At 40.2% G+C, this 288,358-nt stretch overlaps 3 protein-coding genes and 1 long non-coding RNA gene across 7 annotated transcripts; 2 read left to right on the top strand and 2 right to left on the bottom strand.

The window, feature by feature from the left end:
- Positions 1–125,567: 125,567 nt before the first annotated feature.
- Positions 125,568–150,588, top strand: LOC120731060. The gene is made up of 3 exons (XR_005695269.1): positions 125,568–125,673; positions 137,214–137,219; positions 150,576–150,588. It is a non-coding gene; the product is annotated as an uncharacterized LOC120731060 (long non-coding RNA).
- marcksa (myristoylated alanine-rich protein kinase C substrate a) lies at positions 137,915–141,282 on the top strand. The gene is made up of 2 exons (XM_040027813.1): positions 137,915–138,370; positions 139,390–141,282. The coding sequence occupies exons 1-2, from the start codon at positions 138,275–138,277 to the stop codon at positions 140,107–140,109; spliced, it is 816 nt and encodes a 271-aa protein (XP_039883747.1). The 5' UTR covers positions 137,915–138,274; the 3' UTR covers positions 140,110–141,282.
- Positions 150,589–152,011: 1,423 nt separating the features above from the next.
- On the bottom strand, positions 152,012–162,602 carry LOC120731051 (histone deacetylase 2). The gene is made up of 14 exons (XM_040027799.1): positions 162,380–162,602; positions 160,793–160,905; positions 160,583–160,700; positions 160,336–160,410; positions 159,097–159,235; positions 158,828–158,969; positions 158,548–158,640; positions 156,736–156,844; positions 156,485–156,625; positions 155,098–155,206; positions 154,117–154,247; positions 152,991–153,146; positions 152,826–152,883; positions 152,012–152,379 (listed from the first exon to the last, which is right to left on the bottom strand). Exons 1-14 carry the CDS (start codon positions 162,432–162,434, stop codon positions 152,349–152,351), a joined length of 1,470 nt encoding a protein of 489 aa, XP_039883733.1. The 5' UTR covers positions 162,435–162,602; the 3' UTR covers positions 152,012–152,348.
- A 2,206-nt stretch (positions 162,603–164,808) lies between these two features.
- Positions 164,809–269,861, bottom strand: LOC120731029 (heparan sulfate glucosamine 3-O-sulfotransferase 5). 4 transcript variants are annotated; one of them, XM_040027768.1, is made up of 5 exons: positions 269,457–269,861; positions 264,539–264,605; positions 219,007–219,082; positions 167,487–167,628; positions 164,809–166,387 (listed from the first exon to the last, which is right to left on the bottom strand). In XM_040027768.1, exons 4-5 carry the CDS (start codon positions 167,591–167,593, stop codon positions 165,457–165,459), a joined length of 1,038 nt encoding a protein of 345 aa, XP_039883702.1. In that variant the 5' UTR covers positions 167,594–167,628; positions 219,007–219,082; positions 264,539–264,605; positions 269,457–269,861; the 3' UTR covers positions 164,809–165,456. The 4 variants fall into 4 exon arrangements, with proteins under 4 accessions (XP_039883702.1, XP_039883694.1, XP_039883711.1 ...); XM_040027760.1 differs by lacking the exon at positions 264,539–264,605; XM_040027777.1 differs by lacking the exon at positions 269,457–269,861 and having other exon boundaries at positions 264,539–269,439.
- Positions 269,862–288,358: the final 18,497 nt, after the last annotated feature.

The following is a 288,358-nucleotide window of genomic DNA, read 5'->3' as shown; positions in this document are numbered from 1 at the left end:
AGGCTATTCTGTTATTTTGAAGCACAAGAATATTAACCTACAGTGGTGTGAAAAAGTGTTTGCCCCCTTCCTGACTTCCTATTTTTTTTAGTATGTTTGTCACACTTAAAAGTTTCAGATTATCAAACAAATTAAAATATTAGACAAAGATAACACAAGTAAACACAAAATGCAGTTTTTAAATGAACGTGTTTATTAAACATCTTCAAGGTAAAAATAAAGAAATAAGTAAAAAATCCAAACCTACATGGTGCTTTGTGAAAACACGATTGCCCCTTAAACCTAATAACTGGTTGGACCACCCTTAGCAGCAACAACTGCAATCGAATGTTTTCAACAACTGGCAATGCGTCTTTCACAGCTCCATGGAAGCATTCTGGTCTACTCATCTTTGCAGAATTGTAGTAATTTAGCCTGACGGTTTGCCAGAATCTCTTCGAGGCAGTCCGAAAGTCTTTTGCTGACGTCGACTAAGAAAATTGTCAGGCGGTGGAAGGAATACTTCGAGGACCTCCTTAATCCCACTGACACCTTTTCCGAGGAGGAAGCAGAGTCTGGGGATGAGGGGAAAGACCCGCCAATTTCCGGGGGCGAGGTCACTGAGGCAGTTAAACAACTCCTTGGTGGCAGAGCCCCTGGTGTTGATGAGGTCCGCCCCGAGTTCCTGAAGGCTCTGGACGTTGTAGGGCTGTCCTGGTTGACACGCCTCTGCAATGTTGCGTGGAGATCAGGGGCAGTACCCGTGGACTGGCAGACCGGGGTGGTGGTCCCCATCTTTAAGAAGGGAGACCGGAGGGTGTGTTCCAACTACAGGGGGATCACACTCCTCAGCCTCCCTGGGAAAGTCTATGCCAGGGTTCTGGAAAGGAGAGTTCGTCCGCTAGTCGAACCTCGGATACAGGAGGAAGAATGCGGTTTTCGTCCTGGTCGCGGAACACTGGACCAGCTCTTTATCCTCTCGAGGATACTTGAGGGTGCATGGGAGTTTGCCCAACCAGTCTACATGTGTTTTGTGGACTTGGAGAAGGCATTCGACCGTGTCCCTCGGGGTGTCCTGTGGGAGGTGTTGCGGGAGTATGGGGTGTCTGGCCCATTGCTACGGGCCATTCGATCCCTATACAACCGTTGCAAGAGCTTAGTTCGCATTGCCGGCAATAAGTCGGACTCGTTCCCGGTGGGTGGCCAGGGCTGCCCTTTGTCACCGGTTCTGTTCATAATTTTTATGGACAGGATTTCTAGGCGCAGCCAAGTGGCGGAGGGCTTTCACTTTGGTGGCCTCAGAATCTCATCTCTGATTTTTGCGGATGATGTGGTTCTGTTGGCTTCATTGGGTGAGGGCCTCCAGCTCGCACTGGAACGGTTCGCAGCCGAGTGTGAAGCAGCGGTAATGAGGATCAGCACCTCCAAATCTGAGGCCATGGTTCTCAGCATATCAAAAGGGTGGAGTGCCCACTCCGGGTCGGGGATGAGTTCCTGCCCCAAGTGGAGGAGTTCAAGTATCTCGGGGTCTTTTTCGCGAGTGATGGGAGAAAGGAGCCGGAGATCGACAGATGGATTGGGGCTGCAGCTGCAGTAATGCGAACGCTGCACTGGTCCGTCATGATGAAGAGGGAGCTGAGTGTAAAAGCGAAGCTCTCAATTTACCGGTCGATCTACGTCCCTACCCTCACCTATGGCCACGAGTTGTGGGTAGTGACCGAAAGAACGAGATCGCGGATACAAGCGGCAGAAATGAGCTTCCTCCGAAGGGTGGCTGGCCTCTCCCTTAGAGATAGGGTGAGAAGTTCGGCCATCCGGGAGGGGCTCAGAGTAGAGCCGCTGCTGCTCCACATCGAAAGGAGCCAGCTGAGGTGGTTCGGGCATCTGACAAGGATGCCTCCTGGGCGCCTCCTGGGTGAGGTGTTCCGGGCATGTCCCACCGGGAGGAGGCCCCGGGGCAGACCCAGGACACGCTGGAGAGATTATATCTCTCGGCTGGCCTGGGAACGCCTTGGTGTTCCCCCGGATAAGCTGGAGGAGGTGGCTGGGGAGAGGGAGGTCTGGGCCTCTCTGCTTAGGCTGCTGCCCCCGCGACCCGGCCTCGGATAAAGCGGATGAAGATGGATGGATGGATGGATGGATAGTAATTTAGCCACAGTGGAGGGTTTTTGAACATGAACCATCTTTTTAAGGTCATGCCACAGCATCTAAATTGGATTCAGGTCAGGACTTTGACTGGACGACTCCAAAGTCTTCATTTTGTTCTTCTTAAGCAAATCAGAAGTGGACTGGCTCATTGTCTTGCTGCAGAACCCAAGTCGGCTTCAGCTTGAGGTCATGAACAGATGGCCAGACATTCTCCTTCAGGATATCTTGGTAGACAGCAGAATTCATGGTTCCATTTACCACAGCAAGTCTTCCAGGTGCTGAGGCAGCAAAGCAACCCCGGACCATCACACTGCCAACACCATATTTTAATGTTGGTATGATGTTTTCTGAAATGCTTCCAAAAAGTTAGAGTTTTATCTCTTCAGTTCACAGAGAATTTTGCCAAAAATCTTGGAGATCATCAAGATGTTTTCTAGGAAACTGAGATGAGCCTTTATGTTCCATTTGCTCAGCAGTAGTTTTCGTCTAGAAACTTGCTCATGCAAGATATTTTTGTCCAATTTCTTTCTTATGGTGGACTTATGAAAATGACCTTAGTGAGACAAGTGAGACCTGCCGTTCTTTCAATGTTTTTCTGGGTTTTGTTTTTGTAACCTCTTGAATGAGTTGCCGCTGCGCCCTTGGGGTAATTTTGGTCGGCCAGCCACTCCTGGGAAGGTTCACCACTGTTCTGTGTTTTTGCCATTTGTGGATAATGGCTCTCACTGTGGTTCGTTGGAGTCCCACAGCTTTAGAAATTGCTTTATAACTAGGGATGGGTATCGTTTAGGTTTTATCTGATACCGGTGCCAAATCGGTACGTTTGAAACGGTGCCGGTGCTCAAACGGTGCTCAAACCGGTGCTTAAAGAATGGAGAACACAAAATTGGTCCAAAAACCTCTCATGTTCAGCTGGTTTTTTGTAAAAAGATAACAATGTTAGCCTTTTCTGCAGCTATGGGGCATATATGGCATCACTCTTGGCTGGAAGCAGTGCTTAAACAATGGAAAAAACACAAACTTTGTCCAAAAACCTCTCATATTTAGCTGTTTCCCTCTTTTTCTTTGGTCATTTTAGCCTTTTTGGCCAGGGTGAAGGGAGTATCTGCCATCAAACAAGAAGACAGCCGCATGTAGCTATGATGATGTTTGCTAGTTCACCTTACATGCATTAATGTAATAACGTGGTTAGCCTACTCAACGTAAATTACACACGAACAACATTAAGCTACTCACGCAGAGAAGAACGGCTGCTGCTGCCATCATCATCCATCATCATTTCTGCTACACTGGCAGGGCTAAGGGCCAGGACTCTCCTCTTCGGGTTTTTGGGGATGTTGCTAAATCCGGGTCCGATAACAGGCACCACACCCACAGTAGATGTGCTCGGTGTGAGGTCTCGCAGCAAGCTATCAAATACGACGCATTTCTCGGCTTTTAAAAAAACCCGCTATGCGTCGCCAGGTGTTTCATCGGATTTGAGGTGTTACCTCCTTTGACAGTATCACAGTATCAGCTTAAAGCACTTGTTGCAGGCTGCTGAGTTTGCATATTTTGCTGTGAAGTACAGCCAGACTTTTGACCGCTTCGCCTTGGGCATTTTTAATCTGTAGCTCTGCTCTAAAAGAACGTACGTACCTGGAACCGCCTACTATCCTCGGAAACGTAAAATGATTGGCTAGAAGTGTATCACAGCTCAGAAAAAAAAAGCACCGAAATGTGCGCTGCTTTTCGGTCTGGTTACTACCGTTTATGTCAGAACCGGTGCCATCATGGCACCGGACACCGGTACCAATCCCTATTTATAACCTTTCAGACTGAGAGATCTGAAACTGCATTTTGTCTTTACTTGTGTTATCTTTGTCTAACATTTAAACTCGTTTCATGATCTAAAACATTTAAGTGTGACAAGCAGACAAAAAATAAAGAAAATCAGGAAGAGGGCAACACGTATTCACACCACTGTATCTTTTGAGGTACTGGACATCATGTTCAAACGTTGGGGTGAAAAAATGAGGTTCCTCTTTTGACCACTTTATGCTGGTTCCTCTACCTGAGTTTGTTAAGGATGCCAAATCAGGCATGTTGACAATGGGACTATTGCTGGTAGTTGTCTGGCAGAACTTACTTCTGCTAATTTGAGTTGTGAAATCAACCTCTCAGACAATTGTAGGGACTTTTCAAGCATTTAATAGAATTCTCTGACAAATAACATGACTTGCTTCATCTTACATACTGTCAAAGAAGTTTGTGCTACAAACTTTGATTTAATCCAAAGTTTGTAGCACCCCAACCTGGTTATGCTGGAGGTTTCTTCCTGTTAAAAGGGAGTTTTTCTTTCCCACTGTGACCAAAGTGCTCATAGGGGGTCATATAATTGTTGGGTTTTTCTCTGTATGTATTATTGTAGAGTCTACCTTACAATATAAAGTGCCTTGAGGCGACTGTTGTTGTGAATCGAATTTAAATTTGTGTCTACACGTTTATGGATGCAGGTTGCCATTCAAAGTTGTGAGCTATAGTTGATCATTTAGAACTCCTCTCCTCCAAATATGATAGCAGTCTATGGATGAAACGCAGAAGATCATCATCACACTGCACTTAAGATTAGATTCGAGACTTTTGGTCCAGCGGTTCTTGTAGTGAGTGGTCTTGTAATAACAATATTTTAGAACTGTACTCTGGTAAACTGCACCCCCACATAACTCGTGCAAGGAAGGAGGTTATTACCCTGAGAGGAGGGCAGAGGAAACAGACAGTGATGACTAGCCCAGATCTAATGCCATCTGCTCACTGTCCACATTTGAATGGTACTTTCTCATTAAAAGAACGGCAAAGACAGGACAAGCTTTTCAACCAAATGAGGCTTAAGTGTCCTGGTGCTCCACAGAAAGGAAGTGTAGGAGGCAACAACTGTAATCAGAGTGTCTGTGGAATATATAATGATGCAGCTGGGTCTGTGCTTTGTGATCTGCACTGTTGTGTATCAGGGGCAATACAGAAATATACCTTACTTTACAAATCAATGGAATTATACCTAGAAACAAATAGGTTATAGAATGTTGGTTATGTCCCTGCCAAAGTGTAAATCAGTAAAACAGCTACTTGATGCCGTAAGTCAAGGAGTTCATTGCTCTTTTGATTGTTCATTGACAAAATTAAGTAGAAAGTAACTGTGAGAGTATGTATGCACTGAAGTGACTGCCAAGGAGAAACTAAAATCCGTGGTAATTGCTTTATGTCCTGGGTTAGGGCAATGACTTACATTGTCTGAAATGCAGTGAATAGCTGCGCTGGTATTTATACTTGGGACATGGATCTAATTTCATGCTTTTCATTAATATAGCTCACGACAATAGAAAACTTTAAAAGTCTGAAAATATAAAAGCGCTGATCCTCTGATAAAGACAAAAACCTTCAAATTCACAAAAGATGAAAAATATAGGTGTTACAGGATTATCAAACAACATCCACAGCTAGGGCCAGGGTTGCTCTGGACACTTAGTCAATGACATTTCTTGCGTTGGATGAAATTGTTAAGATGCTGATGTCGTAATTGATGAAGCTCCTGCACATAGCTACAAAATTTTACAGCCAGTTTCCATACTGAATGCCCTGACATGAAAAGTATCTGTTGTGTCAGATCTACACTCAGAGATACACACTGTGTTGCTGTTGTCTTTCAGGATTCCCAGCATGAAACCTGCCTATCCACTCTGCATACCCTCTTCATTGCTGTGTCCTTGACAGACAACTGCTTCTTAGTACAGTAAGAAGCAGTTGGTGCAGCACACACAGGGCAGTTCCGTGTAGGATTGCGAGTCAGGTCCTCACATGAATAATGGGAACGCTGTGCAGCAGCCCAGCTGCTCCAGTTAGGCCCCGGTGTAGCCAAAACCAAACAGCAGGCCCCTCACTCTCTGTCCTCCTAACACAATCTCATCATCCCAGCCACACAGGAACGTGGCCAATCACAACTAACCACAGCCCGTGGTGATATCTCAGTCTGCTGCCCATCTGCTTCCTGGCCTGTCTGACCTTGGAGGTTACCCAGACAACGGATGGAAGGTCAAAAAGCCTTGAGTGCAAGACTTCTGAGTGAATGATGGACTTCTGCAGAGCCTTATCTGAACTGCACTCAGATAAAGGCAAAATAAATGCAAAACGTGCATGGAGCAAACTAAATACGTATAAGCTGGAAAACAAGGCCATATCACCGATAACAACAACAATATACAGAATTGATATAGAAGAAAGGAAGCACTTCACCTCATCTAACATCTATTTCTATCTACCATTCAGACTTGAGTGAACACATGAAGCAACTCAGTGTTAAATATCTTGCCCAAGGATACTTTGGCATGCAGACTCGAGCCCCGGCTCGGACAGTCTCGGTCGTTGTGTCCTTGGGCAAGACACTTCACCCGTTGCCTACTGGTGTGGTCAGAGGGCCCAGTGGCGCCAGTGTCCGGCAGCCTCGCCTCTGTCAGTGTGCCCCAGGGCAGCTGTGGCTACAATGTAACTTGCCATCACCAGTGTGTGAGTGGGTGGCTGATTGAATGTAGTGTAAAGTGCTTTGGGGTCCATATGGACCAAGTAAAGCGCTATACAAATACAGGCCATTTACCATTTACAACCAACCTTCTGATTAGTGGATGACCTGCTGTACCTCCTGAGTCACAGACTCACCGATGAAATGCAATGCAGGCACAGGAAGAAAAAATGAATACTCCAAACTGTTGAAAGCATTTGTTAATTGTGGAAAGTTTTAAACTATTTTTAACTCAGGAATTTACATTAAGTATCATAAATATCATCATCCTATCTGAAAGAGCAGAGTTTGGCATTGAGTCGTTTTTCTTCCACGAAACAGCTGCAGCTTGAAATAAGATTGATCTAGGAGTTTGTGGAAATCAAAACAGTTAATTAAAAAAAGTCTATCAAGCTCCATAGAACGAAAGGGAAGAGTTGGGTTGCCTCACTTTTTATGGGAACCTTTTTTCACAAAACAGTTCATCGGTTCAACTTTGACAGAAGTTAAAATCGAACTCACTGAACTAGGAAACTTTTCTTCTTCTCCTACAGGTCAAAGAGTTCTTCATTTTCATCGCTTATACTGTGGTCCAGCTGGTTTAAACTGCTGTTCAGTACAGTATTATTACACACAGAAAACTATGTTTGTAAATGAGTATAAGGATGATAGGACACCTGTGGGGTTGGATGGTCGTGAAACTACTGTGAGAAGCTGTTGGCAGCAACTGTGTATGCACTGGGGGGCTAGGAGAGTCTACCACTCTGTAGCTTTACTGACAGGAAGTGGGCCCCCTTTCTGTCCTCACATTCCTCCAACAGATGTTTGACAGGGAAAATATTTTCACAGCTGGAGAGGGAAGGGAGGGAAAATATGTTTTATAATATATCACGCTGGAGGTGGCAGAAACTGAGGGAAAATGATTTTGGGTTTTTTTGACAGTATGTCTGTAGTGGCTAGATATGGATGTTCAGTTGCTGTCTACCCTTCCACAAACTTCCCCAAATTCCATGGTTTTGTGTCCTTGTGTTGGTGATAACAACTCCAATAAATCAGTCAGCCAAAAGAATGTGAGCTTTTAATCATTAATACATCTCAACAACAGCTGTTATCCATCAGCAACACACTAGAAAGAGAAGTGAGCGATAATGATGATGTTGTGGATGATAATAGCTGTACCCGTGAACCTACCAAAGTGTATTACAATAAGCTGCTTGGTTATGCATTAAAAACACAAAAAACAAAACAAAAGAGAAAAAGACTAAATATGTAGTAAGTATAGTACAATTTGAAGCCAAAGACTGACCACAAATGCAAACAGCAGAACCTAAAAAACAACCCCCAAAAACAGAACAAAAATCAGAACTGCTAACAGTGCCCAAAGTGTTAAAGACAAGAAGCAGGACACTTTCACTTCTCAGTTTTTCAGGGGGTCAATCTGGCAAAGTGAGAAGTGGCACAACTCAAATTCACTTCATGAGCTGCCACATTTCAAGACAGACAAACAGTTGTTTAATATTGTGCAGTCACCAGAGGCTGCTTCATGATTCTTCTCTCCTTGCAAAGAACAAACCAGGGTTTGTTTCATAAAACTCTTGAAATATTTCAATAAATGTTTGATGATTGCTTCCCGTGTGATGGCAGTCTCCCTTTGCTCTGTGATGCCCTTGACTTCAGCTTACACTGTCCCTACCTCAGCCTGGACTCTCTTCTTGATTGTTTTTGTGTTGCCACAGTAGTGAGGTCATTGTTTGAAGATTGTCTTAGTGGAAGGAAAACATGGGATGGGAGAGGATCAATATCCCTCCTGTTAGTACAGCTGGTCTAGCCCAGCCAGGGCTTGCAGGTCCCTGTCAGTCACAGGCCACCTGAAAGAGAACTTCAGGTGAGATCAAAATGAGCCAAAAAATCAATATACTGTTATTGATGAATTGCCAAGATTCATTACACATGTTGGAAGAATATAAAGGCAGAAACTCAAAGACTGTAAGAAGTAATTGAATATGCTGACAAAGGTTTTGCTTTTTTCCAAAGTCAAGAATGAACAGTAAGTATGGATGAAACCTCTAAAACTGCATAAATTTTCATCTTGTTAGAAAGACTAATAAGGTTATTTTCAAAACACTTACTGCACCCCTTAAGCTTTATTAGATTTAACCTCATTAAAGCAGTGATAAAATGATGTTTTTGAAAAATAAAAGTAAATGAAATGTGAAATCTCATCAGCTCATCAAACCTCTCTGTCCAGTCTTTGGTTACAGTATTACTGCTTGTCTATGGACAACAAAACTATTCATCTGTGTCATTACAATGACTTTGAACAGACTACTTGTCAGGTAACAAGGGAACTTTGCCCACTTTAGATGTGAGTCAAAAGGTGTGAATGAGCTTCCTGCTGCATCCGGCGGAAATACGTGCCCACGTTGTTTGGCTTAGGTCCCGGCTACCACGGCTGCTCTTCTGGCTTGGCTCCCACTCAGTCTGTCCACACTGACTAGAGGAGCAGCACAGTGTTCTGACCCTGTGAACACAAGCCTGCCACCCCTCAGGTCAGAAAACAAAGGTCAGAACTATGGCCAATAACATCTATATCTATATAATATCTATATATCTATGTTGCAGTTTCATTCTAACACATTTTAATGCTGCTACATACATTAGTACTGTAATAGTAGCATTGTGCCTTTCAAATACTAGCATTTCCTCATTTATTATGGTAGAAGGCATTCTGCAAAGGCCACACTAAGCAATACTGTGTATTTTTCTTCTTGCCAGGATTTGGCTTAAAACAAACTCCAGTGACCCCACAGTCAAGCCTGAGCTTGTTTAACATCTTGCTCAAGGTTGTTGATTTCATGTGGGCGACAGCTACTGTGTTGTTAGAAAGAGAAGTTTATAATGTACTTCCAGTTCCACTAAGGAGATTACAACATAAACAAAACCATCCAGGAAGCTCAAAACGACACCAGCGTGCATGTTTACACATGCAGGTTATTGCATGTCTAACATTTCATGAAAACCATTTGTGTGACTTTCCCACACTTTTCATTTGAGACATCAGTGTACCTGTTGAACGAGATCCAAGCTGTTTACAAACCTTTGTCCCGAGTACAGCTTTATGGTATAAAGAGAGCATTAATAACTTAATTTTGTGCTTCCTGTCTATTGGCCCTGACTTGCAGACCAACATGCGCTATGATAGCTTTAGAGTACAATAATTAGTGGTATAATAATGTTTACTTATGCATTTGCTTAAGGAGAATCTTCACCTGACCCAAGGCCAAACTGTCACAGTGCCAAGGAAAAGAAATTTTATTAGAGCATTCCTCTAGAGATAGGAAGAATCTGCGGTATATTTGAAGAAGAGCAGATAAGATGAAATTCAGGTGAGCTCACTGTCAAAACACAAATACATAAAAGTTGCTGCCATGATGGCCTGACTCGAGTGGGAGGAAGTTTCTTGCCAGCTTTTGTCAGATGTTTTTTTTTTTTGTAACTGTTCTATGGGCCAAGTCTGAACCAGAGTGCCCCTATGAAAACGTAGGGATTAAGACAGTTGGAGATAAAGCCAAAGAGCACACATTGCCTCTCTTCCAATGAAAGCGCCCACCCATCCACACAATGATAGTATACAATAGGATGATGTGTTCTTTTTGGCCCACGCCGGATATGTCATCCTGCACTACTGTGCAGAACTTCCATGCATTGTGTGCTGGGCTCTGCCATTGTGGCTGAGCAATACTAATACCTTGCAGATATTTCACAGTTCATGACTACTTTCTTTTAGACAAGGAAGCCCAGAGTTCCCTGGCTTCCAGGGTCAGGAAGCAGGGAGGCCCTGAGACTGACTAGCCTACAGAAGCTCAGCTACAGCTGTGGGGGAAGAGGAAGGTAATGACCTGTGTTCCTTGGTCACCATTTGTGTCTCTACCATGTTTGGAGAAGTCTTTAAGGAGATTGTAAACACTCATTTCCTTTCTGTCTGAGAAATAAAAAGACATCTGTGAAATCTTTGTTGTAGAGTTTCTTGACAAAAAGAACGTCTCCCCGCTAAACCTTAATGTTACTTTAATTGTATAACAGCATCATCTTTTATTATAGTTCATTAATCTTGAAAGTTTCAGATATTCAGCATTATTTAAATTAACATTCGCCAGGAAGAGAACAAAATATTTACTTTGGTCATTTATCTGCATTCCTTGAGGAGTGTGCCTGCTTGAATTGCAGCACTTTTCTGTACAATGAGATTCATAGGAATTGGTGTATCTTCCCTAGCGTGGCTCTAAATACATGTAATGTCTGAAGAAGGCAAGGCACATGTTTGATGTTGCTCTATGAAACAAATGTACACTAACTTTCTCCAAATGTCTAATGCTTGGTGAGAGTCATAGACTGACACATGTGCATATCAGTATTATGTCACTGATATGGCCTGGCACAGCCCGCCTTCCACCTCCTTTGTTTCTTGCTCTCTCTCAATCTGTCTTTTGACAGGTAAGGGGCGGGCGGTTTATCCTTCAAGCTCGGGTCCTCTACCAGAGGCCTGGGAGCTTGAGGGTTCTGCGCAGTATCTTAGCTGTTCCCAGGACTGCGCTCTTCTGGACAGAGATCTCCGATGTTATTCCCGGGATCTGCTGGAGCCACTCGCCTAGCTTGGGAGTCACCGCACCTAGTGCTCCGATTACCACGGGGACCACCGTTACCTTCACCCTCCACATCCTCTCGAGCTCTTCTTTGAGCCCTTGGTATTTCTCCAGCTTCTCGTGTTCCTTCTTCCTGATATTGCTGTCATTCGGAACCGCTACATCGATCACTACGGCCGTCTTCTTCTGTTTGTCTACCACCACTATGTCCGGTTGGTTAGCCACCACCATTTTGTCCGTCTGTATCTGGAAGTCCCACAGGATCTTAGCTCGGTCATTCTCCACCACCCTTGGGGGCATCTCCCATTTTGACCTCGGGACTTCCAGGTTATACTCGGCACAGATGTTCCTGTACACTATGCCGGCCACTTGGTTATGGTGTTCCATGTATGCCTTGCCTGCTAGCATCTTGCACCCTGCTGTTATGTGCTGGATTGTCTCTGGGGCATCTTTACACAGCCTGCACCTCGGGTCTTGCCTGGTGTGATAGACCCCAGCCTCTATGGAGCTTGTTCTTGTGCTGCCATGATTAGTGCCTCTGTGCTGTCTTTCAGTCCATCTTTGTCCAGCCACTGGTAGGATTTCTGGATATCAGCCACCTCCTCTATCTGCCAGTGGTACATACCGTGCAGGGCCCTGTCCTTCCATGATGGTTCCTCGTCTCCCTCCTCTTTCTTGGGTTTCTGCTGCCTGAGGTATTCACTGAGCACTCGGTCAGTTGGGGCCATCTTCCCAATGACTCCGGCTCCCATAAGAAATACAGCTGTATTTCTTATGCATATGGATACAGACGCCCCAGGCAAGAATCGAACTTGCGATCCTGTGTTCCAAAGGCGTGTATTCTAACCACTACGCTATCCAGCTGCTCTCTCTATATATATATATATATATATATACATATACAAGTACCTGCAGAGTCAGCTGAATGGTAAGAACAAGATCCGGGCAATCAACAAGTACGCTCTGCCCGTGATCAGGTACCCTGCTGGGGTAATAGGCTGGCCAAAGGAGGAGATAGAAGCCACTGACATAAAGACAAGAAAGCTCCTTACCATGCATGGAGGGTTTCACCCCAAGTCCAGCACCCTGAGGCTGTACGCTAAGCGGAAGGAAGGGGGCCGGGGACTGGTGAGTGTCAGCACCACAGTCCAGGATGAGACAATGAACATCCAAGAATACATTGGGAAGATGGCCCCAACTGACCGAGTGCTCAGTGAATACCTCAGGCAGCAGAAACCCAAGAAAGAGGAGGGAGACGAGGAACCATCATGGAAGGACAGGGCCCTGCACGGTATGTACCACTGGCAGATAGAGGAGGTGGCTGATATCCAGAAATCCTACCAGTGGCTGGACAAAGCTGGACTGAAAGACAGCACAGAGGCACTAATCATGGCAGCACAAGAACAAGCTCTGAGTACAAGATCCATAGAGGCTGGGGTCTATCACACCAGGCAAGACCCCAGGTGCAGGCTGTGTAAAGATGCCCCAGAGACAATCCAGCACATAACAGCAGGGTGCAAGATGCTAGCAGGCAAGGCATACATGGAACACCATAACCAAGTGGCCGGCATAGTGTACAGGAACATCTGTGCCGAGTATAACCTGGAAGTCCCGAGGTCAAAATGGGAGATGCCCCCAAGGGTGGTGGAGAATGACCGAGCTAAGATCCTGTGGGACTTCCAGATACAGACGGACAAAATGGTGGTGGCTAACCAACCGGACATAGTGGTGGTAGACAAACAGAAGAAGACGGCTGTAGTGATCGATGTAGCAGTTCCGAATGACAGCAATATCAGGAAGAAGGAACACGAGAAGCTGGAGAAATACCAAGGGCTCAGAGAAGAGCTCGAGAGGATGTGGAGGGTGAAGGTAACGGTGGTCCCCGTGGTAATCGGAGCACTAGGTGCGGTGACTCCCAAGCTAGGCGAGTGGCTCCAGCAGATCCAGCAGAATAACATCGGAGATCTCTGTCCAGAAGAGTGCAGTCCTGGGAACAGCTAAGGTACTGCGCAGGACCCTCAAGCTCCCAGGCCTCTGGTAGAGGACCCGAGCTTGAAGGATAAACCGCCCGCAGGAGCGTGCTGGGTGTTTTTATATATATATATATATATAAATTTCTCTTCTTTTCTTCTGTATTGGTTGATTTAATAAACTTATTTGAGGTATCTTTTTATTTTAATGCTAAATATCCAAGACTTGGATTTGGGTTTGATTACTAAGGAAAAGTGTATTTTGCAAATGTCATGGACCAGCAACCATTGTCATTTACACACAATGAAAGCAGCAACCAGGAACCTTGGACATGCAGATGCGATATTTGTCATGACCATTTGTGCTGTCTGCAGCAAGGAACTGAAAAGGGTTGACAGAGGAACTGCCTGTGTGAGAGCAGTCAAAAGGAACGTTGCCCTTTGGCCTTTGAAAGCACATTTTTCTCTGCTGTCATGGAGATTTCTTTGCTAATGAGCTGAATCGGTGAACTATCAAGAACTGCCAAATGCAGAGAAGAGAGCTGTTTCTTTGCTTAAGTAAATCCTGGCCAACCTTACACCTTGAATATTTGGGAATGCCTCATGTAACTGTTAGTGGGACTTAGATCCACTAACTTTTGTGAAAAATTAAATTGAAATGCTTCTTTGTCAGGGTTTTTGTCAATTAGATGGTTTCTTCTGTAAGTATTCACACATTTTCACATTACTTAGATGTAATGAACAATGACAATTATTATACATATATATATGTAATATATGTATAATAATTTCCATCTATCAAAGTGTCTTCTTCAGCCTAATATACCAAAGAAATTGAGACTATTTGGGCAGCATTCAGCGCACAAACCAGTGTTTCCACAACAAATTGAACTACAGTAGTTTCTATCGCTGCTCTTTACTTCTGTATATCAGCAAATGTGTGTAGAAGATTGACCGTTGTGACTTTCTATACTCTTCATCATGGAGATATTTTCAGATGAAAAACAAACAGTGCTGAAGAGAAACCTAGAGTTGTTCTTATTTTCTTCAATCAGTGATGAATAGTAAGATGTTCTGGCTTTCTTATAAAGCAACAAACTATTTCTCCAGGCTAAATGATGATCTTCTAAATTTGTGACACGCCATTTCCTCTCCAGCTTATGAGTCATCTGCTTTAGGCTACGTGTTTGAGAATTATACCATGGAGTAAAGTACTTCTGATTTGAGGCCTTAGTTTTCACCAGAGCTACAGTATCCAGAGTTGTACGTAGTGAGGAGGTAAAATTATTAACAAGTTGAAGTGTTGAGTAGCGTTCAGGTAGCTGCTCTGCTCTGTGTTGGTACAGGGCATTGAAGATGATAACAGTGGGTGGATCATATTCTCAAACTTAGTTACAGCACTTTCAGAAAGACATCTACTGTGATGAAGTCCACTCCCCACTACTGTGTAATCAATTATTGTAAATGTAAATGGGAATCAGGAAATTATTAGACAGGAGAGGGTTTTCAGGAAACACTGTTAAATGTTCAGTTTCTAGGCTGTCATTTTTAGCATCTACATGAATGTTAAAATCACCCACAATAATTATTTTATCTGAGCTGAGCACTACATCAGATAAAAAGTCTGAGAAATCAGACAGAAACTCTGTGTAAGGCCCAGGTGGACGATAGATGGTAGCAAGTAAGACTGGTTTCTGAGTTTCACAGCTGGAGTGGACGAGGCTAAGCATCAGGCTTTCAAATGAATTAAAAGTCTGTCTTCGTCTTTCATTGATTAATAGGCTGGTGTGAAAAATTGCTGCCACACAGCCACAAAGCTGTGCTTTGAGGTTTCTGGTAGTTAGAATGACTCGGGGGTGTTGATTCATTTAAACTAACTGTCATGGTCCTGGGTCGGTGACCCAGCGCTTTTAGTTTGTTATCATTTTCTAGTTTATTATGATGATGATGATTATTATTGTTTGAGTTCTATGTGTTATGTTTGGTCTGCCTCTGAGTCTGTGTCCCTGTCTGTCTATGGTGTCACCCCGTCTGTTTGTGAATCTGTCTGTTTAGTTCTGTGTCTTGTTTGGTTCCCCGTGTCTGAGTTTCCTGTTTTATTGTGAAGGTCTCTGTCTGATGTGAGTGTGTTCTATTTACGTTTCCCCTGTCCCGTCAGCTCTGATTCCTCCCAGCCGTGTTGCCCTCCTGTCTCTCATCCCCTGATTACTGGTGTGTGTATTTAAGCCCTGTGTGGTCTCCTGCCTGTTGCCGGTTCGTCTGTGTTACTTCGTGTCAGTCTGCGTTACCCTGTGTTCCACGGTGTCCTGTTCCTCGTCTGCGTCTCTCTGCTTCTCATCCCTTTGTCGTATGCTTCCAGGTCTGTTATTTTAGTTCTCCCAGTTTAGGTGTCTTCAGTTATTTGTCATGCCCCACTGCTTGTCTGCCACTACACCTTTGTAAATAAACCTCATTAGCATCTCATCCACTGCTTGCATCTTGGGTCCTTCTTCCAATTCCACACGGCTCACCTCGGTAGCCGTGACACTAACATAATCATCCTGCTGCAACCAGGTTTCTGTAAGGGAGAGTAAATTGATTTGTTGATCAATTATTAAGTCATGTACTAACAGAGACTTATAGGAGAGAGACCTAATATTTAATAATCCACATTTCACTGTTTTACTCTTTGGTTCAGATGTGGATACTGTAATGTTCTTTCTTTGTGATTTTTGTTATGTTTAAGTTGTTTGTTGCTGGTTTTTAGTTTGTTTTTTTGTCTGTTTGAGAGCTGACACAGTCTCTATGGAGATTTGGGGGGGGGAGCCGGAGTTGGGACCAGGAAGCAACTCTGCTTCCTGGTCCCAACTCTGGATAGTCATATTTTGGGGGGTTTAATAAATTTGTCCATATTTCTAGAAATGAGAGCTGCTCCATCCAAAGTGAGATGGATGCCGTCTCTCCTAACAAGACCAGGTTTCCTCCAGAAAGTTTTCCAATTATCTATGAAGCCCACATCGTTTCTGGGACACCACTCAGACAGCCAGCAATTTAAGGAGAACATGCAGCTAAACATGTCACTCCTGGTCTGATTGGGGAAGGGACCAGAGAAAACTACAGAGTCTGACATTTATTATAGCATTCCTCCCGTTTATTCATTTAAATCAGTGGAAATTGAACTAATTTTGAAAGGCCTGTTTTGGCCAACCTCCAAACTTCAACCCCTAACACTATCCAAATGTATAATTTATTAAAAAAAAATGTAAATAACCAAGATGGACAAAAAGTGTTTTGTAAAGATTACGAACATGTCACTGCCATGGCTCATTTTAACTATGAGGATTAACTTTGCTGCTTTTGGGGCCCGCCTTGAGTGGCCATTAATGACAGGTTGAAAAGACTGTCATCCTAGAGAATGTTGAGTTGAGCCAATAGCAGATAACTTTATTTTATTTAATATTTTTGCACTCACCTGAACACACAAAGTAATGCTAATATTGTGGTGGACCACTAGAGGGCTCCACTCACACCCAATGTATAGGAATTGTGTTCCTGTGTTTTGTGGCGCGATATGCGCAGTTGATGTTGGAGACGAATAAAGAAGGAGTGAGAACTGAGAGCTCTGTGTCGTTGATGCTTACCTCCACATTGGTGACCCCTGACTCGAGCATGCAGCAGGCCGCAGATAACGCAGACTCCGCTATGGATGCATCAGCGGCCGCCAGACCTCCGCCTCCTGTTGCAGCTACGTTCGCTGTGGCGCTGAAACTGCCGGACTTTTGGCTCCATGACCCCCCGTCATGGTTTGTACATGTGGAGGCTCAGTTCGCCCTTCGCGGCATTTCGGCTGACGACACGAAGTATCACCATGTGGTGGCCTCGCTCGACCCACTGGCCACCCGTCGCGCGATGGCGCTCCTCCGGGACCCACCCACCCAAGGGAAATACGCCGCCCTCAAAGAGCTGCTTCTTCGGCGCTATGCCCTCTCCGACGCTGAACGAGCCGAAAAGCTCCTCAACCTGTCGGGCTTGGGTGGCGGTACCGCGCTCGAGCTCATGGAGAACATGCTGCCTGCCGCCTTGCGCTTTCACAGCCCAGGGAAACGGACCCACCAGCGCGCCGTAGCAGCCGCGACCGCTGGCAATACAGAAAGGCTGCTCTTCATAGAGGACTCGCGCTCCGGGAGACGTTTTCTCGTGGACTCCGGCTCCCAGAAGAGCCTCCTTCCCCCTACTGCTGCCGACGGACTAGCAGCAAACTGTGGGCCGCAGCTCATTGCAGCTAATGGCTCTCCCATCAAAACGTTTGGGGAAAGGTTGGTGACTGTTTGTTTTCATGGCCGGGATTTCCAGTGGAACTTTGTTGTTGCCGCTAGCTCTGTACCTATTTTAGGTGCTGATTTCCTGTGTGCTCATGGACTGCTTGTCGATGTTGCTAACATACGTTTAATCGATGCTCTCTCGTTTTCTTCGCTACCCTGTTTTACTTGGGCCGCCGAGCCCCTGATTCGGGCTAATGTAGTGACCTCCGGGGATGCTTTTCAGCGTTTGCTTTTAGAGTTTCCATCGCTGTCTGTCCCTAATTTCTCTAGCACGGTAACGAAGCATGGGGTTGAGCATTATATTCCCACGGTTGGGCCCCCGGTGTTCGCGCGCGCGCGTGCCGCCTCGACCCCGCGAAACTGTCCGTAGCTCGGGAAGAGTTTGCAGCCATGGAGCGCCTTGGCATTGTACAGCGTTTGAACAGTGCATGGGCCTCTCCGCTTCACATGGTGCCCAAATCGGACGGTCGGTGGCGGCCATGTGGAGATTTCCGCCGTTTAAATAATGCCACGGAGAATGACCGTTACCCCATCCCCCACATTCAGGATTTTTCTGCCAATCTCGCCGGAACGTCGATTTTTTCTAAAATTGACTTGGTGCGGGGGTATCACCAGGTTCCCGTGCGCGCCGAAGACGTTCCTAAAACCGCTGTCATTACCCCCTTCGGCTTGTTCGAGTTTTTGCGCATGCCGTTTGGCCTGAAAGGTGCTGCCCAGACCTTTCAGCGGCTGATGGACTCCGTTTTGCGTGGGCTGCCGTTCGTTTTTGTTTATCTGGACGATATATTGGTGGCCAGCTGCTCAGCGAGCCAGCACGAGTCCCATCTGCGCCAGGTTTTCCAGCGTTTGGCAGCACACGGCCTGATCATCAACCCTTCCAAGTGCCAGTTTGGGTTGCCTGTTCTGGATTTCCTCGGACACTGCATTTCCGCTGAAGGTGTGGTTCCATTGCCCGACAGAGTCCAGGCCGTTTCGGCTTTTCCGCGTCCCACGTCGGTTAAAGCGTTGCAGGAGTTCTTGGGGATGATAAATTTTTACAACCGCTTTCTCCCCAGAGCTGCCCACCTGCTACAGCCACTCTATGCTGCCTTAAAAGGTAAAACAGCCAAAGATCCGGTTGACTGGCTGCCGGAACGCGTCCGTGCGTTTTCCGCAGCCAAGTCTGCGCTGGCTGACGCCGCCCTGCTGGCCCACCCGCTTCCGTCGGCGGAGATCGCGTTGACCACCGACGCCTCTGACGTGGCAGTGGGTGGGGTGTTGGAACAGCGGGTTTCAGGTCTCTGGCAACCGCTCGCCTTTTTCAGTCGTATGCTCCGGGATGCTGAACGCAAGTACAGTGTTTTTGACAGGGAGTTGCTGGCCCTGCACCTCGCGACACGACATTTTTGTTTTTTCCTCGAGGGTCGCAACTTTACTGCATACGTTGACCACAAACCTTTGACGTTTGCGATGTCCAAGGTCTCTGACCCATGGAGCGCACGCCAATAACGCCAGTTGGCGGCCATTTCAGAGTTTACCACAGACATTCAGCATGTGGCTGGTAAGTCCAATCACGTCGCTGACTGTCTCTCACATGTGTTGGTTTCTCCGGTGTATGTCGGCGCCGACTACGCTGCCATGGCCGCCGAGCAACGTGCTGACCCGGACGTCCTTGCCCTTCAGTCAACAAAAACGGGCCTCGTGCTGGAGGACACCCCGGTGTGGGACGGCGGTCCGCACCTTCTTTGCGATGTTTCCACCGGCCGCCCCCGCCCGGTGGTTCCCCTTTCGTGGCGTCGTCGTGTTTTTGACTCGGTGCATGCCCTCTCTCATCCCGGCGTCCGGGCCTCGGTCAAGCTGGTCAGCGCCGGGCCTTCGCAAGACGGTGACAAGAATGGGCGGCGGCTTGTATCCCATGCCAACGCTCGAAAATCCACCGGCACACACAGGCACCCCTCGAACCTTTCCGTGTCCCTGGTAGGCGTTTCGATCACGTTCATGTGGACCTGGTTGGTCCCTTGCCGCAGTCACAGGGTTTCACGCACCTTTTGACTGTGGTGGACCGCACAACCAGGTGGCCGGAGGCGGTACCCCTGGCGTCCACGACAGCAGCGACGGTGGCCAGGGCATTTTTGTCAACGTGGGTTTCACGTTTCGCCCCCCCTGCTGACATTACCTCGGACAGGGGCCCCCAGGTTGTTTCCGAGCTGTGGTCTGCTATGGCTGACGGCCTGGGAGTCAAGGTCCACCGCACCACAGCATACCACCCGCAAGCTAATGGGATGTGCGAACGGTTTCACCGGTCACTTAAGGCCGCGCTCCGGGCTTCCTTAACAAGTGGCGACTGGGTCGACCGTCTTCCGTGGGTTTTGCTGGGATTGCGTAGCGCGGTTAAAGAAGACCTCGAGTTTTCCCCGGCTGAACTGGTCCTCGGCCAGCCTCTCCGGGTCCCCGGGGAATTCTTACCTGAGAGCCCTCCCCCATGTTTTTTGATACCTCTTTGTTGCCTTTTCGCCCCCCAAGAGACTCATTTCCTGTTCCTGGTCCTGTGCACCACTGCCTGCCTGACACTTTTGTTCCGAGTTCGTTGGACTCTGCTCATTTCGTTTTCGTCAGGTACGATGCCCATAGGACTCCGCTGCCTCCACCATATGACGGGCCATACAGGGTTCTTAAACCAGGCAACAAACATTTCATTTTGGACTTTGGCGGTCGGCAGGAAGTTGTCTCTGTTGACAGACTTAAGCCTGCACATGTTATGCAAGAGGATCAGGTGGTCCCGGCCCAGGCCCCTCGCTGCGGCCGCCCACTTGCCACCGGGCTGATGGATTCTGTTTTTTCCCCCAGGAGCGACGCAAAATCAATGAAGTCCGAGTCGTCTGCAGCTTTTTCTGACCGCCAGTGCCAGCCTCGCTCCCGGGCTGGGTTGCCCTCTGTCAGTTCCCCACCCCCCCAGTTCAGCCGTTCCGGCCGTTTGCTTAAGCCCCGGGTCCTGGACTAGTTCTGCTGGGTGTTCGGGGGGGGGGGGCATATGTGGTGGACCACTAGAGGGCTCCACTCACACCCAGTGTATAGGAAGTGTGTTCCTGTGTTTTGTGGCGCAATATGTGCAGTTGATGTTGGAGACGAATAAAGAAGGAGTGAGAACTGAGAGCTCTGTGTCGTTGATGCTTACCTCCACAATATCTCAGTTTTTTCCTTCTGGTCAGTTTTGTGAAGTACAGCATGTGTGACAGTTACAAAAGTCTTTGTGCACTCAGAGTAGAAAACCATTCCAGTCCATTTATGTTCATCTTCACCTTATACTGTACCTTTTGTAATCCTAGACTTTGGAACTCAAACACACGGTTTTCAATAGATCTTTTTTTTCATATTTTTGTCACTTGATATACAAAAGATTTAGTGTTTGTGTGGCTGATGTGTGTCCGTCATCTAGCAGATTGAATTGCAATACTTGAACTGAAGTCAGACATTGCCCATGGCACTTACTGTGACATACAATCCATGAACACCGCCTTCGTAAATGTAATGCATACATCTTTAAAAAGAACTTTGGTGATGTTAGCTATGCCCTGTGGTTCCAACCCATGGTGAGTTGAATGGAAACCAGGGGTTAACTTCATTTAGGATAAAGAGTGGAAGCAGGGTCTTTGTTCTGGAGGAAAAAACACATGAGTGGGAGCAATCTCTCATTTAACCACCAAAAGGTCCATTGAAAGATGAAGAATGCGAGAACCTACACTGGAATGATAATGTTCTGTTTCCATAAAGCTTTTAAGCTATTTTCTAAAGCGTATTCTATAAGCAGGAACACAGGACGAACAAACAGGAGGAAGAAAGGGATTCAGCTTAACAAGTTCCTTTCTGCCATAAAAGGGAAATGTGGTTTTGTGTCCAGGAGCTTTGAGACGATAAAAAGAGGCTCCTCACAAAGGCATAACTTCACAGCTGTTTCAGCAATGTACAGAAGTGTGAATGCAACTTTTTCATGTTCAAGACAGGTCCTCCAGATCAAAGGTTCTTTTCATGAGCCTTGTGAGCAATAAAAGTAGCCACTTGCAGTAGACTGGAACTCAGGGGAGGTACGTCCAGGTGGCTTCTGTTGGCATACAATGTAAGGGAGTAACTAGGTGTTCTGGACTTGTGCTACAAAGAGTGGAAACGTTCAAATGTGAAAACTGAAATTCATAAATTAATTGCAGTTGCTTAAAAGTTTCAGAAGTTCTGCCCGAGTGAAAGCAAGCTCCAAGCAGAGCTTGCAGAATTTGATGTTCCCTTCTCAATTAGGAATATTTTCTCACGTGGTTTCAAGTGTTTGAAACAAAATAAAAGAAGGGACAGCACCAGGAAGGTGGCACACTGTTGTCAGACAGCAGCACTGCGCTAGACTCCAACTCTGCTCCAGACTTACATTACTGCCACAAGGGACCTTGTTTATGACATGCTAAAGCCTAACAGGCGTGATTTCAACCGCTGAGATTTTCAAAGAAACAAAAAAAAAAGCAGGACTCCAGTGTTGATTCATCAGTGCTATTTGGCACACGTATCCATCTAAACTACATCTGTTCAGTCTGAAAGAACACACCCCCACACAAACACATGCATTTATTCGTCGCATCTGATGGAAACAGTTCTGGATAACATGTGAAGTCATGTGGAGGTCTAAAAGGAGGCTTAATGAATCCATAAGTATAACAGTATGGAGTGAGATGAATGGGAGACGACGCTGTTTGATGTGCCACTGTAATAGGTGGCCTTTGCCCACACAGAGGTTGGTGGAATGCTGGAGGTGTTTCTGTGGCAGCTGCTGCTGCTGCTGTTAGAGAAGCACGCTCACATATAGGCTTTATGTTATAGTTTGACTATAGTCAGACATCTTCCTTTTCATGTTGCAACTCATTTAACTTTTTTCTGTTTATTATTTTTCTTTTACATCTATTGTCAGTAACGTTTAAAAGCTCTCTGTGTCCCCTAAACAGATATGCTTATCCGCTCAATCATCAGAGATACATAAAACCCCCCAATAAAAACAGTGATGTTTGTAATTTTGCTTATTAATTGAATTATATACAGAACCACACAATTACTTTCAAGTACTTTAGATGCTAAGATTCTTATCCATAGAGCCAGACTGGGCCAGATGGGTTTCATTAATTTTGTAGTGTATTATCTATCTCTTTTTTCCACTCTCACGTCATGAAATTGACTTACTTTTAATAAAATGTTGCAGATCACTTAAAACCTATTTCAGTGTGTGATCTGATATGTGTGATGAAAAAGCATGACAGTATATGTCTCACTGCTCTGGTCAATACTAGCTTGCAAGCACAAGCTACGTGTTAAAACAAGCATCAGCATGCTGATAGTGCTTGACTTAGCATTAGCAGGTGTTAGCAATGATTTTGTTTTTGCAGTTATCTTTGGATTATGTCCATTTTGACTAATCTCTGGAGATACCTTAGCAGGTTTTAAAGTGGTGGAACTTGAGAACTTTGTATTAGGCAAGCAGATTAAATTCACATTCACTTCAGTTTTAGCATTCATATCTCTATTTTTGTTTCTGATTATCTGAATTCTCCGCTTACATTTATTTTTTTTATAATCCTTTAGAATTTTACATTGGCTCTTTTTGCTAAATGCTTCTTTCTAAATCACATGCAATAAAAATAGTTAGAGTTTGCTATTTTTGCTGTTGGATGCTAATAAAGCAATTACAGCCTGTTTTTGTAACTGTATGCTCTGAATCACAAATATAGAGTTATGACATTTCTTTGCTATATTTTGAAGTTGGCACATTTTCTTTTTCTTTCCTGCCTGTTAAGAAAAAAGACTACATCTGGAAAGACAACATCTGGAAAAGGCATCAGCCATTTCCTTTGCTTTGTCATGTAGTTGCTGTGACCATGGCAACAGGGGTCTGTGCAAAGGCAGCGTTCAACAGGAGTTCAGCTCTGCATAAGCTGAGAGGCACTGAAATAACAGTTGGATCTAGACTAAAGGAAGTCGTGTTCAGACTGAAGTCATCAATAGATCTTTTTCTAAAAAGGAAACTGCGCTTCATCTATTGCCCATTGTTTAAAGAATGCACTAGAAGCCTAAATGAAGTGATTGATTATCCTTCTGTAGTGTGCCTTCTTACGCTGCCATCAAAGCAAATGAAAATCCAGTCAGATCTTCCTCTGACAGCCATCTTAAATCCACTCAGAGATCTCTGGGGTCAGTTTTTTTTGCAAACTCAATATGCTCACAGCTCCTTCAGCCCACACCGTTGCCATGGTGACCATGGACCACCTCTGGCTTCTAGTGCATCTGTCAGCTAGTACCCCACTCCTCCCCTCCACCAACACACAAACATGCTACTGTCTTGCTCCTTCATAACATGAACCGAAATGCGAGATGTTTAATAAGAATACAAATTGACACGCCAATAAAATTATCATATCTTGCATTTTGAGTTTTACTCCACCATTCTGACGCCATTCCCTGCACATGTAGCAGAGTGGAGGCAAGAATGCTGAGACGGCAACGCAAAACTGCCCTTTGGTTTTTGTGGGGTTTTTTTTTTACAGTTTTTATCTGAAGAGGGCACCCTTGATCCTTTTCTCAGGCAGCCCTGTTTTCTTACTACACACACACACACACACACACACACACACACACACACACACACACACACACACACACACACACACACAAACAAAAGAACCCCAAAAGCAAGATAACAAAATTCTAAAAAATTTTATGACAATCCATGCAAACTTGCTGTGTCACTGTGTCAAACTATGAGAGTAGGAGAACCACCTATTCAGCAGTATCTATCTATCTATCTATCTATCTATCTATCTATCTATCTATCTATCTATCTATCTATCTATCTATCTATCTATCTATCTATCTATCTATATGTGTGTGTGTTCATATGCATGCATATTTAGCAGCAAGAAGAAGAATGAAAGACTGACGGAGGAGCAGCTGAGTGAAGCAGCTCTGTTTAGCTCTGTCTTTTTATTTTCTCTTTCAGAAGCAAGTGAAACAGTATTGTGTATTTAGCTGTACTGAATGTGCCTTCTCTTCTCGCCCTTTTCTCTTTCATCGGAGATCTTTCTCTTTTGTCACCCTAAACCCTCCCCGCCTCTCTTAAGTCCCCCTTCACCCTCAAACCCCACCCGTTCTAAACCCTTCTGAAGTCCCCACACTTTATCCAAGAAGCAAGTGTGAGGTTGGATTGGCGGAGTGGGGTATGTTGGGGGAGGGGTGTAGTACTCTTGTAATCTGCAATTGTTAAAGTCTGGAGCCTTGCTACGCCGTCACCATCCCAAATTGATTTAACCGTCAATGGCTGCATCTATTTAAGTGCTGTGGCTGCTCTGGCCACAACTGCCCAGATTCAGCTGAATGTGCAATGTGGACCCTTTTGCTGTCTTTCCCACCATTGGCTATCAAAGGCTATTGTGACCTGAGAAAGAGGAAGGGTCGCCCGTTCACCCCCTGTAGTTGAACCACGAGCTGGGACTGACGGGAAAGTGAAAGGGTGGTGAGGAAGAGGCTCTTTGTACTGATGCGGCATTTATCTGTACAGAAGTGTTTCTGTGTGTGGCCCTGATGTCAGTGGAGTCATTTAAAGTAGAGAACTCAAAATATTTGGAATTGAAGTACACCCCATCTGCTGAATGCTGAAGCTACTGAAACAAGGTGCCAGGTGAACTACAGTATAACAGTAGTGACACAGCATTTTATCCAGTGACACAGCACAAATCAAACATTAGCACTATCTTTCTGTCCTTCCTAACCTGTTTGCACTTAATGGTGTCTTTTTTGTAAGTGGCAAAACAAATTTTTGTTTCTCCCTTTAGTAGGAATGGCATGCTTTGCAAAAACCTGTAGGTTGAGGTAGTTAAAATAGATCTCTTTTTAGGTACTGCCTGGGCTTGTCGCATTGCATGCACTTGGGGAATGCACACGCATTGCGTTTCCATATAATTTTTTGTATCACTTTTGCAAGAACCAAATAGATACATATGTTTCCAATGAATAAAAGTTACATATGTGCACAGTTTCTACTAGATTTAAACCTCGTAACAGCCTCTTAACCTCTTGCTTTTTATTCTTTTCTTTACCTTTACACAGAATTTGCAACTATACTTTACATCACAAGAACATAAAACTAAAAGCACGCAAAAATCTAGATTTAAAAGTTAATATCTTGTAGTTCTCAAAATTGTCCATGTTCAGCATGTACTTAAAGTGAATCCCAACCCTACCACTTACTGATTCACTAGTGACCTGTTGGATGTTAATAAAAGTATAATGTTAACCTTCAGCCAAAATATCCTGAAAATCCTTGTTTTTTTGCTGGTTTTTCTTTTAGTGGTCTGGGAACAGACAGTCTTTGGGGATGGGATTCTGGCAGGATGACAGGGGAACATAGCTTCACTTTCCAACTTCAAACTCATGAGCCTGCCTGACAGTGTCTTCACCTCCACAACACTGTTCACATGCTCTTCCTTCTACATTATCCCTACTCTATTTCTCTTCTAATCTAAATCATGGTAGAATAGCTTGAATCTACCCCCTGCGCTATTGGTCATGATTCCCTTCCACCTGGTTTTCTACATATGCCGGATGCCCTTTTTCACACAACCTTTACAATTTTTCAGTGTGTGGGATTGACACTGGCTTGCGGCCCCCTATGGCTGGTTTGTTTTTAAAAAAAAATAAAACATTCAAGGCAAACTCAAGGCCTTATACACTGGTGAATTTTCAGCAACATGCAACTTAAATGCCAGGCAGAGTTCACATGACTCACCTCGTCATCTGGACACATGCTGGCTCCAGCTCTTGCCCATGTACTTTGGCTTATTACTAGCTAACAAATGTGCAGAGAAAGGTTAATGCCCTACTTTGTTCATGTTTGACAGGTGACGTAAGTGCAGGAATGAAATATGATAATGAACAGCTTCCACAGAAGCATCAGTTAAGATCAGCAGTATGACTACAGTAGACTGCGGACAGGGGTCAATTGACTCATGTTTGTCATGTTTTTAGTTCACCGACGCTTGGTCCAGAAATAACACAGATGTGTGTTTCTACCTGTAAGGAGCTGTTGAAAGAAAAATGCTGTCATGCTTTTGTCTTTTGAGATATATTAAAATGTTGAAGTTTTCTGTGTCTTTTTACCTAGCATTATAAACTGCTTTCAGTGTTGGTTTTTAAGGTTTCAATGCCAATACAATGAAAGAAAATGAAAATTTCAGGTTCATAACTCATACCATAAGAGAATCACACTAATGTGTGTGGTTAATTGTACTAACAGCCCATCCATGATGTCTTTTCTCCAGCTTTGATCAATTAAATTGTAATATTTTCTCTGTTACTTAAAAATAAATAGCACTTCCACCTCTCATCCAAATGTCACTTCTGGCTCCAAAAAACCCAAACTTAGAAACAGTCTAATGCTAAAGTTGAAGCACACTTAAATTTTAGCATCGGGCTTTTTCCATAAATGTCCTTTTGGCTACGTTCATTGTTTTTATTCAGTCTGTGGTGGAAGATGCCACATAAAATCTCCAGGGAATCAGCTTTAATGGCAGTGGGGAAGTTAAACAAAGATAGATTTGGAAAGCAAACTAGTTAGCCTTAAGCTTTAGCATTTTCTCATGTAAAACCAAAAAACATTCTCCTGAAAATATCATAGTCCAGGCTGAATATCAAGCTGTGGAGAGTGTTTTTCTGTTCCTGCCCCTGGATCCAGGTTCCTCCCTCCTGGGTGGATTTCAGACTTCCCACTCTTTGTCCATCTTACCTAGAGGTCATCGTCTCCAATTATGATCCAGCATTTAAAGACCAGCCCGAGCCTTCATGCTCCACCAGATTGTCAGCTACCTTTCGGTGGTAAGTTGGCTTTCATGTTACTGCCTTGTAATTTTGATTCTTTTCCTATTTGACTTTGTAATCTCTGTGCCTTCAGTTATCCACGCCTTGGGCTCAGTATCAGCAACTTACATGTTTATTCACCGGGTTCCTTGATGGTTCCCTGGTTCCCTCCTATTAGTCACCATTCTTCTGACTCTGGACAGAATTGGACTGTTCAGCTCCACGTTCACCGCTCTACTAGGCACTCACCTGGCTGGAATCTTTGCTCTTTGTTTCCCAAGTAAGACATTCAACCTTTCCTGTTCTTCAAAAAACATCGTCCATATTCACCAATACAGAACAAGTGGATTAATCCAGTTCTCCTGCCTTTCAGTGAATCCCTCCCATGTGCCAATAACTCCTCGTGATTACCTGTTAACCAACCCTCAGCCAACAAGTACCACTTGCCCTGTTGAACCATAGGTGGTATTCCATTCACATCGATTGTAGGTTCATAAAAACAGAAACCACACAGATGACTCAAAATTATAAGACGTAAGTGAAATAACTTTCTTTTTCTCTGAAACAGCATTTTTAGGTAATACGAAGCAAATAAACAAAAAGAAAAACCTATAATGCACTGAGTATTATTTATTATTATACTGCTAAAATAATTAAAACTTCTGAAAAGTATTACCGTTTTCCATCTGCATATTCTGCACTGTTTTTTTTTTGCTGTTGCTGTGGTGTTAATACATCCACAAGCAGGGCTTCTTGGCATGGCAAATGTTTTGACACTTGAGTGTTGTACAAATCATCCAACAGTGGAATCCAAGTCATCCAATTCATTATCCAATTGGATCACTTGTGTAGTGATTCAGGTTTCTATAGCCTTCCAACGAAAGTGGCTCAGGTCCAACTTAGAATGGCACTGGCCCAAAAATTGTTCAAATTAGCCACTCCGGTGCCATTTAGCACAGTTCAGAGAGGTAACTACATTTTGTAGAGAAGATGCCGCACAGGGACGGAGACAGTTCATTATCCCACTCACTAGCTTGAATCCAGGATGTCTGGAGAAGCTGTTTTTCACTGTGATAAGTTTCAGGTTCACGAGTGCTGCTGTTAATCTATCTGCTAATTGTCCAGGAAGCACTATTGGAAAAATAACATCTCTGAAATCTTAAATGGATCAGAAGGAAAGGAAGCCTTCGGTGACAGCCATTATGCATATGATATCTTTGGCTTGGTTCATGCACCAGCATACAGATGAGGGTGCCTTTCACATTCCTCTCCACTACAAAGAGACTATCACTCCCTTGTCACCCAGGAAAGGCCCACTGCACTCACTGCCTTTATTTTAGTTTTGCTCCTGATGTTTCCATGGTAACCTAAATACTATTCAGCACTTGCAAGCAAAAGAGTCCTTGTAGGTGCCTTTTCTTTAAAGCAAAGAATGCCGCTTGCTCGAGCAAGGGCTGATCAGAATTCGATGATTTTGTGTGCGTAATTCTGCCAGCTAATTTAAAGGTTGGATACAAGGGGAATCCTTTAAGTTTAATGGTGGAGTCATGACTTGTTGACGGTTTTATTCAGTGACCTTTTTTCTGTCTCTCTAAAATAGCTCTCAGTTTGATATGATGGGGGAGGGGAGTGATCAAGTAATAAAACTGATGTAACATTGAGCGTATTTCTATGGTGAGCTTGTCGCTGAGTAACCAGTTGCCTTGGTAACCCTCTCCTTCCCCATTCTCCACCACAACTATTCCCTAGCCACATTCTCTGCTTCAGCACTGCGTGATCTCCAGTATGGGAGGAGAATATTAAAGTATTCTTATCAAGGCTTCAGATAATGAGAAGGGCTGTGTACTACGCACTCCCAGAGGTCTAATGTCATCTGCCATATGGTCCTGAGAGACTCTCAGGGGAGTCTCTAATGGCTCCACAGAAACAAATGAGACCCGAGGACTGGATGTGAACACGATTGGTTGTCCCTGACTGGCCGTTTGAGGTCGGGTGAGGGGAGGAAGACAGAACAAAAGACATACTATGGAAGAGAGACAGAGATTAATATTAACTGATGTTTAAATGCAAAGTGGTGTGTGAACACATACTGAGTGAAAAAATGTGAATGAAAAAGCACTCATCGTGATGAGACCCCATCAGTCTTGACCTATTGCAACATAACCAAGGAAGGATTCAGGGTCACCTGGTCCAGCCTTAACATTATACTTTGTCAAAAAGTAAAGTTTTAAGCCTAATATTAAACATAGACAGGGTATCTGTCTCTCGAATTCAAACTGGAAGCTGGTTCCACAGAAAAGGGTCCTGAAAACTGAAGGCTCTGCCACCCAGAAGTAATAAATCCATAAACTAGTTTTTCTAATTTGAGAGATTTTGAAAATAAAAAAAATGGAAACAAGCAGTCTGATATATTTGTTTAATATACACAGTTTAGGACTGTAGTGAATCCCGCTGCCAGCCGTACTCACATCAACAACAACACCTGGTATGACATCCCGATCAAATGCCCGATTCACCTCAACTGGCTCCTTATGAAGTCCCTCTCGATTAACTGAACTTCACCCTATCTCTAAGGGTGAACCCAGCCACATTTTAGGGAACGCTAATTTCAACCATTTGTATTCGTGGCCTCATTCTTGTTGCTATTACCCAGAACTCATGACCATAGAAGGGGGTAGAGACATAGATCAACTGGTAAACTGACAGTTTTGGTTTAACGTTCAGCTCTCTCTTCATCACACCAGACCGGTACATCACTGCTAGACGCTGAACCAATCCATTTCGCCTCACTTGTGAACAAGACCCTGACATACTTAAAGTCTTCCATTTGGACCAGGATTTTGCACTACATGCTTTACCTGCTGAGAACCATGGCCTCAGACTCTTGGTTCACAACCGCTCCAGTGTAAGCCTAACCAAGCCAACAAAATCATGTCATCTGCAAAAAACAGAGATAAGATTCTGATGCCGCAAAGGTAAAAGCCTCCCACCACTTGGCGACCACGTGCTTCTAAATTTTGATTTTTTTTATATTTTAAAAGCAACAGGTGAAATGGCTAGCATCAATTCAATTCAATTTTATATAGCACCAAATCACAACAAAAGTCTTCTCAAGACGCTTCATAGATACAGAGAAAAACCCAACAATCATATGACCTCCTATGAGCAAACACTTTGGCGACAGTGGGAAGGAAAAACTCCCTTTTAACAGGAAGAAACCTCCGGCAGAACCAGGCTCAGGGAGGGGTGGCCATCTGCTGCGACCGGTTGGGGTGAGAGAAGGAAGACAGGATAAAAGACATGCTGTGGAAGAGAGACAGAGGTTAATAACAGATATGATTCAATGCAGAGAGGTCTATTAACACATAGTGAGTGAGAAAGGTGACTGGAAAGGAAAAACTCAGTGCATCATGGGAATCCCCCAGCAGCCTACGTCTATTGCAGGATAACTAAGGGAGGATTCAGGGTCACCTGGTCCAGCCCTAACTATATGCTTTAGCAAATAGGAAAGTTTTAAGCCTAATCTTAAAAGTAGAGAGAGTGTCTGCATCAATTAACTAAAAATATTCTGCTGGAAAAATCTTGCGTGCTGGCATTTATACGGATGTTACTTCGACACATGATACATCGCACTTAAAGAGCAGTGGCCTTTTTCAATAGCTCAAGGAATGCGACAAAGAGCCTAAGTCTTTAACAACACCTCCAAAGTACCACGACCTTTCTGACTGAGCAACCGATGTGCCAGGATGAGTGTAAATCACATCTTGGTTCCAAACACCACTGAATGTCCTGAGGAGTTCCATGTAGGTGCACTGATGCACCAAAAACCATTTTGGTGACACAAGTGGGCATTACAGTTTTAGAGTGTTTATTGCTAATGCTTCTAGGTGTAAATGTACAGTAACATATGCTGCTGCTACTAGTACTGGAACAAGCCTCCCTTGTCTCTCAGTTAGTCTTCATTTGTTGTATTCGTGATTTCACACATAATTTGAAACATTCAACAGAGACTATACTCCATATCCACATGATTATGTCACATAATTTCAGCAAATTTGTCAAGTGCACATTCATTATGTCAGTCACTGACTCACACATTGAAATTTGTGAATGAAATCTATTGGACTCATTTTCTGTTATTTTACTATAAGGGGATGGTAAGCTGTGATCTTAAAGAGCTAGACATGGTGAACAATGACGAAGCATTCAAGTCGTGAAAACATTATACCCCCAGCAGCTTGGACCGCAGATATTTATGATGGGCAGGATCAATCATTCATGGTCTCAATCAATGCCACTATCACATTTCTGATTAAAGAACTGTTTTAGTTTGTGTCTTTTTTGTCCAGTATTTAGTTTTATTTCCTGTCTTGACATCATGGATTTGTTTTAGTGGTCTCTTTTACACTGGTGTTTCCCGTCTCCTTTGACTACCAATCTATTCAATGCCTCAGTCTGTTTGTTTCTCATTTCATTGTACTGTATTACTGCCTGGCTTTACTTCTGTATTTCTTCTGCTTCTGTTTGTATTCTCATGGTCTTTGTTTTCAGCTGCCATTTAAACTGCTGCTCCAGCTGACTGAAGGTTTGTCTGTTGTTTATTAATTTTTTCTACATAGTCTGCACTTGACAGTCACACCGTGTTGTCACTCTATCCTGCTCTTTTCTTTGGTAAGGTATTGCTGCTGATGCCTCTAGCTTTCCATTTCATCGAAGTATGTATTCCACATATGCACTTCGAAGTGTGCGGAAATTCCAGAACAGAGCCAATAATAAATTACTGCAGATGGAAATATCAGTTTTTTCTTTTTTTTAAATCACCACAATAGTAGGGATGTTTTTTTCCATCCTGATGTTGCCTGAACATTTACTGAAGCTTTTGACAGATATTTGCAAGAGTTTAACTACTGCTCTGCTGTCACATGATTGACTGATAGGATCTTGTTCTCTACGACAAATGGTTCAAATGGAGATTAAGGTAAATTATGCTGGCAGCATTACATGTAGTATTAAATTGTTACCCTGGAGCAAAGATAAACATGTTACACAGACTAATCAGTCAGCTGTATTTGTTTCTTTAAGCCTCACTGGAAAACTCCTGCTGTCAAATCCCACACGGTTGCTAATGGGGAGGCAGTAGATTCACACATCAATATTTGATGCTGATAAATAATGAGCAGAGTGAAATGAGTATACACTCGGTATCTCTAATTACTGAGGATAATTTATCCTATGCTTTGAGATTTTTTGTGCGTTTAAAATGCAGTTTTGTCTTTCTTTAATTCTAACTGCCAAGAATGGAGGATGTGAACTGGCAAGATGTGCTATAAACCTTGGTTTATTCTGGTGTTCAGATAACATGCGTGTTTCTGCGCTTAGGATGGAATGTTTATATCACCAAATGTGAAGTATGCAAGAAGCTAGAGTAACTTTAATCAGAATATGTTATTTAACAAAAGCCTTTTTATTGGTTTACAATATGCCTTACTCTGTTTACACTAGTCATAGCTGTGCAGACACTAACAGGACATTATATGTTACTTTTCTAATTACACCCATTTTTATTGCCATTAGACTGCAGCCCTCAGACGCCTCTGTAATATCTTCCTATAAGTGATATAGGCATTAAAACATCATTTCTACTCAGATGCTATATCTGACAGAAGATTAGTTTCCATCCCATCAGTGGGTCTATGCTCAGACCAAACACGAATTACAAGCAGAAACCAGTGCTCCACTAAGTAGGATTTTTAAAAAATGCTCACAAATTGCACATGAACTCCTCTGAGGAGTAATTTGGGGTGGGGTGTTCACAGAACCATCCATTAGTAAAGGCTGTTACAATTTGTCAGTTTTCTCTCCATTTTCTCCCTCCTGATGATCAGGTAGAAACATTGTGAGCCCCTCTGAGCCCTGTTTTGATGATATTACCAGCTGCTCCTCAGGAACCAGTAATGAGAAGCTCTGATTAATTTATTATTCTCTGGAGCAACTTCCAACTCAAGTCCCACCAAAGCACCAAATAATCACCTTCAGTCTACAAGCATCAGAATAAAATCATGCAAATAACAACTACACTCACAAAACCACTCAGAATAAAACCGATTATAAAAGACAAATACAAATTTCCACTGTGTGACATGTACACGAGGATTTAAAACAACTTGGTGCAGACTGAAATTTTGACAAATTTATACAAATAAGACCTTCTTGCTGTGAGGCAACAGTGCAAACCACTGTCCCACCGTTCTGGCCTGAATTACATTTCACCACCTGGCTGGGGCCTTTGTCTGTGGAGTTTGTATGTTCTCCCAGTGTCTGCGTGAGTTCTCTCTGGGTATTTGGCTTCCTCCCACAGTCCAACTGTAGTTAGGTTAGGTTCATTCGTAACTCTAAATTGCCCATGGGTGTGAATGTGAATTCGAATGATTGTCTGTGTTAGCGCTGCCACAGACTGGCGACCTGTCTAGGGTGGGGGGAAAAAATGGACTGTCTTCCAGATCTAAGTTGACCAGACATGTCTAGACATAATGTTTATAACACTTGGTTTTAAAATTATAAAAATGATAAAATATGTGTGAAAGATTTGTGAAAAACTAAGTACACTGCATGATTATTTACCTAATTATAAGACCTAATAAATATTCAGTTTTATTATGTTCCGCTACGTAAATTCTTATTGACTAAAAGAGGGGATGTTCATGAACTGGGGACACATGTCAGTATTCTGCCAAGTAGGTTTAGCACAAATCCAAATAACAAAATGAGACTGCTTTAAACAACTGTTTATCCATCTGAAAAATTACACAAATAAATTTGGAAAGAGAGGAGCTGCAAAAGGGGATCATCATTACTCAGATTCGGTCTCCTGATTTGGTTTTACAAGACAAGCACTTTGATAAATGTTTCATTCTGCTATTGTATTTATACAGGGCAAAAAAGAAAATCAATGCAGCTTGAGCATGCACTAGTGTAGAGTTTAAGCAGTGTATTCTCCACCCTGGAGAATCAGTTAGAGACACTTTAAAAGTCCACCTGTCCTGTAGTTCAACCAAGAGTTCAGCTGTGGTCCATGATTAACAGCGGCTGCACATCATGTCCTTGAAGCACTGTTCACATGGCAGTAAACGACACCCAGGTTCACAACACAGACTAGGTTTGTTGCGATTACTGAGGAATGGAGGAAAACTACATAAATCTGCATCTCAGAAAATCTGTTTCCAGGAGAATGGGAAGTGAGAAAACTAAAACTTGCCACTTTGTCACCATGTGACATTTATTGAAGTTAATGTTAATAGTTGTGATCTTTATTGTCTTTTAAGTTTGATTTACTTATAGTTTTATGATTGAATAATTTGCTGTACATCTTGTTTAAAGAATACAGAATACACACCTCCATGCTCCTGTAACCTAATGTATTTGAGACTTGCCTCCCAACAGTATTTGTAGAAAATAAATACTGTTGGAACAAAAGTTAAAAAAATAATCCTTAAGACCAGAAATACTTGCTTTGAAAGAGCCATAAGTTCATAATTTATTTGACATTAAATTTATGAAATTCTGTTATGCTTGTCTACATAGGTTTCCCGTTTAAAAATACAACAACATCCAGCTTAAAAACACTTAGCTGGTCATTTTCATTCCTGAACCGGTGAAACAAAACTGGCAGAACTGTATTAGCAGTTCCGTGATATAAGAAAATTGGAATACCAAGATCGTTGATTTTAGATTATCTTTAGTTACATTTCACTGGCTACTTGGTCAGGTTTAGGATTTCAGTGATTTAATATTTCTAGAGTGTTTTAGCTGTTTAGCTACATTTTGTACCAGACTGTTGGATTTATTGAAAGACTGACTGAAATCATGTTTTTTTATATTGACTTCTATTCCCAATACGAACACATTAATTTAACACTAATTCAACACAAACAACAACAGCAACAAAAATCAGATGAAGGTGTTTTTATTGTTTTTCTTGGTAGTGCTTCCCATGCTGACACTGTTGTTAGACAGCCAAGAGGAATGACAAATAGTTGAAATGGAAATACAGGTTTTGACCAGCAGGGGGTTTGCGTGCACATGAAGTCTAGACAAATGAAACCTTTTCTGAACCAACTGGATGGAAAGCTTCAAGGCTTCATCTGGTCATCACTGTTGAAGGACTTCCAGAATTGTAGAAAACTAACTTAATGGAGGGTGAAATAATGCCAATGAAAAAATAATAAAAAAAAAAATCAAATAAATGGAATTTTGCTACAAGGAAACCCACAGGAAACCAACAAGCACACGTACATAACAACAGAACTGAGGGGAGACACAGGCTGCTTCCACACAATGTAATCACAAAGAAATGAAACACCAGGATACACAGCTGAAACTAATCAAAACACTGAGACAGGGAAAGTTTGAGAATGGTATAATTGCAATCAAAACAGGAGACTATGCTAGAATACAAAACCCAAAATGAGCAGCAAACTATACAGAAACATATTACAGATCAAACATAAGTGTCAGAACTTGAAATGCTTGGTTGGAAAGCCATTACTGTGACAAGCACTACTTATGTAACTACAGGGTTACATAAAAGTGAACAGTCCAATACAAGAATATGATTTGAGTAACATGGAAGCTTCCTGTGCATTGTATATCTGAATCCCTCTAAATATCTGTCAAAATGCTGATGCTCAACAGCATTGATACACCTGGTAAAAAGCAATTCATTGCCTTACAACATAATGGTCATAGTTAAAGAATGTACCAGTGGTTCATTTGACAGATTTGAGACCTGATGACCATGAACTACAAATGCAGAAACATCTTGACATCTTGACATATCTGCAAGAAATATATGCATATATACAATGCATATATGCAATATATACAAGAAATATATGACATATATGCAAGAAAGTTCAGATGTCTTACAACATAATGGTCATAGGTAATGAATGTACCAGTGGTTGATTTGACAGACTTGAGAACTTGAAACCTGATGACATATATATATATATATATATATATATATATATATATATATATATACACACACACACACACACACACACATATATATATATATATATATATATATATATATATATATATATATATATATATATATATATATATATATATATATATATATAGTGGTACTGGTACATTCACTACCTATGACCATTATGTTGTAAGACATCTGAACTTTCTTGCACACTGCATCAAACAACCTTACATCCTATGGTTTTATTATAAGTTTTTTAATAAATATGTCTGATTCTTTTTCCTGTAAAGATATAATTTAGATTTAGTTTTTTTAATGATGTTTCTCTTCATTCAACAATGTTCTTAAGCCGTGGGCCTAGGACTGGACAAATTTAAGAAGTTTAACTTTTTATCATTATACAACCACAGGTTTGTAAAATTTAAAATCCTTAAAACAATGTATAAACATTGAAGGCACGCATGACAATCATGCACCTTTAAAGCTATGATCTTTCAAAATGTAAAATAGTAAGATAAATTGCAATATGTTTCTCTGATATAGCTTTGGAAGACTGACTAACTCACCCCTTGGCTTTTTGTATTATTAGCTCCCCAAGGAAGCCGCCTGTAACTCAGCCTGCAAATGAAACAGACAGGATGTGTATTGATAGTAACTGTGAATGCCTCGGTGGACATCTACACATGAATCCAAGCCAGATCTAAATATAACCCACTTCTTTCCCTATACAGATGGCTGGCAGTGAACACCATCTCACAGGCTTTCAGAAGCTCATGCCTTGGAAGATGGTAGAGACTTTGAGGGTGTGGATGAATACAGAATGTATTTTCTTTTCTATCAATATTTAATGAAGACAATATAGCACACCAAGTATTTTCTTTCCTATTTGCCATATTCTGCAGAAATAGCTAAAAAGTGTGCTGTTATGGTCCTGGATCTTGGATCTAGAGTTTTGAGGTTTGGACATATATGTGATTGTTTATTTAATATTTGTCATTTGGATTTTAATTGGTTTATTTGTTACATTTTCATCATAATGTATAGTCTTTTATATTTTTGAGTCTTTAGTTATTAGTTCAGTCCTTGTTCATATTAAGAGTTTTTTTGATCTGTGAGTGTTTTCTGTTTCTACCTCCTGTGTTGTTTCCTCTGTTGAGCTTATTCTTCTGTGTGTTTTCCTGTTTAGTTTAGTTTTTTGTGACAGCTGTACTACAATACAGTGGTCTGCTTCTTAATTGCTCCTGACCATTTGTATGATTATTTTAAAAGGGACTTGTACCTTTACTGTTGTTGCAAAACTCTGCAATGACAAGCATCAACTCAGTTTTTTAGCTGAAGTTTAAACTGGACTGTCCCAATCTGGAATTGTCCTAGGTGAGAGAGAGGTAGGTAATCTTGTATCCCGTTGGTTTGTTATGTGTAGATTGGAGTATTTCCTAGGACCTATTCCCTTTGCCTTTGGGCTGGGAAATGGGTCCTTACTGTCATTTGTGCTTAAGCACTGAATGACAGTTCAAAATACCCAGGTGTCTTTGAGTTGCTGGATGTGGTGCTGGAGAATGCCCTACCTGAGAATTCAGCACTGACCTAGGCAATGAAAGTGATACCTGGAGTAATGTGATTAGGAAGAATGACCTGCCTGATCTGAAAACGAGTGGGGTTCTATTTTTGGATGGTTGGTTCATAATGACCATAAAGGCGTTCATAAGTGCACATGGCACCAGGACACCTTAGATCACTACTCGGTGATGATAGATTTTGTATTTGTATCATTAGATGTGTGGCAGTACACTCTGGACATGCAGGTGAAGGAAGGAGCTGAGCTCCCAACTCATCCATTGGTTGGATCAGGTGGTGCTTAACAGGACTAGCATACCCAAATATATAGTAAAGCTATCCTGTGGAGGATCTAGCAGAGGCCCTGTTTAGTAGACCTCTTTAAATCCCTCCCAGAGCAGAACACCTCCATTATTGAGGTGGCTGCACAGGTTTGGGCTTGGTTAGCTTGTGGGACTCAGGAAGCAACTTGGTTGATATAATTTAGCACCATAACAGTTAATTTACCCAAAAGAATTGTTTCCGTGGTGCAACCTGCTCCAGTCAGTCTCAGTTTAGTAAATATTAAGATTAACCTCTGCCAAGTTGGTGAAGCTTTCTCAGTACTGTCATTTGTGAAACCACACATGTTAAACACATCCTGAATCTATGATACTATTGTAAAACCACAAATATTGAAATTAATACCATTTAAAATGTCTTAGCTAAAAAGCTGAGGGTAGCTCTCTCACACAACATCAGTACCAATTTTACAACAGTAGCAGGCAAAAAGTCAGAAACTTAAAAGCAGCAGAGAGCAAGTGCACTGGAGCTGCTGATTAAATATTTATTGTATAATATACAAGACTTAAAAATACATTTTTAAAGAGACTCTGGGACTGTGGTTGTTTTTAGTAGCCACTGAATACTTTACCTAATTTCTTCCTCTAGTAAGGAGGTAGGTGACCCTCCTTTCACTACAACTATGATGGGAGTCCTCACATGCTCATTCCCATTCTGCTTTAATTTTTTTTTCAGCTCAAAGCATTTTATCTGGTGACATTTATTTATTTATTTATTTAGGACAGTGCATCTTAATGAACATAAATGTAAAAAAAAAATTACATGAATGTAAACATACCAGATTATAGCCAAGGGCTAATTTCCATCTGTTGTCCTTAAGCATAAAAAATAGACATAATTCATAAAAATTCATCATTCATTCATAATAAAAACTCCATCACCAAACTTACACATACACACCATTCTGTAATTGTCAAGTGTTTTTCTTAAAAGTTAGCAATAAGAAACAGTTTTTAACAGCTCTATATAGCATTATTATTACATTGACCTTCAGATCAATCTATTGTCCTTGAAGGAGAGGTCAGAGGTGAAATGTGACATATTTTAAATCATGTCTGTGGTACATTCTTTATCTTGACACTACCCCACTTAAGAGTAATGGTTATAAAAGTTACAATGCCTTTTTGTCAATTTTCAACCAATGAATCACTTAGTTGACCTTGAAGACCTTGGTGGATGTAAGCCAAATTTCATTGGATTGCTAACATTATCCCACCCTACAGAGGCTTAGTTTTATAAGAATTCATTCAAAACTTTTCAAGTTATCATGTGTGAATCAGACACATGCACACAAGCACTACCAAAAATATAACCTCCTTGGGGGATGTAATAATGTTTACACAGAGGGTACGAACCCCAATCTCCCGGGTAAAGCCCAGTCTCCACTGGGGCCCCTATATGGGCTTTCAATCCATAGAAACCCCTTGTGGTGCTCATAATAATTTTGCACTTTTTGTCGCCTAAGAAAGATTTCTGTGAGCACCCTAGAGGGGATTCGCTCACTGAAAACCATGTAGGGCTCATGTAGTATAACCAATAGGCCTCTCAAAGCAGTTTTGTCCTTTTTGCACCCTGGTGGGTTAGATTATGCAGACACTACAGTAGTTTTAATTCAATTCAGTTTTATTTTGACAGTGCCAAATGACAACAATAGTCACCTTAAGGTGCTTTATATTGTAAGGTGATGATGCTTTTACCACATAAGGACTGCATTTGTTTTGTGTGGGCAATTGACACTGGGCATTCTTCTCTCTACCTAGCAGGAAACCCATAAAAGGCACAAAACACCCACTTGAGCCCAGGTGAAATAAGCATGGGTTTGCCCTTCCTACAGTTCACCAACATCTGCCAGGTGTAGGCCCACACGGCATGTTTGCTAGGCAATTTTAGTATCTGTGCCTGTGCACGTCTACAGTTTAAAGACAAAGGTCTACAGAGCATAACAAACTAAAGACTTAATACCCCCGCCTCCAAAAAATCAAAAACAAAATACATAAAACGCAAAACGAAAGTAAAGAAAAAACCCATCACAAACAATTGAAAATGCATTATGGTAAATGGTCCGATTCTTATATAGTGCTTTTCTACTCTCCCGGAGTACTCAAAGCGCTTTATACAACATGCCTCATTCACCCATTCACACCCACTCATGCAAGCACTTCTAAACCCAAATGCAAACTAACCAACATTCACACACATTCACACTCCAATGAATGCATCGGAGGGCAACTTCGGTTAGTATCTTGCCCAAGGATATTTGGCATGCAGACTGGGGAAGCCAATGATTGAACCACCAACCTTCCAATCAGTAGCTGATCTGCTCTACCTTTTTGTGGGAAGTTTTATTGTTGATGTTTAATGTTTTATATTGCCTTCCACTTCTAATCATTTGCTTTATTTAATAATATAATAGCACACCATCATTTTGCCATAACAGTAGCCATCTACTGAGCCATCTACTGTTAATCTTCCAAACTGGTTCTGTAATGTCCAAGCAGACAGCAAGACAAATATGGTGCATTCAAAGAGCAGCAGACAGTAAACAGTAGCTCAAGAAAGAGGACAGACAGTCACATTATCTTCATGAATGCATGAAGCAATGCTCAGTGAAGGAGCTCGACTGGATGTGCAGACGTACTTTACCACTGGTTTTTCTGTAGGTTATCTGTGAAAAAAAGAAAAAGAAGATTCTTTTCGTTAAAAGTGTTGGGTATGAAATCATAGTATGCACAGGTGAGAGAATCATAACCTGATTATCTGAAAAGAAAAAAGAAACCAAATAGCTTTGAAGTCATGACTTGACAAAGGGAAAGTCAATAATTCACTGGCCTGTAGCTACCCCCCTGTTTTATCTTCCTGTTTTATCTATAATTTTGCCAGGTTTAACATGGATTCACACAAATACTGAAATGACCCTTAAATATTTTGTGAGTGAGTAATGTGGGCAAAAAGCCTATGATAATTATGCAAATTACCCAACTGATCTGTCAAAATTTACAGCTGCCCTTTTTGCTGGACACCATCAGCCCTAACAAAAATCATTAAAGCTTTTGTGTAGACAACACTGCCAATCAAGAAGATGCTGTTTTTTCAAAACAATAATCCAAAGCTGACCTCAGAACTAAACCCTACTGAAATTGAAGAAGAGGGTTTTTGGATCTGGAAACAAAAAGGAGAGTGCAAAAGGAGCTGAAAAGGGAAAGGACAGCCACAGGAGAAAGCATGGAGGAGCATCCATCCATCCATCCATCCTCTTATCCAGGGCTGGGTCGTGGGGGCAGCAGCCTAGGAGAGGGGCCCAGACATCCCACTCCCCAGCCACCTCAACTACTCTGACCCCCTCCCTATCACCCTATCACCCTATCGCTGATTCTCATTCCCACCATTTCACACTCGCCTTTGAACCATTCCAGTGCGAGCTGGAGGGCATCACCCGATGAAGCCAACAGAACCACGTCATCTGCGAAAAGCAGAGATGAGATTCTGAGACCCCAGTGCCCCACTAACACCAGCAGCATTCACTTTACACTATCACCCGCTCCACTCCACATCAGAGGAATCGACTATACCTCAGCCTTCAGGAGTTACCACCCCAGCTGCTTTCCATAATGACAGACAAGGTGAGAAATGTGTTAAGGGAGATGAAAGTAAGGAAGGCAAAGGGCCTGGATGATATCAGCTCCAGACTTCTCAGGGACAGCACAGACCAAACTTGGGTCATTTTTCATTGTAACCTAAATCCTGAAATGAGAATGCAATCATGTTTCTGTTCCATCAATTTCTTTATCACCTAGATAACAATGGGAGCACTGAAGAGTCATTGAGCCATTTTCCTCGATTTTCCTTGTGCTTTCAATCCAATACGGCCATTGCTGTAAAGTATCATTGATTGTCATACTAACTGACTGCAGTACATTAGACTTCATGGCTGTGTGTCTATAGTAGTATTTTGCAGCACAGTGGCCCCACAAAGTACCGTGCTATCCATTCATTTTCACTCTCTACACATTGGGCTTCAGACACCATGTTCACAGTTTATCATCTCCAACGTTCTATAAATACTCAGTCATTATTGATTGAGGGGAGCGACCCAATACACCAATACAGGTGGGTTATTACCAACTTCATTGAATGGTGAACACTGAGAGAACCATTTTCAATTAAAGCAAGAAACAATAAATGATGACTGACCTCCCTCGCAAGGTGACACCAGTAAACATTCAAGGTGAGGAGACTGAGATCGTTACATTGTCATATACCAGAGCACTTTAAATTAAAATGAAAAACCTTTTTTGGTTTTTATACATTTCATGTTATACATGATTGCATTGCACTCTAAAAGTTCCTTATCTTTCCAAAGCACTATGCCTTGAAAAGGGACTTTTCAGCGGGTAAACAGTTTTTCCTCAAGAGTAAATGAAACAGAGGAATGGAGTCGACAAAAGGTTCTAGTGTCTCCAAAGAAAAGCCCCCTCAGTGCAGCTTTTGTTTCATGATGTTCTGTACAGGAAGTTTTGACAGAGAAAATGTAGGCGTTCTAGAATGGAAATTAGAGGGTATATTATTATTAACGAGCTGATTTAGTTGAGAGTCACAGATTTGCTAGAATGTAATATATGAAGGAACAGTGCCAGACATTTGTGGCTGACATTTAATTTCCTGTTCACAAGCACTTAATACTGAGTTCAGTACTCTGGGACATGATCAATAGAATTAAATATTCACTGTTCTATAAGTGGAAATTACTGGCTAAGCAGTGCTTAAAATGTGATATTGCAGTTCATTCCTGTGTTGATAACAATAATGCTGTGCTGTGCACGAAGGAAATTGAACATAAACACTGTGCTAAGAAGCACAGCCTGTTTTCACTAAAATAATGTTAATGCCTGCCATATACCATTCAAACTCTTCCATGCATGGTTTGCTCTCCCTCAGTGTGTCTTTCTTGTGTGTAGAATGAGACATCAGTCAGATTTATTGGTGGTTGAGCCTGGCTTAATGGTGCACTTGACAGCTTTCTTTGGCTCAGTGAACAGACTAGCTCCTGGAGAAAACCCCTTTAGTTCTTTCAGAGTGACTTACTGTATAACCCTGTCAAACTGGATGGACCTGCGGCCCACACTTGCCTTTGCTGATAATTACAAATAGAGGTTGCATTGTTCACTACAGAAAAAGAAAATGTGAAAAAAATAAAAAAATATGTGTAACCATATAAAGTTCTAAAAGAAATTATGTCTAGGAAGACATAATCCAAGCTCCTCTCAGGGTCATGGGGGTTGGGGGGACCCTCTTGTTGTGAGGCAACAGTACTAACCAAACTTTCCCCAAATACAAGCCAGGAAAAATCTGTCCCTTCTGACTATTGTTGTATGTAATATGTCAGAAAATCAGACCTTTAAATTTGATGCACTTTAAGTATTGTGTGCGTTTTGTAGCATCATCCGAATTTTTTGTGGAAAATGTAGATTTGATACATTTTGAAGCGTTGAGTTAGTTTATCTGGCCAAGAAGCTTCTGTTTTCAGCTAACAGTAGCAAATAAGCTTAGCAAACCACAACCATAAACTGTGCAAATGCAACTAAGAAATGCAGATGCAGTCTCTTGCTAATTATTAAGTGCAACCCCAATTCCAAAAAACTTGGGATGTGGTATAAAATGTAAATAAAAACAGAATGCAACATTTTGCAAATTGCATAAACCACATAAAGCCATAATTTCATCAATTCAATAGAACACAGAAAACATACTGTATCAACAAACTGAAAAGTGTTTTTATTTCATGAAAAATATTAGATTAGTTTGAAATTGACGCCAGCAACATGTCACAAAAGAGTTGGGTTAACACAACAAGAAGCTGGGAAATGTTTAAATGTTAAGTTTTAAGACAATGTTAGAGGAGCACGGCTGACATGGTTTGAACATGTGCAGATGAGGGATGATGGATATACTGGACAAAGGATGCTGATGATGGAAGAGAAAAGAAAGCTCTCAAAGACGATTAACTGAAGTAGTGAAGGAGGATATCCAGAGGATTGGTGTGACAGAGGAGGATAGTAGGGATGGGGTAAGACAGAGGCAGATGATCTGCTGTGTTGACCCCTAAAGTGAGCAGACAAAAGGACAAGAAGATGGTTAATTGGCAACAGGTAGATTAGAATTGGTATATATTAAGAGCATCCAGAGTTTCTCTGGAGTAAAAATAAACTAAACCTCTGTTTTCTCATTCAAATGTAAACACAGATTTTTGAGTTCACAAGCTGTGTTTTCAGTAATCAGGAGGAAAAGACAGGGAAACACTGGGAACACCAGGAAATATGATTAAAAAAGATGACTAAAGAGCAAAACAAACTCAACAAATACAGAGCAAGAACCTGGGATGATGACAGGACTTGGCCCACAATGTGTTTTGGCTGGTTGTGGGCTCACGCTCATTGTGACAACTGAATGAACTCATTTTTTAAGTCCTTACCATTATTTCAGTCTCCACCACCTGCCACAAGGCCAAATCTTTGCTTCTCTAAGCAAAAGAAAGATGTGTGCCCCCCAACTGAGAGGACAACAGTTGCAGGACACTGCCTACTTGAAATGGAGCCATTTATTACACCAGTAGCATTAATGAAGGAGACATAGTCAGTAGAGCAGAAAAAGGAAAAGAAAGAAACATCTCTTATTTAATTAAGAGAAAAAGCACAGATTGACAGTGATTGGCAACTAATTGGATTCATTTTAGACTTTTACTGGATAGTTTTTGGAAAGCAGTTGGAAACAGTTTGTGTCTTCACAAGGGTGCATGGGCTTCTTAACTAATTTTCCAGAATAAAATAAGCTGGAGACTTACAATAAGTAACCCAAAAAACATTTATAATTCTCAAGTGTTTCTAAAACTAATTTCAAAAGAAACCTTTAACTGAAATTAGATCCACTGAGGTTTTGTGTAACATTAATGCAAGACCTGTGGGCCATGTGCCTGGGGTCAAAAGCCAGCAGGGAAGGGGGATGTTTGGTACAGTATTTGTTTGCACATGGACTCCAGAAGGAACTCCTTGGTTAAGCAACAGATGCCCAGTGTCAAAAGTCACCACGCACCCCTAAGCCCCCTCTCTTCTGCTCAGACAGACGGGAGATAGGGAGGGACAGACGGCTTATGGTCCCCTTTGAGTGCACTCCTTTCTTCTTAAGCCTCTGATGCCTCAGGATTTGTCTTCCTTTGGAAGCCTGCTCAATGTATTATCATTGAAGTGGCTAAGGGTGTACTTCAAGGTCTTTGTTTGATGCAGAGGATGAATGTAAAATTGACATTAGTATTAGTATAGTTTTCTTTGTCACTGTTTCTTTTCACTCCATATGAGCTGGAGTAAGTGTTTGGGGAGGGAGAGACCTGGGCTTCTCTGCTAATTTTTATTTTTATTTTTTTTAGAAAATGTAGATGTTCCTAAAATCTTTTAGATCAATTGTGTTGTGATGAACAAATTAAGCACTGCGATAAATCATCATCAAATTGTTGAAGGCCATTCTTTTTTCCCAATCACCACCAAAATTTGTGTTATTTGCTTCAGCTATAATTCAGGATAAACACTCTTCCTGTCGCCACAATGACATTCTGTTAAAGCATTTGGTTACACTGTGTGCAATCTGCAGATTGATTGAGCAGCTTCCGTTTTTGGAAGTTGAGAAGATGACTTATTTTAACAGGCAGAGGAAGCGCCGAGGGAAGTGGGAGGTGGTCGTGGTGGGATATAACATTTTAGACAATTCATACAGAAAGTAAAAAAAAAAAGTGAAATTGTCCTTTGTAGCTGGCGCTCTGAAACATTGCATTGACACTGGGAGTCTATTTACCATTTGTCAGTCATAAGTCCTTAGCAAATCAGACTAGTTTCCCTGTGTTTCCACTCTACTGCCAAGCTTTCTGGCATGAAATTGGCTGTACATCAAAAAAAATGTTTAAATTATAAACTAAAATCCTATAACAAGTATTTCCCAAGATAAAACTTTAGTCTGTTGCAGGTGTATTATATAGTGTCACTAATCAGAAGGACTATGGTTCAATCATTGGCTGCTCCACTCTGCATGCCAAATATCCTTGGGCAAGATTCCAGTACCAAGTCGCTCATAGAAAGCACTTACAAAGAAAAATGTGCTTGTATGTATGGGTGCAAAGGCAAGTTGTATAAAGTACTTTGAGTACTCAGGTAGTGTAATATAAGAACCAGTCCATTTACCACAATTGATCTCTAGCTTTCTGAACCCAAATTAATCCATGACTATAAAGTGATATATTAAGTTAATTATATGTCTTCCTTGACACACCCACTGGAGTGGGAGCTGTAGTTGTGAATACTCTAGGTGTTTATAATATAAACAAATAGGGTTTATAGGTGTCTGTACATTTACAACACTATTAAGTGCATTTGAGTATTAATGGGTTGGAGTGGTCCAACTTGTAAAATGGTAGGGGAAGAGACACTTTATGCCCATGTCTCATATTCTTTTTTACTCTGTGAGGTATTTGAAGTCCTATAAATATGATTTTAATGCCTTTAGGTGAGTGATTTTTAACTAAAGGGCAACCTCTGGAGCTTATAAATCAAGCCAGGACAGAAATTCGTAAATGCAAACTGCAGTTCCTCAGGCACTTGAAGCTTATTCCAATCCCCACGGATTCTGTGGCCAGCTTGGCCAGCAAAGAAGCATATTTACAGCCTGATATAAAATGCTGATAGTTTCCACCCTTGTAACTACTCAGTGGTTTAAATGTGTTTAAATTTGTTGTGCCTGAAAATGAACAAATAAATGAAATAACTCATTGTATATTTAAATTAGGTGTCTAGCTGAATTGATTGAATGGTGTCAGCTATGGCACCTAAAGCCAACTGGTGTCTGCTAGACCTCAGCCACAGCTTTGAGTCAAACTCAAAGCAGGCACATCCACTGTGGCTTAATTTTTTTTCAGTGGTCCCATCATACTGTATGCTAACACAGCAGTTAAAACGTACTTTATATGAGCATGGTCAGTGGCTCTCCTGCTTGTCATTTTGACTCTAGACTGACAGACATCTGTAACAATCTGTCAGACCACTTGAAAGGATCTTAGTGGTAGTTCAAGACAAAGTAGGTGTGCCTAGGACCACATATTACTTTGTCTACAGATCCGTGGTTCAGTAATTTTGCTGGACATGTCATACAGTGGGGCAAAAAAGTATTTAGTCAGCCACCGATTGTGCAAGTTCTCCCACTTAAAATGATGACAGAGGTCAGTAATTTGCACCAGAGGTACACTTCAACTGTGAGAGACAGAATGTGAAAAAAAAATCCATGAATCCACATGGTAGGATTTGTAAAGAATTTATTCGTAAATTAGGGTGGAAAATAAGTATTTGGTCACCTCAAACAAGGAAAATCTCTGGCTCTCACAGACCTGTAACGTCTTCTTTAAGAAGCTTTACTGTCCCCCACTCGTTACCTGTATGAATGGCACCTGTTTGAACTCATCATCTGTATAAAAGACACCTGTCCACAGCCTCAAACAGTCAGACTCCAAACTCCGCCATGGCCAAGACCAAAGAGCTTTCGAAGGACACCAGGAAAAGTATTGTAGACCTGCACCAGACTGGGAAGAGTGAATCTACAATAGGCAAGCAGCTTGGTGTGAAAAAATCAACTGTGGGAGCAATCATCAGAAAATGGAAGACATACAAGACCACTGATAATCTCCCTCGACCTGGGGCTCCACGCAAGATCTCATCCCGTGGGGTCAAAATGATCATGAGAACGGTGAGCAAAGATCCCAGAACCACACGGGGGGACCTGGTGAATGACCTGCAGAGAGCTGGGACCAAAGTAACAAAGGTCACCATCAGTAACACACTACAACGGCAGGGAATCAAATCCCGCAGTGCCAGACGTGTTCCGCTGCTGAAGCCAGTGCATGTCCAGGCCCGTCTGAAGTTTGCCAGAGAGCACATGGATGATACAGCAGAGGATTGGGAGAATGTCATGTGGTCAGATGAAACCAAAGTAGAACTTTTTGGTATAAACTCAACTCGTCGTGTTTGGAGGAAGAAGAATACTGAGTTGCATCCCAAGAATACCATACCTACTGTGAAGCATGGGGGTGGAAACATCATGCTATGGGGCTGTTTTTCTGCCAAGGGGACAGGACGACTGATCCGTGTTAAGGACAGAATGAATGGGGCCATGTATCGTGAGATTTTGAGCCAAAACCTCCTTCCATCAGTGAGAACTTTGAAGATGAAACGAGGCTGGGTCTTCCAACGTGACAATGATCCAAAACACAACCGCCCGGGCAACAAAGGAGTGGCTCCGTAAGAAGCATTTGAAAGTCCTGGAGTGGCCTAGCCAGTCTCCAGACCTCAACCCCATAGAAAATCTGTGGCGGGAATTGAAAGTCCGTGTTGCTCGGCGACAGCCCCAAAACATCACTGCTCTCGAGAAGATCTGCATGGAGGAATGGGCCAAAATACCAGCTACTGTGTGTGCAAACCTGGTAAAGACCTATAGTAAACGTTTGACCTCTGTTATTGCCAACAAAGGTTATGTTACAAAGTATTGAGTTGTATTTTTGTTATTGACCAAATACTTATTTTCCACCCTGATTTACGAATAAATTCTTTACAAATCCTACCATGTGGATTCATGGATTTTTTTTTCACATTCTGTCTCTCACAGTTGAAGTGTACCTCTGGTGCAAATTACTGACCTCTGTCATCATTTTAGGTGGGGGAACTTGCACAATCGGTGGCTGACTAAATACTTTTTTGCCCCACTGTATGTTTCTATATTTCCTAGAGCATAAATCAGGCTTGTTACTCAGACATGTTGCTTCAGTAAATGAGAAATGTTTTGCACTGTCCCTTTGGCATTAAGGAAACATGGGCTCCAGAACAAAACTTATTATGTTTTTATTTTCAGTCAAATGTATTTTCAGCGGCTAAGTTTGAAGGAAAGTGATGGTACATCAAAAGTACAATCCTGTTCCTGCAAATAGTTGGAAATGTGAAAAAGAAAAATATATAATGCAAAAATATAAAATGCAGACTAACTAATAATAGTATAAATAAGACATCCAATGTTAAAAAATAAGTTACATTTTGTAAAAATATGTTATTATGTGATGTCATCAAGGCAGTTATTCATTGATGACAAATGTTCATTTTATAGGAGAGGTTTACATTGTTACATGGCTGTGAAGACTTTAAATAGAACAGTCTTAACGGTAGGTAGGTAGGGACACAGTTAGTGTTGGTACCAGAGGGAGTTCCAAGCCACTGTTCAGTTACTCAACTAAGTGCAGACATAATAGTGAACTTTATATTGTTATTCTGAATTTAAGAAAGTACAGTAATCAGAAACTGCATAGTCATTCCTGTCATGATCTGGCTGAGAAGCTGGAAATTTCCGCCAGGTTCCTGAGTTTCTCTGGTCTCCACCCCTGGGCAGGGGGCTCCAGCAGCTCCACACACCTGGAGCTGATTCAAGGCAATCAGAATGAGAGATTGAAGCTTTATGTGGACTCTCCTTCATCACCAGTTTTTCAGCTACTCCAAGTTGGTAATTGGCTCCCATGCTCCATGTTCCTGTTACTAAGTGCCTTACTTATCTTGTTTCCCTGTGCCTCAGCTCTCCTGGACTCTCCACGACACTTGCCTTTGGCTTCAGCTTATTGTCTTGGATAATTATCTCACTCTGAAAATCTCTATGAACCTCACCTGGCTGCCCTCCAGCCATCGAACGCTATCGTATCCTACGGAACTCAGGTCAGCCAGCTCGCACCATCACCTCACTCGGATACTCACCGCCTCTCCCTTAAGGCCTGATCCTTCATGCGCTTCTCTCTACTCCACCATTGTAACGCCATTCTCCTCTCTCCTCAGTACGACCTCTAGATGTACCTGTCACCTTCCAGTCGTTTCTCCAAGCCCCATTCCCCTCTCTAGGCCCACGACCTCGGCACCACACCACTCACGCCACATCATAGTTTCATTCCATGTCTCTCTGTGCCCAGTACTGTTAAATCTAACCTGTGCTAGTTTAATAAACATTGTTAAACATTCTGCCATCTCTGCCTTGGGTTTCTGCGTTTGAGTCCAGTTCTGGACCAGCCTTCGGTCATTGTGACAATTCCAGGTCACGAGTTAAAATAAACAACCCAGAACGTTCTCATTTGCGCTTAATGGCTTTATTTCTAAATTTATAATGCTGTCATAAACCGGACCCCCCCCCCCTCCCAAAAAAACCCAAACAAACAAAAAAAAAAACATTATACCATTTAAAAAAATCTGCAAGTGACACAGGACTGATTTTAAAGTCTGTTGTATCAGGTTGGCTTCAATAGCCTTAAATTTTCACAGTCTTTGCATCAATACTTAACATGCATAAATCAGTGTTGGTGAGATTCAGACAGGAAAAGGTTGCATTGCGGGAACAACAAGAGAATGCTTTGGGTTATCTCGCTGTGGGGTCAGTAAAACATCCCCCTGGCCCCACAGGAACCACTGGCCCTGGGAATTAAGCGAGAAGCACAAAGAAAAGGGCTGGGATCAAACCAACTGTGAGCTGCCTTTCTTCAGGCTCCATGTTCATTTATGGGTAGTGTGAAAAATATAGGGCAGGGTTGAGCATTTTCTCTTATTTTCACAAACACATCTGAAATGGTAATAAAACTGGGGAATATTGTCTTCATATGAAAAAAATATTCAGATATTCTTCTTAATATATTCAGTGATAGGTGAGGTGGGAATTTTTCTCCTTTTTTACCTCGGTGGAGGTATGCAGCCTTCAACTTTTTTTATTATGTATCTGCCAGTCAACAGATGATCTTTGGACAAACAGGTTTGAGTTTGTTTCCAGATTAACTCAGATAATGCTTTTATAGCTTACTGGGGTTTCTGTGCCAACAATACTTCTGCTTGGGAGATTCAGATTTCATATAATCTTGGCAGATTATAGAAAAACAAGCATTAGTTACATCTGTGGTTGTGTGCTGTATATTCTCGGCGCGATGTTTTTGGTGCAGTATCACTTCTATTTCAGTATACTAAAATTGCTTTGAGTTTGCCTTGACAGAGACACATTTAGATGATAGAGATTTACAGAATTTTCAGACGTGTGTCATCATACAATATTTGAGTGAGCAAACAAAGCTTAGGCGGAAGAGTGAAGAAAGGTAAGGCAAGAATCAGTGGGTGGAGGAAGTGTAGTGTTGAAGATGAAAAGAAAACAGACTAGAGGATGTTTTGTTGTCAAGTTCAGAGCCTGCTATGGATTGTAGGTGGCTGCTGCTTGAGGCTGTGCACAAAGCAGTGTGCTCATTAGCACTGGGCTGACAAAAGCCATGCTTTTAATTAATCTGTTCATTTTTGTCACTTAATTAAATACCGAAAGAGTACGCAATACAGGGTTCCCCTTGTCTTTGATGTGTGGTGACTGGCGGCTCCACTGTGCACCCTACCCATCTGGCTTGAACTGACAATGGCAGTCCAACATCAAATCTCATTAGTGGTGACTAATATTCTTTTCATCTTCCACAAAAGGCTTCCATTGTGCCGGTGCTAAAGTGCATTCCTCAGCTCCCCTTCTTCTCTTCTTGTCTTCTCTGTGTCTCAGAGGGAGGGATAGAGGGGGGTGAAGACAGTGTAAGAAGTAGAGATTACTAGCAGGGTTGACTAAGTTCATCTTCAACTGTTCATGAAAAAAGAGTTTACATCAGTCGGGCTGTATGATTATTTTCTACTCGGATTTTGTGTTTTTAGTCTAATTTTGGATTAATCGTGTTAATACAATATGTCAAAATTAAAATAACTGTAAATTCAGACATGTGAGGTTGTGCTGAATAGAATGATGCCAAACAAGGTAAGGTGAACAGTTTTAAAGGTGAAATGTAGAGATAAAATCAAAAGTAGTCAAAAATGGCCAGTTATACCCTGGACCCCAGAGGGTTAAACATTTTTTTAAAGTAACACAATCGTTACTTTTCCTAGTAATCGGTTACTTTTCCTAGTAATCGGTTACTTTTATAATATTGTAACTCACTTTTTTGAAGAAGTAACTAGTAACTATAACGAATTATTTTGTCAAAGTAACTTGCACAACACTGGCAGTTATAGGGTCTGCACCATCTCATCCATATTGAACCACTGACTACACCTGATATAAACAGAACTTGAGAAAATGTATTTTGAATTTGCTGCAACCAGGACAGAAACAGCTGCATTATGCTGCTAACTTTGGCTCTTTGCAAGCACCTACTCAGACAGCATGCTAACGCTAAGCTAGCCAAGAACCCAGAATGACGTTAAAGCTGAGTGAATGCTGACCCCAGTGTAGTAGCCAGACCCTGAATTTCAAGAGGCACCAAAAAGGCAAAGCAGAGTCAATGAGAAGCCAACAAGAATCGATAAGGAATTGAATCGATAAGTGATATCAGTAATGGAGTCAGAATCAGTTATTCTTGTAATCGGAAGGTTGCCGGTTCGAGCCCCGGCTCCGACAGTCTTGGTCGTTGTGTCCTTGGGCAAGACACTTCACCCATTGCCTACTGGTGGTGGTCAGAGGGCCCGGTGGCGCCAGTGTCCGGCGCCCTCGCCTCTGTCAGTGCGCCCCAGGGTGGCTGTGGCTACAATGTAGCTTGCCGTCACCAGTGTGTGTGAATAGGTGGGTGACTGAATGTCACCCAGCTTTGGGGTCCATAGGGACTAAGTAAAGCGCTATACAAATACAGGCCATTTATCAATTCCTATCCCTATTAAATACTACTTGACAGATTGGAAATATCTTACATATAGTGGTTTGTGCCATTATTTTGCAATCATAAAAGGTGTAATGAATGCATTTTACCTGGAAAGAAATACAAAAGCACAACATACTGACTATTTGATACATCTGTCAAATGTGATAATGGACGACTGTTTTGTTTTTCTGTAATATTAATTATAACTTGATTATCTTTTGGTCTGACAAAAAAGTAAGACAAAAAATGAGAAAAGAAAAAAAATGATTATGGTAATGTAAGTTGGGTTCTGGGATGCTTTTTTACATCATAAAATGCAAGTTTGTCAGCCAAGAACACCGGCGCATGTCCTCGCCCTTTATTTCTGACTTTACTTTCAAGCTAGCTTTAGGCACTGAAAACTGCTTAGAAAGGTTTAGTTAAAAGAAATTGTGGTTTGGGTTAAAATTCACACCTTTCAAAACCTTTTATTTTAGAAAATAAATAAAGGGTTACTGCTGCTGTTTTAGACAATGAGGGATTATACTTCACATTAAAAAATAACATTTAAGGACTACCTACTGAACCACACTGTGAAGCCTATTACTGGACTTGTGAGAATACAAATAGTTAATACAAAAATTTACTTCAAATAATCCATGACATTTCCCACAACATTCCTCTTCACACATTTACAAGACAAAATGCATTTTTTTCCATAATACATCTCGAATCATTTCATTTCACTACATGTACATATATTAAGTAAGAGATAAAACCAGAGTGTGAATTGTGAGACTAACCAGCAGCCCGTAAACACATTCCCAGGCTGAGGTAAATCTATTTCTTTTCCTCTCCCATAATCAGAACTGGCAGCTGAAATGTGCTGACCTGTAAAATCCCAGCTGTGGGCCTTGTGGTACCCAACACAAACTGGATATTTCTCATTGAAACTAAACACCCCGGGTTACATGCCATGTTTTGCTGCAGGAAACCAAAGAATGTTTGACCGCTGGGCCTGGCGTCTGATGGCAGTCTGCGTCTGTTTGATGTACTCCCCTTCCAAGGCTGTGGCCAAAGTAAATAAAAGCAAAGCCCTCTTTCGACCTCCATCAGAAACATCACTCAGAGACAGCTGTTACCATTTAGCAGAAAAAACCACTGACATTCCTCCTCTCAAAATGTATGTAGGACATGTGAGATAGCAATCACACACATTCTCTGACTGTGGCTACACTTGCAATTTCTTCCTCTTCCAAGTGTAAACAGACTGGTCCGCTGCACTGACCAGGTTGAAGTTATGACCTCAGAATATTGTTTTGTTGTTTTAAACTTTTCTACGCTGTGATTATGTTGTCTGATTTGTTTTGGTTTCAACGAGGAGTCTGTGTACTTTCAAGAATAGCTGCTTACATTTTTAGCACAGAGATAATGTTTGCTTATCACTATTTACTGTACAGTAACTACTGTACAGTAAACATACTGTAGCACAATTAGGTATGGTTATTTTATGACAAAAAGAAACAGTGGATTCCAGGATGTTGTGATTTCTGCAACAAATAATGGTTCAAGAACAAATATAAAGCAAAAAATAAACATTGTGTTTTTCCGATTGTGTTACCACACTTAGTGATAAACTGCGGCACATACGCAGAGCCAGATGTATCCCTGGTTGGGGCCTACACATAATTCTGTTTTATATATATCAGCTGATGTGTATCACAGGACAGATGTTAGTCCCAGTCATTTAAATTCAGATTCAAAGGAAATTAAATTTTAAGATGGGCACGATATGTCAGAAATGTTGACTGAATTCTGGGAACAGCAAAGTCAGCATTATTCAACCTCAGAAGACTAACAGGGTTAGTACAAAATTTCATGGTAATAACTATGATAATTCTACATAGTAAAATAAAATCTCTCTAGCTGCTGTAATTTAAATTTACCAGCATTGCTCTGTTGTCTGTGCTCTGCCTTGTGAAGACATGGAATAAGATGGCAACAAGGAGCGTATAGCAAAACCTCCAGCGTAAAACAGAGCAGGCATTAATGACTTACATGAAACTAATTAATTCAGACACAACATCAAATGAAAAACTGGGATAGTAGTGGGTTGTAAAGCAGCTTACACTGTGCAGTAACACTATACAGGCTTTAACAGCTTTAACAGAATGCCCTACTGCAGCACGAGGAGCCAATTTGTTGTGCTGAATAGTATGACCACATACTGCTATTGCAGCTGCAGTAGTGTAACATAGAAAGCTTTCAAAGGACTCTTTAGGCCTGTGAACAACTAAGTACACACTGAAATTCAGTAGCTTTGAGAATCACCTGTAGCAGCAGCAAAATTGGAAGTAATGGTTTTCTTCTAGCTCTCTTTCACGACATTGTCGAAGAGCTTTGGACCACTGTTACTAGCGCTACTTAGTTTCTAACATTACTACATATTGTCCTGTAAAATTTTTATTTTTCACATAACTGTATAAGCAAAAGAAAAGTAATAGACAAAGTTGGAGGTCCTTTTTATTTTCATATTAAAAAGCTGAATAGTGGCATTTCACAGAGCCTGTACTTCCTTATTTGGCCCCCTTGGTCATTCAAATTTCAAACCAATCTCAGCCAAGCATATTGATCTTTCAGCATCCATTGTATGTACAATCACCGAACATTGGGATAAAGAGCATCTGAAAAAAATCTCTTCATTCATGGGCAGAATTGTTGGCAATTAGACAGAACATGTCAAATAGATTTCTCTAATTGAAATAAACAACTGAAAAACTGAAGATGAAGTAATTAAAATACATACAAAAAGCAACAGCATTTTGCATAAAGTTACAAGTTTCTGAAATTTTGGTTGTGATTTGATTTTTCAATCACACCACATATGTGTATAAAAGAACGGAGATCTTGATGTGAAACACAGCCCACCAGCGTGCATACATTTCCTAAGAATCACTGTGGCTGTGGGCTCTCTGGTTTTTTGGATTGCTGAAAGAAATATGAAAATTGTTTCTTTTCCAGTGTTCCCTAAGGCTCCAGCTCCACAGTACAATAATCTTTGTGGGATGGGAGTTTATTTGCAGTCTTAGGGTGCTTACACTACCTGATGAGGCTTGGATTACTTGGATTTTCCAAATTCCAAATGATCAACTCTTTCTAGGAAACAGTTTTTCATGTGTGGCAGCTAGATTTCTTCTCTGCAAGTATATCCATCATTTCCAAATACAAATAATCCATTTGGAAAATAGATCATGTTAGTAACCAAATACTGACATTTGGCTGTCAAAAAGTTTATAAGATCAGCGAATGAATGGTTCCTCAGCACTGGGACACAGCTCTGAATTCTGTCAAAGTGGAGATAGTGGAGAACAGCTGAGCAAACACACTTTCATGCTGGACCTGAAACCACAAACTCATTGTTCGAAGAATAAAAGACTTGTGTGATTTAATGTAGGCTGGATTTCTGCCAGAAACCAAGCAACAGAAAACTCATCAAAAGCAACAATACGTGACCCTCTGAGGGCGATTCAACTGGTCTGATTGCTATTTTTTTGGACTGCAGTGTGTACAACTTCAGGCTCTCTGTATCTACATCAATATGCAGGTCGGTCAGTGTGACGGGTTGTGCACACAGTTGACTGGAGAGGCTGGAGGGGAGCGACGCGTCAGCAGTAGATGGCCTGAAATTGCCGACTGGCCTGTCTGTGACCCTCAGTACATTCCCTCCTATGGTCTGCTGGTCAGGGCACTGGTGTTTTGCTGGGCAGGCACATACAGACTAACATGCCTGCACAATACTGCTCAAATTCATTATTTCAGGTCAAGAGGGACAGAGTGACCACTGCCATCTGGAGAGCTGCACCAAATTCCTTCACAGCATGACAAGCCAAACACTTTTGGCCACTGATTTCAACACACTGATCATGATAGCCAGTAGGGGCACAGAACCGAGGAAATCAGCAGAAATATTTCTATAGACAGAGTTTGACAGATTAGAATTGTTGGCATAAATCGATGAAATGCATTAGAAAGCCCCCAAAAGAGCATTAAATACCTATGTGTTGCACATGAGCGCATTAAGGGAACTGTTGTGGTTGGGTGCTAAATCGAACTGACATCATCCATTGCCAAACAGTAGCTCCCCTGACTTGCCACTAGAGTAAATAAACAAAGCTCTTTTTTAGCAGTTCACAGCTATATCAGTGGTAAACAGGGGTAGTGTTGACAAGAGTTGTAAATGTGATCTTTTGTTAACCAAGTAGTTTTAGTACCTAAACTAAACCAAAGAGCAGAATAATACTGACCAAACCTCAATACATTTCTGTATAGAGGTTGAGAAAAGTTGAAGGACACTCAAATTTTTACTCGAAGGGCCAGATTTGCTAATGTGGTGTTGCAGCGGGCACAGAATCTCAGTGCATCAGGGTGTAGATCGCAGTAACAAGACTGCATGCACGAGGTGGAAAGATTTTTGTGACTGACCCTGATGCTTACAGTATGTATTTCTGGGAGTTCCTTTCTTATGAAACAAAATATAGGGAGGAATGTATTTATATCAAGGGTAAACTGATTTAATAATGATACACATTTTACGATTTACTTGTTGCTATTTTAATATTTACTGTCTGGGGCGACTCTAGCTCAGGATATGGTGCAGGTTATTTACTAATGAGCTTGTGGCTTGTGGTTCAATCCCTGGGTGCTTCAGTCTATATGCCAAAGTGTGAATCTTAGAAAGCATTGGGCATAGAAAAAAAGTGCCTGTATAAATGGATGAACGAGACAAGTTGTATAAAGACCTTTGAGTGCTCCAGTAGAGTAGAAAGGTCCTATACAAGAACCATTTTTTTTTTTTGCTAAAAAAACCCCAAAAAACATGCAGTGTTTAGCAGCTACATTGCTTTTAAATACCCCAGCATGGTGGTTAGAACTATTGTCTCACAGCAAGAAGGTCCTGAGTTCAACTCCACAACCTGGCTAGCACCTTTCTATGAGTAGTTTGCATGTTCTGTCTGAGTTCTTTGGTTTCCTCCTACAGTCCAAAGACATGCAGTTAGTGGGGTTGGTTAACTGGTGATATTAAAATGAACTGACTGGTGTCAGTTTTTGTAAATGAGCCATTAAACTAACCAAACCCTATGGGTGCTATTTGGGGATTGAGGTCACACATTATTTTGCCCCATTTAGCAAATCTGGCCCTAAATGTTACCCAAGCTCTTAATGAATTTCTAACTGGTAAAAAAACAACCTATCTAAATCTCTTCTAAGTTAGATGTTTACTCCCATGTCGCTACTAGTATTAGCTTCGTTTAATAACGTCACTGAGGACATTGTCTACATGTTGCATGAACATGGTCGTGGGTCTTCAGGCCTCTGTACTCTTGTTTAAATCTTAAACCTTGATTTAAATCTAAATTCACCGAGAAGACCAAGGAGCTCATCGTGGACTACAGGAGGAATGCTGACCCACATCCACCCATCTACATTAAGGGGACGGCTGTGGAGCGTGTGAGCAGCTTCAAGTTCCTGGGAGTCCACATCTCCGAGGATCTCATCTGGACGACCAACTGCTCCAAGCTGGTCAAGAAGGCTCACCAGCGCCTCTTCTTCTTGAGGACTCTGAGGAAGAACCACCTGTCCTCAGACATCCTGGTGAACTTCTATTGTTGCACCATTGAGAGCATCCTGACCAACTGTATAACAGTCTGGTACGGGAACTGCTCTGCCTCGGACCGGAAGGCGTTGCAGAGGGTCGTGAAAACTGCCCAGCGCATCGCCGGAGCACCACTTCCTGCCATAAAGGACATCTACAGGAAGCGGTGCCTGAAAAGGGCTGGGAAAATCATCAAAGACCCCAGTCACCCATCACATGGACTCTTCACCCTCCTGCCCTCTGGGAGGCGCTACAGGAGCCTCCGGACTAAGACCACCAGGTACCGGAACAGCTTCTTCCCCACAGCTGTCAGACTCCTGAACTCTGCCTCCTGACATCTGACCCACGTTAACACATGGTCTGGACAAACACACACCCACAACCACCTACACACACACACACACACAATGGACAACTGTACCCTCAAACACACAATAATAACATGGACTGAACCACCACTCACAACCACTAGCACTTTATATAGCCTCTTAACTGCACTACTGTATAGTTCTGTGTAAATAATCATACGATAATTTTTAATTCTATAACTGTTTACAACTTGCATAGTTCCCATTTCTGTATAGCTGTATATCTCATATTTCTGTAAAGTTCTTTATTTCATATTCTGTATAGTTTTTTTTTCATATTTATATCCTGTTCATAGCCTGTACATAGCTTGTACTCACTACAGCCTGTACATACTTGTAGTTAAAGCATATTCATAACATACTTCATCCCGTGTACATATTTCATACCGTAATAGACCCATTTCTGTAATATACTTACATATCTATATTATTGCTAATATATATTGTAATATATCTATATCATGGCTAAAACACTTTTGGATGGATGCAAACTGCATTTCGTTGCCCTGTACCTGTGCATGTGCAATGACAATAACGTTGAATTCTATTCTATTCTAATTCCTGCAGTAGCTGGATGATTTTATGGCATATTAGAGACATCCCAGGCAGGGCAACAATGACATATGTGTCTCAAGTAGGTACCCTGGGATGTACACACAGGCGGCTAAATGATGCATCTAACAGGATTGCTGAGATCAAACCACATTTCAAGAAACTGGCATTCTGAGGCTGGATCAGCAGTTTGCTGTTTGTGTCACCAGCTTGCATTGCTTGCAGCTTGTTTCACAGTAGCATTTGGAATGTGATATTTCCTAATGCCGAGTTAAATACTGGGCTAAAATAACAATGCTTTCTGTCTACAGAATGTATTTGGCTCTGGGTCCATTAACATAACTCAGAAAAAACAGAACAGTTGCTCGCTGGAAGTGATGGCAGACAAAAGCAAACCATATCCTTATCAACAACACTGCTCCATCATCACTTCCAAACATATGCCTACAAGGAAGTTTGGCTCAAATGTCCTTAGCTCGAGCTGATAAATCCTTATCAGGCTGGTGATTCACTCATTTTTCTCCTACTGAGGTCAAAAAAGACAATTAAATTCAGTAATTCAACCTTGACTTTAAAACTGTCTCAAAATTGTATGAATGTAGTAATGACTGGGTGAAACGCAAATTTCTCATCCAACACTACCAGCAGGTCAAAAGTTTAATTTGTTCATTATTTTGATTAATGGCCAAATAATTTGGAAACTAAGAGGATTTCTATCATCCCCCAATGGCCTAAATTGATCATACTTTTCACAGGCACAGACACCAGCAGCGGTCTATAGTAAAGGAACTATGCTGCACTAAAACACCCACACACAACACTTGAAAGCCCCAGGGCTTTTAAGTAGACGCTCTGCCATAGCTGGCAAATAGCTCTTCCTTTTTTCTTTTTTCTTTTTTTTAGAAAATCATTATGCAGTATTTATGATTTCAACTTCACATCTCATTTACCAAAAGATTCAAGAACTTAAACTCTCAGGCTTTCTGAGTTTGTACTTTTACTCTCTGACTCTTTCTCTGTACTCCTCACCACACAGGCAGTAATATTCTGATGATTAAAGCTCAGCATACATTCAGTTGTATGAACAGTATTAGATTATCATATTTGCCTGTTAATTCTAGTAGGTTTTGCTTCTAACAAAGGTTAATTTAATATAGTCCTTCTCATCTCTGGGGGTCACATGCCAGTGTACTCCCAATGCAATGCAGTTGCCAGCCCAGATAAATCTGAAGGGGTGCATCAGGAAGGGGATTCAGCATAAAACAAAACATCAGTTATGACATTTCCACACCTCATCAGTCAGGGCTTGGGTTAACAACTGTTTCTGGTACTGTTGGCCAACAGAGCAAGCTATACTACTGTTGGCTGAAGACTGTACTTACTCATCAGCAGTTTTTAATCTCTGGCTCTCGCTCTCACAGTTTGCCTATTGTTCTGTCTCACTCTGCTCTCTTCTTTTCCCCTCACCCCCAGCTGGTTGTGGTAAATGTCCACCCCTCCATGAGCCTGATTCTTTAGGTGGTTTCTTAAAAGGGAGTTTTTCCTTCCTTTTTTCGCCAAGTGCTTGAACATAGGGAGTCGTGTGATTGCTGGGGTTTCTTTCTCTGTTCAGTGTTGTAGGGAACTTAACACTAAAAAGTGCCTTGTTGTGGATTGCTGTTACATAAAAATGAACTGAAGTGAATTGACTGCAGGGGACAAGATGGAAGGAAAGCAAGGCCAGGAGCACTGGACAGCAGACAACATTGTAAGGAGGTGTAACAGTGAAACTACAAGAAGTAGAGATAGTGAAGATGGACTAATTTAAATACTTGGGGTCAACCATCCAAAGTGACAGAGAGTGGATAAGAGCAGTAAAGAAGAGAGTGCAGACAGAGTGGAGTGGGTGAAGACAAGGGTGATTAGTGGCAGCATAAGTAAGACTTACAAGATGGTAGTGAGACCTGCTTTGATGTATGGTTTGAAGATGTTGGCAATAATAAAAAGACAGGAGGATGAGCTGGCGGTGGGAGAATTTAAAATGTTAAGATTTTCATTAGGAGCGGGAATGAGTATATCAGAAGGACAGCTGAGGTTGAGTGGTTTGGAGACAAAGTTAGACTGAACATGTGACATGTGCAGAGGAGGGATAGTGTTTTTACTGGACAAAGGATGTTGAAGATGGAGTTGCCAGGCAGGAGAAGAAGAGGAAGGCTACACGGAAGATGTACAGATGTAGTAAAGGAGGATATGCACAGGGGTGGTGTGACAGAAGAGGATGCATAGGGTGAGATGGAAGCAGATGATCCACTGTGGCAACTTCGAAAGGCAGCAGTAAAAAGAAGAAAAAGAAAGAAAAAGAAGCAATGATGCTATTATATGAATGTTGCTGATGATTGGAAATGTGGGCTGGCAATAAGAAAAGAAAAGAAAAAGCCACAACCACTGTCCACTGCGTGCCAGTGTGATCAATGCACGAGCTGCATCCACACCAAAATAAAGTCCTCGGTCTCAGATTTCCTGATATCAGCATTAGATAATAGCAGTGATATTACATATTAGTGTATGGATTAGTAGTGTGCTTCCTCTTGTACTGTTGTCATCCCTACCTGACCTCTGTGGTAAAGGTAAAAAAAAAAAAAAAAAAAAGAGACAATGTAATATATTTAGCTGAGCTTTTCTATCCATTTGAAAGTATCCTACTGGGTTTCTCACAAGACGCTGAAGGTGTTATTCTCCTCCACTGTGTAATTTCATTGCTACTTGTGTGAGCAATGAAAAGCTTAAAGGCATATGGTGGGAGGAGGCTACAGAGTAATGAATTAACTTCGAACCACCAAGAGGGATCTTTTGTGCACTTGTCTCCAAGGACATCGGACTTATATTTGGTGAACAAATAGCCATCTCGCAAAATAATGGGAAATAAATGAAGCTCCCAGGGATAAGAGAACAAGATTTCTCTGTTGAGGACAAAGAAATACAAAGGGCTGCAAAATGAATGGCAGCTTTGTGTTCTGTTCAGAACTCAATGAACCCTTAGGCTTTCAAGAGTAGAGCCCGCTTTAAAAAATGTGGCAGCAAATGTTAAAATAATTACCAAGAGCATTCAGTGTACAGAGTGCTTTTAAGAACAGGAACACTAATCAATATGAAAATCTTTCCCATGAAATCAACACTAACACAACCAACAACCAACCGAGCTCTATCATAAAGGAGAGTTTAAAAAAACGTGTTCTGTTTTCTCATTCCTTGTCAAAATCATCAAGCTTCACTGCCCACAGTGAAACTTGATCATCAAGAGCTCAATCAGAGATCACGGTTTGTTATGTTAGTAGTGACTACAGTACTGTGAAAAAGTAATTGCTTCCTGAACCTAATAACTGCTTGTGCCACCCTGAGGAGCAAGAACTCCAATCAAGTGTTTGTGATAAGTGGCAATGAGCCTTTCACATCACCGTGGAAGAATTTAGTCCCGATCTTCTTTGCAGATTGCTTTACATGGAAGGTTTTCCAGTATGACCAGATCAGACCATCACAATTTTGGTATGAAGTTATTTTTTTTTAACTATATATTTATTGGTTTTTTTGTTTTTTCATTTAAACATGAAGTAACACAAGCAGGATCAACATAAATTAATTAAAACAAAACAACAACAAAAAACCCAAAACAAAAAAAAACCAGACAAAAAAAGAAGAAAAAAACTTGTGTCATGTCGAGTTATATATACACAAAAAAAATCTTATTAATACAAATGTTATAAAGAAATAACACTGGAGTCTACAGTCATTTCTCTGTGAAAACATTTCCATTTCTTCCAATATTGTTCATATTTTTCTGAAGATGGTCTCAAAGAGAAGGTTAGTCATTTTGTGTATTATTTCCATCCAGTCCGAAACAGTTGGTGGTTCCTCATTCAGCCATTTGCGTGTTATTGCTTTCTTGCTGGCAGCCAGTAGTATCTGTAGCAGGTATCTATCCTGTTGAAGTTATTTTAATGAAATTGCTGTTTTAGTTTTATACCAAATAGAACATTTTTGTCTCATTAATCCACAGAATATTTTCCCAAATGTCTTGGGAATCATCAGCCTGTTTAATGGGTAAATGTGAGTCTTTGTGTTCTTTTTGGATGAATGCCATTTTTGCCAAGTCTTTTTTTAATTGTTGAATGAGCTCTGACGTTAAAGTATTACGTCAAGTCCAGCTTTATAGATTTTAATTTGACATTTTTATGTGACTGGTGTCCTGTCTTTGTTTGGGTGCTCTTCTTGTTGAACTATCATTAGCAATATGTGAAGAATATACAGCTATGTGGAAAAACGTTTTGACACGATTCTATTCAGTCCTATAAATCTAAATACACCCCATGATTCAGTAGCTTGTATTTGTGACCAGTGTTCCACATTGCTGTGGAAGAAGAGGACACTTCTTTCTAATACGCTTCAGTTCACTGAGGTTTGGTGGTGTGCTTAGTATCATCATCCTTGTGCATGACTCATCTTTGACCAAGCTTTAGCTGTTAAAACTGTAAAACAAACCAAAATCATCACCCCTCCATCACCATCCTTGGTTTGAGGTGGTTGTGCTGATATGGTCACACTTGCTAAAGACAGGCTCTTATAAGCAGTAAGGATGTACTTAGCTTTTCACATGACTGTGACCACTGTGACCAGTGAATAGAATCTTTTTCAAATGGCTGAAAAAAAAAAAATATATATATATAGAGAGAGATAGATAGAGAGATTTAAAATTACATATGGTACTTTATATTGTAAGGTAGACCCTACAATAATAAAATTATTACTGATAATGATTCGATTTTCTAACATTAAGTAAAATAGTGTCAGCTTTCTCAAAAAAATATATAAGTTATGGCGTACTCAATGTTTTCAGCCACTGCAGGTGTTTTCTGAGAAAAAGCTCTTATAAGTGTCACTATGCACAACTTACTCAGTTGCAAGTCTGCTGTGTGCAGTGAACAGAAGTGTATCACACATCCACCCAGAAGGGCAGTAGACAGAGAGCCACAGGGTTTCTCAGGAGAGGCAATTGTGAGTATGGACATTCATGAACATGCTAGAAACACAGTTTCCAATAAATAATGTTCATGTTTCCCTTTAATGTCTCGATGTACACAGTCAGCAAAGACTTTTTTAGGAACATGATACAGAGGCCTAAGGGCTGGCTGTGGCTTAGGATGTAGCCATGATTAGCTTCTAATCATAAGGTCAGTGGTTTGATCTCTGCAATCCCAGCAATTTGCTGACAAATCCAGTAGTACCAGAGTAAAGTGTGAGATGTCATTACAACAGTGCATATGGAGAAATTCGTAATGGTCCATACTCACTAAAGACATGTTAAAGGGGACCTGTTATATATTTGTTCTTATTTTCTGTCATATACAGTATATGATGTACTTAATAAATATTGCCAAAGTTTCACAAAAAAAATTAGGACAGTGTGTATGTGAGCAATACCTGTGATTAAAAAGCTCATGCTTCAGACTGCTCTAACCACCATGTTCCAGGCAGCTTTTACTACTATTGGCTCTGTATAATTTCAAATGTTGTCATTTCAGGCACACAGGTTTGACTTTGTTCACAGAAGGCCCACCCACACGGTGTCCAAATCTTACATTTGAGAAATTAGCAGCCATTCAGAAGAAAGTCGGTTTAAGGGGCGCATGAGTGAGGAGCTAAAACATCTTGTTTCAGACAGAAAATAAGCCAACACTCCACCAAGGCACAAAAATAGAATAAATAAGGATTAGTATGAATCAATAAAGAAATTCTCAATTAGTCCATGAAATAAATATGGTGTTGGTATAATATGTCAATGTTAAAACGGCTTCTTGAACTGTGCACTGCAACAACTTTTGGAAATGGTTTTCTTATGGAAGGTTTGAGACCAGTTTGGATTTATATTTGAGAGTGGAAAACAAATCTGAATACAAAGAGAGATGGAGAGTGGAAGATGCTGGTGGCCCTGATAGCTGTAGCTTGTAGCACAGACTGTTAGTCTACTGTAAACTGTAACGGTTACATGAAAGTCAAGTTGACTAACTAAGGGCACTGGGTGAAGCCCTGAGGAGATGGCTAAACCAAGAATTATGAGTGAGATTACACCCTATTACCAGCACCCAAACTTTTCCCCTCAAACTCAGACAAAAAATCTGACATGTGACATTAAACAAAGAGCCGATCTAACATTAGACAGACACTCAATGTGCCAAACAGAAGAAGAACTTTAGTTTCTTAGACTGAGCTACATGGGATTAGAAGCTGGAATCTTTAAGGAGCATCAGCACATTGTAAAAAGTTGAATTGTGCATGTTCAAAGTTAAATATTTTATAAATAGCTCTGGGTAAAGATATCCACGCAGATATCTACCTCCTGATTTTTCAGGTATCCATTTGTTTCCATTCACCCATTTACAATGAGAATGATGATGACCAGAACGTTGATGAGAAAAGATACATTTCCTTTAAATGAATCCAATGTCTTTATACAAAACAAACAAACAAAAAAAACCCAAACTGCAATCACATAAACTAACAAAAAATAAGTGTTATATTCTGTCACCTGTAAAATGACAGAAGTGAATTTATACAAATTCAGAAAATTTCCACAATTAAAAAACAGTTTTACATAATCAATTGTGTATTGTTTGAAATATTATATGAATAATATAATAAAATATTAAATATACAGTTGACCCCAAAATTGACAGGAGTTCATAGAGTCCCCGTGAATGTTTTAACCCTAAATATGTGTTTGGGTGCCATCTTAGGCCTTTATGAAGAACAAAACAAAAAACACAAAAACACTCGAGATAGCTGTGTGTAAACTGTTACGATGCTGAAATGCTGGACTGCAAGATGATGCAATAAGGAGAGATGAATTGGCCTCTGAGTGCGGCGGTATTTCACCATCACAAACCATGTTTTCCTCTAAAAACACTGCAGCTGATATTTGTGTTTTAAGCAAAATTTCAGATTCAAAAGTCTGTGAACGACTGACAAATAACAACAAATAATAATAAATAGTATTAATACAAATAGTCAAGCTCAAAATTGCAATAGACTACTATTTTTAGTTGGATTTTATTATGCATTATTATTTGTTTATGTGGAATATCTTGTGCATTAAATTCATATTTAATGCACTGAAATGATTTATTGCCCATAAAATGTCATATCACTGCTGTAACATTGTTACATTTTGAATTACAATATTTCCATCCAAAAACCTTTTTAAATTGAAATTCTAAAAATGTAATGCTACTATGTGAAATGATGACTTGTTTTTAAAAATACGAATACATATGTATGCTGTGAAACTGTAGATTCAGTTACAGGTGATGAGATGGCTGTGCACACAGATACTGCTGCTGTGAGCTGACTGAACTGTTTTCTCCCAGGTGACTCCTGCTGAACAACAACTTATCTTCCAGGTAGATGAGGTGAAAACAGGCCCAGAGGGCAGCCAATGCCAGGAAGGCTGTTGGCCCGAATGAGATCCCAGGTAGGGTGCTCCAGGACTGTGACACCAGCTCACTATATTTTTCAGATATTTTCAAGCTCCCTCAGTGACTACAGGCCTGTTACTCTCACATCTGTAATATCTAAATGCTTTGAAAGACTAGTCCTAGGTCACCTCAAATCATGGTCATCTCAAATAGGAATGAGGTCACCTATAGAGATGAGGTACAAATCGTATCTGCGTGGTGCTCATATAACAACCTCTCCCTGAACATTCAAAAAACAAAGGAAATCATTAATTTAATTTAATTTCAGGCAACAGAGAGGAATTTCGGGGTGAGGAGGTAGAGAGAATGGTTTGCTTTAAATTTCTCGGAGTTGCCATCAGCGAGGACCTTAAATGGATATCAAACGCTGCTGCTATTATAACAAAAAAGGCACCACACGGGCTTTATTTCCTCAGAATACTGAAGAAGACCTACGTGTCTGCAAATCAGTCTTTCTACTGCTGCTCAATAGACAGCATCCTGATGTACTGTATAACTGTCTAGGTTGGGAACAGCTCAGCAGCAGACAGTGCAGCTCTCCAGAGGGTGATAAAAACTGCTCGGGCCATCATCGGCCACCCCCGGCCCCCTCAGAAGGACATCTACTTGTCCAGACTTCCAGTACTTTTTTTCCCTGAACATACTGTATTTGAAATCAAAACTCTTGTCAGTTTTGAGCAATAACAGCCACTTAGTTTGGATCCTGCTGCAAATTTCTGCTCCCTCACAAAGCAGGATGATTCATGTATCCAGTAACTGTGATTACTATAGGCTTTTCGGTTTTGTTTCAGATACAGTTGCCATGGAAACGTCACACTTGTTTCCTTTTTTCAGCTTCTTGATACTGTGTGAATAAACAGAGGCAGGCATGTTTGGGTATTAGTAAAGTCTCCAGTAAAACAAATAGTCCATGTAATTCAGATCAGTCAATTCCATGACTCACTTCACTTCAGATGTATATTACTGACTTACTCGCATCATTTTTTAATTGGCCCTGTTAAGAACTTAAGGATGTGTCTTTTGGCAGATTAACTGGGAGGAACAAATACCCAAAGTATCAGGGAATGACAGGTTTGCTGACAGCAGTGAAAACCAGAAAAGCTTTGATCCTGATCTCCTCAAACCTTGTAAGCAGAAATGGATTCTGACAGTGGCACAGTAAGGTAACAGAAAGATGCCTGAGTTGTGGTGGCAAGTTAGTGTAATCACATCAGTACCTTAATGACAGCCACTGAGCAATCATTTCAGAGTAAAGACCAGAAAACATCAAATATTACATAAAATAATATCCATTCATACAGCAATACTTCCCCTCCCTAATAGGAAATCCACAGACCTATTATACTGAAAACAATACTGATATTGAAAAAGTATTTTTTTTTTTTTTGCCTGATAGATTTCCATAGTGTGACAGATTGTTTGATACGTAACTGATTTATTTTGTGGGTGGGAATATGGTTTTCTCTAACCAACCACTACACTAGTGTATCCGCTCAAATCAGTCTCTTACATTTTATGTTGATACTGATGCCAATAAGACCTGGTTCCAATTGTAAACTTATCCTAGATTGCTCAAAATTAGACAATTAGCTTATTTCTACAAAAGTCTTCAAAAAAAAAAAGAAAAAAGAAAAAAATATTACAATATTAACGAAAACTTTAATCCACACTGCTGTTGGTGTTAGCTCTTAGCGATTAGCTCTGAGAGCTAAGCCAGTCTACTCAAGTACAGGGAGTGCAGAATTATTAGGCAAGTTGTATTTTTGAGGAATAATTTTATTATTGAACAACAACCATGTTCTCAATGAACCCAAAAAACTCATTAATATCAAAGTTGAATGTTTTTGGAAGTAGTTTTTAGTTTGTTTTTAGTTTTAGCTATTTTAGGGGGATATCTGTGTGTGCAGGTGACTATTACTGTGCATAATTATTAGGCAACTTAACAAAAAACAAATATATACCCATTCCAATTATTTATTTTTACCAGTGAAACCAATATAACATCTCCACATTCACAAATATACATTTCTGACATTCAAAAACAAAACAAAAACAAATCAGTGACCAATATAGCCACCTTTCTTTGCAAGGACACTCAAAAGCCTGCCATCCATGGAATCTGTCAGTGTTTTGATCTGTTCACCATCCACATTGCGTGCAGCAGCAACCACAGCCTCCCAGACACTGTTCAGAGAGGTGTACTGTTTTCCTTCCTTGTAAATCTCACATTTGATGATGGACCACAGGTTCTCAATGGGGTCCAGATCAGGTGAACAAGGAGGCCATGTCATTAGTTTTTCTTCTTTTATACCCTTTCTTGCCAGCCACGCTGTGGAGTACTTGGACGCGTGTGATGGAGCATTGTCCTGCATGAAAATCATGTTTTTCTTGAAGGATGCAGACTTCTTCCTGTACCACTGCTTGAAGAAGGTGTCTTCCAGAAACTGGCAGTAGGACTGGGAGTTGAGCTTGACTCCATCCTCAACCCGAAAAGGCCCCACAAGCTCATCTTTGATGATACCAGCCCAAACCAGTACTCCACCTCCACCTTGCTGGCGTCTGAGTCGGACTGGAGCTCTCTGCCCTTTACCAATCCAGCCACGGGCCCATCCATCTGGCCCATCAAGACTCACTCTCATTTCATCAGTCCATAAAACCTTAGAAAAATCAGTCTTGAGATATTTCTTGGCCCAGTCTTGACAGTTTCAGCTTGTGTGTCTTGTTCAGTGGTGGTCGTCTTTCAGCCTTTCTTACCTTGGCCATGTCTCTGAGTATTGCACACCTTGTGCTTTTGGGCACTCCAGTGATGTTGCAGCTCTGAAATATGGCCAAACTGGTGGCAAGTGGCATCTTGGCAGCTGCACGCTTGACTTTTCTCAGTTCATGGGCAGTTATTTTGCGCCTTGGTTTTTCCACATGCTTCTTGCGACCCTGTTGACTATTTTGAATGAAACGCTTGATTGTTCGATGATCACGCTTCAGAAGCTTTGCAATTTTGAGACTGCTGAATCCCTCTGCAAGATATCTCACTATTTTTGACTTTTCTGAGCCTGTCAAGTCCTTCTTTTGACCCATTTTGCCAAAGGAAAGGACGTTGCCTAATAATTATGCACACCTGATATAGGGTGTTGATGTCATTAGACCACACCCCTTCTCATTACAGAGATGCACATCACCTAATATGCTTAATTGGTAGTAGGCTTTCGAGCCTATACAGCTTGGAGTAAGACAACATGCATGAAGAGGATGATGTGGACAAAATACTCATTTGCCTAATAATTCTGCACTCCCTGTATTATCTCCCAGCAAGGAAAACCTTTTAAACCCCACATAGAGAAAGAAAAGAAGAAAATAAAAGATGAATAACTGTCTATGTGCACTTTCACTGAGATTTGCAATGAAAGGTTTGAACCTTTTCACAACAAAAGAACCTGACCTCCAGAAAGCAGTCAAGAAGATGCAGGTAATAACTAAGTAAATAATTTGAATCGTCAGGTTGCATAAAAAGTAAAATTTATTACATTTAAGCTTTGTTACCCCTAACTTCTAGTAAACTCAAATTTAAAAAAAAATCTCAATCTTTAATGTTTCAAAAAGTAGTGCCGGGTTAAAACGTGGGAAAAAAAAAATCCCATATTTGAGCAAATATAAAAAACTTGCAAAACGGCAAAAGACAACTACTGACCAACTCTGAATGGTTTAAATTAAAATACTACTGAAAAGTACTGATATATGAAACTAACATTTCACAGCACTCATTATATGTTCTAACTTTGGACCATTTTATGCAAACTGGAGATTGTTGAAGACGAAATGGTCTAAAAATTGGCTGATTTCGCAATGACCAGTTTGTCAATTACGTTGTTGGCCAGTAAGCAAACCTTTAATCTGTGATGTCACAAGTGTTTATTGTTTAATTAACAACAAAAAGAATGCTGTGACCACTAATTTAAGGTAAAACATGGACTTTTCCCAACTCCAGCCATATAATACACAGACTAGTGACAGTTCAAGGATATGGACAAAATCCCAAATCAGTTTTCATTTTCCAGATGTTTCTACTCAGTCATGCCCAAAGATTATGTATTATAAAAGTAACTCAGCCGACTCAGAGTTAAACTGTGACAGCATCATACTTTAAAAAAGACTGAAAACATCAATGAATCAAGTGGAATTCGCATTTGTCAATCACATTACCACTAAAGCCCAAAGTAACGTCATGCCAAATGTGCCTTTAAAGCCTTCTGTGTGCTGTGTAAAGTCCTCACACGGGACTCCTGGAAGGGTTCTTGTGTCAGGAATATAAAAATCTGCCTCTGTCATGGTTTTCAGAAGCCACGTCTACGTGCAACGTGCCAAATTGGAAAACCAGAGAATCATAGTTGCCAAGCTGAGCGCTGAACCACAGCAGTTCTAAGACATTTTAAATGAACTAAAAAGCGTAGTGTACATTCATTTTCATTCTTTTAGAAAGTCATCTGAGGACACTGAGATCATCCTTGGGAGGAATGATTCCTAGAGATTTTGAAAACAGAACTTGGAACTGTGATTCTAGATATGTATCTAACTGGGGGACTGACATTCCTGATTCCTATGGGATTATTCTGGCAGTCATTATTAAGCTTTGTAGACTCTCTGAAGGTCCCACAGAAAGGGAGAAGAAATGCTATTAAGCATTCTGAATGAATTTTTCAGATAACTTTTTTTTGACAGTTGTATGTTGAGGCAATGATAGCACTCACAGTGGTTAAATGCGCTTGATAGAGAAAGATATAGAAACAGCAGTTTATTAAATTAAATTGGTTTGGAGCAATTTAGCTTTTGCAAAGAAAACACTATAAAATGTAACAATTCATGTGTCAGAATCAATAACAGAAGATGCAATAAAGAGTTGGTGTCCTGCTGGGAACATTGTGGTTGGCAATTGCTTTCCTTTTAGAAGCCCAACTTGCTAAATGTGTAAGAACATTAATTGATGGATGGATGGATTTCTAGTTGGGGTTTTGTTTTCAAACTATATTTTAGGCAAAAGACACTAATTGAGGACTAATTCATGTTTTTTCTCAGGTGTCAAAGGTAACCAAAGTTAAATTTGTATTGGAGATATTTAACAAGTAGTTGCAAGAAACCCCAGTGCTAATGCTGTTGAATTGTTTTAAAAACAATGTTAATGTCTTCCCCTATATCTTAGCATGTCAACACTGTGTAAGCATGTGTTAACATGCTAACATATAGCATATATACAGAAAAACAGTGCAACTCTGGGGACCTTCATGCTTGCTTTTTATCTACTGGATTTGGTGTTGAAAGTAATGTCTTGTCATTTTTAAGAATAGATATGCTGCAGTCCAAGTTTCTTAGCATTGACAAAACAGTAGCTCTTTATTTTCTATGGTACTACACACAGACACACAGAAAAAAAATACACCTCAGGTGTTTTTAACAATAGCTGAGGTAAAAGGTCACTTGTTCACTGCAATGGTGAAATCCTCTCCAATCTGTGGGGACAAACAGATACATCCGAGTGATGTGTGTAAGCTGATCCTCAGGCTATTAGAGCAGTAGTGAGTCAAAGATTGACGATGGCAAAGGATAATAGTTTTGTTTACACTCAAACTGAATGTTTGGCCAGGTATAAGTACACACATTCATGAATGTATGTATGAATAAGAGCTTACATCAAGATTTTGAGCTCATTCTGACTCTAATTTTGCTTTTAGTTTATGTTGTTTTTTTTGTTATTTAAATGTCAGCCTCTATTCCCTTCTGCCAAGACAATCACATGTCTGCTTTTGTAAAAACAGTTGCATGTATTCCAACTATATTATATTATTATTGTCATTATAGCAACTGAGCTAGAGCTTTGGCAGAATTCAGAGGCCTCAATCAGACATATTCTCTCCACAATGCTTTAGCCATCATGGCTGGTCATCAGCAGTCCTGTTCTGGACAGAGAGTGCCTGCCAGAGAATGAGTCACACTTTGGCACCAGTCATTCAACTGTCACCAAGGTCTCAGTGTTGTTACTAATGACAGGACAGAGAATAGATTATGCACATGACTGTCTCCCTATTCATATAAGACCCTCTCAAGAGGCCTGTAATTCATTGAACCTTTTATTTTCATGTTTTGCAATTTGCAGTTTGGATTATATCTGTTACATGTAGCTCAAGTTCTGGTCTCCAACAGAAATGGCCACTTGGCTAAACCACAAGTCGTGGAAGTTCTGATCTGTCCATCACTGTATAAAAACAACACCGGTGTTTCATTTGTTAAAGGGCTGTTCCCAAGTAAAACTGTAAGTATCTACATATGTGTAGACACGAAGGTTTTGATGAATTTCATGGTGTGACATTTCTTTGGCCTGCTTTCCTGGCTGTTTGGCTACTAGACTGTTCTGAATTCACTGTTCTTTTGTTATTTTGGACTCTAATTTGTGATCCCACCTCCTCCCTAGCTCCGGCTCAACCAGGTCACTCAGAGCTCCATCCAAGCCTCCATTTTCATTTTCACCACCAGCATCTAGACTTCAGGGGGGCCTTAGTTAATTCATATCACCGCTGGGATTCTGTTTTATGATGGGTCATTGGAGTCTAATCACCAAAAAGCTCATCTGAATTTTGTATCTCAATGAATCATGCTCAGTTTCTCAAAATGATTTCTCCATATTGAAATTGTACTGCATTAAGAATGTCAAAACAGCAATATCTGATGATGATGTAGACTGATGCCTAAATAACATAATGTCTCAGCTGTGTGTTGCTGAGACATTAACTCTTCAAATTTTAAGTGTTTTGTTCATAGAATAAAAATGATTATGGAGAGAACTCTACCAGATCAAAGAGAAGCTCTACGTGGAGTTGTCATGGCAATCATGTGACTCAGAAAACCTTTTTTCCTTTATATACCCCACTGTTTGATAAGTTGCTATGAGGTTTTCTTACTGGGATACTGCTACACTACTCAGCAACACTGTCAACATTGGCATAGTTTTGTAAGATAGAGATTTCTTGGGGGAGAAACAAACTGTTACACATTCTTCCAACCAAATATAGTAGTGAAGGACCAAATTCCATGCAACAAAGGAACACATGTAAATACATCTACATCTAACATTTGAGACTATATAGAGAATTGAGAACCAATAAAAAAGAGAAACGTTTTCTAAAAGTTCATTACAGGGCCTAAAATACATAAAAATCTGCATCAGTTCAAGTCTTTCCTTGGGAAGTACGGAGATAAAATTCCTTCCAATAGCTTTATGGCAAAACCAGCTTTCCAAATCGGCTTTTACTTCTCTGTTACTTTGAATATTTCCTTTTGCAGCGTGGCCTGCCAAAGACTACATCAGCTGTTCCTATACAGCACTGGTGACAAGAACAGCCAGGTAAAAGTGCAGAATGAGAGCATGTTAGAGCAATCCAAGCTAGTAGTCAAATGTTTCCACCATCGTCTCATTTTAGCCAGAAAGAAACCAATCAGTGCATTCTTCAATGTCATGGAACACATTCTATCCTTGACTGTAGAATCTGAGTCAGAGCCACTGTAATGTGCAATTAATTAAAGACATGCATTCCTGAGGATTTGTGGTCGTGGCAAGAGTTCGTCTAATATTCTTATTCTGTTTAAGCAAAGTTCAAGCAAAGTTTACATTGAGTAAGTCAATTTTGGCAAAGTGTATTTTGAGCATCTTAGGGACTGCTACTGTAACAACAGCCTTTTGTTTTAAATAGGGGGATAAAAGAGCTTGCAGACATATGGGAAAAAGAAAAAAGTTAAAAGGGAATCTACAATTTATTGAAACACATTATCTCTCTGACAATCACTAAAATAGGTTTGTTTTTTAATGAAATTAGCTGATGAAGCCTCAAATAAAAGGCCACATTCCAGAAAAGGTAAAGTCAAGTTAGAGCTCCAATACTGGTAAGTCAGTTGATGTCAGTGGTTCACATAGAGCATGCTTTTTACAGTTCTTTAGCCTACTGATAGTTGCTTCACACAAAAGATGCTTTCTAACCAAACTTTCACCTCAGCTCCTGTTTCTTTCTATTTCAGACTTCAAAATTATTGTATGTGTAATTACTGATGTCTGCTCTAATGGGTGCAGGGACTTTGCTGCTCTCCCCTTCTGGTGCTTTTATTGTATGGAGATTGAGGGGCAGGAAAGTCCCATAACAGAGTTACACTACCACATATGAATTACAGCAGATGGAAATATCTATTTTCTTTCGAGTATACAGGTCTGTCTGAACACTGTGTTGTAAATATCCATCAAACTTTAACAGAATGGAAAATTCTTATCTGCTATTGCTTTGAGAACACAATATATTTAGCAGGCAGTGTTCTGAAAGAAATTTGGATTACATGGAAGTTATGAACAAGGTAAAAAAAAAAAATACAATGATAAATTGCTCCAGTGTAGGCGTTCTGAGATCCCACATCTCGGTGTCAAACTATTTCACCTTTTATTACTTGCCTAAGTGGTTAGTGTTAAATTGTTAATCTGAATGGAGGTGGTTACCCTCAGTACAATCTGACAAATCAGCAAAGAGAATGTTAACTATGAGCTGTCTTTGCCAATACCAAATATGAGACTGAAAGAAGAACACTTGACTTAGTTAAGAAAAAAAAATGACCTTCTCTGTTCAGTAAGGAAAATCCCTATGCTCAGGGTTTTTTTCTAAACCAGAAGCCCACTTTCATTTCTCATTTCTTGAGAGGTCCTGGGTTTGTTTTAGTAGATAGAAAGTTGAAAAGTGGGCAGAACCTTGGCAAGAGGATCGCTTTCGATTGAAGAGCAAAAACAGGAACTCAATTCAGTGCTGTCACACCAGGCCCATTCAGAGGTGCATGAGAGAAAGCTCTGATCCACAGGAAGTAAGCTGGACTCAGCTGGGCCAGGGCATTTACATTCTGATGGGATGCAGTCATTGTGTCATCCTGGACACTGTCTCACACCTCCCAGCCCTAAAGAGTCGTGTCATTTAACGTAGATGGCATACATGTTAAAAGAAAAAAAGAACTATGGTATGTGAACTTACATGTACAAAACTAATCAGTATGTAATCTGACTGAAACTGGGAGAAAAAAAGACCCTAGTTTTATTCCAGAGCTGATAGGCATAGTGGAAAGAACTCCTCTGAGACAGGATGATGATTTGTGCGCAGGAAAATCCAGCCAATGAGTTCTGCACACTTCCTGTAGCAACCCGAGACACATGGTGGCAGAGGCCTTCACAGTGACAGACCTCAACTCACACTCCATAAAACCATGTTATGGAGTGTATTTGTAGTGTGAGACTTTCCAAAGCCTCCCATAAGTGTTTCTCAAAGACTGAGCAGGGCTGTGAAAGACATTTGGGAATTCGTCAGCTACTTAGCAGAAATGCCTCATTGTAATAATAATAATAGAACTGTGACCAAAAAATCAGAGGTTTATAAAGAAAGAGAAGTAATATATTAAAATGCCCCCAGCATCGAACATCAGCATGGAAGAGAGGAAGGCACTCACATCACTTAGTAATGACAACACCTTTATCATCCTTCCAAGTGGTCGGGTCTGTCGTGCGTATTTTACAGTGGTGCCAAAACCCAGAATGGGGCACGGCAGACCCAGTACTGGGCAAGCCAGGGGAAGAGCTGGCCCAAATGGTGGCCGAGATGGCGGCCACGTACAGGGAGTGCAGAATTATTAGGCAAGTTGTGTTTTTGAGGAATAATTTTATTATTGAACAACAACCATGTTCTCAATGAACCCAAAAAACTCATTAATATCAAAGCTGAATGTTTTTGGAAGTAGTTTTTAGTTTGTTTTTAGTTTTAGCTATTTTAGGGGGATATCTGTGTGTGCAGGTGACTATTACTGTGCATAATTATTAGGCAACTTAACAAAAAACAAATATATACCCATTCCAATTATTTATTTTTACCAGTGAAACCAATATAACATCTCCACATTCACAAATATACATTTCTGACATTCAAAAACAAAACAAAAACAAATCAGTGACCAATATAGCCACCTTTCTTTGCAAGGACACTCAAAAGCCTGCCATCCATGGATTCTGTCAGTGTTTTGATCTGTTCACCATCAACATTGCGTGCAGCAGCAACCACAGCCTCCCAGACACTGTTCAGAGAGGTGTACTGTTTTCCCTCCTTGTAAATCTCACATTTGATGATGGACCACAGGTTCTCAATGGGGTCCAGATCAGGTGAACAAGGAGGCCATGTCATTAGTTTTTATACCCTTTCTTGCCAGCCACGCTGTGGAGTACTTGGACGCGTGTGATGGAGCATTGTCCTGCATGAAAATCATGTTTTTCTTGAAGGATGCAGACTTCTTCCTGTACCACTGCTTGAAGAAGGTGTCTTCCAGAAACTGGCAGTAGGACTGGGAGTTGAGCTTGACTCCATCCTCAACCCGAAAAGGCCCCACAAGCTCATCTTTGATGATACCAGCCCAAACCAGTACTCCACCTCCACCTTGCTGGCGTCTGAGTCGGACTGGAGCTCTCTGCCCTTTACCAATCCAGCCACGGGCCCATCCATCTGGCCCATCAAGACTCACTCTCATTTCATCAGTCCATAAAACCTTAGAAAAATCAGTCTTGAGATATTTCTTGGCCCAGTCTTGACGTTTCAGCTTGTGTGTCTTGTTCAGTGGTGGTCGTCTTTCAGCCTTTCTTACCTTGGCCATGTCTCTGAGTATTGCACACCTTGTGCTTTTGGGCACTCCAGTGATGTTGCAGCTCTGAAATATGGCCAAACTGGTGGCAAGTGGCATCTTGGCAGCTGCACGCTTGACTTTTCTCAGTTCATGGGCAGTTATTTGGCGCCTTGGTTTTTCCACACGCTTCTTGCGACCCTGTTGACTGTTTTGAATGAAACGCTTGATTGTTCGATGATCACGCTTCAGAAGCTTTGCAATTTTGAGACTGCTGAATCCCTCTGCAAGATATCTCACTATTTTTGACTTTTCTGAGCCTGTCAAGTCCTTCTTTTGACCCATTTTGCCAAAGGAAAGGACGTTGCCTAATAATTATGCACACCTGATATAGGGTGTTGATGTCATTAGACCACACCCCTTCTCATTACAGAGATGCACATCACCTAATATGCTTAATTGGTAGTAGGCTTTCGAGCCTATACAGCTTGGAGTAAGACAACATGCATGAAGAGGATGATGTGGACAAAATACTCATTTGCCTAATAATTCTGCACTCCCTGTATACGTGAGGGATCTCACCTGCCGGAGACGGAGGTCGAAGCATACGAGACTCCTGCTAAGCCTGAGGTCGGCGTGCCGGCCAGACTGGTGTTCTGGGAGTCCATCCTACCTCATAAACTGTCCTATCTGTTGTTTCTGCACATACGCTGCACATGCACACAATAGAAAACCCAAATTTACTTCATTTTTTTAACCCATTGTGAATATTTGTTATGGTTAGGGTTAGGTTTAGTCAGAAGTCACCATCAAATTATAATACGGGTAGGACGATTTGTAGAACGGTTTCTCAGAACACCGGCCTCACCTCCACCAGAGGCTGGTGCGCTGTGTGGTCCTGCGCTCCGGCTGCCTGTCAAGCCACGTGTGAGTCTCGGCTAGGGATCCTCATCCTAAATCCTATCACTGCTGGGATTCCGTTCTGCCATGATGGGTCATCGGTCTCATCACCAAATATATTATTTTTTCTATGTCCAAGTTGTCTCTTTTTATTGAATCAATATTATATTGATCAGCTAGACATTATGACCATCCTCTTTAATGTTGGTCCTTTGCATCACCCAGCGTGGTCTCTGCGAAAAAATGAAAAAGATCCCTTGGTATCTGGTACCAATACGTTCTCAGCAAGTTATGGAAGTTGATTCAGACTTGTTCCACAACTTCTTTCCCTAGTCAGTCCTTGTACTGTTAATGATAGTTAACGGCCGCTGGTGACTTTAGCTTACAATCAGGAAATCAGAATTGGATTCAACTTCCTTTTTTTTGTCCACTGTTAGGGACGAGGGAGGTTAAGTGGTACGTTTCTGCAGCTATTTATGCTATTATTCTATTGCTAAAACAGTCTTTATCATTTCATTTTCAATCATACTAAAACTAAGTTGAATTTTTATTTATGTACAATGAAACATGAAAACAGCACATTGCTGCCCAGGCCACCAAAACAATGATGGAGGGTATATTAGAATTTGTTTGATGATTAGAAACATTTAACTGTACCTGAGGTGACTGTGGTTGTGATTTGGTGCTATATAAATAAAATTGTGTGTGACAAATATGTGAAAAACTAAGAAATTGTGAAGGAGAGGTGAAAACTTTTTCATGGCACTGAATGTGTAGCCTCTTTGTTTTGTGGCAGTGGGCATCCTTCTCATGGCCAGTGAACCTTGCCAGGGTGCCTGACCTATGACAAAGTCTGTCAGGGGTACTTCAAACAGGACATCCTGCTATTCAGAGCTGCTGTCACAGTTGGGAAGGTGGTACTGCTGCAAAGAACGTCCTGACCAGGGTCATATCTGGGAACAGGAAGAAGGTCATTTCTAACCCTGGACCAGAAATGCATCACACATGTTTTTGAGAAAAAGTAAGAGTTAGTTCCATAAATATCATAACAAGAGAATGTGGACAGCATCAGGTCATCTTTTTCTCTCTTGAAACTTTGACAGTCTGAAAATATTTTCTAAAACTTTTCTAAATAACCTTTTTATTGAGGGGGCCTTGTTTGGTGCATCAAATGTGTAAAAAAAAATACTTATTTTTCTATTGAGGTTTTGCAAACCTGACCATGTGACTTCGACTTGTATCTCATTTTGGATATGTGACAATCACATTGAATAATTAACTAGTCACACAGGCCTAGAGACTGGTGCGTTGATAGTCTAATGTACCAGTGTATAGACCTGTGTGGCTAGTGAAGGAAAAATGAGTATTCTCAAAATAGCTGGGAGCAGTTCTTGGAAGTTGGTGGGAATCACTGAGAAAATGATTGCAAAAGTCCCAGTCTTCTAGGCCAAGAGAGTGGTCCATGACCCAGTGGCAAAGATCTGTCACAAGGGCAAATTGTGTATTTTTGCACTAGTTAGATAGGATTTTGCTGCAGTGGTATTTGAATGGAAATGAAGGATTTGTCTATAAACACTGTCCAGCTACTCTAGGTAGTGCAACTGTGAAAAGTGCATTGCAAACCAGAAAAGAAGGTCTGCCATCAAACTAAAAGTTGTGCCCTTTGAAACATTTTTGCAGTGGCATAAATTTACTTTGAAGGTGAATCCTCCTTTTATTTCTAGTTATACTTCTGTTGAGGTGTAGTTAGTAGTATTTGCAGACAAACATTAAAACTAAAGGCTACCATGGCAATCTGCTAGCAACCAAAGCAATCACTAGAAGGCTTTTAGTGGAGCACCCTCTTTGCAGCCAGTCACATGCAGCTAGAACAAGTACCCTCAAGAAACCACAACCAGCCAGTGAGGAGCCAGTGGTGGTCCATCATGTCCAATATAAACATCACATCAAAAACCTCAGTAGCATCATGTGGGAAAATGGCCATCTGTGTTCGAGGGTTGAGTCAGACATGGCTCCGTATATGGATCTGAACGTGGTTTAATGATGCAGTGCTCACAGTGCTCGCCGGCTGGTCCAGATGGGCGTAGACACGATTGAGCAGGTAGATGATGGGGCAGGGCTGGTAAGCAAACTGAAAGGGATCCTGATGTGGCCTGGCTATAGGTTGGAGCTGGCACAGGATGAGTCTTTCCAGGGTCTTCATGACATAGGATGTCAGTGCCACTGGCCTCTAATCCTGGGGGCCACTGGGATGTAGCGTCTTTGGTGCAGGAACAAGGCATGACATCTTCCACAGCACTGGGACCCTCTGCAGACTCAGACGTATCAATAACAGTTTATGAAAGACTCCACAAAGCTGGGGGGCACAAGCCTTGAGGAAGCGGGGACTCGCCCCATCTGGTCCAGCAGGCTTGCCTAAGTGGAGTCTCCTCATTTGTCTCTGAACCTGGTCGTGAGTGAAAGCGATGGGTGGGGGAGGGGTGTCAGGACTTCTACAGGAGGCAACGGTGCGATGTGGTGCAAAAGCGCTGTGGCTGTGGGTTGCAGGCTAACTGCAGGTAAGGCTGTAGGGGGGGTGAGCATTCACTGCAGTGTCAAAACTGTTGAAAAACACACCCAACTTATTAGCTCTGTCCTCACCGCAGTTTTAAACTCCAGAACTGACAGGACTGAGCAGGTGCACCAGCCAAGCCATCAGTTGAGACCAGTCAAGGAGACACCTTTAGGGAGGTAGGAGAGACAAACAGTTGTGATCTTTATCATTTGATTGAAAATATTCTCATTGTTAACAACCTATTTGAAAGAAAAGTAGTCCCATGTACTAGAAGCTTCTGTTTTATTTTCATTATTACTACAGTGGTGTGTCCGTTACTGGTCACGACACAACCACATTGGACTGTGGTTATATTGACTACACATTTTAGGTCCAGACTAAATTCCACCCAAGTCTGCTTTTCTTGTAGGGTGAAATTTGATGGAGAAGGGTAAACAGCACATTATAATATGACTCCTTTGCTTCATATATTTGGTCAATAGATCCTGTACTCTATTGTCCCTGTGTGTGTTTACGTTAGTGTGCCTCCTGGGTAACTATGTGTACACGCTGACAAATGTATGTGTGTCCTTTTAAACCCACTTACTCTCTCTTTCTCTCAAGTAGCCTCTATTCTCATTAAACACCAAAAGGGCTGAACTCATGAGGGAAAATTACTTGTGGGTATCATCATTGTCATGACAACTTGATAGACTGGTGCTACATAATTAGAGGCTCCCATCATCTCATGTCTCTTTCTACACTGCCAGAAGAACTGAAATACCTGTAGGTAGTACATAGCAGCTGTGGCAGAGAGCTACATCATGTATGTTTCATTCCTGTTAACACCACCTGTAAGTTAATTATTGCCATTTTTACAAACGGATCATTTTATTATGGTCATATTTTTATTCCCACAGAATTGAAATATAAACATGTCATCTATGGTGTTTTGAGATGTTCATGTTCATTTAATGTTATTTATATTGTGTTATTTATATTGTGTAATTTGATAGTATAGCGAAACAATGAACATCATCATAAAAACACAAATAGAAGAAAAGCAGACAAAAGTTAATGACACTCCCATTTGCATCTCAGGGGGAAAAGGTAAAGGGAAAATGTAAGCTTTTTCAATATAAAGTTTTAAGTCTAACTTTTAAAGGATGGGGTCCACACAAGAGGAGCCTGATACCTGAAGTCTGTCTACAATTCTACTTTTGGAAACTGTAGGAACCACAAGTCAGCCCACAGTTTAAAATTCAAGTGCTTATGGTCATAATATGATTGGTCTTTAAAATATGTTAGGGCCTGATCATCCATAACTTTCTATGTGAGGAGAAGGCTTTAAGTTTAAAACTGGATTTAACAGGGGAGGAGCTAATATAAGAGATATCTCTCTCTAGTCCCTGTTAACTCTGATCAAGGTAATTAGAATAGTACATGGCTTTTGTATTCTATTTTTCTATTCTTCCAGAGCACTCAGTACGACATGCCTTGTTCATCTGTTTACATAAGCACCTTTTTTCACCTATTAGCTTTTTTATCTAATATTCATATTCTGATAAACACATCAGAGACCAACTTGTCACATGTCACATTAATTTGGGAGTGTAGCTCAAGCTGACTGTGTGGTAGACTTCACCTCATATACTGTAAAATTTTTAAACTTTTTATGACCTGTTGAAATTGGCATCAGTGTTTAAAATAAACTAATAAAATAATAATAATAATAATAATCGATTAACTGAATAAAAAATGACCACCTGTAGCTCAGAGCTTTTCATGTGATTTTCTCATTTGGTTAGGTTTAGGCTAATCTTTGAAGATCACCTTATACCTCAAACCACTCTTGCATGATGGGCTGCTAACACTTGTGGTAGTAGATTTTCATGACTGTCTGATCATCTGCACTCTTCTCTCATGACATGCTAGCTTTACCTGGTGGTTTTGACCTGGAACTAATTTTTGTGGTTTTACACAAGACTTAGTTTGGCTTTGCTTTGGCCTTCTCCTAATTGTAAACCAGCAATTTATCTCATCACAATACTAATGATTTACTGGTCTGAGTCTATTATCCCTCTATTTTTTTAATGGTCAATGGTCAAAATGAAATAGAATATTTTAATATGCAGCAACTTTGAGACTGTAGAAAGAACAGAGACAGGACTCTGTACTCTAATGTGGTATATAAGATAGAGATTGCATTTGGCTAAGCTTCTGCATGATTTGATGCAGATTTTTCTTCAACAGCAACACACTTAAATGCTCTAGAAAGATTTATTTTTTGGATGACGGGTGATAAAATCAAGTGAATGGAGCACACCCAGTTTGATGTTCTATCCCTTGGCAACAATTTAACACACAAAGCTTCCCATTGATGTACTTTTGTTGGCCAACTTGGCAGGCAAGAGCTCAACCGTGACGCACACACAGACCTAGGGCATCTTGAACAGTCCACTGCTGGTTGGAGTGGTTGCATATAGCTGCGGCATTGCTATTATTCCAACTTCCTGTCTGGCGTTGCTCCAAAGATGTTCTGAACCTGCCAGCTGTCACACATGAGCCTAATGAGAACCACAACAATACTCGGCCTGGATCTACTGTAAAGCTTAGTCTATTAAGATCTCACGTCTTCCTGTTATGCCATTACTGTGGAATGGCACTTAAATACCAGCTATCATCAGGCTAGGAGGCACTGTGCTAATTTCTTCACGTGCCCGTCGTACATTGCAAACATTCCAGCTGTTTACTTTTTGCCTCCCATAGAGCCACTTTCCTCAAACTTCTCTCCTACTTTGTTGGGGAAGTTAAAAGCTGACCTGATTTTATTTTGGCTCCACAATGCAACACCTGCAAACTGAAGGAGATGATTCATCTCTGTATCTGGCACTGCCTAGATATCTGTGACTGTGTGTGCAGTCGTTGTATTTTCATATGTGCCATTATCTCCAGTGGGTACGGACCACATAAATCGGGCCTCATTCTTAATGCAAGTGACAGAAAATCCAAACAAAGCCTCAAGTCTCTGCTTCCAAAGCGTCTTTCTGTCACTTGCCAGGAATCCAGATGGTACAACTCTATACATCACAGCATAATGCTCTTTCATTGTACACAGACTTGTTTGACATGATGTGTGGCTCTTTTGTGAAGAGCTGTCACAAAAGTACATTCACTGAGTGCAAAACCTCTGACTCTCACAGACACCACTCCCTGTCTCCCATCTTAAAACCAGAGGATATAACAGTGTCACTGTTCTTTGCTTGTGGCTACAGAGAGGCACACTGGTTGGTAAAAAGGCATTACATTAATTTTGCATCCTCCATTCAGAAATACAAATAGTTCTGTAATGACTCGTTCAACCCAGAGGCAAAGTACATGCACAAAAAAGAAAAGCCCTTCATAACTGATAAGGAAGGAACCGATGAAGGGCTTTTTCTTAGAATTCCCATGCTGCATATGATATGACATGCACTATAAGCATGCGATTGTTCATTCATTGCAAGTATTGAGAATCAAAGCTTATTAGAAGCTAAATCAAGCTATTTTTTTTTCCAGGGATCCGTGGTAGCTAAACCCAGAATTCCCAGAATTTCAGAATGTAGGATGTTCTACCAGGGCTTTCAAAATTATATTTTAAAAGGACTCCAGCAGGAATTCTATAGGAGAACCTAAAAGAAGGATGTGTTAATAGTATAAATAGACTATGCAATATCGTGATTTTCATATTAAAAACCAAATATCTCCACGCATCACTGAAAGTGACAGCACATAAGAAATGTGCCAATTCAAAAGTAATATGCATTAATTTAACTTTCTGATTTAACTGCTCGTTAACTGAAGGTGCTGAAAGGATGCTGGGTCCACTTTAATCCCTGGTTACATCCTTCTTTCTTTGTCTAGTGCACACAAGTGAAAATGACAGATTCATAAGCTATTCTATAATGATGTAGCTTTCAGTATTACCTTCACCTATCAGGGTAAGCTTTTTCTTGCCCAGAACTTCGTGTGCCTTGCACTAGTTGTCATGGTCCGGAGTGTGTGGCTGGAATTTTCCATCAGTTCTCCTGAGTCTACCTGGTATCCGCCCCTGGGCAGTTAAGCCAGAGTGATTTAAGCCTCACGCTGACATTCATTCACTGCCAGTTTGTCACTGCCATGCTAACATTGCTTTCTTATGCCACAGTTCCTGAACTCACCTTGTCATAAACCTCCAGCTTAAGCTTCTTTCTGGAACTCAGGATACCAAGCCTCCATCTTGGAAATCACTCAGTGCATCACCTGCCTACCCTCCTGCCGCCACACACCATCACGAACCTCTGGATCTCAGGTCAGCCTTTCCACAGCTCACTCTGGGTTTGCGTTACTCCCCTCTCATCGCTCCCTTTCTCCTCCTGCAAGTAAGAAGTGTTATATAATATACTCGCCAACTTCAGAGCTCCTCTCCGTTGTGCTCTCTCCTCTGTCTGACTGCTTAACTGGCCCTTCTAGTCTGCAACTTTGGCCCAATTCCCCCTTTTTTTTAGATCCACTTCCACCTAGCCATGTTACCCAGGGCTCACCACTTCAAGTTCTGTGCTTTGTTGCCCTTTGTCCTTGTCACGCTTTTAAGTTTAATTAATAAACATTTTAAAACAACTTGCTGTCTCTGCTCTGGGTTGATGTGTCAGCACAGCGACAGGGTGAGATGAGGGCAGGTGATCCCTAAAGCGAGCAAATAAAATAAGAGGGACCTACCCAAAGCTCAAAGATGATTGGTCAATGGAACTCAGACTGCAAGCAGACTTCAAATTATTTACATTTTTATATGAAGCGCCTGAATACCTACTGTAAAGGCACAGACAGCAACAAAGCTGTTCATCACCTCTGTACTGCAGAAGTGAAAAACTGCAACAAGAAGATCTCAGACTGTGTAGAAATGTGTGGCCATTGAGGATTTATGCTCTGATGTGAAGGTTTTACACGTGGGTGTAACCAGAAATGTTTGTTGTGACCACATTTAAAATAATTTCAAAACCCTGTGTTGCTTATGGATGCAATTAAGACTCCCTCAAGCACATTTCATTGATTAAAACTTTATGTGACGTTACTGGGAACTCAAACATGTAAACACTGGGGCTGAGATAAATATTTAGGCATTAAATAATGGATCAAGTGTGCTTTCTGACATCTTAATGTGCTCATAAAAATGATTTTAACATTTGAACTCAATTACTGTTGCAACAGAAAACAACTTTTTCTCTTGATTTACACAATCTGTAAGAAAGGCATTTTAATGCCTCAGAGGGTGTGTTTTCAAGTCTTATTCCAAGACAGACTAGTGGAATGAATGAATGAATGAAAATGTGTGGTTATAGTAAATGTCTTGTGGAAAACCCTGGACAAACACAAGGAGCAACCAGGAGCTACACTGGGTTTGGTGCTGAGAGTCACAGAGGCAATGGGTCTGTAACACAGAAGAAAAGAGGTTAACGGAGAAGAAGATGGACCAGGGATGAAAAGAAAATTAGTGGGAGCTTACTTGCAACGAATAGAAGCAGAGGCTGGCCAAGTTTGCAGGAGGGCAGGAGGGCAGGCAGGTGAGGCAAAGAGCAGCCTACTCCTGATGGCGAGTCAAGGTTGCTGAACAGTAAAATGCTTCATAGTACTATGAGGTATTTTATAAATCCAAGAAATGTCAGAAAATGTCCAAGTCATTGCTTTATTGTGAACATAACAATGTTAGATTTTCTAAGACAGAGAAATACATCTAAAATAATCCGATATACTCCATTAAACTGATTTTTTTCAAAATTTGTAACAATTTGTCTGAAATAGATGTAAGAGAAATTGCTTGATTTGATTCACAAACTTATTCTTTTTCGTGTGGACTGAATGCAATCTAACCCCTTTCCTGCCCCTAATTAGTTCACTATAGGGACACAGTGAGTGTGAAGAGGTTAACAAACTACATGTACCAAGTGAAATGCAAATAAGAGTCACAAACATTAACAATGCTGAAAAAGGCAAATTAATAGAAAGTCTGTTTCTATGTCTTCAGTCCTCTTTTACATGTGCAAATCTTACAGAGTAAAAATACATCATTGGAGAATTCTGTATCACCTGCACTGAACCCTACTTCTGCATGCCTACAGCATATATGAGATGCACAGGATTGTACATGAATCAGAAAGAAACACAGCAGCTATGGAGGAGATGGAGATTTTCCTGGACATTCCAGGAGGTCAAATGAACAACACACAGTGGCTGATACAGTATCATGCACTGTACATGCAGCAGACAAAGGGTTCCTCTGTATGCCACTTGCCACTGCATTTGACTTGCATGCTCTGTCTTCCGCTGACAGCACCCTCATTAACATGCTGACAAATTGTATTGTCAGCCTGGTGGAAGCCAAAAATCCTGTCTCGTTATTACTGATTACTGTTACAGCAAAAAAAAAAAAGTTATTATTTGCTTAACTCCTCATGACAGCATTCTGTATGTGAAGTAATTCTTCTTCATTTTAACAAGAGATAAATCAGTATGCATGGATGTGCTTAGGGTGGAGTAATGCCGCTGGAGGAAACAGGGTGGTGGTGGTTCGGATTTCTTTTGCCCCATTTGTTGTTTTTCACTTATTTCCCCTGCGGGTCAAACAGAGAAAGTCAAAAAGGCATGCCCTTGTAATAACACAGCTAATATATCCTGGTGAAAAATAATACTCACTACGTGTCACTGACTCAGCCCGTCCCAGGCTTAGACAGGGACGAACCAATTCAGGGTCATTAATAACTTGTGTGAATGTGAGTGACTTTGATTGGTGCTTAACTGGAGCAATTGTAAGAGTATCTCTCTCCACATCTTCTTCTTAAAGGTAGGAGAGATTTTGTAAAATTTTTGGCCACCTCCATTCACCCACAATATCTTCTACTTTACCTTCAATTCGTCTGTCCCTTCTTCATCTCAGTACAACAACCCAGGGCTGGCCACCAATAAAACAACGTGTACTATAATTACCATAAGCTCTCTTTAAGAAGAGCACTGAATGTAATCTGAAATCGAACAATACTCCAGACACTGTAGCCAGATGTCTGTTTAAGCACACAGTTCCCCAAGTCTGCCCCAGATTAATCTGGTGGAAATAAACCCTCTCCCTGTGGGGAGAGGAGCTCCAGGTGCACACACACACGCAAACTCACACTTCCAAAGTGGTTTGATATCACTCCCGCCCGGCCCTCTGGGCACACTGCACACCAACCACACAAGAGACCAAGGGACAGCGTGGAAGGAAAAACTGACTGCGAGATGGAGTGAGGTCATTACAGTTAGATAATATTACATTCAGCCTTTTCACACCTTCAATGGTTTTCAGGAAATCTCAGTAGTTTTAGATAAAGGCACATTACAAAGGTCCTAAAGATATCCAACATTTCACAAGCATTATATCTTCTTTCAGCTCAAAGTGCTTGTAGTGGTTGGTTTATGAATGCATCTTGATAGCATCATTTAATAATCTTTTTGCATTTATCAGACTGGGAAAGTTCACTAAAATGAATCTGATAATTTCTTCTCTTTAATATTTATTGATCATTATTTTGGCAGAAGGGCTGTGATAAACCAAAGCAAGAGCTCTATAAGACCTCCGTGTCATGGTCCTGGGTCTGCAGAGTTTTGAGTTTACTAGATTTTGATGTCTCTTTGTAGTCTTAGGTTATTTATTGTCACAGTGAATTTTGAGTATTTAGCTCTTGGTTTGAATTAATTTTCATTTGAATTTAGCCACGGTTTACTTAGTATAGTTGCCCCCATTATTTTTCCAAGTTTTACTTCCTTTGTCTCATCATCCCTTGATTGTTTGAACCTGATTATTTATTCACTTGTTCCCATTCCTCTAATCAGCCCTTGTGATTTTATAGACTCTTTCTTTGTCGTTGTTGTGTCATATTCTTGTATTTGCTTTTAATTAAAGCTTCTAATTTGCTGTTTCTTTCATATGGATTTTTGAGTTCTGGATCGTGCCTTCAACCAAAACTAAAGGTTCACTTTATGTTTTCGTCAGTCTATTTTTGGGTGCCTGCATTTGATTCTTTTCTTTCTGCATATCATGGCACTCTGAAGATAAAGGTTATTTCCAGATCCATACATCCGCCTCTACTTTGAATTGTCCATTGCAGAGTAGCCTAAGCCCAAGCCACCTACAGTGTATTAAAATTAGAACTGACAGCCAAGAGATATCTCTCCAGCATGTTCTGGGTCTACCCTAGGACATACCTGGAATACCTTAGGCATCCTTGTCAGATTCCTAAACCACGTCAACTGGCTCCTTTCAATTGGTCCGTTCATCTGGTTTGGAGGTTACCACCTTGGAAAGCACCATACAATGAAAGAATGGAAAATGGTTCATTCAGACTCAGTGTCTCCAGCCTCTCTGGGAAAGCTGTTGAAGTTCTGCTGGAGGTGGGAGTTTGGGGCCTGTGCCAGGCACTCTCAGTGCACCTTCGCTATACTTTTAGGTGTAGCAGGCCTGTCGAGCGTTTTTCCTCTCACCTGATCAGTTGACAGCGCAAATCATCTCTTTACCCGTGCCCAGATGATACATTCACAAAATCAATCATCAATCTGCAACATAGAGTGTCGGGTTAAGATCAGCCTGTTCCTGCCATTGGTGTCCCTTCAGGTTTTAGTGAAACCCAGTGACTCTGAGAAGGCTGGGTACTCTGAACTGTCACCAAAGGTAAAGGGAGACAACTCTCTTGTGCACTGGTAAAATCCCATTTGTACAGGCATCAAGCTGAGAGCATGCAAGTTTGTGCCCAGGTCTAGAAGACAAAAAAAGATAACACTTTATAAAGTTAAGTGTAAAAGTGACAAAAATGGGCAACTGTTCTTTAAGACCTTGGCTGATATATTTAAATGCATGCAATATGCCTTTACAAACATTGGAGAGAGAATGGGTTATTCTCAAAAACTCATGGAAGGGCGGTGTTGCAACAAGCCAGCTTGTGAAATGTCTGACCCGGTTACTGCAGAGCTCTAAACCTCCCCTGGCATTAACATCAGCATAAAAATTGGGTGTTGGGAGCTTCATGATTTGGGTTTCTGTGGTGAAGCAGTACCTGTAAAGATGTAATGCGTGGGTGGCACCGTACTTCTGTCCATAAAGTCTAGCTTTTAGGTGACATTGCTTTCCACTGCACCACCATGCACCCTTAGGATCCAGGAAACAAATGCAATATTAAAAATAGACAAACACCCTGTTTTTGAAACAAAAGACCAGGTGTGATCTTAACTTTCACTTTATTTATTTATTTATTTTTAAATAAAGGCTAGGGCAGTCCAATCAGATTTAGTATGTTTATGATGATCATTAAGGTGATCATTGTTGCAGGAGAAAATGACTCAAGAATGTATGTTTCTGCTGTATAGAAGCCAGGAAGTATTTAATGCCAAGTGTAAAAGTGTGCTTTTTGTTTATATCTAATTGCTTCACTGCAGTAGTATATGCTTAAGTTAACCAGCAGCCTGTTTACTGTTGTAAATGCTTCCTCACTTTCCACTAGCCCCTGCTGGTCTCCCAGGGATACGCATGGCATATTAGGAATGATGAAGCCATGGCAGATGGGCACACTCACTTTCCGTGCCCACTTGCCTTATTCATGTCACAGGCTGGTGAGGCAAAGAATCATTATCAACTAACTGGCTTCTTCTCCTAGGGTGTACAGCCAGATCTATACTCTGAGAGAGAGTGAAGGAAAACATGGTCAAAGTGAGAGATGGGAAGAGAAGTAGCATGGGATCATGTCGTCTGCCTGTGGTTCAGGTAATCAGTTGGAGCGCAGCCCTGTGACCTGCTGTCTGCACACTGCTGAGCCTAGGGAGGCTGTTGTCTTTAGGCTGCCATGCTTCACAAAGCTACTATCCATCTAATGTGACACTGAATTAAATGCCTGTGATTTATTTGAAGGGCTCCATCTTACAACTTCACACTGGGATGTTAAAGGCAGTCATTAATCTTCAGGAATCACTTATCTGAAATGTCTAATTAATAAATGTCAGTATCAATAAAAGGATGAATGCGTCATCAGAGTCACATATGACCACTATAATGGGCTTGGTTCATCATCAACTCCGGCTGTGAGAGTCTGTGGAAATAGTCACCATTATCACTGATGACAGCACCGCCTGTACTAATGGCTACTTCGCTTATCTGGACTGCAGGTGTGCAATTGTTCAGGAAGGATTCCAGTAACAAACAGTGAAAAGCTAAAACCATTTTGGAACAAAAGCCCAGCTGAGGGACAAATAAGATGAGACAATGTGCTGGTGTGTTTAGAACTGGCTCTGCATCTACCAGCAAATAATGTGCAAGCATAAAAACACAGAGGAAAGTCTGCAGAATGTACAATAGTGGGGATAAAAATATGACAAAGGAACACAATAACGAAGAAAAACCCTAAATGCTTTTAAGGCTTCTTAAATGGAAAATTAACACCAGGTCTGCTTCACCCATAACTGACTCCATTAATTCTCATTGCAGGACTTAAATCCTAAACTACAACACTGCAGAGAGAAATTAAAAGCTAAAGAGGCATGGAATAATGGCTGCTTTGTAAACAGTCTCAACATTCGTGAGGTTACCAAATTCCCGTTTAGGCTCAGGGGTAAGAGTGGTGTTGTGGTTAGATACAAAACTCAATGATCAAGTATGGCCTTTTGGTAGGTGAGAGAAGTAGCTGATTATAACTGAAATTAACTGGACACACTGAATTGGACCTCTCAGCTGTGTTTGTGTTGTTTTGGAATTAGCTGACAAATAGTATGGCCTGCTATGTGGTACAGATTCTCGTCACTTCTGGCTCCAGAAAACGAACACATTAATAGCCAAAAGTTAGTGGGTGTTTTCATGGTGGCTACATCTATGTTTTATAAAGTCAGTGGGAAATGCAAAAATATATTATGCCGCTTCAGCCATATTTAAGTTATCCAAGCTGTTTACTTAAAGAGAATGTGTTACTTCATTTGTCTGTAAATTATAATGTGACATGCTTTCTGGTTTTCAAACTAGAATATTGCTCGTGGCTCGAGCTTGCATTGGGGATTTTTTTTGCCAGTAGTCCAGTGAAATACAAGACAGCTAAGAGTTCTAATCTAAAAACCCAAAGTGACCTAAGGGATAGAAGGAATCTTGGCATTCCTCTCACTTTTATACACTGTTCTCCTTGCTCCCGTCATGATTTACAGTGTTTGATTTACATTCTACTTTGTGCCTGTGGAAATTCATTCTCACGTTCTCATTTCTATCCAGCTTCAAGTTCACAAAAGGTAGGATGAGGAAATTTTAATCGGGAAAACAAAATGCTTTCCTTTTTCCACTGGTGTTGGATAGCGTAATTCATGTTGTTTCAATTATGAATCAAGGTGTTTTAATGATTTTGGAACTGGAAAAAGTTTTCCATAAAAAAAGAAGAAGACATAACTAAAAATGATGGTTACACTGAATGCGACAATTACAATATATTATGGTGTATGTGACACATATCCTGAACAAGCATCCCTATGTGACAAATTGGGAGTGAGAATGATGCCACTTTAAACATATCATATAGATATTTTTGTTTCCTTATATATTTTATATTTTGACTTTGCACATTAACATTAATGCTAAATTTAAGCTAGGTTTAAAACATTTCACCATGCAACGCCTATTAAAACCACTAACAGTGATTTAATAGTTTTGTTTGAGAAAGGATTAAACTAAAGCAACATGCTCATATGTGATGGTATTGCATTTTTTTTCTTTTTATGTTTGATGGAGCTGAGCTAGCTGTCCCTCCTGGTTGCTTGTGCTAAGCTAGCATAAAAGCTTTAAGAAGGCAAGAAATTTCAAGCTAAAAACTTCTCAGCTCAGTATTTAAAACACACAGATTAAAGGTGCGTTGTAGGTTTCATGTTACTTGAAATACCGTCTACCCCAACAACAAGTTTTGTTCAAACGAAGCTTCAGTATCACACTTGGTTCCATATTGTTGGTCACTAAAAATATGTTGAATGCACATTTTATACATATTTCAAGATAACATTGTTGCTTTATTAATTGATTTTAATCCTAAAACTATGTACTATCTATTTAGTCCAACAAATCATTCTGTTAATGTTCATGTCCTTATTAATCAAGTCAATCCTAGTGACCTCTAACGAGGTGACTAATGCTCTGCGTTAATGGGCACTTGGGCAATTACTAAAAATTGCTAAAAATACAGCATGTTAGACAAGAACAACTGAGAGGTTTGCTAATACCAATTAATATGAGTGTACCAGAAAGGGAAATACTGTTATTTTCCTCCAGATGTGTGCAAGCTCACCAATACTCGCTGCTCTTACGTAACACTAAATAAGAAAGTCTCCTGCCAGCAGAGGTATAAGTGGCTTAACCTCGGGACAGGCCAAGTTTAATTTGAGTTTAGAGGTTAAGTGGCTGAAATAGGAGCTTTGTGGTAATCTGTTGAAAGCTTGTTCTTGAAGAGGGAAATGCAAGGTAGCTTTCTCCTCACTCTGATCTATGGCCTAAAAGACTCTGGGAGCCCAGGCCCTAGACCACCACTAAAAATCTCTTTCAAAGCAGCCACTGATTGGAGAATCAATCTCTGAAATCATATTTTTGTATCAGGTTCGCACAATCTAATGCAAAGTCTGATTTAGGAATAACGTTATCATTCAATCATTTTTAATGGTGTCTTTGTGTCCTTGTAACATAGAGGCAGATAGCAATGAAAACCACTTCAATTATCATAAAAATGACAAAGATGGAGAATAATTTGCCAAAGTAATACTCCAGCACAAGTGTCAGCAAAAAGTAACAGTAAGCTGTCTACAGGGAGTACCATCTCATCTAAAATCTCTCCTTTAAATGCCTCTATTAGGCCCTGCAGCATCAGAGGTGCAATCTAGACTTTATTTTGATTCTTTTATGGCAAAAGGTCACCGAGCGGAGGTCAACAACAATCTTACAGCAATAAGATTGCAAGCATCACTTTCAAAGGTAGAAGCAGAGACATCATGTCAAACGGGGAGCATCGGCACACCCCGAGCATTCGCCCACCAAGATCATTACCTTAATGTGAATGGACATCTGCTTAACGGGTGGGCTGTTACTACATCTTACTTAATCAGAGTGTTCCTCTGGGATATCATTCCGAGGAGTTAGAGATGCCATCAAACAGGGGTGTCTCCGCCATCCACGAGGCCACTCTATCATCACAATAATTAGGATTTCAGTGAAAATGACTCGAGTCTTGACAGCTTTCCTAATATTTCACTTCATGAGTGGAAGCAGATACAGAACTAATATAGAGCCCCTATTAAGTTTATTTCACATCAGGCTTTCAGTCGATACTCTTAGCTGCAAGATCCTCAGATAAGAGTATCAATGGGCTGTATTTATATTCAGAGTGATTCAGTGTCAAATTTAAATAAAAGAACAAAATGACACCCAGATATATATAGAAGTTGAGACACTGTCTAAATAATGGAAATAAAAACAGAATTTTCATAATCTAATAAATTGAACTGCGCTGAAAATTGAATTAACCAGCTTATATTAGTTACATCAAACTACAAAAGCAAAGTCATGTCTTTCTCCAAAACCTCACTGATGTCTTCATTATACTACTGCAGGTCTCTGTGTTTGGGTCTTGAACACTCATGTCCTCATTACTTGTTAATCCAAAATGCCGCTGCATGTCTTTTAGCCAGCATGACCACATCACTCTGGTTTTAGCAGGTTTGCACTGGCTCTTTTTTAAATTTACTTAAAAGTGGCTATTTTAGCAAACTGCACGACTTTTATAAGTGCAAAAGAGCACTTAGGTTACCCAGCCAGATGCTCTTAGTGTTGGTTTCAAGCATAGAGGGGGATCAGACTTTCACAGTTGCAACCTAGACATTGGAATAACTGGTTGTTTTGTATTTGTACTGCAGAGTCTATATAGTCTTTTATCTATACAGCGTGAGTCCCATCAGCGTTTTTGCTTTTTGTGGTCTTTTTGTTTGAGGTTGTTTTTGTTCAAATATATTGTATTTATTTGTTTTTATGTTTAATTTAATTGCATTTATTTTATTGATCTATAATTTTATCCTGTTTGTCTTAAACTAACTCCTGAAGCGCTTTGGTTAACCTTGTTGCTTTTGAATGTGCTGTAGAAATAAAATGACATTTTGCATTTTGTCCATAAGTTTTTCAAATGAAGTCAAAAATGTTTTATGTGTATATTTGAAACCAATAACAGGTTATTCATAACATACCCACATCAGGATAACAACTGTCAAAGTACACACTAGATGTTGAAGAGCTTAATAGAACTCTTAGACACGTCTTTGGTGAACTGTAAAGAACAACCATATTGAAAAGCTGCTTTATGGCATTTCCAGGTGCTTTTAAATCCCCAGACAGACTGCAAGTGCTAAATCCATTAGCAGCTGAAGTAAGGCTGGACAGAAAAGAGAAAAGGATATGCCTCTGCATGCAGAATGTCCTAAGGCTTCTTTATCTCTTCTTTATCTAGCAGCGAGACAGTCCAGTGAGTAAACCACGTCGATGTTTAATCCGTAAATATTTCAGATGAAATACATACTGCATTGCAGGCACTTTCTAGTATTTAAAGGTAATCTTTAAGTTTGTGAAGCATGAAATGTCCTCATATGTAGGGATGGGTATCGAAAACCAGTTCTTGTTGAGAACCGGTTCCCACTGTTTCAATTCCTTGGAATTGTTTGCCATTTTTGCAAACGATTCCCTTATCGATTCCAGTCGTCGCCCTGAAGGACGTCACCATGTTGCGGAGCGTCATTTACCTGGCAGGAAACACGGCGCGTAAGCGGCTCAAACGCTCAAAAGTTTGGTTATACTTTACGAGAACGGATGACAACAGGGCAACTTGCAATACTTGCAAAGTAGATACTTCATTTAAGGGAGGAAACACTACGAATATGCAAAAGCATTTGCTCACAAAACATGTGATAACCTTAAATGAATGTCATGTTTTTAATTCCGCTCCGGACTCGTAAATCTCAACCCAGCAGCAGCGGTAACGTTTGTACGTCCTCTCCCGTTAATGCAGCAGGTAAATAATCAACTAACAGTGCATATTATGTTAGCGCGATCTGTCTTATTACAAAACCTGCCATTACTGTGCATTTAGGTGACCATGATGAGAGAGACAGACAGAGTCTGGCTCAGATGCTGGCAGTTCTCGCTGCAGTCTACCGGTAGCGTCTCCTTTCAGGCCAGGATAGACGAATGTCACCGAGCAGTGACTGAGTTTGTGGTAAAAGGCTTGCACCCATTTGCCACAGCAGATGCCCCCGATTTTCGGTAAGTGAATGTGTTTAATTGTAGGCAGGGACATTACTGGATATTCTTGTGTAATTGCTACAGAATAATTTATGTTATACTTTGTTATTGCTACAGAAGAATATTTATTTTATTATTTTACATTTACAATTTTTTTTCCTGGGGACCCTGTGACACCCATTGAAGAGCCGTAGGCTGTGGATCTCTTAAGCTCTCACTGTTGGGTTTTTAAGGCCATGTTACTCCTAAATTTCTATCTTGTTCAAAGAGAAGATATAAAACAAAGTTCTAAGCTAATCAAACTTAGTGTTCTCCTTTTTTAAAAAGAATCGATAAAGAATCGAATCGTTAAACAGAATCGAAAATGGAATCGGAATCGTGAAAATCTTATCAATACCCATCCCTACTCATATGTGTTGTCTTCATGTTATCACACAGAAGTGTTGAGTCTTTAAGAAGCCTCGCTCACATACAGAGGTTATCAGAGCTACCATGCAAGGCAAACTCTCCCCTGATAGCTGCTTAAGTTAGATGAAGTGCCAGAGAGCTGTTTCAGAGGGGAGAAATTAGTGTTTGAAGCATTTTCAATGGACTTGTAGGTGAAGGTTACAGAAATTTTCAGGACGTGGTGGGTAGATATGGTGATAAGTAGAGAAATGCACACAGAAAGATAGTAATGGATTCTGCTAAAAAGTTGCAAATAGCTTGGATAAACACATACTTTAAGAAGAGGTGATGTACAGGAATGGAGAAAGGTGCACACAGATCATACTGTCTGCATTTTATGCAAAAAGATGAGAGATCGAACTGGAGGTGTTAAGATTTTTATTGGGTGTGACCAGAATGGACGGGATTAGAGATCAGTACATCAGAGGGACAGCTCAGGTTAAACAGTTTGAGAGGCAAGGCTGAGGAAGAAGAAGTGGGAGAGTGATTATATGGGGAAAACGATGTTGAATATAGAGTTGCCAGGTAGAAGGAACAGAGGAAGAACACAGAGAAGGTTTGTGGATGGAGTGAAGGGGGACAGGCACTGGGGACAAGCCACTGTGTGAAAAACAAACAAACTGTAAAGTGCATTTTACCAGCTGCTTAATTAACTATTTTTATTTTTTTTTCATCAAAAGTTTATAGATTTGTCTTAAGACTTGTGTGTGTTTTTATTGTGCTTTTGTTGCTTGTCCATCTACTGCAACAGGAAGAGAGAGTTTCCTGTGGGGATGCATGGACGCCAGAAGATCAAAAGTCAAAAAGCACTTTCTAGGAGGTAGACAGAAAGAGAGCTAATCTTTGGGGTAACACTACCCTCTGTTCAGCTGGAAAGTAATGTGCCTTATTCACAAGCTGAATTGAGGACATGCCTGGCATGGAAATTAGGGAAGAAGACACAATCTTTCAGATTTTGTAGGTGGACAGGGAAGAGCTTCGACTGAAGCAGCTTCAGTCTTTTTACCCTTTAAATAGGCGTGAAAGACACCTGCTTTTCAAACCACATCTCTTTCATCTGTTGGGGTCAAGGCTACATTTCCATCTACCCCTTTGTCTTATCTTTACTTATGGAGCATTCCTGGGTGGAACTTGCATAAGAGAAGAATTCTAAGGTCAAATTGCATATCAGACCTCATTTGAAACTTAACATCTTCCATTTAATTAAATTATACTCATTTAAGATGTGGTTAAACTCTGACCCTACCCCTGAGTGGTTTGCCAGCAACCTGCTGAATCGCAAGAGGTTAAAATACAGGAAACACTGTCAAACACTGGCGTCAGAGTGCTGCTAAGTTCTGTATACTCGGCCACTGCGTAGCCTGGGAAAATGAAACCACATCTGCCTGTTTGTGGTTTTGTAAGGAGTCACATGTGCTAGTCTGCCTATGCCACATACTACCCTGGAAGTCTTCAAGTGGCAACATCAGCAGTGTTCAATGTTTTGTGTGAATACCAAGAAAACATAACGGATAAAGTGACAAACAGACTTCTTCTCTCTGGCCTGTGTTCAGTGACATGGAGCTTTACCAATCTGGTCATACTGACAGCCCCAAAATTGAGATCATCCCATCTAATTGTCTAATTGATTTCTATTCATAGTTCAACAGAAGAAATTTCAGTCACATGTTGCCTTAAATCATATACTAACATGTGGGAGGAAACTTGTATTACCTCTGTAATTACCAAGGAAGTTTTCCTCTACAAACAGAAAAAGTAGGCCTAATCACAGGATGATATCCTCTTTTCCAACCACTGTGTTTGGCTAGTGTTTGTGCCACATACACAGTTGGCGTACAGTTTACAAGTCATCAAACAATTAGACTATGATTGAAAATTCCTTTGGATTCCTAGGCTGAAAAGATATGGCACAAAGAAAGTGGGTCAGAAATACTATTATTAAAAAACATATCATGCCAACACAAAGGCCAAGTGTTGATATTGAGTTCTGTTACCAGAGGAAGCATGCCATAGGAGAGGCATCTCAGCAGTGTGAAGTGTACGAGAAGCTGCGGTAGACATTTCCTGCACACTCAGCACGTTGGATGAACTGCTGTTGCTCCTGCTCTTTGCACATGCAGCCTATTAAATGCTCCCGGTGAATATCTGCTTCACATCAGGATGTGGGGACGTAATTACGGTTACCGAGTAAAGGACGGGGGAACAGCAGAGGAGCACAACACTTTGTTTTTTCCACCGCCCCTGTATGTCAGCATGGAAATGCTTGGTTGCCAGTTCTTCCCACTAAAACGGGTTTCACTGCATTTGCCCCGAGGAACTCCATCCTGTAACTTTCAGTAATGATGTTTTGTGGGAAATAGGGAACTAATAAATGCTTGTGGGACATTTGAGGCATAGAGCCATAGAATTTACCAGAGTATTGTTTGACTTTAATCTGCAGAAACTGCTCTTATTTGGAAGTATGAATAAATTATACATGATCTAAGTCATATTAGCATGTTAGATTAGTACTTAATTCAGTTTCTACCCGCATGTACTTATTTGTATGAATGTAAAATCAGTAACATGTCTTAGTTCGACCGTAATTCTTAATATTTTGCAACTCTGTAAGTAAGTTACTTCACACCATCATAGTGTTATGTCAATACATAACACTACAAATACACAATATGTTGTTTGCACTGCCACTGCAAAAATACTTTCTTGTTTTTCTGTGGTCTGGCTTCTCTGACTTGCTACGCTGATTTCCTAATGCTAATGCAACTAGCAGTTATGTGTGAGAAATATAAACTATTACTATCCGACACCTTTTGTAAACTGAAACATGCTGAAATTAACAGCAACACTTTTCCACATTTAGCTCAAAACCAAACAAAAACATTTTTTCAAGTGGTTTTTTTTTTTTTTTTTTTACAAAATTTGGTCAAATATTTACAACTTTTTATATTTCAAACACAATTTTAAATGTTAAATTTAAATGTTAAATATTAAATCTAAATGTTAAATGTTAAATCTAAATGTTACAGAAAACATATATTACCTTTATTGTTATACTGGCGTCTTTAAATATACTACACAAATAGTATTTAACTCACAGCACTGCAATTTAGAATAGTGTTTTTCTAAGTAGTTTTACCTTGCTCTTACATAAATAGTGTAAGAACAAAGTAAAAATATATAGGCAAACAGATATGGCATAATCTGAAAATAAATACTTTTCTGTCTTTTCAAAATAACATTTTAATTCATTTGTTCTAAAACACCTCGATTAATCTAAGACAATTCATGCAACAGCATTTTCCTGTTTGAGCTAGCATAAGCAGTTAGCCATGGTGACTGTATAAACCTAGTTAGTCTTTAAATGTAGCCCAATTTTCTCACCTGAGCTTAAGAAAAGTAACAATAAAAAATCCAAATGAAGTAAAAACACTGTTAGTGGCCTTTATGCAAAGTAAAACTAAATGCTAATTATTCACCAACTGCTGATTTTGTCATGATAAACCACTGGTCAGGCTAATTCTCCAGTTGAGCACCATTAAACCGCTGCAAAAGAAGGTCGAACATAATGATGAAGTTCAAGCAGTGCCAGCCAAACCTCATAGTCGCCAGATATCTGTCCATCTGGCAAGGCTACTGTGTAATTAATGGAGCTCAATGGGAGTTGTGTGTGTTTGTGTGTATGTGTGTTGGGGGGATTGCAAATGCAAATGTAGGCTTTTCACACCTTAAATTCCCTAGTGGGCCAGTGAGATGCAAAATTAAGAAGAAAGTCCCAAAGCAATAAATTACGCAATCATTATTCTGATCACAGAGCTAGTAGAAACTGCCAACAGTTTTATCTGTACAGACAAATTATTCACTGAAAGAAACCTAACTAAATCCCTTGTGTTGCTATCCCAGCCAGTGTTTACACATGTAATCAGCTTCACAATTAAAAGTCTGAGCTGTTAATTGCCATTCAGTCCAAAAGCAAACTTTTCTTTTGCTCTTCTGGCCAGTGGACCAGCCTTCTCTCACAGTTGGGAGTGCAACACGTGCTGACCTGTGACATCATAGTCCCACTCTCCCCAATGACCTCTCAAGGGTCAACCTGCATTCATGGCACAATGTGACTGTCAACACTCATTCCCCAGCCTGATGGTAGAAGGACCACATAATCAGCGCCGTTGTCACTGAGAGATGCCATTAAGAATGGCTGGCTGAGCGTCTATAGCCAACACATCACTGAGCACATCGGCGCCTGGCTGCTCTGTGACCTCCTGTGAAAGCCGAGGCCCCGAGAGTGATAAATGTGTTAGCTGTTAGCTCAGCTGCATGCTGGCTCGCTGACTGGGCCCATTTGCAGACTTGTTTCAGTGCACCTTGATATGGCAGCCTGAAAGAAAAAACTTGGCACAAGGCATGTGAATTAGGCATTTAGGTTTTTGCAGATAAAAAGGAGTAAAACTATTAGCAAAGCGTTTTATTCTGAGGAGTAGACAGAAGTGCACAAACTGACACCTTAAAATAAGCATTACAATTTAAACAGCACAGAAAATGTCTCTCTTCTTGTGAAGGGGGGCCATTCGATGAAAGAATTTAGCCTCCTCTGGTGCACATCCACATATAGTTAATAATGGTGTGTGCTTGGATAGCGAGAGTCCCATTTCTGCAATCTCAAGCATTATATCATGTAAGGGATTGTAATTTATCTACCAACTAGAGTGCAAGCCTTAAGCAAAACCCATCAGTTAGAGCTCAATTAATCAATATGGCTGTGAATGTAATCTGGAACACATTCAAATAAATATGCAAGGCCATATTTTCTCAAACATGGAGAAATAAATATTGTGTGATATGTTGCAGTCCCTCCCTTGCTACTCTTTTAACAGAAATGCTGGGAAAAACATGACTAGGGCTGCCAATTTGTCAAAAGCACACTCAACCCAATACTAAACTAATATCGAAAAAGATTTTTTAAATTAGAAACATCATGTGCAGGGTACAGTTTCCAAAGATAATCTGTTTTTAAAGGAGACATATGACACATTAAAAATAAAGCTTAGGTCCAAAATATTTTCTTGATTAACGTGCAAAAAAGAGATTTCATTTAAATGTTTTTACTTCTTATGTATTTTTATCTTGAAGATATCAAACCGTATGGTTTCTCTGAAATAATTTTAAAAGATGTTACAGACAACGCCCACTTGTCAGCCAATCACCATTTGTCAGACGCATCACTTCGATGCAGTCAGGATTTTGGAAACGTCTGCAGCGGGTGAAAATTCCTCTCTCCGTACGCAGACGGACACATTTCCGGGACCCTAAATTCTGCTTCAGCTGTGCAGAGCCGACACAGTGAGCGACAAAGAGGAACCATTGCAAACAGTGATGCATTTAGGCAAAGAATATCCAGGTATAGTGGTGAAAATTGCCTTTTAGACATTATTCAAGTTGCCTCTTCGGCATTAGTTAATATAAAAATGCTGTTTTTTTTTACATCAACTAATGTTTTATTGGTCATCACAGTTGTTACTTTAGCAAACTGGCTATATACAGACCACCTATATACAGACATTTAAATGTAGTCAGGCATCAAAATGTGCTAAATAAATTATTTTGGGGGAAAAATAATTTATTTAAAATAATTTTCATTTAACATGAAGTATGAAATTGTCTGAATATAATAACCTTTTTGTTTTAAAAGTAAAGTCAGTTAATTTAAAGGTTATTGAAAACAACAGAAGGATCCTTTAAAGGGAAAAACCTTGAAAAACCTCAAAAAACCCCAAAAAAGAACTCTTTGGTGTTCTTCTGGACAAGCTGGAGGAGGTGGCTGGGGAGTGGGAGATCTGGGCTTCTCTGCTTACGCTGCTGCCCCAGCGACCCAGCCCTGGATAAGTGGAAGAAGATGGATGGATGGACAAAAAACATTTTCAAAGCACCTTCAAAAGGTGTGTTTGTTGTGTTAAGTAATTAAGAGTGGAAAGAAAACGTCACATTCATGAAGTGCTCATTAAAATGTATTTAAATTAAGCATACTGATGACGCACCTGCATCATAAGTCATGAAACACTGCTCCCCCTACATAAGCTGCCTTTAAAAGTATAAAGTAGCAGTATTAGTGCTACTGGCCCTGTATTTACTTGGCATTGTATCAATAGCATATTCTGGACTATTACACTGCTAGCGATAGCCAGCAACCAGTCTCCAGCTGGTTGCTGAATAAGCATTTTTCCCTAGTATGGGGGTTGTGTGATTGAGGTCTTAGTGACCTGAGCAATTTAAGAGTCCTAATTCTGTGTTTTGTGGTACAGGTGCAGAAAAGATACAATAAGTGCCTGTTAGGTTGGACCCTGTGCTGTGCTGTGTTTTCTCTGGTTTACTGTAGGGTCTTTAAATTACAGTATAAAGCTCCTTACTGCAAATGTAAATAAAACTGAATTGAATTGAATTGCTCCCAGCACAGTTCCACTGTACCATTCATGCATACTACAAGTCTCTGAAACTGGAGAGATCTGATAATGGTAAGGATCCTAGCTGATAATTTTCATACTTACTTATTATATTCCTCTAGATAATTAAATGACTCTTTACTGTGAGTGGACAAGTGGACTCAGGTCACCAGCAAATCACTTTAAGGGTAGAATTAGGAATGGGTTGCATTTCAGTCACAAGCATTTTAGAAGAGGTTTAAACGTCGAATGTAGATAAAACATACTAATTCAGATGTAGCTCTACATTTGTGACCATGTAACATTCATTTATAATCTGTTCTGAAAGTAAGTGTAGCGCTGGGTGAAGGAAGTGCTTTCACTGCATTTAAGTTCTGTTTTTTTGTACAAGCGAACCAGCAGTCCAGTCTCCTAAGGACAACTTTCAATAACATAACTAGTCAGCTCTCAGCTCTCCTTCCTTTTTGGCTATATATAGTCACATACAAACAGACAAACACAAGCACTCATTTCTGCTTTCTGCACATCACTAAGGAAAAGGTAAACTCAAACTCTGTTCCCTCAAGCTGACTATTCGAACCCATTTAGCTGGTTGGTAGGATAAAGAACAGCAATTAGACTGCTGGGGCAGGCCAGGCTGTTCTCCAGCTGTGTGCAGTGTAATGAGCAGAAATTACTCTGCATGACAAGTTAACATAAAGTGCCTTGTCACTTCTCTTCTGTCAGAGTTGGAGTCTTGGATTGGAGTTTCATTGTTATTTAGCAAATTCCATATTTTTCTATCGTAGTGAACAAACCCTGCCTAATACCCCTTGGCAACCATCTGTTTAACCAAGATTTGATGCAGTTTTAGAATTCCTGCTAAAATATGAACAGTTTCAATGATTAAAAGCATGTGCTATTTTTCCATTCTGGATTAGTGTTACAGTGTGTTAGATAAACGTGCTAAGAAAACACTGTATGAATGTACACGAGTGGTTGGGTATTCAGTCTTGCTGTCTTGTTTTGGGTTTTTTTGTTTTTTGGGGATGAAAATCAAAATCTACAGACTCAAAAATGATCAGTTTGAGGATTCATGAATGGGTCTTCACTGGTCTATGAGTAACATTATGGGCGGTAACATTAGCTTACTGTCATTCCCACCTGTAGTGGCTCCAGCCCCATCCAGTAGGACCCACATAACTTTTTTAAAATCTCTTCTTAATATTTATTTATACCTTTATTCTCCCTAAGACTCAATTATATATCTTTAACCTATACACACATCCCTTAATATAATTCCAGGATCCTTTAATTCACTTCTTTTTCTCACTTCTCCTTTTCTTTGGTTTTCTGAGAAAGGAAAAGTCTGCTCAAAGGTGCTTTGAAGTAAGCAATTCCCTTTTTGGAAACTATTTTGAATACACTATGAACACTAGAAACACAATGATTTATTTCAAGTACTACTTGTTGCCAAATTGTACAACTAGATATAACTTCAAACGTCATACAGCTTAAAGGTATTTTAATCGATGTATTTTGTTGTTAGTATACACTTCGTACTCGGAGTCAGCGCACATTTCCTACACTGTGTTCAAACACTGCAGCAGAGCATGAGCACTCAGTGCTGACATGCACTGTTTGCTGAACCTGGTACTCCAGCCAAAGATGCCATCACTTAGTTTATCTGCTATATAGAGTTTCATACACACAGCATGAAACTCTATACAGCATAAACTCAACTTAGCACCAGCAGTTATGGTTTTGTCAGCTGATTGCAACATCCCTCCTTCTTCGTCAAATCGCTGCGTTGCTGTGCTTCAGGGGCATCGGGGAGCTGTTATGCACAAACACAATTTCCCTCATTGGTAGCAAGTCCTGCATCACTGATGGTGTAAATACTTTCATCTACGCTGTCATGGATGAGGAAGGGAAAAATTTAAACCACCGAGCAAAAGAGAAATGGTTTGCTGAGTGAAGCAACAATGGACCCATGAAGAAGTGAAAGTGATACCGTCACAGTTTACATGAAACTGGCGTCTGTTTCAGTCACCCACAACTTCTGCTCTGTTAATGTCAGACTGTTTTTAACCCCTTAATACATAAGCTTTCCTTGTTTATTTTCTTTAATCTTCGTCTTTATTACAGTATTTATTTAGTTTTTTGTATTTATTAAGTTTGTGTCGCTTTTATTGGCCAGAACATTAATTATTCCAAGAGGCCTGATATTTGTCGCTGATGCAGTGGTTTCTGATAAAATAGTGTGAAAACGTCATATTTGGATTTGTCTGATTAACAGTATACTGCTTAGAACACAGACCAATAGTTTTGTATGTAGTGTAGTGCTGGCCTTGTTTTTCCTACTCCTCCTCCCTTGGCTCATGTGTGCATGTGTATCCCTGGAGGAACACTTTCTGGTTCCCTCTAGATCCCACGCTAGCACACCCAAAGCTCGTCACCATTGTGACCTCCTGTGTGTGCCAGCCAGTGCACACACACACAGGCTCTATTAGTCTGGGGCAGGTTGTTCTGGTAACCCAGCTCAAAGAGCAGCAGCAGCTTCAGTGAAAACACCTATCACAAATGACCTCCAATGGCACGATGAGCAGGATCATCTTCTGTGATGAGAGAAACTTAAGGTGCCGCTAATAAAAGTGGATGTGTGACTTGTGCTACATCTCCTCCTACATGTACTGCTGCCTTTCTAGCAGCGTGGACATCTGTTGCTTCATGGATTGAAGTCCAAGTTCAAAAATGTAGACATTTTACAGGAGATCAATTAGTTTGTGTTAGTTTGACCGGCAGACATGTGTCGATTCAAATCAAAGGGCATGAGACTGGAAGACTTTTTCCACCACAACACACACCAAAGAACCCAACTAAAAGCAGCTGGCTTCCTTTTATACTCTACCTGATTCAGGTGAACATCTGGAATAGCCCAAGTCGGGGATTAGCAAACCAAATGAAAAAATAATCATCCACACAAGCAAAACATCAAACCAGAATCCGACACATGATAACATATACACATAACCACTTAATTAGAAACACTTTAACCACACTCCCCTAACCTGGAACATTGCTCCAGGAGCTCACAAGGAGGTGATTGAGCTGCTTTTACTCTTTAGCTTCACATGCACGATAATGATGAAATGTGAACAGCTCTAAAAGCTTCTTGAAACTGACAAAAAACAGGAGGAAAAAAAGAGCCCTGAATTGTGGAAACAAGGTCTGAAAAGTTAACAGTATTCAACATTGAGACTTCATCCAGTTCACACTACTGCTGCTTAACCAGAACAGCTGTTGTGTATTACATATGTGAGATGAGAGACGCTAATGGCTAGGTTACAGTAATCTGTGTTTTCCCTGGATGCCAATCTCCCATAACACAATGTGCAAAGGCTCTGGCAGATACTGGCAGACCACCACCGTGACTGGCTGTGTTTAATGACTCAAATGAACCATCGCTTTCTTAGACATTTCTTATAATGATTAACTCCTTGCTAGCATGGCCATCTCCCCGAGTTGCATGCTTTCACAAAGTCAGGAAGAGGATTTAAAGGTTATACTGTGCTCTGTGTAAATCCTGATAAAGCCACGCTGAATGGGGGGAAATCAAACTGCTGTGTTGTAGGTCAAGGTGAGTCTGTTTGCTATGGCCTTGTTTGCTCTTTTTCTCACATTATGGCTCCCATCGCTCTCTGTCAGACCTAATTAGTAGACCAGTGCAGTTACAAGACATGAGTCAGCCTCAAACAGTCAAGAAGCTGAGAGCAATGAAAGTTGGTACTTCCACTGCACAGGTGGGAAGCAACAAGTATAAATCCTTCGTTATTGTACTTAAGTATAATTTTTGAGTTTTCAGACATTTATAGATGCTACATGGGGTAAACATGGCCCCATCCCATTTATTTTAGGAATGTTGCTGCCATAAATTCAAAATGAACTATACTCGTTCTCAGTTTAAAGATCTATATTTTCTTTATTTGACTGTTAATAAAATATGGGTTTATGGAACTTTTAAATCGTCTTTCAGTTTTTTATTTACATTTTACCGTATCCCAACTTTTTGGGGGTCATATAATGTGACCTATTCATCAGCTATGACAAAGAAAAAGTGCATTCATAAATAACATTTGCTACTATTCATCCACTTCACAAAGAAGGTCAACAAGGAAATACATGTCTTTGAAAAGCAGCTTTCTGCCATACTCTGCAATTCATTGGTTATTACCAACTTCCAGTCTACATATATCTTTATTAAATGTAATGCCTATGTTTATTTGATCGCTGCCACATAGCACAGAGATGCCACTCCAAATGAATATTATCTAACAGGGAAGACACTGTCAATAAAACAAGCCGTTTTTCTGGAATGGAAGGATTACTTGTACACAAGTTAAGCTTATTGTCTGAAACTGTAGCATGAAAAAAGCGTGCTAAAAGTAAACACTGATTTTTATTATAGTTACATGACGACACCAATCCAGGTCCTTTCGAGTATAGTATGAATTGCTTTCTGTTTGGATGCAGTTTTAGAAAGAAAACCGGAGTGACTAATCAGTCATCCAGTATGACAAGCGTCTGTTTGGTTGACATCATCCATGTGGTAAAAGATATGAGTGACGCTAATACCAAACCATAAAATGCACTCATCCAATGGTTAATTTGAGCTGTGACATGTCAACAAATCAATTACATTTCCTTTAAAAGAGCATGATTTAGTTGAGGGAGCTCAGAGTTACTGAGTAGGTTTAATAAGTCTACAGGCTGCATTTTAGCTTGTTTGGATGTGTAGCTACTGCTACAGCACTGGCAGTAAGGTTAGTCAAAACCCCATTAAAAAGTGACCAGAGTCTGGCAGGAGAGGACTGCTATCAAAGACGCTTTTGTAAGTCACATTAAGACAACACTCTAACCGTTTGAAGAAAAAACAAAAAAAACAAGCGGTGTTTGAAGAAGGCCAGCATTTTCTAGGGCACAAACAGCATTACCAGGGCAACTGAACCAAAACTCTCAACTAAGGCATAAGTAACAAAAATGAGAATGATAGCTGTCACTTGTAGCCATAGAGATATGTGCACAATGGTGGGAAAGGATTAGGCAATTCAAGACATTCTGGGTGGTACATTGTGTGAAGCCCCCAGCCTGTGCTCACATCAGCTCACACATCAATCTGTGATTATGGCCCAACTCATACGCAACAGCTGGACTACAACTGCTGAGGCTGGATTTATTATAAGGCTTAGAGGTGCTGGGAACCAGGGGCTGCACGAAAGTCACTATGTGCTTGTCTGGTCATTGAAAAATCAACTAATGCACCAAGTTGTCCCAAAGTACAAAGTATTGCATGAGGGAAGTAGGCATGCATTGACTGTCCATGCTTGGCATTATAGCCATTTGAAAGTCACATCCTGCTCACAGCTTTTCCTCCACTATAACCAATGATGCATTCTGTTGTGTTCATGTGAACAAACAACTGTTGCCAAGTTCCAGCTGTTGCAACCCTGAAAAGGACAAGCGGACGGATGGAGTGACAACTATGTGATTTTTGTCATTAATTCAATTAAAATGGAGGGAAAAATATCCACATACAAGTTTAATGTTAACACAAAATGTACAGGTTTATTGAATACGAATAACTTGTGCCAGTTTAACTCAATTATTTAAGTTGCTGCCAAAGCAAAACATCTTTGTGGAACCAATGTCCACTATTGAATGAACTCAATCCGACATGTTCTTTATATCATTGTGCCACTGCTGTGTGCGCTTTGAGTGCTGTAAGGACCAGTGCATGAAACTCTAGCAGGTTCCAGACAGCACGCCACTGCAAAACAAGTTTTAGTTTTAGACATTTTCCAGCTTCCTCGAGAGTTAATTTAGGGCCTCCTTTAAATTTACACATAATTTAAATGAATAAACTTGATTGTACTAATTTCAGTGGATAATCCAGCAGCCAAAATACTGTACTGTCCCTCTAAGGGACATGGCACAGAAAATAACTAAATAATTACCCCTTTAAATATGTTTATTAAAAATAATTTTTTAAATATAAACTGCATAAAACCAGTTGTAGTGAGAAGAAACAAGGTGACTAGAATAACAGCTAATAACCTACCATGGTTGCCTCTATCAATGATAGAAACTACAACCAAAATGTGAAAATTGTGAAAACAATCTATATTTGGGCTGAAATCCATTTATAATATCAGTTTCAGAAGTTGTACTGAGCTCAAGCTCACATGATGTGGTCTGGTGTCTTTCTTTAACTGACCTTGTTTTCTCTGGTTACCACAGAATAAAGCTGACAGACTGGAAAAGCTTGTTTAGGCCAGAGAAAAATGGCAGAGATGGAATATCAGACAAATAACCCCAAGGAAACCTTCACATTGGCGCATTGTGATTTCCCATTTTGGCATATACATGGGAAAAAAAGAAAAGAAAACAGGTCTGAACTGGTAAAAGGCTGATGGAACGAAGCACTACAAGAGTGAGAAGAATCTAATTTCACACACTGACAAAAGCAAACAGCTGCACATGCAGTGCACTTGTGTCCTCCAAAGAAATGAAGAGACCATTCAGTCTGCTCATACCAGTGGACAACACAAGCTGAAATGATACTGAATATAAAACTCAGATTAGCACAGAAGGTGATTCTAGGTAGAAAATGACAATTTCAAGACTTTCTTTACAGAGTATAAATGAACAAGAACAAGAGTTTAAAAAAGAAAAGAAAAACATATTTTAAAAGCTGGAAGATGATTTATTTATTTTGTTTTGTTTTCATTTTTTAAAGGTCTGTTTTCAAAGAAGCATGCATTATTTCAAGCATATACTTGAATTAAATACCTAACACACCTTTGTTGGTGAAATAGGTACATAATTATTTGAATCCACTTCAAACATTAGTTACAGGTCTGCTATGAATCTGATTATTTGTGATTATAGAGTGCTTGCTTACTCTGCAAGAGATGCAACTAATGAGACCAGTTAAAGTATATAGCTGGAGTTTCTCTTGTAGCACGTATGTAGTTTTCAGAGAAAACTGTTTTATCAGTACGCTTAACAGTTTGTATTGTCAGCAGACCTTTACATGGAACATCTATGGGTGGGATCTGCGTGTCCTGGGGGGCCGTCTGGCAGCCACGTTATAAACTGCGGCAGCAGGTACCCAAAGACACAGAGAGACAGAGCGCCAATTGTCACTGGTGTTATCTGAACCGAGTGGTGGCAGTTGGTGGGGTAAGTTTCACCCAGTGTAAATGTGAAGTGACAGTGCATTATTGTGATAAAAATCAAACAGGGGGCAGTCCTATTCCAGGGGGCTCAGCCGGCCAGAGACAGGGATATGGTGATAGGGGCCAACTTTCTAATGAGAGCTGAACCCAAACTGCCTCTTCCTCTTTGAGTGAGCAGTGAGAATCTGCTGTAGCTAGCAGCCCTTTTCTGTTGCTGCTCAGTCCCTTTCAGTCCCTACCTGTGGAGAAATATATGAGCGTATTCCACTGAAATCCTCACACAAAAACACTTTGCCCCGTTTTGGAATTTCACTTTTATGTTAGTAGCAGTAACAGCGGGAAAACATAGAGGAAGGAACAGTGACAGAGCGATGCAGCACGTGAGGTGAAAAATCTGGCAGGGAATTGTGGGAACATATGGCACAGGATGAGAGGAGCAACGGGAATCATCAGGATGGCTTAAAGGAGGCAAGAAAAATTTTATCATTGTTAAACGGCAATGACAGATGAGAAAAAGGCCAGCTCAGTGTTGGGGAGTCCCTAAATTCATGGAGGTATTTTATCGTGTATTTGCTAATCCCCTCATCAGAGTGAAAGTGAAAGGGTGGTGGTTTTTTGGAGGGCGAGTGCAACCCCAACATTCCCTACTGCGTAGGTCAGGGAACCCTATTTCACTAGCCCTAACCAGCCGCCACTACACTGCCATGGCATTATGGAGCTGTTGCCATGGAGATGTGGGTCAGAGCACTGATGTGCAAGAACAGCGTGGATTTGGTTTTGGCAGAGGACTGCATGCAGCACAGGCTGGAGCCGGCAGTAAACTGCAGCTGAATGTAGGTCAGTAGGATTCTCTAGAGCAGATGCAGGCTGAGGCAAATGCAACGGAGGGGAGGGAGGGGCTGGGCACAGTGGCTCTTACGTTAAATGGATAGCTGCAAGAAATGAAAAGCCAGTCCACTGCAGTTACTTGAAAGAAGTGAGGATTTGGAAAGGGTCAGATTAGCTTTTTCGCTTTGGGGTTCGTTTAATGTTGCATGAATATGACATAACCACCAAAAGCTACGCATGCATCCGTCTATTTGTGCCACACTAGTTACTGTTTAGCTCTCCAGGAACTCCTGCCTCTGTACTCACTGAATCCAGTTATTCAAGAGCTTTGTGCTTCAGTTTTAGCCAGTGAAATTCTACTAATTTATTAGCATTAATTAGCAGATTTATTTGTTTGCGTATTAAACAACGTACACATGTACGTATTCAGCTTGTTAGCCAAGTTTAGTAGAATAAGCTGATAGAAAAGCAGTTCGTTTTTTTGTGAAATGATGAACATTTCTAGCCCCAAAATCAAGCTCCAAATGTGGCAATGGCTAACATGATGATTACAACAAGATGCACATTTTGCAAATGGTATTTCCCATGAAGAGCAAAAAAGGTAAAGGAAGCTATACTTTAGGGCCTAAGTTACTTCCATATGAACACACAGCATGTCTGTTAGATCTTAGATCTGAGATAGAGGCTTCTCACACAAAGAAACATGAACTGAAATCAGCATCAAAGATGGTTATTGAAGTACTTCCAGTTTTTTTAAAAAAGTGCAAAGCATTACGTCAGCTGACATTAAAAGTAATTTAGATTATGCGACATGACAAGACTTGCTTGAGGAAGGACTTTGGTCAGGTGAAACCACTATGAGACCTTGCCCTAACCCATCATATGATTCACTGAGATGAAACGTCTTCACAAACTCAAAGAAGTCCAGTTGCTTCTTTTTCAAGCTCTCAAGACTACAATGACCTGGATGGCCGAGAGCCTACGCACACAACTAAAACATTACAACAGGACTTTACAAACCAGTGAGTGACATTAGGGGGGCTACGTGCATCTTTGATATACAGTCTATGACTGACAGCTTTTTGCAGATCATTTTAGTTTTCAGTTTCACCTACTATTGCCATTACTACAAGACAAGAATCCTATTATGATGATGATGATGATTATTATTATTATTATTGGGGTGGTGATTTTCTTTTCTTTTTTACTCAGATGGCTCTTTTGTCTGCAGTATTATTAGATATTTGAGGTGGATACGTTTATGCACGGTTAGAAATATTGAATTCAGAAACCTGAATTTAGTAACCATTATGTATTACATGTACATGAGTTCATCCAGAGGTAATAAAATGTGTGATCCACTACGAGGGGAAATTTCCCACTTCAACCAAAGCCCAAAAAAATCTAAATATTTATGTAAAGTGAGGTCTGTGGTCATTATTCTGTTTCTGTTTCAATGGGGAAGTCTTCCCAGCTACTTGGAAGTAACATAGAACTTCTTCACCTGCAGTGGGAAGGCACACTTCAAAACCATGGAAAATCTCTGACTCTAAAAGAAACAATACAAAAGTATCCAACGAGAGATGGATTGCTATCCTTTCTTTTAGAGTATCACCCTTTTAACAGAAAATGCTAATGAGCCACTGGAAAGAAAATGGGGAACTAGTAGCACTGGCATTGTTTTGCTATTGTCATATGGAATTGTCATATTGCCTTGACAGAAGAAACTATTGACTAATTCCTTTACTTGGGTGCGGGGGTAAAACTAAGTCAGTGAGCAAGTTTAAGAGAGGGACAGCAGTGACTCTGCTCTCAACTTCAAAAGCCTTCAAATCTTTTTTTCTCTTGAAAGACTTTTTTTTTTTTTTTTTTTAAAGGATAGACATGAAAGGAAACCCTTAATGTTAAATAGACTTATTTAAATATTTGTCAATGAATCAAATCAGTTTTCAATGAAAAAAGAACTTCATCACTCTGTCTGTATTTATGGCCAAATGAGTTTACTGATTTCAGATTAAGGGAATGTTTCAATCACTGCATGTCTGTATAAAAAAGGAACTGGTCTGTAATAGTGGTGCAAATAATGAAAATACTCAGAAACAAACATGAGACGCAGAGGAGCTTCTAAATTAAGACACACTTGCACTATCGTGCATTAAATGGAGCTGACTGCACTAAATATAAACAGGAGAGGCTGTTTGTGGAAGCTGAAATGGTTAGGCCGATTGTGAAAATAACTAATAAACCCTTAGCAACACTGATCATTACTAATGTGATTTGCAGTGAACAGACTAAACATGCAAATCCGCAGATATAGCATCACTCAGTGCAGGAGAATGGTTTGCATACGGTTGTATGAAGCAAGAGGTGAAGAGGTTCAGTATTTGAATTTTTCAGACTTATGTAAATTTAGAAAGGCTGACTGCTGTCGTCATGGTTACAACAAACACTACTAAACCAAATGGCATTAAACGATCTGGTAACAGCCTTGAATGCCATAAATTAGTCAGAAGCTATATACAAGATTAGGATGTAGGACCTGTTCTCCTTTTAACTGGGGAAAGATGAGTGCTTGTGACAGCCACAGGCTATTTTCCCTTGTCTCTTTCAAAGATGGTGCTGATTCATAACCAGGGACTTTCAGCCAACACTGTTGTCACTTGTGACGGAGTTCTCCATTTACAGATAATGACTGTGCAGCCAGTGAAGGCTGTATCACTGGGAGACCTAGGGATTTTTTTTTAAATACAAACAAGAGAAGAGCATCAAAACAAAATTAGCTCAGATAAAACATTTATTCATCCTTCACAAAGGATGACTACCTCATGGCCTGGAAATAAAATGACCTTTTCTTGTTTTCTAGATAACTACTCGTTTTTGTGATGTATCATCCAAACTCTGAGGGTGAAAGCCTCCTAGAGCTTGGATAATAAAGACTTGCAGAATACATGAAAATACGTAATATGGTATCATAGTGTTAAAAGGATCTGGCTGTTGCATCTCTGTTACTGAAAAATGTACAGAATGTCTGAACTTGAAATAGGCTCGCTAAAACCACAGAAGATTTAAACAATAACTAACAATAAGGCTGAAACTGGCAGACTGCCAGCACAGATCACCATGATCCTCTTTCATTATAGCTGATGTCACCCATTAGGTCATGAAGGCTTATCCTGAAGCCTAGAGCTGAGCATCTTAGTCTTTTGGAATCAACAAGGGACAGAGCTGACAGAAAACACTCATGTGGTAGCTAGTTTTTCTTTTTCTTATCCTTTTAACTCTGATGGAGTCATGGTTGAAACAAGTGTAAACTCATCGAGAACCAAGAACACAGATTTCTGTACTGACTTTGTTTTCTATATTGACTTTGCAAACATCCCCTGCTGGCAAGTAGGAAGAACACTGATTTAAACCATATTCCCAGATTTTAACCATATTAATTAGGGATGGAACACCAATACCAGTGTTTAAAATAATATAGCATAAATCTTTGAAGATTTATAGCACACCGGACAAAGAAAGGCCACAGTAAGGGGCATTTAATCTGTCAGTGTCCCGATGGCAAGGCTGATATGAGGCAATATGACCATATCCTCCCCATTCTTTTCTTGAAAACTTCAATTACAGCAGTTAGTGTAGAAGTGCATGTAGAGGGCTTGGGAACATACCATTAACAGACCTCAGAAGAACTTTGAAAAGATGACACAAATGCTTGTCCAGCATTCCACAGAGAATATGTAGATATGCCCCAGAGCGAGTAGTGGGAGAGCTCACATTCTCGGACATACAAGGCCCACAATTAGCCACTGATGGAGTGCAGAACAAGAAGGTCGAAGAGGATGAAATAGCTCAAATGAGATTAACTGTTAAATTCTGCTGAACTGAAAGAGTTGCAATGATGTGCAGTGCATAGGGCACATTTTCAGCCTGTTTCCCATAAGCGCCACAGATGCGATTAAGTCCAGGCAGTGCCTGCGTGCCACATAATCAAGAATGTCCCTGCACTGGTCAAAGTGAACTACAAGTGAGATATAATGTGCTCATTGTACTCAAAAGCATCACTTTGTATGTTTGGTAAGAAGAATGTCAAAGAAGTGTTTAGGCTGCTACTATATGCAGGGTTCATTCAATTTCAATTTGAATTCATTTATATAGTGGCAAATCACAACAACAGTTACCTCAATGCACTTTATATTGCAAGTACAAGAACTGACAATCATAGGGAGAAAAATCCAACAATCAAAGTGGGAGGGAAAAATTCCTTTTAACAGGAAAAATCCTGACAGAACCGGTCTTAGTGAGGTGCAGCTATTTACAGGTTGAGAGTGACGCCTGGTTGGTGGTAACAGTTGATTGAGGCAAAGATACCAGTAGCAGGTAATCCACAGAGGCATTTTAAACAAATATGTTCCCTAAAGCATATAGGGAATGACCAAAGTATTCCCTAAATGCTTTAGGCAATTACTGAAAAGGTTAATATTTTGCATGCTCTGTTAACTTCTTGATGTCTAAGTCACCATCTGTGATTACTTTAACCCTAAAAGATTAGAATCAGAATGTGATTAATTTTTATTGATGCCCACACTCTTGGCAGTCAGTGTTAATAATCGCTAGCTGTACCTGAGGAAGAAGAGGAGTCATACTAATTGGAAGGTTGGTGCTTTTATCACATTACTATATTTCTTTGTACCTCCTGACATGACATCAGTGTCGATGCCATCCATCCATCCTCTTCCTCTTATCTGGAACTGGGTCTTAGGGGCAGCAGCTTAAGCAGAGAAGTCACCAACCCACTCATGAACAAGACCCCAACTCCTGGGGCAGGAACTGACCCGGAATGGGCAATCCACCCTTTTCCATCTGAGGATTATGGCCTCAGATTTGGAGGTGCTGATTCTCATTCACACCTCTTCACACTCGGCTGTGAACCATTCCAATGCGAACTGGGGGCCATAACCCGATGAAGCCAACAGAACCACATCATGCTCAAAAAGCAGAGACGAGATTCTGAGACCACCCAAGTGAAAGCCTTCCACCACTTGGCTACACCTAGAAATTCTGTCTATAAAAATTATGAACAGAATTGGTGACAATGTCTGTGCCTTCAGTCTAATTACACAAACGTTGGCTATGCTGCACCAACCAAGTGCTCCTGGCAAAAAGCATTTACCTGAACCATTCAGCTGAGGTTGGTGTTCCTTAATGAAGCAGAAGATCTGCCATTTTAGAGCTGAGAAAGAGGCTCCTTTGGAATAACACAACATACCCCAAAAATCTTGTGGTTTCAAAAGCTAGTAACTAAGGAGAGATTTGCTTGTTTTTGTCTCTTCATAGCTGATAGTTGGTCACTAGCAAACATCGCAGCCTCTGGTTGCCTGGGTAACCCTGTAATGCATTTACTACCCCATCCTATGTCAATCAGTGGCATCCTTTGTGCTCATTTCTCTTTAATCACTTGCCTTGAAACTGATAAAAGTTTAACTAGTTGACCAGCCCACAGGTCTGGTCAACGAGCCAAATTCAGTGACTTTTTGGTCACCATGTTGCTGCTAGTCACTTCACTTCAGTGTGTACTTGTTGCAGAATCATCTGACTTCAGAACTCAAAAGGAGAAAAAACTGCAGCAGACTACAACTATGGACATTACTTATATTTTGATTACATCAAAGAACAAGAGAATGGTGGACAGAAACTACTGCGTTACCCCCCCCCCCCCCACACACACACACACACCACATGTCATGGCCTGTAGATATCTCGTAATATGAACTATAATCTGATCTGATGGATTTGATAACCATGGCTGTAGGCATTAATAACACATGGAACAAACCTTTTCCCACAGTTCTTCTGTTTCTGGATATGACTAAGCTAGAACACAAATACACCTGGGCTCACCAAACCTTTTTTTTTTCAATGGCTTTTTTTTTCTTAATACCTTTCCTGACTTCACCATCTCTCTTGTAATGTACACATTTGCTTTAAAATATGGGCTGGCATGTGAGATGGATTGTTGGTTCATTTCAAATTTCATTAACAAATTTCTAATAAAGGTTATCTTTTTGGTTCTGGCGTGTGTGAAATACAGCAGATGGAAATGACACAAATAGAGTAGTTTTCCTGATTTGCCCTGGTCTTTCACTGTCTATAGGTAACAACTCAGACCATGAGCACGAAAAATATATTTCTTTCTCTCATATATATACACAGATCTAGAGTTAAGGGTAGTAGTTTGGGGTAAAGTTATCAACCACCCCTTTTTATAAATTCATACCTTTTGTCCATTTCATTTTAACCAAAAAACAGATGAGCTTAAACAAAAACAAATGTCATGTCCATGTCAAAATAAATGGAATGGTGGAGTTTAAGAGGTTATTTTATTTTATTTTATTTTATATGAGCTAAATTACTGTCACATTCACTGTTGGTGTAAAAATACCAGATGCAGCAGGGCATTGCTGTGTCCCGGAGCAGATACCCAGCAGGAACTGGTGCCTCCAACACCCAAAACAACCCCTCCAAGGTTAGCACACTGCCAGCTGGCTTTCAGCCACAGAGTGCTCTCTTCCTTCTCAGATCCCCCAAGCTGGCCTCTCTATGATTATCAACAACTGGTGAAAAAAAACGTAGAGTTCAAGGACCTGCTTGGAGCTCTAACAGCCACTGCCCTGACCCACCTGGATCATATCAACCCACTCAGCTGTCTACTCTAACAGACAGGCTGGCCTAATGAAGGGCAAGGGCAGAGGAGGCACATGATAAATCCTTTGGTTGGCTTGAAAATTGGCTCTTACTGCAAAATACTAATAAATAATAATAAAAATTATTTAAAAATTAAAAAAAGAAATACTTTGCTTGTAGCTAATTAAACAAAATGAAAAGAAAAATCAATTTGATGTGGAAGCTAACAGGACAGCATGGTCCTGGAGCTTTTTACAGGCAAGGCAAGGCAAATTTATTTGTATAGCACAATTCAACAACAAGGTGGCTCTGTACCAGAGGAAAATGATTTGTGATTACAAAGTTCCAAAAACCAAACATAGCTGACGTAAAGTACTGTAGTCTACAATGTACCAATGAAGGGAAAAATATGCTCCTTTTGCTTTTAATAATAAACCAACATTTGCAGCACAGTCTGCATTTTTGCTGTGCTAAACTTTTTTTTAAAAATGTTATTGGTACTTTTATCCAGCACTTTGAATACAAAAATTAACGATATAAAGGAGATAGACAATATACCCATTAGTTGCTGACAGGGGTGGCTGTATCACAGGAGGTCGAGCAGGTTATCTGCTGATCGGAAGGTTGGTGATTCGATCCCTCGATCCCCCAGTCTCCATGCCAAATATTCTTGGGCAAGATACTAACCCCTACTTGCTCTCCGATGTGTCCATCCGTCACCAAGGTATAAAAAAACCCAGATAAACAGAAATATAACAAGTGACTGTAGTAGATGCTTATTTTTTAATTTTATTTTGTTTTTCATATGTTAACATTTTTCTTTTCTCTTTGTCTGGGTGACAGACCAACAGCAACACAAGCAAGAGCTGTCCAGAGACTGGTTATACCGCATATATTGGAGATTGCTTTTATCAGGCAATAGATGCTCTCTGTAGGTAGACGGTAGCTGTTTGTATGTTGTACTACAGTCCGCCAACGCACCGCCACCAGAGAACCAAGTTCAGCCTAATAGACATCAAACCAGTGATTTTGTTCATTAGCTCCAAATCTAAATAAATTTAGTTTCATTTGCCGACATTGTGTCACTCTGCAGAACAGCCACTGAAATGAAACTGATCATCAGAATGAACTGGTAATTCAAAGGTCTCCAAAAGTTGATTCTGTTCATCTGTACGTAGCGTTTTCAGTGGGAGAAACGTTTCATCACTCATCCAAGTGACTTCTTCAGTCTCAGATAATTCAAAGGCCAAAGTTTCCCTGTTGGCTGTGTTTCCAGAAATGGCAGTCCCCATAACACAGCATTAAGACTGTTTGACAGAGAAACTTGAAGTGATACTAAACATATTAAGTAAGGTACTAATTATATTTAGGATACTTAAATATACTTCTGACTTCCTTATTTCCACCTACATACAGCACTAATAATGGAAAAAAACAGATGATCTATTTTTTTTTCTTTTATTTTTTGGCGTTGGAGAACATGAAATGAATCTGATTGAACATTTTCATTTTGGATGAAATGAAAAGCTGAGGCCAGTTTTTATGTGCTTTCTGTTCTTGATAGCGCTGTGTCGACAAAATGACAATTACACAACTGTTGTTGATAGAAACATTTTTCCCATCATCACAATCAAAACTTCCATGTGATACCACTATCATTAGCTGTTTTCTGCTATGAGGGAAAATACAACTGTTTTTTCAGCTCCAATTACATAACCAAGCACCACTGCTTCAAATTTCAACAAGAAATAGACTCTTTCCGTACATAATTAAAGCTGTATTTGCAGCTTGTAGGTGATCCACTGCTTGCTCCAGCTGTAGCGATAGGTAATGGGTGATTACCCATGAGAGCATGCACCCGACGTTAACACCTAAACAGGTGAAAGTTTTGTTTGTGCCAACAATTTAAAGAGGACTGTAAATAAAGTGTGAACATATGACAGTGAACCACTTAATTGTGGACTTTGCACTGGGGTCCAACGGTATCTGGAAGATCTTAGCTTGGTCATTCTCCACCATCCTAGGAGGCGTCTCCCATTTTGACCTCAGGACTTCCAGGCCATGCAAAGCACAGATGTTTCTGTATACTACGCTGGCCACTTGGTTTAATGGCATTCCATGTATGCCCTCCCTGCTAGCATCTTGCACCCTGCTGTTATGTGCTGGATTGTCTCTGGGGCATCTTTACACAGCCTGCACCTGGGGTCTTACCTGGTGTGATAGACCCCAGCCTCTATGGATCTTGTGCTCAGAGCTTGCTCCTGTGCTGCCATGATTAGTGCTGCTGTGCTGTCTTTCAAGTCCAGCTTTGTCCAGCCACTGGTAGGACTTCTGGATGTCAGCCAGCTCCTCTATCTGCAGGTGGTGCATACAGTGCAGGGCCATGTCCCTTTATTATGATTCCTCCTCTTGCTCATCTTTCTTGGGTTTCTGCTGCCTGAGGTATTCACTGAGCATGCAGTCGGTTGGAGGCAATTTCCTACTCGTGAATGTTCGTTGTCTCATCCTGGACTGTGGTACTGACCCTCACTAGCCCCCAGTCTCTTTCCTTCCGCTTAGCATACAGTCTCACAGTGCTGGACTTGGGATGAAGCCCTCCATACATGGTTTTGATGTCAGTGGCTTCTAACTCCTCCTTTGGCCAGGTTTTTATCCCAGCAGGGTACCTGATCCCCATGAGAAAACCTAAAGTTTCAGTGTGGTTTAATGTATAAATAATTATTGTAGCCATTTAGTCCATTATTTCTCATTCATTGGAAGCTATCTCTGCACACAATAGTCTTCTCTAACTGAACTGGAGTCATGTTCTATACAATGGCATTAATAGGAAATGGACAAACACAGATCTGCCCTTTGTGAGAAGTACCTAATGCAATCTCACAGAAACAAATCACTGATCCAGCCACAGCAAGCTGTGTAATAACAAAGCCTCTGCCAATAGCTAAATATTTGATATTTCTAAAATATTCAAGTACAAATATTATTTTTGTTCCTCTAAAGCACTGATAAGGTCATTGCAGCTTCACCTGTACGATATTTGCTGAATTCTTTGTGTCCTGTGTAAATAAACCTCATCAGTAAAACAGGAAGAAGTTTTCAGAAACCGAAACACAACAGCTGAGCAAAAGGCATATTATCAGGTTCAATATTTTACAGCATTTAACACAGTGTTTTAATATCAGTTGATACTAATATCAATACCAAATAATACCACAATGTTATTCAGCAAAAATATCTCTCTCTCTCTCTCTTCCTCTCTGTGTGTGTGTGGGTGTGTAGGTGTGCGTGCGTGCGTGCGTGTGTGTGTCAGCACAGGAGGTGGTTCCTATTAACTTCTGGACATAAGTAATGGGTGAGGCCTATTTAATTATCAATCAAACAAATGATTGAATGGCAACAGGCCCGAAAGTCATCTCATAAAAGCTTTTACTGTAGAAATACATTGTAGTTGAACTGAACTGATGGGAGCTTCACAGTTTTGATGTTGGTACAGATCCTATTGGCTCTTAAATACTTGCTTTAAATGGTGTTAGTCTGATGCAACACACCCAGCAGCAGTCCTGTTCACTGAAGCCAGAGATCAGAGATTCCCACGATGCAATTTGTCATTAATTGGTAGCAAGTGGCCGTATGGTTTATCAAAGAAATGCCTGTAGATATTAAAACACTGTCCAAGTCTTTGAAGACAGAAATGATGAGCCTGGAATAGCACACTGGATACTCAAGGACTTCATATCAAATCAACAGCTTAATATCAAGATCATAGTTGAGGACAAGCGCAAACTGAGGTGACAATACTCCATGGATAATTCAAACTGAGAAATGTGATTTTTAGCATGTCAGGTGCCATCTCATTGCAGTTCACATGAAAGCAAATTTTGGGATCTTTTTTTGAAGATTGAAAAGAATCAATTCAATTTTATTTAGCACAAAATCACAACAACAGTTGCCAAAAGGTGGTTTATATTGTAAGGTAAAGACCCAACAGGGATACAAAAAGATCATGGTGTAGACTTACTTGGCACCTCTGAATAAAAATGGAACACAGAATAAATTTCTTTCGGGTGTATAACTACCTGTAACAGCAAATTATTGTGTTTTCATTGCTTAAAGTTAGTCTACATGGGGTTTCCAGTCCTTTGCACCCTGCACTTGTGATCCTCAAGACTTTTGGTAAAACAGTTCATTCAACTAATGCATAATATTGACTTACTGTTCTTGTTAACCAGTTTTACCCATTAACAAAGACACTAAACTATGTAAAAAAGAAGTTCAAGATTAAAGAAACATGCAGCTGTTATGTCTTAATATCATTTTACCTACACCCACCTAACCAAAGCAACTCAAGATCACTGTATTAGCACTAGATCATTAAAATTAAATTCAGTACTAAAATACTGAACAATCCTCCTTCTTCCAGTTGCTAAGTATTAACAATTTTCTGGCAGAAGCCCCATTAAATACTTATAAACAGATATCTAAATTGGTTATGCCACTACGTACTGCACACTAACTACCTTTAAAGAATAGTTACCGTGAGTCAAAGTAGATAAAATACCCAACTTTAGTCTGTCTTTATAAGCTCTGGCTTTGACTACTTGATACAAAGATGCCACGTAAACTAATAGACGAAATAATGGAAACTGATCTGACTTCTATTTTTGCTGGCTGGCAGCAAGATATTAAATCTCGGAAGTCAAGAAAACTTTGAATTTTAATCAGTTTCATTAGTTTCTGCTGGGTAACACACAAGTATTTTTATACTTGTACTATAATTGTGAAACTCATAGAAACTGGTCAGCAATGAAAAAACTGACAAATATAATCATTAGGGAGCATGATAGGTCAGAGGGAAGTTCCAGATTCTTCTTCCATCCAAAAACATAGTTAATGCTGCCAATCTGGGCCCAGTACACTCTTGCAAAAGACTTTCTTAATCTCAAGAGTTTCACTTCCTGGGTAAACGAAAGTTAATACTGAATAATCCCATGTAATGGGTCACTGAAAAAAAACACATCCAGTCAATTAGCCAACCTGCTTGATTACTCTGGTACCATTCCTGAAAATTAACTTGTCTAGATAATGATTAAAATGGGTGGGTTTTTTATTTTATTTTTGTGATTTATTTATTTATTTATTTATTTTAGTAAAATAAGCCAAATTGAAAGAAGCAGAACTGGCTAATTTTAATTGCCTTAAAATAAATATGCAAATAGATGATGTAAACATTGGGAATGCAGACTGGTTTATTTTTACAGTGCACAAGCTCGGCATGCGGTGCACTGGGGGACTAAAGAGCCACTCTGCGAGACACATGCTGCTCCTGCTGAATCTGTCAGCCAGTGGCATCCACGTGGCTCCAGCCGGCCTCTGCTGAGACAGCAGTCTAGCCAACAAAAGTCCTATCAACAACCACAAACAACAGTCTGACCTCCCCATCGCCCTAAAAACTGCAGAGAACAGACACGCACAGTCTTTTTCTGCCTACAGACCTGTGTTCAATCAAATTCAGAGAAAGGGGAACGATGAATCAACATACAAACTTAACACAACATGTGATGACTTCAGCATCTTTTAGAACATCCATGGATTTCCTTTATCCACTTCAAATAACTTCTTCAAAGAAGGGGTGATTGTGGGATCAAATCTTTAGGAGGGGCTCAGCCCCCAATCATAATGTAAATCATACAGTGCATCACAACTGATGTTAATGGAAGATACTGTTTGCAAACATGTTCAGTCCTTTTGGCCTTTGAAAACTTCAGTTCAATTTGGTAAACATTACAGTGTTAGCTTCAAAAAACAATCTCATTAACTGGGATGACCTGCTATAGAGTCTAAGAATGATGAATAATGAATAATCAGTTTTCAACGTAATACACTTGTTTTAGGGTGGACAGTTCAGTTCTCAAATCTAAGGCAAAGGCTCAGTTGTGTTGTCCAGACAATCTGTAGCAAAGCAGATAAGACAAATAATATGCACACTGTTGTTTTCAGTCTCTTTTGGTGTCTTTTCAGTGTTGGTCAAGTTACTTGAAAAAAGTAATCAGTAACTAATTACTGATTACTTCCCCAAAAAGTAATCCCATTACTTTACTGATTACTTATTTCCAAAAGTAATTAATTACTTAGTTACTTAGTTACTTTTTAAAAACACGATTTACAACCTGAATAGGTGATAAGGCAATAGATTTTTCAGCCCAATTCTACTTTTTCTGCATAATCCATCATACAAACTGTAATCAAATGGAAAAGTCTCTTTTTAAAACTTGTTTTATTAGTTTTAATCTTCTAAAAATTTTAATTATATGCAACATTCTCTGACTGGAAGAAATTTGTTTAACATTTAAACCTTTTTTCTGCACATTCCAGCACATAGAATAAAATATTGTTTTGTGTTTACACTCAGTCTTTCAAATAGATGCAAGTAAAACACAGCAGAAAATAAATAAAATCAAAGACTAGCGGTCCTGTTGCTCTATTTTCACCTGTAAAGCAGGAGTGGGGTAGGCGGAGGTTTGCCCTGGTGCAGGTGAGCCACAGCGGTCAGTGGAAGAATTCGCAAGTTTCTCTGTGAATTTCCCATTACGTGGTAGCGCACTCGGTGCTTGCTTGGAAGTTTAGGGGGTTTTTTCGCTGTAAAAAGAAGTTTTCTTCCCACAAACAACGGATGCTAATATTTTTGTCACTTTTTATGGAATCAAACTCAAAGTAAGGTCAGTACTTCCACGCTTTAAACGCTGCACGCTCATACTCTCTCCCGTACTCTATATATTATCCATTGTTGATCTGCACACAGCTGTTGTCACGAACATTGCACTTGCTTACGTCACTGTCATGAGACATTCTCGCAAAAAAATCACGGTTTTAGTAACGCAGTAACGCAGCATTCCTACGGGAAAGTAACAGTAATCTAATTACCGTTTTTGCAATAGTAATCCCTTACTTTACTCGTTACTTGAAAAAAGTAATCGGATTACAGTAACGCGTTACTGCCCATCTCTGGTAGACATCACGCTGTTACTCCATACACCTGGACCAAAAGCAAACTGGTAAAGGAGGGGTTTTCATACAATTCATACAAAGCCTGCCTTTATTCAGCACAGCATGTCAGGTGCAAATGCAAGACTGGAGAATAGATATGTAGTCTGTCCTTTCTAGTGGCAGCCATCCTGTTTGAGCTGTGTTTTGAATGATATGAATTCTGTTAAATGCTGTCATTAATATCTATTGCTCAGCAATATGTTCATTTAAATTAAATTAAATCTTATTTATATACTGCCAAATCACAACAACAGTTGCCTCAATGTGCTTTATATTATAATATAAAGTCCCTACAATAGTACAAAGAAAATAGAAAAAGAAACAAAACAAAAATCAGAGGACCCCCTTAGAACGAGCACTTTGGTGACAGTGGGAAGGAAAAACTCCCTGTAAACAGAAAGAAACCTCCAGCAGAACCAGGCTCATGGAGTGCCAGTGATCTGCCATGACTGGTTGGAGGTGTTCTGTTTAGAATGTTGAAATTATCATCAATGAATTTGGACTACATGTCCACTCTTACCTGTTTCTTTTTTCTGCCTCTCCTCTTGTAAAACAATGAACCCCAATTTGACTGAAATAGAAATAAAAAAAAACTTTAAGAAAATAATGTGATATAGTGTGTTTTTCCTTGCCTGGCAACTAGTGATTTGGCAGCAGAGTGCAGAAGCTAAAATGAACAAATACTCTAGCAGTCTGGCCTTTGCTATTTAGATAATAATACAAATACAAATACAAATGGCCCGGTTCTTATATAGCATTCAAAGCACTTTTTTTTTTTATCTCATTCAGACAAGCACTTCTTTCCATCAGTTATTCACACTCTGATAATGCATCAGGAGCAACACAGGGTTCTGGACCTTATCAAAAGATACTTTACCATGAAGACTGAAGCAGCCAGGGGTTGAACCACCAGGGTATTCCATTTAGGACACAACATGCTCTACCCCCTGAGCCACAAGCATACTGGTCTGCAGAGCAATGACCCTGCAGACCAGAATAATTTGCACTTTTGTAACATTTTGTAATGACAAATCACTCTGCTCTGAGTGTACTGCATCATCATGATGTCAAGAACACATTTAATTCATCTCAAGTTCACTAAATATAATAAGATGATGTCAGATATTACAATATTTTATTATGACTACTATTACTCCTGACACTTAATCCCTAATTTAGGGTTGCTTGAGCACCCCCCAAAAAAGATGTTGCCAATGCTTCAAAGCCCTCAAATCACTAAATGAAAACATTGAACATTGAAATCACGCTCTGTGACCTGCTGTTTAGGTGATCACAATGAAAGAGGAAGGTATGTAAATGAAAAATGTTGTAGGTGTTTTGCCTGAGGATAGGCTTAAAGAATGCAGCCATGCCCACTCTTTACATGAAAGGGCCTTTTCCTCTCACTAATGAGAAACACCAACAGCAGTACTGGAATGTGGTGGGCTAGTATTGCTTCCAGCTGATACTCAAGCACATGGACACTTTCACAGATTTAGAATGTCTTTCTGGAAGAGAAGGTTGTAGCATCTCATCCAGATTTGCATGTCCCCACTCATGTGTAAAGTGTGTTTTCTTTGAGGTTCAGAAGCTGCTTGTCCTTTATTAAACTCTATTACACCCTTTATTTTGCAGTTTTCCTGACCATTCAAAGCACTTTAGATTATTAGCCAGATTTAACCAAACATACAGTGCTGTATTCAATACATTTCGTGTATAAACTATTAGTTCACTGTATAAAGTGTTAAGGCCATTAAACACTGAGACATTATGAAAAAGTGACATAAAATGCACTTGTTGTGTAATGTACTGCATTTTTGTGAAAAATTAAAAAAAGGCTCCGTGAAAAAAAATCAAGGACGAGCTGGTCCTGATTTTTCTGTAAAATGTCAACAACACTGATTGAATTTGACAAAAATAGAAAATCCAAATTACTTTACTATAGTACAACTGGCTAACCACCCTCATGTATTAGAATGCCATCCATCCATCCTCTCCCGCTTATCCTTCTCAGTGTAATTGGAGGGCTGGTTAAATTGTTTTTAATTAAAATAAGAGCTCTCTGGCTTTATGCATGATGTCATAAATTATGTTAACCAATTAAGTACTTTGGCAAGCTAACCAACAAGCATTTCCACCTTTTTTGCTACCAGTAATTATTGGCAAGCAAGTAAGTTACTGATAGCCAGCTAGCTGCAACTGAGCTAAGCTGCATACATTTAGCCATGCTTATTGTTTATTACACTAAACCAGTGTAAAGTACTGCATTACTTTTAAGAAAAGTGTTCTGTGTAATAATCTGTGCAGTAGTTGCTAGTTTTTGAATAGTGACCCCAACACTGTTCATAACAAAGAGGGGAAATATCTCCAACATGCACAAGCATGTCTCAAAGTGGAGTCAATGAGAGTGATAATAATTGCTAAGAAGCCGTGGGTGGATAAAACCATCCACGACGCTCTGAGATCCCGCACCGCTGCCTACAACACGGGACTCATGACGGGGGACATGGACCCGTACAAAGCCGCGTCATATAACGTGCGGAGGGCGGTGAAAGAGGCGAAGCAGCGCTACGGGAGGAAACTAGAGTCACAACTCCAACAGAGTGACTCTAGGAGCCTGTGGCGGGGACTAAGGACAATAACGGACTATAAAGCACCAACAACCGGTATGACGAACGCGGCCGTGACTCTGGCAGACGAGCTGAACACTTTCTATGCTCGCTTCGAGGCTGCAGCTAAGGTCTCCAACAATGCTAGTGTTAGCGGCGCTAACGGCTGCAGACAGGAAGATGCTGCCAGCACCGGAAACGTGCTCGTCATCTCCAAGCATGAAGTAAGGAGAGCCTTCAAGAGAGTGAACACCAGGAAAGCAGCAGGACCAGACGGCATCCCAGGTCGTATCCTAAGAGACTGCGCATACCAGCTAGCTCCTGTGTTCACTGAGATATTCAACATCTCTCTATCTCAGTCGGTGATCCCCACATGCTTCAAAGAGTCCATCATTGTTCCTGTCCCGAAGAAACCCCACCCTGCTTCTCTCAATGACTATCGCCCTGTAGCCCTCACCTCAGTAGTGATGAAGTGCTTTGAACGCCTGGTCAGAGACTTCATCATTTCTTCACTACCAGACACACTGGACCCACTACAGTTCGCTTACCGTCCAAATCGTTCCACAGACGATGCCATCTCTCATCTCCTCCACACATCACTCACTCACTTGGACACTAGAAGGGGAAATTATGTTAAAATGCTCTTCATAGACTACAGCTCTGCATTTAACACCATAATTCCCTCCACCCTCACCACCAAGCTGGAGCATCTGGGACTCAGCTCATCTATGTGTCAGTGGATCTCCAACTTCCTAACTGGCAGACCACAGGCAGTAAGGATGGGCGGACATGTCTCAGCCTCCACCACTCTCAGCACTGGAGCCCCCCAGGGGTGTGTTCTGAGCCCCCTGCTGTACTCTTTGTACACATATGACTGTGTGGCCACTACCAGCTCCACCACCATCATCAAGTTTGCTGACGACACCGTCGTGGTGGGCCTGATCTCTGATAACAACGAGACGGCCTACCTGAAGGAGATTAGGAATCTGGAGAACTGGTGCCAGAGGAACAACCTCCTTCTAAACGTCAGTAAGACAAAGGAGCTGATAGTGGACTTCAGCACAAAGCAGGAGAGGAACTACCAGACCCCCGTCATCAACGAGTGCCCAGTGGAGAGAGTGGACAGCTTCAAATACCTCGGAGTTCACATCACGCAGGACCTGTCATGGTCCTGTCACATCAACACCGTGGTGAAAAAGGCCCGACAGCGTCTCTACCACCTCAGACGCTTGAGAGACTTCCAACTGCCCTCCAAGGTGCTCAGGAACTTTTACTCGTGCACCATAGAGAGCATCCTGGCGGGAAACATCTTAACCTGGTTCGGGAACAGCACCATGCAGGACAGACGAGCTCTACAGAGGGTTGTGCGGTCAGCTGAGCGCACCATCCGCTCCGAGCTCCCTGACCTGCACTCAATCTACAGCAGGCGGTGCTGGACCAAGGCCAGGAAGATCGTGAAGGACCTCAGCCATCCCAACAACGGACTGTTCTCTCTGTTGAGGTCAGGAAAGCGATTCCGCTCCCTGAAGACCAACACAGAGAGACTGAGGAGGAGTTTCTTCCCGCAGGCGATACGGTCTCTCAATCACACCACCACACAGTACTGACCCACACATACAGTTCTTACACACACACTGGACTTTCTGGACTTTGTTTTTGCACAACACCGGTCACTATATTCTTCATTTCCGGTTAATACTTGTACAGCTGCTGTTATTGTGTATATATTATTTAGATTTAGATTTCTTCATACATTCTTATATAGTTCTATATTGTGTATTTTGTTGTACAGTTATTTTATTTTCAACTTTAATTTATATATTTTATCTTATTCTTCCCAGTTAAATTTACCCTTCATTCTAATTTGTGTTGTACAGTTATTTCATTTTTAACCTTAATTTATATTTTATTCCTTCCTAGTTAAATTTACCCTTTTTAATTTTTCATATTTATTTCCTATCTTATTCATAGCCTTTCCTTTTTTTTGTTTTCTTTAGGTCACGAGCAGTTGTCCAAGCATTTCACTACATATCGTACTGTGTATGACTGTGTACGTGACAAATAAAATTTGAATTTGAATTTGAATTTGAATTAAATTCTTATCAATACCCCCACCCACAATGTAAAATTACTTTGACACCCCTGATTAAATGCATAAAAAACCCTTACAAAAAATAGAGTCAACCTGACATCACTGTTATTAGTTAAATATTAAGAATGAGGTCATTTAATGAAACTGTCCATGAGTTTTTACAGTGTACATTGATAGATGTGGTTAGAGCAGCCTTGGTTTTTCAACATGCCTCTGTGTGAGTATTCAGAAGCTGCTTGTTAACCGGTTAATCCTGAGTAAACAGCCACAGAAGTGAGATCGTGTCAAAAGATGAACACTTGTGTTTATTATCTGATCTCCCCCACCTACCAAACAGCCCCTGCCCTGTTCAAACACATAATATATGCAAATAATAAAACCTGCCACGGGGAACAAGCAGTCACTGCCAGTGAAGTCACCTCTAGTGATAAGATCAGCTTGGTGTTTTACATGCAGGGTGCCTGAATTGCCATCTGTGAGGGTACAGAGGCACACCCAAAACAGAAGGAGATATTCCCTGAACTCTCCCAGCCAGGGCGGGGGACCTGCACAGAGGAAGAAACAAAACGACAGGATCAGGAACCAGTGCCAGATCCACAGTGGGGAGGGGGGGGAGACCTGCAATTATACAAGCCAACGGAAACAGCTACCTCTCCCCTCTCACACAAAACTCAGCCATATGAAAAGATCACATATCCGCATCTTTTGTGTGGGCCCAAGTGTACGGTTCCTATATCTTTTGTATAGGAAGCACATAGACAAATCTCCAGTCTTAGCAGCCAAGTTGAGTCAGGTACAATAGATAATAGCATTTTTGTAATAGCATGAGAAAAGCAGTTTTTACTTGGTCCGATTAAGAGCCTCTTTCTCACTGTGCCCTTGTCCCATTCAGACAGGTCAGTGGGCTCCTCCCTGGTGTTTTGTGCAATGCCATTCACAGGGCTCCATCACTCATTACCTCAAACTTTCCTCCGTTTTCATTGCTGTTCAGATGCCCTCTGGCATTCCTAAGTGGTGTTTGCAAGCATAGCTTCTGGGCTGTACTTAGCAAATCACACAAACAAAAGAAAAACCCAAACTCAAATGTTAACAGTGTTTAAAGCATGCCACAAAACTTTACCAACCGTTGTTCTAAAAATTACATTCTTGCAAAACTAATTAGTATCAGAAACAATGCATTGTGGGAGACATAATGCATCATAAAAACACAACTTTTGCACAGGTTACTACGTACATTCCCAAATTTAGTTACATATTTTTCATTATCTCACTCTCAACTTCCCCATTTTTAATAGTTCCAGAAACACCTTCCAAATGTCAAAAAATTCCAAAGATCTTTTTCTAACCACATAGGTCAGTTTCTCAAGAACTAAACTTGATGTTACATTGTTTAAACATTGGTCAAAAGAGGGGCCACCAACATTCTTCCAGCAACGTTTGGCCTGGAGTAAGCAAAGGTCAACCATTTTTCTCTCAGTATGAGATAAATTACAGTCATCTGAATAAATGCCTAAAATACAGACCGTAGGACTTCGTGGTACAGGGGAAGATGTGATCCGAGAAATATATTTTAACACTGAGCACCAAAACTTTTGAATCTCTTCACACTTCCACAAACAGGGGTACAATGAACCTTGGTGATTGGTACACTTATAACATATGTCCAGTATATTAGGATCAAATTTAGTTTTACAGGTAAGACATATGTTGGCATTATCCAGTTAAATTGAATCATTCTCAGTCAGATGTGTGTCTTTAAACATATTTTACTCCACTCAATGGGTCCCCATTGCCCCGTATCCACTCCTGTCTACACCTACACACACACACACAATGGACAACTGTACCCTCAAACACACAATAATAACATGGACTGAACCACCACTCACAACCACTAGCACTTTATATAGCCTCTGTAGAAACTATCTACACCCTCACTTATCTTAACTGCACTACTGTATAGCTCTGTGTAAATAATCATTCTGTACATTCGATAATCTTTAATCCTACAACTGTTTACAACTTGCATAGTTCCCATTTCTGTATAGCTGTATATCTCAGATTCTGTAAAGTTATTTATTTCATATTCTGTATAGTTTTTCATACTTATATCCTGTTCATATCCTGTACATAGCTTGTACTCACTACAGCCTGTACATACTTATAGTTATAGAATATTCACAACATACTTCATACCGTGTACATTATAACATTCCATAATAGACCCATTTCTGTAATATACTCACATATCTATATTATTGCTAATATATATTGTAATATATCTATATCACTAAAGCACTTCTGGATGGATGCAAACTGCATTTCGTTGCCCTGTACCTGTGCATGTGCAATGACAATAAAGTTGAATTCTATTCTATTCTATTCTATTCTGTCGCTTATTGTCTGAGGTGACTCTATGCTTCTGAACCAACATGTTATAAAACTGAGAGACCAGTCTTCTACCGAAGCAATTTTTTGTAACGTTTTTTGTAATGTGTTTCTAGGATGGAAAATGAAGGCTGTTGCACTGAATTATTTGATTGAGCCAGGATAAAACTTCTAAGTTGTAGATATTTGAAGAAGTGTTTCTGTGGTAAATCAAACTGTGCCATCAACTCACTGAATGACATTAGATTATGATCCTCATATACATCTTGTATTTTTACTATGCCCTTATTCAACCTTATTTCAAAACCCGTGCGCCGAGGTAAAAAGCTCATTACCCCAGATCAGGCAGAAACAGGACAACCCAATGGGGTCGTCCAGCATTTTTTGAACTATGTCTCAAACCACAATAGAGGTTTTTTTTTACAAAGGGATTGGTAGTATTTTTTCCTTAAATTCTTAAGTGATGCTGAATAGAAATAACTATTCAGTGCCAAAGTTTTCACGGACAGGGCAAGAGAACCTCCTTAGAAAACCAAAGCATTGTAGTTCTCCCCTATCATAGGGCAAATACAGGAGAGAAAGACTGAGTCTTGGCTTCCTATTGTTCCAGAAAAAATTAGAGAGAAGCTTTCTGGTCTTTAGGAAAAAAGGAGGCAGGGCAAGTGGAATTGATTGAAAAATCTATTGGAATTTGGGTAATATGGTCATCTTTATTATGTGTTAAACAATGTTACTCCTCTTTACATACTGTAAAGTGTAGATGAGACCAAATTTAAGCAAACTTTAAATATACCCTAAGGCTGTTTGTGTACAATTACAACTGAAATGGCAGGTGTAATATTAGAGGTATAAAGCAGTTATACCTCTAATATAACTGCTTTATATTAGAGGTATAACTAATATACCTCTAATATATTAGAGGTATATATTAGAGGTATATATACCTCTAATATATATATTAGAGGGTGATTTGGCTCAGGGAACAAAATCTAAAGCCTAAATGTTTTTAGTTTGTACTACAAACATACTGGGTTTTTTTTGGTGGTGAATGACGAAACAGCATCCAGACTCAGCATCAGTGTAGTGTTTGACACCTATGGATGAAGGGTATGGGTTATGAAGGCTTGTTTGTTCAGTATATAATTTGTATGGTGGCAACAGTAATGTTTACTGTCAGAGAACTAGGCCAAATAAGTTTTATATGTTCCTTCTCTGTGATCACTAAAAGTCCTCGGAGGGACTTTAAATGTAGTCAGTAGCAAGAATGTTCAGCTAATCATTTTGGGTTAACAATGGCCATAAAACCTAAATGTCCAGTAAGCAGAGTTAACTTTGCCAGCTCCTGTTCTGGGATTGCAGCAGGGCTGCTTATTTAAGTCTGGGATTTTGTTGCATCAATGGAGCTTCTCTGAGAAACATCTGGACCTTTCTTCACAATTCATTACACGCTGTTTGACTCATGAATGCAACTGCATAACAGACTGTCTGTTGGTTATCAGACGCCCAGTGCAAGTAAAAGGCACTAACACCAAAAATGACCTTCATGGAAAAAGAAAACAGGTGTAAGTTTACCAACACTAGGATCTCAAAACTGACAGTGAAATGGAATCCTGCCCATTTTCTATCATACACCTGTGAAAATGGGAGACAGTAAATAATCATTACATAAATATAACTCTGTTATTTATAGAACATATAGAACATTGTGAATTTTCTCAGCTGATACTAATATCAAATATTATATAAATATTAAATTAACAGTTTGGCTAATATCAGCATTTCTTATTTTTCTTTTTTCTTATTTCACCATTTTTCCAGGATAAATAATCTTATCTGAAGCTTTCTTTCTTCTGACTTATGTTAGCTAAGGAAGTTTCTGTCAAAATATGCTTTTATATACATTAGTTTTTCACATAAACCAAGTTTTTGCTTCAGTAACTTTCAGGGTTTCTTTGCTGTGTAGTTCTTGAAAATGCACATAATGTACATTTTGGAGAGCATCAGTGATCAGTGCCAACCATTCTAGTAAAATCACTGCACAGGGATATCTAGGTGTCTCAGATCACTGAGCTTGTTGAGCAGCTCAGCAGCAGCATAGCTCCTTTCTATCTGAAATTCTATATCCTCTAATTAGCAGAACAATAAATAATTGTCTATCCCCCTCTTTTGAAAACCACAACACCTGCAAGTCCAGCTTTAAAAAAAGCTGGACTTGCTCTGAAACTCTGAAACACAACAGTTGTGTTACATGGAGAAGAATGAGAGTGGAATTACTCTGAAGAAAGCCATCAACCGTACACATACTTCCACCATTAGGTAATAGTAAGTGGAAAAATCATCCGAACCACTGCTGTAGACTTTGTGTAATGGGACAGGCTAATGCTGTTATTGTGCTCAGTCTGAAGTCAAGGTCCACACAGACATTCTGCATGAAACGTTTGTAATTAAAGTGCCACAAGGATACATAATAACATCATGTCTCTGCGCCGGTTTAGCTCACTCGGTTTAGCAGGGAACCAGGTGCCATGGTTCAGCCATGGCTGAAAGCAGTCGACTGGTTCAAATCTGACCAATGGCCCTTTGGTGCATGTCTTCCCCTCTCTCCCTCTGCTTTCCTGTCATTCCTTGCTGTAAAAATGCCAAAAAATATATATAAAAAGTTGGCAGTTGATAAACTTTACTATTTTCACGTTTGAATCACCATATTTGGAGCTACAGTGAGTGCATAAAGTGCTCAGGTAGCTAGCAAGGTTATAAGATGAGCCTGGTCTGCCCGGCATCCAACCAAGTCCAAGTCCAATCTTTTTTTGGAGGGGAGGTTTCCTTGTTTTTTGTAGGATCTTTGTTTTACTCTGATAATGTAAGGATCTGCTTTCTCAATAGATCCTTACATTATCAGACTATATTACTTGGTAAACAACCGTAATATAAAAGTGCAATTAAAACGTTGTACTAAATGGTTAATGGATTTTGACCATATTAACAACCTTCTTATGTAGTTCAGCTATTTTTGTTGAAACTGCATTTGTTACACTGAAAATGACGGCGATGCTAAGCTTTATGTGATTAATAGATCTAGTGTTATGGAAACATGGCATCCTATGGCCTATAGTCAAATACTTCAAAACTAAGCACCAGCGTGGCCCTCTCCATTCCTTTCACTATGCTGACGTCACTTTAGAACAAATAGCATTATCTGACCTATTTTTACAGACCATGATAGATAAGATAGCCACTTGTCGCTAATTTTTCAACTAAGCTCCTGTAAGTGCTTCAGGGCAACTAGTCTAATATCATCATACGCTACCCTCACCAGTTCATTTCCTTAGTGGATAGACATACCTGCTAACCAAGACTGCTAGTGCTAACTTAACACTTAATACTCTTGTCCACATTGGGTAGGTTGTGGCTCTGAAACATCAACTTGGTACAACCACTGACTGAAGCTGAGGCTTTGAAATGGAAAAGCTTGCACCAGTTGGCGCCACTGGGCATGTCTAGCTGCTCAGTTATGGCAATGAAAAAGTTTATATGGACAAAAGGGGAATTTAAAATGTGGATTATAAAAAACAATGCAACAGCTCTGAGACTGCACAAGTATTAGTTCTTCTTTCTGTAAATCTTTTTTTATGTTCAATGAGAAATGAGGAATTATAAGGAAACCTGTGAATGTTTGTGGGTTTCCCCTGTTAAATACAAATGTTAGTGTTCCCACATAAGAAAGATTTGATAGTGTTTTAGCCACTAGACCTCGTGTGGTTTTTAAAGATTTCCCCACAACAAATTGAATTGTAAATGAAGAGTTTCTGATTCATCATATATGTAATCTCTACAAAAATGTTGAATATTCCAAGGGGATTTTTTTTTCTAATCACATGCTTTGCCAGATGTCTGAGAATGAGACACAGAGCTATTCTTATCTGAAACAACGAAATCTGGGAATTTCAGCCAACTACTATTTAGTGGTTTGGGTTTGTTTGTTTGTTTTTAATTAAAAGGTATTTTGATGGGAAACTTGGAGCTGGTTCTGTAGAAGAAGGGCATGAAAGCTAAAAGCTCTCAAGTCTACTTTTAAATAGCCTAGTAACCACAACTAAGCCCGTTGTCTGAGAGTGAAGTGCTCTATTGGAGTGATATGTTACTATGAGGTCTTTAAGATAACACTGGACTTGATTATTCAACATGTGAGAAGAATTATTTTAATTTCAACTGCAGGTCAAAAATTGACTCCAAGATTCCTCACAGTGTTACTTATATTTAAGATGAAAGTTATAATTAAATTATAACTATAATTAATGGTAGGACATCTTTTAGCAGTCTTGTAGGAATGGGGTCTAACATTCACACTGATAGCTTGGGGCAAGTGATTACTGAAGTTAACTCAGAAAGAGCACTTCTAAATCAGTATGAATAGTACTGAAAGTACATGTAAATGATGATATATTACTGATATTGTTATGAATAATATTAGGTACCTGCTCAACATTGTGATCACGGATCTTCTGAAAACCTGAGTTAACTCTATGGTTTGCATTTCTGGCCAAAGGGGGGAAAAAGTACTGCTTTGCATTGCACTTGATAACATTTTAAAAACCGGGAAACTGAAACTGCTCCAGGAAGCCCACCTGTTACTGTACAGAACTAGCTTTTCCAGCTCTGCTTCTATCTCAGTGAGCTGAGGACAGTTGCCTTTGCCTCTGTAATGGATTTGCATTGCAAATGTGTGCTGAGGGACCTGTTTGAACACTCTCAACCTCCCCCATGGGGCACACTGCACGGTCGTCAACAAGACTGCAGCTGGTACTCTCCCAGCCCCCAACTTTCTATATACATGCACTTGTTACCACCCTCCCAACACACACACACACACACACACACACACACACACACACACACACAAACACACACGTACAGTAGGTGTTTGTTGTTTGTTGGGAAAGTTCCTGAATCCACCCAAACCTGATTGTCATCTTTGTCTCGTGGTGTTGTTTTGGTAATATTCCACCTCTGACTTTCTATCAGACAGAAATGGTGTCTGCTCTGTGCAGTTCAACTACCATTAGTAGATTGTAGGTAGTAGGTGTTTACATCCATATATAATGTCAAGATGTGATTTAAATCCATTCAAAACTTCTGTTTGGTCAAAACCTAGTCATATTAATAAATCAATGGTGGATACTGTTGTCCAATCAACAGATAAAAACAAAGAACAAGAAAAAAAAAACACATCCTTGGGTGGCTGCTAATATGCCTGGACGGTCAATCCAAGTAAAAGTTTTGGTTAGGTGATCTGACTTTTTGTGTCTCAAATGTAAAACAGCAACACTTGCTTCACCTGTTTGAGCTAAACTAAATTTTGGCACCTCCATGGCACAATATTCACATCTTAGTTGCCAAACGCACACTTTATATATTTATTTTAAAGACATTTTCCATTTAAATGCAAACAAGTGATGTCTTGGTTAAGTGAGACGTCACATAAATGTAGCTAACTTCAGTTACTCCTCTGTACCTTGAGTGCAGCGCTGCCGTCTATTGTTCCCTCCCTAAACCCCGCCCAAGCCCTGAGTGGAAGCTGTAATTGGCCGAACCGAAGAGCGGTGCCGTCATCGCTCGGAGCGCCCATTCATCCCTGCACTTGGGCGTTGGACCCCACGTCTTATTAGCAACAAGGGAAATTTCTCCATTTTGCAGCCTGTCTACAGCGACACGGCCACCAGCCTGGGATTTTATTACTTATCTCACCTGCCAGCTTTCTCCTGCTCTGCTGAAGAATCCTCCACACTCTGACTGGAGTTTGCTTTACATTTTCCCTGTGAACTTTTTCTTTGTGCGCGCGCGCACACATACACACACACACACACAGTGGGAGAGCGAGAGGGGGCTACCAGTGAAGAGCTTTGCGTTTCAACAAAGAGGCTTGTGGGTCTTTGTTCGCTTTTTTGGATCGGTCGAGTTTCTTTGTTGGAGCGAAAAGCATGGGAGCGCAATTGTCCAAGACAGCTGGAAATGCTGAAACCGCGGCTGAAAAGCCAGGAGAGGCGGCAGCTTCACCCACCAAGACCAACGGACAGGTAAATGATATTTTAACATCCGTCAGGGGACAATTTGGTTGTTGTGGAAAGGGAGGGAGGGGGGAAGCTGAGCACTGGGGGCGCCATCCGTGCGTAATTGTGGATGAATTGAACGGGTATTAAATGTAGAAAGAAAAGATTCAACTAATTTAACGGATAATTTGATTCCTGCAGTTTATCAGGGGAAATGCGCGCGGATTTCTTCTTTTAAGGTCATCAATCAAAACAAAGCAGTTTCATAGATTGAGATTATTTGCTCGGGTTTTTGCCAATCAAAAGACAAGAATGGAGTCGTGTTCAATTTCTTCTCGCCGAGTTTGACTTTAATTCTTCATTTTAAGACGATGACGAGGTGCTGTAGCTTTGGATGAGGTTATTTGGGAAGTTGCTGAATAAGGCGAGATGCACGACGGCCAACAAAGGCTCCGTGCGCTCGGAGCACCACGCCTTTTGTTACAGATGCTCGGCTGGAAAGTGGAGATGGCAGCCTGCTATCACACAAGAGGGGGGAGGGGGGGGGGGCAGAGGCTTGGGGAGGGGGCCAGCGGTGCGCTTTCTTTTCTTTTTTCTTTTTAGATGGATTTCACAGGTTAGGTGAGACCTTAATTCAGAAGTTCGTTTAAATTTGCTAAATATAAAAAGAAATTGTGTCTGAACTCTGCTCGCGGTCATGTGGGAGACTAAGAGCAGCTGCTGTTTTAATGAGCAGCTGGCTTGCTGTGGAACGGCCACGTAGCGACCCCTTGCGGTCCTTGCTCTCTCGTGTTCAGGATGTGAATGAAATTCTGGGTGAAAAAAATACAGGAAGCTGCTACCTCATAACATATTTATGTGTGGTGTATCCACATAGCTCGATGGCCGTTATTAGACGTGTTCCACTGTTTTTGCTGTGAAAATGAGAAACCGAGCCTGGGCTGAAGTTTGATGGTGTCTGCTGCCCCTGCTGCTCACCACTGGCACTGTACTTACAGCGGACCAGCTCTGTGCATGACATTAACAGCTTCTGTCTCTCTTTTTAGGAAAATGGACATGTTAAAGCCAATGGAGATGCCTCTCCTGCTGCAGCCGAAAACGAGAACGGCAAAGAGGAGGTGCAAGCCAATGGTAGCGCAACAGCCGAGGACACCCCCAAGGAGGAGACAGAGAAAGCTGAGGCCGCCCCCACTGAGAAGGAGGCTGCAGATGCAGAGAAGGTAGAGGCAGCGTCTCCTGCTGAAGGAGAGGCAGCTGCCAAGGCTGAGGATGGTGCCGCAGCTTCTACCAGCACCGAGACCCCGAAGAAGAAGAAGAAGAAATTCTCCTTCAAAAAATCCTTCAAGCTAAGTGGCTTTTCCTTCAAGAAGTCCAAAAAGGAGACGGGCGATGGGGCCGAGAACGAGGAGGCAGCTGCAGCTGCGGCACCTGCAGAGGAGCCCAAAGCCGAGGCCGCAGAGGCAACAGCGGCCGCTGCTGACGAGGAGACCAAGCCTGCTGAAGGCGAGGCTGCACCTGCCACTGAGCAACCCAAAGAGGAAGTAGTGGCCAAGCCGGAGGAGGAGGCAGCGGCGGTGGCTGCACCAGCAGCAGAAAAGCCTGCAGAGGAGGCCAAGGAGGCCCCAGCCACAGAAGAGCCAAAGGCAGAGGAGAAGTCGGCTGAACCTGTGGCCGAGGAGGCGCCCAAAACAGAGGAGGCTCCTTCAGCTTCACAAGAAGCAGAATCAGCAGAAGCTCCAGCTGCTCCCACTGAGGCTGCTGAATAAAAGCTGAAAGTGGAAGAAAGTTTCTTTTCTTTTCTTTTTCTTTTTTTTTTAAGGAGGAAAAAAAAGATAATCAAAGAACATTTCCCTGCTTGGAGAGATGCCACATCATGGCTTTGAAGAACTTTTCTTTAACCAGGGATATTTTAAAGCTTTTTCTTTATTTTTAGTTTCCATTCTCCCCTTACGCAAAACCCATCTCGGCCCTTTGTTACTAGCATTCCAGCAGGCTGTGGAGATGGGTTGGCCTCAATATGTACAACTGATTAAATACATCCACACTCTGCCATATATTTTTACATCAGTATTACGTTTTTTTATACAAAATATAAACAAAAAGTATGGACATGCCCATGGTATGAAGGGGACCAGGGTACAGTTGTAAATGAAGAGGTGGGGGAGGGTTCAGGAAGGACATCTGGGTGGGTGGGGCTGTCCTGGGAAATGTGCTACAGGCAATAATCAAGAGCAGTCAAGACCGAAATCTATATCCACCATACGGTTTACAACACTAAAATCGTTTTTACAAGACAACAAGTCCCAGAGTTAGGTTTTTAGGAAGTCATATAAAACCATAGGAGCGTTTCACTTCTCATTAGCTGTCAGTGATTCCGTAGAAATACAAGTTGTATAGGCTTTATTGTTTATTGCTGGTTTTATGACCTTAATAAAAATGTAAGTATGTATAGGCGGGGGTCTTTTTAACTGTGATTATTGTACAAAATGAAATTTTGATCTCAAGAAGCACATAATGTTTGCTCTTTTTTCCACCCGCTCGTTTTTGTATGATACCAACACAAACACACACATACAGACATGCAAACACACAAAAGGTCCTTAAGGAATTTTGAACTAAAAAACCAAGCTGTGATAAGTGGAATGGTAAACTGTTTATATACTGTATGGTTTTTTTTTGTTTGTTTTCAATTCCAGCTGGCAGTTTTTTTCCAGTGGTCTTTGACTCGAGTTAAGGAATCTATCAGATGCAAATGTTTGTGTAGCATCTTGTTTCGCTCTCTTTTTCCTTTTGTAAATACGGAGAAGCTTTGACCAATTTGACTTAGAGATGGAATGTAACTTTGCTTACAAACCAATTGCTATTAAACTCCTCTGCTTAAGGTGTTCTAATTTTCTGTGAGCACACTAAAAGCAACAATAAATGTGAATAAAATTTCAGCCGCATCTGTCATCATTTGTTCTTTGAAAGAAAGATTTTGTTCTCTACCTCAAGGTAAGCCAAATCTTATTTTGACAGCTGATTCCAATACTTAAAAAAAAATTTGTCTTGAAATCATTTAGTTCTTCATCATTTGATGTCATATACCAAATAAATGCATCTGCTGGTATTACTTAAAGAAACAGACTTCAGACCGTGTTGACGAATGAAGCTGGTCTCACCAAATAACGACAATAATCAGTGCTTAACAATTCAGTTGTTTTATTAAGTATATTATCTTCAATAGGGGTCTGTGAATTGGTCCATGTGCTTTTGGGTGATTTGAGGTCATCAAGTCAAGAAAGCTGTGCACCTCATATGTTTGGCTGTGAGGATGAAGCATAACTGATAACTTCATCTTTTATAAAACAAAATAATCAGTTTGAATTGCATTCTGAAACCATTGCTTTCACTACAATGGTTTCTGCTTCTTTAGCTTGAGGGAGGGGCCTACTCAGGGATGTTTTGACAAAGAGGCATCTTATTCACCTGAACATGTCCATGGAACCAAAAAGCATGTAAGCTGTGCATTTCTTGAGATTATCAGAAACACTAATAGTCAACACAGACAAAGTTTAAGTACAGGTGGCAGGAAAAGCTGCCGCGCTAAGGCCGAGACAGCAAAGAAAGAGGCACCCAGGGATACTAGCAACAATGGCTTTCTACGTCTCATTTGACCTCATAGTACCTTATTATCCTAGCAGAGCACTTGGTTCCTAAAAGAAGAATGAGAAGAAGAACTTTCAGTTATCAGGTCCGTCTGCTATGGAGGCAGCTGCCAGTTTTGGATTGGGAGACCCTTTCTAGTTGTATGTTTAGCACTTAAAACAATAGTCTTTGATAAAACATATAGGGCTGCATCAAGGGACCCTGAACCATGCCTGCAATAGCCTTAGGGTGCTGGGGGACTTCCTATGATGCACTGAGAGTTCAGATGCAACTGAAAAACTTTAGACCCTCCTACTCTCCTCACAGAGGTCCAAGGGATCTCCAACAAATGGTGACGCTATTTGTAGAGAATTGATTGGTCAGAGAGTGGGGTTTTCATACCTGCTGATTTATCACAGCGTAATAAAATCACATTTATATGCCATAAAGTTCTAACAATTCAGAATTTGAATTACATTATAATATGATAATAATAATGCTACTGCTACTATCACTAATCTGAATATAATGATCATAGTGTATGCATGTCTGTTTCCTCCTAGACATGTTGATCAGTCAAACTGCCTCTGGTACCAGGATTATCACCATCTACATAGTTTTGGGGAATTAATTTTTTGAAACTCAAATCTAATTACATTGAATATTTTTAATCTATTAAATATGTTCACCATAATACATCTTTAACTGGGATTTTTTAAGACTATTCATTGCAACAATAATAAAAGACTCGATCTAGCCTCAACCAGAGGGACAAAGCAGGTGGATGGTAATGCTGTGCAGTGTGTGAGTAGGGCGGAGTTTTTGAAATCACTAGAAAAAGTATGACAGTCCTTCAAGGTCTACATGTAAGGTAGCAGACTCTGCAGAAACACTCACGTCCACACCAGCCTTACACTGACAGACTGCTTTCCCAGGTTTGTCAGTCAGCAGGGGCCAGTGCCGGTCACTCCTGGCTACCATATTCATGCATTTTTTCCACTTCAAAATATCATTTTCTGAGATATTTTGATGAACTGGCAAAAATCCTCTGAAGGGGGATTTTTAAAAACTTTACTACAGAAGGTTCTGCATTTGGAGGGAGTTACGCCTGACCCAGCACACCCTAGGGGAGCAGCAGAGGCATATGCCTTTCAATTACAGGAAGTGGTTGGCATCAAAGACGAGCCTTAGATAACTGCGAGACACTGTGACTGAGGTCAAAAGCACTACGCTGTGGAGCATTATCGGAAAAGTAAAGGTGTGTACGTGTTGACTCGAATGGCTTTTTACTGAGTAAAATCTTGTAAATTCTGCAAAAATATAATGTGTACCTTCTTCTCTGTTAGTAAAAAGCTGGTCTTTCTACAGTCACTGATGAGTGCAGGTAGCTGAGAAGTCTTTGGGGAAAAAAAGATTATTATGATGTAAAATATTCAAGTACACTTTTTTATACATCATTCACAACAGCTCACTAATAAAAACTACAGCAGCAACAGAAAGCTGGAGGCTTTAATGTTTGAGGATTTGCTCGAGTCTTGCTTTAGCTTTAAGTTTTACACAAAGCAAATGCAACTTATTAAAACTAACTGAATGAGAAGCTCATCCTTTTTAGCTTCTATGATGTTCTTTGTCACATCTTAAACTAGATGTTATTGTTGTCAAGGTTAACATTGCTCATGTTACTATCTAAAACATCAGCCCTATGGTATGTAGTTGCTCAGATGAAAGTCACGCCAAATGAAAAAACCCCAATAAATATATATATGTTATCTTACTAACTAATTGAAACAGGTTGTGTTTAACATTTTTAAGCTTGTTGTCACATGCAGCTTGTCTGAGATGGCCCGGACAAGAATGGTTCTCAGTATTCAGTAATATGCAGTTCTCTGAGATTACCATCATATTTACAAACACATTCTTGATGAAGAGATTTTCTGTGGTACAAGTTTGCTGTGCAGGCGTTTGCATATTACACAATGGCACTAAAAAGACCGACTGTGTCTTCCTAACATTACAAACCATTGGTTATGCAGACATTTGAGCATGGAGACTTGAGTCAAGCTCAGTCTGCAGGATTCACTTTAATAATAAACATAATTTCCCATTTTTCTTTTCTGTTCAGTCACACATTCTTACACCTCGTTTCTCCACATTTATCTTGTAAGAAAACCACAGTATTAAATCAGGTTCATAATTTAAACTCACTTGGTTTCCTTGTTTCCTCTGTATAAAAATACTAAATAAGTGCTAGATTCACAGTTTATTATATATAAACTGCTTCCCAGCAGTAATAATATATCCTTCAGTTGCACCAGAAGCGATGTGTCAAAGAGCTACATCTGAGACAATATAAAATATATGCAGTAAGGCCTGCCATCTTGTTACATTGCATGTTTGAGGAAGAGCAACTTTCCTTTCAACTTGTCCACACTTCCCTCTTGTGGCAAAAACACACAATTACATTTCCAGGAACCCAACTAAAAGCGGCTGCAGTACTGTGGTGAGTTTTCCCACCAAGAAATTCTTAAAGGAAATGACAGTTGTTATCATACATGTGTAGGTGCCACATATACTAACTATAAGAGCACTCCTGTCACTTTGTACAAATGAGGAAACGGTGTCAGTATTATAGATTTCATTTTGTACAAAATATTCTTTCTGTAAAGAAAACCCAATAAGCTGGTGTCCATATTCAAAAGGCAGTAAAGGGGATGAGTTAGAGCTCTTTATCAGCTGCAGTACCGTGTTGTACTTGGAAGAGTCACATTTTCATCATACCCAAATTCCCATCTGCAGGTCCCAGGTTTTTCATCTGACCTCTAACCTCAGCCTTGCATCCTACTAGATAGACAATGTGCAATTGGGATAGCAGCAGCGGTAGTATCTAGATTTTTTTTTAAAAGCTTATTGAATGTCTTAATTATAGAGTCTTTACCTTACATAGAAAATGGCATGTGTGTTGTGGACTAGCACTACATAAATAGCAACACTTATGTTACTCTGGGTTAAAATGCCTTGTTGATGCCAGCAGTCAGAGGAATGGTCAGAGCGCTTTGAGCTGGTAGAAAGCTAGCAGAAACTTAAAATATCAACTTGTTACAACCAAAGTATTGCAGGGGAGCATCTCCTTTGATATTCGAGGTATCAGAATGTAAAACTGATGATTTGTGTGGGCTCATCAAAGTTAGACACCAGAAGATTATAAAAATGTTGCCTGGTCTAATCAGTGTCAGTTTTTCTTGGGACATTAAGATGATATTATCTGTATTTGGAGTACACAACACGAAAGCATGCTTAATGATTAGAACTTAATATTAAGAATTAACACAATTAATTTAAGTCATCTTGCTGCTGTTGCTTCCTTTAGGTCACTAGCAGCAAAAGCATTTCTGTAGATAAAAGCTGAAACTTGGTGTGTTTAGGTGCATATAAATACTATATTCATTGTTTTTCCTATGATATCTGCCTAACTATACCCCAGAACAAGTGAAGCTTACCATCATTCCAGTGTCATATTGTACATGTAACATGTTTCTGTTTCATCTGACCTGCTTTTGGCCTTTAAGATCTCAAACCACTTGGTGGAGGCCTTGTACCATATGTCACTGTGCCAGAAGTTTTTGCTCCAATATTACATTTTTCAAAGCAGGAACTTTTTTTCTGTATGATGTAAGGGGGCAAATTTCCATCAGCATTACATAGACTAACAAATGAGTGTTGGCTGTGTGGGCTCTGGATTTGTGGACCCAGTTTGAGAAACACAAAGGGTAGGAGTAACTGAAAACGAGCATTTAATGTCAATGAATCTAAAGTACAGGTACAAACAGAAATAAAACACTAGGAGAAACAGTCTCAGAGCACAGATATACAAAAGTGGGATACAGGCAGATGTGAGGGACAACACAATAATGAACAGAAGCAGAGACAACATAGACACCACATAACAAAGGGAGAGGTAACAGGCGGAGTCTCTTCAGACCGGCTGCTGTCCGCACCTGGTGGTGATTTGGTTACCAGTATTTAAGTCTTCTCCAGATCTTCTGCTAACCTACGTTAGTGAAAGCCCGGCAAGTAATCTTGTGTGTTCATAGTGATCGCATCACGCTTACCTTGCTTCTGTCCCCGTGTTTTAGTGATCCCTCGGATCCTCGTTTCTCCACAACAATACTCACGCTCACCTCAACGCTGATCTTCAATTCAATTTAATTTTATTTATACAGCGCCAAATCACAACAGAAGTCGCCTCAAGGCGCTTTATATTGTAAGGTAGACCCTACCACAATACATACAGAGAAAAACCCAACAATCATATAACCCTCTATGAGCAAGCACTTTGGCGAAAGTGGGAAGGAAAAACTCCCTTTTAACAGGAAGAAACCTCCGGCAGAACCAGGTTCAGGAAGGTGCAGCCATCTGCAGCGACTGGTTTGGGGGAGAGAAGGAAGAGAGGATAGAAGACATGCAGATCTTCTCGGTACTTCACAGCCACGATTCAAGCTCGTGCTCCGGGATTCACTGGATCATTCTGCCAGGACTCACCACCAACAGGATGCCCACCTGGGCCTCTCTGACCGCCTCTCCCGTTCTGTGCTCCACCTGCTAACCAGTAAGACGCTAAAATTAACGAAGTTCTCTATTCTGACAAGACAGTGGCTGTATCCCTCTCTTACAGTGACTCAGAGCACCACCATTTGAACCACCAAGTCCCCCTTTATCTCTCACTTTATGTCCACCATTCCCTGAAGCCTGTGTTCATCATAGGTCACAGTTTATGTGTGGTATTCTAAGCACTGAAACATTTTCTGTAAATGAAGCTTGGTTATCACTTTCAAATCTGGGCCTCTGTCTGTATCTGCATTTGGGTCCATTCACTCAGCCTGGCCACCCCGCCGTAACACCACGAAGAGCCACAGAGAATCGACAAGACTTCTGAACTTCCATATATGGTTATGTGAACAGTGGCTATGTGAACAGGTGTGAAATAGGCATGTTGTATGAAACACAGTGCTCAAGTAGAGTAGAACAGTTATCATCATTTACAAATGATGGACTAAATGTATATTTATATGAGATTTAAACCTTTACTTAATCACACATCACTAGATCATGAATAAAGCGAAAGGAAAAGGTCTCCTTAACTTAACTTTTATTTACATATTTTTGCAAAACTTACTGATAAAATACAACAATAAAAAAACCCTACCAGACTGGTATTTGCTTTATTGACTGAACTGATCCTTCATCTATGGATTTAATTAGAATACAAAATCTTGAATGAACCACATTCTTCAATGTCAAATTACATTTTTACAGCAGTGTTATATAATCCATGGATATTAGTACATTTATTATACCTTATGTACTTTGAACTGAGGACACAGGCCACATCCACAAAATGTAATTTTCAGTAATCCAGTTTTCTTTCAATGGGAATGCTACCGTGGTTAGCCTTATCATCATTGGACATAATAACAACTCTCTAAACCACAACAAGGTTGGAGCTTAATCATATAGCTGTTAATACGCCACATATGTTGGTACGTTCTAAGCATTGCTGGAAACCTGAGTGTGTGAGCCTGAGCTCAGGGTTAATGAAACCCTAACTGACAGATAACTGTCTGCATTTGTGGATCTGCCACAGCAGCTGTATAACAAAGGTCAGGTGTAAAAACAATTGCCAATTGTAAGGCTGGGAGAACTGTGGCTGATATCTGTGCATGCCTACAGATTTATTTACACACTCCCTAATCTGAATACGCACACAGATCTCAGTACACATATTTAGATCAAAATACACACAAATGGTAAATGGACTGGTTCTTATATAGTGCTTTTCTACTCTATCTGAGCACTCAAAGCAACTAATTCATTCACCCAATCACACAAGCACTTTTTCTAAGCTGTTAAGTGCTTATTCATACATCGGAGAGCAACATGGGGTTAGTATCTTGCCCAAGGATATTTGGCATGCAGACTGGAGGAGCCTTGGATTGAACCACAAACCTTCCGGTTAGTAACTGACCTGCTCTACCACCTGAGCTACAGCCATGGTCACATACCTGAATATGCACACATGCATTTCAATACACATATATTTTTTGTATATAGTACACAATATAATATAGTTCTGTTCATGTAGGCGATGAATCTTCCTCAAAAGTTGAAACTTCTAACAACCAGTCATATCTATCTATTTGAACGACACAAAGAGGACTAAGGAGCTTGGGAAAAATATGACTGGACTTCTTTGAGTTTCTTGACGATGTTTCACCTCCTATCTGGAAACTTAAAAGAAGTCCAGTGGCTTTTTTTCCAATCTCCTTAGGCTACCATGACCTGGATAACTGAGAACCTACTGAGAGATACAAAGAAGAATTTCAGATGGTGCCTTTGATGTGAAATGGACAGGTCCATTTTTGATCAGCTCACAGCAGCAGCAGAAATCGGACAGTAATAGAAAAGAGATTGAAAAGGCAGTTTGTGTAATGACTGATGAATGCTGAAAGAAAAAAGTCCAGAGGAAAGAAATTTAATAAGATGTGGAGTTAACCCTAAACTAAACTTGTTAACTAAAAACAATCAACATATATAGACACACATCGAGTTTGAAATTTCTCTGAAACAGAACATCTCTACAGATATCTGACATCATCATGAAACTTTCCCTTGTTTTTTTTGTTGTTAAAGATTATGTCAGGGTATGGGTCCTGTAGAGACAAGGACACTCCGCTAGTAAGTCAATTCAATTTTATTTATATAGCACCAAATCACAACAACAGTTGCCTGAAGGCGCTTTATATTGTATACAATAATACATACAGAGAAAAACCCAACAATCAAATGACCCCCTATGAGCAAGCACTTTGGCGACAGTGGGAAGGAAAAACTCCCTTTTAACAGGAAGAAACCTCCGGCAGAACCAGGCTCAGGGAGAGGCGGCCATCTGCAGCGACCGGTTGGGGTGAGAGAAGGAAGACAGGGTAGAAGACATGCTGTGGAAGAGAGACAGAGATGAATAACAAGTATGATTCAACGCAAAGAGGTCTATTAACACATAGTGAGTGAAAAAGGTGACTGAAAAGGAAAAACTCAATGCATCATGGGAATCCCCCAGCAACCTACACCTATTGCAGCATAACTAAGGGAGAATTCAGGGTCACCTGGTCCAGCCCTAACTATATGCTTTAGCAAAAAGGAAAGTTTTAAGCCTAATCTTAAAAGTAGAGATAGTGTCTGTCTCCCGAATCCAAACTGGAAACTGGTTCCACAGAAGAGGGGCCTGAAAACTGAAGGCTCTCCCTCCCATTCTACTTTTAAATACTCTAGGAACAACAAGTAAGCCTGCAGTGTGAGAGCAAAGTGCTCTAATAGGGTGATATGGTACTACAAGGTCATTAAGATAAGATGGGGCCTGATTATTTAAGACCTTGTATGTGAGGAGCAGGGTTTTGAATTCAATTCTGGATTTAACAGGGAGCCAATGAAGGGAAGCCGATACAGGAGAAATATGCTCTCTCTTTCTAGTCCCTGTCAGTACTCTTGCTGCAGCATTTTGGATTAACTGAAGGCTTTTCAATACTAGTCCAGTATTGAATAGCACTCTGGCTGGGCTGTCTGAGATTTAGATGGGGATGAAAGAAAGTCTGAAAGGGAGAATGACGACGAGCACAGAATTAAACAATGCAACGCGGAGAACGATTGGTTCAAATAATCTAGAGTGTGAACCTTGAGGCACCAGACTACTGGAAACATGTAATGACAAACAACAACAATGACTTTACCAAGGAATATGATGTAACACCTGCTGATATTCCTGCAAATTAGCATATTGTCTCAAAAGCACAGGCAGAAAAAGTATCGATGAGTCACTTTAAATCAAGCAAGAGTGCTTTTTCTATTCATTTTTTCTAGACTACAATTAGTTCAACGTGGCTGCACTAAACAGCACATCATAACCTCTCATTACTTCATAATGTGTGCCCATAAAACATCCATTCACTCAATATTCTTTTAAATACCATTGCATTGGCAATATCCTGAACGTTCACACCACTTGTAATATAGCAGACTGCAGGTGATTACACTACTGATTCCCTTATTAACAGTTTGTGTTTGATAAGATTCAGAACATCATCCTGTGTATTGAGGATTCCTTTAAACATCTGAGTGAGTCAGAGCTTGAAATTGAGGAACTGAGCTCAGCAGACACGAAAATGGCTTAAAACAGTTCTCGAGAGACAGACAGGATTATGGCCTTATCTTTGGGAAGGAACTAAGATCCCTCTTATCTGGCACTTTATAAGAATATGCAGAGAAGAAAGGAATGGATGCTAGGCTTGAAACAGTTACTAAATCTGCCAAAGATAAAAGAGTTTTAGACAATTTAATACCAATCGCTCTGCTAAACACTGATTATAAGATTCTGTTAGGGGCTATATTTGTGACACCGAAAGGCATGAGGATTTTATAGTCAGGATTTGTAAAAGGAATAATAATAACAATGATATAACGCTGGTATTGGAGCGTCTTTATTATAGCAAAATAATTCAAGAAAGAGTGTATTTCTATTTTAAGATTTTCACAAAGCAAAGTTCATATTGAAAAGATTTATCTCTTTGACTCTTTGAATTTGGGGGAAAATCTGTTAGTGCCATTGGTTATCCAATGGAATAAATAACTCTCAGGCCATCACACTTGATTCAAGATTTCAGATTAATTGAGGAATGTGTAAAATATGTAGTAGCAAACCAATTTTCCTCCCTCCAGAGGGGTTATCAACTCGGTTCCATTTGTCTGTTTGTTAGCAGGCTAGCGTCCACAGTTTTTAATATTTCACTTCAAATGTTATGTGATGGTTGATATCAAAAACCAGCTTGAACTGATTTAATTTGGATGGAAATTGGGTCAAGTCACACATTACTGACCAGCCTGCACCAACCCCTGACTTAAACCCCTTTGAAAATCTTTGAGGTGATCTCAATTGAGTTTTATTTATATAGCGCCAAAACACAACAACAGTTGGCTCAGGTACTTTATACTGGAAGGTAAAGACCTTATAATAATACAAAGAAAACAGAGAAAACCCCCCAAATTAGATGACCACCTATGACCAAGTGCTTTGGCGACAGTGGGAAGGAAAAACTCCCTTTTAACAGGAAGAAAGCCTAATCTAAAAAGCAGAGATGGTGTCTGCCTCCTGAATCCACATTGGAAGCTGGTTCCACAGAACAGGGGCCTGATAAGAAGGTTCTGCCTCCCATTCTACTTTTAAATATTAAGAACTAAGTGAGCCCAGTCTGAGAGCGAAGTGCTCTAATGGGGTGATATGGTACTATAAGATTATTAAGATAAGATGGGGCCTGATTATTTAAGACCTTGCATGTAAGGAGAAGAATTTTAAGTGGGAGCTAATGAAGTGAAGCCAATATAGGAGAAATATGCTCTCTCTTTCTAGTCCCTGTCAGTACTCTTGCTGCAGCATTTTGGATCAACTGAAGGCTTTTCAGGGATTTTTGAACTAAAGAGCAAGGTACATGCCAGAAGACCATCAAATATGGAGAAGCCTGAGAGATTTGTCAAATGGGATTGCTCAGGAGACATGCGCATGACTCGTTGAAAACTACAACAAACAACTGCAGGCTGTTGTCCAGCAAAAAGGATACGCAATTCACTATTCCGGAAAACCACATCTCAGAACTATGAGCAAAATATTTATAATAGACCGGAAACTGACAAGTGGTCAATACTTCCTTGTCATTCAGCTTGTTATATGAATGAAGAAGCTGAATGAAAATAACCAAGTTCACTAGTTTGGGTCACTAGTTACTCCTAGTTACTGCCTGAGGTGGGCTTCCATCACAGCAACACTGTATGAAAGCTATGCATTACATATGCATGCCAGTAATAATCCTTCATTCCACCTGTGTCTGGGAAATAAATTGCATGTACTGTGATGCCTTTTCCCAGGTTAGAAAGCCCCCTTGTGGCTGAACATGTTCAGAACATGAATCTATGATGAGCTGCAACAACAATCTCAAAGACAACAGTATAAAAATTTTTTATTACCAAAAGCAAAATATCAAAATTCAGCTGTAAAATTATTACAGGTTCACGTAAGGGTTTAAACCCTTGTTTAACGACAAAAGAGCTGATTCAGAAGATTAAGCACATTGGATTCACATCGTTTAATGTTAAGCACCAAATCTGGAAAATTCAAGGGCTGAATTCAGGATAACCACTGACACACAAGACAAAGAGACAATTTACAAGTAGAAAACAAAGAGTCATAATAAATATAATGCTTCTTAATGGTGTTTTGGGGAAGTGCAGGATCCTTGAGGCTGGACAGCACCAGTTAAGATCTTTGGATAAGAACACTTTAGGTACTGCTGGTCTGCTCAGTTTTCACACTGCAGAGGAAGAAAAATCGATTAGTTCAAACAACAGAAATGTTGCTATAGTGATGAGTTAAGTACTGGCTACATATAACATTAGAACAACAGGCTACTAATGTGTGCACATACTGTGGTAGCCCAGTGGTTGAACAAGGTACAGCTCAGGATCAGAGCAACAGCTGACTGCACTGGCGCTTTGGTTTGCCCAATATGACTTTCACTTGAGTTTCTGAAGCATCTTTTGTGTTTTGATGTCACAGTAAAATAACTTCATGAAAAATGACAACAATCCCACAGTCTCTCCACATCTTTGAAGTATTGTGCCCTAATCAGATTTGTGCATATAAAAGCTCTGCTTGTCATGCACAACACAACCTCATACTCAGTTTGAAAAAGCATGCAGTAACTGCATTTAAAAAGGAGCGAGAACACTCAGTGTGTGAATGAATTCAAACATTCACCTCTTTGAGTCAGTCTTCTCAGCACTGCTGTCTTTTGTCTTCTCTTCTTCTTTTATATCTAAGGTGGGGAAAAATGGGGAAGAAAGAAACCTTTTAATCACAACCAGCGTTACACATTGTTACACTGTTAATAACAACAATCGAGTAAGCATCAAAGTAACCAACCAGCTTTCTTCTCCTCTCCTTCCTGTTTGTCCTCGTCCACTCTGGGCCTTTTGGGTCCTTTCTTGTGATTGGCTGTGTTCCTCCTGCCTCCCTCCCCTTCATCCTCAGAGTCGGAGAACTCTTCGTCACAGGCTATTCTCTTATCTGTAGCACGGACTGCAATCAAACACCAAACTCTGGTGAGTTTGAGTGAGTGAGTTGTAACACAGCATAATAATGCATATGCAGTACTGCTGCTCCTTTTTTCCCCAAACCTAGGGTCCTTTCTCCCATGGGTCGGCAACCTTTCTGATGATGAGTGCCATCTAAAATTTCCCCAGAAGTCACTGTGCCATATCAACCATTGCATTAGCAATAAATTTAATAACACTCTATATCAACAGTTACACACTATATAGAACAAATTTATAGAACTATTTTTGTTTGCAGATGTTGGCATAGTGCAGTATTATATTTGTGTGTATTTCCGTGGTGCTGATGCTGCGCTGAGCTCCTGAAGCATTTGAAGTGTCGGAATGTGGAAATTTCAACATTGCTTGAAAAAACTGCCAGCTAGCAACGTCCTTCTCACCGGTAGGCTAAGTGATTTTTAGGCAATTAAAAGTTGAATCTGGCATGTTTATTTTTAATACACCTTCTCAGATTAATTCACTGCGTGTCGTGCCATCAGTTAACCCTTCACATGCCAGCTGTGGCACAAGTGCCCAGGGTTGCCGACCCCTGGTCTAAATTACAAACATGTCTGGGTAAACACTGCAGGCATTTTCCAATTTTAGTGTTCCCACTCAATACTGTTCTTCACCCTTTGATTCAAAACATTTTTTGATCATTTCATAAGTTGAGAGCCAGAGTAATGGGACCGTAAGGCTAATGTGGTACAATGCAGAAATGAAGATACTGCAGAACTGCACTGATAACATCCCCCTCTGTCTTATTTTCCACCTTGTTTGCCACTTAGTGTCTCAGAAGGCTTTTCTTATTTCTCTGTTTTGTGCCTGTTCCCCCATCTTGTCTTAGAAAATAATTGTAGATGACAGCAGAAAGAGGCTTGCCAAAGAAGCTATAACCAAAAATGCAACGTATGCCATAGAAGCCGATGCTTTGTGAAAACGAATGAAGGTCTTACTGGACAAGCGTTTGTCAGGATCCTCTGTGTCCTCATCCACTGTGTCGTCTGGGACAGCATCCCCGGGGATGGCTTGCATCTGAACCCCTGGAGCATGAGGCAGCATCCGCAGGTTCTCAAAAAGCCGCTGCCTGAAAAGTCACATACTGATCATCTGCATTTCAATTTCTTTATTAATCAATTGTTGTACATCACTTTTCTAGCCTAGCAACATTTTGACATTGTAATGTGAAGGTGGTTGTTTCCTTTCCACTGCTGCTTGCTCATAGCAAGTCAACGTTTTCTGCCTGTTATTGTGGGTCATAAAGAACTTCAAATCGATGTTGTTGTGTATCAGTGATAAATAGAACAGAATAGAACTGAAAAGCTGAACTGATATGAAGGCTGATATAAGTACAGTTAACTAGAGTTGACTGACAAATTAATATATAAGGGGAATAATGACTGTAGAACTGAATGGGTCGGTGATAGATGTTTTGCCAGGCAGAGGCGTCAGAGTGTGTCTGAATGTGTGGAGTACTGGGCAGATTGTTGGCTGTACGGAGGAGCAGGGGAAATGAAATGAGCAGAGAATCCAGAGGGTGGAGAACTAATCTGAGCAAATAAAGAGTCAAATCTGGAGCACAGCCACCGAACTGGATGGCTCTCAGGGTGGGTTTCAGGCCTGAGAAGCAGCGCAGAGGAGGTGAAGGGCTACGGACTGAGGTGGGGCAGCGTGGACAGTAGAGAAGCTGCAGGTCCAGTTGTGGACATTGACTATCTAACAACAATTCATTTATTAGTTAGCCAACTGTGAGGTCAGCTTTCTAAGTTCAATCTGTTTTCATTCCTTCTTTATTTTAATTAAACTAATACCACAAAATGTATTTTTAACTTGTCAATAACATTCTTTTCCCACAATTATTCCAAATCTCCAGCAGTTCTAGGCTTGGAATTCTGGCAGTTCTAGAAAGAAAACAAATAGTTTCACATTTGACATACTTGATTTTGTCCATATATTCCTGTGAGTTCTGGTTGGTCATGTTGGAGGGGCTGATGTGGAGCTTGAAGTCAGGCCCGAAGTACTCAAAGTAGTCATTGTATGGCAGTTCTACAACAGAAACATCGTTGAGATGAGAAAAAAAAACTGCTGGAGAAAATCTGTCAAATGAGGAATCACGTTAAAAGAAAAAGGGGTGCTACCACACCTGTTAAGATTTATTGAAGCTTTATAACCTACACTGATCATGAGTGAGGGTAAGATGAAGAGAAATGTGTAGGGAGGTAAGTTAATGTGTTGAAATCCCGTTAAGAGAACTGCTGTCCCATTCCACGCTCTAATTACATCCCCCCTCTTTATGTGGAAATCTGACAGTCTGCTGACTCATCTCCTTGTGAGCAAAGGCAGGAAGCAGGTTGGCCCTTCCCTGAGGTGAAGTTAACTAAAAACTCCATCACCTCCAACAAGCCTCACACTGCAGGCTACAGACACACACATTAAACTTTAAATGACCAGCATCACTGTTTGACATGCTCCACTTATTTGATCTATACCTGCAAAATTTAAAAAGAATATACATATGGTCCTGCAGTGATATTTATTTTGTTTTTTAGGCTTCGTTGAGTCAAGCTTGTCTATGGCAAGCATAGTACACTCCTCTGGCACCAATTCTTAAGAAGCTAGTAACTGCTAATGTAGTCCGCAGTCTCTAACTTCACACAGAGATCAAGAGAAGGCTATAGAGGTCTTTATACAGCCAGATTATTTCAGCCTCAGCAGGCTCTACTTTAAGTAATAATTAGATAATATATCAGTTAAGTGGTGTGCACAACTACTCAACAAGGCTATAAAGCACTGCTGCCCTAAATAAATAGCACCAAAATTCAAGTTAACCATATGGACTGTATGTGTGTGTTAACCATCTTGGATCTGTCCAACCATCAGTTCAATTTTCAATTCAATTCCACCTGAGAAACATGGAGTCAGACTTCGAGGTGCTCGTTTTCATCTCAACTAGCTTCAAACTCAGTTGCAAACCACCCAAGTGCAAGCTGGAGGTCATAGCTTGATGAAATGAACAAAACCACATCGTCTGCAAAAAGCAGAGAGGTTATTCTGAGACCACCTCTAACTCTGGGCTGCACCTAGAAATTCTGTTCATTGAAGCTATGAAAAGAGTCAGTGACAAAGAACAACCCTGGTCACGTCAATGATGTGGCGAGTTAAACTAATCGCTCTTTTTATTAATGTAGGACACCTATTAAGTGCCGGTTCGGTCAACCAGATTGCCACTTAGCTTTTTTCTTCTTTCTTGTATGACAAAGAAAGCAAAGAAATCCAAGACAATTTTAACTACAGTCATTCACTGACATGGAAAAAGTGACTAACCGTCAGGGATGTCAGTGTCCAGAGCCACAGCTGTCTCATAGGTCCAGCATCGGGCCACATTTCGAATGGTGTATCCTCCTCCACCCAGCATGAGCAGTGGCAGGTTGAAGGACTTGATGTATTCCACACATTTGGCATGCCCTTTTAGGATTAAAAAACCCAGGAAAAACACACAAAATGCAAGACATTCAGTATGGTTTGTGACATTACTTTATTACACCATTCAGCATTACTGTACTGTGTATGTTTACCTCGGATGGTGAGGTTAAAGCAGCCGAGGCGGTCTCCTGAGAGAGAGTCTGCACCACACTGAAGAACCACAGCACTGGGCTGGTACATCTCCATCACCTTAGCCATCACCTACACAATCAAAGTAGAAAAATCTGTGACTCCTTGTCAACACCTTTATATTTATCTCTAATTGTTTAGACGTAAGGAAGCACCATAATTTCTTTTAAACATAATGACGACACAAGCCTGTGTGCGTCTAAGAGCAAGAGCCATGCAACACAAATTTTGTATCTAAGAAGGGGGCTGCTTCAACATCTTCCAATAAAGCACAGACTTTTGCAACAACATGCTTGTGAAAACACTGCCTAAGCTAATTTTGTGCTAATATTTGACTTACGCTGTGTCACAGGATAAAAACATGTCACTACTATTGCACTGTAATGCTTCTGCTGGCACGCTGTTTCAATAGATTCACACTAGATACACAAATTGTGCATCTGAAAAGAAGAATAGAAAATACTTACACCTATAAATGTTACCGAGTGCCAGCTGCAAGCATCAATAAAAAAAAAACAAGAGTAGCTGTCTGTCTCCTATGTGACTACAGTACTTTAGATTTGAATTGCCTGCTGTAGCTACAATTAAAATCAGAACAGTGAGCTAAAAGACAACATGGTAATTCTCTATTGGTTTGCCTTTGAAAATACAATATTTTATCTGTTGTTTTTTTTCCCCCAGCAATATATTTATTTATTAATTATATTAGAGCTATATTATATACTGCATTTCGTTGCCCTGTACCTGTGCATGTGCAATGACAATAAAGTTGAATTCTATTCTATTCTATTCTATTCTAGAGATGTTCCTGGTGATCAATTTCCTAGTCGACTAGTCGTGGGAAAAAAAAAAAACTTAGACTGCCCGACTAGTCTAAAACTAAGAAACAAAACTAAGACAATCTAAAGTTGGGTCGTGGGGGAAGCAGCAGGGAAGCCCAGACCTCCCTCTCACCACCTCCACCAGCGTATCCAGGAAACGTTTAGCAATTCCCAGACGTAATCTCTCAAGCATGTCCCAGATAAACGCCCAGTTGGAACACCTTACCCTGGAGGCGACAGCCTTAGCCATCTCCTTTCAATATGGAGGAGCGTTGACTCTACTCTGAAGTTGTCCCAAATGATCTAACTCATCACCCTATTGCATCCTGTCAGAGAAAGCTAATTTCCTCCAGTTGTATCCGCGATCTCATTCTAATAATGTTAGCCTAGATCAGGGGTAGGCAACTCCAGTCCTCAAAGGCCGGTGTACTGCAGGTTTTGGATGTGTCCTTGATCCAACACAGCTGATTTAAATGGCTAAAATACCTCCTCAAAATGTCTTGAAGTTCTCTAGAGGCCTGGTAGTGTGATTCAGGTGTGATCCAGGGTGATATCTAAAACCTGTAGGACACCGGCACTTGAGGCCTGGACCTTGCCTAACACTGGCCTAGATTGACAGATTCATGGCGTTTCCCAACAACAATCTGCTGTTGGGAAACGCAACAGCAGATTGCCCAATGCTGCCATCTGGTGGCAGATGGCAGCATTGGGCATCAATTAAAATTTTAACAAGTATAACAATTAGACTAGCAAGTCTGGTACTGACTAGTGACGACAGCGACGAGTAGTCAGCTGGGCAACTAGTTGCGGACATCCCTAAATTATATATATATATTACTATTTAATCATTTCCTTCTGGATCAGTTCATTTGGGAAGAGCGAAAAAACGAAGTGCTGTGACTTTTAAAGGGTCAGTTATATTTGCAGTGCAAAACAAGCGTTTGTGGAACTCACAGGCTTGAAGATTTGCTCATATGACTCGTCATCTATGCCATCCCGCAGTGGGAAGTTGACAGCATAATATTTGCCTTTTCCAGCTCCAATATCCTAAAGGTAAAAAAGACAAAAAAGTGCATACTGAATAATCTCCAAGTATAGACTCCTCAGCAGTGTGCAAATGCATGTGTTAGCTGCACCAAAACTATCCTATGATATCATCATACAGATTTTGCTGTTTTCAATTAAGAAATTATGACTTCTTAGTAACCAGCTGAAGGAAGAGTGTAAGGCTCACCCGAAGGTCACCAGTTCCAGGGAAGTACTCCCCATATTTATGGAAGGACACAGTCATAACTCTGTCTGTTGTGTAGAAGGCCTCCTCCACTCCATCTCCATGGTGGATGTCTATGTCGATGTACAGCACCCTCTGGTGGTACCTGGTAAAGAGGGCCACAGACAGAGCTCGGATGAGTACAAACACTGCATAGAAACAATGCTGTGAGAAATGGGTCATTTAATGAATTTTTATATGTAGATGGGAAACAAAGCGGGAAATATTCTCACTTGAGCAGCTCCAGGATGGCCAGCACAATGTCATTGACGTAACAGAACCCTGAGGCCTCCGATTTCTTTGCATGGTGGAGTCCTCCTGCCCAATTCACTGCAATGTCTGTCTGCTGTCGGTTCAGCTTCACTGAGCCAGCTGTACACAACAGGAAATATGTTTGATTATGCAGTTTGTAAAGAAACTGATATATATCTGATGAGTTAATCAATAAGTCACTTAGTCTAACTTTGTTGTCATAACCGGAAAAATGTTTAATCAAGGCTGGCACTGAAACAGCTGGACAACTGAAAACCAAGAACTTGTTCCTGTAACTGTGCTCTCTGGGAACAGGTGACAATAAAAAGAATTTGCTGCCTCAGTCTAATGACCACTGCACTGACTTTGTTTCTCAAGGATTTGACTGACAGTAATGAGGTCCTACATGAGCAATTACAGCTTTCTGTCTGTTCTTTTATGGAGGACTATTTATAAAGATGGTTGGTGCTAACTATACAGATCATGTTTCATTCTACTCTGGTTGATGACTTGTCAACAAACACAGTTGCTTGTAACTTGTACCACAAAGCAGGATTTGGGGTTTAGTGAGGGAACTTCAGGAGTCCCACCAAATCCTAAGGATTACAAAGGTGGTTCACAAAGGTACACAAGACAAGATTAGGATTCATTTTTGTAGGGAATTCAATCCTGACCTCTTATTCCAAAGACACTCATGTCTTTAGGAATATTATCCTTCCAAAGACAATGTAGAAATGACTGAGAACCACAAGACTTTTTAGATACAAATAATTGTGTTATTCTGTTAAATTGGCAGTGTCTATTAATGTTACAGATAGGTCTAATGTTGCTGAAACAGGAGCTCAATGACTTCCTGATGTTCCACACAAAATATTGTGAGTGTTGTGAATGTCATCACGTGGTGCATGTTCCTGCTTGTCTGCTGTGGTTCTGTGGGAAGTAGTGTGTCAACTAGCAGAGGCAAAGACAGTACTGTGGGTACTGATACTGCTATAAATGAGTAACTAATCCAATCGTCAGTTTTAGTGTCAGTTAGGATCTGAGTATCTATTTTTTGACAACCCTACTACAGACACACCTCCAGAGTTGCAACAGAATGAATAAAACCTTGTCACAGTATATCTTTAACATAAATATTCAGATTGCTTGACTCAACTGACTTATCAAGACCTTTTATATGACCGCTTAACAACATCTGATTCATCATTAGCACGACTTACCAGCTGAACCACCAGCAGACAGTTGGCAGAACTCAAACAAGCCATCGAATACTGGACAGTCCTCACCAACATTGACTGCAGAGTAAATAAATACATAAATAAATAGGAAACCAAAAAACAGGAACGTGTTCAAAATTTTGTTTGAGCAGTATGACTGGAAACAGAAGGGCAGAGGAGCTCCTTGTATTTCGTACTTGGAATAGTACACAAAATTCTGTAATGTCCCAAAGAGGACACAATGACTTACACCTCTGCATCTGTTTGCTGAACTCTGACATGTTGTCTGGTCGTATGGATCGGAGGAACTTGATGTAGTCATCACTGTGATATTTTGTCATCTCGTCTGCAGTGGCTTTGTGTGGCCTCTGAAACACAAGACATACAAGCTGGTTGGAAACTACAACAAGGAAGGCCAGAACCTATGGTATGCTTAGTGTCACATGCTTGGAAAACATACATAGACCTCCATCTTCCTGTACAGTCCATAGTTCAGAAGTAAGTTGTGGGTCATCCGGATACGATGTGGTTTCATGGGGTGCCCCTGTCCATAGTAATAATTTCCTATGTCACCTGCAAAGACAAAAGGAACAAGATAAGAAACACATTTCCATCCGATAATAATTATTAATTTAAGCTGCGAATTAAAATAAAAATGGATGCTTTTCAGGTTCTGTCTGAGCAACAAAAGAGATTTTACACTTATTTACACATTCTATAAAAACAGCACATTTTGTACTTTTCATCAAAATTGACAACCTGCCAATTGTGTACTGTGTTTCTTCCCCCCCTCTTCTTAATTCTTGGCTGTTCCTGCTCTAATCCTGACCACAAACAAAAAGACCAAATGAAACCCCCATATGTTAAGGTATTAACTGTTTTACATCTTTGAGGTATTCTGTGGCTGCTAACTTAGCAACTAGCATGACACAAACATAATGCTAGAACAGCAAATAACAGAAAAGCAAAGGGAAAACCGAGTTTTTCTCAACACAACAACAGCGGGGAACAACAGCAACATCATTCACGGTGTAATACCATAAGTATAATTCAAGCATTTTTAATGTAACTGAAAAACTATGGATGCTTACCACCAAGAAGTAGATCACAAGATTGTGCAGGTCAAACAGTGATGTTTACTTCAATTTTACCTGCACATGCAGTTATCCTACTCCTTCAGACTATGAATGTACTGCTGATCTCAGTTGCCAATATTATTAAAAGGTATAAAGTTCATGGCGCTGTAGCCACCTTCCCAGGACATGGGCGCAAGAACAAATGCAACTTCAGGTTGAACAGAGAAATAGCACGCAAAGTAGAAAAGAGAAAAAAACTACTGGTTGTGTTTAGTGAGAAATAAAAAGCAACGTAAAAACAACAACAACACAGCATTTGACTGTTAAATATTCAGATGTAAACTGAATGCAGGGCTATGTGTGAACAAAGTTAGTTTTTACTGCAAGTCTCTTCAAACTTCTGACAAGATACTGTAACTATGTTCCTTGTACATGAGGAATACAAATAAGCGGTTTCTCTTATGAGAGAGAGTGATGTTAGACAACACGGTGATACGCTCCAATAAGGCCTGAGCACTTAATTGTGTAACAGTGGCACATTTTGCTTCATTATTTTTACGAATGTAACTCTGACGGCGACTCATCAGTTCCTAATCATTTTTGATTTAACAGAGGTAACGCGGTGCACACTGCACAAAGCCCGATCTAAGTCTGCAACTATAAGTTATACAATCGTGACAATGAGTGCTTGTGTCGCTAATTCTCAACATTAATTTAACCGAAGCCCTCCTCTTTTCTCTGGCTCGGTTTAAGTCAGGTGATTTTTTTTAACTTTTACTCATAATAGTAAACACACGAATACTCTCTTTGCACCGCGGAGACCTTTCAAACGGTCATTAGCGCCTACTCGTTAGCTTGCTAGTGTTAAACAGTATACATTCACCAGCAGCTACACTGACTAGCTGGCTAGCGTTAGCCTGCCAGATGGCTCAGTTTGAGCTGCCCATTCACACGCTCAGGATGTCCCATACCGTCGTAGTAGTAGCAGACCTTCTTCTTGGTCCCGCCTGCGGTCGTGTAAGCCATTTTAAAAGTACCTCTAGAAATAAAAAGTTGGTTTGAATTTGCTTCAGCAGACAGAAGATGGGATGGACGGCATCAACACATAATTACACACGGCGGAAAGTCGCTGAATGGGAGGCGCAACTTCGGCGGGGAGGGGCGGGTCAGACAACTTCGGTAGGCCACTTACCCCACCGCGAGGAGTCCCATTCAACCCAGAGGATGGGAAAAGTGGACTCATAAGGATGTGTGAAACATGGTAAAAACGCGCTTCATAAAATTCAGTTCCACTGCTTTATCCGTTACATTCTTTCATTTCTTACTACCATGCAATAGAATTAGATACTTTTATGGCTGTAACAAATATGGATTTGTTAACTCCATTACCTGAAGTATTGCCCAACAAACCTATATGTTACCCAGGGTTTTTTGTTGTTGTTGTTGTTGTTATTGTTGTTGGGGGGGGGTGTTTTTCGTCAGTTTTCACCTGGTTTGATATTTATATTTATATTTACCCCTGAGAGTCATTTTTGGGCAATGCCCTGATTTTATTCTGAGCTTTAAAGGAATTTTAAGAGGGTAATACCAACAAAAAAAAAACCCAGTACAGATTTGCACATGGACAGAGCTGGAGCTGTTAACTTATCAGGTTGTACAAGAGTACTAATCAGTTCTTCGGTTTTTCCACAGTTATAGTGTTGTTATGGAGCTATATCTGAGTGGAAGACTTTTGAGAACCAGACCACATTTTAACAAATCTGATGTCTGAACATTATATATGTATATAGTGAAAGTTGGGGAAATGTCCACTTAAAGAAAATCATGGCAGACAGAATCCTCTCATAGCTTGAGAGTGGTTCCAGATTCTTTGTGCGGCAGTAATCCTGTACAGTATTGCTCAGGTACAAGGCAAACTGTAAATGATGATGAAACATTTTTTACCAAAAACTATTTTGGTAGTCTCTTATTGTATTCATGCCCCTTAATGTATTAATAGCCATATTGTGAACTTTGGACAGAACTGGGTTAGCTGTTTCTGAATCCTGTTTTCATGCTAAGTTATTCTAAAGACAGGGTTATTTTGTTTTGGAACCAAATCAGACGTTAATGAAACTCAAAGTCTGTACTGTAGTAACTGTAGTGTCTAGACCTAGTCTTTGTCGTTTTTAGTGCCTTAACGTAACCGAATGAATTTTTGAAGAATTGATGCCAAAGTAGAAATCTCTGATATATATGACTTAAACTTGGGTGTGTAGTGTGTAAATTCTTTGCTCCACTGCCCTTCCATTTTCCAAATGCAGACTTATTTGCTTTAAAAAATATTGATGAAAGCAAGATTAAACATTACATTCAGGAATATGAAAATAATGTAGGGACGTTTGTGTCCAGAAACATGAATCAATAGAACATTTCCCATGTTGCTTGTCTGTGTTTACTGTGTTATGGTGTGTTGATACCTGTGCATTCCTGCATTATCCTTTTGTGTTGCACATTTCGATGTTTTTTTCCTTGCTACCTGGCCTGACCTGTCTCCCCAATGTGATGTTTGTATTGTATGTACGGTCGGCAAGGTCTGTCATCTCGGTTGTGGGCAAAAGACCTGCAACTGACAAATAAAGGCCATCTCATCTCATCTCATCTCATCTCATCAACATTTCTTCAGGGAGACACCGATGGTGGTTTTGGTTTGTACCCCACTAAGTTTCTTTCTTTCCACCACTCAGAATTACAACCACGGCGTAAGTCTGCAAGTCAGTTATTTCTGATCTACTACCCTCAAAAAGAATATTAAAATACACCAATACACATGAAATCCTCTCACAAATGTTTACACATTCTATTAATTTAACAACACACTTATGATACAGAATGAATATTTGCACAGAACAGATTTCATTTTTAAAAAAAAATCAGCATAGAACAAACAGCTGGTTTGACATAAGTCATCAGAGGACACCTTCTTTTCTTCACTAAGTGTTGGTAACCCAATGAGAAAGCAGTAGGGGAAAAGAACAGTATACTTACATTTAAAAACACAAGCTCAAGTCTTAAATGCTTTAAAGGTTTTGGACATGGTGACAGCCAAGCTTGCAACACTTATAACTATTCTGATAAGCCAGTCTGTTCTACAGACTAGGTATTATGTTAAAAACTAAAGGAGGCCACCTTCTAAAGCAGTGGTCCCCAACCCCCGGGCCTCGGACTGGTACCGGTCCGTGAGTCGTTTGGTACTGGACCGCGAGTGTTGAGGCTCAGGTGTGAAATGTATGGTTTTCAGGGTTTTTATCGGTTTTCAGCATTATTTTGTTATCGTTTTTATCATTAACTCGGTTTTCATGGGTCTTTTCACGTGTGTTATGAATAAATCTTCTTTTTTTCGGTACCGGTACTAGTTTTATTTTGTTGTATTTATCTGCGACACCTTAAAGGCCGGTCTGTGAAAATATTGTCAGGCATAAACCGGTCTGTGGCGCAAAAAAGGTTGGGGACCGCTGTTCTAAAGGACTGATCACAGCAGGCGTTAAATAAAACACAATGAGCAAACACAAAAGTCTACTGGGTTATACTGGCAACTGGATTTTACATGCAGTTTTGGCCAGGTAAACACCACGATAAGGAATGATGAACTTTTTCTGTTCGGTTTTGAAGGTGTTTTTTCATGAAAAAAAGCATCACACTTATAGCTTATCTTAACAGCATGAATGTCAGTGTTTGATAGTCTCTTAAAAATAATCTCTTTAGTTAATCACACAGCTCAGCACTGTTTTTTTTCTCTACATGGGGAAAACATTGACAGACAAGTGAGTTCATTTGCAAGATCAAGTGCTTTGAACTGCAGCTTTTAGTCAAACCATGAAACTATTTTGTTCTTTTTTTTTCACACATTTGAAAAGAAATTTACATCAAGTTCCTTTTATATTTGGTCACACTGTCATCCTGGTATTAAATGCCATCAAAGTGCTATTAATGTCTTTCGAGGTCTCAGAATTTGGCATTTTTAGATAAACCCCAATTCAAAGAATCTCATCAGAGGAGTTTGAGCTCATCATGGCCAGTTGAATGTCCTACCAGTGATCTGGTAAAACTTCTGATTGAAGGGATGAAAGAATTTTTGCAGTTTGGTCACTACTGATGGGTCCACCTCCGGATGGGTGCGGCCCTTGCTGCCTGCCAGGCACTTGTTAAAGACAATGTTAAATCGCAGACAATAAAATCCCCTGGTGGCATTGAAGTACAGGTTATACTGGCTGATCCTGGAGGGGAGGTTAAGGAAGCGCTCAACAAGCTGCAGCTCTGGCAGCGGGTCTGTAATAAGGCGATCCCCATCCACAATGTGAAACTGCTCCACGGGAAAGTACTTCAACCAACGCTCCAAATGTTTGGTGTAGATGCTGGTCCGGACTGCTTTGTATTTCGTGTTCACCTCGCAGGTGTTGGTGTCAATGACCAGCTTCTCAAACTTGTGGTAGGTCTTGTTTTTGCGCTCCTTGCCCTCCAGCACTTGGGTATAGTCCGACACAGCTCTGGTGGTAGGCTCGCGCACGATGATCAGCAGCTTGATGGAAGAGTTCATCTTGAATATCCGTTCAGGGACTTCCTCTGTGATGAAGTAAGCGGGGCTCTTTTCAATGGTGATCTGATGAGGGAAGGAGAAGGGCATTTTCCCCCTGTACCAGTCGATGCCACGAGCGTAATTTTGGTCATTGTCAAAGAAGTGGATCTCTTGTGAAGCCTTGACAACTGCTGGATGCAGGTTGAGCATTTCCAGCAGGGCACGGGTGCCACCTTTACGCACCCCAATGATAATGGCCTGAGGCAGTTGCTGGACCAGGTTGTGCAGGCGAATTTGCTCTTTGGTGGCATTGCCCTTACGGATTTCATGTAGGAGGCCACGCTTAAACTGCAGAGTGCGGAGAGGAATTTGCTCTGGTTCAGGGGCGGGCAGTCTGCTGTCAACTGGGCAAATGGGCTGTAGCCTGAAACACAGGAAAAGAACGCATCTATCTTATTTTGTATCTCATTCTATAAGCAATTTTATCGCTCATAGAATACATTTATCACTTCAATCTTAACTAAATAAGCTACTTGAATGTAAAACTTATTATTAATGGAACAATTCTCTGAAGCTAATGCAAAGAAACATCCTGAAACATCCTGAAACATCTATGAGCTTCTGAGACCTCTGAAAAGCCTGTGGTATGTTAAGACTAAGGCTTTTGCAGCAGATGTTTAAAGTACTGTGAGTTGCAAGTTAGAGCCACCACAGCAGACTCATCCTAGCACCAAGGACACAGCAAGCATAAAGTCACCCACTGGTTTGTCCTGTTTCTGGGGTATTGAACTGAATATTCTCACTGTCACCAAAACCCTTTTTTTAAAACAAGGAAGTACAGTGAGTCACTGAGTAGTAACCACAAACAGCCATAAACTGCCAAAGCTGCTGCCCCCTGCTGACCATTATGCAGGTTTAAGGAACTGTCTCCACTTTTTAGACTTGAACGCTGCATTCATATTTTACATACAGTCTGTGTCTAACAGATCCCTCAACTGGTTCATGGTTAGTTCCTCATCAACTATGGTATTCATTTCTTTGGAATGCCATTTCTCTTATGCATACCCAAGTCCTCACACCACACCACCTTTTCAACATGCAAAATTGCGAGCACCACATCTTTGTCAATAAAGATGACTACAGCAGTGCATATACCAGATATATGACTTGTTTGTTTTTAGAATAACTGATGGCACTAAGTACTGTAAAAATTTCACCTCAAGAAATGAAAATACTTAAGAATTTCTCTCATTTAATCTAAAGCAGAAAATCTGCCTCAGCCAGGAGAACTTCACAACCTCCATTTTAGGATAAAAAATGATTTAAATGTGTACCTGTCAAAGCTACACATTGCCAAGTTGCATGTCTATGAATGCATAAATACTTCAAGATTTTATAAAGTACAGAAATATTTCTGGAATACACTGTCATTGGTTTAAAAAGTATATGACACTAAAGTTTGTAATGCAAGTTGCTTTAAATTAAGGCAATGTATGTTTTAAAATATACCCGCCATGACTTACCTATCCAAAGTCCCAACCCTGGCCACGAGATAGAGGACACTTCCGATAGCAAGGCTGCCCAAAACGAAGAGCTTCTGTCTCAGCAATGCCTGCTGTTTGAATAGCATGGCCCTCCATCAATCTTCAGGACTGTGACTTCAGCCTGCAGAGAGCCAAGCACATAAACCACTAATCACCGAGGGAAGAGAGACAGCCTAATGTTTATTAACACACACTCACTCAAGTCTTACAAGTGATTAAGCCGCGCTCACATAAGGCTGAAAAGTGCTGCATTGCCATTAACGGAAACGCTTGCCCAACCACCACTTTGTTACATTTATTTATTTATTTATTTCAGACAAGCTGAGAATCTGATTTAATGGAATACACTGGCATGCTGAGAAAGATCAGTTACTGCTACGATTTTAAAAAATTGGCTTCAGCATTCCAAATGAACAATTCTGTATGCACAAGTTGCAGTTCATGAATCGATACTTCTTGAGAACGACCACATGACGGTGAATATTCTGAAAGAGGTCCTTTTGTTGAATAACCTGCAGATAACTGCCAGTCCTGCAGTTACCCTGAGGTCTGAATAGCTTTTCAGCAACACTGCACTGCTGTTAAGGTTTTTCTCTTGCTTGATGTGAAGCCAAGAAGCAGCTTTGGAGAGCCTTCTATGTGTTACAATGACAAATTCACATGACTGAACTCAGCTTTTCGATCATGTCGTCAATTGACCCATTGTTAATCAACAGTGTTTAATTATTGCATCCCGACTGTTACATAATGAATTTATTAAGAAACTGTGACTGTTTTATTTCAACTGTCTCAATAAATAAATTATGTTTCTTAGCTTCTAAGTGTCCTTAATGTCTGTCCTCACTTTAAAACTAAACTTCATATCTCTATTTGTAAAAACATTCAAAGAAAAGTTGAGAAAAAATCCCCCAAAAAGCTTAGTCACATTATGGTGATGCATATTGTACTGTTTACCTTCAAAATTGGAAATAAATCTCATATTGAGCCAAGAGAGGGCACTCCATCCTTTCAGTGGAGTGCAGAAGCACTGGTCTCACTGCCATTTCTGTTTTGCTCTCAGTGTCTAAACCTTTTGTGCATCTGCAATCTTTGCACAGCATGAGCAGGTAAATTACATTATGAAATAGCAGTTCAATACAGAAGGCAGAGGCATTGTTAAAAAAGGGCCTCTGAAAGTGCAGTCTAATCCAGCCCTTAAAACAGGCCAGCATTCGCGACAGAGCGCTCCCCCAGTGCCTCATGAATAAATACGGATGGCTTTTGACCCCTCTATGACTGGAAAACATTTTGCTCATAATGCCTCGTAGTGACTTCTGAATGGAGACCTGCAAAGCAACTGCAATTTCATCACTCTGACAAAGCAGGAGAATAAAGCCACTTAGCCAGGGGCCAGCCCTGTGGCTGTGGAGTCCCATTTAGAAAATAAATGTTTTTCATTACAGCCTGTATCACTAAAACAAGTGGTACGTCAGTCAATTCCAATGAAGGGGGAAAAAAGTCAGTTTAATACTTTTTTGTGCAGAGACAGACCATTCCAAGTGCCAAGCAATCCACCTTCAGATTGTGTTATTTGTAAAAAACAACAGCAAAAAACCCCCAACAAGAACTGAGATTATATTATCAAGGTGATTTTCTTTCCTTTTACTATAAACTGATTTAAAATGAGCCTCTTATCTATTATTTGTGTATAATAACAACATTTCAGCCCATCTGCATTCAATACACTCAGAGGTTTCTGTTTCCACACCCTCCTTATTGCTTGTCTTTTCTTTCTTCTACTTTTGAGTCAGATACTTTCTCTCTGAGAATAGTTTGGTGGTTTCATCCCGTCAAAGAAGAGTGTAAGACGAAGACTATACAATAATTTCAAAATACAAAACACTGGGTCACCTACCCAGGACCGCAACACTGTGTAATTTTTCTTTTTGCATGGTTGTAGAGTTGTGGTTACAGACTTTATTGTCTCGTCCATACACTTACATTTTGAGTTGAATTAATTTGCCAAAAACAGATTAAATACAGTCTCAAGTACTAAAATAATTTATACATTGGTAACACAGAGTGAAACGAGACTGGAATTCAGGACGTGTTTTAGTGTTTTAATGTTTGCAACTGCACTGTAAAAATCATAAAAGGGATGAAAGTGTGTCGATATTATCTCACTGAATAATATTTACTTCCCACAGAGAATATTTTGTCCAATAATCAAAGAGCTAATGAAAATGGTCACCCTGCTCAAAAGCTACACTTGTCTCATAAGCACATGTCTGAAAGCTAGAATATTTAGCAAAGGTCAAATGAGCTCGTTCTAAACTATAGGGATGGGTACCGGTATCCGGTGCCATTATGGCACCAGTTCTGACATAAACGGTAGTAACCACACCGAAAAGCAGCACACATTTCGGTGCTTTTTTTCCCCTGAGATGTCATACACTTTGGATTCTGTACTTCTCAGCAAAAGATGCAAACTCAGCAGCCTGCAACAAGTGCTTTAAGGTGATACTGTGCAAAGGAGGTAACACCTCGAATCTGATGAAACACCTGGCGATGCATAGCATTTTTTTAAAAGCCGAGAAATGCACCGTATTTGATAGCTTGCTGCAAGACCTCACACCGAGCACATCTACTGCCGGTGTGGTGCCTGTTATCGGACCCGGAGTTAGCAACATCCCCCAAGAACCCGAAGTGGAGAGTCCTGGCCCCTAGCCCTGCCAGTGTAGCAGAAATGATGATGCATGATGACGGCAGCAGCAGCCGTTCTTCTCTGCGTGAGTAGCTTAATGTTGTTCATGTGTAATTTATGTTGAGTACGCTAACCACGTTATTAAATTTATGCATGTAAGGTGAACTAGCAAACAACATCGTAGTTACATGCGGCTGTCTTCTTGTTGGATGGCAGATACTCCCTTCACCCTGGCCAAAAAGGCTAAAATCACCAAAGAAAAAGTAGAAAACAGCTAAACATGATAGGTTTTTGGACAAAGTTTGTGTTTTTTCCATTGTTTAAGCGCTGCTTCCAGCCAAGAGTGATACCATATATGCCCTATAGCTGCAGAAAAGGCTAACATTGTTATCTTTTTACAATAAAACAGCTAAACATGAGAGGTTTTTGGACAAAGTTTGTGTTCTCCATTCTTTACGCACTGGTTTGAGCACCATTTAAGCACCGGCACCGTTTCAAAAGTACCGGTTTGGCACCGGTATTGGATAAAACCTAAACGATACCCATCCCTATTCTAAACGCTAAAAAAAATCAAACCCATTAAATATTAAGATCCAAACTGTTGGAGTGTAGGCCTTTTGACTTGCAAAGACATTTAGTAGCTCTTAGCTGATACTACATTGTACTAATAAATAGAGAACATCAGTTACTCCAAGTTAATTATGATTTATTGATAAGCATACACAGCTTTCTGTCACTGAGTTACATCCTGAACACTGGTGGCTCTAGGTATCTGGACCTAACCTTACAGCTACAGAGAGGATTTTTAAAAATATATAAATTTTTTTGTTACAGCGCATTGTGTTCTACATCCTGATCAGCTTTAGACCATTGTCAATCACTCTCCTCCGTGCCATGTCTCCTGTACAGTAGAGAATGCGTTCAGCTTGTCAAATTTACATAAATCTTCGATCGCTAGCAGTGTGACTCTGAAGTGCTGTATTGTATGTTTGTAAGTTTTCTCCCCAACATACACAACAATGTCGATGAAATGTTTTGCACCGTCAAAGGGACCTGCTGCAGCACCCAAAAGGCAGAGGAAGATGCTAACCATCAAAAAGTTGGACTTCTGGACATGCTAAAGGAAGGTAGACCATAAGGCGCATTATGCGAAACAAAACAGTCAGATAAGGCAAACTTTACTCATTCTTCTTGCTTCCTCTACTTCCGTACCATTGATTCATTGTTCATGTTTTATAAAGTTCATTCATGTTGAATTCTCTCGCAGATTCTGGGTCAGTTTGACCCAGTTTTTTTGAGTTCTCATGTTTTGGTTTGATTTTGTATTTTGTATTATTATTCTGACTCATGTGCTTTGTTGAGTGTTATTAGAATTCTATGTTTTTGTTTATTTGTGTTATGGGATTAGTTCTTAGGTTTTCTGTCTAATGTTTAGTGTAGATTTAGTTCTGTGTGTGGTCTGTGTTTTTTGTGTAGTTGTTTCTTGTTTCTTGTTTTATTGTGAAGGTCTGCGAGTGCCTGTGCGTGGATCCTCATTTATTTCCCCACACGGCTCACTCCATTCGCCGTGACAGTACAGACCAGCCAGATTATGGATCCAGCAGCATTCGCCCCACCCAAGGAGCTTCAGGAGGTCATTATCGACTCTGCTTTGAGATTAAATAACCTGTGGCTTGCGCATGAGGGAGAATCATTTCCCTACGCTGTGGAAGCCAGGCTACAGCAGCTTATTTCTGGTCACCCCTTGTCATGGCTGTGTGCAGGCAGGCAGGGAGGAAGGACCCAAAATGCAGGCCTCGGAGGCAGACGTAAACTCAAAACACGCAGCTTTATTGCTGGGCAGAAAAGGAACATAAACTTAACTAAACTAAGAATACAGAAATAAACTAAGCAGACAGGCAGGCTAGTAGACGGAACACACAGTTAACTTGAGGGTAGAAGACGTTAACGACGCGACACCGAGTAAGGGAAGACACAGACACTACAGGGAGTGCAGAATTATTAGGCAAGTTGTATTTTTTAGGAATAATTTTATTATTGAACAACAACCATGTTCTCAATGAACCCAAAAAACTCATTAATATCAAAGCTGAATGTTTTTGGAAGTAGTTTTTTAGTTTGTTTTTAGTTTTAGCTATTTTAGGGGGATATCTGTGTGTGCAGGTGACTATTACTGTGCATAATTATTAGGCAACTTAACAAAAAACAAATATATACCCATTTCAATTATTTATTTTTACCAGTGAAACCAATATAACATCTCCACATTCACAAATATACATTTCTGACATTCAAAAACAAAACAAAAACAAATCAGCGACCAATATAGCCACCTTTCTTTGCAAGGACACTCAAAAGCCTGCCATCCATGGATTCTGTCAGTGTTTTGATCTGTTCACCATCAACATTGCGTGCAGCAGCAACCACAGCCTCCCCAGCCCGTTCTCACTCCCGAGGCGTAACATGTCGACGTTTTGTCACGTCCCGTGGCGTTCCCGAGGAACGCGAAAGGAGACCTTCGGCGTTCAGAGAGGTGTACTGTTTTCCCTCCTTGTAAATCTCACATTTGATGATGGACCACAGGTTCTCAATGGGGTTCAGATCAGGTGAACAAGGTGGCCATGTCATTAGTTTTTCTTCTTTTATACCCTTTCTTGCCAGCCACGCTGTGGAGTACTTGGACACGTGTGATGGAGCATTGTCCTGCATGAAAATCATGTTTTTCTTGAAGGATGCAGACTTCTTCCTGTACCACTGCTTGAAGAAGGTGTCTTCCAGAAACTGGCAGTAGAACTGGGAGTTGAGCTTGACTCCATCCTCAACCTGAAAAGGCCCCACAAGCTCATCTTTGATGATACCAGCCCAAACCAGTACTCCACCTCCACCTTGCTGGCGTCTGAGTCGGACTGGAGCTCTCTGCCCTTTACCAATCCAGCCACGGGCCCATCCATCTGGCCCATCAAGACTCACTCTCATTTCATCAGTCCATAAAACCTTAGAAAAACCAGTCTTGAGATATTTCTTGGCCCAGTCTTGACGTTTCAGCTTGTGTGTCTTGTTCAGTGGTGGTCGTCTTTCAGCCTTTCTTACCTTGGCCATGTCTCTGAGTATTGCACACCTTGTGCTTTTGGGCACTCCAGTGATGTTGCAGCTCTGAAATATGGCCAAACTGGTGGCAAGTGGCATCTTGGCAGCTGCACGCTTGACTTTTCTCAGTTCATGGGCAGTTATTTTGCGCCTTGGTTTTTCCACACGCTTCTTGCGACCCTGTTGACTATTTTGAATGAAACGCTTGATTGTTCGATGATCACGCTTCAGAAGCTTTGCAATTTTGAGACTGCTGCATCCCTCTGCAAGATATCTCACTATTTTTGACTTTTCTGAGCCTGTCAAGTCCTTCTTTTGACCCATTTTGCCAAAGGAAAGGACGTTGCCTAATAATTATGCACACCTGATATAGGGTGTTGATGTCATTAGACCACACCCCTTCTCATTACAGAGTTGCACATCACCTAATATGCTTAATTGGTAGTAGGCTTTCGAGCCTATACAGCTTGGAGTAAGACAACATGCATGAAGAGGATGATGTGGACAAAATACTCATTTGCCTAATAATTCTGCACTCCCTGTAAATACAAGAGGTGAACGGAGCGAAGAGGAAACAGCTGGGAGACACAGCTGATGCTGATTACACTGACGAGACAGGGAGAGCACAAAGCTGAACGCACTGACATAGGACTCAGACCTACAAAATAAAACAGGAAGCACACGACAGACAGAGACACAGATGCAGATTCACAAGCAGGCATAAAGACATCATGGACAGACAGGGGGGACATGGACAGGCAGAGAACAGAAACCTAACCAAAATGGCGAATGATAATGAAATACCTAATCAGAATAACAAAAGCATAAAGAAACACAAAACACTGAGTCAACAGGCTCAGGACCACGACACCCCTGGCTATTGGACTCACTGCACCCTCTTGTACAGGATTTCATTCTCCATGAACTTCACCTTCACCCCCCGCCGCTACCGCTCGCCTGCTCGCCCCACAGCCGGATGTCGGGACATATAAACAGCTGGCTGATGTAAGTGAGAAGAAGTCTGACTCTGGCACAAGGACATTTTTTTTCTGGTTCAGTCTTCTGTGCAGTAATTCTGTGCAGCCATTTTCTGTTGTGGGGGAGGGTTTGGGGAGGGTAAGGCTCACTGCTATGAACCTCATACACTGTTCTTTTTTTAACCTGTTCTGAACTAATTTCCACCCACTGTAAAGTTATTCTGTTCTTATCATCTAAGGCCAGTGTGCATATTGTCTTTGCTCTATAAATCAGATGAGTCTGCAGTTAAACTTTCTAAGCTGGAATGTTAAAGGTCTAAATCATACAGTCAAGAGAAGGAAGGTTTTCTCACATGTGAAACACCATAACACTGACATGGCTTTCCTGCAGGAGACCCACGTCAGGGCCTCTGATAATGTCCGTCTCTTCTCACATTGAAGGGGCAGGCAGAACATTCAGTTTGAGGCCCACAATGTCGTAGCAGACAAATATGGCAGATATGTCATAGTCAGTGGGAAACTGTATAACAGTCTTGTTGTCCTAATAAATGTGTATGCTCCTAATACAGATGACGAGAATTTCTTTAAACAACTATTCTCCTCTCTACCTGACTTAAATATCTACTCTCTTTTTCTGGGGGGTGATTTTAACTGCTGGTTAGACCCAGCCATGGATCGCTCATCCACTAAGAGTAATGTTCTCAGCAGATCTGCATCTGTCATTCATGCCTTTCTATCAGAATATGGAATGTGTGATGTTTGGCGTACCCTAAATCCTCATAAAAGAGATTACTCCTATTTTTCACATGTGCACCATACATATTTAAGAATTGATTACTTTATAATTGACACTAATTGTCTACAGCAGGTCCACTCCTGTGCCTACCATAGCATAGTTTTTTTCAGATCACGCCCCTCTCACTCTGTCTCTGTCTCTTCCACATCCTCCTGTTAAAGCTGCACAATGGTGTTTCAATTAGACCCTTCCGTCAGATGAAAATTTTGTAAAGTTTATCCAGGATGAGATATGCTTTTACTTTGCCACCAACTCTTCCCCAGAGACTTCCAGCCTTGTCGTATGGGATGCCTTTAAGGCTTATATCAGAGGCCAGATTATTGCTTAATCAGCAAGAATAAAATAAAAAAAAACAGTCCACCCATGAAAGAAACAAGTTAATGCAACAAATTAATGAGACAGATGAACAGTATGCTCTCAAACAGAGTCATGAAATATTTAAAAAGCGTGTAGAACTTAAAACAAGACTTGACCTACTCACAACGTACTCCACTGAATGTTTACTCTTACATGACAAATCCAAATTTTATATGCATGGTGACAAACCTGATAAATTACTGGCGAGCCTTCTAAAAGGTTCTTGGCAAGGCAAAGTATTCTTAAAATTCGACAACAAGATGGCAACATAGTCAAAGATCACAAAAAAATTAATGAAGTGTTCAGGGATTTTTACTCACAGCTTTACACCTCAGAACTCCAAACTGACTGCAATGCAATTAATGAGCTCTTAGCTAAATCTGACATTCCTGAAATTCCACCAGAACTTAAAACAAGGCTGGATGAACCCACCTCTCAGTTAGAAGTTTCCTTAGCTATAGCTTCAGTGCAATCTGGCAAGTGTCCAGGTCCGGATGGCTTTCCGTCAGAATTTTTCTCTTCATTACTGTCCACGCAGCTTAGTGCAAGCCTCACGGACTGCATCAGACAAGGATCTCTTCCTCAGTCATTCTATGAAGCCTGTATTACACTCATTACAAAGAAGAGAAAAGATCCGTTGGAATGTGCCTCCTATAGACCCATTTCTCTATTGAACACAGACGCTAAAATATTAGCCAAGATACTTGCCCGTAGACTAGAAATAGTTCTTCCAAAAATTATTTCAAAAGACTAGACAGGCTTCATTAAAGGTCGTCATTCATATTTTAACATAAGGAGGCTATTTAACATAGTTTACTCCAGCTCTACAGACTCTGTGGAATGTGTAGTCTCTCTTGACGCTGAAAAGGCCTTTGATCGAATTGAGTTCGATTATCTCTTTGCAGTCCTTGATAGATTTGGCTTTGGAGCAAACTTTACTTCATGGATGAAAATACTCTATTCTCAACCATCTGCTACAATACAAACTAACCTCGAATTGTCAAAACCTTTCAAACTTCACAGAGGCACATGCCAGGGATGTCCTCTCAGCCCCCTGCTTTTTGATCTGCCACAGAACCCCTTGCCATTGCGTTCCGCAGTTGCAAAGAGGTACACGGCATTTGGAGAAACAATACAGCAGATGATCTCCTGCTTTTTATTTCTATGCCCTTAGCCTCACTACCATCTGCATTGAATCTGCTTAGTCAAGTCAGATTTCAGGGTATAAACTGAACCTTAATAAAGTGAGCTCTTCCCGCTAAGTAGCAAAGCAAGTATGTTAGACTTCACCAGCTTGCCCTTCAGAGTTGAAAGGAAGAAATTTACATATTTGGGAGTCACAGTGACAAAAAAAACATAAAAACCTTTTCAAAGAAAATGTGAGTGCATTGCTGAACCAAGTGAAGTGGTCCCTCACCCACTGGACACCACTCTCTATGTCTCTGGTAGGACGTATCAATTCAATTAAAATGACCATTCTACCCAAATTTTTATACCTTTTTCAGGCCTTAACCATTTTCATTCCCAACACTTTTTTCAATGAGCTGGACTCTGTCATCATCTTATTTATGGCCAAGCCCAAGGCTTAATAAGATACATCTTCAAAAATCTAAAATTGAGGGTGGGTTTGCACTTCCCAACTTTCATTGTTATTATTGGGCTACTAACATACGATGTTTGGTGTTCTGGTATTTTTACCAGAATCGGAGTGGTTGTCCTGACTGGGTGACTATGGAATTGCATAGTGACAACAATATATCCTTACCAGCTGCACTTTGCTCTCCACTCTCATCCTCTTCATTCAACTCCATCCCCAACCCTGTAGTGGTGCACTCATTAAAAATATGGGGCCAGTTTAGGAAATACTTTAAACTCTGTGACTTCTCCCTTCTCAGCCCCATTGCATCTAACCGTCTCTTTAAACCTTCTATCCAGGATGGTGGGTTTGTGGAGTGGCACAGAAGTGGAATAACTTGCTTTAAGGACCTATTCATAGCCAACAAACTAGCATCATTTGAACAACTTGCTAATAAATATAGTCTTCCACCAACACACTTTTTCAGATACTTGCAAGTCAGGCACTTTATTTGTTCCCAGACCTCAGACTCAAGCCCTCCACCAGAGCCTACACTATTAGAAACTATCCTACAACTCAATCCAACCAGTAGAGGGCTGATTTCCTTGCTTTACAATAAAATGTTACATTTGACACATCCCTCTTCATTCAAGCTCAAGACACTGTGGGAAGAAGTCTTAAACATGACAATCTCTGACGAAACATGGGCCTCTATACTCAAACATGTCAACACAACATCATTATGTGCCCGCCACTGTTTAATCCAGTTCAAAGTGGTGCATAGAGCCCATTTCTCAAAATCCAGACTATCCCGTATCTATCCTGAAATCACTCCATATTGTGACAGATGCAAAACTGCTGAAGCCTCACTGATCCACATGTACTGGTCTTGTCCCAATCTCGTTCAGTTCTGGACAGACGTTTTTCATACCCTGTCCAGGATTCTCAGTGTGACACTGGCCCCTGGCCCCCTTCTTGCTCTGTTTGGCATCAGTGGGAATGAGGTGCTTCGACTGGCCTCTAAAAAACAGGCATTATCATTCTGTTCCCTGTTGGCCGGGAGTACAATCCTACTGAGGTGGCGGGATGCTGCCCCTCCCACTCACAAACAGTGGTTATATGACCTCATGACATGTCTAAAACTGGAAAAGATAAGACACTCACTCCAGAACTCCACTGGGAAATTTCAAAGCATGTGGGGTCCCTTCTTTGAAATCTATAAGAATTTTTCAGCAAACTCTCTTATGTCAGGTGTGGAAATACAGTGTGCAGGTCTAGGGCAGTGACCTGGGTGGGAATAAATGGGATTATTTTGCAGGGATTATGTTACTTTGGGATATATCACACATATGTTTATATTTTTCTTTCTTTCTTCTCTTTTTTTTCCCTTTTATTTCACAGCTGAAGATACATTTCTGAACTCATTTCACAGCCTAAATGTACTACTTAACCCGAATGTACAGATCATCTGTAACCCTTTTCTTTTCTTTCTGTTTATATGTATAATATATATGTTTATATTTATATGTATAAAAGGAAAACCTCTTAATAAAAAGAGATTGTTTAAAAAAAAATGTGCTAACTACATTCTAAAGGAAATGCTACACCAGCCATAAAAACCCTGCATTTCAGACTGATGCTAGAAAAACTCTGAGGATTGAGTCAGTCCTAACCTTCACCTGCATGTCTACAAGCAAGCTGAGAACTCGCATTGGTGAAGTAAACTGCCAACCCGTAGCTTCAAAGATTAACTCTTCAAATTCCAGCCAATAAAATCACATTTCTTCAAATGCTCCAAGATAGCTTTTACCAATCAAATTTCATCAACCACTAAACATCAGTCATGCCCATCATCAAGTCCTGAAATGATGTCTAAGTAAACACTGATGAAACTAAAATGATATACAAGTACAATTCACTTACTTTACTGTGATGTCGAATGAGTGGCTACATAAGCAATCACCTCCGTCTTGGGTTTTTTCAAACTGGGTGTTAAATGGTTAGCATTCCAGCTGTAGTATCTGAATAAATGCAGTGCAACTGGCTGACACTTTCGAAGCTCAACTTTTCTCAGTTCTTCACCTAAGGATATAGTCTTATTAGGTTGGAGACAGTGGCACAACCAACATTAAAGCTTACAATCAACTTACAATTTCGTTTCCTTTCAAAGACCAGAAACCAGGCCTGAGACACTCACAGTCAGTTGATGTGGTCAAACCCACGTTGGTGCATCAAGACGCAGATTCTGCAGTAGACCATGCAGAATCCACACATCAGATGTGACTCTCTCAGCCACAGGTGGGGCAAATTTATAAATAAATTATATATAATTGTTTACATTTATCAACAAACAGTTGCAGCTAGTTTATTTAATTCGTAACCAGCATTCTACCAAAAGCAGAGCAAATTGATTTCTAAAAAATGAGTGGTTCATTCTGAAACAGTGTGTAACAGTTCAGATAATGAACTGCTACACACCCATCCCTTGTCCATGTCTATATAACTATAATTATTATATGTTCCAGTAAACGGGTAAAAAAAATAACTTGTGTCAGGGTCCAAATATATATGGACTTAACTGTATGTGTCAGTCAAATGCTGATTGCTTGACAAGTAGAACGGGGAAGACAGTGAAAGTTCATCAAAAAATTGTGTTCAAAAAATTGTGTTCAAAAAATTGTTTAATTATTTTTTTTAAATTTTAATTCATTGTCACTTTAGCTCTTTGTAGTTTGCAGCTTTTCACATATGTAATGTATGTAATGTATTTAACATATGTGGGTAAAAAAATTAAAAAGACAAACAAACTGCAACCCCCCACGAGCGCGCGCTGGAGGGAAGCAGAAAAAAATCTGTCATAAAAGTAGGCTGGTTTTTACTACAGTGTATATTTATCCTTTCTTTAAACTGACAGCATGTTGTACTGATGCATTCTGACCTTATTTTGTATTGAACACTGAAGTTAAGCAGCACGGATGATCAAATAGGAAATACAGTTAAATGGTTGATTTAAAGCCGACAGGTTAAACCTTTGGTGTTGTTGTGTCTGTTGTCAGCATCTGAAGAGAAATGAAAGAGACTGAGAGTACTGCACATATTAATTTAACTAATCCTAATTCTAACAAATTATAGGATTCAAGCATTAGTCTAACGTACTAACATAGTCCCATTAATAGCTTTATTTTGACTGATATGTTTTGTAATAGCGCCTATTAAGGGAAGTAAAAGGAAAAAGACGCATGAATGTTGTTCTGTGTGTGCACTGCTGGGAAAAGTCAGGAAGAGATTTTGTGTACCGTCTTCCCTCTAGTGCTTTGTTAAGTTCAGCTCTGTCCTGTTGTTCTTCTATTTCAGTAAAATCCCTTTTTTTTTTTTGCAAAGTAGGAATATGTGGGGCTCAGCTCTAAACACTGTGAGATAACACTACACTCGCTGATTTGATCCATCCAGCTCTGCCAGTTATGCACTTGTTCTGACAACATCTCCACCTCTCATTCCAAATAAACTCTCCTAGTGGCAACTATCATTCATTTATTAGGTATAAAAAAAAAAAAAAGACCTGCTTTTCATTGTTAAATTTAGCACAGTTTACTATGAACTGATTGCCACAAAGCTTTGAGTTTCATTATTTGATTGGACTCATCAGTACAGATTGACTCTAACTGATTATACCATGCCACGTGTCTGTGTAAATTTGATGGCCCTTTGAGAGTGGCTGCAGTCAGTCCTTGGCTGTATCCCAATTCAGGGTCTGCAGCCTTAAAGTACGCATTTCAAGGCCGATTACGTCACAGCGGCGCGCCGAAGGCTGTCCCAATTCAAAGGCTGCTTGAAATGCGGCCCTCAAATGCGTCCTTCATTTCCCTGAATTTTAAGGCTGTGGCAGTGTAGACTTCGTGGCCCAACATATCCCAGAATGCATAGCGCGGCGGTGGGTGTGGATAATTTTGCCGAAAAAAAACGGCGGATGAGGGGCAGCCGAAGAGTAAACTTTAAGTAAGTACTGAATATTATGTCACTTATTTATGTGCAAATGTTTAACGAAGAACATTAAAACATTACTGTTGGCCACATGTCAGCAAAGTTATGTGACATTAGTGACGTTTGTACCAATTTGGTTTTAAAGCCTTTACTTTAAAATATACGCCGTTCAATAGCTGAGCTTAATCTTACAGAGAATGATCAAAGCTCATGTAGAACGAAACAAACAAATGAACAAAAGATTTTCTCCTTCATTTCTGTTAAACAAAGCTGCATGACACGTTTCCAGTGGTTAGTATCATGGTTGCTAAGCAACCTGGGCAGCGCAACGGAGGCTAGACTGTCCCATTTCACAAGCCTCGCACTTCCGGCCTTAGCGGTCTTTGAGTACGCGGCCCTTGAGGATCGTTGAGGCTGCGTACTTTAAGGCTGCAGACCCTGAATTGGGATACAGCCCTTGTTGGACCATGACAGGTAATCTCCCACCTGAGGAGGTGCATACGGGACCCCAAACTTCCGTGTGACCAGTTGTTCGCTGTCACTGCTTGCAATCGGTCCCAGACATTAAAGAATTCAATGCAATCATTAATTTTTTTCTTTGTTGCAAAGAGGTTGCTCTCCTACTTTTCTTCTACTGTTACTGACGCCTTAAGCAGGACAGGCAAAATGAAGCAATTATTCCACAATTGAGACCCATTCAAACTGAATTAGAGGTGGGAAAACTGAAGCCTTAAATATAGGTGGCAACCTCACACATATTCATTCTTGCAGACAACTTTGCCGACTTGGATTGTAGCTTGTAACAACATTTTTTTTGTGTGGTAAGAAAATTTACTGCAAGCTTAAGGTCCACACCAACCAAAACCAGAACTGATGTGCTGCCATACTGAGCACACCACAGGAAAGTGGAAATAGTGTCTGTCCATAAAAATGAGGAACTACATGGAGATCCAGCTGATGATTGTCACATTAAAGAATTGAGCAATGCATTTATTAATATTTTAATATATGCCAGCAAACTCATCCTTGGAGACACAATGCTACAGTGCACCAACTGTGCTTGTATCTTCAAGTGAACTTCAAAGAAGTATAACAGACATAACTATTTGTTTGTGTGCACAACAGAGTGTAATATCTGCTTAAGAATTAGAATTTATTTTCATCACATGTTAAATGTTGTAAGCATTTTGGCCTCACTGTCATGATAGGCTGTGTGACAGGCAGGCAGAAAAAGTGGACCCAAGAGCAGGACTCAAACAGGAAGTTTGAACTCAAAGCACAGCTTCATTGCTGAAGAAAAAAAACCCCTCAAAATAAGACCCACAAAAACTCTGTACAGAAGCGCTGAGCCGCTGGGCCACTGGGCCACAACAGACACACACACAGCATGTAAAGGGTACAACGCAACGGAGAGCAAAGGAAAACACAGGGCTTATGTACACAGGGGAGTAATCAGGGAATGGGAAACAGGAGGGAGACACAGCTGGGAGACATTAGCCTAACGAGACAGGGGACGTAAAACTGAATACACTGACGTAAGACATGGACCTTCAAATTAAAACAGGAAACAAGAAACAATTTACAAAGATGCGGACTTGACCACTGAGAGACACACTGAAGGAATAATAATAATAATCAAAAATAGCACAACAAAAGAATCAGAGCCTAAGTCATAAAAAAGAAAAGTACCAAAATAAAAAAACAAACAGAAAATGCTAGGTCAAAATGACCCAGAACCGTGACACTCGCAGATTTGCTGTTATTAAATTTCCATTTTTTTTTTTATGTAGATGTGAATCTAAACTTAACACTTCTTTCAAAAGTATTCTGGAAAAAAATTAAAGGAAAATCAGTTTTAATTTTTCTATTATCTTTTTATTTCTAAAAGGCACTAATTTAATAACTCAGTTCAAACCCTTGTGCTATTGCATATTTACAGTCTGTTGAAGCATATAAATACAATTCCTGTGGCAATTTAAAAGACTGCTAGCTGAAAGATGTGTGTTATTCATGGGGACGGAGATGACAAACATCTAGTCTGAACAGATCACCATCCTCTATTGCTTTTTTTACTCGGATCACCCTGCTTTCCTGCTAAATCTTCCATGGACTGTGCCTTTTCTTCAGCTCTTCACTGTTTTGACTGACATGTGTCATTGGTGATCCATCATGCATGAGCTCACAGCATTACTGCACTAACCCTGACCCTAAGAGGCTGAAGAAACTCTAATAGAAAACCCTTAAAAAACACACACGTACACTGAGCGATTAGAAGAATGCTGACTGGCCTATTTTTGTGTAATTAAAACACTGAAGAGTCTTGCTGTTTACAGCCCAGATAACAAGTATAATTAATTTCCAAATACCAGAATGTGGAATTTAAAAAAGTGCCTATTTAGGATGTCATTGCAGAAAAAACAAAAAAAGTGCTTACTTATAAAGGCCCTTGCTGTGCTGTGCTAATATTCTGCACTGTTCTCATTTTTGCAGGAGCACACAAAGGCAATCGTAAAAATAGACCACAGCAGCTGAGCTCTTATTAGAACACTTCCTTTTCTGTTTATTCTTTGTATTACTGAAAACACTCCTGTTAGGTGAAGAACAGCACTCCCTTTAGTGTACCTGTCTCACACATTAACTACAAACTGTGGGGCTCTGAGACTGACTCAGAAGGATGGCAGCAGCAATAACAGCTGGATGGTGTGATGGAAGAGTATTCATGGGGATGTGCTAAGATCTATCAAGTCAATGTCATTTTCTCCACTTTACATAATACTCTGAGGCTCTACCCTTTTATTTTGGTGTTTTAACAGGGGAAAGGACTGTGTAGACAGATGGAGAGGACATTAGTTACTTGACAAACAGTGGGACTATTTTCATGTCCAAGGTATAAAAACCTTTTCCAATACAGTTTTTCTTTTGTTATCCTCATCTACATAAAAAACCCTCTGTTTTTGTTGTAGCTGAGTTTAGTATCAGTCTAAAAACAATAGTGATAAATAAGTATGGTATCACTCCCACTTACAGTCATAGTAAAAAGACAGCACACTCCATCTCATTTCCAAAGTTTTCTATATCAGGAAATACTAAAATGTCATCTGGTTCTTCTTCCATCTTAAAATATTTAAACACAACCAGACGGACAACCAAACATGACATATTACACCACGTACAGGGAGTGCAGAATTATTAGGCAAATGAGTATTTTGTCCACATCATCCTCTTCATGCATGTTGTCTTACTCCAAGCTGTATAGGCTCGAAAGCCTACTACCAGTTAAGCATATTAGGCGATGTGCATCTCTGTAATGAGAAGGGGTGTGGTCTAATGACATCAACACCCTATATCAGGTGTGCATAATTATTAGGCAACGTCCTTTCCTTTGGCAAAATGGGTCAAAAGAAGGACTTGACAGGCTCAGAAAAGTCAAAAATAGTGAGATATCTTGCAGAGGGATGCAGCAGTCTCAAAATTGCAAAGCTTCTGAAGCGTGATCATCGAACAATCAAGCGTTTTATTCAAAATAGTCAACAGGGTCGCAAGAAGCGTGTGGAAAAACCAAGGCGCAAAATAACTGCCCATGAATTGAGAAAAGTCAAGCGTGCAGCTGCCAAGATGCCACTTGCCACCAGTTTGGCCATATTTCAGAGCTGCAACATCACTGGAGTGCCCAAAAGCACAAGGTGTGTAATACTCAGAGACATGGCCAAGGTAAGAAAGGCTGAAAGACGACCACCACTGAACAAGACACACAAGCTGAAACGTCAAGACTGGGCCAAGAAATATCTCAAGACTGATTTTTCTAAGGTTTTATGGACTGATGAAATGAGAGTGAGTCTTGATGGGCCAGATGGATGGGCCCGTGGCTGGATTGGTAAAGGGCAGAGAGCTCCAGTCCGACTCAGATGCCAGCAAGGTGGAGGTGGAGTACTGGTTTGGGCTGGTATCATCAAAGATGAGCTTGTGGGGCCTTTTTGGGTTGAGGATGGAGTCAAGCTCAACTCCCAGTCCTACTGCCAGTTTCTGGAAGACACCTTCTTCAAGCAGTGGTACAGGAAGAAGTCTGCATCCTTCAAGAAAAACATGATTTTCATGCAGGACAATGCTCCACCACACGCGTCCAAGTACTCCACAGCGTGGCTGGCAAGAAAGGGTATAAAAGAAGAAAAACTAATGACATGGCCACCTTGTTCACCTGATCTGAACCCCATTGAGAACCTGTGGTCCATCATCAAATGTGAGATTTACAAGGAGGGAAAACAGTACACCTCTCTGAACAGTGTCTGGGAGGCTGTGGTTGCTGCTGCACGCAATGTTGATGGTGAACAGATCAAAACACTGACAGAATCCATGGATGGCAGGCTTTTGAGTGTCCTTGCAAAGAAAGGTGGCTATATTGGTCGCTGATTTGTTTTTGTTTTGTTTTTGAATGTCAGAAATGTATATTTGTGAATGTGGAGATGTTATATTGGTTTCACTGGTAAAAATAAATAATTGAAATGGGTATATATTTGTTTTTTGTTAAGTTGCCTAATAATTATGCACAGTAATAGTCACCTGCACACACAGATATCCCCCTAAAATAGCTAAAACTAAAAACTACTTCCAAAAACATTCAGCTTTGATATTAATGAGTTTTTTGGGTTCATTGAGAACATGGTTGTTGTTCAATAATAAAATTATTCCTCAAAAATACAACTTGCCTAATAATTCTGCACTCCCTGTATTTATTTAACAGACACTAAGCCAAAATACAGAAGCAATGTGTGAAAAACTATGCTACATAACTTAGGACCCTGTAGAACCACCTTTAGCAGCAATAGCATTCAGTAATAACCTCTATAGCTTTATCATTATCTCAAATATTTGTTTTTTAATTTTTCAAATTCTCCTGTCATTTAACAAGCAAACTGAAGTCTATAGAATCTGAAATGTAGATCTTGGATTGTTTGCATTTTCTCTGAGCACTGCATGGTCTGACCTTGGGGGGAATTTGCTGGGATATCCATACTAATGCAATGTAAATCAATTGTGCATAATCTTCTCCTGTAGAATGATTTTAATGCCATAACCCTTCCCAAATTAATTTGGGAAGGGTTATGTGGCCATTAACTAATTAATAATTAATTTATTTACAGTGTCCACAGATGTCAGGACAGAGTGGTGTTGTTAAATGGTTCTGTATTATTGGGAGAGGCCCATTTCTATTGGGAAAACAAACCAGTACTTTCACTCTCCCGCATTTTTTTTTTAAACCTGTTAAGCATTTCATTACTTAACTTAATTTCTACACAAAAGTGTAAAGACGTAATTCCGTTTATCATTTCTGAGAACCACAAATGCAAAAGTTTACCAGTGATGTTAAAAAAATACTATTTAAAGGTAGCCGTACATCCATACTCCCCTCAGGTTTTCCATCAGCCAATTCCCCCTATTAGTGGCAACATTAAGCAGCCATCCAGTTCTCAAATACTTTGGTAAAATTGAAATGAATTTACAATAATAAATTATGTTCAATGAGTGGGCTCACTGAGTAGTTACTTTAGAGTATGAAAATGGTGACAATGCTAATACTTAAGACAATTACCAGAAGTAAATTTCAGAGCAGTTCACATGTATTTCACTTAACCTAGCTAGGACAAATCATGTATCATCTATCATGGAAGCCCTGGCCTCACACTTCCAACTAAAACAACAACTCTGTTTTTTTGCCAGCTAGATGTAACAGAACAATGGAAGTTACCAATGTAGTGTATTGAGGGCCATGGACTATCGTTAGTCATGGGTTATGCCTGTGATGGGCTTCTTCAAACATGCAAACAAAGCTAACGAGATGGATTTGGCTCTTTGGTGGTGAAAATAATTTCTCCAAAATTAAATGAAGACAGGCAGCAGCAGCAGCAGCAGCAGCAGCCGTGTGTTGCTGTAGTACAGTCAGCTGAGGACATTGTGAGGAAAGAAGAGAGAGGGCAGAGCATTGATGAATTATTCACCACTGTGTGCTTTATTATTGTTATAGATCTTTGCCTTATGCACAAGGGAATGATTCTGCTGTTCAGCTTTGAGCTCCGCCCTCCTCCGACCTCAAGTCTACTCTTCCAAACCAGACGCCCATTTTGTGATATTACACTTACATTATTTATCACCCGTCACTGCAGAAGCCGTTGTCTCCAACTCTACGCTGCCACCGTCTTATCCTCATTGTGATATATGTATTTTAGAAGAAGCTTCAAGGCAAGGAAATACACACAGGCTCATGAATGCATTTGCATATGTGCCAATATGCTCTGGAAAATATAATCGGCCTGCACCATCTCTGAATTCCCATATCTGAAACAGAATAACTTGGAGAGTGTATTCATCTTTAAGAACACACACACACACACACACACACACACACACACACACCAGCACACCAGTCTACCAGTACACTGGACAGAACGCAGAACTCTTATAATCTGATACATTTAAAAAACGTTTCCCAAGTTAACCAAAGTATGTTTCTACTGCAGGGAGAGTAGCATCTAAATTAACTTCAAGGGTAATGAGTTTATAACTGAAAACGTCACCGTTCAGGGGTTATTACTTTTAACTAATACCAAAATCGGTAAGTAACTATGGATATGCGAAATGTAAAAAAACAACTGAATGTTCCTGATTTTTTCATTATTTGCACATAATGTCACAATGTTTCAGATCATCAAACAAATTTCATATATATATTCAAATTACTTCAAAACTACTTGAAAGAGTTGTTTCCAAACAGCTTAACTGATCATTTGCGAAGGAGTGGTTTATTCGAAGAGTTTTAGTCAGGATTTAGAGTGCATCTTAGCACAGAAACTGAACTAGTGATGTCAGTGCAGCATTTGCAGAATTTAGATGATACCCAGGTTTAATATCCAGCTTTTGCTTTGTTTTTTTTTCTCTTTTATTTCCCACGAAGCCAGATAATACAAATCAACTATTTAATACAACAGTACTGTGGTTAATCCTTACCAATTCTTAAACTCTGGCTATCTCAAGAGTTTGCCTTTTGTCCTTTCACCTTCTTGGGATCAAATGACTGTTGAGGTTTCTTTCTAATATTGTAGAGTCTTTACTTCACAATATAAAGTGCTTTGAGGCAGCTGCTACCATTTTACTGTGAACTGTTACTATGTTACAGTTGAGGATATCTGGGAACAAATATACTGCAGAGTGCAGAGAAGTGCTATGCTATCAGAATGCAGGAATTCCTTTAAGCATTCCAGATGATGCATCCCATATGGCTTCATAGAAACTGGCTGAGTGAATGGGATTTGTGGGAAGGTGTTCTCAAAAAACAATATTTCACAGTTTTGATGTCCTCATATGATGATAACCTGGAAATTCTGACAAGTATAACTGTTGGATCAAACACAGTCAATGGTGAGTTTTGCTATTCGACTATAAAGAGAGAATGAGATATGCAGATTTTAAAGCAAAGCATGAAACTAACATCAGTGAAATTTGTTAAAAATTAAGATATTGAGAGAAATTCTTAGATTGGCCAGTGGCTTTAGGTTGAGATCCTAGGTGAAACTGTCCAGAGGAGATAGCTCTAATTTGCTTGAGTTTCTGACAATAATCTAACAGTTGTTTGAAATCCTAAACCTGATTTGCTCTGTTGGCTGCATGCTCTCCAGCTGTGAGAAAAGTCAACCTTGGATGTAAACTCCTGGACAGCTGCAATGCTGGTGTTCATCTTTGAACATGAGCTGCTAATTATCAAACTTCAGATCAAGGTTTGACGTGGCAGGGGAGGAGTATAGCTGGACTGCTGTGTGACCGTCAAACAAGACAGCAATCATAAACATTGAGCTGCAAGACAAACAGGAGAAGAAGCTACAAAATGATCTCTGGCATGCCAATGGTGTGACCATCTCTGACTAAACACTCAAGCAGACTTCCTGAAGGTCATCTGAGAGCCCAACGTCCTCTACTGGGCCGTGTGTTCACTGCCCGGCACACTGGAACCCAATTGGAATTTGAATAGTAGGTCCGCCACTGGTGCCCCGTGCTTTTTAAAGATGAGTGCAGGTTCACCCTGAGCACCTATGACAGATGTGAAAAGATCTGTAGAAGCCGTGGAGAATGTAATGCTGCCTGTAACATTGTTCACCATGTTTGATGGTGGGGCAGTGATGGTCTGGAGATGCATATCAATGGAGGGACCCACAGATCTCTACAGGTTATTGGGATGAAACCCTTGGACCCACTCTCAGATCCTATGTTAGTGCAGTGGGTCCTGGGTTCATGCCTGGTCTTATTGAGTGGTGAAGAGAGGAGTGGTAGGAGTGGTCAGCCTACTAAAATTACTCCAAGAGTGCATCAAGTACTCATCTCGGAGGTCACAAAAGAACCCAGAACAGCTGAAGAATCACAGGCCTCATTTGTTTCAAAAACTGTCAGGTCAGGATTCATGATTCAAGAATAAGAAAGAGACTGGGTAAACATGGCATCCATGGGAGAGTGCAGTGCTCTCCAAGAAGAACACAAAGGTTCATTTCCCCAAAAAACACCTTGATGATCCCCAAGACTTATGGGAAAACATTATGTGGACTGACAAGAAAAAGGTTGAACGTTTTGGAAGGCTTCAGTCCCGTTATTAGGTGTAAAAGTAACATAGCATTTCATAAAAAAATCATACCATTAGTCAAACACGCTGGTGGTAGTGTGATGTTCTTGGGCTGCTTTGCTGCTTCAGGACCTGAACAGGTATCTGATGGAACCATGAATTTTACTCTCTGCCAGAAAGTCATGTCTGGCCATCAGTTTGTGTCCTGAAATGGCCTATTCAAATTCTGAATTCAAATCAGATAGAGTTTCTTTGGTATGACCTTAACTAGGCCATTCAGCCAAAAAAAAAATCCTCCAATGGGTCAATTGAAAGAATTCTGCAAAGAAGACTGGGCCAAAGTTCCTTATGTCACTATAACACATGTGGACCCAGTGGTAGTAATAGAAAGTCCAAACCCATCAGAAGGAGAAGATTTTGAAGCATGGTGAGATGGACAGAATGCATCATTCTGCATGTTTAACATTCATTGTGTGGCAGTCTTTAAAATAGTGTTTGGACTGTACCTGGTGAGTAGATGAAAGATCACCAGGAACGCCAGCTCTGTTCTAGGATGCACCCTGGACCCAGTGCAGGTGGTGGGAGACAGAAGGACTCTGGCCAAAATAACATCTCTGATGGACAGAGTCTCCCACCCCATGCATGTAAATGTTGCTGAACTGCAGAGCTCCTTCAGTGACAGACTGCTGCATCCTAGATGCATGAAGGAGCGTTTCCGCAGGTCCTTCCTCCCTGCAGCTGTTAGACTGTACAATCAGAATTGCTCATAACAAACATAGATGTTTACATCTGTGCTGTAACTGCAATAAGTTAATTAACCGATTCGCACTACAACCTGGTTTGCCTCTTACCTGTAGTTATTTTTATTTAATTTAATAACTGTACAGTACTCTCTGTATATAGTAACCACTGTCCTTAATGTAAATATGTAAGAAAAACTGTGTATGTTTCTGTTCCGTGTCCTGTGTACTGTTTGTTGTTGTTGTGTATGTGTCTTTTTGGCTGCTGTTACAACCAAATTTCCCCTTGTGGGACAATTAAAGGATTATTTTTATTCTATTCTATTCTATCTTTAAGCCTTTCTACCTGAAATCTTTTCTTTTCAAAAATTCAAACCCTTTCCTTTTGTGTCCAGCAAAACCAAACAAGAATTCCACCAATCATCTTTAGTCTTTATTTTCAATTTGCTTTTCTGTGATTTAGAGATGATGATGACAGATCAGCAAAGCTGGTCCACAAACATAGCCATTCACTTAAAAAACAGTGGAAGTGCAAGAATTGATAACGTGTACACACTGTCAGTTGACACCTACAAGGGTCTAGTTCAGCCTCCACACTGAGGTAGCATGAGAAGCTTACCTGTTTGTTCAACAGCGAAAAATTCCCCTCAATTAAAAAAAAAGGCAAACTTGAAGTGTGCTTACGTTTTTACTCCCAAAGACTCCCCTTCTTCCTTTTCATTTGCACCCCTACTGGCAATCCTCAGGAATACCTTGCACACGTGTTGGTCGCATAAATGTCCCATTTAATCCTGAGATTAAATTATTATAAAGAATTGTGAGATTATTATATTATCTTATGCCACGTTATGCCCCTAATTAAAGATTGTGAAGCTATTATGTAGTTTTAGTTTGCATTATTCTCCTGAATTAGAAGAAGGTGATAACAATTATATTTGTTAAACTGATTTGTATTACATTGGACTGCTGATTTATTGTGAATGAATGATATTGTTTATGATGCATTATACTGCTGAGTTATAAGAAATACTGTTTTCAGAGAGTCAGGACCTTGCTTTTTCTGATAGTAGAGGGGACAGAGAGCACATTCCACGGGAGCTTCACTCCCACCGTTGTTGAAGGCAGACGAAATAGGGAGCCAAGGCCATAAATCAGGCTCGCTTTTGATTAGAGAGTCCCAAACATGATAGCTTGAACCAAGTTTGAATAATTAAGAGACCAATTGAGGAGATAAGTGAGGGAGGCGTAGTTGGGAAAGGTGTTTGTTTTGTCTCATGTCTCAGAGGGTGTTGTCTCATTCCCTGGGCCAGAGGACAGCTAGAGAGGGTCAGAGCGAGGGCAGTGGACCTGGGAACTGTGACCCGGGCCCATGATGCCATTGATGGACATGGAAGCAGCTGAGTGAGCCGAGGAGTGGCACAGCGCAACGTATGGTGACCTCTTGTGGTCAAGAGGTCAAAAGAGGGAGTGTGGAGATCAGGGAAATATTTTACTGCTACTATTCATAACCATCATCATTACCATTACATTAATTATCATTTCATCAAAGCATTTATTCAGTAGATTACACATGTTCTTAGTTAAGATTATTACACCTATCACAGAGAGCTTCTGTCTGGTAAAAGGTCAGAAGCTTCAACGGGCGGGGTGAGGCCGAGTGCATTTTGAGGTCGAGACATACACACACACAAACAGTAGTTAGACTCATGTTTAGGTAAGAGTTCAAACAATAGTTTGCAAAAGCTTGTGACTGCAAAATTGTGTCTGCCTAAGGGACAGTTTGTTCCAGGAGATAAGCGAGAGTTAGAAGATTAATAGGAAGCACCTGGCCTCGAGACGGAGAAGATGTCCTTTTAAATGTGTCAAAAGTCGTCAACAGAACTTTACTGTACAGGAAAGTTTAAATCTTGGTTGTTAAGTTTATCAAGGTGCTTTTCTGTTTTTAGTTTCTAGAACCTATTAATCTTGAGGCTGACTAGCACGTGCCAGATTTCATCCTTTACTAAGCTTGAGTAGTAGGCTTGTGACTGCCTTGTACTTTGAGGCTGACATGCGAGCATGCTTCATGTCACATCTTTGCCTATATCACTGTACTTGACAAGTAACATGATTAAGTGAGTCTGTTTTTATCATTTGAGCCAAGTGCACTGTGATTTGTGAGTGGAGGGCATATAAAAAGGGATATCCAGAAGTGTATGTGTGTGTGTGTGTGTGTGTGTGTGTGTGTGTGTGTGTGTGTGTGTGTGTGTGTGTGTGTGTGTGTGTGTGTGTGTGTTACTAAAGGGCTCTGGATTCTCTCTGTCTCTGGGAAACCTACATCGCATAAGATACAAACACCTGCTAGCTGAGAGGTCTCAACAGCATCTGTGTACCTGCTGATGCTGAACAACCCCCTGAGAGCAGAGGCTGTGTCCTAACAACCATCCACCTTCTGGTTCCGAACGGACTAATGAGCTGTTGGTGGATGGTTGCAGCCCTACAGGCACACAGACAGACATAAAGATAGTGATGGCAGGCCTCCTGATGCCACCTGTTGTGTTTGCTTTCTGTTCCAAGAACTCTCAACAGCAGCCTGCCTCTACAGCTTCAGATCATCTGATTTTCTTCAGGTACTCAGACATTCAGTTCCCCAGTGTGTCCACAACATGTACAGGAAGAGCAAGCTAGAAGAAGAGACATCTTTGCAAATTGTTGATTTGACAGCTGAAAGTAGCTCTATCCTGAGCTACCACAATATTTATTTAGCAAGAGAAGTTCAGGAAGGGCCCACATTCTTCCACACAGTGGTCCAGATGTTGTATTCTGTGTTGATGTATTTTAAGTACACACAAAAAAAATGCTGGGTTATTTTCATGGCTTGACTTCTGGGTAAAAGCTGTAGGGTCATAGGTTGGGTTAGTTTGACCAAATATTAGGCCAAAAGTTTTGACTCTGGAGTTGGGTTGGTGATTTGCTGGGTTCTTTTATTAACTCCACAGCTTGAATAATTTTGGCGGTCCATAGGTTGGGTAGCTTTGATCAAATATTGGGTCAAAATTATACCCAAATGGTTGGGTTGAAGACAAGCTTACAAGAAGCCACATCATTCTTCACAAAAGACCATTTTCAATTAGACTGTGACCTGATCAGATATCACTGAACCTCTCCTCTACTATGAAATAAAACATGGTAAGTAAAAAGGGTTAGAATTTTACCTGCTCAGTAAAGGCTTTTTAACAGATAACACCAGCTAGCTTGTGATGAAGAAAGCTATATTTATTTCTATTTAAAAAGCCTGATGTCACATTTTAAAGTTATTACTTGAAATGAGTCTTAATTTTCTTTGTTTGACAAAATATTCAGAGATCACTGTATCTAGAACAAAGAAGGTATAAGATTAGGTGTTGCTATGCAGCATTTGATAAAAAAGGGTAAAACAAATAAAGAAAAGAAAAAGGAGCACAGTTTAAACGATTTATTTAATTTAATTATTTAATTTATCCTAAATTATCTATGTTGGTAACCTAACAACTTTTCGTTTTAAAAGTTAAGTCAAGGATAATCAATCTCATTAAAAAAAACGAATAGTTATGTCTATAACTTCTGTTCCCTGAAGGAGAGGAACGAGGTACAACACATAAGTATGGGATATCATGCCCTCGCGTTTCCTGGCTGAAGAAACCTTTATTCACGCCTTTAAGGCAGATGACGTGTGATGACACGCGCACGGCCCCGCCTGCACATATAGCCGCTGTCATCACAGTCATCCCTCGGTTCGATAGCCGCTCTTCACCAAGCCAAACTGCTCAGTGGGGCCTCCTTGTGTTGTACCTCGTTCCTCTCCTTCAGGGGACAGAAGTTATAGACATAACTATTCGTTCACTTTCGGTCGATTCACTCTGTACAACACATAAGTATGGGACATATACAAAAAAGTATTCAGCCACCGATTGGCCCCCACTTTCGGTCGTATTTGCACCAGAGGTACTGTGTGAGAGACAGAATGTGAAACAAAAATCCATGAACATGTAGGATGTAAGATATTCGTAAATTGGGTGGAAAATAAGTATTTGGTCACCTCAAACAAGGAAAATCTCTGGCTCTCACAGACCTGTAACGTCTTCTGTAAGAAGCTTTTCTGTCCCCCACTCGTTACCTGTATGAATGGCACCTGTTTGAACTCATCATCTGTATAAAAGACACCTGTCCACAGCCTCAAACAGTCAGACTCCAAACGCCGCCATGGCCAAGACCAAAGAGCTTTCGAAGGACACCAGGAAAAGTATTGTAGACCTGCACCAGACTGGGAAGAGTGAATCTACAATAGGCAAGCAGCTTGGTGTGAAAAAATCAACTGTGGGAGCAATCATCAGAAAATGGAAGACATACAAGACCACTGATAATCTCCCACGATCTGGGGCTCCACGCAAGATCTCATCCCGTGGGGTCAAAATGATCATGAGAACGGTGAGCAAAGATCCCAGAACCACACGGGGGGACCTGGTGAATGACCTGCAGAGAGCTGGGACCAAAGTAACAAAGGTCACCATCAGTAACACACTACAACGGCAGGGAATCAAATCCCGCAGTGCCAGACGTGTTCCGCTGCTGAAGCCAGTGCATGTCCAGGCCCGTCTGAAGTTTGCCAGAGAGCACATGGATGATACAGCAGAGGATTGGGAGAATGTCATGTGGTCAGATGAAACCAAAGTAGAACTTTTTGGTATAAACTCAACTCGTCGTGTTTGGAGGAAGGAGAATACTGAGTTGCATCCCAAGAACACCATACCTACTGTGAAGCATGGGGGTGGAAACATCATGCTATGGGGCTGTTTTTCTGCCAAGGGGACAGGACGACTGATCCGTGTTAAGGACAGAATGAATGGGGCCATGTATCGTGAGATTTTGAGCCAAAACCTCCTTCCATCAGTGAGAACTTTGAAGATGAAACGAGGCTGGGTCTTCCAACATGACAATGATCCAAAACACACCGCCCGGGCAACAAAGGAGTGGCTCCGTAAGAAGCATTTGAAAGTCCTGGAGTGGCCTAGCCAGTCTCCAGACCTCAACCCCATAGAAAATCTGTGGCGGGAGTTGAAAGTCCGTGTTGCTCGGTGACAGCCCCAAAACATCACTGCTCTCGAGAAGATCTGCATGGAGGAATGGGCCAAAATACCAGCTACTGTGTGTGCAAACCTGGTAAAGACCTATAGTAAACGTTTGACCTCTGTTATTGCCAACAAAGGTTATGTTACAAAGTATTGAGTTGTATTTTTGTTATTGACCAAATACTTATTTTCCACCCTGATTTACGAATAAATTCTTTACAAATCCTACCATGTGGATTCATGGATTTTTTTTTTCACATTCTGTCTCTCACAGTTGAAGTGTACCTCTGGTGCAAATTACTGACCTCTGTCATCATTTTAGGTGGGGGAACTTGCACAATCGGTGGCTGACTAAATACTTTTTTTGCCCCACTGTATACACGCCCCGCAGAGCAGCCACCGAACCGGAATCGGACCACCACATCCTTAGTGAGTGGTAGACCCAGCAGAAAGGACAGCATGAGCCACCGAAGGGGCTGTAACGTTCAACTGATAAAACCGCACAAAAGTGTGCGGCGATGCCCAATAGGCAGCATTTGGACGCAATACGACCTTGTGGCCATCAGGAAAGAACTGTGTGCAGGAGGGATGCACAGACAGCGCATGAAGGTCACCCACTCGCTTTGCCGAAGCCAAAGCGATAAGTAATGCTGTCTTATATTAAAGAAATTTCATATCCACAGACTCAATGGGTTCAAACGGGGGGGCTACAAAGGGCCTCCAGGACCAAAGACAAGTCCCAAGCAGGGACACTGGACTTAAACACGGGCCTCAGCCGGCGAACCCCTTTCAGAAAACGTATGGCGAGGGGATGTGCACCTGGTGTCACCCCATCAAAGCCAATATGACAAGCAGATATAGCTGCTAAATAAACCTTAATTGTCGAAAATGAAAGGCCCTTATCCAGCAGCTCCTGCAAGAATGTCAAAACATCCACAATAGAGCACTGAAATGGGAGAGTGTGGCGGTCCTGGCACCATTGCTCGAAGGTTCGACATTTGTAAGCATACAAGCCTCTAGTAGATGAGGCCCTAGCGCTCTGAATTGTCTCTATCACACTAGGTGGCAAACCCTTAGCAATCAAGTTTAACCTCTCAGCAGGTAAGCATGAAGGCGCCACAGATCTGGGCGCGGATGAAACACTTCTCCTCCCGCCTGAGAGAGGAGATCCCTGCGGAGAGGAAGCTGCCAAGGACTCGCTGCTAGCAGGCTGATTATCTCTGCATACCACGACCTTGTGGGCCACCAAGGGGCCACTAGAATCAGAGAGAGGGAATGCCAACGCACTCTCTCTAGAACTGGAGGGCAGTGAGTATTTACCCTGGAAGCAAAAAGATCGATTTGCGCCTTGCCAAATAGATCCGAAATCTGAGCCACTATTAAGGGTGTAACCTCCATTCTCTCACCAGAGGACCCCCCCTGGAGAGAAGGTCCGGCACGCAGTCTGCGTCCCAGCTGAAACTGAGCGAGGCAGTGATGAAACGCGGCCATTCTGTGCTCCGACAAACGTGCGCGGCTGGAAAGCGAGCATATTTCCAAACCGAGGAAAGAAACCTGCTGACTCGGGATTAGCGAGCTCTTTTGAAAGTTCACAGAGAACCCCAGTGTCTGAATGTGTGACAGAACCAGTGACAGCTGTGTCTCCGCCTGCTCTCTGGAGCAAGCTACGAGAGCCCAGTCGTCTAGGTAGGCTAAGATGCGGATGCCTCTCTCTCTGAGGGGCGCTAGCGCTGCCTCGGCACATTTCGTAAAGGTGTGAAGAGCAAACGACAGCCCGAACGGCAGCACTAGGTAGTCGTAGGCTAGGCCCTCGAATGCAAACCTCAGAAACTGCCTGTATTTCGGGTGTATAGCCACATGAAAATAAACATCTGTTAGATTGATTGTTGCAAACCAATCTCCCGGGCCGACTGCATTCAAGAGCTGTCTGAGTGTTAGCATCTTGAATCTGTACGTTCGTAGATACATGTTCAAGACTCGCAGGTCGAGGATGGGATAAAGCCCTCCCCCTTTTTTCGGAACAACAAAATAACGGCTGTACCAACCTTTGTCTGTCTCTGAAGCGGGGACCACTCGTATTGCTCTTTTCTGCAGTAGCACCTTTATTTCCTCTCTGAGTATCATGGCCGCCTCGGTGTTGACAGTCGTGTTTATGACTCTTTGGAAACGAGGCGCCTTGACCCAGAACTGCAACTGGTAACCCATGGCAATGGTTCGCAGCACCCACGGAGAAGGGGCGCAAGCGCGCCACTGAGGGAAGTGAGCAGCCAGCCGGCTAACCTGCAGCACCGTCGGTGGGGCGTTGTCGCCCCCAGTGTGTCTGCAGGGGACTGCATCACCTGCCTGACCTGGCTCATTCTGCCTGCAGAAATGCCTGAGCATTTCTGATTGTTTGAGAATGAACAACACTCTTTATTGATTGTAACATGGAAACATGTACATTCATACATTTTGTTGGAGGCACCTTTTCTGGGGCACAACAATGAAAAACAGCAGGAACACTCGATGTGGTCACCTGAACATTTAACACACCTGAACAGGGAGTTACCTGAGGCATTTTGTGTGCAGGGGTTTTGTGCTTGGGAGACAGTGTTAGGAAAGTGCAGCGCCTTCTGGGGCTGACAACCTGAACAGAACTTAAGCGGCACCTCTTGGGCGGCAACAGAGGGGTAAAAGCAGCGTCTCCCTGCCGCTGGACCCCTTCTCCACTCGAAACCACAGCTAGGAGGGCTGAGGCTTCTTCCTCCTGGGCGTCGGGTCCCGCCGGGGGCCTGAGGGTGGGCCTTTGCTCCAGGCCGACTGGCGAAATAACAGGTGCTGAATGTGAAAAATTCATTCTCACGTTGTGAATTTTTGCAAGCAGAAAAGAAAGAAAATTTTCACAGTCCTCGTTAGAAAAAATAGGGGCCGCAGGTAGAGCAGGAGTAACAATGCCACTAATGGTGTTGAATAGCACCTTAGGGTTGCCTCTGCTCTTTGTAACCAAGTGTGAGAAATGGGCAGCCCTCGTATCTCTGATCGCATTATTAAAAGAAGCTAAAAGGTCCTTAAGATAGAGGAGGTGCACATTTAGATGAGTCCACCTGCGCTCCACTTTACGACAATCACGTTTTAGACAATGAATACTGTCATTTAGCCAAGGAGGAGATTTGGAGGCAGAAACACTCCTCGACTTAACAGGACAAATTTCATCTAAAATAGAAAGGCAGTAAACATTAAAAAGACTGGTTGAGAAATCAACACCATTTTCAGGAGATAGCTGTAAGTTAAAAGCATCCACAAATTTCTCCACTGTGGAGGCCCATATGGAAAAGAAATAGTAAAAACTTATATGTGATTACTCATGAAAGTGGCCACTTTCTCATTACTTTCATACATTGTTTTAGTAAGTATCCAAAACATGCAAGTTTCATTATATAATTTTTCAAGGGATCTTATATCTGTTTTCACTCTTATATGCTTTTCATACAAGTTTCACACAAGACAGATACAAACTTCATAAGATTTATATATATCTTTTCCATATGGGGGAGTTTAAGATGCGAGAGCTAACCATCCGTCTAACGGGGGACAAAGGCTCATTAAAAGAGAAATTAAAAACAATAACATAGTGATCAGAAATAAAAATGTCCTCAGAGCAAATAAAATCAATATTTAAACCCAAAGTAAAAACAAGGTCCAGTGTGTGACCTTTGCTGTGTGTAGGACTGGACACATGCTGAGCAAAATGAAAAGAATCCATAATGTTCATAAAGTCTCTGGCAAATGGGTTAGAGTATTCATCAACGTGTATGTTAAAGTCCCCAACTATAAGCACCCTAGACAGCTTCATAGTAGCGGATAAGAGGTCACTGAGCTCCGATAAAAATAACCTGTTATATTCAGGTGGACGATACACCACAGCACAGCAGAAAGGATCCTTGTTACCAATTTTAAGCAGCTGCAGCTCAAACGAACGAAAAAGTCCAGTTTTCACGGAGCGGCAGGAGAAACGGTCCTGGAAAGCCACGAGGCTGGGTAATAAAAGTATAGCCATCCGTGCAGAGTTCAATAAGTGACGAGTAGTCTACATCCCGCTGCCAGGTCTCAGTCAGGAATAAAAAATCCAGTTTTTTAGATAATATAAAATTATTCAACAAGAATGATTTATTAGACAGAGATCGAGCGTTAAAAAGCGCCATATTCAGTGAGCTAGAAGCCTCATTATTTTCAGAGGCTCGAGTTAAGGGACGTCAGGGCATCGATCACTAGACATCCCTGCGCTTAGCTAGCTTGCTATAGTAATCAAAATGTGATGGTGACAGCGACACATGTGAGTTTATACTGCCAATACACCACCAATATTTAGCCACCATCTTTGATCCTCACTAAATCAACTACCTTTGTGGGTGGCAGAACCTGGATATCTGTCATTGTTGATCAACAGTGTTATTTGATCAATGGGATTTGATCAGTGGTCATGACAGTTTGCATATTAATGATCAAGGAACTGACCTCACAGCCCATTGTTCATTCAGTGAGCTGGTTTCAGTCATTGTGCAAATCTACTATTTATAAGATTGGGGAAACCTGCAGTCAGCTGAGACTGAAGAAATCACTTGGATGAGTGACGAAACCCTTTTGCAGTTCCTGCTATTTAAAATTCACTAAAGTTACTGTCACCATACAAGATCACCCAGTCACACATAGTCAGAGCATTTTTATCTAACACTCACACACGACATCGTATGCATCGCAGGAAACTTGGGGTTCAGAATTTTGCCCGAAGGTTAGGATTGGATGGTTGGTAGATTCTACAACCTAAGCCACAGCCACTGAAAAACACCCCAGCACCATCCGCACTAAAAAAACCTTGTGATGACATTCATACCTGGACTAGCAAAGGCCTCAAGGGATCGAGTAGTGACAATAAGGTGGGAGGACGAGGTTAAAGCTGAGTAATGTGTAAGTGATGAGAGTCTGAGTCATGACAACACTGCAGGGACTGCTGAGATATCTCCCTGCTGAATGACCAGCTTGTGCCATTCACCTTCTTGGCAATCAACTCAGTCTCTGATTGGTTTATCTTGAGTTGAAATGCAGCAACCTTGGGGGCATCCTAACCGTGCAGTTTCAGTCAGGCATCAGCAGTGAATGCTTTATGTGTATGCCCTTCGACAAACCGGGTCTGACAGCCTGCGTGAACATCCTGGGGATTGTTGAAGATGAGGTGAGGGAGGGAAGGTGGGGGAAGCAGAGGTAGCTGTAGGTGTAGGGGCAGCCCTGCAGTGAAGCTGACATGTGCACAGAGCTAATTGGCCATGCAGCACTTATGCAAAAGCCTTTTAACTGTTTCCAGCCATCAAACACCCTCTGATTTACTCTGACAGACCCTCTGCTCCACTTTGCATAAAGACGCGTAGGTGTTTAAAATTTCATCTGTCTCTCTCAGCAGAGGCCTATCATCACTGTCCAGGATTATTTCTCCATCAGGCTGTCAGCAAGAAGCACAGCTCAGCAGGACATTAACCCTTTCAGCTCATCCACTCAATTCATCCATCACATTTCTTTGTTTTACACAAGAACATAATCAAAAATTTTTGCAGCTGCTATGAATCATCTTAACATTGGCACAATCTAAATATGCTGATCAGAAGGAGTATATTGGTCCCCAGTGAACTCATCATCACCTACCTGTCTCCCCAGTTGATTGCTTGGCACAGTGCACCGTTCACAGGGCATCAATAAATTATCTGACAAAGGAGAACTTGAGATATAATATATATCAGGCTCTTAAAGCCAGGATGTCTCCAATACAGAATATCCTTCAGTTTCGGGTGATCTTTTATAGAGATCTCATCACTAACAGCACCATACTTAAGTTAATTGTTATTAATTTAGCAACACTGCTAAAGAAAGGTCAGAACAGGAAAGAACTCATGTACAGATATTACTGTTTATAAGAAATAACAAGCAAAGACTCAATGTCATGATTAAAGGCTTTTAAAGCAGTGGGCTTCATCCTGCAGTTTGTTGTGTCAAAAATCGCTTTCAGGCTCTTGTCATTGTCTGCTGCCTCAATACAACCTGCCAGGAGAAAGTTCCAAAGTCAGTGCTGGGTAACAAGACTGTGGTTTACATCCAATCTGAACATTTTCTTTTATTTGGTAAATTGTATATAGCACTTTTCTACTCTCCCTGAGCACTTTATACAACAACATGATCACCAGCTAACATTCACACTCAGATGCATCGCAGAGCAACTTAGGGTTAATATCTTGGTATGCAGACAGGGATCGAACCACCAAACTTCCAAATAGTAGATGACCTGCTCTACCTTCTGAACTATAGCCACCTCTTTATGTCCACTTGTTTCATTAATGTTTTTCTTTTGCTTTTACTCGACTTGTTTTGTTGTAGGTTAAAATTGTGGTTTGTATGTATGGATTGATTGATTTTTTGGCATTTTTTACTTTATTTTTCTAAATATATTTTAGATTGGGCATCTGACAAGGATGCCTCCTGGGCGCCCCCTGGGTGAGGTGTTCCGGGCATGTCCCACCGGGAGGAGGTCCCAGGGCAGACCCAGGACACGCTGGAGAGATTATATCTCTCGGCTGGCCTGGGAACGCCTTGGTGTTCCTCCGGATAAGCTAGAAGAGGTGGCTGGAGAGGGAAGTCTTCTCTGCTTAGGCTGCTGCCCCCGCGACCTGGCCCCGGATAAAGCGGAAGAAGATGGATGGAAATATATTTTGCAGTATCTCATTCCCCAGGAATGAGAATTGACTGCCTTACACACATAGTTAACCTAATGCAGTTCATTCTGGGCCAGGAAAAACCTTGATCTATAAGAGAAAATGACGATTAGTTAGAAAATTTCCCAAAGTGAGGACAACTGTAACAGTTTAAAGGCCCACACGTATAAAAACACGTTTTGCATAATTTTGTTCAGCTAACATAGAGTAATTAAAATGCATAAATAGGATATTGTTAGTTGTTTGTTAATAGTAACGTTTTGACAATTAATTACATTGGGTGAAGATGAGCTGGTCTGTTACTCTAAAATAAAAGGAATTGTCAGATTCTCGGCTGGCCTGGGAATTCCTGGATTGTCAGATTTTCCCTGTTTTTACACAGATGAGACAAAAATGCTGATTACGTCAGTGCAACTCATAGATAGCTGTCATGTTCATATTTAAAAACATTTGCACTGTTGTTCATGTCAATACTTAGATAAACATGTTTCCATGTTGAAGTGACTCTGTCCCTATCACACTCTGTCAAGTCGCATCATCATCGTCTAACATTAGTCATGCATTGTTTGGTTGCTGGGATTTTTCCTGGGTCAATCCACCTGTGTAAACTGGTTTGCCACATAATGACTCAGTTTCACCTGTTCACTGTTCCCTTCTTGATCTGAGGGCTACATTTGAAGCCCCGTAGCTGAACAATAGCTCAGTCAGGATAACTACAGTGAACAAAAAGACATTTATTTGTTACTGCAGTAACTTATAATGGAAGGGTGGCTCTCTTCTCTGTGAGAGGGTACACTACCTTACTACTCTCATCTACATACATGAAATTCATTAGTTAAAAACAGTAGAACTGATACAAGGGGGGGGGGGGGGGGGAGGTTGGAATTGTAAATGAACTTGGTTATCCTGGGCTTACTTTGGACTCTACATTTAAAAGCCACAATAAAAAGTTGCTGTAAAATTTCACTCACATAATTTTAAATTATATAAAAGGACATTTTAATGTTTTGGGTTATGTGGACTTTGATGCTTATCTCCTGCATTTCGTCCTATCCTCTTTGCTAAATTTCACACAGAAAGATCATTATATTCTTTGCTGTTGGCAAACTGGCTCTTAGATTCCCATATGGGGTGGAGCACATTTGGATACAGATGTTTAAAGGCAAACTTTGCGCAAAGACACAAGGTGTGTACTTTTTGTGGCTGCCAGTATGCACTCTGCATCAGTGAGTAGAAAATTGGTACTTGAGTGGATCACTAGTCATGAATTCACCACAAATGTGTGAGGAAATAAGGTCCAAATTGCCAAGGGATAGAAACAGTTTTGTGTTGGCTAGAAGAGGCAGTTCGTCTGCCGATAAAGCTCTTGAAAATTTGCCTGACTCTAGAAGTGCACTTGATGTCTAAAATGGTTTAAGTAGGAGGTGAAATGCAACGGTACACAAAAAAGAGAGTTTTTTTTTCAAAGACTGCAGGATTCTGTTTTCACACTGTGAAAGAAAGCAGCAATGAGCTGCCCATCATCTGCTCAGGGAGCCAGTCAACTGTTGCCAGTCAGGGCAGGGAGCTCTGCTTGGTTAGGCAGATTCCTCTTCACATGTCCATTTAACTGTGTCTCCCTGCAAAGTTTCATCCTAGCATCAGTGAACTGTGAACTGACATGGCCCAGCAGACAGCATTGAGAAGGAGAGTAACCACTGTAGCACAATATTCTTCATTCTAGGCATCACTTTATTCATTCTAAACATTGTGGGAATTAATATCTTTCATAACAATCTTAAACAAATGACAAGCTTTAATCTCTTAACATCTATCAAGTGGTTGGCAACCACCTGACTGACATCTGTTAACTTGAAGAGTTTGTAAAATCGATCACCAAATGAATGCGTTTAAGCAAAAGGAGTTGTCACCAAAAGGACTTATGCAAAATTTGACTTGAAAGGTAAAAACTTCCAATTTTTGAAATTATGCTTATTAGCTACATCCACTTCTGAGTGGTTTAGACCTTTATGCAGAGAATTTCCATTTATTATTTATTTATTGTTATCCACAAATAGAAATCTTAGGAGAACTGTAAAGCCAAAATGGATCTTCGACTGTTGATATGAGGGTCAGCAACCTCTAGTTTCTGGAACTATGATTGCTTAGCATATGGCTGAAATGCAATGTACCCTTAAAACACTACCTTACCCCTAAGTGGTCTGCCTACGGCTTGCTAAATGTTAAGAGGTCAGAAGAAAAGGTGGTGAGATAGTGTGAGACAGTGTGACTTTCATGAGTCATATTTGCCAGAATCTGAAACTAATTATCCATCATCCCAGTCTCATAGTCCTTCAATCAAATCTGACTGAGGATGGGAAGTAATGCCAGAGTTTCCAGCGCAAACCACATTACAAAGATGGCTTAAGGGAGGCACTCTTGAGTGTTTCAAGGCTGAAAAGGAGCACTTAACTTATTTTGCACTGCCCCTGCCTTATTTCATGTTTGTGATGTTTCTTGCCAGATTTCAAGGAATTGTGGAACTACAAGTTAAAGTAACTTAATATCTGTCAGGGTCTTTTTGTTTGGTGTTGCCTACACTAAAATACGTAGGAATGCCTCTAGTGACCACTCATGATCAGAATTACAGCTTAGCAATGTCCACAGCTGGACTGTTAGAGAGGAGTCCAAGTGATGATACAACAGACAACTAATGTGTAGCTTAAAAAAGGAAGTTTTCAAAGGACTCTTTGCAGTTCTGTGGAAAACTAAGTACACCCTTCATTAGGATTGAAGAGGATAAATAACAGCCAGATGCTGCTAATCAAACACACTTGACTAATTGATTCACCTCTATAAAAACATACGTTTTGGGTATTTAGTTATGTTTTAACACAAAGTCACAATTTTCCTGGGAGAAGATTTCCCAGCAAAGTCACTTCAATGCTCAGAGCATGTAAAAAACTCAAGACCTACATCTCAGACTACAGCATATTTAGTAAAAGACTGAACAAATATGGCTTGTTTGAAATATTTGCCAAAACCCCCTCTTCTGACTACAAGAAACATGGCAGCACAGCTTAAACTTGCTAAAGAACTACAAATTCTAGAAGAATGTTCTTGGGTGGGCGATATAGCCTAAAAATTATATCATGATTTAACTTTTGCCACTTGCAGATTTATAAGTATAAATACACGAAGGGCATTTACCATCCTTCTTTTTCAATGAGCCATTTTCATTGATGACACACTTCCTAATCTGAAGTGTAAATCTACTGAAACAAGGTGTCTGCAGTGAGTGAGGGGACAGTGGAGTGTGAGATTGACAGACAGCTTGGTATAGTGCCTGCAGTGATGTGTGTGCTGCTGTTGTAGTGAGGAGAGAGCTAAGCATTAAAGTGAAGCTGTTGATTTGCTGGTTGATCTACTTTCCTACCCTCACCTATGGTCAGGAGCTCTAGGTAGTGACCAAAAGAACAAGGCCATGCATACAAGGGGTGGTAATTAGTTTTCATAGAAAGTTTGAAGGGTCCTCCCTTAGAGATATGGTGAGAAGCCTGGTCATTTGAGAGCAAATTAAAGTAGAACCACTGCTCCTCCACCTCGAAAGACACTAGTTGGCATGGTTCGGGAAGTTGGTGGATGCCTCCTCCGTGATGTATTCCAGGCATATCAGACCAGGAGGAGGCCCTGAACAGACCTGGGACTCACTGGAGAGATTACATCTCTTTTGGCTGGCTTAAGAATGCTTCAGTGTCCCCCAGATGAGCTGGAAGATGTGGCCAGGGCGAAGGAAGTTTGGACTTCTCTACTGAGATTGCTGCCCCCATGATTGGATGACTCAATGGATGGATTGATGAATGGTATGAAACAACTCCCTAGCATTTTAGCTTAACCACAAATAAAATACCATAACTTTGGGACGTTTCAGAAGCCTGCACAATGTTGTCACATAATGAAACTGTAAAATATTTTCTACCTGGGATCTTGTATCTGGTTAAAGCCCTTGCTTCCAACATTGCAACAGCATCAGTCATTTTTATCCACCATTTGCTCTGTCTGGAGTGCAGGTAGCAAGTACAGCTTGTGAGTGGTCCAACGATGCTCAGTGAAGTCATTTGTTTACATGTGGGTTGCTTATCACCAGCTGTATCTACTTATTCATAGCCTGGTTGTACACACCCACCCCAACCCAAAGAGCTGCGCGAAGGGACAGAGCAGCGGACCTGCAAGGAGGACCCCAAAAATGCATCACACGGGCCAGGACAATGCATGGGAGGCAAAGCAAGGAAAAGGGAAAAGAAGGGAAGGGAGCCACAGAGCCAAGTCAGAAAGAACCAGCAGTTCCCCCCTCACCCCGGTCCCATCAGCCTATATATCTAGTGCAACTCCCGCCCCACCCGGAGCCAAGAGATAACACAGGAGAGAGCCCCCGATGACCACCGAGGTACCCACATAGTCATAGGGACCTCTCTTAATTATGATTCCTTATGAAAAAGGATTAATCAAGATGACAATAAAGCGAAGAATCTATCTAAAAATCTGCTGCCTTTTTTTTATCTTCAAAGGATGATACCACAGCTGATAATGCACCCATTTAAAAAGCTGTGGTGGAGGTGACATGGTATCACAGACCTTGACAAATTTCCACTGGGTTAAGCTCTATACACTGTCTCTTTATTTGGTCCAAATAACCTTTGCGCTCTGCAAAGCATCCTCATTGTCCTTCAGTAAACAAGCCATAAGATTATAATGCAAGGGCTGGAGGAGAATCCATTAAAATTCTCTTGATCCCCCACAGCCAGACATTGGAAGGCTCATTCAATTCAAGAGAGGCCTGGAGTCACAAAGGAAACAAAGCTCTGTTATTAATGGGCTCCGTCTGTCTTGGACACATTTGCCATTTCTGTAATGTCACAGAGTGGCGAATAAGGACGCAATAAAACTCAGAGCCTGGAAACTCCACTTATTACAATTAATAATTAATTTGACGGCATTAACTAGGCAAAACTCTACATCTTACATAGCTGGAATAGAGAGTCTGTGGTAAGTATGTGCAGGGGTACCACCAGGGGCAGACCAAACCAAAGAGATTGTTACTGCCAAAAATGACTGCCCCAAGAGCACAGATCATGAATAATAGATTTGATTTTAGATTAACACAATGATCACCAAACATGGGTAAGAGACTGTTGTGTTTCTTCAAATTGGCAGATAGTCATCTTGAAAATGAGGTAGCTTTAAATTGGCAGAAAAAGGACACCTGGACATTCTTCTAAGTTCTGCACACAATGGGTTGAGGATACTTCCAGAGCACATTAAAGATGCAATCTAGAAAACCAAAGAACAACCATAGCACAAGAGGGACCTTTGAGTGACATACAGGCAACGCAATCTGATTGGTTTATATGTGAGCATATAAACATCAGCAGTATAAGCTACAATTACTTAAAAAAATTGATGAACACATGAAGAATCAGCACGCTAAAACTAAAGGAGGTGGATGATGTAATACACTAAACAGTGGGACTAGTTAATTTTAAGAACTCTTGGTCAACAAGTGTGAAACAATACCAGTTCAGGCTTCACAGTATTTCTGTTTGTTACAGCCAGACAGTGCAATTTAACCGAAATTAGGGTGGAGGGACCAACTACTGCAAAACAAAAATGGAAATCAATGGGCTGTTTTCTGTTTTGTTCTGTTCTGTTTCTAGAATGAAAGAAAGACGTACAGGTGAGGCTGCTCTGGGCTTCTGCTTGCGAAAAACATGTTGTTCATGTGGAATATTGTGAAGCTTCTCAGACGATACAGTTTGGCTCATATATGAAAAAGCTGAGCTGATTTGAGTGGAACTAAATATATTTAGTTCCACTCAAATCAGTCTTAACAAAGACCCATCCGAATTATGTAAACGCTTTATTAAAACAGATTGAGACCTTCCGCCACCAGTGATTCAAAAATCTGCTTTGCTTTCTGCTTTGCTTAACTACAAAGAAAACCAAGTATTTGAATAATAGAAAGGCAAATAGGTGCCCACAACTTCAGTGAGGCAGATGATGTCAAGTCCAGCTGACTACACTGTGTGCTTTAAAGTGCTGCAAAGTGGAATAAAGCACAGCTGGAAATCTGATTACAGCAGACAGTCTGAGGCAATCTGGCAAAATTTTCACTTTAATCATATTTTGAACCCACCTATGGAATAAATGTGCACTGAATCAGATTTTCAAAAACTGCTTTTAGCATTCCTAAGCAAATCAAGCTGTTGCATTTTTAAGGGAAAAAAACAATCATTAAGTGTTCCTACATGATATAATTTAATTTACAGAAAGCATTTGTATAGAGCATATTTTAAATCAAGCACTCATGCTTTGGGAGTTTGGGATCTCAGTGACATTAGTAGCTCAGTATGACAGATTACAAAGACCTTGCTGCACCTATGATCCTATAAATAGACTCAGAGGACTTCTGTAGCACCTACAAAAATACATTAGGTAGCACTTCATAACTTTACTTCACAGTCTGCAACTTTTGGTACAATTTCCCAACCTTTAATTATGCAATGCAATTAAGGGTACAAATTCCAGTACCTAAAAATATCCACAGGTACCTAATTACACTTACAATGTAGATAAAATAGAACAAGTAAAAAATAAGAGTTTTAAAGGAAAAGAGAAACCAAGCACCCACTTCCCAATTTGTTACCAAGGAGGGCTTTTAATATCTGCTGTTTGATGAACTGACTTTTTATAGGCTTAGAGTTTTATCATGGTGGATGGGGGTATGGTTCCATGCTTTAGTGTAAAAAAAAAATACTAGTTTTCATACTCACATTTCTACAACATTTGCCTTCACTCCGTGTGAAAAATGCCTGTTTCCTCTCTCCAGAGAGTAGTCATCTTGAAAATGAGGTAGCTTTAATTAGGTGCGTAACCTGCGTAATGTTCTAAAGAACAACCAAGAACAAGCATCAGTAAATCTGCTAACACGAAGCTTTAGCCACGTATGACTTCCAATTTCTTTCTGAAAGGCCATTTTACACATGAATATGGATGAAACACTGGAACATTCAAGTCTTTAACATTTGTGAAAAGAGCTTTCGTCTGATGAAAGGGCTTCAGCAATGAAGAGAAGTACGCTGGAATATGTGTTGAAATTAAAGGCTGGTCACATTAGTTTTAATTGGTCAGAATTTGTTGCATTTCATGCTCGTACAGTCGTCTGACATGAAAAAGAAAGTACAGAAACGTGAGTACAAAAAGTAAAACAGAAGCAATAAGATGTAATATCAGCTGTGGATAACTGTTACAGTAAACACATGCTGGTTTCTGTGTAGTTGTGGAAAGTTAAGTAAATCCAATAGGTCCTCAGTTTCTCTGATACCAGGAGTATGTGATATTGACCTGCAATGCTGCTGAACCATGACACATGGGCATCTGTGACACAGGGGAGAGTGTGGCAAATCCTTTAACATACTACTGATAAAACTACCAGGTGAGTCTGGGCTGTAACAGAGAGCATTTCCTACACAGTGTTCAGACAGCATAAAAGTTGTATCCTGTCAAAACCAGAATGCTGCAGCTTAGCTGGCTGATCCAGCACCTGTGAAAATACAGCTGCTGCGTATGAGATCAGAGCTCCATACTGCAATTTCAGAATGCTTCGTTTATATTCTCAAATGTTTTTATTTTGACACTCAGGATTAAGCTTTGATAAGGGCTAAAACCACTTTTGGGGATCTCTATGCACATTTTCAGGCACTGAAAAGTTTTATGAATTGCAACAACACATCATAAAGTCAAAGAGATGCTGAAGTATTCCTCTTGCTGCACACCTGTTGTTTAGTCTTTACTTGACCAAACGGTTTCCTGCCTTCTATCAGAATTATGTTGTCAGCACAATCTAGGCTGAAATGAGCATGGCCAAAAATTAATGTTGCTGAAAATTGATGGCTGTGGGCTATAATGCCCAGCAGGTGTTTCAGTAATGCAGCAGTTACCCTTCATGGAGCATACAAACAGCTTGAGCTAAGGTTGATGTCATTTTGCATTTTACTCTCTCCTTCATGTTACCGTCCTGTGACTACATCTTAAGTGGTGATGCTGCCACTATGCCAACGCAATGAAGTTAAGGGCTTGTGTGAAGGGCAGTAGTTTATGTGTCTGTTTTGCTCCCTGTGTAGCCCGGTGGCAGCAGTTTATCAAGTATACTGGAAAGGTGACTGCAGTTACACCGACGTGTCATTGAGCAGCAATGACCCCGGTCCCTTCCTCACAGGACTCAGCAATTGCTTCTATCTCTTAACATCCACTTCAATTACAGCTCATCACCAGCAGTTGTTGGAGTCGCCAGCAGCAATATGCAACGATAAAAAGGCACAAAGCCTGAGCACACTGAACAGCCCTGAATGTTGCTCATCATCTTTATCACTACATTTCTGCCAGTCAGTTCACAAATTTGCAGAAAGTAAATCATTCTTTTCCCTGTAAGGCTTTGGATATAAATGCAAATATTTTCAAATACACCTAAGTATATAAAGTAAAAGATATAAAAAGAAAGAAATACATAACAGGTATACAACACGTTCTAATCCCAAAACATAACATACAATGTGAGAAAATGTTGCTGTGAGAAAATGTTGCTATGTTATGCTTTTCGGGCGCCCAACCCAACTGTATGTTACGCATGAGAGCGGGTTGGAGCGAATGTACAAATGTAAGGTTAGGGTTAAGGTTAGGTTAGTGCTGCAATAGAAAGCCGTGAAGCGAATAAAAAGGGAAGCGGGCAGCTTTCTATTCTGCTTCAATCAAAAATCCAGAGCATTTGATAAGGACGCGGAGGTGTACCTTTCGCGTTACTATGACATACCTCGGGCCGTGACAAATCGCCAGTATGTTACGCGTTGGGAATGATAATGCTCTGTAGGTATGAAACTACCCAGCATAACAATAGACCTTCTGTTTACGTTAGATACAACTTCTTTTGCCACTAAGCTGCTGAACAGCTAGCAAATCTAGCAAATCATCTGCTGATGTAGTCATTCAATCAGTCAGATTAAAAGATAAATTCAAATATTAACATTTGTTGCTCAGTATAATTTGGTGAACATTAATGTACTCTTGATAGCCCACCCAAGTACAGCCTGTGTTGGAATCACTGAAGTCAGCATTATTTGACAGAGGAAGGCATTCATTTTCTATGAATAATTCAGCTGTCATGACATGAGCAGAGCGGGGTGAGAGGATTGAATAAGAAACAAAGAGATGAAGTTCTTCTGACATGACTTGAAACAGAATCTCTAGCAAAAATAGGCTAGAGCTCCAGCAGATTAAAGACTTCCACATTTGCTCAGGCACCTAATTTCCATAAAAATGTACGATGAGGCACTTGAGTATTACAATATATGGAGCTGTTTAGTTTTATTAAGTAAATTGATGAAAAAATTAGATTTCTCAGTCTAAGTGGATATAATAACCTACAGTATTACTTTAAAAGTCTGTGATGCTCCCAGCTTAGCTTTAAAACAGAATAATTGAACAGTAGAAAATACTTCTAAACCCTTCCTCTTTGCAATACCATAATAAACAGATTGGTGTGTGGTAAGGCCAGTTCAACCTCACTGTGGATTTGTCAAGGCAAATACTCTGACACACTCATTTTTACCTCATCAAGTACTACACTGAGGCCAAGGCAGTCAGCTGCAGAGAGGACATTAAATCTCTCTGCATTAACACTAACAAGGCCAGAACAGACACATTACCCTGTGGACTAAAAGTATCTCGCTACTGGCTCGGGTAGGAGATAAGGCCAAGAAAAAGAAATACATTTAACCTACATTCAGACAAACTCTAATAAACAACTCCCCTCCAACCTTTAAACAGTCGTGTGTTATACACAGTAAAATACATTTAATGACTGGAGTCCTCTTTTGGGGCTGTTCTCTCGATTATGCTGTGAGCAGCTATTGATTTCAGGTTGTCTTCTGCCTCATTAGACCATGGCAGAGCACTGCCCTGCAAGCTAAAAGAAGATCCATAAATAAGCTGACTACACAAGATCTTTTGTAAAATTGTTAATCTTTTATGGTTACTGTGAAACAATAAAGCCACAAAAGGACAGGTACATTTGATGGCCTGAGAATGAATGAAGCACCAAAGGTTTGAGGTTTGTCGGAGTTCCAAGTTGCACTGAATTAGTCCTAACTGAGTCATTATACCTATTACCATTTCATTATGCCGGTAGCCTATGTATGAGGCAGAGGCTTGGGAAAGGAGAAACCAGAGTCAAAGCCACAAACAAGATCAAAATGATCCCTCTGAGGGTGTGTTGCAATTGATCTGCTTTCAACTCCAGAAATGCTGGGAAAAAGATGCAAACCTTGCTCACCACACAGCCAAAGACCAGTGGCCCTGGCTGCTCCTGAGTGTTTGATCACTTAATTAAAACACTAGTACAGCTGCAGGAAATGTAAAAGAATAAATGATGTCTATTTCATGGGAAACTCTTTGAATGATCAGAGGAGCAGACAAACAAACCCTTCTAACAGGTTTCACTTCTCTTGGCAAGGTTGATTAGCAGGTATAATCTATCAGTCCTGTCCCATCTCCTATCTTCATTTGAGGTTTTTATTTTTGGTTATTGTTGGAATAATTGTCACAATTGTTCTGTTATTACAGCAATAAAGTCACTAAGCTAATTTCTACAACTCTTTCTAATATCTACGTGGTATAGCCCATCAACTTTATCTCTCTTTCATCACTATAGCTGCACATCCTTTCCAACTTGATCTCTCCATCTATCCAAGACAAGTCCTGAACTTCTTCTTCAGTGTCCAGCCTCACATACAACTCACTATAAACCTTTTCTTTTGCCTTTGCCATACACCTAGCCTTGCAGTACTCAGTATTTAATTTCTTCTTCACTTTCTTTACTTTTTCATTTCCTACTCCTTCCTTTGAATAGTCTCCTGGACTTTGCATTGTCTTCATTCCTCTGTTGAGATGATACTGCAAACACCTTGACAGTTTCACTTCAGCTGTACTTTCCCAGTCACCAGGTAACTCTCCCCTACCACCGAGAGCCTATGTCAACTCTTTCCTCAACTCAACACATTCTTCCTTCCTCAACTTCCACCATTTATTCCTTTCTCTCCCTAACGCCATACCCACCCAACACCTCATCATTTCTGGTCCCTTCACCTACATGTCCATTAAAGTCTGCTCCAATCATCACCCTCTGTCTATTGGAGAAACTATCTACCACTTCCTCCAACTTCCTCCAGAAATCTTATTTCTCTTCCAACTGACATCCAATGTCATTTCTTTCATTTGATATATGTAACTTCCTTCTCTCCATAATCTCAACCAGCTCTCTCTCTTTACCAGTCATAGTTCCAAATTTAAAGACCCTACTCTCACCTCCACATTGCCTTTCCTTCTGTCTCACTGCCTTCTAACATGCCTTCCCTTTCTTCTCCTTTGTCTTTGACCAACAGTGGCATGGTTTCCACTGCTGGTTTAACAGCATCGCACTGATTGGAACGCCTGAACTCAATGATTTGAATGGGTGAGTGTAGAATGGCGTGACACAAGAACGTCTACTCTGTCAAGCGCCAGAGTCTTGTGATACAGGATCCGTACTTACATGGAACCATTTTAACCAACAAAGTATTATATAGTAAATTTTCTTTTATTTATTCAGAACTGTCATTCAAACTGATATGCAAACTCTGCACAAGTTAGCACTACTCCAGCAACAGCTCTTTGTAAGTTCATGTAAGCTGCAAGCTGGTCTCACCCTGGACTTATTCCAGTGCATTGCATTGGCCACTGTCAATGTTATTCAGCTCCAACACAATGACTAAAAGCACCAAGAGTTTATATGCTGTCTAAGATATCCCAGATCTTAACATAGATTGTTATGATGCTATCTGCTTGAGCTGTGAGTGTATGGTGTATGGTGAGACTGTCCAGGGTAAACTACCTAGCAGCGAGGCTAAAAGCTGGAAGTCTGTACGTATCTGAATGGAGAACTCACTTTAGGGAAGTGAATTTTATTCTTTTTTATTCCCCCCCCCAAAAAAACTGTACACGAGTAGAAAGAACACTCTTTCTATTTTCTTCTTTTTTTATCTACACAGTTTGCATATGTTCATTGGAAGAAGCTACAGCTGACAAATGTTAGTGCTTTTTTGTGAGCTGAAGAAGGCCTACAAAAGAGTCAAATATGAAGGCGAAAATGTCTTATGATAAATGTATTATTTTTCTAGAAGATAAAAGCATGCCTTTATTGATTTTCCATGTTTCTAATAATTTGGCTGCCTTACAGCACATTTTAGTCTCTAAAAGTCTTTACATTTCCCTACTCTCTGTTTGGTCGCTATGCAGAGCTGCCAGAGAAAGACTGAGCTAAATTCCTGTGATCTTAAAAGGAAACGAGGGAAATTAATGGCTAGCCCTTCACTGCCTGCACTTTATGATGGATAACAGCAGAAGGAGGGTGGTGGGTGATTTCAACAGTATGGCAAATTTTGAATTCCAGCTCCTTCAGAATCAGGGTAAATTTGTGCTGACAGGTGATAATTTAAACACACTGGAACAGCTGGTTGTGAGTAACAGGGCATCTGTATGCGCGTGTGCATGTGCGCTACATTCAGCTGGCTCCATGCACGCCTGTATGAAGACTGGTTGTCATATTTCCTTTGAGTGAATTCCATTCGTTCACAACATTTAACTTCATGCTTATGCAGGTGTGTTGGTCTCAGAAGCCAAGAAACTCTTTTTTACAGAACACTGCCTGCTCAATCCACAGCTCTAGAGATATGATTTCCCTTTGTTTTCTCCCTTATCAAATGTCTCCCTTCTTATATAAACCTGCAGAACTTTCTGTGACTTCAGACTAACAAGGGGTTTCATTTCAGCACTCTTGTAGGACATTTTTATAAATATATCCTGTCTAGAAAGTGCTTCTGTTGACTTGCATTCTTATATAATTCAGTTGCAGTGACTTTGTTGGGACCACACTCATTCTTTCCTAAAAGAGTCAACAGTATTTCTCACTGAATGTATCTGGATCTTCTTGATGAGTCTTTAGTTTCACAGACTATGCAATAAACTTTGTAACACATATACATTTAGATGTGTGTCACTGAGATGGATAACCATTGTGCTCTACTCTTTTATTCCTTCATGTATGCATTTATGTAAATGGCTGCGTAATGTACCATCACAAATATGTAAATTATAGTGCTTGTGTGTAATCTCCCAGAATCCAGGAAATCTTTTGAACACTTTTACACTGCCTGACCACATACTGTATATCAAAAATGGACATAGCACAGCATGAATAGGTTGGTCAAATGCAATATTGTACATTTACTCATGTACTTTACTAATATATAGCAGTGTTTTGGATGGAAATTCTGCACTTCATGCATTGTACTTGCTTGAAAGCTTTAGTTGCTTCCTGTTTTCCTGCACTTGTCAACATCCACCAGGTCAGTAAAAAACACTTAGCAAGCATAGTTTCAGAAACTAGAAGATATTACCTTCCAAATCTGTTCTTTTGTTATTCAGATAAATGTTCTATATAAAGAAGTCAATTAGATGGGAATTACATTATTATCTGGCACATGCAACACAAATGGTTCCTAACATTTCCCACATGCCCATGTTTATTTGGGACCTATAAATCTACTTGTGACTTATGAATGCAATTTTTCAAGAAGGAATGCACCCAGCATCACAAAGAGTCAGCTGAGACATGACTAATGTTGAACCAACCTAGAACAGCTGAACCACACAAAACAACCTTTAAATATTACAGGGTCAACAAAGTTTTAATAGAAGAGTTAGACATTGCCCTCCATTTGATTTGTGGGTTTTGGTGTAAATTTCCGTTGTTTACACATGCCAGCAGTCTTAATTTGGTGATATTTCAGAGTAGAGCTGTCACTTCATCTCAGAATAAGCCTATAAAGCACTGAAGGTGCTGACACATGAAAAGAGATATGAGAGGTGGGATTAATCATGTGCCACAGAATGTGTATAAGGAGGGACGTACCTCAGCTAAGCTGCAGGAAATATGATGCAGGGAGAAGGAGGAAAGATGGGGCACACTGATTGATGAGTGTGGTGTGGATTTAGTTCTCTGCCTACCTACACTCAACTCCACCCCCACCCACCTGAGGTTGGTTTAAAGTAACAGCATGTGCCATGAGAAGCAGCAGCAGGTTCCATCAGCCATCTAAGCAACACAGGTGGACAGGAAAAAGTCAAAAGCCAAGGTCAGGCAGGGAAGTACTATTTGCGGCTGTGTTCATAAGAGCAGAGATGATAGTAGACTAATATAATGTTCAGCCAGTATATAAAAACACCTAATACCACCTAATATTGTGTATAATGTGTAATCAGAAGCAAGGATGATGGTAGTGGATCGTTTGAGACCTGTATGTTGTAGCTTGGGACCTCTATGGATCAAGTTTTTCATGCACATCCCACAGGTGCACAGTAAGACTGGAAATGGGAAGTCTGGAGACCAGGTTGTGTTCCTTGAGCAGTTTTTGCAGTATGACAATGTGCATTTTCCTATACAGGGAGACTACAGCCATGGGAGTGTGTTACCTTTGGTGTTATGTGTTAAAACGCCACATTCTTCTCACTAAAAATTGCATTTTTGTATTGATTTAATGTTTATTAAAACATTATATGAGCTAAAACATAGGAAAACTAAGTAACTGGTCCTTCTCCTGCTATTACAGCCTCTCTGGACATCTGGCAAATCTTTGCCAAATCAAACATGCAAATAATCAAGATTCAGAGCTTTGGTAATGACAGAGGGATACAAATGATTTAAGCCGTACTATTAACATACTGGAAAGAGTTAGTGAAGCTATAAGCAGAGCGATGATAATCAATGAGCGGCATTATGACTCCATGCTGAGAAGGAGCAGTGCAGATGTGTTCACGGGATGGTGGGTTGGACTGTGGCACTGACAAAAGACATGAAAACAGATTTTTCAAATTTTAAGCTTTTTAAAACAGCACAATGATTTTGAACTTGGCCCATGCTGTTAGTCATATTACCTACAATGGTGTGAAAAAGCGTTGGCCCTCTTCCTGATTTCCTATTTTTTGAATGTTTGTCACACTTAAACATTTCAGATTATCAAACAAATTGAAATGTAAGACAAAGACAATACAATTACATTTCTAAATGAAGGTGTTTATTATTAAGAGGAAAAATGTTATATTTCATCTTCCTTTGCAGAGCTTGTTCAATAATGTGATTTTTAATGTTGATACTGATACCAGCATTTGGAGATTTAAAAATCTGATATATTAGCTAATCTAACTTCCCTAGCATTTGTTATATGTAGTTATTGGAGTTATATGGAGTTACTAAGAAAAACTGACAATGCCGTTTAAAAAAAAATTAAGTCGTGGATTATTCGAATCCACTCTGTTTGGATCAGCTGGTTGTCGAGTTTGTGACATTCCAAACACGCAATGTCAACAAGTGCAACGTGCCCTCTGGTGGATAAACTATGTGACACCAACACTCATATCATGGTTGGAGGGTGTTTCGTCCATCTCTATTTTACTTTTGTTCATTTGGATTTATCAGCTGTTATAAATGCCAATAATTTGACATCAATTAAAGATGAGCCATCATCCAGGCAAGTCGAACTACAATTGTGGTAACATAGAGTAGTCACACAGACAATACCACAGTACATGTACATGTAGAGTGCCAACAACACATTAGCAGCAAATCCTTTCATTATAAAATGCTTTAACACAGAGCCAGTGGAATTCTAACTCGTTCAGCAAGTTTCTGTTTGCATTCTAATAGCAAGAGGTGACAGTTTGTTTCTGGACTTGTAGTTAGCGCAAATCCATCTTCACACAAAAACTGTAGCCCAGTAATGTTTTGTAAATTTCTGTAATTTTTTATAATAAACTAAAGAATGGTGCATGTGGTAGGTGTATTTCTGGTAGTGTGCTGGATGATTAATGATTGTCATGGTTCTGGGCCATTTGACCCAGCATTTGGAGTTTATGTTTTTGGTGACTATTATGTCTTATTATCATGTCTGGTTTAAGGTTAATTTCATTAGTTTTTATTCTGTGTCTCTGAGCTAGGTTCCCCTTGTGTTTTTGTCCTCTGTACCCTCTCTGTGTTTGTGTCCTTGTGTCTTGTTTCCCTTTTCTGTTCCCGTGTTTCTGTTGTCAGCTCGCGTGTCTTTGTCTGGTTATCACTGTGTATATAACTTCCTGTCTTACTTTGAAGGTACCTCGTCTCATGTCATGTTCAGTTTTGCTTCCCCTGTCTCATCGTGTCTGATTTGCCCCACCTGTGTTTCCCTCCTGTTTCTCATCCCCTCATGATTCCTTGTGTATTTAAGCCCTCTGTTTCCCTCTGTCCAGTGTCGCGATCTCCCTCATGAATGTGTTTCTCCTGGTTTAATTTGTATTATTTCCTGTCTAGCAATAAATCAGTGTCTTTTGAGTTAAAGTCCTATCTGCGAGTCTGCGTTCGGGTACAACCCGCCTGCTTCTCACAGCTAGTTTATGACAAATGACACCTTTGGAAAATATTAAACTATGATTTATCTCATTCTCTTGTTGTACCTCGCCTGGTGTGAAGCTACACTTATAGGACATGTCATAAATCTGAGTTTATAAATGTATTTATTTCTAAATATGAATTAAATGCATTTCAGAATACTGACTGTGCAGTACATAAATAAGATCACTGAGTGTGTTTATGTGTTATACTTCTTAAAAGAGGAACACAGGTACGCAGGTAACACATCTCCATTGCATTTAAATCCAGAAAGTTTCTCTGTACACTCAGCATGGATGAGAGGAGTGATGTGATGTGAGAAGGAGAGCTCATACATACCCTCTATTCCTCATGACTGCCAGAGCGGGTGTATTGCACCTGGATACTGCTTTATGTACTCACGTTGCTGCAGTATCTAAAATAGAGAAACTGAAATTCACTCTTCACCAAATGGACAATCACTAATTTCTATTCCAGCACACAAAATGGTAAAAATATCCTCCCACCATCTGTCTTGAATTACAAACTATCACATCATGGAAATGTGTAAGCAAACTCAGCTCCTGAGCCCAGGGAGAGGTTCATCTACTTTCTAGTTTGCATGACAAATGGGAAGCTATGCTTGGCATGCAGTTGGGAGACCGTGTGCATAGTTCAAATATACTCACAGAATGAAATAAAACACAACTCATGGGTTTAAAATTGCTCCCCTCTTCAAGATAATTAAAAAAGCAGCCCAAAGGATTTTAATATTTCAAAGGCAGAAAACAGGTGATGTAAACATGACCGCCACTGTGTAAAACCTAGCCGAATGTTTGGTGCACAGCAGTGAATGCCCAGAAAAGTCCAGTCTTAAAGAACTCTCTTCAGCTACAAGAGGAACTGGTGACAGGTTCCACAAAGCCCTGATATCGGCATCAGAATCCAGAATTTTAGAACAGGAGGAACTGAGATATCACAAGTAGTTTTTCCACCTTTTTCTTTACAACCTGCTCTTTATATCTGCATCTCAGAGGCCAACTGAAACCAAATCCACCTATATAAAAACACCCCATCAGACACACAGTATTTTCCTCAACACTTCACAACTGCCGCAAGGTATATCGTTTTACCCCAGACACAGCGGTGTGAGGTAGTTAGCACACAATTTGTCCATGTAGAAAGCATCGTTTGTTTGGAACACATCAGCCGAGAGGTAGAATTCATCGCCGAGTTTAATTTAATCAAAGCTCATTTTAGAATCTACGTGGCTCCTCATCACTTGCCGATTCATCATTTTATTTAAATATCTGAATTTTTGGAATGGTGATCCAAGCGGGACACAGAGGCTGCTAGTTGTAACGCACCAGAATGCCGCAAATTTAAATAAAAGCCTGACTATCCCGAGAGCCTAGCCGCAGCGACACTTTTCTTTCTGCCTGCAGGTGCGTTGGAGCCGACTTTTCTACCCGCACAGTGCGTTTCTGACAGTCGGGATTCGTTTATGCAATGGAGAAAAACAACAATACAGCGTGTTTCTCTGCTCCAAGACATCTGCGGTCCTTTCACACGGTAAGCATGTCTGTTATACCCAGCGCATAAATGTCTGTATGTCAGCGCTGATTATTCAAACCCTGTTTAAAATGTGACACGTGTGTTGTCCAAAAACATTTCCTCTAAATTTGTAAAGTTACTGATTTAAAAGGTATATTTTTGAATTTTTAGTTGCATGTCAAACATATGACATGCAACTCTTGAGCATATTTATATAGCTAAATCCACAATGGTATAATCACGCTGAATAAAAGATGCCCAAGCCTCTCGCACTCTGGGGCCTCTGGATGTCTGGGGCCTGGATCTCCTCCATGCCTGCTTCATGCCCTGGGGGACAGGGCTATGGCTCTCTACATCCTCTTGCAGACCATTACATGTGGAAACCATTTGAATACAAGCGCGCTGATCCATTTATTTTATTTTTTTTCCCCCTTTCTCACTGTCCCTCTCCCCTTCTGTTTTTCTTTTCCTTCCTCTTTCTTTCTCCCTTTCCTATCCCTCACTCATGTCTGTCCCGTCTGTAACAACTGAAAATAAAATAAAATAAATAATAAAAACAAAGGTCGATCAAATGGACCAATACGGCAATGCCACGATGATCCATTTGGCAAAATAAATCCATTGGGTATCCTTGTTGATCAATGATTAATAATTAATAATGATCAATGGTAAGTGAAGAGGTAGCTTGAACCCTAACTCTGGACATTTTCATGACAAGTGACAGCGCACTTGCTGACAGTGACAGCAAGTGACAGCGCAGACATGTGCTAACGAGAGAACATGTTTTATCATCATAAAGACTGTGATATGAAGCATCGTTAAAGTGTGACTTCAGTAATGTTGACTCATGCTTTTAATAGATGACTTAAAAACACTAAACTCTAATTTCAGTGGTTTATTTTAAGTTTACAGAATATAACATATGGTAAGATGATGAGTTTTACTTCTCACTGTTCGTGTTATGTGTATCTATTTATCATATATGTTGCTTTGCTCTGTAAACTGTAAAATGTTTCATTGTATTCATGAAATAAACCAGACTTTCACTGTCGGCATCTTTTAGTGTTTTTCTGCTTTTGTTCACTCCAAGTTAATAAAACCCACAGACATCCAGAGTTAACTCACTAACAGCGTGGCGCAATCTCAGTGTATTTAGCTGCTTTTTCCCTAAACACAATCAACTGAGAGAAATGGCTGTAGTCATACACTTGGGTCATTGTGAATGTTGAAGGAGATTTGTTCCATAGACACTGTATACTAGTGTTTCCTACACTTAATCCAACACTACTATGTTCTATTTAAACCCAGATTCCTTTTATAGTTTGCAGTGAAATTTGTTAAACCATTGCTTAATGGGACAGAAGTACAAGTCACTCTTTTACTAACACATTGTAGATAAGTTTATTGCTGGACAACACAGCTAACAGCCTCACACACTCTTTAGATTTTTGAAGTATTGTGTGTAAAGGTTTTAGTCTATCAAACCTTACCCTTTTCTCCCCAGTATCACAACAGTATGACTCCCAAAGTACGGCTCAGTAAATGAACAAGGACTCTAAAGTCAGAACAGAAAGATACAGTTGGAAGATGAATGATTGCGTTTTTTATGATGTGTAGTAAACTACACCCTCTTCTTCTTCTCTTTGTTGTTGTTCTTTGTGTGTGTGTGTGTGTGTGTGTGTGTGTGTGTGTGTGTGTGTGTGTGTGTGTGTGTGTGTATGCCTTAGAAGTCAAATAATACATTAGCCATACTTAAAAAAACATCTGAATTTCATTTAGAACTGAGATTCTAAGTTGCAAGCAGAAATTTTATGCACAGCCAGAAGCCTGTTTCCCCACTTTCACAATGCTAAGGTGTCAAATCCACAACCCCCAACAGATGGTTTGTTACACATGGGCGAGAAGAGCAAGCTTTACTTACATAGCCTCACAAACGATAGATTTTTTAAGTTTTTGGGTACAATGATTTAGCCACAGATGTAACTTCTACTTTTGATAAAGATCACTCCACCTGCATATTTCTTAAGAAATTAAGCATCTTTATTAAGCTCTTATTTATAAATGTCTACACAATAATAGACACTGTGTGCTCTGTGACATTATAGTCTTCTGCTTCCATTGGTTTGCATTTTAATCTCCCAACCTTTCAGGTTGTTATGAACGACTTATATTTCTAACATTTTGTGATGTAAAAAGTTTTTATTTTCTGTGTGATGGAATTAGTTAAGACACGAGTTATTTAAACAATTACAAATTATAAAAAGCACACAATCCCGTCGCACAACATCAACATTTATTTATATACAAAAATAAAAATGCTTTTTTACAGAAAAGAATTGTAACTTCATATTTTGTCACCGATTACTTTTTTTTATTTTATTTTTGTATATAAATAAATGTTGATGTTGTGCAACGGGATTGTGTGCTTCAATTTTACTTATAATGTGCCAAATCACTACAACAGACAACTCAAGGCAATGCCGTCCAGAGTAAGGATCTTGTTAGACAGTGTTTCTAAGATTTTTACACCCCGTTACAATAACCTCAGTTTTATCTGAACTTAGAAGCAGAAAATTAAACCTCATGTATCTAAGACATCCCGGCAGTGAAGACGAATGACTTTAATGAAACTGTCATGCTATTTAAATAAATTGTGTATGCTCCACTTATGTAGGTTAACAAATGCCTTCTGTGATAAGCTGCAACACATTAAAGATCACGATTAACGTGCTGCATGTTTCAGCATCAGGCCTGGTTCAAGATTCTGGTAGTTTATGGGTAACAACCTCAAATTATTCATTTTAACATTATTAACGATGTGTTGGTTTGTAAACTGTTCCATCCAGTGATGGAGGTTTTTACGGCAAAGAGATTGATTTCTTTACATCCACCATGTCAGTGGTAACCCATCCAGGGTTTGGAGTGGAGCTGGATTTTGAAAATAATATCAAAATTTTGAAATGAACTCTAATGCACTGAATTAGGCCTTGCAGATTTCCTGTGGTTTTCCAGTGTGTTGATCCAAATGGGCAAAAATCATTTAAAAAAGGAAAGAGATGGGTGTAGATCCAAACCATACCCCTAATAGGACAATGGTTTGCTGGAGACAATGGATGTTAAGATGTTAAAGACTAAGACTAAGTCAACTATGCAAGAAAAAAGAGACTTATGCAAAACCAGAATAGAAAATGTTTTAAAAATATAACATTTTGGTGTGGATGTATACGACATTCTCTCAGTAGCTTTTTTTCTGATTGTACACTCTTCAATAATGATATTAGCCAATATCAGAGAGGCCTGTTGAACCTCAGACATGACCTTATGCTCTTGATGAACACTTTGGCCTTTTTGTTGGACAACCACTCATGTCAGAGCAGGAAGTCAACTGAATTTTCCTCCATTTGTAAGATTTTTTGTAAGGCCTTCATGACCATAGAGTATGCACTCCATGGAAATTGTTTTCTAACCTTTTCCAGTTTGGAAGTCGTGACTTTGATTAATGAATGGTGCACTTCTGTAGACGTAGAACACGACAGAAGACCAATGTTTGGGCTCTTTAAATAGATCAAAACCATATTTAATTTTGAATCATTTTTCTCAGTAAATTAATGCAGTAGTATTATGCTTTTGTAGTATCTGTTTAATAATGTTCTTCTCTAGATTTAGGAAATTTATGCGATTTCTGTCAGATTGTATGGAATTTCTGTTGGTACTTTGGTGAGTGGTTGCTGCTTGTAAAGTGCTTTATAAATAAAACTGGCTTGGCCCACTACATCTCATTGTTGCTACATGAAATTAATTGATACATTTACTGACTGAAAAAGAAATATTATATAGAAAATTTCAAATATCTGGATCAAAAGGTAGGAATATGTATTTCATATTTGTTGGTATACTTATTATAATATATCAACGTAATATATCAGTTAAATGTCAATATTTTATTTTATTTTATTTTATTTTATTTATTTCCTTGTCCCATTCATTACTTTAGCAATCAGAATTCTTGCCAGGAAAAGATGACCAACTGATTTATTTTTTCACCTTTTATATTATTATTGTTTATTTATTTATTTTACTTTATTTTAAGTTATTGAAAAAATAAAAGGAAAAAATAAAGTTTTTCAAGCACCCGTGTGGACACCTGTGTGCATGAGCGTGCTTGAGTTCAAAAGGTTTATCCATGTAACGATCTGCTAGAGGGTATGGGGAGCCATAGCCCCGCCCCCCATGGCATGAAGCAGACATGGAGGAGACCCAGGCCGGGACATCCACAGGCCCCCAGAGTGCAAAAGCCCAAGCAGGACCACCAGAGAGGCAACAGCGCCACCTTCCTGGAAAGAGCTGAGGAGAGCCCTAGACGTGAAATGAACACTATATAACCATTCACACTCCCCAAACATACTCTATACTCCCAGGTCCAGGTATCACGGCCCCCAATGGGACAATCAACCCCCAGACCCAGGAGGTGTTACTCTTTTCCCTGGGATGGAGGCAAGCAGACTGCCCCCACCCCGGCAGCCACAGGGAGGCCCAGCGTCCCAGACCACAGCCAGGCTGCCAACTCCTCACAGCCCCCTGCCCAGATGGTGTACAGAGAATGGGGGTGTGAAGAAAATGTAAGTATTTCTGAGAATCCAATTAAATGGTTCTAAAGGAATATTTTTTTAACATATCAACAGCGAATGATAACAAATAATAAATAAGGAAATTATTATTGTGGACAATTTATATTCTTAAATACTGATATCATGGTCTGCTTCAATAGTCCAGTGCTAGTCCTACTGCCGCAAGAACAGCCACTGTGTAGAGCAACATTACTATAAGATCCACAAACAAAGGAAAGAGGCAAAAAGTAAATGGTAAATGGCCTGTATTTGTATAGCGCTTTACTAGTCCCTAAGGACCCCAAAGCGCTTTACACATCCAGTCATCCACCCATTCACACACTGGTGATGGCAAGCTACGTTGTAACCACAGCCACCCTGGGGCGCACTGACAGAGGCGAGGCTGCCGGACACTGGCGCCACCGGGCCCTCTGACCACCACCAGTAGGTAACGGGTGAAGTGTCTTGCCCAAGGACACAACGACCGAGACTGTCCAAGCCGGGGCTCGAATCGGCAACCTTCCGATTACAAGGCGAACTCCCAACTCTTGAGCCACGAAAGTCTGCCTTTAAGGAAAAGAAATTAAATTTCTGTCACAAAAAATAATCCACAGTCAACTTCTCTCTGTTTTCTGCTTAAAATTAGATATGTTATCCCATGCAGGGCTACTTAGTACAGCAAAACTGATTTGTTAGCACATAGCGTAACATATGACATAGCAACCATACGATGCGTAGTGGTTCTTGCCTAAAATGGGGCCAGGAGGCAGAGCAGGACACGGTTGCCAGGATCTGTTCCGATTATAACGCTGAAGGCTAACCCAGGAGGTCGGGGGCTCCAAAAAAAAGAAAAGAAAAGAAACATGCAAAAGAATAACTGTATGGAGAGGAAGTTCAGTAAATCACACATTTCTATGTCACACATATAGCAGTGAAGCCCTTCTGCATCACTGCCGCAGTGTGCAGATTGCAGAAGCTGCAGACCCTGACTCAGACTCTGACAATCATGACCATACTTACAAATTGTGGTGAAAAGATTGTGTTTGCTGAGCCTTGTGGGACAAATATTAATTTAATTTATCCAAATATGAACAAGAGTAGATTCATTTTAATTATTTAAATGAGACAGCTCTGTGTGCTGCAGATTGTTCTGCTGGTGAATCTGCAGCATCTTACACCTACTCTCTAATTACTAACAGCAGTGTTGTACATGGATGAAACAGAACAGAGCTGGGAGGGAGCAGGATTCCCTGTGGCCGGAACACAATGTGAGTCAAAAGGAGATAACGTATTTTTCACACTCTGATGCTATGTTGATATCTAGCTTTCTCTCTGGCCCATCTGTCTCTTTCCCAACTCTCTTTGTCTCTCTCCATCTTAAACTCCCCAAGCTGAACTTTGATTAAAACTGGTGCACTTTAACTTGTTGGATAATTTTACTTCATTAAAATATAGCATAGGCATTTCTTTCACCCACTGATGAGATCTGGGAATGTGGTTGCTTTGACAAAAAAAATGGTGCATAGAGCAGGTTTCAATTGCCATTTGAAACTGAAAAAAGGTCACTCGTAATGACAGTATGACAAAAAAGTATCATCTTTCTCTGCAGTTCCTGTCAGCACAGAGTCTTTAAGTATGTTGTTTGATGGGTAGCAAATGTAATGTTCAATTCAGTTTTCAGCTTTATTTTCAAAATGCAGCTGTTCTCGCAAAGAACTATGATTAAAAAGACACGAAATAGCAAATACAGTTAACAGCTTTGCATTTGATTGCTAGAAGACTCAAAAAGACCTGAAAGGTGAAATATTTCATCTGCATTCCAAATGAGTGGTTAAACTGGCAAAAATAAATGCAACATGCCAATCCCAAAAACTGCAGTTCCTCTAATGGCCACTTGAGGCTAGCTTTAAAATGGAGTCAGTCTGCATAGAGTCCCATGTTTAAATAGTAGGCTTTACAACAGAAATTAAAATATTTACAGTATCTTATAAATAGGCATCTTCTACCCATAGAAAGCAGGGATGCTTTAGTTAACATCTATCTTGTATAGTATTTGTATTTGTATTCTATTTTTATCTTATTGTATATTTATTTTATTTTATTCTACTGTATATAGTATTTTATTCTATTCTGTACAGTTGTGTACTGTATTTATTCTTATTGTATTCTAATTTTTGCCTCATAACTTTTGCACTGTCCACTTCCTGCTGTGACAAAACAAATTTCCCACGTGTGGGACTAATAAAGGTTATCTTATCTTATCTTATCTTAATAAGATACAGTTTCTTGTATCTTCTAATATAAGCCACTGTAGCCTAAAGCTGTCTGCTTGGTATAATCATGGCTTATTCCACTCACAGCATTGGCACTGTTGGTGCCTTTTAGAAGATTTTGGATCTTTATGCATCCCAACTGTCCTTTTTTTTTTTTTTTTTTTTGCCTGAACCGTTTGGTTCTTTAGCCATTAGAATTATTATCTGAAGGCCAAGAAAGATGCCCAACCGATTTACTTTACCAAGTGGATCACCACGGCCTTGCCGTATTGGTCCATTTGATTGACCTTTGATATTATTATTTATTTATTTTACTTTATTTTCAGTTGTTACAGACATGACAGACATGACTGGGGGATAGGAAAGGGAGAAAGAAAGAAAGAAAGAAAGAAAGAACGAAAGAAAGAAAGAAAGAAAGAAAAACAGAGGGGAAGAGGGATCAGTCCCTCTAGGCATATCAGATTGGAAAAAAGTTGGATCAGAGCATCCATAATTATTTAAGAAGATAGTATTATCAAAGCAGATAGAAATACTAAACCTCTGCCATAGAAGAGAGTCTAAGAACTCAAATCTGAATGCTCTGATGCTCTTAATAAAAGTACAAAGTTTCATTGTCACTGATTATACAGCACCATGCATGAAGGACACAGTGGTTAAAAGATATAAAGTTGTACATCGTGAGAAAATGGGAACATTGAATAGTTTTGTCACTGCACTATTGGAAAGTATCTGCAAGCACCACTCCTCACTCTCAATGCTTGCTTACTTTTAAAGCATAAAATAAGAAGACGAAATGCATCCCTGCTATTATGATAACAAGCATTAGCAAGATTAATTTGACAAACACATTTCCCAGCTTTACAATAGTATTTTAATGCATAAAGTATCATGCAACGGAACCTATAGGGCTGATGAGGCTCTTGCATAATGATAAAAGGTTCCCACTTGGCGGATTATACTCAGGCAAAACTAACTCTAAGACTACTCCTAAGTGGTCGACTAGCAACCTTGTGGAAGTTAAGAGGTTAAATCTACCTTATATGAATAATATACTTATTCAACCACCTACAATATGACTCTGCACAGTGATTGGTAGTTCTGGAGTATGTAACAAAACTGTGTCCCATGTGTGAGGTTTTTTGTGCACTTCTGTTTGGCTATCATTTTGGTGAACTCTAGGCACCACACCTGGGTGCTGAGGTTTTGGAAAACAGCATGGTTTTGGTCCTGAATAAGCATTTGTATGTGGTGTCCACATGTGGAAGTTGTGAGAGAAACCAGTCTCCCTGTGTACAAAAAATGTAGTATTGGTTGTTGTAGTCATTCTTTGGATGTAAAGGAACTTGGTAGATGTGAAGATCTGACCCAGGTTAACAAGAGCCAGATCATTATGGACAGACTACTGAATTAAAGCATTTACAAAAACACACTCCTAACTGGTAAGAGTGTGTTGGGGAATGTCTGTAACTAGACTGACCCATAGTATATTCTCTAATCAAAGACTTCAGGGATCTGGAGCTAACATCTTGGTGCCATTGTCAGAAAGACACCTTCAGAAGCATTGTGCATGTCTATACTTCAATGGTTGGAGCTGTTTTAGCAGACTGAAAGTATATTGTGCAAGCAGAGTCAGAGTGATTTGGTTCATTGGTGTATACATACATAGTGATAATGCCAGCAGGCCAATCTGAAAATATAAAACAATAATAATAACCTCATTAGTCAATCTCTTTCATTTCTAGCAAAGTATTTAGACTTTTTAATATTAGAAACATGATTTTAAGTAAGAAAATTCTGTACCCAGAGTACTTGAAAGTGAATTATAAAGTCAGTTCATTAAAGTTGCCTAAAACAATCCCCTGTGTTAACCTGTTCACAATGTCCCCTGCTACGCTCCTGCTGCTCTTCTGCTTATGGTTGTTAATTAGTTTGGATGTCAAATGATGTCAAATAATTAACAAAGACAAATAGCTTTCGTGTCCACTTGCTCCTATCCCACCTCCACAGCTGTGGAGATCTTGCTCTTCTGTAGCTTGTGTTTATCAGGCTAGAGAAGCCAAACCAAATCTGCTAATGCATTAATTTATAACACAAGCTGGCAAGACAGCAAGACAGCTGCTGAAAGGGAAATACAGGCAGGCTGATCGGGTGAAAAACTGCAGTGTAACCACGTGAGTCCACTATTAGCCCTCTTGCATCAAGTTACTTTGTATGTGCTGATACAGCCTAGGGAAACAGATGTCCTTGTGTGACTGATTGCAATTATTATTGTGCAAGACTTGCCGATTTTCATCAAAGCCAGAGCTGTGCAGTGGCTTACACTTTTATTTACTGTCAGTAGGATTGCTTGTGTTGTTTACAATAATTTAGGTGGACTGAAAAGCAGGATGGAAACGGGGAAAAGCAGTATCACTTAATTAAATACATTTTTACATTTTGGGGGGTATAAGGCCTTCCAAAGTAACATACTATTGTAATCACATTACATTTGTATGCAAATGCAATAATGACCTATTAGTGTAAAAATGCTTACCGCACATATGTTACATGGTATGTATAACAGATTTTGGATAGACTCGCTTACTTAATCAATATGATCAACTTGATTGCTGATTATTACTTTCCCAGGAAACATGCCCCCTTGAAACCCATTCAGGGGAACTGTGGGCAAATCCACACTGCACAGTGTGTGATTTTCCTCTGATTTGTAGACCTCTGCATTTGGGGTGGCTGTAGCTCAGGAGGTAGAGCACGTCACCTACTGATCGCAAGGTTGGTGGTTCGATCCCTCCTCCAATCTGCATGCCAAGTATCCTTGGGCAAGATAATAACCCTAACTTGCTCTCCGATGCAGCTATCAGAGTGTGAATGTGTGTGAATGTACTTAGAAAGCACTGGGTATAGATAAAGTGCTTGTGAGAATGGGTGTGATTGGGTGAATGTGGCATGTTATATAGAGCAGTTTGAGTACTCCGGGAGAGTAGCAAAGCGCTATATAAGAATCAGTCCATTTACCAATCAGTCCCACAGTGGTTAGTCCACACCATGGGCCGGCCATACTAAGCAGAGGCCCATGGTGTGCACACAACATGCCCACTCTCTAGCTTCCCTACTGCACCCCATGTTGCGAGCACATTTCCTCGGCTGCTGACCAAGGCACCATAGAGCATGTGCTACATGTGCCCCACTGTACAATACCACCAGCAATTGGTAAGGACCAGAATGCTGCTCTAAAAGAAAAAAGAATCTTTATTCACAAAGGGTCACCGCATGGGTCTTGATACGACCGACAGGAGGTTTGTCTCCTCCTGTACTCAAACCAGGATCTTTTGTCTGTAAACAAAACAAATCATAGAAGTCTGTCTGAAACAATTCAGGGGCTACATGCTTGAATTATTATGGATTAATATGACCTTATATCTTTTGCATGACAACAGGCAGTTAACCTTCTATTTTATTGAGGTTTTGAATCAGTCCTTAATATAAATAATGTGCCAGAAAACCATGTGAGCCCACAGTATGTAGCTATGGCTGAACTGCAGAGTTATGTGGGTAGGGCAACCCCATACTTAGCCCACCCAAATTGGTGTGTCCACAGAGGGCAGTTTTGCCCTTTGACACTCCCTTACGTGACTACACACCCTCACAAGTCACCCAGAGCTACCTGCTTGGGCATGTTTGCTGGGTCTGGGGGTCTTTTTAGTCACAATATTAATTATAAATTAGCCAATCTTTATAAGGGAACTGTCCTCATGAGTTCAAATCGTGAGAAAGTGAAAATAAGAAGAGTGACAGGAGGAGCAGTCAAAAAAGAAATCCTAATTGGTAGCAGACAAAATACAATGACCTCAGTTCAGATTTTGAACAAATATGTGGGGTCATTACAGAGACTTCTTTCATCTAATGTGTATGTGATACGTCATTTCTGTCACATGGCCAATATGTGCAGCACTAAAAGTGAGCCTACTTCTGTTTGTGACTCCACCAACGGACTTTAACTTAGCTCAGACTATGCCATCTGTCATGGAACAAGAGGTGGGGTACAACCTTGACAGGTTGCTGGTCTATTGCAAGGCTAACACAGAAAGACAGACAACCATTTGTATTGCTAAAAACTATCTGCTTTTAAAAGCATTCATTCTATCTTCATATAATTGGAAAGGACTGCAAGCTGGCTAGTATACTATCTTATAAGACTGTGTTGTCAAGAGCAGTGATTGTCTTTTAAGACAAGGTGACGGTTGTTTAAAAAGTGACAGTGAATCTTTGAAATGGGACTCAGAACGTTATTTGCTATAAATTACTGGGAGGATCTCTTCTCAAGGTCAGCTGTAAATATGACAAGCTTCAAACAAAGGCCAGTCAAGCTCACCATCATCACTTGATGCTTCATCAAGGGGCCACATATCCTGCTGCTTGTACTGCCAGGGCCAGTTGAACAGGGGGCATGACCCAGTTCTATGGGAAGGCCTTTTAAAGTGCTTCTAGTAAAAGATAGTCAGCCTTCAAGAATATATGTAGAAAACTCATAACTGGAGACAGCCAATTACTTGGCAGCTTCCATAAAGACTGAAAAGGATGAGGTTTGGGACTGATTTGCTCTTCCGTGGCACTTGATGAAAAAGATGCCCGAGTTTACTGATCCCTTAAGAGATCACAGTCCAACAGCTGCAGTATATAGAACTCAATATACATTTTTTTGTAATATAGAGGTTGCTTTGTATTAATTCCAAATATTTGCAGATAACAGAAGAATTACTAGTTCCATCAGAGGCTACTTCATTGACACATTTTAAAAAAGCATTGCTTACATTGCTTAAAGAGAATTGTTTGTTAGATTTTTACAAGCTGTTTCCATCAGTTGCATGGCACCAGTGATCAGAGACTGGCTTAAAAGGGATAAACCAACTTCGGCTGTACAACTTAATTTATGGAACAGATCTACTGAGTAGACTTTAAAGACTACGCCGGCTGTCAAAAAAGTTAAAAATATTCAGTCAAAGAAGTGTTCTTTTTGTTGTATATATAATTTGTGTGCATTAAAGAAAATCCAAAATGAATTTAAACGAGTGCAGGTATGCTGTACAATTAGTCCACCCTGGAAAAAGGTCAGCTAAAAGACACCATTAAGGCCCAAAATCACCATGACATTTATGCAGCTGATGGGTGAATGTAAAACGTCTGACCACAACTGTATATTGATGTCTTTTTCTCAAGCATATGGTTGTCAGAAGTGTTTTCTCTAATCAAGCTTAAATTTAGACACATTTGGAATGCAACATACAGTGGGGCAAAAAAGTATTTAGTCAGCCACCGATTGTGCAAGTTCCCCCACTTAAAATGATGACAGAGGTCAGTAATTTGCACCAGAGGTACACTTCAACTGTGAGAGACAGAATGTGAAAAAAAAATCCATGAATTCACATGGTAGGATTTGTAAAGAATTTATTCGTAAATTAGGGTGGAAAATAAGTATTTGGTCACCTCAAACAAGGAAAATCTCTGGCTCTCACAGACCTGTAACGTCTTCTGTAAGAAGCTTTTCTGTCCCCCACTCGTTACCTGTATGAATGGCACCTGTTTGAACTCATCATCTGTATAAAAGACACCTGTCCACAGCCTCAAACAGTCAGACTCCAAACTCCGCCATGGCCAAGACCAAAGAGCTTTCGAAGGACACCAGGAAAAGTATTGTAGACCTGCACCAGACTGGGAAGAGTGAATCTACAATAGGCAAGCAGCTTGGTGTGAAAAAATCAACTGTGGGAGCAATCATCAGAAAATGGAAGACATACAAGACCACTGATAATCTCCCTCGATCTGGGGCTCCACACAAGATCTCATCCCGTGGGGTCAAAATGATCATGAGAACGGTGAGCAAAGATCCCAGAACCACACGGGGGGACCTGGTGAATGACCTGCAGAGAGCTGGGACCAAAGTAACAAAGGTCACCATCCTGTAACACACTACAACGGCAGGGAATCAAATCCCGCAGTGCCAGACGTGTTCCGTTGCTGAAGCCAGTGCATGTCCAGGCCCGTCTGAAGTTTGCCAGAGAGCACATGGATGATACAGCAGAGGATTGGGAGAATGTCATGTGGTCAGATGAAACCAAAGTAGAACTTTTTGGTATAAACTCAACTCGTCGTGTTTGGAGGAAGAAGAATACTGAGTTGCATCCCAAGAATACCATACCTACTGTGAAGCATGGGGGTGGAAACATCATGCTATGGGGCTGTTTTTCTGCCAAGGGGACAGGACGACTGATCCGTGTTAAGGACAGAATGAATGGGGCCATGTATCGTGAGATTTTGAGCCAAAACCTCCTTCCATCAGTGAGAACTTTGAAGATGAAACGAGGCTGGGTCTTCCAACATGACAATGATCCAAAACACACCGCCCGGGCAACAAAGGAGTGGCTCCGTAAGAAGCATTTGAAAGTCCTGGAGTGGCCTAGCCAGTCTCCAGACCTCAACCCCATAGAAAATCTGTGGCGGGAGTTGAAAGTCCGTGTTGCTCGGCGACAGCCCCAAAACATCACTGCTCTCGAGAAGATCTGCATGGAGGAATGGGCCAAAATACCAGCTACTGTGTGTGCAAACCTGGTAAAGACCTATAGTAAACGTTTGACCTCTGTTATTGCCAACAAAGGTTATATTACAAAGTATTGAGTTGTATTTTTGTTATTGACCAAATACTTATTTTCCACCCTGATTCACGAATAAATTCTTTACAAATCCTACCATGTGGATTCATGGATTTTTTTTTCACATTCTGTCTCTCACAGTTGAAGTGTACCTCTGGTGCAAATTACTGACCTCTGTCATCATTTTAAGTGGGGGAACTTGCACAATCGGTGGCTGACTAAATACTTTTTTGCCCCACTGTATCCAAGATTAAACCCCTTCTGTTTGAAAGATGCACAAGTAACCTTACATGCCTTTGTCTGTCTTTTATTTTTTGTAAAAAGACTTGACTACTGCTAGGTTTGACAGTCTGAAACCAGAAAACACTAAAGGCTTGAAATACTAATAATGAAAGCTGTCAGGATTCCAGAGGGCAAATGCTAATCATTTTCACATCTGTTTCAGGGACAGCTGAATGAATTGTGTTCATCCTCTGATTTTCCATTTTGCTCTGTCCAACAACCAGGAACTGCAATGACATTCCTGTCAACCTCAGCTGTACCTTCTGTTTGGCAGCACTTAGTAAATGTTAGCATGCTAATATGCTAAACTAAAAGCTAAACTAAGAATTTAGCTACGCTAAGCTAAATTCTTATAAAATGTGAAGCATAATTGTTCCAAAGTACAGAGTTACAGAGATTCTACAAGAAATTGGTAGTTTTTCATTGTTATAAATTATTGTAAAATATCTCTATAATCTGAAATTGAGATTAAAGCTGTGTTTGTACTAACACAAGAGATCTCACACTGTACCAGGATTTCTACTTTGAGAAATACTGAAGATACAACAAGCCGATGTTTTATGTTTGTGTAGACCGGTTTAAATCGATTTTCAAGAAAAAAATCTGAACTGCTGACAAGACTTTTGTCTGTTATACTTTGCCAGCGCAACACTGAAAAATAGTGCATAAAATCATAGTGGATAAGCATAGTGGATATGGCTGTTTTTAATTTTTGACTCCTTATATAAAGGTTCTCCAGCTACATTAAGGAAAAGTGGTCTGAAACAGCTGTGACTGAGTGTAGTTAGCACAACTGACAAACTTCTGACCTTTGACCTTTATTGTCCTTTTGAACATTTTGTTGTGCAGCTTGCTTTGTAAACGTGAGCATTCTCAGTGCATTTTACTTACATCACAGTACATGACGTGACCTCTTATTGATGAGTTGCTGCTAACATTCAAGACTGCCTTGTGTAGCTTCAATGAAAAATGTAAGCGCTTGCTATCGCAGACGCCACAGTAACATTTCCTCAGAAGGTCCGTTGGTCTCTCGTGACTGGTGGCGGTGGCGGATGGAGACATGTGATAGCGCTGGCCTTATTCTGCTTTATTCCACCGCTTCCAGTGATCATTTCCACAGGGTGTGTAGCCCTTTGCATTGCTTTTATACAGAGTTAATACCACTGGCTCTCTTTTTCCTTGCTGGCTCCTGTGCTGGCTGGTCTTATGATAGCGCAGTAATCATCAGTGTGTGTGCCAGAGATAGGTCTGCTCTGAGAATTTCCTGTAATGATCACCTACTCATCCCCTCTGTCTCAGCCTTTCATTTTGCTATGTCAGGCTTTCATACTAATCCATGCTCATTATCTTATCTGATGTAATTTGTAAAGCACATAGACAAAACCATTCAACTAGGAGCGAGGTTAATGTGTTTCTCTATTCTTTCTTGAGGATTCTTGAGTGCTCAAGTGTCGTATTTGCCGATTGAGCCTGACGTTTGACAGTCAGTGAGTGTGTACATACAAGTGTGTAAGCACAAGCAAAGTCAGGATCTGGTGGATGACAAGATTAAGACACACATGGTTTGGGATCAATAGTTCTCGAATCTACCAAGCAACTGACTCACAGGCAACCTGCTCAACGTGTCTGTTTTATAGACTATGTGCACGTTAGCATATGCTACTTCCGGTGCGGAAACTCCTGTGGGGAGCTTTTTTTTCCCGGTTCCCTATTCGCGCCTTGTTTAAGGTCCAAAACAAGTTAAGCAAATGAATGAATCAAGCGGCGATTTACATTTCTATAGATGTCTTGGGCATTTACCCAATATATCTGTAAATGATATTCATCGACTTGTTGATATTTTTCCCCCACGCCTCAGAGCAAAAGAGAAAAGGGATTCAAATGTTATATTTCTCAGTATCTGTAAACAGCTGTCCCTCGTTTATCGCGGGTGTTATATTCTAAAAATAACCAGCGATAGGTGAAATCAAGTAGCCAATTTTATTTTTTGATGGTGCAAAACGTTTCGTGGACATCGTGGACATACAGTACTGCACTTCAGAATTCTGTACTGTACAGGAGAGACGTCACGGAGGAGATCGTCTGCAGCGATCAGGATGCAGGACACAATGTGACGTAAAAAAAAGCATGCAAACTTGCACTAAAAAATACACGAAACAGCGAGGTGAAAGGTGAACCGCGTTATAGCGAGGGACCGCTGTAATTTTGAAGGTAAGTCACAACATACCCTTCGTAAATACTAATGTATAGAAACCGTTGCCAGCAATCATTCATTTTTTGTGTGGCTTTTTTCACGGTTTGTTAACATGCTGTGTAGGTGTGTACTTGACTAGCTGATATCGACATAACGGGGAAACATCTGGTTTGACTATGCTTCACCTGTAGTTTGAATGCTGAACATTTGCCTGTTTAAATCATAAGACCAGTCATTATACAGAGATGTGCTTCTGAATGTGGACGATGTGTCTTCTGCATGCAGTAATGCAGTTCTGCTTGTGTTGAGTGATGTAAACAACTGATCGATCTAAACTCCTTAAACATCAAAATTGATCATTAGATTTTTTTATGACACAACAGTGGTGAGTGTTCCCACCTTCTCCTCCTGTAACTTAACGCGATCTTTCCATTTTCGAGTTTTGGACATGATTTTGGAGTATATTTTCGCAGTAGCGATTGACCGCAAAGTAAAGCTACCGGAAATGTACAACCCTACATCCAGTCTCAAATCAGGAAGTTAGCATTTTCTCGTGCACAGGGTCTATTAGACCGGAGATGGAGTTGCCATCCCCTTTGTGCCATCGTAAACGTTTTCCTGCTTAATTTACTAAAGCATTTATTCACAACTTTTTTAAACGTTAGCCAAGGTAGTTAGCAAAAGGATCTCTGTGAAAATTCTAAGTCACTTTGGTACGTTTTCTGGCTAATACTAGTAGTAAAAGCTGCAGTATGCAGTTCGAGGCGGTGCTAAACATGGGCAAATGTAAAGAAGCAGTTTATTAGTTACCGTATTCTTTGGACCATAAGGCGCACTATCGATGAAAGGGTCTGTTTTCATACATAAAGCGCGCCAGATTATAAGGCACATTAAGCGAAACAAAACAGTCAGATAAGTCAAACTTTACTCAAATCATTCTTCTTGCTTCCTCCACTTCCGTACCATTGATTTATTTATGTTGAATTCTCTCGCAGCTGCTCTATTTATATGTTGTTGCAGTATATTAAAGACTAACCTCATGTTGTGGATGGATTATCTCAGTTGTTCTCCTGACTGAAGTTTGGTCCGTTTACAGCATCCTGCCATGCGATTGCGTTTGTCCCTAACCATCGGAAACCCTCCCGTTAACTTTTATCAAGTGGAAAAAAGTTAGCATTCATCTTCCAGCTTCACTGCGTTTATGTTATGCTAACATAGCTGTGTCGCTAGCGATCTCGTAGCACATCATTATATACCAGCTGTCCAACTTGAGTAACCCTACAAACGTCACTGCTGTTTAGTTTTCTGTCTTCATTTATGTCGGACGTGATAGCAGGGCTGTACATTTTAATTTTTTCAGAAATCTCTCAGTCAGAACATGGTATATCATGTTTAGGTGGAAACTAGAGAGCTAACTTCCTGCTAACTTCTAACTCTGTTTTCTAATTCTGTTTTCATGGATGCCTGGTTGTTAAACTTAATTGTTAAACCTGGTAAAGCAGCAACACTGATTATTTTATTAAAGATGAAAGAATTTAGACAGATTCTCAGTGATGCCGCACTGCTCATTTGACTTTGGGACCTGAAGCTGATGGAGTTTTGGATCCAGATTACTCCGCGAGGCTCCTGACTACGGTAGCCGTAATGCTCCGACAATTCATCAAGCGGTGCGGCTTCGTAGCTTACCAAAGTCGTACCAAAACATTTTTTTTTTTGGTTTGGTTTTTTTTGGAGTTTTGAACGCCATGTACCACATAAAATTGGTTCGAGGTCAGTAAGCATACATAAGGTCAGTATTCATACATAAGGCGCACTGGATGATAAGGCACACTGTCGAATATTGATAAAATTAAAGGATTTTAAGTGCGCCTTATAGTGCGGAAAATACGGTAGTTGACATTTTTACAATCCATAGTTTTTTCCATGCTGCCTATATTTTCTTTAAGTATAACACAAAATTACCCTGGTTGGCCATGACATGTGTATATATGTGCACATGCTGGAAAATTTTGTAAAATTTCTATAACCACATGAATTACTGAGCTTAATATCATAAATCCCTTAACAAATTTGAGATGTTGAAACTAAAACATATATTAATGGTGGGATGACTTCTATTCAATTCAATTCAATTTTATTTATATAGCGCCAAATCACAACAAAAGTAGCCTCAAGGCACTTCTACTGACTCTACTATTCATGTGCTTGGGTAGAGGAATGCATGTTTCCTTTTAAGCTGTGTGCAGTTATTGCACATGGCCCGTGGCTATATAGCACTACAAGGATGAGAATTAATTGCTTGCTGAAGTTAATTTAAACATTTTTTTGGTACATGGAGCAGGAGAAACTGCTCGATCAGCAGGCTGATGTATGAATAGAATGCACTAGGAATGAAAAGGGAACCTTAAGAGACTAGACACCAAGATTAGGGCTTGGTGCCCAAACTTTCTGTTCAACCTTTAAATAACCCTCAAGAGTAATGATCAACTCCCCACTTTCTCTCAAAAGACAGATTACTGAAGCAGTTCAGAGGAGACTGCATGATGGTGAAAGACATCTAGAACTCCTCTCCCCACCCTCTCCACCCAACCACCCTCTTTGCTAGGACAGATGTGAAAGCTTTTAAGACTACTGCAAGTGTTCATTAGAGATAAGGGAGTTTGTCTGCACACATAATTGCCCAGCTCCCATGGCAACCTGCATGTGCCAGTCAACTATTACTACTATGACAGGGGTCTGCCAGGCTCCCGCCACTGTTCTTGTTCCATGACATTTAGACCCATTTAGGCTCATTAGAATTAAGAAGCCAGATTGTGTTTGCCTGTTTTGCTCACACAGAGGATAAATGAGTGGCAGCTTCAAGTATTTTCTTTACTTTTCCTGCCCTGTGGTTCAATAAGGCGCTTAGACATCAGAATATCCTTGTATTTTACTTCTCATTAATGTTTAGTACTTATTAGTTGTTTGTTGTCCAATTGTCATTTATAATTTTAATTGTAATTTTAACTGTCAGTACATCTGATCCCAAAAAACAGCTCTTGTTATTAACTACCCTTCTTAAAACTTGAAAGGGAGGCAATTGAACTCAATGAATTAAACCTTGTTATGGATGGTGAGATCAATGGATAACTAGAAGGAAGGCAGGTTTCTATCAAACTGTGGCATGAACTCCAGAGATCTCAGCTAAATTTGAATACATGCTCATTTCTACCCATGTCTAATTGAAACTAAGACGTTGGTACATTGAGGTACAGAAATAAAATGACAAATGATAAAGACTCTGCAGACACCACTATTTTGTTAGAGGCACACAGTCTGACCAGGACTGATGACTAAATGCAGTGTGCTGCAATTGGCTGATTTTAAAAAAGTAGACAATCACGTTTCTAAAATGTATGCCTTGATAACGATAAGGTTTGACACATTTATCAGAATGTGTGTCACTTCTTTTAGGTGCACTTTTGTTAAAGTAGGATTATTATTCCATTTGCAGTCAGGAATATTTGGCAGCATGTCTCTGCTCATGGAACTCCGAGCAGAAAGATAGTCCACATCACCTGACGACTGTCATTGACTTTAGCTGATCTGTTGGCATTGCTGCTGAATTTGATTCTGTAGCCTGCTAAGATAATGCTCCATAAAGAGTGATGTAGCCTTCACTATAGTGCACTTAATTGCTAAACTGCTAAGCCTAAACATCTTTAAAGTATTAAAACTAGAAAAACATAAATATCTTTATAGAATCAGAAATTAAATCAAGATCTAAAACAACTTTTCTTAGTAATGACCAGACATCTGGAAATATTTAGTAAAATTAGGTAAATGTGGCTTACTAAGAATTGTGCTATTGCCTTTTTTGGGGTCTAGTAGGGACATGAAGCACCTTATGTTTGATAATGCAATTATGTCGATTTGTGCCTATGAAAAGCCTATAGAGAGGAGTTGTCAATTAATCCAAACGTGCTTCTTGGAGTCCTCCAAACACCCAACTGCACATTGCTTGACATGGATGAGTGTGTCTTGAGTGTGTCTTGGTTGAATGTAGACTGGTTGACAAGTGGAGCAAAAAAAAAACGGAAGTAACAGTGGAGTTCATCAGGAACAGAAGAAATGCAAAACAAAAGAACAAAAAACTCCATTAAGATCAAAAACAGTAATAAATAAAATGCATACTGAATATAATATAGACATTGACTGCAGTGAACACTTTGGATTATTTGTAACAGCTCCTTGTAAGCAGTGTACATTTAGTACATTTCTTTAACACTAACCCCCATCTAACACCAGGTCGCTACAGGTAGACAGGCACTCTGTAGCTGCCCATGGACTGCCAATTATTTCACCTAGAAGCTGTGATCCAACATCACACCATCACAAGCTATTTTAGAATAGCTCACCTCTGTAAAAATAGTCACAGGTCAATGATTCAACAACCATGTTTTTCGGAAAAGATACAATGAGGCTGAAGTTATCGGTCCTTTTTCTTGTGAGTTGCCAATGAAGAACTAGTGTATGTTACACTCTTAATAGAATATATCTGTGCATGTTTTGGCGACAAAAAGGCACATACTATACTCATCGGCGTAACTTTGTGGTGAACACATTGGGGGGGGTCAAGATCTCTGTCTAAAAAAATAATAAATAAATAAATCCCCCTAATCCCCCTGGAAATTACGCCCCTGACTATACTTACATTACAACTGAACTACATACTAAAGACATTTAGCTGTCTTTACTGAGCTTTGTCAGACTTGTGCTTTTGTCACAGGATAATGTGGCACCTACTATTATGGACAACGAACCTGGGAGTGCCTTGGACCTTGTGCTGTGCCAGAGTCAGAAAAAATCCTCAGAAAGGGTGGCATGTCTGAAACCATTACGGTAATTGAAATGATCGAAAACTGATGTTTGTGTATCTATCTAGTGGCTATAGGCCAAATAGTTTATAATATTATATTTACATTTTTAAGTCAATTATATAGATATTTGGATCAATCCAACCACCCCTAGTGTGGAGTGGCCAAACTTTAGTTTGTGATTGCCATGCCCCGCCCCCTAAACAAAGTCTGGCTCAGTTTATGGGCTCAGTTGGCTTTAACGGATCCGACATGATCCAGGTCTGGCTGCTGCCAGAGTGGATTCTATAAATGATTGATTTAAGGATTGAAACTTACAAATAAATTAATTTTGAGCTTCTGATTTTTAATTTGTAAAAACTGCTTTCACGTTATTAATCTGTTATTCAAATAAAAGAGTTTTGTCAAAGCCATGTCTCAGCTGGACACATGCTGTCCTTTGGTGTCAAAGTGAAGCAAAGCTGAAGCTGCGTTCATTTTAAACATGCAGAGAAGCCTTGTACAGGGACAGATTTCAGTGTGAATTATGTTGTTTTCCTAAATTTAACCAAATAGTTATTTCTAGGTCATTTTTTAGTAGCCAAGTTGATGTAGTTCCTAACTCTAGTACCTTTGAAAATATTTTCAAATCCTTTGCAAAGACTATTCCCGACCACAGGGTGAGGTGAAACTAAGTAAACATAAAATGGAACACAAAGACAGTCTCCACCAACTTTATGACAACTGCCACTCTACTGTCCTACCACAGACTTTGTACAAACACTGAGATACTGAGCATAATGAAGATATGCAGCTGGCACCACACCACATGATTAGAACATTTAGAAAAACAGTAAAAAACTGACGAACTAAAATTTAAATTGAGTGTACAGAAAGTAAAGAATTCTGAATACTTTTTGAATGGAATTTATGGAAGATTTCTTTACTGCAGATTTGTTTTAGGCTAACAAGACAGAGCCCAGGTTTGATGAGTGAAACTTTTAGCTCTGTAATGTGCCAGTTCAGTAAAAACTTTGCACAACAACAAAATATTTTAGAGTCCTGTCTGGTTTCAACTTTAAACAGCCTGTCTGAATGACATACTGTACAAACTTTTTTACTGCATAATTTCAAAGAGAATATTTTTACTGTTTGCAGACAGGCTGCTTCTATCCTCCAGCTCAGAGTCTCAGGGGAGTGCCAATTAACTTGTTTTTCTTGTCTTTGATCATTCAGTCTGAGATGGTGCAACATTGTGCCAGATTCAGGTAAAGATGAGATTATCTCCTTTTTGTCTTTGTAAAAGTATTCAGGGAAACTGGATCACATCTGCTCTGTCCAGGTGTTTGTATTACAACACTGCAGATAAACACGATTCAAGAAATGACAGACACAGACTTCTGAGGATAGCCCGTGGTGTTTTGAAGTGGATTAAACAGAGGAGTAAGTGTGTTACAGAAACACAGACTGACACTACTGAGCTGGCATTCAGCCATTTTTGGATCTTTAAGGGAGGGATTCACATAATTTGGCCCTGGCACTAAGCCTCCTCTAGAGAACTCCTTAACAAACGCCATGGCAAAAATGGATGCTGTGTTTGTGAATGAGTGGCATCCATAAAGATGACAGCAGGCCTTCATGGGATACCGAAGCAGAGGTCTGTCCTAAAATAAAGCAAGCTGTTCAGGGTAGATGACAATGGTGAATGTGGTCCTGTTGGTTGGCACTAGGCCAGTTTGGCATAATGACACTTACTGTTGAGCAGGTGATAACCTTAGATTGCTAAAATCATCAGCTGTGAAGCTCTGTAAATGGACGCCAACACCAAAGATATGTGGTGATGAACGAGCGAGCCAAAGCTGATGTCCTGCCTGCCCAGATGACTGATGAAAGCACACCTCTTAAGTTACACAGTCTCCTCTAAGATGGCCAGCACACATCATCAAGTTTTGCTTTTGGCAAGCAGCTCCATCCTTTAAAGTTTGATCTAACTTCCTCTGGGCTCTGTGATCAGTGGCATGTCACATCCCGGGAACAAAATGCAGTAAATATGAGAAATAAACAACTTCAGGTTTCAGCTTGACAGAGTTATTTTTCACCAGCGGGAGGAGGATGAGCGGACTCCCTGCCTGGTCCCTGATGAGGTGTTATGACAGTAAGTTTAATAAAGTATGAAGAACTCATTAATAAGTAATGCTTGGCTGTGTTGACAAATAATGCAGAGATCATCAGCTGGAGGCCTGGAGTAAATCACATCAACTGAGGCAGTGAAAGTCACCAAAGCCAAATCTGGAGTTATTCCAGTGAAGGGAGCTCAGCCTGTGAACAATCTACAGAGATGCATCGCTAGACGAGGAAAATGCATATAATTCTCTTGAGGCCTGGAGTGAAGACGGCACTATTTCCTGCTGTGACATCTATCAATATGTAAATGCTGATGCTGAAAAACTGGTTAAAACTGGTTATGGACAAATCAAGTGTGTGATCATGTATGAGTTGTATAGTTTTAATGTTTTATTTGGGAACAGAATGGTGTGTATGTGTAAGTTTGGTGATGGAGTTTTTATTATGAATGAATGATGAATTTTTATGAATTATTATGTCTATTTTTAATGCTTAAGGACAACAGATGGAAATTAGTCCTTGGCTATAATCTGGTATGTTTACATTCATGTAATTTTTTTTTTTACATTTATGTTCATTAACATGCACTGTCCTAAATAAATAAATAAATGTCATTTACAGTAATATTAAAAGAATACTTCCAGATTTTAAGAAAATGTAAAGACATGTCCATACATGAAATTCATCTTCTGTTACAATTTCTGCTCACATCAGAAAAAAAGTGGCGATCTTGGTTAAAAAATTTAAAAAAAAACTAACTAACTCTAACTCCAGGCTGGCTACAAAATTGATTCAGTTTCTACAGAGCACTATGACCAAGATGGTGCAGTCCTATGGTGGTGTTGCTTTCCCTGTTTGTTGTGTGTTTCTGGGTCCCTGGAATGAACCAATTCTGAATGTGTCCATTAACGGGACAGTTTTTTCTGGGCACTTCTGCCTAATTTATCACTGATCTTCCCATGATCAAAACAAAGGCCACAGAAGAGGGGCAAGAGAGGGGGAGCATTAGTTCGGTTAAGACGTTAGGGAAACCGCATAGCCTGATCCTCTCCAACATTCACTATCTGGCAGGCAGGATGAGCCTACTGATCTCTGCACTTAGAAACAGCATAAAAAAGTGCTCGTGTGACTGGGTGAATAAGGTAAGTTGTGTAAAGCACAGATAGACCAGAAAACCGCTATATAAGAAAGAGGCCATTTACCATTTTCCTCTCTCAAATCCATTTGACTAACAGAAAGAAGGCTGCATGTGAACAAGACTTTTTACTGCTCTACCAGTGGCTCTCTCGAGCAGTGGGATGCAATGATGGTTTCTACATCAGCCAAAACTGGTGTATGAAATCAAAAACCTGTCACACAGCTGCTCACTAAATGTGGATTCTCTCACAGTTATCTGCACACCCTTTTATTTGCCTAGAAAATTGTCTATTGTTTTTATGATGATAGCCAACATCATAAAGAAGTCTCTACATAGATACAAGTCTGCACATTCCCACAAGGCTGGATAAAACGCTGGTTTCTGGTTTCAGTGTTAGTCCTTCATATTTGGATTCTGCACTCTCTACATCAGTTAGAGGTTAGCATGTTTCTTCTCAGCAGCATCATCATCCTCAGAAACTCAGTATATATAAAGTATATATTGATTTTGACCAACATATATGAATATTTTAAACCTGACCTCATGTGAAATTGTGTTTATGTGACACTGTTTGGCTTGATGTAATGTTCTATTTGTTATAGTCTGCCACTGGTCGGTGAATGTTTTGACTCCTTTGAGTGTTGAAGGTGTGCGGCAGATGTTGGAGTCTTTCCACTCCCTGGCTAAACCACCTGGGATTCATCAGCCTAATCAGCCGCAGTACAAAGAGACCAGCGCTGCCATCCAGACCTTGCCAGATCATCATCTTACTCAGTGTGGTAAACAGGCCAGCTTTAAAGTCTGCTCTGTATACTAACAACATAGTCCTCATCTCTAACATATGCCTTGCCGGTCTTGTGTGCAGTTCCAGACCACATACTCACCCATCTTCATAGGACACTGGTTGTCACTCACGTTACCTAGATCAGATACTCATCTGTCAGCTTCCTCAGCAACATTCTACAAACCGCCACCAATTTTCACCTGCCAACCGTCTGATAGCTCTTGCTTCCCCATATTCATGACCAGTGGGAGTCTGGTCCTTTGCCTGGATAAGCGTGGATCCCCAGTAACCATTCTGACTAGTTCCTTTTTGACTCGTGAAAATCTCCTTGACAATATAAACTCTGCCTGGACTAATTCCTGTCTCTTCTCCCTTTGACCACGCCCAACCCCTGTTGTTCACTATCCCCTAGCAAGAAATCTCCCCTTCGTCACAATTAGCTTTTTAGTATGTTCATATGTTCCCTATTTTTGCTTGGGTTTTGCTTTTGAGTCCACCAATCCTCCGTTTAGCCAGTCAAAACTCTATTCTGTTCTGTTTTGTTAGGTTTCTTGTCTGATTAGGAGCACATTGCAACTATTTTTCCTAGCGTAGTATCGCGATATTTTGTTTGCTAATAATGTATCGATACAGGGACAGCAGACATTGATATTTTGTTACAAAAACATCCAGTCTACCAGATGGTGCGGTTGAGCTTTTTCTCTAGTGAGGTCAGCGGAGGTTAGGTCAGCACATGGGAAAGTTGATCAAACAAAGATGGAGGAAGAGAAAGAACTCAGGAAAGCGCCATCTGCGTTTAAATCAAACGTCTGGACGTATTTTGGATTTTTTTTAAACAAGAATGGAACAAATGAGATGGATATGACACACGGGATTTGCAAGGTGTGTCATATGAAAATAAAGTACTACAAACATGAGGGCCCATCTTACATGGCACCATCCAAAAATAGCATTAACCGAGGACGGCAAAGCCAGCTCTAAATTAGCTCAACTGAAAAATCAACCAACCCTGGACACTCTCAGCTTAACAAAGCTATCTTCCCATTCAGAGCGAGCTAAGAAAATAACACAATCTATCACGTACTTCATCTGCAAAGACCTGCGTCCTTACAACATTGTGAAAAACAAGGGCTTACATGCTCAAGACGCTGGAACCCAGGTGATACCATCACAACGTTTTTTCGTGGACACAGCCGTACCCAATCTCTACATAGACATGAAGCGTAAAGTTGTGGAAAGTTTGAGCACAGCAGAAAGGGTTGCATTAACTTGTGACGCATGGACCTCACGGGCTGTGGATTCATATGTGACTATAACTGTCACAATCCTGGGTCTTATGACCCAGTGTTTTGAGTTTTAGTTCATTTTGATGTTTATAGTATGCTCATTAGGTCTCCTATGTTCATTTGCTTATTAGTTCCCCCTTGTGTTTCCAACCCATGTTAAGTCTCCCCTGCTCTTCATGTGTTTCATGTCTGTGTCTTACATTGTCAAGTTCTGGTTGTCATGTCTGCGTCTCATTATGTTTCCTATTTTATTTTGAAGAGATCTTGTGTTTTTATATTATGGTTTATGTTTTGAGTCCTTTGTTGTACTGTTTCTTGTTTCCCTAGGTCTGTTATGGTTATCATAGGTTTAGTTCTTTGGCTTTGTCATATGGCTTCCCTGTGTTCCATGTTATGTCTACTGTGACGTTTTTGTACCATGTTTCAGGTTCCTATGTTCTGTCTCCCCAGTTGCTGTTAAGGTTGCATGTTTAGAGTTCAGTCTGTGTTTCCTGTTTTACTTTGAAGGTCCATGTCTCATGTGAGTGTTTCTAGTTTTGCTTCCCTTGTCTCGTCCAGCCTGATTACTCCCAGCTGTGCTCTCCTTCTGTGTCTCATTCCCTCGTTATCCCTCTGTGTATTTAAGCCCTGTGTTTCTCTTTGTCAGTGTCGTAGTCTCCCTCATGCTGTGTGTTTCGTTAGTCTTCCCAGTTTAGATTTTGTAGAGTTTTTGTGTTCAGCAATAAAAGCTGCCCTTTTGAGTTCAATCATGTCTCCAGTGAGTTTGCGTTTGGGTCCAATCCCTGCCTGCCACACAGCCGAAACATGATAATAACAGCTCATTATCTCACAGCGGACTGGCGACTGCTGTCTTACGTTCTCCAAATTCGAACATGAAAGTCACACCGGAGCGAACATTGCCGATCTCCTGCAAAATGCAGCACAGGAATGGGGGATTGCCGACAAAAATCTGGTGGTTGCAATGCTTCTAATATGATAATTGCCACTCAGCTAGCGTGATACCTGCATGTGAAGTGTTTTGCCCATACGCTCAATTCGGCATCACAACGAGCCTTAAACCTGCCTGCAGTAGCCAGAGTCTTGGGGAGAGTGTGGCGCATAACTGGTTTTTCAATAGAAGCACAGTGGCAAACCACGCTCTGGAGCAAAAACAGAAAATGTAACAGCTCCCGACTCACAAGCTTAAGACTGACGTCTGCACGAGATGGAACAGTGCTTATGACATACTCCAGCGTTTCCTTGAACATCAACCTGCGATTTGTGCGGCGCTGCTGTCTCCCGAAGTCAGAAAGAGTAGCACAGATATCGTTACTCTAAATGAGACAGATATTGGGAACACTGTAGAAATTGTCCGGGCCTTGAAGTCAATGCAAGTTGCGACTACTGTGATGTCTGAGGAAAAGAATCCTACTCTGTCTCTCGTAGCACCGCTGCTAGCACAGCTGTTGCATGACACCCAAGACAACATTCGTGACACAGAACTGGTAAGAAACATCAAGCAAAGTATCAGTCAACATCTTAAGAAGAGATATGCCAGCACTGTTGAGAGGAATTCCATCTACACAGCATCAGCTCTCGGCCCACGCTTTAAAACCCTGCTGTTCCTGTCACCAGAGGAAAGACAGGAAACTTATGCCAGAGTGGTTGCTGAGGCTATAACCCTTCAGGTAAGGCATACATTCTGGTGTTATAATTTTAATAACTTACTTACAATATTAGTAGATCAGTAATATTTTTGTCATATTGGTAAGGTTCTATTTAACAATTAAATACATTAATTATAATTTGCTAAAGGAATAACAACATATTACTGCATACTAAAAGGTATAAAATATTTATTTTCTCCCTTTCTCTGTATGTGTGTGGGTTTTCTACAGGAAGGAAAGAGGCAGCAGCCCATCTCTGAGCCAAAAGCCCATGAACATCATGAGGAACAAAATCCCAGACCCCTTCTAATACCAGCCAAGATGAGGAAGTCCTGTGGGTTAACAGACTTGCTTGGTCAGACTTATGGTGATGTTGGAGCCCCACCAAAATCATTGTCTGCCACAGCTGAGGAGGAGGTGAAAAGATACCAGGAGGTCACGCCACTGGCACTCACAGAAGACCCACTAAGCTGGTGGAAATTCCATGAGCAAGTCTATCCTTTCCTGGCCATGCTGGCAAAAAGATACCTTTGTATCCCAGGTACTAGTGTCTCGGCTGAAACAGTCTTCTCGACCGCTGGAGACATCGTCACAGCAAAACGGACACTCTGACTTCAGAGCATGTTGATCAGCTCCTTTTTCTGAGCAAGAATGCTGACATTCCTTCACTGTCCAAATTTGTTTAACTTTTTTTTTAGGGCAGCAACAAACATGACAGTTTACTTATTTTAATTTAAGACATGTTTTATTTTATTTAAATTTAAAACTTTTTTATTTAATGTAAAATTATATTTTGTTTTAATTTACTTTCAAATTCTTCAGTTGCTGAATGGGCTGCATAGTTTTTACAAATTGCATAGTTCAGAATAGCTATAATTGTACCAGATGGTTGCATTCAGTTAAGTTGGACTAGAGTGTAATACAGTAATTCAGTTTGTCAGCAATAAAACTGACTGAAAAGAGAGAAAGACTGAGTGTGAGACTTTGTTATTAGATAAAATGAATATTGATAAAGTTTACCTTTATGGACAAAATTGCAAAATATCGTATTGCAATACTCAGAATATCGCAAAATATAAAGAAAATTGCAATAATATCGTATCGTGAGTTAAGTATTGTGATAATATCGTATCGTCGGGTGATTCCCACCTCTAGTCTCCACCATAAAACTATACCACTAACTATACCAACAGAGTGCACAGTGGACTTTAAAAGGACATTTCTGTAAAAAGAAAATAAAAAGTATTGCAAAAAGGCAGGTTGACAATGACAAATAATAAAAAACTACAACACAGCTTGTGTTAAACTAGAACTACCTTTTAAATGTCTTGAGTGCTAACAACTCTACTGACACTACTATGCTTTACAAGCAATAAGAAATGGCAAGCAGACATGAAGAACTAAAATGTTGTGGATTATGTCTCTAAAGGTACACTGTTTGGCAGAGCTATATATATTATCCAAAAAAGAGAGATTGAGCTGCCTGCTTATAAACCTTGGTATGCAGTAAATGATTATAGGCTAAAGGCACAGACCTTGGTCACCACAGAGAAGGTGTGTTATATATACATGCATTTTTTTATAGAGGGAAAAGTGCAAAGGCAGATAAAGAGAGAATCAACCTTGCTCTGAAGGTAACATCTGTAATACCTCTCCTGTAACGTAACAAAGAAGCAGTCACACCACTAAATGCAAAGTTAGCATGGTGTAATTAGTGTAAATGATGCAACGAAACACATACTTCCCACTCACATCTAAAGAATGAGGTCGCATAAGTTAGCAAAGTCACAGGTGGGTTCATTATGTGGAGCGTGAAGGTGTCAGCCTCATTAAACCTAAGTCAGATCAGTGGAGTGGAAAATGATCATACCACTGGGACTCTAAGTGTTCACTGGGCAACATATTTATTACGGTGGCAAAAAAAGAGATGCAAGTCAGCCTTAGAGAGAATCAAGATCTGCATGAATATGTTGACACTAATACTGGTAATAAACAAAAGCACATTACAACAACCTCTGACTGAATAAATTAAAGTTTTGCCTGTTGTCATTTGTTTTGACCGCAGCTTTAATGCATCGTGCTTTGCATACATACGCAGGTACAGCACCAATTACAATTACCGATGTGCAAATCATTTCCATTTAATTTGTTTATTAAGTTAATATTATAAGCTGCTCAATAATAATCTTCTCAACCTTCAATGGTGAAAAATGATCAAATGGCTGCCGCTTGTCAAAGAAGGGAGCAATGTGCTAGATCAGTGATCTCTATTCAAGATAACCACTAAAAGTCTAGGCATTCATCCACATTTTAGATGTAGCTGCCAGTTCAGAATGGATGGCCCTACTGTATGTGACTCTTGTCCTAGTTTTAGGTGTTTCAGTCCACCAGCGTTTCCCCCATTTCAGAGTGCTTGTGTAGGAGAAGCCCCACCCAATCATGAAATAATACAGGCACACCCTCAGCTTCACTGGTTAAGTCAGTTCCATTTTTTTAGCCCATTTCCTTCATTCCTTTTGGTTTAACAATTTATCCAGGGTAGGCTGATTAAGCACAAATAGCACTGTCCTTGTTCCTACTTGCAGCCAGTCACAATCATAACTGACGGTTACCCAGTATAGCCTGAAGAGACTCAGACTTCACAGCTATTCCAAAAAATACACACGCTTTAAAGGAATGGTGTGTATTAGCAGTACTTGGTGACAGTAGAAAGGAAAAACTCTCTTTTAATCCATCCACAATACGAGGTTAGTCATTAATATATTGCTCCATGGGCTGGGCTGTAGCTACATCATAAGGTTTTAAAAACTGAGCTTTAAAATCAATAGTGGTAATAAAAACAGAGACGGGCTGACAGTGGTCACTGACTGTTTTTAGGGGCTTGTTCAGAATAAATAGAACAAGATACAAAGTATCAAAACATGTTAAAAACACAACAGACTTAATAAAGAGTTTGGGCCTGGGAGGAGGGTTCATACATCATCACTTAACGACAGTGTTAGAAAGCAGTGTTAGATCCTCTTGACAGAGAACGGGAGAAAGGACAGCCAACATCTAAAGAAGAGCTTTGGAATGTCCTTTAAGAATCCTGGAGATGTATTCCTGAAGACTATTTAAAGAAATTACAAGAAAACTTGACTGTGTTGAAGAATCAATGTGTTCATGACCACCTCATTACATTTGTACAAACTCTGTTTTTGCCTTGTATTCTGTATCTCCGTGTACGTTTGCATGTTCAATAAATTGCTGCCCTTATTTCCCAGTGACTGGTGGTTCAAGACTTCTGCACACACACACACACACACACACACACACACACACACACACACACACACACACAGAGAGAGAGAGAGAGAGAGAGAGAGAGAGAGAGAGAGAGAAGGTGATAATGTTTGTGCTGAAGGAGCAAAAGTGAGGGAAATGCTCATTCATCGCTGTACTATGTGCAGGTGAGAGGAAAGTGAAAGGGAAGACTCAGCAGAACAGGGATGAAGAATGGGACCTCTGGCCTGGGATGTGTTTCTTTCAGCACTTCTAATTGCAGCCTCAGAGATTTTACACAATCTATCTACTTCCTCAACAGGAGCACCATCCAGACACTCTGTCTGCAGTTGCTTGTGTAAATGTTCTTCCCATGTGTGATCAACTACAATCTGAAACAAACTGGATCAGAGGTTAGCAGATTTCTTTTTTGCAGGGTAATAAACTATAGATCCTATTTTCTCTGCCAGCCTCCTGTCTCCCCCAAGGTCAACAGAGCAACAGTATTGAGTCAGAGACACAGCAGGTATGGCAGCAGATCTGAGCAGATAAAAACATCTAGGTTACATCCCAGTGGATGTTCTGTACCCTGACTTGAAACAAATTTCCGCCTCATTCTATCCTGTGACAAAAACTCTTGATGTATTGTAGGAGAAAGCTTTGTCCTGAGGGGACACAGAAACACTTCCCACCTGTTTCTCGATTCTGAATTCTAACAGGTTGCATAATGTTGTCTTTTCTTACTACTGAAGGTTTTGTGGAGTTGTGACAGAAGGTGACAACTTGTTATAGTAAATGCTGACAGCTGTTGCACCTTTTGGGCTGTGGCTTTTCCATATTTTAAAAATGTGAATTCCATCTGGAGTTGGATGTGTATTTAAAAAATTTATTTAGTGTTGTTGACTTGTTTGAGAACCAGGAAAAGAAGGAAAGGTGAGTTGTAACTTGAAAATTTAATGCCTACATCAAAGTTAGATCTTTAATTGATTAATTAATTATTTGATTGATTGTAGTGTGTGTGGCATGTGGGCACACAATCAGTCTGTGGGAGTCAGAAATCTGTCTGGGATCAAATAGTTTCAAACTGACAGTGAGAGGTAATCTGCAGTAGACTGGACTAATCAACATAAAGGACCTGAGATAGGTTACTACTGTGTGATTTCCAAGCTAATCAGTCCTTAATTAGACTTAGGAAACACGGTCCAGAATGTAGCTAAATCTAGTGGAGTGGTTTGGTTTAAACTAGATTAAAACCAACAATGGTCTACATTTTAAAATAAACTAATTAAACATACTAACCGAAAATGGATTTAGCTACACTTTGGACCATGTTTCTGGAATGCAGTAGCTAGCGAGCTGATTGGAGACCAAAACAGCCAATCAGAGTTTTTGCATCTAAGTCTGTGATTGGTTGGTTTTGTGGCACATTTATAACGGTGTACAGAAAGAGTTGAGCGTGCAGGGAGCAGAGATGTTGAGAGCGGGAGCAACACACTGAGAGCAGGTCTGCAATGTCTGTCAGCACACAGAGCAGAGATCTGAGCAAATGTCAACAACTGAGCAAGAGGGCTGTTATTGTCGATGTATATGGATATTAGCAAATGCTGAAATACATTTCTTGCACGCAGCAATGAATTTTGTTCGCTCAAATTAAGCTTTTCTTCGCTCAAAATAATTTTATCCTAGAAATGCAACATTTGTACTTGCAAAAATTATTTGCGTGCACTCAGAATAGAGGCACAGAAATAACGCCATAGAAGTGAGGCTCAGTCATTTTGCTGACAGATTGATTTATTACTCCATCTTAAGCTTTGGGTTTGTACACAACGTCAAGATCACTGCTGTGCCGGTTTACAAATTAATAAGACAACTTTAAAACTTTCAAATTCAGGCGTTTCAAAGAATTTTCTTATTTCTTTGCATCAATCCACTGTTGGTTTCTAATGAACAATAACACTTCATAACAAGGATTAAAAAAACAGAAGGGACACACGTACATTTCAAATGATGGTTGTCAAAGACAGGTTTGAGGGATTTGAGTCTCTGTTGTCTGACTTCTAGAGTTTGACTCGTGTTTCATCTCTCATTCTAATTTTTCTGTCTTCACTAAAACAAAATAAAATAAAGCCATAATTAAGCCAGCCTTAAAACATGTGTAGGTTTTCAGGGGGGCTACTGACTGTTTTTATCAAAAGAAAACCCACGCTGATAAGGGCCAGACATCACTAATTCTAAAGTAAGTGTTTGATTCACTCTTATCGTATGAATAATTCAGCATGGCATTAAATGAAAGTAGCTCAGCCACTATCTGAAATAGCCCACATACGAGCAGCACAAATGGCTCTTTCCCATGGTTTTATTATCCCATGTGACAGCCAATCTAAAGGGATTCACTGACCTTTGACATTAACTTGATAAAAGTCGAAAAGATCACTTATCTACGCTGCTTTTTTCCTCCTCCACACACATTTGACAGTTTAAGAACAGATCGCTAAGAGCATAGGGAGTCTTTTCATTATGCAATAATGTCACATCCTGTTTTGTCAAATTACTTTATTAATGAGTGTGAAAACCCCTTCAGTCCAACCAGAGACCTCTGCATTAGGCCTTTCATCATATATTCCCAACAGACTTCATGGAAAAATGAAAACAGTATGAATTAAGAAGCCTGGTGTTGGCCATTAATTTCAGTAAATGATTATGCTGCCACTTGTACAGCAGTATTTTATCTCGCCATCAGTTTAAAGAAAACATTAATCACCCCAGGCGACAGAAACCAGTGCAGCATTAATACTTTTAAACCATGCTTAACATTTCTTCTTCAGCAGCATGCATGCAAAGGCTATTTATAATTGAGTTTTGGCTTCAACCCACTTCTCAAACTGCATCTACTTGAGCCTTAATTACAGGAGTCTGCCTGTGAAAGAAAGCAAGGTAACAGAGAATGGCCGCAGGTCATCACATTTAATAGTATGACTCATCATTAACACTTGGCAACAGTGATCGATCGGGTGTAAGTGAAAAGAATACTTGAAAACAAGGCAGGGCTAGCGACTTAAGTGCTCCATCAGATAAAGAGGAGCCATAACTCACAGTGGAGATAAATGGAGGCTAGTGGGTTTTTTCTTACTCCAGAGACGGTTCAGATTACATCTCATCAGTGTCACCTTCCACAGACAGGTAGCCACACATTTTAATGCTTCCTTCCTCTAACAGGAAGGCTGACCACTCATTACTGGCTGACACCTTATAAAGTCATAGTCAGAACATTTCATTTTATATCTCAATTACCTTTCACAACATGTTATTTTTCTTCTAAACACTGAAACAACTTGGACCCACTCCCAGGCAGTAATTATTTTTGAAGACTGTGAGAACTTTTTGCCTTGAAAACAATACGACGTTTACATTAACCAATGAAACACTTAGGGTCTGGGTTACGGTGTCCTTATATTTACCACATTCTGAACATCCATAGTTTGATTAACAGAAGATGTTAGTTTTTAGGTCAAGTATTTCTTCCTTAGAATTCTTCTGTTTTATAATTTCCATTTGGAAAAAAAAAGATATAAAGGGGTTGATATGAACATGACCGTAACCATACGTCTAACTCTAAACAGGTCACCAGGGACCTGATAGTTTTTCAGAACAGTTAAATGTCAGAATAAGGTTTAAAAACGTTTATAGCCAAAAACTATTATAGCCAGATTTTCAATACTGAAACCAACAATTTGATCGTTTGCAAACATTTTCAATGAAAAACAAGTATGTGGCCTGGTCTGCCAGGAAATAAAAGAAAAAAGAAAGCAAAACACTACAGTCGGGGTTCTTCCTGCATTCCAGGCAAACAAAATATGCCAAGATAATGATCCTGTCTGCTCTTCCAGAAATACATGCCTGCACCATCAAAAGTTACAAACCTCCCTTCATTCAGCCATTTTATTAACACTAAAATCTTTTTGAAATATCAAATATTTTATGTTGAGTTATTTACACAAGCATTAAAATATATTATTATATTTAACATTATGATATATAACACAATACCGATACTACTCTTCACATTTTACTGTAATTGCATACACGTAATACAAGTTTTTAAGCCTAGTTGCAGCATATATATGAATTTCTGGTCATTTTTGAACATTCTTCCCTGTTGGCCACAACCATATACAAAATGACTCAATATTGGAGCTGGATAGAAATTTGCAAAGCACTGAATGGAAACCTCAACACTGAAGTTTACCAGAAGCCCCACACACAGACTAGTACATTCTCTTTGACTCCCACCACCCTCTGGAACACAAACTTGGAGTAATCAGGACCCTACAACACCGGGTAGAAAACATTTCCTCTAAGTCAGAAGAGGAACACATGTAAAGAAAACTCTAAAAACGTGTTTATTCTAATTGGGCCTTCATGAAATCAGCAAAGAGGCACAGAAAAGAAGGTCAGACACCAACTAAGGAAAAACAGAACAACATCATCATCCCTTAAGTAGCAGGTTTGTCAGAAACTCAGTAGAGTCTTCTCCAAGCACGACATCCCAGTGTACTTCAGACCCAGCCACACACTCAGACATAAACTGGTTCATCCTAAACACAAACTTAACAACGTAGTGTGTGCTGTGCAATGCTTAACCTCTACATTGGAGAGACCAAATAGCCAGTTCATAAATGCATGGCACAACATAGAAGAGCCACCTGGACAGGACAAGACTCAGCTGTACATCTGCATCTAAAGGACAAAGGTCACTCTTTATAGGATGCCAATGTTCACATTTTGGACAGAGATGACAGATGGTTTGAAAGAGGACTGAAAGAAGTAATCTATGTCCACTGTGAACGACCATCTTTGAACAGAGGCGGTGGTCTATGACACCAACTGTCTGCCATCAATAATCCAGTTTTGGGATCCCTTCCCAGACGCCTTAACACCCACTCACATCCTGGGCCATTTGACCTCAGTAAATCAGATGATATGGTGGGGCTAAGTTTCACAGTGGATTCACCCAAAAACTTGGCTGATTCTGACCCACACCCATTTTCACACCTTGGCTTGTGAGATTAGGTAGAGGATCAATAGGGGGTAACATGGTAATGATGGATTGGACACTGAAATATTATTAACATTGGTAATTAACACCTCACCATCATAATATTTGAAAACATTGCATCGCAGCACAGGGCAAACCGTATTTCTGAGACTGTTAACATGCTCACTTTTCTTCATTGTAGCCACAACATGCTCCTTTAAAGGCTTAAAAAACAATATTATCAGATATCAGATCAGACTAGTGCATTGATGCTAGCAGTGTCATCTTCACCTTCTCTGGCTGATACAGCTTCACACAGTTGCACTGCTCATAGGAAGGCCATCCTATGAACAACAGGTGATATTCACCACACTGAACGACACTTCATGGGGAATTCTGAGGAGTGAGTACAGCTTCCCTTTCAAAAACATGGAAGTATTAAGCAGGTACTATAAATGTTTACCTGGCCAACGCTCACATTAATGTTAGCTATTAGAAATGACCCAAAAGCAGCAAACATCCAGCCCATCTCTAACAGAAACATAGTTATTTTGGTCTAAATATGATATATTTCTCTTAAAGTCCCAGATCAAAGCTGAAGAAAGTCTACCAGCAACTACACATAAACAGTAGCAGCCTACAGTACAAACACTATTTGATCATCATAAAAATATAGTTCCATGTCACCAGACCATAGACAACCTAAAAATATTGTTGTCTTTTTGTCACTGATATTACTGTTTGTGTTATTCTAATCCTTTATTTTACCAGGGTTATTTTTTTTATACTTTTTTACCCTTGTGTATGGAAGAGGATAGGGATCACTGGATACCATACACTGAATACTTTTTCAAAGCCAATTAGAAATGTCCTAAACACAGACCAAAGTTACAGAACTCTTCTTGTTAAATGTAAACTCGCTCCAAGTCCCTAAAATGCCAAATTGTGTGACTATGTAGTGGAAATGTGACCTCTGCATTCGGGAAGGCAGCTCTGGTTCTGATTCTGGAGACTCAAAATTCTCTTAGCATTTCTTGTCATAAAGTGTGTAACAGAATAATAGCCTGTTGTAAAGTCAGACAGTTTCATTTGACACAATCCTAAAGCAGCTTGTAAAAGTGTGGGAGCAGGTAATTCATAAGTATATTCCAGGCTTGCTCCCAGTAAACTAGCGCTTCTGCCTCCTAGACACTTTTGGAATATCTTATAACTTGTCAGAGCTCTCTATCAACATTTATAATTGCCTTCACAACTTTTAAAGATCAGAAATTGAGGAAAATGGGTCTACATATAGCACAAGTCTGCCAACACGACTAAGTATTTCATACTTCTTGTCTCTTCCCAAGTGGTAAAGATTTTGAATCTTTAAAATGCACTGTGCAGTGATACTTGCAAGTGCTCCATCCATGGGCCTGCAGGGGATGCAATGCCAATGACATTAGTTGCCATGGTAACTCTGACAGCACCTTCCCATAAACACTCTAATTGATAGCAGCAGATAACTAGAGAGAATTAAGCATCATGCACCGATTGCTGGCTATATGTACAGACAAAGGTGCTGATGGTCAGACAAAACCTGTCTGCAGACACATGCATGGCCTCAAGACAGTGATCGGGAAGCTATATATAACCAACGTGTGAATCCTCGTTCTCTCTTTAAGAAGGCCCACAAGAAATGAATTCATTTCCATGTGTGCAGCGAAAACTGCATCTGAACACATTCTCTAAATTAACACCTGTTCTGTCTTCTGCTTCCTGCACCAAGGAAAAAAGCACTTGCCACAAAATTTGATGAACTTGCCTCTCATTTTGTTTACAGAAGCCATCCCTTTGTTAAAATGACTTAACTCATTATAACTCATCATGCCACAGGAAATATGATTATGAATGATTTTTGCATTTAGTGTGACAGTGTTATCCTTGCGTGTCAATAAAGCTTAAGCTTAATTCTTTTTTATGGCTGCTTTTCAGCAGCAGCAGCAGGACTAAAGCTGAGTGAGAAGGTATTGAGGCATGATGCAATAGAAGCCAAAGTTTAGAGGGAAAAAGATTGTGTCTCCTCCTTTCAGTCTGCCTGTTTGCAGACAGCTGGAGCAGATAGACATCAGCTTTTTTGTCAACACAGTGGGCTGCATGAAAAAGCTCACACAGACAGAGGATGGCAGGTTTTTTTGTCTATAGTTTCTTTATAGACATTTATATAAGGCTTAGCGCAGACACGACAGATGGACCAGCAGAAATGAAACCTATGAAATCTGACTCAGACTATAATAGTGATGAAATATTTCCAAGTACAATGAATTTCAGGCATGTTAACTCAAATCCACTGGCCTTGATGCAACCCTGCGCGCAGAGTCAACAGACAATTTTAGTGAAATCTGTCACTATATTCACATTATTCAGCACCAAAATGCCACAAGGTGTCTGACAGTGCTAACAGTGTCATCTTTTTCATGAGTGTCTAATTAAAGACATGTTTCTCTTTTAATTAATTCAGCTGTCTGCACAGGGAGTGTAAGTCAAATATGAATCTAGTCTTAGCCTTTAATCGCCATCAATGAATGCAACAGAAAAGCCTTAAAACAACCAGTCATCATCAGTGATGATGGGTGGCCTAACTATGTCATTTTTGGCTTTTGGAAATTATTTTTTTTACCTTCTGGCAATTTGGGGTTAATAAAGATTTTATTTCAGCTACTGACAAAGTTGTACTCTTCTTCCTCTGTACCTGACAGCTGCCTCCAGAGTCCCACAAGCTAACTTAGCCCAATAGGACTCATTCTTGCATCAGTTGGCTCCCTTCACTTTGAGTGTCAACCTCCTGCCTTGTGGCTTTAGCTCTGTACAGCCCCCTCACCAACAGAGGTGGGAAACATGGTCCATTTAGACTCCATTTGCATGAAACATTCCTTTTTGATAACCATATCATTGGGGCTTGATCATGTGACCTTGAATGCTGCCTTAGTTACACTGCAATAGGCGTACACTGCTGTGGGTTTCCCTTGAACAGCTTTTTTCACTTACTATGTGTTTACACACCACTCACTGTTAAATAGATAAATCTGAACTGATATTGAATTGAACTGAACTAAATGTGAACTGAAGAGATTGTATATTGTACATAGCAATGTTCAGCCCAAATGTGTTCCTTATCCACAGTTTTGAGCCATATTTGCCCTGAGCCACATGACCACCTTACATAGGCCATGTATAAGATGTGTCAACATCAGACCCACCAACCCTGTAAATATGCTGCAACCCATGGAAAGCTATAATATATGGCTCATATAATTCTCAGTGACTTAACAGAACTATACGTGTCAAAAGTAGCTTCAATTAGGCGCTGATGTATCAGCTATGTAGCCCTTTGAATACACTCTGTACCATTTAGCATAGTGTTTCAAGCTGTGGGTGTAATGTGAATGAGTGTTTTTTTAACCCAATTTTACCATAGATAAGAAAAGAAGATTAAACAGAGGGTTCACTTACAGGATTTTGACCAAGACAATAGTTTAATATTTATTGTTTCTTTTAGTTATGTTATCAAAATTCTTATTTGTATTCATACTCATTTAATTTCTACAGATGCTTATAGATGAATGATGTGCAGTTCTGTAATTTACATAGCAGTTATAAAATAAGCAAACTTTTGTGTTTAATCCACACTGAAATATGTGCTTGACCAGTCTTTATCAGCCAAAATCATTTTTAAGCAATCTGACGTAAAAGCTCTGCATTTTATTTTATTTTATTTTATTTTACTTTATTTTATTATTTTACTGAAACTGTCTTGGGATGGGTGCTGATGTGCCACTTTTACAAGAACAACTTAGACCATATGACTGGCACTTTCAGTCATATGGTCTATAGCTAACATGAGCACAAGAGTGCTAAGTGAAAAGAGCCAGTTGAACATGCTTACATTTTACGCACAAGTGACCCCTTAAGGGAATTTAACCGCTCGCCCTCATTCCAGTGAGCAACACAGGCCTTTACACAATCTTCACTGCTAGATGGGATATAACGTGTTATTTTCAGATACCTGGAAATAACATCTGTGGTCCACCTTGACTACAGCTTTGTTTGTTCTGTGTGTCAAACTTAATGTGCTTTGTTGGGCTATAGCTGCTATGCTGGAGAGGTCAGTCCGAGAGAAAGAGACTGAAATGGAGCAAGAACAAGTTGGATGGAAGTTCTCACTGCTGTCGTTATTTATGTGTTCAGAAGCCAATTAGACTGCAAACACAGCAGTGGTAATAAATAACTATCCATGCAAAACACCAGCACAACTTCAAATTAACAGTTTTAAAATGCAAGCACAGCAGAAACTGAATCTAGTGACTCAGATAAAATGAAAAATAAATAAATCATACACATTACAAGCCTTCTGATACTATCATTTCCTATTGTTCCGGCATTCTTAAAAATTAGCTTTATATAATCATTTCTTCAATTTTTCTTAACTTATTCTTAAAATGAACCCTGGCTATTTCACCTCGCAAGTCTCCCATGTTGCTATTGTTAACAGCCCAAAGCATACAAACTCTGAAAAGCGTTACAGTTTTGCTGTTAATAAGAAGACATTGAAGTGAAATAATACTTCTGGTAAGAACTAAGAGAAAAGACCTGAAACTGTGTTCTCAGCAAGTGATGACTAAAATCAAAAGCTATGCCTAGAATTTTCATAAGGAGACTAAATGCTCTTAGGCTTCAGAGGCTTAAAATAAATTTAATTTACTTTCTAAGTAATTACTGGGGATAACCCTATTCCTAACACTATCCCTATATTTTTTTCAATCACTTTTCAAAGTCTTGGCAATCAAGAAAAAAATATTTCTAAACAAAATGCATCATCTTCAGCTTGTCTCTAAAACATAGGGTTAGGATTCAACTACGATTGGAGTTCTTGTTGAGAAACAATAAAGAATGGACATATTAGATGGTAGTTAGGTAATAAACTATCTGCTGTCTCTGAGAATAGCAATACATGGCTCTAGATAATGGACAAGTTCAACAATTTATGTTCAGTGTTCTCTAGCTAAGACTGGTGCAGCTACTTGGATGAAAACAGACATGTCAGATGCAGCTGTACAGTAACCAGCAAATATTCTGTAACTCTGTTTACAGATACAGCCATGTCTTTGAATGTGAACAGAAAAGCGATTAAAAAAAACAAGGGATGACTATCTTTTAGCAGTCAGTGGTATTTTCTGATGTCACTGAATATGTTTGAACTTAAAACATCAGTTTGAACAGTGGCATGCAGTGAAATGCAAACAGAGATGATTGCCCGCCCACCACCACAAACACAGAAACAAAAACATCTTGGATCACATTAAAAAATACCTTTTCACTGACTATCGGCACTTCAGATGGATGTCTTCACTTTTAAGCACTTTTTCCTGGCTGAAGAATTCTAGAATAAAATAATTATAAAATATATAACCAAACATTTTTTTTACTGTGCGCTGACAATGACAAGTGATGGAAGAGTTTTTCAAACTATTAATTTAGGATGAAATGCAATCAAAAAATATGAAAATTCCTTGCTATACCTCAAACAAATTATTGTAGAGTATCCATCCATAAAGTATCCATTTGTTTCTCTTATCAGGGGCATTATCGTCTGGAAGGAATGCAGCCTAAACAGCCTAAGCAGAAAACCTCAGATTTCCTTCTTCCCAGCCACGTCCTCCAGCTCATCTTGGGGAACACAGAAGAATTCCCAGGCCAGCCAAGAAATATAATCTCTCCAGGGGTGTCAGGAAGCCTAAGTAGCGTGACCCCTGGTGCTGGAGCACACGCTCTCCAGTTCCTCTTCTTAAAGATGAGAACCACCACCCTAGTCAGCCAATCCGGTGGCACTACTGCAGATCTCCAAGTTGTATTGCAGAGGCATGTCAGCCGACACAGCCCTACAACATTCAGGGCATTAGGGAACTCTAGGGGTCATGTACAATGTGTGTCAGATGATGGTCAAGGGCGCAAACTCTGGCAGCAATGTTGGATAATTCCTCCCACCCACTCCATGACGTGCTGGCTAGCCACAGGAGCACGTCCAGTGAGAGACTGAGATTACCAAAAAGCACCTGAACGACACAGGAAACCATCCTTGCCTGTGGCCATCTCCCTGTACAACTCATCCACCTAACACACTGTATACTGCTATAGCTACACAATTTTTGCACGTGCTCTTCTTTCTTATCCAGATATTCATCAGTAACTGACTTATATATATATGTATATATTCTATATATTGTGTTATTTCTTACTTCTTGTATTGTCTGTTTTTGTTACTGTTTGTACTGGAGCACTGTAACCAACATAATTTCCCCTGGGGATCAATAAAGTATTCTGATTCTGATTCTGAGTTCAATCCCTGGCTTTCGAGACATAAGGTATCAAAAGTAAAAACAGTTGCAGGTCTACATCTTGATTTTTTTTAAGTGTATTAAAATATAATAATTAAAAATAATTTGAATTAAAAGGCTTGAGCTGTGTGTCACATCATTAACTATCAATATCCAAAATATCGAAAATAATATTAATGAAAAATGAAGGTGCAGTGTTCACAGACAGCTGGTTAAATTTGTTACATTCAGTCAACCAAGTGCTTTCTCATAGACGCTAATCTGAAAGTGCTGCTGAGCCTGCACATGGTCAGTTTGCTTTTGTTTTATTACACTGGAGATGGTCAGAGGTGCTGTCCCTCTCCATCATCATTAGACCTTTTTAACAACTTTTTCACACTCCATCACACATTGGCCAAAGTAGTTAAGTTGTTAGGTAGTAAGAGGAAACTCATCTGTTACAATGATAAATCACTGATACCCATTTACTTGCTTATGCTAGCTGTGTTTTCACACAAAGCGCAGATTGCAACTGATCTCAGAGCAATGAAAGTAGGGCCTGCAGCAGTTTGCCACACACGCTGGTCATCAGTTTCCTGTGAAAGACCAGAGGTTTATCCACAATGTGCATGAGCAAACCAAAAAAAAAAGCTGCTGCACTCTCAACTCAGCTCAGGAGACAGACACACCTGCTTTCTGCAATTTTCAAGAGTACAAAACAAGCAGGGCTTTCAGTATAATAGTCAACTGCAGCCAAAGACACAAGATAGAAGTAATGCATGGGATGAACGCAAATAGGTGAGGAGCTTTATGACAGCACTGTTTTTGAATTTATGGTTGTTTGTATGTTTTAATTTATGTATCTTTTTAAATTTGATGAGGCAAGCACTGCCTGGCTAAGACCATGGCAAGCACTGTTTGACTTGCATTTTCTCATGTAATACCAATGAGTTTGAACCACAAGCTTAGTTCAAACAGTTGATAACAGAAATGGGAGCTCTTCATAACAAATCATTTGTCCTAAAGGACAAGTTGTGGCAAAGTCAGCAATAATTCTGTCCCATGTCACCACCTGTGATCGTGTTCCATTTTCATGGACATTCTGAATAAATTTTATTTATACAGCACCAAAACACATCAACAGTCGCTTCGAGGCGCTTTATATTATAAGGTAGACCCTACAAAAATACATACAGAGAAAAACACAAAAATCATATGACCCTCCCCCATGAGCAAGTACTTTGGCGACAGAGAAAAGGAAAAGCTTCATTTTAACAGGAAGAAAGCTCTGACAGAACCAGGCTCAGGGTTGGCGGCCATCTGCCACGACCGGTTGTGGTGAGAGAAGGAAGGCACAATGTCCAGGATGTTTTCCTCATCAGTTACATTACGCTCAAATTAAAAAGGATGAACAGAAAACAATTTTTTCTTCCTGTAGTGTAGAGAGATACCTATTAAGTCCATTTCAATCATTTGATGTAACTACCAAGACTCATTTCAACATAAACCATAGAGACGAAATATTTTTATATCATTTATGACGACAAATATTGTTTTTTTCCCACACTGTTGTTTGCTAATGATACAAAATTTATAGGAACATTCTACTATTCTAATGGAAAACTAGGGCGAGTGTTAGGAACACAGCCTGTGTTTCAAAATTTCTTTGAAAATTTAGAAATGTTCAAGCTTAAAACTACCCATGCTAAAGTCCATCCATGAAATGCAGCCTTTATTAGTGGTGTATAATCAGAAAGCAGTAGGTTTCTAAGGTAAACTACAATTTAATATTGTTATTTATTCAGTATTTGTGTTTTCTCTTTATACACTGCAGAAAGAGGAAGAATGTGTCTGTGTGTCCCTGGCAAAAATTTACCTGTTGTGGTAATTTGATAAAATGCCATTTCATTCTGCAGTATATGACGTATCAGCAAATCACTCCCCTGAAAGAGAGCAAGAAAAAAAGCAATTACTGCAGGACCTTAGCTGATGTTGTAATTACGTGGTTGAGGTCCAAGTACAAGAATAGTCCAATACTGCAAACCTCCATCAGTGCTTTAAACAGCATACATAAAACGAGTCCCTGGATCTAAAAGAAAATCTACATTGGGATTAGTTTGTAATATCTAATAGAGAACTTTAAAACAATGTCCACTTTTCTTATTTCAATTTGTCATGTATTTGTCAAGATATGATGCAGCATATCCCATACGCCATATTGACGGAGTTTTTGACCATTACAATCAATACAGAAAAAGAAGTAGTCATTTAATAAACTGTGGTAGCCTTGTTTTTGCTAAATCCACTGATTAAATATTTAATGAATAAAGTAATCTCAAAGAAAATCATCAGCTTTTTCCATAGGACATACAAAGTGGAAACCACCATTTAAAGTAGGGTATAAAAGCTAGAAAAAGAAAACAATACCGTCTAATTAATTGAATCCTAGGCGTGTCACATGGGTCTACTGTGCGAGGACACCTAAATTGCATCAAGCAAATCTGGGGAATGGAACCCATATGGCTAATGGATATGGGTTATGATATTGTTTTGGAAAGCTCTGCAACACACCGTCCTTCAAATGCTACAGCAACACAGACCTCCACAAATCATTACAGCAGCATAATGGAACACAGTTGATCAGACCCAGGATGAAGGGATGCCAGGGAAAAGAAGAAGAAGACTGTTCTGTGAATAATGATTATGGTCACCTTAGTCATATATCACCATCCGTGAGAAGTTGTCTTGGATAATGGTGTCAGTGCAGAGGGCTGACAAATTCCTGCACCATCCTCAGGTTTCAATCCTATAGTTACCCTCCTCTTCTCTCTTTGTGTCTGCCACCATAATTGCTTAGTAAGCAAGAAATGAATCCATGTTGCAGTAACCCAAACATATTTTCTAAATTAGAAATAGGAGATTGACCATCATGAATGTGGAGTGATGGCACAGCAGGCCTCACTTTGACGCAAGTTGTTAGCAACTCTTAGCCAAGGTCAAGTTGGTATAGTATGTGGGTCCTTTCCTTAATATTGGATGAATTCAATTAGTGCTTCTACAAAGACAAACGTGAGCGAAATATAATGTGTGGTTGAGTAAGAGGTCAAACCAATGTAGTGTAGAAGGTTCTGTAAAATCAGACCGATAGACTAATTCTCTCATGTTCGCTTTTCTTTTCACAGTTTTACTGCAGTTGGCAGCTCAACTGGATCGTCTGCCAGCCATGTGCTGCTCCATTTGTTTCTCTCAGAAGGTCACAGGAGAGAGTTTTCAGGCCCTTCCTCAACTTTCGCGGCCACCCTGCCCACAGGAGTTATTAAGACGAATAGAGCAATATGCTGTCCTGGCTGCTGCTAGCTTTGTGCCATCATGACCTCTGATAACTCAAATCAGACCTTCGGGAACACATCCACAGTTACCCACTGATGAGATCCATGCTCAAGAATATGATATATGGGTGTCATTTTAAGGTGAAACAGAAATTGTAGGTTGCAGTAAATACAGACTATGCAAGTCGTTAAACCAATACAGTGTTTGACATTACCCAGTGTGGACACTGAGATCAAATCCAGGAGGAAGTTTAGCATTTAGTATTTCATAGACTTTTTACTTTACAATTTTAAATCAAGTTAAAAGATCCAGTTACAGTATGAGAACCAGTTGTTCAATGCCATTCAATGTAACTGACAACATGTTTGAGGGATTTTAATGGCAATCATTTTAAGTAATTAAATCAGAAATTGTTTAATCAACTCTATGCCGTAGAGCCTTACACCTGTGCTTCTTTCATGGCCAGCAGGGGTACCTCCTGTGGTTACTCCTGGTTAAATAGATGTCTAAGAAAATAACTCCTCATTTTTCTTGCTCTAAGACCTTGTTAAAATTCTTGAAATACATTTAGAAAGCCTTTTTCAATTCTCTATTTCTATTTGACAATATTTTACTTTGTTTGATTTCCTTTGCTTGTTAGGCTAATTGATGGTTCTAAAATGGCCATGTCTCTCACTGTGTTAGAGTTATAATGGACTGGTAACCTGTCCAGAGTGTACTCTACCTTTTACCCTATGAAAGCAGGAATATAATACGCCCCTTCATGAACCTGAAGTGGATAACCAGTTAAGAAAAAAGATTAATTTACTGAATCTGAAAACAAGGATAAAACAATACTATACTATACTTGTTATCCAATGAGCATGCAACGTTGTTGGATGTCTCAGCCAGCTTCGCACTGCGCTCACAACACCTGGGATGAAAAAAGCCAAGATGGCTAGGACGAAAACACTCAGCTTGAGGCTTCACAAAATTACTTATATGTCCAGTGGATGACATCATGCTGCCTACATCAGTCTTATATAAAGGTGGAAATATTACTAACTTATCATTTAATATGTACTTTCTATTTCAGCTGCATATGAGTGTACACTGAGGTGTGGATCTATTGATATGTTATACTGTATAATGATGGAAGAAAAGAGTAACATTCAAGAAAAAAAGTAATCTTTGTGCAGTCATAACAGCATTTGCTTCATGCAGCTTTTTTTTTTTTTTTTAGAATTTAGACAAAAGCTACAACAGTTAATTAATGCATTTCGTTAGCCTTTACTGAGTTAAAACTAGAAATATATGGTCTTGTTATTAGTGGTACTACTGCAATTTACAAGCAAACCCAGTTTTTAAGTCATAGAGAATGACAGATAACTTATTTATTGGCCTGTTTTGTTTTTTGGGGGTTTTTTTGTTTTGTTTTTTTTGGGTGGGATCCTGCATAACCAGAATATTTTCACTTATAATCGGCAGATTAAAATTGGGGAGTGCAAAACAATATTTTTGCACTGTGACTGCATAATTTGCTCTCTCTTCTTAATGGGCATAATGAAGAAAAAGTCCTCAGAGGAAACAAACACAACAGAGCACTTTTTACGTATTTTGACAGTTTGACGGATCAGACAAATTATTCCTGCACCCACATGCTACAGTACTGTGAAAACATTACCAATGATTTCTATAAACATTACTAATATACACTGATTATAAGATCACTGTCTGAACAGTGGACCAACAGCAGGACTGCATAATGGTAGCCATGTATCACAACAGACAGTGTCGATTCAGTTGTTCATCCTGAACTGAAACAGACCAAAATTCTTTGAAACTGAGTGGAACACATGACAAGAATTTCTCTACATTTTGCTTTCTACGTACTCTGATAGTGTGGTTGGATCAATTTTGCTTAACTAATAGTGTTATTGCTTAAAGACTTTCCGTGTACCAGTCAGCAAGCACATAATAGTATTCACAATGTCATAAAAAATATATTCCACTTAAAGGGTTAGAATCATATCCCTGTGAATGTTTCCCTTCACTTGTTACCTTGTCTTTTGTTAACTTTAGCAACTGATGCTAGTTTGAAGAATGGGACAGACAATTAATCAAAACTGCATAAAAACTGACATTCAGAACCTTTTCAATTAAATTAATACTCCCCCCATTATTATACATACTACTGTGTGTGTTGTAACAGGACTGCCTTATCTAGTCTGTGACGTGGAAACACCAAGGAGGAAAAGTCAAACACCAAGCCGATTGCCCAACTTGCGTACTTTGTACCAAATAAAAAAACAATGTCCATTGTTTGACTTTAGTAAAGACAACATCAAACAAAGACAACCAACAACTGTAAAAAAAAAAATTGTTTTGTGATTATCACCAATATGTTAAATTTGGAGCTCAATCATATTACAGAAAAAAATATCTCAGCTTCAGTAAAAACCTAGTGAACTATGAGCGCAAGAACTCTGTATGTATATGTATTAATGGTGATTTGATCTGAGGTCATATTGCCCAGCCCTACTAATAAATACCAATTCAGTAAATTTATAATCTTGTTTCTTAAACAAAATGCAACAAACAAACACAAAGTTATGACAGTAATATTAAAGCATAGCCTAGAAAAATGATTTGTCTTCCTCTGCCGGAGGAATCAAGCTGATTCATTTAACCACGACACTCAGATCTGCAAAGCTAACATATCGACTTGTACCGGTACAAGTTACAAAACAACTTAATTTGTGAGAAAATCCACAGCAACAACAGATATTGCTGGTACTTCCTAATTTCTTTTTTTTTTTTATTCAGAGCATTATGAATAAAAGACATGCATGTTAGGTAAACTGTCAGTGTGAGATGACATGCTTAAAATGCATAGAATTAAGTGCTTTATACAGGAGAATTGGGCTTGTAGCGTAATTTTAGTGAAGTGCTATGTAAATGACTTTTTCCATTTCCAGTCTCAGAGCTGTTGAATGGTGTGAAGTCCAACACTGCAAGCAATGGATGTTCAAGCCTGAAATACAGTTGGCTGAGCCAAGACAAGCAAGGATACTGAAGATCTTCCACGGGCAGCAGTATTTTCCTGTTGACATTAAACCTAAGCCCTTAACCTAATGTCACTGGCTGCTCCACACTCTACCTTTCATCTTCATTCTCACAGACTGCCACAGAGCTTTAAGCACTTAGCTACTAACAAAAGCCCTATAAGATGGTAAATGTAGAGTAATGATGACAAGCAGCAGCAATGAAAATAGCACCTGCCGCCTGAGACAATAATAAATCACCTGCGATGAGAGTGACTGTGCACAGATACAAGCAAACAAGTTCAGGAAGGTCGAGAGGCAGAAGAAGAGCTAATCTGGACTAACCCTCTCCACCTCCTACAGCTCCAGCAAGGCTGAGGATAAATAACGGGCAAAGTGTTAATATAAGAACGGGTTTTTTTTTCCTTAGCTTGTGTTTACCTGTTCAGCATCCTCCCCAGGACACGCCAGCTACCCTTCCAGCCCGGCGCTCAGCAGGAGCAGTAACGGAGATCAGAAACCCTCTCAGCATCCCCCGTAAGCTCGCAGGTTCGGCTCCTTATGGGACAACTACCGGCAAGTGCGGTAGTGCAAGTTGGCTCCGACTCGGGATGTTCCGCTCAGCGCGCGTGAGCAGGTGCGAGATTAAAAATAATAATCATAAAAACACGCAGAACGGAACTCTCAGCCTGCGCCCGCCGGTGAGCACAGCGTCAGCTCTCCTCTCGTTTTACGCGGATCCCTGTTAGTTGAAGCCTTTTCTGAAGTCCACGTTCATCGCGGTGCCCTTCAGTAGCAATTCCGCCGCGGAGACGCGTGGAGCTCACCCCGTACCGCTGCTGACTGGTGGAGGCGGCACGGACGGAGCCGGGGCGTATTTCTGAAGAAGGAGGAGGGCGAGGGAGGGCGGATGCGCAACGATGTTGGATGCAAGGACGTCACAAAAGTTTCTAAAAGCGCAGAAGTGATTCTGAGAGCACGTAGGGATTATTTTCCCTGCGTCCATCTGTTAGATAGAAAGATTACATATTCTAATTATATTCTATTTATTTTATGTGTTGTTTTAAAAATAATGATAATGGGGGGAAAAATCTTAGGGTAAAACCAAATTTGGAGCAACTTGAAGCAAATTTAAAGAGTATGGCGTTACGCGTTAGAGGTAAATAACTTTTTCCTGCCAATCTAATCACACAAGCAATAGCAAATACGTGTTAGATAACATGATAGGCTGTCTGTCTATCTCATGCTGACAAGACATTTAACTAAAGGGCATAAAGGAAGAGACTGTCTATTACACATATCCATTTTGTTGTTGCTTTTAATCATTATTTTACTTTTTTTTTTTTTTTTTTTAAACTTTTTCTTTTATAAATTTTTGTGACTCACATAGGCTTGTTTTATGTGACCCTAAATTACTTGTGAACTGTTGCTAAATGTAATACTACTTTAAATGTTGATAAACCGGTAAGAGAATTGTAACTTAAATAACTGGCTGTGATCTTACAGCATGAATAGATAGTGAGTGCAGACAAAAAGGTCCTGCTTGAAAACTCATTGTTACTGTATAACCTTTAAGCTGGTGTTACGTTTAGGTTGGTAAACGGTATTATATGATGATTTTCTATTCTGACTGAGAATTCAAAGCCTAGAGGCCTCTTTCAACCATTCATAAACTCATTCATGCAGTGCTTTTACATTATGCATAGACAATTTATCTAACATTCATGCACATTCACACACACTGCCAGTTAGTGTACTGGGTGAAAATTGAAGTTCAGCATCTTACACAAGGATACTTACACATAAGGACTGAAGGGGCCAGGGATCAAGATCTAACCTTCCGATTAGTAGACCCCTCCCTATCCCATCTGAGCCACAGCCACTTCTAAGTTGCTATTTCTAAAATCTTAAAACTACATTAGCTATGCATGGTATTGGCTTGCAATTGACTGAAGTATATATATCCCTACCTTACTTCTTAATAGGCTTCTTCAAGCAGCTTATAGGACAAAATTTTGGGTACCTTTTTTGTTGGAAGGTGCTCATTCCTACTACCCAGCACATGTAGGTGTTGCATTTTGTATGCACACATCTGTTGCGTAGATTTTTATGCAGCAGTGTAGTCCACATTGTGGGCTAGTGCAAATGCCTGTTGTTCAAAATGATATCTTTATTCCCGATATTCTGCAAACTCTGCAGGGTGTGAGAAATTGAGATATATTTGACATCTCAGCTGATGTACAGCCTGAGGGCAAAGTGAAAATGGGCTTTATGTCCTATCAACAATATTTGAGCTTAATTGCCTTGATTGCCTATATGCTCACAAATTAGCCATCAGTCTGACGCAGCACATTTCATTTTGCTGGTAAGCAGCTCAGTCTGCTTGTGCAGCGGTCCTGCTGTTTCACCCAACACGAGCTTTACAAAAGCTATTTGAGGAAGGCTGGTGTCTTTGGCCTGCCAGATGGTCCTGTGTAAGAACTTTGAATTATTCAGCCATCCCAAAGCAGACTGAAGCTGTCATGTGTAAGATAACTTCATTGGCTTCTGCCTGTGCTGGGGGAAACACTGGTGGATCAGTGCATAGAACTACTGCAGAGGCACCACCAGCTTATGCAGCTCCACATTCAAATTTCAGCAGTGCACAATTAAGGCCTGCCTTGTAGTTTACTGCAGCAATAGAACATATTTTTTCTTTCTTTTCTTTTTTTTATATCAGTCTCAGACTGTGTAATGCTCTCACAGAGAGGAACGAGAATCATAAATTATTCACCTGATCCAGCTTTTATGTGTGAATGCTGAGCTTACAGTGGCAGTAGCATATCTAGAAACAAGCAGTTAAGCGTTTTAATAGATACACAGAATCTGTTTGTGCCACTCTTTAATGCATCACATTAAGCCAAAGTGTGTCAAACACAATTATGGAAATTACTAAAGTTGGACAAGAATGTGTAAGAACTCATAAACCAAAACATTGTCATAAATTTTCCCAAAGACATCCTGTGAGTCCTTTAATGTGGTACAATTACCATATTGGCCATTAGTGATATTAGAGTGAAGCTTTACTGATGGCAGGGATTAGAGCTATAATTTAACAGGATAACTCCTGTCACTTTAACAGAGCCATTGACACTATGAATACATGCCATTACAAAATACTGCTGTATAACATATCACCACATTAGGGATGATATATGCCTCACATTTTATTTCCTCCTCACACCTCCCTCCTTTGCTTCTAACTAAAACCAGCCTCACTTTGTCAAGGTTGAGAAAATCTGAACCGCGGAGGTGGTCTCATCCCTATTTTTATTTGCCTTCAGTGTGTGAGGGCGCGTGCATGTGTGTGTTGGGGTAATCCTTTTTAAAAAAAGAACAAGAAATCCACTTCACATCGAGGGTCGCTGTGCGTATACCTGAGTGTGTGAGGTGTGATCACCCCGGGAGCAGCCGTTAATCCACTTGGGGGTTGGCACTTTGATCTCTGGCTGAGTAGCTCTACAGCGAAGCTCTCAACCTCACCTCCTCCACTAAGAATTATTCGAAATTAGAAAGGAGACTTCTTAGTATGTGAAATTGGTTAATAGCACTTCTTCAGTCAAGAGGCCTGTCCCATCCGTACACAGTACTTAGATGCGGGGCTCATTTTGGGTAAGTGTTCCCATTTCAGATGAAGGGCTCTCCACAAGAGGGAAATAGGGTAGTTATGTACTCTACAGAACAACCTGGGTGAAAAAATCGAAGCCATCTGAGATCCTTATCTTCTGATTGCTCGCCATAAGGTCTCATAGGAAGTGTCTGCTAATTGCTTCTGACTAATATATGTATGGATACACCACAACTGTCCCCAAAACATGGGATGCTGTGAAATATGTAAATAAAAACAGAATGCAATGGTTTGCAAATAACTGTAATGTGTTTGTCCGACTCCTTGCTGTTTTCATTCCTGCTAGCCAGCACATGTAGGTGCTGCATTTTGCATGCCTTATCGGTTATGTAGATTTATACAATGAATATTGTGTAACAGTAAGTAAAAACAAAGAAGTATCAAAAACGTGAGGTAAATGAGTACTACAAATTCTAAAATAAGACAATATTGAATGAGTTCATAATCACAACTCATATTTGGTTAATGTACACCTCTCTGTATTTAATTATTGGTTTCTTTCACAGCATGTCTTTTGTCCTTTCTTCCCCCCCTTACCCCAACCAGTTGCGGCCGCCCCTCCCTGAACCTGGTTCTGCAGTTTCTTCCTGCCAAAAGGGAGTTTTTCCTTCCCACTGTCACTAAAGTGCTTACTCATGATTGTTTGGGTTTTCTGTTTTCTTTGTATAATGGTTGGGTGTTTACCTTACCAACATAAAGCCCCTTGAAGGAACTGCTGTTGCCATTTGGTGCTATAGAAATAAAATTAAATTGAATTAATGTTAGGGCGTCAGTTCTGTCCAGACTTAACTTGGACTTAACTGGCATTGTCAGCGTATACAACTATCCATGTGAGCTTTGCTGTGAGCTTTGACTTCTTCTCGTTCTTCTTTTTTTTTTTTTAATATTTGTGCAATGTCTTTGTAAACACATATCCCTAACCTGGTCATCACAGCAACACAGCACTGGCTGTGAGAACACAAGCCACTGCATCTGCTAGTGACAGCTGTATTTATGGAGGCAACCAATCAGAAAGAAAAAGAAGTCTAAAACACCTGGTTTCACACAGTCAGTAAATTGCAGGGTTGTAATTATAACATACTGTAATTAAGAATTATTTTGAACTGAATCCTGCAACACTACTTTAGTAGAGCAGAGAGTAAAAAAAAGACAACATATTAAATTATGACATTGAGAAATATGTGAAAAATTAAAACTGGCTTTGAATTTTATGCCAGCAAAATGTTTCAAAAAATTAGGGAGAGGGCTAAAGGGAGTTTGTAATGCTTAAAAAACATCTTTTACTCTTACGATAACTGGCATCATGACCTGGCATCAGAGGAACATCCTAGGGAAATGTCATCATCTACAGTACCAAATTCAGAGGCACTCCACTAAAAATAGAAAATTCTACAAATAATTTTACAAAGGAAATTAATATGTGTGCTCAGGAGAACACGTCATCACAGCATGCACAAATGCAAGTTAAAATAATAAGAAATTAAACCATAAAACACCAAACACAATCCAAAAAAACTGCTGCCTGTTTCTGTAATTATAATCCTTTGCTATTTAACTATATGCATCAATACTACAGGCAGTTTAAAATACCTCCAAAAGGAATTTGACCAAAGTTATGAATGGAATGGAAACTGTGTTTCTGCTCTGCATTTCCAATTAAGCCATGTGTAACTGTGAACTTTTTTAATTAGCTTCAGTTAGGTGTGTGACAATGAATATCAACTGAATATTACATGGTAAAATAACTAAAAACACTAAGAATTTTAAAGGCCTCCAAAAGGAGGCAGAGGATCTGCTCTCGCAACAGCTAAGGACAGCAGTGCAAAGAAAACCACAGTAACTGTAAATTTATAATCAAGGTGACTTTGAAATCAGAAACATACTTTTTATATGTTTTTATCCATTTATGGTCTCTATCATCACTTTGCAATTTTATTTTGATTTTAATAAATTAATCAAAAAATACCACAACAATGAAAATGCAGTTAACTGGTTGAATTTTTGCTTTTTAGGTGTGTCATTGTATCTGCACAGTGATGCACTGGGTTACGGCATTATTGAAAATGATATGTCACCTCCAACTTGTCATCTGTCATCAAGCACAATTCCTGTTTTGAAAGGGGAAGCTTTAATCACGGGGAGCCGTGATCTTTTTCCTAACTCTGTCCAAGTCATTTTTAAGTGCCTACATTTACTAAAAAGTTAAAGTGATAATAAAAAGTGAGTAAAAAATGAAACAAATGAAAAAACACACACGTCAAAAAAACAAAACAAGACAAAACAGAAAAACTCAGAGCCCCTGCATGCACATTTGGTTACCCCTGCATGTGCACAGAGCCTTCTATAGTATTAGATTTCAAGCCTGTCTTTTATAATGCATTAATGTGCAGTTAACAAATCTGAAAAGCTGTTATTAAACATTTCTGTAAAATTGTCAGTAGCAATGTCTGCAGAGCCCTGCAACATACTGGATAGGCTCCAGCCTCCGTGTGACCCTGATGAAGATAAGTCAAAGACAATGGATGGATGGAACTTCTGAAGATATATGTATTAATTATGCTAAAAACAATACTATAAGGATATTAAGTTTTTAATGACCTCACAGTACTGTATTAGCCAACAGAGCACTTTGCTCTCAGGATGGCTTACTTGTGGCTCCCAGGTTATTTAAAAGTAAAATAGGAGGGAGAGCTTTCTTCTGCTTCTGTAGAACCAGCTTCCAGTTTGGATTGAGGAGACAGAGACCCTTTCTACTTTTTAAGGTTAGGCTTAAAAGTTTCCTTTTTGATAAAGAATATAGTTAGGGCTGGATTAAGTGACCCTGGATCCTCCCTTAGTTATGCTTTGTAAGGCATTGGCTGTTGGGGGATTCCTATGTTTCTTCTTTACGCACTTTTCAGTCTCTGTGCCACTTTGCGTTTATTCCTTAGTTATTATTAATCTCTGGCGCTCCTCCAAAGGCTGTTGTGAGGTGAAGTCATGATTCTTTGCGGTTTCTCATAAATCATAAATTGTCTTGAGGCAACTGTTTGTTTGAATTGGCCTCTATAAAAATAAAACTGAATTGAATATATTGAACAGCTAATATTAGCAATAGTACTACTGACTGACTGATATAATCACTTGTTCCTTCTCCTGCTTGTAACATTCAATTGTTGCATGAATAGACCACCTCGTCTGGTTACATCACATCAAAACTAAAAATCCACAAATTGCACTGCATCCCCGTAAGTAACACAGTTTAGAGGAAGCTAGACACATTTCAAAAAAGGAAACAGCAACTGTTAAACCAACAAAGTAAAAAAAAAAGGTTTACACTTTAAATACACCAAAAATCTTTTGTTACTTCATGAATTATAAACAACATGCACCTCATTAGAACACATATATTGATATTTGCATACATAACATGCTGCATCTGTCAAACTCAAAGAGGGGAGGGTGAACTGTGCTCCCACAGACACAGGCTGTAAATTTCCATGGCAGAGCTGTCAGCCCTCCATGCCTCTCTGCTGGCTTCTGCCACTCCATTGATCTCTCATACATGACATTCATGTCCAATGACTGCCCCACCTCACCTCAATCATGTGGGAAGAAGTGCCCTTTCTTCCACCTGTTTGATGTCAGCTCCTGTAGGAGGCAGGAGCATGCTGATCACCCATACATTTCAGACTCTCACGTCTCCTTCGTCATTACTGTATACATGTTGGAAGCTATATCTCTGTAATGTCATATATCATCGGCTTAACATATGTGTATTCTTTTCTGCTTAAGTTTCCTTAAGAAGACCACATCAGTAATGTTGCACATTTAAGCCAAATGAATACAGTCTACTCACACAATCCATTAGTCTCATTTATTTCCCCCAATTTAATTTAATAAATTACCCAATTTAATCTAATAAATTAAATTAATTTAATTTCTGTCCTGTCTGGCAGCTTTTGCAATCAGAAATGATGTGAATACTCTGATGTGCCAAACACGTTTTTGGTTTTCCAAGATGAGCTCTATACATCCTCTATAGGTTCCTCTTATTAAATTTTTTCTTCTACCTGTTTTTCTTTATTAATTTCTATTAGTTTTATTTCAGTTATTACATCATATATGTAGTGTGACGATGTTTGAGCTGACAGGCAGGAGGGAACAAAAGGGAAGAGGAGAGAAAATCTAAGAAAATCTAATAAAAGGATAGAGCACAAATGGAAAAGTGTGATGTAGAACTCCCCCAGGAGCCAGAGGCAGACAAAGGTAGATCCAGGAGATCCGGGTCATCTGCAGCCCCTGTGAGTACCAAAGACCTGAGGCTGTAAAAAGCTAAATCACGGAAACAAGACGCCATATATGAATACAGTCCAGAAAGCCGCCGTCTTCTCAAAGCTCTTTTAAAATGGACTTAGGCAAGGAAGGAAATTTTTCTGTGGTCAGAAAAAAAATCACATTTAAAATCCTTTTCTGAAAAATAGGGACTATTCATAAAAATTGCTGCATTTTCTAAAATGTTAATGCAATTATTGAATTAAACTGAAGAGTGAACTTCTTGTTTGGTTGTTTGATTAACTTTAATTGTTTGGTTTAAAACCCACTTTGGTGGTTTACAAAGGCAAAAATACAACAATTGTGTGATTTACTAAAGGGTTATGATCCTAATTATAACCAGTAGGAGCAAAATATAAACCCTGAGCAGGACAGAATGAGATTCACAATTCCTACATCACTGACAGTCTTCTCTGAGGTAAAAGCATTGTTTCATGCAATTAATTTATTTCTTTATTGGCAGCAAAAATATTACATGAAAAAAATGAACTGAACTGAAAAGAATTTGTGTGTGTGACCAAAGATGAACATAATTGTTTGCCACTCAACAATTCTTTTCACTTCCATTTTTCAATGTCACAAAGTTGAAAAAGAAAAAACCCTATCAGATGCAAACTATGCATTTCTGACTATTTCTTCAGTGTCCATTGTTTCAAACTGACTGCAAGAAAACTGACCAACTCAAAGACAGAGCGCCCACCCCCATCTCACGATTCAGTAGCAAACCAAGCAGAACAACACACACGTGCCACACGCAAATATAAATGCTAGCAACGGCGTGGGCCACTTAAATATCCTATACTGTAGGCACTACATAGATTCATAGAAGTGTAAATCAAGCTTGACACTACTTCAGCACAACACAACTGATGCTCTTCACAGAATTAGGAAGAAGGAAAATCCAACAGTTAAATCTTTAAAAAGGTTCACCTGTAAGCTCTGTCAGGTTTAACAGGGATAGGATTAGATCTAGCTCTCTAGGATGCCATTATGAGAAACAACAGCTACTAGTCAAGAATATAAAAAGAAAATGCTTTGGGATTCGTGTAATGCTTTTTCATATTAGATAATTGAGTGTGTGTTTCATAGTTTTGGTGTTTTCTGTCTTACTCTTGGACCAACAACTACAAAATCACTTTCAGTGATGTGGAATTTCAATTTTTCACCCTCAGTATAGCTATCAGCTCAATCTTGTACTAAAAACAGACAAAAACATCCGTTCCATTTGATTTATATAGCACCAGTTCACAACAACAGCCACACCAAGGTGCCTTATATTGTAAAGTAAAATGGTGACAGTAGGAAGAAACCTCTGGTAAAACCAGGCTCAGGGTGGGGCAACCACCTATTTGCTCCACCTGGTTGGGGGTGAAGAAACAGAGAAGACAGCACAGAGAGATAGGACAACAGACAAAGTATAGGAGAGAGAGACACAGAGCTTTATCATTGGTAATGATTAAATAGTGCTAGTGGTGTATAAACCCACAGAATCTGAAGAAATATCTGTGAAGAAGAAACACTCAGTGCATCATGGGAAGTCCCCCAGCAGCCTAAGCCTACTACAGCATACTAACTAAGGGCTGGTTCAGGGGCATCTGATCCAGCTCTAACTAACCTTTATAGGAAAAAATAAAAAGAACTAACGTAAAATAAAATCTTTTAAGCCTAGTCACAAAAGTATAAAAAGTGGAGATAGAGAACCAGAACATGATTAAGATATAGTTTGGAACATCAATATGTCAGTGTTGTATATGCCCTTGAGGTACTTTTCAAAATGTCCACTCTGTAGCTACAGTAGAGGAGATGCTGCTGATTTATACTTTAATAAGACTTAGATTACATTATATATACAGTATGCAACTACATTTCAGTTAGCTTAGGATCTTATTGACATTGATTTCTAGTGCACCATGCTGCTTTTCAGGCAATAATCCACCATCCATACTGGAAGGTACCAGGCCCACATAATTGCTTTCATAAGACGTTTATGCAGTCTCTTTCAATTTGCCTTCACACTTACAATCAATACATTGATAGAGAAGAAACTGTACTTACTGCTACTTGGCAAAGATTTTAAAGAAACTTGCTCACAGAGCTGGACTTTGTTTGCATTCAGCATGCAGAAGTAGAGTCTGAAACAGTTTGTTCATCCTGATGTTCCTCCTCTATCACCTCTGGCTCCTGTTCTGGTCATGCTTCATGAACCCTGGCTGATGTACAGGTGGATGTCAGAGATGGTGGCGTGGTGGGGAGGGCTGAGCAGACATGGGCCATGGCCTGTTTGCTGATAGGATGAAGAAATCCATCATTATCCTCTGCTAGTCATTCCTCTCACGCTACCCAGGACCTGGCTGTTAATTGCCCCAAGAATTTGTCCAAACAGAGATGCTGAGAGGAAATACCGGTGACAGGGACTGTGAATCAATCTGTTTTCAAAGAGGATCTTCTTTTTTTTATGAAACTAATTTTTAGGTGTGATTTACCACTAGGTGTTTTGGTATTAGGAAAGCTAGTAACCTATCTGTGCAAAAAATTCCATTATCCATACACTTTGCAACTGGAGTCTTGGGTTTAAAATAGGCTTCACTGGTTGTTAAAACGATTTCATATTGAACAGACTTATATAGCCAGAAGATGAAAGTTGGTTTCCAGTTCTATCTTTTTTATGCTCTTTAAGGTAAACTATCCACCAAGTAATTTTCTGTTGATTTACTGTCTAAAAGACATCTAAATCAACTTTTGCTTATTGGGCTGGGTTGTGGGAGCAGCAGCCTACACAAGGACACCTAAACCTTCCACAGCCACCTCTTCAAGCTTATCCAGGGGAACACTGAGGTATTCCCGGGCCAGCTGCGAGATGCAATCTCTCCAGCATGTCCTGAGTCTCCCCCTGGTGGGACATGCCAAAAACACCTTACCCAGGAGGCATCGTTGTTCGGTGTCTGAACTACCTCAATTGGCTTCTTTCGGTGTGGAGGACTAACAGCTCTACTCTTAGCCCCTCTCAGATGACTGAATTCCTCAATCTAGGGGAGAGGTCAGCCACCTTTTCGGGGAAAGCTCATTTCTGCTGCTTATATCCGCAATCTCATTCTTACGGACACTACTCAGAGCCTATAACTATAGGAGAGGGTATGAACATAGATGGACCGGTAAATCATGCTCAGCTCTCTCTTAGCCACAATGGGCAAATGCAGAAATGTTGTATTTTCACTGTCTTTGCAGTTAGTTTTTATTGGATTTGTAAAGAATAGTTAGATTTTCTTTAGTTGTTCTAAAAATACTTAACAGACCAACGACTTTCCATAACAACACACAAATAGTTGTTACAGCTGGTGAATCTTATATGTTTACAAAGAAAAAATGAGGGACTTGAGCTTAAATTGCTTGGGCCCCACTTTTTATGGCATTTACACTCCAAATCTTCCGGCATTAGTTTTGTAATTGTATCTTGCAGGTGGTTGTGCCAGTATTCCCATGTCACCTAGATTTACAGTGTGTAACCAGTACAATCTACACAGGTAACTAACCATTTCTTTTAATCCAGTGGTCTTATTCCATTTTGAATTGATGGTGTATAAGGGCACCAGGCATCAGGCCTGCTTGGCATGATATAAATGATATAAATGAATGATAAAATGAATTACTGAGTCATTCAGTAACTATGTGCTGAACCGCCAGCAAATTACACGTTTGCTGCTGAATGGAAAAAACAGAATAACATAGCTGGGAGACAGGAATGTTTTTGTACAAAGGCGAGGACCAGGAGCAGCATATCCAGCTGATCAGGGTAGTTAGTTCTAAACAGAAGTGGAAGTACTTGTGGTAAAAAATCAGTCAGTCACCACGTGCTCTACTTAAGGCTAAACTTTGTCAACGGTTCTCAAGTGAATTTGTATATCTCTTAATTTTTATAACTGGCAGTTACTTTGGTACTGGCTCTTTGTTCTAAGTAAAGCTTTGGCTTTAGCTATGATAACTCAGCCGTAATTAGCTCATGCCATATTCATTGTAAGTTTAAATTTGTCTGTTTAATTATCAGTTATATGGTTTAAAATATTTTAAGGTGTTCTTGGATGCTTTGAAATACATAAATACAATAAATAAATGATTATAATGCATATGAGAAGGTATTTATTTGTTGCATCCATCAGATACTGATGATTTTGAAAGGCCTATCAATCCAGCTGGGGTCCAGAATGTCCTCTTTAACTGTCACAAATGACTTCCTGAGCAGTTAGGGATTCCTATGAGATTCCTAATCTAAATTTCCTGGCTTGGCTCTTGACTTCTTTATTAAGATGCTGTGAAGTAGCCTTTTCCCAGTCTAATATGTTCAAATATGAATGAACATTTTGTTGATTACTCCATGCAATCCAAGAATTCACTTAAAAAAACTCTAATGCTAATCAAAAAGAACATTAAGTCTCATGTTTACCAAAAAACATCTTGTCAATCCCCCAGACTTTTGGAAAATATTCTCTGACAAAAGTGGAAGGACTGCATTTCATTACATCTGGTAATGTTCTCATCAGAAAAGCCCGAAGCAGCAGGACAATGATCCATGACACACCAGCAGGTCACCTCTGAATGGCTCAGAAAACAAAATGAAGATTTTAGCCTAGCCTTGTGAAATTCCAGATTGAGATTTAGCTGGTTTGAAATGACCTTAAAGAGGTCATTTCACAGTGGAGCCCAAAAATGCTCCACTGTGTTGATTAAAACAGTTCTGAAAAACCAGAGCTGTCCAAAATTCCTCCACCAAGATTCACTGCCAGTTATTGCAAACGCTTGATTGCAGTTCTTGCTGCCAAGTGGGGCTCAACAATTACGAAGTGTATGGAGGCATCTACTTTTTCCCTTTATAAATAAAACCACAATTTAAAAACTATATTTTACTTCGGTTATTGTATTAAAATTAGTTTGATGATCTGAAACATTAAAGTGTGATAAATATGTACAAAGCCAAGAAATCAGGAAGGAGCAAAATACTTTGTGTCTTTTTAAAATGAAGCTACTTAGTAGTCTGAATTACTACACGAAAAATTAATTTTATTGCTAGTGCAACAAAACCAGCAGAGCTCTGAGATGAGCAGAAAGAAACTTAATGGAGTCGAGCAGCTCTATCGGGGAGGGAAAGATGGCTGTGCAGCAAATCCATCAGCATCAGGAGAAAACAGTAAGGAAATCCAAGAGCACAGTTTTTGAATCAAACCAGGTCACAGGATGAAGAAGGAAAGTGTGGTGAGGAAAAATCTTGCATAGCTGCAGGGAACTTTTAGTCAGTCTGTGGGTTCAAAGCTTTATATTGAACTAGAGGAAAACTGAATTTGATTGTTGCTATCTAATTACTATACATGATGCCTTTAACCTAACCTAACATCCACTAAGTCACTTGTAACCAGTTAAGGGGTAGGGTAAGTGCTAGCTTAACATCTCACCTAAATAGAATAGAATAGAATCTCTGGCATGCGCAAATCAAAATCTTATAATAGAAGAATTCTATGGTCAAACTGCTGTGAGAGACATGATTTGGAAGGAAACATCTTTCTGAAACTATGCTTGTTAAACATGTGGCTATAATCTAACTTAATTCTAACCCTACTGTTAAGTGGTTTGGTTGATGTTAGAGTTTATGGGTAAAATATGAAAAAAAATTTATATTAAGTAAAGTCCCTCAGAAGGTTTGCTCCTGAAAAAAGGAGATTTAAGATCATCTGATTAGCTGCACTGAATAGCTATGCAGATTGTTTAGTCACTTTGATGGACTTATAGGCATTCAGCCTAAAAGCTAAGACAGCAGGAAGAAAATCAGAAGTTAATGATAAGAACAAACGAAACAAAACACAAACAAAACACAAACATGTAGGGTTGGCTTATGTACGTATGTGAGTGTGTGTCTGTGTGTGTTTGTGTGTTTTCTTACTTACTTGGAGGGTGTCATTCTTACTCAAAAACGACACCCTCCAACCTTTGAATACAAACTTAACCTAAAAGAGCACAGATTTCAGAATTTACCGTGACCAGTGCAACAGTGGCAAAGGACACCTTGTGGGACTCACTCCTTATGGCCGTTGTGACAAAATGACAGCTGGCTACTTGATACCTTGGCATGAGAACGTGTTTGAAAATCTAAACACATTGTCCAAGTCCAAAGAGGATCTGCGCTGGAAGAAATACATATCTGCATCTTTGATGAGGAATTTCCTTCACATAACCTTTATGTATTCGGTAATTTAATGTGGTTATAGTCTTAAAACGTATCGGAACTTTGAAAAATACAATACACTGTCCACTATTGCATTTCTGACTGTGACTGAATAATTAGTAGGTTCTACTGTACTTGCTATACCATGAACATAAAATAAGCAGCTAAGTACACATCTGAACAGACTGTGGTGGGCTTTTGATCTCTGCCTGACTCTTTTTCCTTTATCTCTGTTAGATCAAAATGTCTTTGATCCACGCTCTACCATTCTGCATCTGCAAGTTCTGTTGGGCAGGATACTGAACCCCAAATTACCCCTGATGAATCCTCATGTGTGGGCACGATGGCATGTGAGTGTGTGCTTGATGGGTAAAACACATTCAAAGGTGCTGAATTAATATATGTGTGAATGGCTGAATCTAGTAAATTGTGTAAAAGTTGTTTGACTGTAAGAGTAGAAAAAAATTATATAAGTAAAAATCCATTTAATACCTTCATTCTTCAGTAGCCGTGCATTTTTTTTTACGTTGTGTTTAGATAATAATGATCATAACCACTACAAATGAAGACGCCTCATGGAAAGTATTATCATTTTGAAATATTTAGAAAAGCAAACATTTGATTCTCTTTAAACTAGTGCCTCTTATAGTGATATACTCAGATAAATTGCATATAAATTACAATTGTGTAATACATACACCAGAATACAACAGCTGCCTTTTTTACGACCTATGTATCTACACTAAACTATCTAAACTACATTTTATTTAGTATTGCACACCCATGCAAATAGTATTCTGCAAAAAGAACCCCAAACTTTTATGTTCATCGCATATCAGTGCTAAGTTACAGACTAAAATTAGTGGAGAATTTCACTCAGCAAAACTGAGGCTCAAATTTCTTGTATGTTACGTACCACACACAGATAATTCCATCCAGAGAAGCTTATTTGAGTAAATTGACTTGGGAGGTGGGACATATTAGAACTATGATCCACAGCACTAAGCTATTAAAGGGAGAATTTAACTATTGAGATCATATTTTATCAATGAAATTTAACTTTTCAAATATGGAATTCAAGGAAACTGACTGAAGTTTATGTTTGGGGTTATATAATGGCTGAGTCAAAGCTTAGTCTATATAATATACAGAGTAATTCTTCTAAGTGTGTTTCAAGCTTGGGTCCTCTACCAGAGGCCTTGGACCTTGAGGGTTCTGCGCACTATCTTAGCTGTTCCCAGGACTGCACTCTTCTGGACAGAGATCTCCGATGTTCTTCCTGGGATCTGCTGAATCAATGTCTCATTCACTCTTGGCATACAGCTTGATGTCGTCCATGTACAAGAGGTGGCTGACAGCTGTTCCATTCTGTAGTCATTACCCAGTCTTGTTAATGATCTCACTGAGGGTGTTCAGGCCTATGCAGAACAGCAGTGGGGACAGAACATCTCCTTGGTAGATCACCCTCTCAATGGTGACTTGGGTTAATGGCTTGAATTTGGCCTCTAGTGTTGTCAGCCACATCCCCATTGAATTCCTGATGAAGGCTCTTAGTCTCCTGTTGATCTTGTATAGTTCTAGGCATTCCAGGATCCAGGTGTGGGGCACTGAGTCATAAGCCTTCTCGTAGTCCAGGCAGTGGACAAGCTGATTAGCCTAGTCTTGCAGTCTCGGCTAATTGCTCGGTCTACCAGTAGCTGGTGTTTTGCGCCTCTGGTATTCTTGCAAATTCCTTTCTGTGCCCCACTCATGTATTAAGCCATATGCCTGTTCATCTTAGCCGCTATGATGCCTGACAGGAGTACTGAGGCAGGTTATTGTGCGGTAGTTGGATGAGACCAGTCCCTTCTGGGGGATCTCTGGGATCCGTCCGGCCTTTGGTTAGCCATTCCGGGTGTCTCTTGTCAACTAGCAGTTGGTTCATTTGTGCTGCCAGATGTGGACTAAATGGAAGCAAGAGAAACTCTGTAGCACTTAAATAACAGAAATGATAATGAGGCAATCACCTACAGGGGAAAAAATGGACTTTGGGCTCATTATGAGTTCACAGTGAAAGGAAGAAGCTCAGCATGTGAAGGGATATTTGCTTGAGATCACATATAAGGATCTCATGAAAGTGTCATTATGATTTATGGATGTCAAATGCACATTAGTAACATATAGCTTTGGTGAATTTGGGTTGTCAAGATCTCATTTTCTATGTGCCGTATCTTTGAAAAGAGATTTTAGCTCAGTGATATTAATAACATTCGTGAATGGATGGTTAGGCTTTTTTTTTTTTTTTTAGAAAGAAATTTGTTGCAGTGATTTCTTCCTTCCCCTCCTCTTTCTGCTATTAGCAAGCAATCAATGTTCAATTGCCTTTTTAATGCCTTCTTCAGGATCTTGTTGAAAGTTAGACACACTTCAAGGTATCCGCCTCAACTTCTTCCACTACTGCCCCTTCATTTCTGCTCATAAGTGGGCACAAATAATAAAGATAATGTTCCCTGAGTAATGATTTCACATTTTCTCCTTACTTGTACCTCGTTATTAGTTAGAGCAGTACAGCAGTGAAAATTAATTTTCTTTTCATTTAGAATGGACATTAACATGATTAATTTCAGCATGAAGTGGAGGAAACTGGAGGATTGCTGCAATATGAGAAGTGAAATCAATTTGCTGTGATGTGAGAAGAGCTGGGAAATGTGGGGTACAAACAAGTATGAAATTACCTCTCTGTCTTTTCCTCTAATAGGAATAGAGTATCATTTGGCACAGCCCCTTTGTGCCAGAAATGTGACCCTCTCTGTGGGATGAAAAGAACTTGAAAATGAAATCCTCTCTATCTATCAGCCATTATTTCAATATTGCACACATCACTTGTGCAGTTAGCAAGTAGAAAAATCAATTTAAAAGTAAAGATAAGAGCAAACCATTTAATTCAGTATTGCATCTTTTATTTTGCACCACTGAGTCTGTGCATTCACTGCAAACAGAGAATCTTCATTTTCTGAATCACAACCACCTGATTTTAGTAATGGCCAAACGATACCACGACATCACAACTATGTGAGGAAACCATTAATATACAACTCTTCAGCACAACAGAAGAATAAGGGAGGTCCAAAACTGATTTGGACATTTCAGTCCTTTACCAAAGGATGGATGACCAGGGTTATCAGAAAACAATTTCTTTACAGGGCTTTGCACATTAGTACAAATGGCCAAGGCAAACCAGGAAAACCAGCCCCAGACCAAAACCGTGCAAAACTATGCTTTTAGCAATCTTTTGTCAAATAGAGCTGATGTTGGTGCAATCTATCTCTACTGGTTGAAGAAAAAAAGTTTGGAGATGCCAATCAGAGATGTAACTGGTTCCAACCAGTCTATGTAGAAAGTTTGGCTCTTGAGTTAGTAACAGAAAAAGCATATGGTAATAGATCCTTCAATTGGTAGTGACTTTTGATAAATTCAATTTTTGCTGTAAAGGCTGGATTTGTCAAATCCAGTCATTAAAAGTCCACAGAGGATTCAGAGCCAGAAGGTCCCAAAAGCTACAGGTTCATCTATTCCCTTGCATTCTGAATAGGTCACAAATGTTTTTTGGCAGTAACATAAGGTGAATCCTACCCCGTACTGTATTATCATTACCTTATGCTGTATATTGTCCTTAAAATGGGCATATTAAAAATTGGTCTAGAACAGCAGGAATTGTAATTTTTGTTAACTGGCTGGTACTTATAGTAGTTTTCTACTCTAACTGAGCACTCAAAACATTTTACCACAAGCCTTACTTTTCTACCCACACACACGTTCCTATACCTAAGTATATTGCCTCAAATTTATCCACACATTTGCCAACTGATGCACTGGGAGAAACCCAGGGTTTGGTATCTTACCCAAGGACACGTGCAGACCTGAACACCCAGTAAGCAAATCACCGACCTTCTGATTAATAGATGGCTCTCTCTACCAACCAAGCCACAGCTACAAGAGCAACTTTGATGGACACCTTGAGGTCAGAGGTCAAATGTGACATTATATTTTAAAACTTTCTGCAGTACTTTTAATATGTTAACAATACACACCACAACTGTAATAATCATAGTTTGTTGTAAGGCCTCCTTAAACACACTACACTCACTCCTATATGCCCCTTGTTTAAATTACTGCTTTCCTGTCTGTCTGTGTTTATAAGTCATGCCCTTGTCCTGAATATTTTTTTTTAAGTTGCTATCTTGTTTTGATCATAAATAAAGTTGAAAAAAGAAAAAGAAATCACATTGTTGTGTTTATAGACAGAAAGAATGACACACACGCACACACAGACACAAATGGTAAAAACCGTAACCTCCTTGGCTAAGGAATTATTTCTAACCAGACTATGCACAATAATAATGAAACTTCTAGCTCCCAAATTATCCAGTCATTTTTAAACATTGTATTATTTTTTATTGAAATATGATTTCTTTAATAGTAGGTACCCACTGAGTGAAATTTTGTATCTTTGCATTAATTGACCTCTGCTATTATTTTGTCTCTTCTCTGAGGTTTAACAGATGTTAAACTTCTATTAATAAATGCTTGTTTATTTATTTGTTTGTCTTGCCTCTCCTTTACTTCTGAGTTGTTTTATATTTACAGGTGTATGAGACCATGATAAAAAAAAGTATATCAAACCACAAACTCAGATCTATCAGAATGAATGTCTAGCCTAGGAATGCTAGGGACTAGCAAAGTTAGCTGAAGACAGAGTGTGAGGAATGTGAATTATTTGGCCTGCTGAATGTGTAACACGCCTGGCAGAGTGATAAGGGAGAGATGCTGGAGGCCTCTTACCCCTGATGGTCTCCCATTAGTCACTGACTTTGACATTGACATATGCTCCTTCAGCCTTTTAGTACTTTTTCCCCTTTCGAATACTAGCCTGTACCTCATTGTTTGCTGAGTTTTCATGCTTTGTTCATGTTTAACTAAAATTTAGCGTTTCTCTCATTCGTACAAGGAAGAATGTAAAAGTATAGTTTCGTCTTAAATGGAGCCACAAGGGTGTAATTTTTTGTTCTGTTGTTCTTCATTCAGCTGAAATTTAATGATAATGCAACTGATATTTAAGGGCAATGATTACAAAAACATTTAAACCATGCTAAAGCAAGCTTGTCACAAATCACT

Source organism: Simochromis diagramma, unplaced genomic scaffold, assembly GCF_900408965.1.
Source record: "Simochromis diagramma unplaced genomic scaffold, fSimDia1.1 OVJJ01000746.1, whole genome shotgun sequence".
NCBI lineage: Eukaryota > Metazoa > Chordata > Actinopteri > Cichliformes > Cichlidae > Simochromis > Simochromis diagramma.
The sequence above is the reverse complement of the archived record's forward strand: the minus strand, read 5'-3'. Positions and strand labels throughout refer to the sequence as shown.

What these genes read in the sequence shown, in the direction of transcription:
- marcksa (XM_040027813.1), top strand. Translation starts at nt 138,275, where the DNA reads ATGGGAGCGCAATTGTCCAAGACAGCTGGAAATGCTGAAACCGCGGCT. An exon ending in CCACCAAGACCAACGGACAG is followed by an intron (nt 138,371 to 139,389) that starts GTAAATGATATT and finishes CTCTCTTTTTAG; the next exon opens with GAAAATGGACATGTTAAAGC.
- LOC120731051 (XM_040027799.1), bottom strand. Translation starts at nt 162,434, where the DNA reads ATGGCTTACACGACCGCAGGCGGGACCAAGAAGAAGGTCTGCTACTAC. An exon ending in GCCATCCTGGAGCTGCTCAA is followed by an intron (nt 158,970 to 159,096) that starts GTGAGAATATTT and finishes CCTCTTTACCAG; the next exon opens with GTACCACCAGAGGGTGCTGT. An exon ending in GAATATATGGACAAAATCAA is followed by an intron (nt 154,248 to 155,097) that starts GTATGTCAAATG and finishes GTGACTTTTCAG; the next exon opens with GCAGCGGCTTTTTGAGAACC.
- LOC120731029 (XM_040027768.1), bottom strand. Translation starts at nt 167,593, where the DNA reads ATGCTATTCAAACAGCAGGCATTGCTGAGACAGAAGCTCTTCGTTTTG. An exon ending in AGGGTTGGGACTTTGGATAG is followed by an intron (nt 166,388 to 167,486) that starts GTAAGTCATGGC and finishes CCTGTGTTTCAG; the next exon opens with GCTACAGCCCATTTGCCCAG.